The sequence below is a fragment of the Acomys russatus genome, chromosome 1 (assembly GCF_903995435.1).
Source record: "Acomys russatus chromosome 1, mAcoRus1.1, whole genome shotgun sequence".
Lineage (NCBI taxonomy): Eukaryota > Metazoa > Chordata > Mammalia > Rodentia > Muridae > Acomys > Acomys russatus.
This window is the reverse complement of record NC_067137.1, coordinates 82,403,882-82,692,239: the sequence shown is the minus strand read 5'-3', so window position 1 is coordinate 82,692,239 and position 288,358 is coordinate 82,403,882. Positions and strand designations below refer to the sequence as shown.

The 288,358-nt window shown below is 42.4% G+C and overlaps 4 protein-coding genes, 1 non-coding gene and 1 pseudogene across 6 annotated transcripts; 2 read left to right on the top strand and 4 right to left on the bottom strand.

The window, feature by feature from the left end:
• The first annotated feature begins 78,837 nt into the window (after nt 1-78,837).
• Nucleotides 78,838-90,478, top strand: LOC127190396 (dehydrogenase/reductase SDR family member 7). Of its 2 annotated transcripts, none has more exons than XM_051147378.1 (7): nt 78,838-79,112; nt 80,686-80,838; nt 82,731-82,837; nt 83,499-83,738; nt 88,302-88,424; nt 89,109-89,321; nt 90,416-90,478. In XM_051147378.1, the coding sequence occupies exons 1-7, from the start codon at nt 78,926-78,928 to the stop codon at nt 90,458-90,460; spliced, it is 1,068 nt and encodes a 355-aa protein (XP_051003335.1). In that variant the 5' UTR covers nt 78,838-78,925; the 3' UTR covers nt 90,461-90,478. The 2 variants fall into 2 exon arrangements, with proteins under 2 accessions (XP_051003335.1, XP_051003343.1); XM_051147386.1 differs by having other exon boundaries at nt 78,840-79,052.
• A 23,688-nt stretch (nt 90,479-114,166) lies between these two features.
• Nucleotides 114,167-128,297, top strand: LOC127189730 (dehydrogenase/reductase SDR family member 7-like). Its single transcript, XM_051146854.1, has 7 exons — nt 114,167-114,212; nt 118,625-118,777; nt 119,646-119,752; nt 120,405-120,644; nt 124,453-124,575; nt 125,178-125,393; nt 128,280-128,297. Exons 1-7 carry the CDS (start codon nt 114,182-114,184, stop codon nt 128,295-128,297), a joined length of 888 nt encoding a protein of 295 aa, XP_051002811.1. The 5' UTR covers nt 114,167-114,181.
• Nucleotides 128,298-143,283: 14,986 nt separating this feature from the next.
• Nucleotides 143,284-170,556, bottom strand: Pcnx4 (pecanex 4). The gene is made up of 10 exons (XM_051147366.1): nt 169,784-170,556; nt 163,108-163,287; nt 162,301-162,815; nt 161,974-162,074; nt 161,736-161,855; nt 159,199-159,562; nt 157,659-157,762; nt 153,033-154,066; nt 151,971-152,157; nt 143,284-144,309 (listed from the first exon to the last, which is right to left on the bottom strand). Exons 1-10 carry the CDS (start codon nt 170,470-170,472, stop codon nt 144,058-144,060), a joined length of 3,546 nt encoding a protein of 1,181 aa, XP_051003323.1. The 5' UTR covers nt 170,473-170,556; the 3' UTR covers nt 143,284-144,057.
• LOC127197669 (U6 spliceosomal RNA) lies at nt 149,423-149,529 on the bottom strand. The gene has a single exon (XR_007831719.1). It is a non-coding gene; the product is annotated as a U6 spliceosomal RNA (small nuclear RNA).
• A 16,856-nt stretch (nt 170,557-187,412) lies between the features above and the next one.
• On the bottom strand, nt 187,413-188,376 carry LOC127189658 (non-structural maintenance of chromosomes element 1 homolog; annotated as a pseudogene).
• Nucleotides 188,377-202,838: 14,462 nt separating this feature from the next.
• On the bottom strand, nt 202,839-283,569 carry Lrrc9 (leucine rich repeat containing 9). The gene is made up of 33 exons (XM_051147353.1): nt 283,462-283,569; nt 281,230-281,335; nt 276,683-276,762; nt 276,189-276,407; nt 275,250-275,390; nt 274,141-274,204; nt 273,566-273,636; nt 271,263-271,445; nt 269,601-269,756; nt 266,249-266,430; nt 265,319-265,450; nt 261,700-261,876; nt 261,055-261,172; nt 255,440-255,572; nt 253,786-253,908; nt 252,601-252,704; nt 251,146-251,358; nt 246,071-246,190; nt 244,102-244,293; nt 242,790-242,915; nt 240,356-240,490; nt 238,837-239,014; nt 237,100-237,320; nt 233,969-234,091; nt 227,613-227,743; nt 219,372-219,480; nt 218,594-218,733; nt 216,619-216,755; nt 215,450-215,667; nt 212,871-212,939; nt 207,416-207,556; nt 204,541-204,612; nt 202,839-203,105 (listed from the first exon to the last, which is right to left on the bottom strand). Exons 3-33 carry the CDS (start codon nt 276,728-276,730, stop codon nt 202,896-202,898), a joined length of 4,386 nt encoding a protein of 1,461 aa, XP_051003310.1. The 5' UTR covers nt 276,731-276,762; nt 281,230-281,335; nt 283,462-283,569; the 3' UTR covers nt 202,839-202,895.
• Between the last annotated feature and the right edge of the window lie 4,789 nt (nt 283,570-288,358).

Here is a 288,358-nt window from a genome sequence, read left to right as displayed (position 1 = left end):
CTATGTGAAGACATTCATGCTTTAGCAGTATTAGGTCTTCCCTGGTCAGATCTAGTCTTTATAAGTTTTGTCGGTAACCATAATTTTTCATTCCCTGTAGATATATAAGCATAACCATATACCTATATCTCAAAACTATTGCAGGTTTCTATCCATTGTCAACAGATCCTTAAAGTATATTGGTTGTCCTAGTTCCTCAGTTTTTCTATAACCCAATGTCTTTCTGTTGCTGTTGTTCCTTTTTCACTAATATTAAGAAAAGTTAGAGTCAACAAGGAATTATTTAACCTGTCCCTGGGAGACTTTACCCTTCCTTTTCGTTTAATATGCATCTCTTTTAAGGTATGGTTAGATCTTTCTACAACTGCTTGTCCTGTAGGATTGTGTGATATATCAGTAATGTGCTTTATACTATAATATGCAAAAATTCTTCATTTATTGGATACATATGTGCGGGCATTGTCAGTCTTAATTTGTGTAGATGCCCCCATAATTGCCAAATGTGTAATTACACAATCAGCCTTCTCAGAACTTAAGGCAGTTGCCCATTGAAACCCTAAGTATGTATTAATGGTATGATGTACGCATCTTTGTTTTCCAAATTCTCCAAAATGAAACACATCCATCTGCCAGATTTTATTCCTTTTGATACTCCTAGGGTGACTTCCAGCAATCCATGGGCTACAGATTTTTGGCCACAAATTCCTCAGGATTTATTATGCCATCCTTTTAAATGCTATAGATAAAAATTTGTTTTACAGAAAATCATCTTTAACTGAACCGTGCTCAGTGCACAGCCCATACATATACTAATACAAAAATGTATAACACCTTTGAAAGTTAATATTTTGCAGAACAAGAGGACCAGATACCAAAAAAGACAAGACAAATAGCTCAGGTGATCCTATCTCACAGATGGTCTCAGTGATAACGTTTCCTTGAAAATCTTCATGTGGGACAAAAATAAGCAAAATTATTACATGGGTATAAATCTCTGTATATTAAGACAGATTTAAGATAATGTTTGGTTATAAATTGATACGTTATTGTACCTATGTAATTCTTAAAACTGCAATGTTGGGCTGGAGAGATGGCTCAGAGGTGAAGAGCACTGACTGCTTTTCCAGAGGTCCTGAGTTGAATTCCCAGCAACCACATGGTGGCTCACGGCTATCTACAATGCGATCTGATGCCCCCTTCTGGCCTGCAGATGTACATACAGGCAGAGCACTGTATTAAAATAAATAAATAAATAAATCTTTAAAAACTGCAATGTTAAGCTCTAGTCATTTTGAAAGCTACTATTATGAACTGTTTAGGATAAGCAAGAAATGTATACAATCAAGCTCATAGTCATGTTAGATACTAGCTTAGTTAATTACAAACATATGTTTAATAGGTTGACAGACAAAAACAGCTAGAAACAAACAATTAAGATAAGATAGATAGATGGTCTTCAAAAACCTCAGAGATATATGGAATATGGCATTTGAACATTTTATTAACTTAAGGCCTTTGTGACATGAGACAAGTCTGCTCCTGGCAGCATCCTTTCTACTTCAAAGAGTATCAAAGGCTTCATATGTGGCAAGAGAGCCACTGGGCGAGAAAATGTCCTTGTGTCAACTACAGATAGAACACTGTCAAACTGGAAGCAGGAGAGCTGACTGCCGAACTTTGCAAGGACTAGGTAGGCAAGTCCTTTATAATTTCTGCTTCACAGAAAAGTCTGTCACATATTCTGGGCCAGAAAGCTGAAGATGATGCTCCAACACTATAAAAAAAAAAAAAAAAAAATGAGGGACCGGCTAGGCTTCTAAATATCTGTCTTTTCTATACTTTTGGAGGCTGCTTGCCTTCACTTCCTGCATGTTTAGGTAATACTTATTCCTTCTTAGGTCTCTGATGGGATTGAAGACTAGCTAGCTATAATCTCATAGTTATACTTAAATCATTTAGGATTATAGAAGTTGATAGATAGTAAAATACTTTATGCAAATATAAGCCTTACTGAATAATTTTCATAATTGTTATATTACATATAGTTTGTTATTGTAAGAAAAGGAGTCTTTTATTATACTAAAAGGGGGAAATGTAGGCCTAAGGTTATTGTGTAGTTTAAATTCTGTTTTTCTGTCTGGTTTTCTGTTGTGTAAACTCTGCTCCCCAGTTGTCCCTCTGTTCTGTCAGTAAAGCAGCTTATAGCCAATCACTGAGCGAGGCAGCGAATAGGGCTGGACTTCCTGCCAGCCAGGGGAGGAGTTAGCAGATTCATCCCGGGGATTCAGCCATGGGTAGAGGTCCAAGAAAGATCAGGAGGAAGGAGCTGGAGCTGAAGAAAGCTACAAAGTGCATGTATTGCTGGGATGTTTTCTGGGAGTAAGACAAAATAACATAGAGGGTTAAGAATAGATATAAACTTCTCAAGATTGTGTAGTGAAGCTATGTTTAAAGAAATATGAGTCTCAATTATTGTGTAATAACCAGGCTAAGAAATAAGATAAGAGAAACAAAAACTGTTTTATAAAAATAACTTCAATATGTATATGAACATGAATATAAAAGTCCTTACAGAATACTCACAACATAAATCAACACCATCCGTTAGAGATTATAATCACTACCAGGCATTGTGGGTGCACACCTTTAATCCCAGCACTTGAGAGGCAGAGCTCTAAGTTTGAATCTAGCCTGGTTTACATAGAGAGTTCCAGGGTTGCACAGAGAAACCCTGTCTCAAGAAAAAAAAAAAAAGATTATAGTGACAACCATTTATAATCTATTGTAGGGATGTAGCAATTCATCTTAAAATCAGCTAGTTAGTATATCATGTTAATAGGGTCAAAGAGCAAAATCATACTATTATTTTATTTTAAGACAGAATCTCATGCAGCCCTGGATGTTCTGGAACTAGCTATGTAGACCAGACTATCCTGGAACTCACAGAGATCTGACCACCTCTGCCTCTGTGTAACAGCATAGTCTGGTGCTTTGTATTTCATTGTTAGTTATTTTGCCTCCTGAGGTCTGCTTGCTTTCTCTTATGTGCAGACTATCATGTACCCCAAATGTTGCTGTGTGACCTTGCCTCCGAATAATACCTGTTTGACCAATAAAATGCCTATGCCTGGGCAGAGCAGAAGTGAATGAAGTAGGTGTGGCCAATATTTGTGGGTTTGGAGGACAAAAGGGTCACGGGAAGGAGAGAGACAGGTATGAGAGGAGAAGAAGGAAGCAGGACCGCCATGGCGTAACATGGAGAGAACCACATGGCCAGGAAGCGTTTACTCTAGATTAGCATAGAAACAGCCCAGATGGAAAGTATGTGCAAGTATTTGTGGGGATATTGGATGAGAAGTAGCCCAGATAGGAATAATTAAAGAAAATGGCATGGGATATGGGGCTAAGAGATAACAAGGTAGCTTAGGGGGTAATATCTGCCCAGCCCCCAGTTTAAAATTCTATCAGGTGTCTGTGTCTTTTATTCATATGGTAGCAGGATAATATAATAACTGCTGTAATAATTATAGGAATTAATGGGAAACAGTAATAGCCATTTTAATTTTCTACAACACTCCTGGGTGCTCGGATTAAAGTCACAGGCCACCATGCCTGGCCATGTTGCCTTAGTTACAGTTTTTGTTGCTGTGGGACCATGGCAACTCTTATTTATTGTATATGAGTGCTTTATCTGCAGAAGAGGGCATCAGACCACACTATAGATGGTTGTGAGCCACCATGTGGCTGCTAGGAATTGAACTCAGGACCTCTGGAAGAGCAGGCGGTGCTCTTAACCACTGAGCCATCTCTCCAGCCCCCTGACCATGGCAACTCTTATAAACAAAAGCATTTAGTTGAGTCTGCTTATAGTTTTGAAGGTTTTGTCCATTACCATCATGGCGGGAAGCATGCAGGCAGACATGGTGCTGGAGGAGCTGAGAGATCTGTATCTTGCTCCCCAAGCAGCAGAGGGTGGCTTTGAGTCACACTGGATGTAGCTTGAGCATAGGAGACCTCAAAGCCCACCCCCACAGTGACACATTTCCTCCAACAAGGGGACACCCACTCCAACTCGGCTTCTAATAGTGCCACTCCCTATGGACAAAGCATTCAACACATGAGCCAATGGGAGCCATTCCTAGTCAAGCCATCACACGTGTTCCTGATTGTAGGTACAGACACAGAGCATTTGGCAACCCCTCCCCTCCAATTCTTTTATGATACAAGAACAAACAAATTAGGAACCAAGGGGAATTTCTTATACCTAACAAAGGGTATCTCCAAAACCCTCACACTGCCATAATCATTTAAATTTAAACTACTGAATTCTCCTGGGCATGCTGACACATTTAATCCTAGCGCTTAGAAGGCTGAGATGGGAAGATCGTGAGTTCAAGACCAGTAATCCATGAGAACAATCTAATTATTTGTCCATATACCCACAGATAAAGGAAGTCGTTGCCCATCATCAAGGAAACATCTCTTTGCAATAGACAGTGGCTATTACAGAAAACTGCAACCAATCAAACTGTAGAGTTGGGAAGCCCATGTCTACAAAACACTCCTGCACCTAAGGCTCAGGGAACATTGTAGAGAAGGAGGACAGAAAGACTGTAAGAATCAAAGGACCAGGGAGTTTGCTGTAAGACTGGGTCTGCTAACAACATCAGAAGCTGCAGCCATAAAAAATTGTCATCAACATGAGTGCCTGAACATGAGCTTAACAAGGAAGATAACAGGAAACATTCTCCAGTGGACTGGGGGAGGCCTAGGAGGGGTCAATCCTACACAAAGAACTATAGACAACCAAGAAATCCTGAGAGTGGGAGAAATGGTCCTCCCTAGGGAAGAGCACATCAACTGGTTGCCCAATACTAAATAACCAACCCTGAAAACTGTTGGCACTATTTTTGATCTATTTTATTTGTATTCCTACACCTCTACCACTCTTCTAATCCTTATTTCACCCTAATTCCTTCCAGCCTCCCAACCCTAGGTAGGAGAGAAAGAAGATTAGAGGGGAAAGGGGGCACCGATCTCTATAGGCTATTTCCTACTGATTAGGGACATAGAGTTTTCTGAGGAAAGTCCAATTTTTGTTGTCAAAATCTCCAGCAGTCCAGCAAATCAGGAATCCAGCAATAGCAAGTGCATAGAAAATGCAGCAGCAGAATAAACCAGCATCAGCAAGGGCAGCAGCAAGGGCAGCAGTGGGGGCAGCAGCAGCAGGGGGAACAGAAGCCACCATAGGCCCTCTCAGGGCTCTCCCATTTATACTCTCTCAAGGGCTCCCAGAATTAAACTATCTACAGTTGGCACAAGTCCAGCCCTTGCCAGAGCACGAGACACATTATAGTTAGCTGCTGTGGACAATCTGAATCAGCCTTATATCCCACTCCTGAGATGAAAACAAAAACATATTCACACAACATAGCTGGGTTTTTATTTCATTATTTATTTATTTACTTTTGGTTTTCCCAGATAAGGTGTCTCTGTGTAGCCCTGGCTGTCCTGAGCTCACTTTGTAGACTAGGCTTGCCTCAAATTCATAGAGATCCACATGCCTCTTCCTCCCAGAGTACTGGGATCACAGGCATGTGCCATCATACCTATTTATAACTAGTTTTTTTTTTAAGAAATCAAAATTCTCACTACATAAAACATACATACTAGTAACATTATACAAACCGAGTAGGTTATATTTAGGAATATATATGTATATACACATATGCATATAACAAGAATCAATAAAAAAGGAAATAAATTTGAAAGAACAAAGAGGGGCATATTTTGAGGGAGGAAAGGTAAGGGAGAAATGATGTAACTATATTTTATAATCTTAAAAATAAAATAAAAGACAAGCCAAACCAAACAAACATCACAACACAAAACAACAACAACAACAACAACAACACACACACACACACACACACACACACACACACCTTTCCTTTCCTCCTAGGGTTCAGAATAAGATAAAGATATGAGTCATTGCCATTTCTAGACAACAGCAGACTAGAGCTTTTAGTCAGAGAAAATACACACGAAAAAGAAGTAACTAGCCAGGCTGATAATGTGAGGTACCAGGAAGAAGGAAGGTCTTGGGAGGCCACGATGTTGAAGATTACAAGGATTTGAGGTCAGCAACTGGGCAGGCTGCCACTGGCAAGTACGCATGCACAGTGCACAAACAGGCCCACCTGGGCCACACATGAGCAGGAACAAGCACAGACACAGGCAGGCACACAGGCAACATGAATGTAGGCACACAGATAGGTGGAAACAGCAAGAAAGGGCCCAGGCCTCTGAACTCACAGTCATATTTATACCAAATCCACACAAAAGTAGCATTCTACCAGGCGTAGAAACTCAACAGATTACATCACTATTGACTTTGGGATTCCCAGGCATCCAGCGTCAGCCATTTTGTGCCGACTCATAACACTCTGGATGTCTGGTGTCAGCTATGTTTTACTCAGCTCATACTGCATGACCATACCAGCACCACATTGTCTAAATATATAAACTGGCCTAATGACCCTCTGTTTCCAACAGAAAAGGCATTAAAAGGCTCACGAGCTTAGCTGACAGCGCAGGAGGAAAAGGCCCCAAACCCCAAGGCTTGCTAGCTCAAAGCCCCAAAAGCCAAAAGCCAAGGAGCAGAAGAGCTGAAGAGCTAAAGAACTAAAAGCTAAAAGCCCGAGTGCCCTCTACTTTCATGGGCTGTTCTTAAATAACCCTTAACTCAAAGTCCCTTCTTCTCCTCTCCAATCCCTGCCAGCTGGTTTCTTGCTCCACCTCTTGACCTAGGGTTAACTTTTATTAAATCCTGTGTACAGAAAACTCTTAGATTAAAGGTGTGTGCTAGGGCTCAACTGCACCAAACAAAAGACAGGTTTTTACAGTTCACAATCTCAGGGATCACATTGCGATCAAAGAGCCTGCAACAATGTACATTTCTAGTTTTTTATGTAGCTAGGACCCACCAGCTGAAATGGCTAGTCTCTGTCAGTCAAACAAGAGAAGCCACAACAGGAATTTACTGCAAGGTGTTAGGCAGCCCACAGACTTTTCAGGAAAGCTGCAGCCTCGGGCTTTGCAAACGGTTGGGAAGGTAGGAAGGCTGTGCAGCTGGAGTCCCATGCAAAACCTCACTGGGGAGGCTCTGGCCTGGAGGCTCCTGGAAACTGGGCGCTGCTAGTCTGGAAGGAGCCCTGCTCTCTCCCAGCTTCTCAGCATGACAGCTACGGATGCCTTAGGTATCTGAGTGTCTTGGGGGGTACGAATGAGAAACCAAGCCTCACAAGAATGGGAAGTCTGCCCACTTCCTAGCAAGAGAGGCAAAATAGTGCCTTAGCCTCACTTTAATGTGCATTTATTGTCTACTAGGGAGGATAGACATCAGGTACCAACTGGTACTTTGTAATTCTTCTTTTATGAATTGTCTGATTGTGTCTTTTGATGATTTTTCCATTGGAACACATAGGTTTCTATAGACCAATGGTTCTCAACCTTCTTAATGCTACCACCGTCCAGTACAGCTCCTCCTGCTGTGGTGACACCTAAGCATAAGTTATTTCATTGCGACTTCATAACGGTAATTTGTCTACTGTCGTGAATCATAATGTAAGAATCTGATATGTGACTTCTTGACCCACAGGTTGAGAACTTCTGCTGTAGAGTGTCTCCTTCAGCTAGCTCTATCACTCTTTTAAAAAAATCACTGACGTAATGAATCCTTTGACAGTTATTTATGGTTCAACTGTTCCTTAATCTACTTAACTCTAACATAATTTAGGTTTTTTTTTTTTTTTTCAAATAAAAAAATCCTTTTAAAGATTTGTGGGTATGAGTGTTTTTGCCTGCATGTGTAGCAAATGCGTGCTTGCTGCCTGCGGAGGTTAGAAGTGGTCAGATCCCTTGGAACTAGAGTTTAAGATGGTTGTGAGCCTTAAACTAGAGTTTAAGATGGAAACTGAACCTGGATCTTCTGCAAGAGCAACAAGTGCTCCTGAGGGCTGAGACAGCACCTTAGTTTAGGGATCGTATCCTTTTTGTTGTTGTTGTTGTTGTTGGTTTTTTTTTTTTTTTTTTTTTTTTTTTTTGGTTTTTCGAGACAGGGTTTCTCTGTGTAGCCTTGGCGGTCTTAGACTCACTTTGTAGACCAGGCTGGCCTCAAACTCACAGCAATCCACCTGTCTCTGCCTCCCTGTGTGCTGGGGTCAAAGGCGTGCGCCACCAGCCCGGCTCTAATTTAGGAATCCTTAACAATAGCTTATTGTTTATGTGCATTAGTCAACTTTAAAATTCCTTCCCATATGCTTTGAAACATAGGTTTTCTCTGCCATGAAGCTAGATTAACAAGCACCCACACTGTCTAACCTGTGAAAGAAACTTCTATTGGCCTGGCTCAGTTGTTGTCTGGGAGGTTTACTGCCTCCTTCCGCTAGCCAAGGCCTAGTCCTGGAAGCTTCTAGCCTCTGTGCAGTCTAACCTAGGCCTAGCATGTTTTCCGCCTCTGAGACTTACTGCTTAATAGGCTCACCCTTATTTGTTCTTTCTGAGCTCTGGGCTGGCTGTTTCAACTCAGCTGTTCTAGCTCAAACTCTTCTCCCAGCTGACTTATTCAATATGGCTTCTTTCTCTATTTGGAATTGCTCTGCTTGGCCTCAAACTAACTCAGCAGTCTGCTCCAATTTTCTGGCTTCTTTTCATTTTCTGCCTTGTTCTGTCTTCACCTGAGTTCTCTCTCTGCAACCCATCTCTCTGTTACTGTCCTAGTAAAACTGCCTCCTCTCTCTGTAAAACTGCTTCCTAAGTGGCTTCCCTTTCCTCTCTCTTTTTGTGAGAGTTGGGTGTACCCTAGTCTGTCAAATCTCTGATTTGTCACCTTTCCTGCCGCTCAATTAGACATCACTTTCAAATAAAGGTGCTTCCTTCTACAAACTAACTTTACCTTCCTTTGAGATTAAAGGCATGTACCACCATGCTTGGACCTAACCTTTTCTTTACCTGAGACTTGCTCTATACCAGGCTGGCCTTGAACTCAGATCTGTTTGCCTGTTTCCCGGATTAAAGGCGTGTTTGTATTCCAGCCCGATCACACAGACATAGAAGGTCTTTGGATGTGATGCTTGGCATCCGTGCTCTGAATTCACATCTCTCTACGCTAACCTAAGTAAATAGAATTTCCTAAGCTTCAAATGTGTTGGTTACTTGATCATGAAGTTTAGATGGAATATCTATATGCTAACACATCAGAGCAAGCCACCTCAATTCCAGGGGCAACAGTGTCTTGTTTCTCATAAAATCACACAGAGCCCACCCCTAAAACTGAAGGTTAGCCGTGGACTGATATGTAATAACGTATCCTACTCTGACGGCACCTTAGTTGCCCAAAGTCTTGTGAGAGAATGGGAAACAGGGTGGCCTCTCATTTAGAAAAGCAGAGTTTTAAATTTCTATTTACTTGTAGAAGGAGTTTCTTGTGTATTGTCGATTTAAAAGCCTACTGCCTATGGCTGAGGCAGGAAATAGTTGGGACGTACGGCGGGCCTAAGGGGTTCTGGGATAGAGCCGGGCTTACAGGATTCAGGTGGCAAGATGTGAGGAAAATGGATGCATGGTGTCCGTGGTAACCAGTCACATTGCAGAATGTAGATTAATAAATGGGCTATTCTGTTATGAGCTAGTCAGAGAAGAGCCTAGCTATATATGGCTTAGGTGTTTGTAAAATAATATTTAATAAGTCTTATGAGTTGTTATTTCCAGAGAGCTAAGAGGGGATGAGGTAAAACCTCCTGTAACATTTACTATTATCAATTACAAATTTCTTTCTTTTTTTTTTTTTCAGACAGGATTTCTCTGTTACACAGAGCCCTGGCTGTTCTGGAACTCACTCTGCAGACCAGTCTGCCCTCGAACTCAGAGATCTGCCTGCTTCTGCCCCGACGGAGGCAGCAGGAGTAACAGAAACCGTCAAGACAGGTTGGCATTTAAAAGACTGTGTTTAAGGACTCAGTTTAAGTCTATGTGTGGTGGCTGTCAGGGGATCACTCCAAAGCCTGTGTCCAGAGAATTGTGAGATAGAGACCAAAATTTTATACCCATCTGTCAAAGCTGACGCTGTGCTGATGGGAAACGGGGAGAAGACAGCTAGTCCCCTCTGCTTGGCCTCTTGAGACTCATATATACAGTCACTCAGCCAATGGTGGAGGGAACTCATCTCAGAAAGGAACAATAAAAAGGAGCCGAGCATGGTGGCGCACGCCTTTACTCCCAGCCCTCAGGAGGCAGAGGCAGGTGGATTGCTGTGAGTTCAGGGCCACCCTGGTCTATGTAATGAGTACCAGGACAGCCAGAACTACATAATGAGACCCTGTCTCAATAAAACCAAATGAAACCAAGACAAAGTGAAGGCAGAGAAGCTTGGGGGAGTGGGGCGCGGTTCCCAGGAAGCTCTGTTGGGGTGACACCAACAGAATGAGCTGTCTAGAACAAGGATCCAGGCTTAGTGACACAGAGGCAAGGCCCCACGTTATTCAAACTTCCATCAGCACCTGGTAAGCACTTACCACCCGGCCAGGTGGCACCAGATGGGCCTCATTTTTCTTAAGGAGCTTCCAATTTCCTTAGAGCAAAATGCAACTTGAGGTAAATGGTAATCCAGGGAGGTGTGTGTATAAATATGTTCCAGGATGAGACGTGTGAGAATGCTACCATGGAATCCTGCATGCGTCCTTCAAACGTTCATCGCTTTCATTTCGCATTTAAAAAGAAATCACTCTGTAAGCTACACTCCACGGCAAAGCATTCTGTAACAGACCTTTTAGCTCTATTTTGTGTATGGATAGTTGCCTGCCTGCACAGACATGCGCACCACGTGCAGGCCTGGTACGTGAGATCCCCTGGAACTGGGCTTACAGACAGTTTTGAGCTGCTGGTGTGGGTGCTGGGAATTGAACTCAGGGCCTCTAGAGGAGCAGCCTGTGCTATTAACTTCTGAGCCATCTCTCCCGCGCCAGCAAAGCATATTTTTGACCTCTGTACTGAATGTTTTATATACTCAGAAACAATGTAATAGTTTTAAGTTTCTTTTATTTTTGTATTAAACATTTTTTTATTTTTTACATACCCATGTATATTATTACACACACACATATATATACAATAAACTACCTACAGCAAGGAGAACCATGACACAATCAGGAATTATATAAATGTTACATTCTTAGTGTTTTGGCTATTTGTATCTGACAGCCTTGAAGAAGACATCTTTCCTCTCTTGGTGCATCCAAAATTCTGAATGTAAATCATTATATATCATATCTCATCATTAGCAACTTAAAACAGTTTAAAGTTTCTTGTTGCTTTAAATTATGCCCATTTAACTCCAATTATTTGCAGGTACCAAGTAAGAGAGGAGGGGCATGGAAGGTCTCCTCACAGTGACCACCTCTGAGTTTGAGTTCTCTCTCTCTCTCTCTCCCTCCCTCCTTCCCTCTCTCCCTCCCTGTCTCCTATGACTCTCTATGTGTCCTCCTTTTCAGTTTAGAGAGACCTGGGGATGGCAGTTTGAAAAATAAGTTGACATTTGATCATTTGGAGGCTAAGTTCCATTAATCCACACAGTCTACACTCAGTCGGTGACTTTTCTACCATCATCTTTCCTATTTCAAAGTAAAGGGAGAGCTTGAATCAGAGCTTGGGTATGCTTCTGTCCTTTTGATCCACAGAATTTGAGTGTACCAGTGCTAGGCCCGTCTCTACTCAGCCTCAGTCAATAAGCCAGGAGTGAGTAGCCTGTTATTCCTTTTTGTTGTTGTTGTTGTTTGTTTTTTTGAGACAGGGTCTCTCTATGTAGCCTTGGCTGTCCTGGACTCGCTTTGTAGACCAGGCTGGCCTCGAACTCACAGTGATCCGCCTGCCTCTGCCTCCCTAGTGCTGGGATTAAAGGCGTGCGCCACCACCACCTGGCCCTGTTATTTCTTACATACCACTCAGGGGCTCTAAAAATATGAACTCAGGTCTCATCAGAGGTTCTGACTTAGGGAGTGTCTTAGTCAGGGTTTCTATTGCTACAACAAAACAAGATGACCAAAAGGCAGATTGGGGAGGAAAGGGTTTATTTGGCTTCTACTTCTGATCACAGTCTGTCACTGGAGGAAGTAAGGACAGGGCTGGAACCTGGAAGCAGGATGCAGAGGCCATGGAGGCAGGCTGCTTACGGCCTTGCTTCACAGGGCTTGCTCAGCCTGCTTTCTTATAGAACCCAGGACCACCAGCCCAGGGACAGAGCTACATACACTGGGATGGGTCCTTCCCCACTGGTCACTAATTGAGAAAATGCCTTATAGCTGGATCTCATGGAGCTATTTTCTCAACTGATGCTCAGCCCTCTCCGATGCGTCTAACTTGTTAAAGTTGACACACAAATCCAGACAGTCCAGGGAGTCTGGTGCTTGTACTACGACGGCCACCCAGGCTAGAGTTGAAAGGAAAAGCAAATACCCACACACTGCAAAGGGAACTTGAAACAATTGCTGATGGCTAACAGTGCAGTCACCTCTGTGTTAGTTCATTGCTAAAGCAAGCTGTCCAGATGGAGCTGTCTTTGAACGATTACTCCCCACACCGCGAAGTTCATTCCTACAGAATCATGTTACTCTGTACGAATGTCTTATGGGTGGATGCCATTATTATTTGACATTTTACACAGGAGAATAGCGAGAGGCAGGGACTGAAAATGATTTGCCTAAGATGAGGCAAGCAAGAAAATATGAAGGACTTGTGTGAGGCTAATTCCTGATATACTACCCCATGTGGCCTCAATCTTGGGGACATTCCCTGGCTCAAAGGAGATGGCTGGGTTCCTAGGCTATCTGTTAGTTCTTCCACAGACCTTTATTTGACTTGAGACTGGGAAGGGGTTTGGGCAACAGAGGCAAAGACTACAGGGCTGTATGCAGCTGTTCCTTCCTGCTCGTCTTCCTTGGGCCTTGGTTTTGTCTGTCAGTTACTGCCACCATTTAACAAAAGTTTGCCAACAATTTTCACTGCCCAGCACTGTCTGGATTGATGATTTATATGAACTCAGTCATTATAACCGCCCTATGAAGAAGGCATTACGGCTTCATCCTCCCGTGTGCAACAGAGTCTGGATGTAAATGCAAGGATGACACAGCAAAGCCACGAATCAAGGTCATGGTAAGTGAGATCAAAGCTTGTGCTCTGCAGAAGGACCCTTGGGGTCAGTGGTACTCTGGAGGGAAGGACCATCTAAAGAAATTAGCTGCTTCTCTGGAGTCTGCCAGTTCCTACCTTCAACCCCACCATCTTGTGTGGACCAGTGATAAAGTACTTGAGTGCCCTAATTGGGAAGCTGGTGCTCTGTTTCTGCCCTAGAGAGACATCTCAGCAAGCATCTCTAATCATCTAGTGTGAGCTGTACCAGAAACAAGATGCAATACTTTCTAGTTGGGGAGAAGATGGCTCGGTGGATAAAATAGTTGCTGCTTATAGCATGAAGGTCCCTAAAGTCCACATAAAAATCTAGATGCACTGGGTGGCTTGCCTGTAATTCCAGAGCTTTCAGAATGGAGAGAGGGAATCCCCTGGGCAAGATGGCTATCCAGAGAAGCCAGATGGATGAGCTCTGGCTTCAGTAGCAGACTCTGTCTCAGTAAAGGAAAAAGAGCTTGAGGAAGACGTCTGGAGTCAACCTCTGGTTTTTATGCATACACAAGAGCTCACACATAACCCCCAAAGGAATCAACAGCATACACACATGTGCAAGCCCAAGGGGGGGGGGGAAAAAAAAAGAAAGAAACAATGTTATACATGTGTGGAGATGGAATGAACAGGGTGTGTGTGTGTGTGTGTGTGTGTGTGTGTGTGTGTGTGTGTGTGTAGAGGAAAACAGGAGGATAGGCTTTCAGTCCCTTCTGCTGCTGCACATTCAATCCAGAGAAGTATGGCAGTGCCAGGACCTTTGACGTCCTCCTTTTCTTGTGCAAATGAAACCATTGCCAGATTCCTAGATCTTTCAAAACCTGTTGGTATCATCTCACCTTCAACTTCAAGCACTTCTTGGCTGCTGCAACTCTCCTGAGGACACAGGCACATCCAACTCTCCCTCTGGAGACCGTTGATTTCCCAGAAGAGGCCCGGGGTTTGCACTGGCATGGCGACCCTGGTGGGATGCGTATACTTGCATTTCTGAGATGAGTAAAGGGTACGCCCATCTTTCAGAACTCAGAACTGCAGAACAACCAGAACTATCAGAGGCTACTCCAGTCTTCCACTCTAAGCTTGAGACAAGGGCTAGTTTAATGCATACATGGAGAGTGAGGCTTACCTGTGGTACTCAGACTGTTGTGGCACATCTGAAGATGCCCTGCAGTGTCCCGCTGCCATCCTAAGACTGAAAATGATACGAGTGTGATCACTCTGTTATATCCCAAGCCCTGGTCTTGGTGTCCCACAGGAGCCTTCGGGAAATAGGTACACTGGAGAGCGAATGAGTGACAACGTGGGCCTTTTGAGTAGGCAGCATCTATAGGAGTCTGCACTTTGGTACACGGCTTCAGCTTTAGACAACACGGAGTTAAATCTGAATCAGAAGCCCTGTGCTCTTGTCAGGCTCCATCTTCCCCTGACCTTTGTGTCTTACTCCGAGACGGCCTGACTGCTTCTACCTGGAACCTGGCTGGTATCTGCCTTTCAGAGGTGAAGCGAGCCATATTTCAGCAACACTGGGCAAGGCTGTTGGATCAAGACAAATCCTTTCCCAATCAGTTTCCTAATGCGATATTGCACCATCTGCTTCCCAGGCTCGAGCATGAAGAATGTGCATGCTCTGCTCTCCCAGCAACTGTTCCTTCGTGCGAGCGCCTTTTCCTCCCTGCCTTTCTCACCAACACCCAGTGTCCATCATGCCTTCGCGACGATTGGTTGAAAACTAATGTAAAAGATCATGTATCTGATGAGACTGCAGATTCCCCCAAGACTTCAGTAGTCCCTGGCCAAATACGTTGGACACTTGGAATAAAACGAAACTAAATAGGTTTCTTCTGTGTGGGGCTTTTTAGTGTTTGGTGTGTTGATGTGTTGTTACGACATTTGAACAAGAGGCGGGGAGAAGTTGCTTCCAAAGAAGCAATGTTGTCATTTTATACCTCACTGAGAATAGGTTTAATGGAAACCTTGCTAGAGAGGGTGACATAGAACCAGAGAAATTGTGGGCTCTTGCTATGGGGAACTCTGTCTTCAAAAATGCAGGAGCCCCGAGGCCCTTGAGCACCAGAGGCAAGTGGCCTATTTACAGCCCACTTCCTGCAAATGAATCTTGACTTACAGCAACAGGCTGATCTTTAATTCCCTTCATTACCCTCTCTTCAAAAGATCTCTCTCTTTTATACGGGCCATAGAGGGCTTCTGTCTAACAAAATATTGTCATTTGTTTCCTTCAATAAAAAAGTGGCTCTCACAACATGGCAGAAGGTTCATTTGCCTGAAAAACAGACCTGTTCTTTGCTTGGTTTTTCTTTCTTTCTTTCTTTCTTTCTTTCTTTCTTTCTTTCTTTCTTTCTTTCTTTCTTTTTTCTTCTTTTAAAGATTTATTTATTTATCAATATGTATACAGTTCTCTACCTGCAGGCCAGAAGAGGGCATCAGATCACATTATAGGTGGTTGTGAGCCACCATGTGGTTGCTGGGAATTGAACTCAGGACCTCTGGAAGAGCAGCCAGTGCTCTTAACCTCTGAGCCATCTCACCAGTCTCTGGCTTTGTTTTCTTTAGTTGCTTTTTTGAATTCAGCATTCCTCTTCCCAGTGCTGGCTTGGGTTATATGTTTGGTGTTTGCTGGAGGTTGGTCTGGTGCTGTGCATTTTGGTGCTAATTACTGGCTCCCAAGATCTAGTTGCCGCTCTGAACCTTGCCTCCCTGATTAGCTGAATAAAAGGCCTACAAGGCAGAAGGAAGGGGCGGAGAGGAGGTTCGAGGGCTTGGAGGACAGAGAGGATCTTGGGAGAGAGAATCAGATTGGATGAGAGAAAGGAAGAAAGAGAATTCTCAAAGGCTAGGAAAGAGCCACGTGGGCCCAGAGGAGGAACTCTGAAGTCCTACATGAAAGAAATGGCCCAAATGAACAATCTTAGCAAGTACTTTTGGGATTATAGATGGGAGGTAAATCAAAGAGAAATTACTGGAAGCAGATGGCATGGGGTGGAGGCTGGGATACGAATGAGGCTAGCTTAGGAGTAATGTCTTGCCTCAAGTGAGAATAAGCTCTTCTAAAATACATCAGGTGTCTTTGTTGACTGTAAAAGCGGGATAGATACTACCACTGTAGTAATTATAAACCAAATAACAAACATTTATTAGACCATATCCTTAAACAGCAATAGGTTATGTCCAAGTAGAATGTTTATTTGGGTTGATTAAAAATAAATAAATAAATAAAGCCGAGTAAACGAAGGGCCAAGCAGGTCCCAGAGATAATTACAATATAGATGAGACAGCGACAAAGAAACCAAATGGGCTCCCAAACCTGCGTGGTTTCTATTTCCCAAACATTGGCTTCTGGGACTCTGCATCTGAATGACAGGATGAGGTGGCACAGTGGGCAAAGCGTGTGAATGACTAGAACAGGGGGGGCCTGGAATGCTGGCTCTGCGTGGTGATACTTCCAAGACTCCTCTATTGCCAGGTGGAGAGAGCCCGTCTCCTTGCTCTTTTCTCTTCTCACCCAGCAGGGAAACTCAGGTTGTTCCTCCTTAAGACAAACCTTTTTCAGGGTCTAGAGAGATGGTTCAGGGCTAAAAGTACCTCTGCTCTTTCAGAGGGCTTGATTTCCATTGCCCAGTGGCTTAGAACTGCCTGCTTATAACTGCAGATGCAGAAAGCCAGTGTTCTCTTCTGTCTTCATAGGCATCCACACAGATGTGGTACACACACACACACACACACACACACGCGCGCGCGCGCGCGCGCGCGAGAGAGAGAGAGAGAGAGAGAGAGAGAGAGAGAGAGAGAGAGAGAGAGAGAGAGAGAGAGGTCTTGTCTTCATTTGCTTTGACCTAGGATCTAAGTTATTTCTATGCCACTTACTCAAATTCAAGAACTTGATCCTACCTCTAAACAAGTGGGTAATGGCAAAGAAAAAAAAAATGTTAGTTTTTCCAAAGTAAGAGATCTGAATTTTACAAGGGTCTTCTGACTGACACCAAGCAAGCCTTGGCTGATGGCAAGTCAGTGACAGTAGACAGGGTAAATACTTCAGGGTGGATTACCTTTCAATTCCCTTCAAGCACTAGGCAGAGGCAGCTGTCTGCTCTGGCTTGCTAGGATTGGCTAAGTGACAGCTCTTTGCTGTGCAGTAAAGGTAGGTTAAAAGGCAGCAGGGAGCAGGGAGGATCCCAGAATAGAACACAGCACACGGGCATGGCATTTTGTCCAGGGATTGGGGATTACTACGCTAAGCAGCCCAGAGAGTTTTATACAATAAGATGAATGTGTTCTGTACTTTGAGGGTTTAAGTAAACATACAAGATTTATTTCTAGCCATAATGTAAATTGGTGATGTGGAAAGTTATGAAAAAGAGATTGTATGCTAAAAGTGCAGACCGCCTGGTTTCTGTCACTGTCTGTGTGCCCGAACAGCGAGCTTCTATGCAGATAACTCACTCTTATAAAATGTTTGTAAGTTGTTTGACTCTGAGTGTCCCCCCTTTTCCAGAAGAGGTACTATTTATGTGAATGGGAGTTTATGGAAACTTACTCAAGTGAACTAGGGACAAAGTATGAGATACATGCTTACATACTTTTCCATCAAAAATCTTGCGTTTGTGCTCAAAATTATAACTGAGTGTCAGGCCCTAAACTCTCCGTTCCTCAAGTACATACTGGAATTGTGACTTTCTACTCTAAGTGTGTGTGTATAGGTGTTTTGTTTCCATGGCTGGCACCCGTGAAGGTCAGACGAGAGCCTCCGACCCCTGAGAACTGGAGTTACTGACAGTTATAAGCTGCACGTCAGTGCTGGCAACCGAACCTGTGTTCTCTGGAAAAGCAGCTAGTGCCCTTAACCCCTAAGGCATCTCTCCAACCCCTCTATCATTTTTAATCGGTATAAATAGATATGTTTTACTTTGTAAACACACACACCTGAAACAAATGTTTCATAAAACAAAGCTGATACTTGCCACACACAAAGCACTATGTCTTTATTTATTTGCTTATTCATTTATTTTATTTTGTGGCAGGGTCTCACATAGCCCAGGTTGGCCTTAAATTCTCTGTGCAACAAAAGACGACCTTGAACTCCTGACCCTCTTGCTGTGGACTGAATCTACCCCACCAACTAACCTACCCTCAGCCCCTCTTTTTTCCTTTTTTAAAAAAGTGTATACACACACACACACACACACACACATTACACATACACCACACACACACATTTCACCAGTATGTTGAAGCCCACACTTTGAAAAACATTAGAGGATCTCTTGCATGCAAATATAAAAATATTACAGGGCACTGTTTGAACAGAGAAATGGAAAATTGGATATGGCCAGTGATAGACATTGTGTTTAACAATTGAACACAACTGGATTAGGTTGCTAGGGGAAAATAAGAACACATTCAAATTTAGCCTAGAAGGCCTAGCCTGGCAAAGAATATTATATACTGAATATGCCTTGAATGAGCAAAGGCTATTGTATATTGAACACTTCTTGAGTAAGCAAAGAATTGCCCACCCACACCTGAAACAGGATAATACGAGTGGACCATAGTGAACCAAGGGGATTAGTATGGTAGAAGACTATTGATCTGTGGGAGATAAATCATTCGATGTAGGCAATGTTAAGGATTGTTTACTTTTATCTGAATATAGTCAAGCAGGATGTCTAGGATGGCAAGATGAAATGTATCTTTCTAACCATTCCCTGGCCCCTGTGTGGGTAATTGAGTAGGTAAAGGGTGAAGGAAAAAGAGGTGCTATAGAGCGAGGGTGAGGAGTGGGGTGGGGAGTGGGGTGGGAGTGGGGTGGGAGTGGGGATGGGAGTAGGGGTAGCACACTGCTTTCATCTCAAGGTTTAGGAGTCTGGGGGCTAACCAGGCATTGTGGCACGCGCCTTTAATCTGAGCACTAGGGAGGCAGAGGCAGGCAGATTGCTGTGAGTTTGAGGCCAGCCTGGTCTACAAAGTGAGTCTAGGACAGCCAAGGCTACACAGAGAAACCCTGTCTCAGAAAGAAAAAAAAAAAAAAAAAAAAGAAAAGAAAAAAGAAAGGAGTCTGGGTGTGTTTTAGGCTAGCATGGACTACATAGCAGGGCCCTGCTTGCTGTTTTTACTGTGGGTGGGCATGTGTGCTAAGCACACCTGTGGAATTCAGAGGACAACTTTGCAGAGTCTGTTCTGTCCTTCTGCCTTGATGCAAGCTCTGGGGATGAAGCTCAGACCACCAGGCTTGCTTGCCATGTGATTTCCCTGATTAGATGTCTCACCAGCCCTGGACCTTGTCTTAAACAAACAAACAAACAAACAAACAAACAGCAAAACAATAAAGATGGTAGAAAGAAGGCTCAGAAGTTAAGAGCACTGGCCGTGCTGCTAGAAGACCAAGGTTTGATTTACAGCACCCAAATAGTGGCTCCTGACTGTCAGGACCTCCAGTTCCAGGGGGCTGATGTTGTTTTCTGACTTGCATTGGTACCAGGCACACACACAGTACACAGACATACAAGTAGGCAAAGCACTCATACACATAAAATAAAATTAAACAAACAAGCTGGGTGCGGTGGCACATGCCTGTAATCCTAGCTCTGGGGGTTGGGTGAAGAGGCAGGGGCATCTCTGTGAGTTCCAGGTTAGCCTGGTCTACAGAGCGAGTTCCAGGACAGCCAGGGCTGTTGCACAGAGAAACCTTGTATCAAACAACAACAACAACAACAACAACAAAAACAAAAACAAAAAACAAAATCCAAATAACTAAATACAAACAATCAACAAACAAGTCAGGCCGGGTGTTATACGCCTTCAACCCCTGTGTTTGGGAGGCAGGGGCCAGTCTAGCCTACCAAGTGAATTCTGTTAGGTCTCAAACCCAGGACAAATGGCTAACTGAGGTATCCATGAACATATCAAAGCAGAACTGGCTGCCAAGTTCTCCCAGCATCCTTCAGTCTCTACCTATTACAGGGCCCTCCTGGCTGGCATACCCTGCCCTCCACCCTGAACTCTCGAGCCCAGGTCAGGTACTGGGGTCAGCTTCCCTCCCCCTAGCTCCTCTGGCCCTTATATAACTCAGCCATTTTGGGTATGCCAGTCTCTCGGCCCAGGGCACCACTCTGTTCGGCAGCTCCTCTCACCTCTAGCTTTCCCTTCTCTCCTCACAGGACCCAGCTCAGTCTGGCTGCGTTCACTCTGAACTCTCTCAGATGCTCCTGCCTATAACTATGTTCTTGCTTTTATCTACAATAAACTTTCTTCCCCATCATACCTAGGAACCATCATGTCCTTACACTCGAGTTCCTGTCCCCAAAATAAAGCAGCAGAGCAGCTCTTAGTGGCTTAGATTGTTGAGAGTGAAGAAGCAGAAGTTAATCAACAGGAACCAGACGGAAGCATTACCCGAAGGGCTTAGTGATGGTTGATTTGGGATTAAAATTGGGGCTGAAGGGGGCAGATGGGAGGGAAAATGCAGGCAGTGCCAAAGATGACACACCTAGAATCCTTACAACAGCTCAAATGGAGGTGACCTTGATGGAAGAATAAAGGAGACCCCATCTGAGTGGACGAGGATTCAGACTCGGTTTTATAAGTCTTCAATCTGACGTAATTGTGAGACATCGAAAGACAGAATGAAGTTGTCAGTTAAAATTAAAAATCCATCAAGACAGGGCATGGTGGTGCATACTTTTAGGCCCAGCATTTTAGAGGCAGAAGCAATGGAATCTCTGTGAGTTCAAGGCCAGCCTAGTTTACAAATCAAGTTTCATGATAGCCAGGGATCTGCAGATAGACTCTGTCTCACAAAACAAAACAAAACAAAAACACCAAAACACCTGTGCTAGCTACTCTTATGTCAACTTGGTACACAAGCTAGAGTTATCCGGAAAATACCTCCTTAAAATCCAGCTATAAGATATTATTTTAGTTATTGGTAGGGGAGGGCCCAGCCCATTGTGGGTGGGGCCATCCCTGGGCTGATGGTCCTTGGCTCTACAAGAAAGCAGGCTGACCAAGCCTTAGGAAGCAGGCCAGTAAGCAGCACCCTCCATGCCCTCCGCATCAGCTCCTGCCTCTTGGCTCCTGCTCTGTTTGAGCTTCTGCCTTGGCTCCCCGCACTTGACTGCCATTCAGATATGCAAGCCAAGTAAACCACCCCTTTCCCAAGATGCATTTGGCCATGAACTTTTATCACAGCAGTAGATAATCTTAACTAAGAGAATCCACCAAATAAAATCCATAATTCAAAGTATGGTTTCAACTGAGTGCATATTGCTTTTGCAGCATTGTAAATATTCTTAAATTGTATTTATAAATTCTTCTTTTGGAATAACACAGGTTTTTTTTTTTTTTAAAGCATATTCTTTCTTGTCATCCAATTCCCTCCTGATCCTCTCATGATTTCCAACCCACACAACTGTGTATTCTTCACTCTTAAATACGACAGCAGGAATGTGGAGTTCTGATCTGCACTGGCTAGCATACTCCTGAGCTTGACTTGGAGTGTGTGGATAAACCTCTGGCCATTCTGACTGATTAATTAAACAGAATGAGCTAATTGGCAACGAAGCTATAATATAAATGCAGATTTGTTGGAAGCTGCATGGATGAGGAAGGGAAGGGGGAGCATGCTCTCGGGGTCGGGACAGAGGGGGGGTGCCGGAGGGAAGGAGAGAGGGTAGGCAGGTGGGGGGAAAAGGGGGTCCTGGAACCAAAATGTCTGGTTTATTTAGTGAATCTCTGGGAGAGGGGAAGCCCGGCCCCTAGGTGGAGGGCTGGCCATGCTAGTCACGCCCTGCAGCAGGACCTAACGCATTCTGTTAGGATTCTGTTTCAGTGTGCCTACCTGTGATGTCACTGCTTACCTGCCATGGGGGCGTGGCCCTGCCCAGGGCCATATAAAAGGACAGACCCTCCACGTGGCTCTCTCTCTTTCTACTCTTACTCTCTATCTCTACTTTCTCTCTCTCTCTCTCTGGGGTACCCCTTCCTCCTTTTCCTTCTCTCCGCCCCCCCCCCCCCGTGCTCATCTAATAAACTGCATAACATAACATCTGCTACCTAGTACCTTATATTCTATCACCCACCTTAATCTCTAAGTTTTATATATAACACATTCCATTGAAGAGAATGGATTTTCCTTCTCTCGGCAGCTCTTTGGCTAGGGGTGGGGCTTGCTGCCTCTCTACTCCATGCTGAGGTTTTGTCTGGCTGGAGTCTGTGTGGGCCCTGTGCATGCTGTCTCCGTCTCTGTGAATTCACATATGCATTAGCCTTGTTGTGTCTGGAAAATGCTGTGTCCTTAAAATCGTCCACCACTTCTGGCTTTTACAATCTTCCCATCTTCTCTTCTGCATAGATCTTTTTGAGGAGTCCATTTGGAAAGAAAAAAAAAACAACAACAATAAAACTTAAATTGTATCATTGTAAGTCAGGTCTGTTTGTATAGAGATCTTTGATTGCTACTTCAAAGGTTCATCTGAAGCATCAGGGGCTAAGATGCCAAAGCCCCTCGGGTGGGTGACAAGTGGCCATGGTGGTGGCTTTCCGAGAAGGACAGAAAAGATGTGTAGATACAGGAAGATTCATAGGGGCCTTGGGGATCCTTAGGATTTTTCTGGGGTTGAATTAACAGGGCAGATCAGTTCAGAGGCTTTGGCTGCAAGCAACAGAAAGTCCCACCCCAAGCGGATTATGCAAATAAAAGCTTGTTTTTCTCCCTCACTGGAAGGTGCAGAGCTGAGAAGTTTTGTGGCTGCAGCAGCTGAGAAAGGTCAAGGACCTTTCATGCATGTCCTTCCATGCAGACACCCTACATAAGGAGCAGTGCCTCTCCTGAGTTTGTAGACCACTGTGTTAGCAAAAGTTTTGTTTCTTCACAAGACAGCATTGAAAACAAAAGGAAAAGAGAGAATTCTTCTTCAAGGAGCTATCTAGACCTTAGGATTTCTACACCTGCACATCTGAAAAGGATAATAAATACTAGAACTGGTTTAAAAATGTTTTTCTATTAAAAATGGCTTTGGTATTCACAAAAAGTGATTTGAAAATTCAGCACCCCTTCTACATTTTTAAATTGGGCTGGTGGAGCTCTTATGAGTTTGAGGCCAGTTGGGTCCACATAGCAAGTTGTAGGCAAGGCAGGGCTATGGAGTGAGATCCTGTCTCAGAAAGTTTAAATGCAGGAGGGATCTCACAATTCTAGCTTTTTGAGAGGCTGAGAAAAAAAATGTCAAGTTCAAGACCTGATTGAGCTACAGCGTGAGTTCAAGACCAGCCTGAGCAATTTAGTGAGGGCTATAGACACAGTTTAGAGATGGAATGCTTTTCTAGCCCTAGGTACAGTCCCCTGTGCTGTATACACACCCCATACATGCAAGGTGGCAACACACCACTGCAACCCAGCACTCAGGAGGCTGAGGTAAGAGAATCTAGAACAATGGTTCTCAACCTGTGGGTTGTGACCCCTATGGGTCTGCATATCAGATATTTACAGTATGATTCATAATAGTTAAAATTACAGTTATGAAGTAGCAATGGAATACTTTTATGGGTAGGGTCACCGCAAAGTTTGAGTCACAGCATTAGGAAGGCTGAAAACCACTGCTCTCAAGTTTGAAGCTTGTCCTACCCAGTGAGACTCTGCCTCAAAAATCCAAAGCCAAACAACAACCCAGACCTGGAAGAGGATTGTCTGACAGGATATAGATTACCATTAAATAAGAAAATGCTTACATCATTCCTTCACATAAATCTATGAAACGCAAATACTATGGTAATCTAATAACCACCATTATTCATAAAAAATGAACGAACTTTGTTAATATGTAGATGTTTCTTTTTAATTTTTGATTCATATTTCTACCCTGGTCCTAATGCAGAATTTTGTCTTAATGGGGTCTGGAATTTTTTCACATCTTCTTACACTAACAACCCACTTGTGGATTAAATTTCAATGTTAAAAATTGAGTAAGTGGGACTTAAAATGTTAAGATACCTTTTGGGTTGAGTTATTACAATGAGAAGAATAATAGAAATTAAACATATAAATATGTAATGAGAAAACTATTAAGGAGCTGGAAAAATGGCTTAGTAGTTAAGAGTGCTGGCTGATCTATTCCAGAGGACTCAGGTGTGATTCCCAGCACCCACATGGAGCTCTCACTCCAGTTCTAGGTGATCAGATGCCCTCTTCTGGCCTCCTTAGGCACTACACACATAGTGCACAGACACACTTGCAGATCATCTTCATATATGATTAAATAAATATTTAAACAAAATAACTTTGAGCCAAGGTTTCTTTGTGTATTCCTGGCAGTCCTGGAGTTTGCTCTGCAGACCAGGCTAGCCTCAGACTCTCAGAGATTCTCCAGCCTCTGCCTCCTGAGGGCTCAGATTAAAGGTTTGTGCCACCATGCCAACCTTTTTTTTTTTTTAAAGATTTATTTCTTTTATTATGTATACAATGTTCTGTACGCATGCGTGCCTGCCCACCAGAAGATGACACCAGATCTCATTATAGATGGTTGTGAGCCACCGTGTGGTTGCTGGGAATTGAACTCGGGACCTCTGGAAGAGCAGAAAGTACGCTTAACCTCCGAGCCGTCTCTCCAGCCCCACCATGCCCATCTTTAAAATTTTATTTATTTTTTTTATTTAGAATTTTTTCTAAAAGAAAGAATTGTCAGAATTAGAATCCCTTTGTTTTGTAAAGAAAGTAGCTGACAAACATTAGCCAATAATTTGCTCAATAGCTGAGAAAAATTTTAAGAAGACCTCCTGAAATGTCTTTTGTTAAGTGACAATTACTAATTATCTTATTAGTCATTCTTTCACTTAGAAGGATCACATGTATGGAAGTAAAATTGGACCAAGCCTGTTAAATATTCTATTAAATTGAAAATTATACATTTTAGAATTTTCATTTTGGCTATGAACAAAATATCTATAATTGGTTCAAATACTAAATTTTCAGTCCTCAAAGAATATTAGGAAGGTGAGATAATACTGTTGCTTTTTAACTCTCAAATGACTACTTCTTAGTAGTCCTAAATAGCCAGGGTTGTCCCAAAACTCACTACATAGCTAAAGTTGTGGCTTGAGGATTACATGTAATTCTCTTGCTTCCACCTTCCAAACTCTGGGAATTTTAGGCGTGAGTCACCATGCCTACTTAAAACAGAAAGTACAATTATGAATTAGCACCATTGTTACAAGCTCAAGTCTTCATCGAAGAAGATAAAGCCAGCTTTAGCTTCTAGGCTACATTTAGGGAACTGATTGCTCTACTCTGTATATACTCTTCATAGTGACATCACCCCTGCCTTGTGAAAACGTGGAGAATATTAAAACGAGAAAGAATAAAGGGCCTCTGTGAATTCTTACCAGGGGATCATTAATACTTATTGTTGGCAAGACAGCAGTGGAACAGTGCCCTGTGAGGGCAAGGAAAAATGCATATGAATTTATAATACTACCAATCTTTTGATAAATGCTGATGAAAACCTTTTCTCATCTGTTGGAACAAAACAATGAAGACATCAACCTCGAGCCATGCTCCTTTCATTTTATGCTCCATTGTTTATTTGTTGGAATTAAACATAAACCTTTCACCTTGTGTAGGTTAGTGTTGTCAACTGGGCCATGTGAAGAATTATCTGGGAGATGGCCTCTGCTCATGCATTGTCAGGACTGATTTTGATTTCCTCAACTGAGGTGGGAAGCCGCACCCATTTTGGGTGGCACCATTCCCTGCCTGGGATCCTGGACTGTATAACTGTGTAATGGAGAAAAGGGGCAGAGCAGCAGCAAACAGTCTTTGCCATTTGCTTCCTGAATGTAAAGTTTGTGTGACCGGGTACTTCAAGCTCCTGCCAATGTGAACAGAAACTCCTGAAAGGAAGATATGTCTGAAGAGACAGATGAGTTGGTTACAATTTTAGTACTGTGGAGTGATTGGAATGTTGCAGGTCCAAAGGCTAATTACTTTATCTTGGGCTAGTTCTAGCCCTCCAGAACAGCCATGCCTTTCCCACTTCTGTGTCTATGACAAATAGATAGAAACCTTTTAGAGCCTATTGTCCTAACAGTTCCATTGGCATCCACCAATGCCAAAGCTAAGAAGGTCGTAATACAGCACCTTAGGCCTACAGAAAAGCTTCCCCCATCTCCCTGTACCTCCCTCTTTCATGTGCTCACAAAGGTATTTTAAATTTGTCTTAATTTCTGACTTTCTCTGTTCTCTAAGACAATAACTGCTCCATGAAACTGCTTCCATGTCAGAACATAGAATTAGGGGTAACCTACATCTATGTTCTCAGGCTATACTGCTCCCGCAGACCAGCTCCAGGAACAGTGAAGAGGAGGGAAGAGAAAGTTTTGGTGGATCTGTGGTAGGGAGAATTGAGCCGGTGGTGAACAGCTGGCTAAGGGAAACCAGCTGTTGGGGGGAACAACTGGCTATAGGAGCCAGCTGCTGAGGAGAGGTTGACAAAAGGAGGAAAAAAGAAATACTGAGACCCAGGCATATGCGGTACAAACTGAAGGTCTTAAAACCCAGAAGGACTTTATATTTCTGTCTCTCTCACATGCTTACTGTCTGTCTGTCTCTGTCTTGCTTGCTGTCACACCTTGGGTCAACTCCCATATTTGATTTAAAGTGAAGTTCAATTTTTATCCTTACAGATTACATCATAATTTTTCTCATATTTTACAATCAACAGGGCATACAAAACCCAATAAAGCAAGAGAACAGTCTAAGAAGGAAATACAAACAATTCTGTATAACCTACAATAAAGCATACAACAACAATGACAAAAAAAATCAATCAATTTCCAAGCAATGGTCAGCATGACTTGATTATTATTTCTTAAATAATACTCCAGAAAGTTTGATCATAAATTTCCCTGGGCTAAAGACACTGTGTTTACATGATTGTCATAGCAACATAGCTTGAGCTAAATGTTCTCTAATGGAGAAAAAACTTGACTTACAGTACCAAACCAACAGGTGTGCTATACAAGCCTAGGCTAACTGCCAAGGTGTCCTCTATTATAAAATATCTGTAAAGCATGATGTTCCAAGCCCACCTTCTATTGCTCTCAAAGCAGATTCTAAGGAAGTTTTTCTATAGATAACAGTATCTAGCCAGGTATTGCTATGTCAAGGTCCTAACTTTCTTCCAAGCAATTTCTGCTTGAATGCACACACTCAGAGCCAAGAACTCTCTCATTGTCTCAAGCCTTTGGCCAGATGCCTTCCTTCAACATCCTCTGGGGAAAAAGTTTTCCCTGTGTGAATTTCATTAGGGCTCATAGTCAAAGTAAGAAATAGAGAGAAAGATAGTTTTAGAAGAAAAAACAGATTTATAAGTAATTTTTTTTAGATAAAATTACACCTGGGCCATAGATAGTATTTAAGGGCAGTGGTGATCAGCCAGAGATCTTTTAAACGCCATTGAACAAAGCCTCAACAGGCTGTTTTGGATGTCTAGAGATCATGCTGGACAGTGAGAGGTCTCTGGACCTTTGTCAAGCAAAGCCTCTATGGCTTGTCCTCATGTCTGTGACAAGACTATGGTCACTCAAAATGGCTCCATAATAATCTCTTACTCTCTTTAAGGTGAGAGCTATGGTTTTGTATTGACCACTACTTTGATTTATCTGTCATGATGGACCATGCTCTTGAACTTCAAGCCATAGTAAATCCTTTCTCCCTTCAGTTGTTTTTATCAGGGAGTTTTATCACAGCAACAAGAGCAGAAATTAAGATATAGCCATGACTTCTTTTCCTTGAATTTAACAAAATATGTGACTGACACACAATGGTGAACATTGCTAAAGTATGTGTTGGCATTTGGCATTCCCACTAGCAAATTTCCTATCATGAATGAAGAAAATTCAGAAACTAACTTTGCTACAGATTGTCCCCCCCCCCTCTCTCCATCACTCCCCCCTCCCTTTTCAATGTGAACACATGAATTTCACATTTAAGAGACAGGTCAGTCCTAGAACTTTGCCTCACTCCTCACCATCAACTTTTTTTGTGTTAATCCCTTTGGGGGAAGAATAAGAAAATACCACAATTTTGAGCCTAATTTGAAGCAAGCTTTAATTAAATACTGGCCAGGTCAGTTGCAGGGCTCCCAGGAAGTGGCCATGAGCTATGAAGGACAGGTGTGTATAAAGGCAAACCCACAAGGCTGCTACTTCCTGCCTTTGTCCAATTGGGAGCAAGCACACATTCTGCTGTACTTCCTGTCTACAAACCTCCTGCCTATGTGTGATCAAGTACGTCCGGGTACAATCGGGTCAACCAAACTTATTTAGGGAAGTGAAAACGCTTGGCTTGTATCTTATATAAACAATAGCCCCCAACAGTTCAGGAAGCATCTGCCCTTGGGCAAGGAGCTTACAGGTTAGAGGCATTTTTCTTTATGGATTTCTTAGGCACAGTAATTAAAACTTAAAACAGGACTTTGGCCCCCTCCCTTGTGACTGAGTAACAAAATTGCCAGCACTCTTTGGGCCATATCTTACAATATAATGCAAACTCAAAACACCTACATTTAGGCTAAATACCACTTCTACAAAACTGCTTCACTCTTAAGGGAAATACGTTATCGACGTGGATCTCTGCTGTGGGGTTATAGTGCACTGATTAAAGAAAGTGGCAGTGACATTAATATTTAGAAATGAGCCTGGCAGCTGGGTGTGGTGGCTCACACCTATGGTTCCAGCACTCGAGCGGCAGCAGTTCACAGGGTTACATACGGAGTACGAGGTCAGCTCGGATTAGGAAGTGACTATGTCTCAATTTAAAAAAGAAAAGAAAAACAAAACCAAAAATACACAAAAGCTATAGAAAAGCAAGTTTTTTTTTAAAAAAGCGTTTTATTTTTCACAGCTGTGCGTTACTGGATAGTTTACTGCAGTAAGACTTTAGAGGGGTGAAATGTATGTACTTTTTCTTTTTTAAGGTAAAAACAACAACAAAACTGGCTGGGTTTAGTGGAGTAGGCCTTTAATCCCAGAATTCCAGGGAGCAGAGGCAGCTGGATGGAGTTGGAGGTCAGCCTGGTTTACATAGTCAGTTCTAGGCCAGCCAAGGCCACACAGTGAGACCCTAGCTCAAAAAATAAATAAGCAGTAAAAACAACTAAACAAGATTGTGAAAAGGTGAGAACAGATCATTTATGGGAACATTTTCAGATAGACCAGTTAAGTATTTATAAAGCTTTGCACAATGTAATTGAGTATCTGTGCCTATAGTCCCTTGACTGCCCCCGTACTCCTCCTGGCTTTGTTGAACTCGGGTTACAAACCGTTTAGCTCAGACCAAATGAGATTGTACATCAGTTAGATATAGTTAGGATTCCACAAACGAGGTCAGTCCTACAGTGTCTGCAGTAAATGGCTTCTGAGGGTGAGTCAGAGAAATAGCAATTGCAGACAAAGAGATCGCAGGCTTTTGAGAGAACAAAAGTAAGAATGCCAGGCTCACCCACGGAACTCTGTAATTAAGATGCTATCGTGACACCAATCTGAATTGGTTTTGTGATTTCTTTGCCAACACTCAGGTGGGCAGGCCCTTACACAAAGGAGGTGAATGGTGGCCTTCATTCAGGACTGAGGTTGTGTTGTGGGCAGATGCTGTGGAAGTGAAATCCAATTAGGCTCAGCATCTGTGTAGTGGGATGGTTTTACTGATGGACCTGGGCATCTGAGGCGTTATGAGAGGGAAGAACAAGTGGGCATGATGCAAATCAAGGGAGTGAAGTGATCATAGGCCAAAAAGCCCATCAGAGCCACACAGGAGGAGGAGGAAGTTGTGGATGAGAGATGGGCTATTTAAATTCGTTGTTTGTGAAATGGTGTATGTGTGTGTGTGTGTGTGTGTGTAGGGGGATGGGGAGGGGAGGGGGGATGAAAAGCTAGGTGCTCTGAGGCCCTGTGAAAGAATAGAGGGCACTATTAGGGAGCAGGAGGCCAGGGAACTGTGAGCGAGGTTACTAGAAAATCTTTGAGGGTAATGGCTATTGACTCCGGGGAAGCTAGAGGCATAAGCTGGGCTTTTTCATCAGTGAGCAGGAAGTGAAGGAGTGGCCAGCCCACTGTGAAGGAGCGGCCAGCCCACTGTTGTTTCAAATGGGTGGGGTGGGTGTCTTTGGTACAGTGTGGACCTAAGAGAAGATTTTTTTTTTTTTTTTTTTTAAAGGGTGGGGTGAAATGGCCTGGAAGTAGCTTCGGAGAGCAAGAAACAACCCTTTTCCCCCTCGGCCTGGCCACTGACAACTGACCCAAATTGTCTTAGCCAAATTAATTAAAGAAAGCAATTAATTAAAGCAAGCTTTTTGTTCCTATGCACAGACAGCCTGCTCCATAAGGCAGAGCTTGCTAGGTTAGCATTGGACACGAGGAAGATAGGGTTTTATAGCTCAGGGGTAGCAGGTTATCAAATGGGAGATTTGGCCCACAAAAGAGGCAGTGGTGACAGGAGCAGAATAAAACATAACAAGTTGGCCATAAAGACCTCCTGAAACAAAGACATGCTTGCAAGGTGGACATCATGAGGTGGTCATAACAACAGGGAGTTGTAAACAACCTTTTGAAGCAAAGGTGGCCTTGCAAGATGGTTATAAACAGCTTTTTGAAACAAAGACGTGGTTGCTGTTTCCTAGAACAGGCAGTGGCATTTGTAGTTAGAGTTACAGGTGGGACACAGACCAGTCCTTGAGAAACATAATCATAAACAGAGATGAGCCCAGTTTGTCTTTACTGTAAGATGGCTCCCAAGCCTAAGATGGAGACAGGCTGGTTCATCAGCTACATATGCAAAAAGATGCTGAAATAAGTTTTATTTCAAAGCCTATCAACAGCCGCCATCCTTTTAATCCCTGCACTCAGGAACCTCTAGAGGCAGGAGTATCTCTTTGAGTTGGAGGCCAGCCTGGTCAACATGGTAAGGTCCAGGCCACCAGCAGGGCACACGGTAAGAACCTGTCTAAAACACAAACAAGAACAACAGCAGCAGCAGAATAATTTTGCTTGTGGTACCATTACTTACTTCCTAGTTCTTCCTATATATTATAGGAACACATGGTGAGTGCCAGGATTCCCTCTGCTAGGCATGGAGTCAGTAGTTAATTAGACACAGTTTCTCTTCTTAGATTAAGGAGCTTAATTTAAGATAATGTAGGCTACAATTAGATGTTGGTTTATCAATTCATGCATGCATATGTTGACTTAGTCATACACCCATTTGCCCATCCATCTGTCCATTTATTCATCCATTCACAAGTGCTTAGTAAGTACCCAATTTGGGAATAGTACTCTCTTGGGAGCATTCAGCCTCACACATCCACAGAGATACATTTCCGGCCACAATGTGGGTGTGATAAGCAAAGATAATTTCTGAGATTTTAAGGTAAAAAACCCACATTTTACTACCACTCATTCAAGGGGAAATGGTTAATGATGGAAATAGATTAAGAAGCACTGGGATGTAGCCAAAGAGCCTGGACTTTGAAGTCTAATAGAGTTGGATTCAAATTCTGCTTCCGTTGCCTTCCCGTGGCTTGTCATTGGCTATGTTTATCTTCATAGTCCTCAGTTCCTTCCTCTACAGGATGAAGGTATCGCCAAGATTTGGATATAACATATAGCTGTATGTTGTTTAGAAAATAAATTATTAAATTAATTGTGTGTGCATGTGTATATGATACGTGTGTAATGGCTACTGTGTGAACACATATGTGTGAGTGCACGAGCATGTGGTAGGCAGAAGACAACCTATAGTGCCAGTCCTTGCACTTCATCTAAGGTGAGTTTTTTTAAACTGTCTGTTACTCTGGACTCTGGTCCATACATAAGCTTCTAGGGAGTCGCCTGCCTCCACTCCCCATCTAATGGTAAGATCCCTGGGATTAAATATGTGTGCTTCCATGCCCAGCATTTACATGTGTTCTGTAGACTTGAACTTGGCTCCTCATAATTCGTAGCAAATGCTTTACCCACTGTGCTCTCTCCCCAGATTACTTGCTCTTCCTTTCTTCCTTCCTTCCTTCTCCTCCTCCGCCTTCTCCTCCTCCTCTTCTTCTTCTTCTTTTCTTCTTCTTCTTCTTTTTCTTCTTCTTCTCCTCCTCCTCCTTCTTCTTTCTTCTCTCTCTCTCTTGCTTTATGAGACAAGGTCTTTCTTTGTAACTCAGGCCAGCCTGAACACTCATCAATCCTTGTTCTCCAGCCTCTCAAATTCTGAGACTATGAGATGCTGCTATTATTTGATATAAGCCAATTTAATAAATCATTTCAATATTTGTATATTCATGTTATTAGTCTGTTTCTCTAGAGAATCCTGACTAATACAGTAGTCACCACCTTTATAGTAAAAAATTGAAACTACTCAACTCACACACCTATAAAGCACACAAAAAAAAATGTTGTGGGATGAAGTATGGATTTATATAAAATATGGTATGTTCTACAGAAATGCTGATTAAGCCCTGCCCTTTTCTTTTCCTGTTATTGGATCTCAAGATCAGCACCACTGAGTGACGAGTGGGAGAGTTTGTGGAGACATGGTGTTCAGTAGACTTTGTTGACGTTAACAAGCCTGATGACTGGAGGAAAAATGTGAAAAGCCATCTTCTTTACAGTGCTTCGTATGTATATGTGCATGTCATTATCCAGCATCCCAATTGTCTTTTCCAGCGAATTTCAGAGAATTGTGGTGAATGTCAAAGGAATGGATACTCGCCACAGGCCTTCCCTGTGAAGGTCCCTGTGACCACCACAGCCAACAGAGTAACTAGGCTCAGTTCAACATGCCTAAGTAGTCAGTGTGGGTTCCGGCTTTGAGAGAATGCCCTGAGTAGGTTATTTAGGCTTATTTAAGCACAGCACACTCTGTGAACAATTTCCTGGTGATAAATAACTCAACCCCAAGTGCACAGTAAAGTTTAAGACATGACGGACTACAGAACTTTGTAAAGCAGAGGTTACGTCCTCCATAAAGATGGCCTCTGTGGCTTGACACACTCACAATAAGTGGCAAGGATTCAGTGTGTCTAGGCCACACAGATAGAGCAACAGTCACCAGGCCATTAACTACATTTGCTCCCAGCCTTCTTGGCAGAAAACAAGTTATGCATCTCTCTCTTTGAATGGACAACCCTGCATGTTTAACATTCCTGGTGGCCCTGTGCTTACCTGTGAACACAAGGGCCTCCACGTCTCCTACATTTTCCTATCTTTAAAAGGTAGGCCTCATTCTAGAATGTTCTGCTACACTACACACCACAGTGGGGTATTGGTCAGGATGTTTTTGTTTGTTTTTCTTTTCTTTTTTTTCTTTATCTTCAGAGAAACAGAACCAATAGAATGGATATTTATTACAAAGGGGGTTTCTTAGGTTGGTGTATGTGACTCTGGCAGGGTGGTCTAGCAATGACCATCTGCATGCCAGGGAGCGCTGAAAACCCAGTACCTGCCCAGCCTGTGAGGTTGGATAATGCAGCAATCCTAGCAGTGCTGAAGTCTCGGGTGCATCCTACAGAGCTGAGGTTCTTCAGTCCACATTAGAAGGCTGGAGGAGGTGTGTAAAGACATCTGTGAAGGGCAGTTGCAGCAGTGGATCAGCAAAGTCGATGCATACACCAGTGGGGGACCAAGAGTGGCCACACCAACACAGCCTTGCTATTCCCGCAGACTGCTTGACAAATGAGCCACTGATGGAAAGTGCTCTCCATATTCATGGAAGCTCCTCCCTGTTCAGTTAATCCTTCCAGGAAATAGTTTTACAGAGAAGCCTAGAGGCGTGTGTGTGTGTGTGTGTGTGTGTGTGTGTGTGTGTGTGTGTGTGTGTGTGGTGTGTTGGCTATTTTTTTATGTCAGCTTGACACAGCTGGAGTCATCTGAGAAGAGAGCCTCAATTGAGAAAATGCCTGCATAAGACTAGTCTATAGGTAAGCCTGTAGGGCATTTTCTTAATTAGTGATTGATGGGAGGGCCCAGGCCATTGTAGGTGGGGTCATCCCTGGGCTGGTGCTCTCCAGTTCTATAAGAAAGCAGCTTGAGCAAGCAGTAGGTAGCACTCTCCATGGTCTCTGCAACAACTCCCGTCTCAAGGGTCTGCCCTGTTTGAGTTCGGTTTCTGACTTCCTGATGAACAGGAGTGAGGAGGAGTGAACCAGATAAGCCTTTTCTTCCCCAGCTTGTTGTTGGTTATGATGTTTCACCACAGCAAAAATAACCCTAACTAAGACAGCGTGCCTCTTGGTTGGTCTCCCATACAATCAAGTTAGTATCCCAGATGACCATCCCACTGAAGAGCTGTATCTCCGTAGGTCCTCTGTAGAGCAGGCTTCCTCCTCTCAGGGTCTCTTGCTATTATTCTCTTCCACCAGAGATACCTGAGCTACTATCTGCTGTTTGTTTGCTTGTTTTGTTGTGTTTGTGGCTGTTATCTTTCATCATATATGACCTCTTCCCATAGGCTCCTCTTTGTATTCCCATTGGCTGTTGACTGTGGCAGCTCCAGTCATGGTAGGCCTCATGTCTTGGTCAGGAGGAATTAAAACTCACACAATATTGTAGATAAAACTTAGTATGACATACAGAATGTCACCAGGCCTAGTCACCTCTTAGAGGGGACCTAGGAAGAGTGAGTCTGAAATATGGACTTATATCCAGCACTGAGGACTAGCTGAGAAGACGTTTGCGATGGAGAAGCAGCAAAACAAGGGACAGAAGTCTTGCTTCCCCATTGCCTCACCAGAGGCCTTCTGGTGATGCCTTGCTGCCTCCTTCTTTCTTTATCGGTATTCAACACTTTCAGCATTACTGTATAATAATTTCACAGTGCTTTCAGTTTTTTTTTGTTATTAGCATAGCTTTGATATGGTTTGAGTATTGTTTCCATGTGCAAGGATCCATGCGTTGAAATTTAACACCATTGCGAGGCATTAAGAGAGTGGGAACTTAACCTGTGATATCTGAAGATGGGATGTTTGGGAGGTAAATGGGATAGGTCATGTGGATGGGACCCCAATATTGAATGACCATTGGTATATATGCATACACACACATGAACACATATACATACATATATGTATTTATGCATGCAGAAGGAGAGAATCCAACATACACACACATGCACACATGCACACACACATAAGCATCTCCTATTTCTTGCCACATGATGCCCCAAAGAACCTCGAGGATCTTCCCAGTAGTGCCTACATGACGTGCTGTAACCTGACCTTGGACCTCTAGAACAGGAGCCCAGATAAATCCCGTTTCTTTATAAAGTAGCTTGCTTGGCTATTTCATTACAGTGATGTAAAGCTTGGGAAGGTCAAGTCTGTTTCTATAGAATGTGACTATGAAGCTGATTTGAGGAGTTTTTTTTTAGTCATTGGAGTACCTCAAAGACTTCTTACATTGTATGGTCTCCAATTTAAAGCAAAAGAAAAATCAAGATAATATTAACCCAACTGTTTGAGTGTGAGCTCTTGGTTCAACTGTCTGGGCTTAGTGAGTGTATTATGCGTCATTATTAGCTGAGCTGCGCGTTAGCTATGTGACCTTGGACAAGCTGATTTTATGCCTCTATTTCACCTTCTGTAAAGCACAGACATCTTCCTGGGGAGCAGTTACAAGCCTCACGTGACTCAGTAGTGCAATATAGCCACAACCCTCGTTCCTCACTGCTCTGCAATTCGAGGTTCCATTAAAAAATAGCTGGAGTCCTCCCTGCAGGAGGACTGTCTCTAAAATCCTTTTCCACCTCATCTCAGGCCACTAACCCCATGGGGATTACCCGGATGATAAGCCTGCGAGTTTATAACACTTCACAGCATAACGCTTCTCAACCCTTCTATTTGGATCTAGAAACTACAGCCTTGACGTCTCTGGTGAAGGGTCCATGCCTCCTTCCTCGGCTTTCAGCTGGACCTGAGGTGGTAAAGAGACAGCAGGAGATGGTACTGGTCTGAAACAAGAAGACACATTTTCCCCAGAACCTGCTCCATTTCCACTGCCCCAGGGCCTTCGAAAGCTCCATTTGTAGTGGTCTAGCTCTCTTGGAAGAATTAAAGAGATCACCTGGATTCATTCAGTAGTCCTTTGAACCATGCTCTTCATTGGTAACCAAATCTCTAAGGTGGCTCCGTGTCACCTTCCAGGTCCTAATTAACGTCCTCACTTCCCTTCTCCTCCTAATTCAATGACCCTAAGTAATTTTTGTTTATAGAAAAGGTGATTTTGGGGGGCCTGGAGAGATGGCTCAGTGGTTAAGAGTGCCACCTGCTCTTCCAGAGGTCCTGAGTTCAATTCCCAGCAACCACATGGTGGCTCAAAACCATCTATAATGTGACCTGATGCCCTCTTCTGCAGATAAAGCACTCATATACAATAAATAAAATAAATAAACCTTTAAAAAAGAAAAAGAAAAAGTGATTTTTCTATTGTCTCATCCCAACCTTGAACTTATTTGTTAGTGTATCCTCGTCTGGAGATGTAGCTCAAAGTGAGAGTATTTGCCAGCCAAGCGCAGGATGCTCGGTTCAAATGCAAGCACACCATGCACGCAAAGTCTACGATCAATCATCTATTATGTATCTTCTGTCTATCATCTATCTATGTATCTATGTATCTACCTATCATCTATCTATCATCTCTCTATGCTCTACCCACCTATCTGTCATTTATCTATCTGTCTAATTATCTGTCTGTCTATCATCTCTCTATTATCTATCTATCTATCCATCATCTATTGTCTACATCTCTCTAATCTACTGGCCTATCTGTCTCTCTATCTACTTAGCTTTCACGACAACATTTACATAGAAAGGAGAGTAGCCACAAATACATTCCTGTTAATACAGAGTGATGAAATGGGCATATGCAAAAGATCTATCTGATTAAGCAAGACTGAGCCTAAGCCAGAGGTACCAGGATGCCCCTTTCTAAACTTAGCCTTCACCTTCATCCCCTTCCCTGTCAGAGGTAACCACTGTTTTGACATTTGTGGTAACTATTTTCTTACTTTATAACTTTACCCATTTTGTACGTATATACTTAGAGCACAATTTAATCTTTGCTTGTTCTTACTTTATGGATGGACTCATATAACTTGCTACTTTCATTTATTATTACGCTTATGAGCCTCATTCACCGTGCCGTATCTAGAACACTTGGGTCTGTGGTTCATAATACATGATGACTCCATATGCTTATCTGGTATGGTGCTTAGGCTCTGGTCTCAGCCTGGCAGGATTGGAGGTCGCCATTGTGTGACACTATCCCACAGGCCAGGGTCCCCACGTTAATAAAATAGAGAAAGCAAACTGAGCACTAGCCTTTCTGTCTGTCTGTCTGTCTGTCTGTCTTGTCTTGTCTCCCTCTGTCTCTCTCTGTGTCTCTGTCTCTGTCTCTGTCTCTCTCTCTCTCTGCTTCCTGCCTGAGCATGTGGTGTGACTTGGTGCACAGAAGATGCCATGATTTCCTGTCAGGAGAGGCTGCACCCTCACACTGTGCAGCCTCTTTCTTCCTTAATTTGCTTTTAAAAAAAAGTGTGTGTGTGTGTGTGTGTGTGTGTGTGTGTGTGTGTGTGTGTGTCTACATAATAGCACATCTGTGGAGGTCAGAGGACAGGTTTGTAGAGTGCATTTTCTTCTACCTTTTCCCGGATTCTGGGAATTAAACTCAGACAGCCAGTTCTGCAGGGCACCATCACCCCCTGAGCCACCTCACTGGCTCATAAAGTGGTTTCCTCAGGTATTTTGTTACAGCAGCCAGAAAAGTTGTGACTGTGCCTGCTGCAAACCACTGATGGATGTTTAAGTTGTGCTTGGTGTTAGATGGTGCTATTGTAAACATTCTGTCTACACTTACTGGTACATATGCACACATGCAATGCTGTACATTGTTCATACAATTACACACATGCATGCACACCCACACGCACACATGCACACCCACACGCACACATGCACACACATGTAAAAAGTAGTCACTCTAAATGCACCTGTAATTCTCCAGAACCCTCTTCTACAAAAGTATGCTCCAAACTCCTGTCACATAGGAATGCTGGCCTTTTTAAAACTGTGATGGTCTGCCACAAGTGACTGGCTGATCCCCTCATAGTGCGCTCTCAAGGCACTGCTAATGCATTTCCATTGGGTATTTGTTTGGATTAGTTGGTTTTTAAGATAGGATTTCTCTGTGTAGCCTTGGATTTCCTGGAATTTACTCTGTAGACCAGGCTGGCCTCGAACTCACAGAGATCCAGCTGCCTCTGTCTCCCAGGTGCTGGGGTAAAAGGAGGGCACCACCACAGCCACAGTTGGAATTGTAAATCTTTCCTTGGCACAATTTGCTTTCTTTTCTTAGTATAAATCTTACAAGTAGGTTTGGTGAGTTAAAAAAAAATATTTTTTTCCTGGACCATGATATATGATAGTACGGCCTTTCCTAAAAGTATCAAATCGGCACCATAGAGCAGAACTTCTACAAGGGGGTCTCCGGGAAGGGGCAGGAAGAATGTAAGAACCAGAACACCAGGAGCCCCTGGGAATCAGCCTCTCCTAGAGGTGGCTGCATAAACAGGACTGCAACAAAGGCAATACCAATGACCAAGACCTACAGGCAACTAATGTCTAGTGGGAGAGGGAGAATTAACCTCTCCCAGGCATGAGCCCCTTATTGGTTGTCCAATGCAGAGTGCTGCCCTGGAGACACACACACACACACACACACACACACACACACACACACACACACACACACACACAGACTCAGCAGGTCACTTTTATATATTTGTGCATACAGATACATAAGTATATATGCAATAGAACAACAACAACAATAAAACAGGCTATTAACTTGAGAATAGGGGGAGAGGATACAGGAAGGGTTGGAGAGAAAGTACCTGAGAGGGGCTGGAGGGAGGAAAGTGATGTAATTCTGTTTCAATTACAATATATTAAAAGTAAACAGCGACAACAACAACAAAACAGACTTTGGAGCCACACTGTCTGTTTTTAAACCTAAACAACAGCAACAATAACAACAACAACAACAACAGTGTTTTAATTTATATTCCTATCAAAGAATGTAAAACATAGAGCACTGCATGTATTGGTGCCCTGAGTTACACACTAAGAACTTCATTGGTCTGTGCGGAGGTCTGAAGACCATGCAACCATGAGGATGCCCATGTCACCATAAGGCGCTGCTCCAGAGAAGACTATTGCCATCAGGAGACCCCACCATAACCTATGTGCTGAGCCTGGGCCCTGGCTACCCTCTAGGCTCACGTTTCCCTGAGCAACCGTACTCTGTGCAGCCCCTGCATGCTTTGACTTCATCTCAGTTGGTCAAATTCAACCCGTGAACCCTATGTTACATGCCTACATCTCTTTTGATAAGGAGACATGGGAGGTGAGTTTCATAGTTTTTTCCCTTAAGAAGCAGGATTCAATGGGCATGGTGGCCCACATCTTTAATTCCAGCATTCTGAAGGCTGAGACAGGCAGATCTCTGAGTCTGCATAGCAAGTTCCAGGACAGCCAAGGCTACCCTGTCTCAACAATGAAACAATTTAACAACAACCAAAGAAGCAGAACTTACAGGGAATTTCTCCAAACATAAGAAGGTTGTTGGAGGATACAGGTGGCCATAGGCATGGTATATGCATGCCTCACCTTCCATAACTGCCAAAATTAAGTAATAATTAAAAATATTTTGCTAGTAAAATAGTTTTTCATTTTTAATCTGATTATCTAATTCCCCCCGCCCCTGCACATGCTTTTATGTACTAGTTTTTTAGCTTTAAGTACAAACTATCACTTTGTCTTCCGTGACCATTTTTCTATGGGAAGCGCCTCTGACTATATTTACTAATGCATTACTTAGATGTGCACAGGAGCTTTTCTGTCCTATAAGGATTAACCTCAGCTGCCAGCGTCTTCATCTCTCCAGCGCGGTGATCTCTGCCCAACACTGACCCTTGTTTCCTTTCCTTTCTGTGCCATACATCCAAGACGCAGCCCTGCTCTGTTCCTATGCGTTGGCGTCTGCCCAGAGAATTTCAAGTTAACTCCAAAGAGAGTGAAAAAAAAAATCCAAAATGTAACAAACATGTGCTTGGAGCCCGTGAACGTTTTGTGACTCTAATTATTTTAGAAAGAAGAGGGCCAAGTATGGCTTTGTGTGCCTGAGATCACTGCTCATGTCTCCAGTGGCATTTCTTAAGCTAGAAAGACAGACTTGACCTTGACACGCTCCTCTCATCTTCACTGTGGACTGATGAAACACACAAGGGAAATGATATTTGCTCTCTCTACCCAATCTTTCATCTAAGGATTCATTAGTTTACAAACACATTGACCTCAAACTGAACCTATGCCAATTCCCCACTCTATACAGTCATTTATGTATTTAAAAAAAAAAAAAAACTTAATTAGGTAATTTTGTCAAGGTTATAAATACTTGAACAACAAAGTTAGGAACTGACTCCTTCTCAGTCTGGTGTTATGATTTCATATGCTTCATCCACAATGGCGTTGCCCGCCGGCATTCTTAAGAGCTGGGGCGTTGGGCAGCGTCCTGTCCTGTGAATGAGCCAGGTGATATTCTTGTTCTCTTCAACTAATACTATTTTTCAAAGGTGCAGATGACGTCACAGATCACTGTGCAGCCCCCACATCCTTTTGGAGCCATCTACCTCTGCTTTCCGACACACATAGATCTGCCCTTGATGATGCCCACGTCTCAGAAGGACTTTGATGGATGAATGGCCCTTTCACTATTGGTGAATCGTGTGCTCCAGTGGATAATAAAAATAAATACAAGCAACATGATTGCATTCCAGGGGGGGTGGGGTGGGTAGCAGAACAGAGAGCGACCAATCAGAAGTATTCAGAGCACCAAATTATGCCCCAGAGGAGTCATCTCGCATATCCTTGGCTCCGTTTCCATGGTAGTTAGGATTGCTTGGGATACTCAAAGGCAATTTAAATGCATTTAGGCCACAGCTTACAAGGGGATCTTAGGAATATCAGAAGTGAGTAAACATTAACAGCCACTAAAACAAGCAGGATTAAGAACCACACTCCATCTTGCTTGTTTTTCTGTTCTGTATAAAGAAAAAAATATTTTTTAAAATCTGGAGGTTAAGTCTGCTCCTAACTGGGGCCTACAATGACTCATTTTCTCCCCCTTTTCTTTCTTTCTTTTTTTTTTAAAAAAAAACTTTTATTTATTTATTTGTTTATTTATTATCTTATGTGCATTGGTGTTTTGTGATCTGACCATTTGTGTGAGGTTGTCAGATGCCCTGGAACTGGAGTTACAGGCAGTTGTGAGCTGCCATGTGGGTGGCGTATAAATTGAACCCGATTCCTCTGGAAGAGCAGCCAGTGCTCTTAACTGCTGAGCCATCTCCCAAGCCCCATAGTGACTCATTTCTAGACAGTGCCACAACTAGCATCTGCTAGACTGAAGACATCTGGGGCTGCTTAAGTTTTCAATTACTTTTTTTTTTTTTTAGCTCAAAAGTATGAGCTACTTTGTTTACAGTATTGTTCTCTGCAGAACCAGCTTCACCACTGTGCAGACTATGGACGGTCATCATCCCTTTAGAGAATACAGCCAACCACAGGTACAGGGCTGGAGGGTCACTTCCTCAAATTCTGATGACTTTTCAGCCTTTCAGAATCTGTAGAGGACAGTCAAAGGCCACTCAGACAAGAAGGCTTGGCCTAGCATCCTGAATAAACATCACCAGCTGTTGTTTTTATTCTGTTAGAAGAGACAGGGCAGCGGGCGTGTGTGTGCGTGTGTGTGTGTGTGTGTTCACACTTCATTGTATACATATATGGAATTCTCACGATTAAGGAAAATATAAAAATAAATGCCATCCTCATATGAACACACACACACACACACACACACACACACACACACACACACACACACGATTCCAAAATTGATGCAGGAAAAGAAAAGCAGACTGCGAGAAGGAAGAGAAAAGCCCGTTTTCTACCCTTTTCCTTTAAGGTTCTACGTGGTTGCAAAATTGGGCAAAGGTCTCATGTTCCTCATTGACTTTATGATTTTTTTAAATATCACAAATACTTTTTATAGCACTTGCACTGCACTAGACACATGCTATAAATATTAATTGCTAGGTATTACACATATTAATTCAGTTATTCCTCATGGAAACCTTGAAAAGTAGGCACTTCTATTTCTGTTGTGTTGATGAGAAAACAGGTATACAGAGATTGAAGCAGAGGGCCTCCAAAGCCCCGGGCTAGCAAGCGACAGGGTGGCAAGCGACAGGGTGGCAAGCGACAGACCATCCTTTGAACTCTTATATGTTAGAAAGTGTGAGTGAGGCAAGCTGCAGACCAATGGCAGGGTAGGCCCCAGGGAGGAAATGAGGGTGACTCTAGTCAAGACTCCTAGTAGCAGGGATCATGGAGACTAAGCAGGACATACTCTAACTAGCCAAGACACCTAGTGGAAGGGGGGAACACCAACCCATCTGTGGCCACTTTGACCAGGACTTGCCCTCCCTACAAGATGTGCAAGGACCGGGGACAGAGCAGAGATTAAGGAAATGTCCAGCTGGTGCATAGTCCAACTGGAGACCCATCCATGGGAGACAGCTAACTAGGCACTATTGATGATACTCTGCTGTGCTTATGGATGGGAGCCTACCATGGCTGCCCACTGAGTGGCTCTGCCCAGCAGCTGATGGAAGCACATGCAGAGATCCACAGCCAAACATGTGGTGAAGCACACGCAGAGTCTTGGGGAAGAGTGGGGAGAAGGATGGAGGACTCAGAGGGACAGGAGCGCCACAGGAGGACCTACAGAGCCAACTAACCAGAGCCCAGAGGGCTGTGGAGACCGAGACTTCAGTCAGGGACCATGCATGGGTGGGGTCTGGGCCTCCTGTATAGATGTAGCCAATGGGCAGCTCCATCATCATGTGGGTCCTTTAGTGACAAAAGTGGAGGGTGGCTCTGAAATGGACTCTGCTGCCTGCTCTTTTGTTGCTTTCCCCTGGTGGGGCTGCCTCACTGGGCCACAGGGGAAGTGGATGCCCTTCGTCCTAAGGCAACTTGATATGCTGAGGTGGGTAGTTGGGTTCACATTTTCTGGGGAATAGGGGAGGGGGGAGGGGGAAGACAGGGAGGGAGGGTGGGAGTGGGAGGTGGGGGTGGGGAGAGAAGGGAGGGGCTATGACCAGGATGTAAAATGAATAATTTAAAAAATAAATTTAAAAAAAAAAAAAAAAAAAAGGAGAAGAAAATGTGAGGAAAGAGAATGATTGAATAGTAAGAGCGGGAGCTAGAGAGATGGCTCAGAGGTTAAGAGCACTGACTGCTCTTCCAGAGGTCCTGAGTTCAATTCCCAGCAATCACATGTTGGCTCACAACCATCTATAATGTGATCTGATGCCCTCTTCTGGCCTGCAGCTGTATATGCAGGCAGAGCACTGTATACATAATAAATAAATAAATAAGTAAATAATTTAAATTAAAAAAAGTAGTAAGAGCGAATCCGCAGAACTACTCTTTCAGGTGGAGAATATCTAACATCTACAGAAGACCGGGAAGAAAGATGCTTCAAAAACTCTATTGCCTCATGAGCACTGTGTCACATTAAAAGAGCTACCAAAACTCCTGATGTCTTTATTCATTTGTGAATTTTGAAGTTGATCAGATATGAATTTTAATTTTAGAAAAGAAGAAAGGTTGAGTGTGTCCTGGGGGCAGATGCATGGGCACGAGTGCCTGTAAAGGAAATGGCCATATTTTGGTTCTTTGATAGAGAGGAGAGGAGGGAGGGTATTGGAGGAGTCTCACACTATCTTTTGGAATCTGAAATCCTTCTCTGTGCCTTACAATCATGGGAGTTTCCTTGGCCCAGGTTGTGAAGGTAGAATGACCCTTTCTCTGTGAGGGATGTGAGCCTGTCACCAGTTCTAGCTATACAATTGCTTCATTATGTTCACACCGACGTTTTTCTGTTCATGGCCAAAGAAAGAGCTCGTTGTTGATACTGAATCACCACCTGAAAACTACAGTGTCATGATTCACCCAGAATATCTCAGACCATTCTGAGAAACAGTATGTGCTAGTCAAGACTGATAAGCAACGTTCCTATGAGAAGAGCTATTACATTTTTCTGTTTAAGAGACCCCAGAAGCTATGAAGTCATGAAAAACATGCCTGGAAATAGAGCTCCATATTAGAGTACTTGCCTAGCTTGCACAAAGCCCTGGCTTTATTTCCTCTCTAAAATGAGGAAGAATAAGAAGAAGAAGAAGAAGAAAGACAGAAGAAGAAAGAAGAAGAAAGTAAGAAAGATAGAAGAAGAAGACGAAAGAAGACAGAAGAGAAGAGGAGGAGGAGGAGGAGGAGGAGGAGGAGGAGGAGGAGAAGGAGGAGGAGGGGGAGGAGGGAGGAGGAGGAGGAGGAGGAAGAAAGAGAGGAAGGAAGGAAGGAAGGAAGGAAGGAAGGAAGGAAGGAAGGTTTATAACCCTGAAAACCTGTGTTCTATTTTTTAAAATGTTACATGTTAGGCTGGAGCTCCTGCGATTCTTTCAGAATGAATCTTTGCTAGTAAGATCTCAGATTGGAAGGATGCAAACTGTGATGGGTGTTCTTGCCAGTCAACTTGACTACATCTGGGAATTAACTGAAATGCAAATGGCTGGGTACACCTATGAAGGAGTTTTCTTAATTAAATCATTCAAAGTATTAAGAACCGTCTCTTATCTGGATCTTTTGGGGTGGGAAGATCCACCTTTAGTCTGGGCCACACCTCGTGCTGGCAGCCTATATAAAGAACATGGAAGAAGGAAGCTCTCTCTCTGCCTGCTTGCTTTCTCACTTGCTGGCAAGCCCATTCCTTCGCTGCCATTAGAGCCCACTTCTTCAGGATTCCAGTGTCTAATGAAGACCAGCTGAGGTGTCCAGCCTCATGTACTACTGGATTCTTCCATCCACAGGTAGCCATTGCTGGATTAGCAGGGCCATAGTCTGTAAGCCGTCCTACCAAATCCCTTTTCTATATGTATATAGATTCATTCTATCTGTTTTGTTCTTTTCTGAAACCCCGAGTGACCCATGTGTATTAGTCTAAAACATAAGGTATGTTGGGATGGTGGTTGGAGGATGGGATCAGGTGCCACTATTTCTAGTTGTATGTCCTTCCTTAGTTTAATCTTTTAGTACTCCCGCACAAAGCCCAAACCTTTACAGAGCTGTTGGAATAATGTGTCCAGTGCTCATCACACAGACCTTTCACGAATGTTCATCTTATTCTACTGTTGGTCTTCCTTCAGTAGAACTTCTCCTTTGCTGTCCTGGTTCCTAACAAATAGACTTCCGGTGTTTTTAAAGTATTGAGAAGGGAGTTTTTGTTCTTCTTTCTATCTGTTCGATTCTTCACCTAGGGAGCAGGAAAGACTTATCTGATCAATGGAATTCAAGGGAATGATATTTAGTTGTATAAGTTCACATGGAGCTTTGGCACAGCAAGACAAAAGATCCTCACTTAGAGTAGCTTAATGAGAAGATCCCTTCATTCCCTCCTTCCTTCCTCCCTCCCTTCCTTCCTCCCTTCCTTCCTCCCTTCCTCCCTCCCTTCCTCCCTTCCTTCCTTCCCTCCTCCCTTCCTTCCTTCCTTCCTCCCTCCCTCCTTCCCTCCTTCCTTCCTTCCCTCCTTTCTTCCTTCCTTCCTTTCTTCCTTCCTTCCTCCCTTCCTTCCCTCCCTCCCTCCTTCCTTCCTTCCTTCCCTCCTTCCTTGCATTCATTCTGTGTGTGGTGTATGTATATCCTTATGTGTCCATGAAGAGGCCAAAGGTTGATGCCAGGTATCTTCTTCTGTCACTTTCTGCTTTACTTTTTGAGACAGGGTCCTTCAGTGGACTTGGAGCTCACCAGTTGACTAGGCTGGCTGGCTAGTGCATATCTCTAGGTCAGTAGGTCTCCAGCTATGGTTCGAGACCCCTTTGGTGCTTGAATGACCCTTTTATAGAAGCCACCTAAAGACCTTCAAAAACAGATATTTACATTATTATCCATAACAGTAGCAAAATTACAGTTATGAAGTAGCCTCAAAAATAATTTCATTTTGGGAGTCACCATAACTGTATTAAAGGGTCACAGCATTAGGAAGATTGAGAACTGCTGTTCTAGATCCTCCTGTCTCAGATTCCAAGGTTGGGATTACAGGCACAGACCACTGTGCTCAGCTTCTTACATGAGTGTTGGGGATTTGAACTCAGGTCCTCATACTTCTGCTGCAAGCACGTCACTAAGTGAGCCATCTCCTTACCCCCCAGGCGATCTCTTTATGCAACACAGACTAAAACCAGGAGTAGGCATTGTGGGCTTTGAACTTTTCCAAACCTACTTTATTTGGGGTTCTTTAATGCTTACATCTCCCTTCCAACCCACCTACCCTAGACAGGAGAGAAAAGAGACTTAGGAACAGAAGAAAGAGACCTTTTTTATACTCAGTTCCTCGGAGTGATTCCACTGACGTAGTCGGCAGGATTCCAATAGACCAGTTAAAGAGCAAACCAGTAATTCAGCGAAGGTGACTACAACAGCAGCAGCCGGAACTGCTGGAGTGGTTCTCTCTAGGAGCGTCTTGAAGTGCAGTGATCACCAGCCAAGACCAAAAAGTCCTGCCTCTTGTTTTGGGCATATATATATTCCTCTCAGAGTCCATACTATGTTTTTATCAGGTGGCAAAGACCATGCCCCCACAAGAGGCAAACCTCTTCCAGTGGACAAACATCACCTGTTCTCTCAAGTCTGTTTTCAGCGGAAAACTGCACGTCCTCATAGAAGTCTTTCACATCCTACACTTGGGATCAAAACAAAAAAATATTTACATCCACTACAAGGTATGTTTTGGCTAAAGGAGCCTGGGTTGAATTTTAGACCTCACTTGCTGCTCAGCTGGAACATTGTGTAGGAAACAGCCATCGCTAACCTAGACGTGTTCCATTTCAGAACTGTCTACAATAAATATACAGTTTCGTAGCCCCTTTATGTAGGATAAATACACCGGGGGGCAAGGTCTAGCTCTGAGTTTCTGGAACAGGCTAAGTGTGAGACACAGCTATTCCTTAGTGTAATGGTGACTGCTGAAAAAAAATATTTTCTAACTTGCAAAGTTTAGGCATCTCAACATGAGGGAAGAAAGGAGACACCCCATGAGGGCTTTCTCCATACTTCTTGTAATTGTACTGCTCAACTGGCTCAGTGTCCCCTGGGGAAGGGAATAAAATGTCTCAGATAATCTAAGATGGGAGGTTAAGAGCACTGGATGGTCTTTCAGAGGACCTAAGTGGGATTCCCAGCTCCTACATGGCATCTCACAACGGTCGATATTCTAGTTCCAGAGGATCTGATGCCATCTTCTGGCTTCCTTGTACACCAGACTAGAGGTAAAAATTAAAATGCTGTACACTTGACTCTCACCCATAGCCCAGAAAGTCTTTCTTCCTTTCCTTTCCTTTCCTTTCCTTCCTCCCTCCCTCCCTCCCTCCCTTCCTTGCTCCTTCCCTCCCCCCTCTCTCTTTATTCCTTCCTTTCTCTCTCTTTCTCTAAAGAAACAAGCCACCATTCCTCAGTGTGGCTCAATCTTTAATGGAAGTATAAAAGGTCCTTCAAGAATATACAACCTGAATAAGAACTTAATCTGAGAGGGCCTGAGAAATCTAAGCTCCTTCCAGAAGAGAAGGCATCTGCCCTGAGTTCTGGAGGTGGAGTTGGAGCTTTGGAAGCATGTAGGAAGTGTGCTGGGGACTGGTTGGTGTTCCCATTTCTGGCTTGAGCACCTGGTGAATAATCATGGCCGAAGTTAGGGAGAAGACGTGGAAGGAGAGGTTTTAGGCATGCTGCTTGGAAATGATAGCTTCTGCGACTCATTCTCAGTTGTCTAGCGCCCACTTGGCCATAGGAGACCGGAGAGAAAGAGAAGGACAACACTGTTTTGGTATATGATACGTGGTAAGGAAAGCATAAAATCTACCTCATGTCATTTCCCCCACATTATATGAATCTCACACTGTTTTCTATTCATAGAAGGCTATACAATAGCATAGCTAGAATTTGAATTCTGTTGGTGCTAAAGCCCATTTTCTCCCCGGGATTAAGGGGAGATGATAGAGTATGGGTCTGAGAGCATTGAACCCAGAAAAGAAGGCTGAGGGTATTAAGTTTGACTTATAAAACTATCTAGTATGTCTACTGATGCTATCAGTCTATGGAGGTTATGGGGGTCACCAACTACTTTATTGTTGGATTTGAGGCTTGCTACACAGGAAGGAATTCACACCTGCTACTGCTCAACACTTGCTCAAAAGCCCGTAGTTCAAGAGACCTGTAGGCCCTGGGAGAAGATTACTACTGCCATTTTCCTAAATGACATGCTGTTGGGCTATCTTTTAAATCTTTTATGTTTATACTCATGGGTCAGTGCTGCTCTCAGCCTCAGCCAGAGACTCTCCTTCTGTAGTGGGCAGCAGATAGCGCAGAGACTCATAACTCATCACAGTGCTTAGAGTAAGTGATTACAGAGTGCTCAGCTCAAAGTGGGACACTTATATCGGCCCCCTTGAGGCTCAGCAAGCACTGAGGAAGTGGGGGCACAAGTCAGAGTCACAGGATGGACACGAGTGTGTGAAGTGCTGCCTTCTGGACGCGGCTCGGCCATTGCACTCATGACCTCACTGCAGATACAGTTGTCTGCACAAGAACAAGCCAACAAGATCAGCTAATATTCCAGTGGCTTATGAGAGACAGACAGACAGACTGATATATATATATATATATATATATATATATATATATATATATATATGATAAAAAATTTGTTGGTGACAGGAATGGGAGGCGAACTGGAAGAGGTTATCAGTTCCTCCAAATACATTGTATACAAGTATGAAAATGCCAAATAATAAATGAAAGAATTACTGCGTTGATGACACAGTAATTCATGGTATATACTTCAATTCTTTTTTTTCCTTTGTAAGCACTACACAATTGTTTCTTTTTCTTTCTTTTTTTTTTAAACCACTGTTCATTTTTCTTACTGAAAGCCAAACCTTTAAACCATATTTCAGCCAGTTTTAATGCTGTTACCACACCAGGTGTAACAGGTGGCCAACTGACTCCCATCCAACCTTGGCTTAATCTGCCTTGACAGAAGCAGTAACATTTGCACGGCGGGAGAGTCCGTCACTGCAGTCAGTAGAGCTAACAGCTGAAATTCTGTCTCCAGAAGATGAAATGTTTATCCCAGGCACTAGAATGAGCACATAATCAGGCCGACAGCTAGTGACATCACAGGGAGAGGTTTCATGAGCTTAGTTTTGAAGCTGGCAAAGTGGAAAAACAGGTCCCACTTAATGTGGCTTTTCTTTGATTACTGTCAATTTCTCTGTTCCAGGTCTCAATATGTCTTTCTGTCTCTCTCCTTCATTAATACATTTGAACTTACCTTTCAAAGTTGCAATCCTGAAAACTAGAGAGCCAAAGATTCTCTTAAAGGAGAAAAAAAAATTTTTTTTAGCAGCTGGACAGTAGAGGAGAATACTCAGAAAGCTCGATTGGCTAGATTCTATGCATATGACATTGAAATTAAGAAAAATTATCAAAAATTATATTTGTCACCTTGGAGTCACTTACTGAATAGCAAACACAAGCTATCCAGTAGAGGGCAGTGCTGACTTGTTTATTACTGCCCCAATAGGAAATGCAAAATTTAGTAATGAAAGATTTTTCTTGATGTAAATCAACTTGATGCAATCACCTAGACGAGATGACTTCGAAGGCAGCAAGTTGTAGTAATTCACATTTACTGCAATGTTGTTGTTAATTTACCAGTATTGCCTAGTAATGTTTATTATTAGGCCTATAATTATTATTATTACAGCAGTATTTTTTAACCAGCTAGCCGTCAATCAAGAAACAGACACCTGTTATATTTTAAAATAACCTTAGTTAACCTGGGGCAGGGCAGATATTAATCCCCTAAACTACTTCCCATAGTGGGGCAGGTATGGGATCCTTGCCCCAATCCCATGCCACCTGCTCCTAACAACTTCTATCAAGCTACCTCCCATCCATAATCCCATATACTTGCTAATGTTCTTCATCTGGACCAAATCTCCGTCCACGCCAGCCATCTGCTTCTCCTCTACCTAATGCATGGTGGCCTTCTTCTCCTCCGGTCTCTCTTCTCCCAAGATTCTCTCTGTCTCCCCAAGCCCGGGAACCTTAGCCACACCTATCTCATTTGCCCTGCCCAGGTGTGAAGGCTTTTTATTAATTAGCATCAAAATACATCAGACCAAGCCCCAACACTGCAATCAGGTTGTCATAGTTTGCCAGGAACATAAACCAAAGAATTGTTTTAAAGCCTGGATCAGAAACCAGGGCCTTCTTTTTTCATGTTTTCTTCTTCCCCCATTGACACTGTAGCCATCAGAAAATCTTTTGTGTTCTCAGAACCTCATCTGTCTCACTAAAAAATGATGTATTTGGTGCAGATGAAGGTTAACTTCCCTTTTGTTTTATGGAACCCTTATTCTCTGAAAGAGTATGCTTAATAACTTTTGTAAAAAGAGATTTCCTGGAGAAACTTAAGACGGCATACCCAAACCTCACTGATCATTATAATTGCTGAGCTAGCTGCTCCAAATCTCTTGCAGAACTTTCCAGAAAATAAATGGGACCAGGGTGTGAGTCGTATAAGGATGCAGCACACCTACCCTGGCCTTTTTCCCAACTACGAAGTTATCCTAAAAAAGCAGTGTGCATTGGTGCCTCGGTATCTTTTGCTTTCTGGTGTTTTAGACATTGCTAGGGCCTGTGTTCCAGCTTCTTTCTTGAGTTGTGGACAATGACACCAGGAGTACCTTTGCTAGTTAGGCGGATAAACAAACAAACAAACAAACAAAATTGTAAAATGTTAGATAAGTGTAGTATAGGATACCTTAAATACTCATTTAATCCAGAAACACAGCTCTCAAGTTATGATCCTTTATGAATGTTACTGCAGTTGGATGCTAATTAGGCTTCTAATTTTAGGAGGTGTTTCGGTGGTATAATTTGTTCAGGAGTTAAACTCCAAAGTTTGGGTAGGTCTAACAAGAGTCAGGAGAATTAATGTCATTTTAAGGGAGTTAGAAGCCTGAACATGCTGTAGGATCGCTTACGGCCCTTCGCTCATTATATCTGAACACATGTTTCGTATCAATAAGAACTTGTTGACCTAATTGGTTGGACCCAGTAATATTGTTTCCTTTCTCTTAGTGGGAAGAAACTTACTTGTTTTAGGCTGCAGAAGTTTGGATTTAAAATGGATGTGCCCACACCCCACCTTCCCCATGTGCCCCCCACCCCACCTTCCCCATGTGCCCCCACCTGGCCTTCCCCATGTGCCCCCACCCCACCTTCCCCATGTGCTCCCACCCCACCTTCCCCATGTGCCCCCACCTGGCCTTCCCCATGTGCCCCCACCCCACCTTCCCCATGTGCTCCCACCCCACCTTCCCATGTGCCCCCCACCTGGCCTTCCCCATGTGTCCCCACCCCACCTTCCCCATGTGCTCCCACCCCACCTTCCCCATGTGCTCCCACCCCACCTGCCCCATGTGCCCCCATCTGGCCTTCCCCATGTGTCCCCACCCCACCTTCCCCATGTGCTCCCACCCCACCTTCCCCATGTGCCCCCACCTGGCCTTCCCCATGTGCCCCCACCCCACCTTCCCCATGTGCCCCCACTCCACCTTCCCCATGTGCCCCCACCCCACCTTCCCCATGTGCCCCCACCTGGCCTTCCCCATGTGCCCCCACCCCACCTTCCCCATGTGCCCCCACTCCACCTTCCCCACGTGCTCTCCACCCCACCTTCCCCATGTGCCCCCACCTGACCTTCCCCATGTGCCCCCACCCCACCTTCCCCATGTGCCCCCACCCCACCTTCCCCATGTGCCCCCACCCGACCTTCCCCATGTGCCCCCACCCCCCACCATCTCCATGGTCGCAAGTTCCTTTTAGAATATTTAACAAAAGTCATTATTTATTTAAAAACTGGATTAAAAAAATTTCAAATTAGAACAATTCTTTTACATGGTGGTCAAATAATGTTTTAAACGGAGGATATGGCATGCAAGTTGTCATAGCAGGGACATATTAGCATCTTCCTTTGTGGAGTCTCTAAAACCAAGGTTGAGATGGCTTTTATCACTGGCAAATATAACAAATAAAATTTCAAATATCGTAAAACAATTTTCAAACTATCTAAGTATAAAATGATTTAACAAATATAAAAGTGAGAGCTAGTGGAAATACACAGCCAGAGAGTTTTTGAGTTCAGTTACTTGGAGAACTCAGCTGTTGGTGTAGTACAAGATGGTGTCCCAGCATCTTTGATGGTCACATGGATGTGTCTTCAGAAGTCGGCACCATTTAATATGCAGAATGGACATCAAGAGTTTAACTCTTGAAGTTTCTTGGGCCAGGAAATGGTTAGAAATACCTGGTAGGTTCTCTCCCTCCAAGGAGAAAGGAGTCTCGAGTGTGGTATTTCTTCAGAGGATAAATACCTGGCTTTAGTCCTTATTACTGTAGCTTTTGCTTTCCTTGGTGCTCATTATGGGAAGACCAGAACTTATTCAGAACCTTCTATTTAAACTCCCTCAGGAGGCTGCGTCTCCCTTTAATAGGGACGCTCATAATTTTTTAAATTTAATTTTTACCCAGCCTTTGTTTCATAATGAGGTACAAGATGCTTTCCAGAAGGGAGAAACTTTAACTTAAGAAGAACAACTGAGAATGACCCAGGTTAAGTGAGTCAAAAGCTTTAACCAGTTTTGACTTGGAGTCGTTTGTTTAGTTAACCACCAATCGAGAGAACTATAGACTATAGACTCAAAGAAAGATTTGTACAATCAGAGCCGGGTGTGGTGGCTCACGCCTTTAATCCCAGCATAGGAGAGGCAGAGGCAGGCGGATCATTGTGAGTCCGAGGCCAGCCTGGTCTACAAAGTGAGTCTAGTACAGCCAAGGCTACATAGAGAAACCCTGTCTCAAAAAAAGATTTGTATAATCGGCCAGATTCTATAAGTAGATTTAAGTGTTTGTCCACAAGAATGTGTTTTATGATTATTATGCAATTTAGTGGGAATGCCTTGAGTAGGAATAATTATTTTTTAAAAATACTTTATTGCATTTATTTATTTAGCATGTGTGGGAGAGTGCACATGCCACGGCACACATATGGAGGTTAGGGGACAACTTGTAGGAGATGGTCTCCTCTTTGGCCACATGCGTCCCAGGGATCTGCTGGTGTCATCAGACTTTGAGACAAGCCTGATGTCAAAGCAGTGGCTAGCCTGTGTGTGAGGCTTTACCTCAGCCACTAAACCACACAGACTTAGCATTTGCACATAGTCTAATGAGTTTTAAATGTTCATTCAGTGAAAGGACAGACCACAAGATTCTGGTTCTCTCAGCCAGGTTTGCGATAACATCACTCAGGGATCTTTTCTATCTCAGGATGTTAAATTTCAATATTACCAGGTTTGTAACCTTTAATTATAGTCTGTTTAGTCATAGCCATGACGTCATCTTTAAGTTTCAGCTTTTCATGCCCTTTTTATGATTCATCTTAGGTTGTGTGTCATAAAATCCTTTACCTTAGGTCACAGTTTTAAATCTTTTCATTACTTTTATTTACTGTGTGTATGTGTGAGCATATATGCGTTTGTGCACGTGCATGTGTGTGTGTGTGTGTGTATATGTGTATACATGCATGGCACATTCGTGGAGGTCAGAAGTCACCTTAGTTTTTTCCTCCCAGCAGCAGGATTCTGGTGATCAGGTTTGGTGGCAAGAATCTTTACCTGAGTCATCTTGCTGGCCCCACTTTAGGAAAAAATCTTATTAAAAAAAAAATCCTTTCTCATCTGAAAGCATAACCTATTTCTTTAACCTTCTCCAAAAATACATTTTATGTCCATAATTTATCCCTCCCTCTCTTTTTAAATTTACTTTTACTTTTATTTTATTTTTAAGGAAAACAGTTTTTTTCAAATAAAATAATTATGTTCCAAATGAAAATCGCAGAAGGCTAACTATGAAGCATGTGCATATCACATTGACTATCCAACCGTTAGAAATGTAAGTTACAAAACATTCGTAGTTTTATATATGAGAATAAGATAATGATAGATTCAAGGTACCAGATATAATGTTATGCAGAGTTTATTAAATGAGCATGGGGGGAGAAGGAAAGGGGAGGGAATCCCCAGAGGGAGAGAGGAAGAGGAAGAGAGAGAAGGGAAGTAGAGAGGAAGAATGGAAGGAAGTAGAGAGAGGTCCACACGGATGGTTTGTCCTTTTATACGGCCCTGGGCAGGGCCCCGCCCCCATAGCAGGTAAGCAATGGCATCATAAGTAGGCAGACTGAAACAGAATCCTAGCATTCCTACCTTTTCCTATAATTAAAAAAATGAGGAACGTTGGGCTGTTTTTATATAAGGTAAGTTAGAGTATATAAGTGTAGGTAAGGGGGAAAAGAGAGAGGGAGAAGCAATAGCAACAAAATGTCCAGATTATATAGTAAAAGGGAAGGGAAAGTTCTGCCCTGAAAGTTCAAGGTGGAGGGCAGGCTATGTCAGCCATGTCCTACAGCAGATAGGGACCGAGGAGTGCTGGGGGAACCTGCAGCACACCGTTTCAGCCTTTTGTAAATGGATAAGGGGAGAAGTAATCATCTAAACTACTTCCTGCTGACAGTAGGGCAGCGATAGGGGGTTTAAAAAGCTGAAATGTTGGCCAGGTTCCAGGAGAACAGGCTGTTGATTTGCTGTCCAGGGTCTGAGAACATCTGCATCTGGGAAGGGCAATGCAGGTCCAGCTAGGAGGAACAATGCAGGCCCAGCTGGCATGATTTCTGAGGTTGGACGGGAGCACTTGTGGGTAGCTGCTTTGATGATGCCCCAGATGTAGGGAGTCTGGCAGGATACTGGATTATATATGTGGGCAGAAGACAAAGTAAATTCCCTTTAGGTGTACATTTGAAACTCTTGGGAGAACAAAGAGAAAAGGCTTGAGACAATGCTGATAATGTGTGAAAAATTTGAGGGAGCAAAGAAAAGCTTTGGAGATGGGGAACTTCCTTTTATTTTACCCTAGGAAAGGCTTGAACATGAGGGAGCAAAGAAAAGGTCTGCATATGGGAACTTCCTTCCATTTTACCCTATTGTTGACAATAAATTAAAAGGCTTTAGTTTTGGATCTGTCTGTTTGGTTACAGAGGCGTGTACGCTTAGAAGCCCTTCAATGTGGGCCTAGGGATTTGAAATGCTCAGAAGGCATGCTAGAGGAGCCTGGAGGAACAGGTGTCTGCATGTTTTCCATGGGGGTGGGGGACGGGGGTGAGGTCAGTAACACATTAGGGTGTCCCCAAAAATGGATAGTGATCCAAGGGACAGGTACAGACTGGTCAGTGGCTCGTCAGTCCTGACCAGCGACCAAGAACACAGCTCGGCTGTGGAGTGAGCTGACCTGGAAACATAGCTACCCAGTGCACTGGGATTTGGACAACGGTTATGGATGGCGAGGACAGCTGCAGGAAGGAAGGTTTGTCTGAAAGCTCACCTGATAGGAAGGAACCTAGTTGTAGGTCAGCAAAGTGGTTTGGGGTTGGGTACCTCCACTCCCAGTGAACCAAAGAGGTGTCGACCGATCTCTCAGACAGAGGGAAGCATTCCTATGACTAGGAAAGGGGAATTCAGCTGGTTTTGGGTGCAGAAAGGTGGCAATCAGGCAGTTAGGTGAGGGGAGTCCCAAAACCAGTGAAAAGGGGGCAGGAATCCCACCCTGAGAGACAGGCAAAAGGTGAGAAATTTAGGCTTTGGATTGACAGTACTTATCTGGATTCCATTTGACCTGAGAGATGGATTTCCTGTAGCTTACAAGAATCCTTCTAAGTTTAAAAAGGGAGATACACTTTAGATATGTTAGCGTCATCATTGCTTGAAATCTGTGGTGAAATACACATTATTAGACATGAACACATTGTGGGAAAAGGCAGTAGACATATAGCATTGTCGGGGACGGGCTATATGGCCAATGTTCTTCCATCTTGTCGGAGCCTAGGTTCCTATTTCTCCAGCAGTCTGTCACTTACCAGAAACCAGCTGACCCTGTCATGGTTCGGCAGTCAGACACCTGTTATGGTTTATTGTGAAGGACGGTCATTCTAAGACCCCCGAGCTCATAGTAAGAGCTACTCCTTTCTGGCTATAAACTAGCTTTTCCGGTAAGACTACTGGTAAAATCAGATTAAAGGCCAGCTGCCTGCGAGCAGCAGTTCTGGGAACTTTTTCCTGACTAACCAGATCTTTCACAACTTCCCTTTTTCTCTGGAATTTCTCCCTCTTCTGTGATTATAGCAGCTGTAAAGGTAGACACCTGCTGGAGCATCCAGCCTCCATGCCTATAAAAACTGTGAAATTTTTCAATAAACAGGGCTTGATCAGAATCCAGACTTGCCCTCATTTCTTTGTGTCTCCTGTCCCCCCACTTGTCTGCCTCCTCCACAAGTAGCCATTGAAGACCCCGCGGGCTGGGTCAGGTGGTACAGGATTGGGAAAAGAACTTTGTGTTAAAGCATATACTCAGAGGTGAGCTTAGGGAAGGCAGAAGCCTTTCTGGCCTCTGTGGACAGTAACATGTGGAGAACAGAAATCTCCTGCAAAGCAGAAGGCAAAACCTCACTTTAGCATCACTAACCAGAGGTGTTTTTCTCCCTCTGTTCAGAAGACTGGGTAATTTAAACACAATGAGAGACATTTTAAGAGAAAGACAAACAAAAGGAAATTTAAAATCTTGAACTTGGAACTATGATGCAGTGGAATGTTTTTAACCATCGTTAGACTCCATTGATTAGAGTCAACACTCTGAACAGTTAATACAACAACAGCACAGCGACAGGAAGAAACGAAGCACCTTCTTAGACATTCTGACCTTCATAACTTGAATTTTCCAACTTAAAACACTCTCCTAGACCCTCTAGCATTTATAAAACACCTTCTTAGGCCTTCTAACATTTTTAACTTGTATATATCAACCTTAAAAATACCTTCTTTGAAGCTTTAAGATATAGATGAAATTGCTGTAGGTAGTCACTGTCCTTAGCTGAAAGATCGGCAAAAGGAGGTCTGGTAACAAGGTGGATTGTATCTACTAGGAGTAGACTGTGTCTAGACTTGACAGTTAAAAGTTTGGTCTCTTGCATATGAAGAGGGCTGGGAAGGTACCAGAAGTCTCTATGACAGAAGCTAGCCATGTGACTATGTAACCTGAGTATGAGTTCAAAACAGACCTGTAGCAATTCCCTGGGTTTGGAGAGGCTGCTGAACCTGAGCCATCTGTACTCCAGCAGGTCAAGGAGCTTGAAGGCTGGAAATGTCTAAAGCTCTTGTGCTGGTCGAACTGCCACTGGCTTGGCACAGAGGACAAAGCCTGCATGTGAGCATTGATATCCATAAGCCAAATTTGCCACCAGGCTAGGCTGTGGGACCCGTGTCCCATTCTGGCTGTAGCAGCTGTGAGACTGGTGTCTTCTTTTGGCAGCATCTGAAACAGGTCCTTGCTGAACTGGCTCAGGATGGACCCCAGCAGGAAGGGGTATTTCAGGCCTCTATTTTTTTTTCCTCAGGGTTAGTGGCTAAGGCCTGGAGTATAGTTTGCTGTAACTGAGGTTCCTCTCAGGTTTTAAAGATTTTTACCAGTTCTTATATAGGGGCTCAGGAAACATCCTTATATGGGGGAGGTGTGGGGAGTGGGTGGGAGGGGCTTCCTGAGGGAGACACTGCTGGAGAGAAACAAAACTAGGGAAGTCCTTCCTGGATCCTAAAAAGAATGGGTGGCAGCCATCTTCGTTCTCCTGCAGACTTTCTGCAGAAGAGCATTTGCATCATGGCTGTATGCCCTGGCCTGCGGGGTTCGACTAAAACTCGGGATGGAGTTCACCTGTTGAAAATGCAAGACACAAAGAAGGAGAGCAAGTCTGATTGATCAAGCTCTCAAACTTTATTAGTCAGGCAGCAGCTTTTATAAGTCAGAAGGTAGGGAAGCATGTTGCTATAGCAACTGAACTGCAGACCTTTCTCAAAACAGGGAATTCTAGGCAAGGTCCTAATGTCCTGCCACATAGGGCATCTTGCTCTGTCTTCATCTAGCTTTAGTCTAACTGCTGACTCACAACAGGGTCAGCTAGTTTCTGGTGAAAGGTAAGCTTTGGGAAAGACAGAGACTTAAAGGTGCAGACTTGGACAAGATGGCTGAACATTGGCCATATGGCCTATTGTCCCCAGCAGCTGTGTGTGCCAATACAGTCCCCTCTGCTGAGAGGTTGGGCTCCTGCCTCTTTTTCTGCCACTTGTCTCTTTTAGGCTGCCAGAAACATCTAACAGCCCCACCCCCACCCCGCCCTTAAGAACGTTATCAAAATAGACTTGCAGGTTACCTGGTCAGGAAAGTATTCTTCAAAAGGTTGTAACATTAAGAACCAAAATCCACCCCAGGATATGCGATACCTCTCTCTCATAAGTCCTCACCGTGACACTCCTAAGCCTGCCCAACAAAGAAAGTGCGGGCTTTTCCGGTTTTCTCTGCTAGCTTCCTTCTCAGGTACTGGCTGAATTCCAAAGCCTGCTTGCCAACTCTGCACTCTCACTCTCTCTGCTGACAACGCTATTGCCTCCCCTCCCCCACGCAGCTGACAACCGACTTCCATTGCTCTTCTCGCGTGCTTTCCTGACCTCTAACTCTAAAAGCCCGGCTTTCCTTCTTGTCTTCTCTAGCATCCCGCTTCTGGTAGCTTGGCTGCCCTGTCGTTTTTTTTTCTCTCAAACCCCAGGAAAATTGCCTTCCACTTTCCTTCGAAGTCTGTGTTTAAATCCTTTTACCTTCCAGACCCCATGTTTCCTGCTATTAGAAAGACAATGGAAGGTCATTGCAGTAATTGGCAACTCTGACAGAGGAGAAAGGGTCTTGCAGAAGTAGCAAAAGCTGTGTTTATAACACCACACAAAGCGGTAGGGAAGGGGAAGGCTCTTTATGCCCCTATTGTGGGTCTACACACAAGAGAGAGAAGGGAAGATCTCAAATATCAAAGGCAAAATCACGGAAGACCCAAAAGCTGCATACAGCAGGTGATGGAGATTTACCTAGCACACGTCATCTCGCGTCCTGAGTACATAACAGTGGACCAAGGAGGGGGCAGAATAATCCTATCTCTATCTCTGAACACCCAAAGGCCACCATCACCACGAGAGCCATGTGAACACGGAATGTTGACCTGAACTGGGACTTAGCGGAAACGTAAACAAGCCAGACCGGGTGGCAGATTCGCGCCAACAGAAAGGTAATCAGAACACAGCAACTAAGTAAATAAAAACCTGGGTGTGGTTCCATTGGGGATCTCAGAAGCTGAAACCAACTGCAGGGATGGAGATGGTGAGCTGCTCTGGGTGATGGGAAACACCCGCTGGAGGATCCAGTCCTGCGGACGTCTGGGCAGTGTCTTCCCTGAGAGTCGGCATACTGACCGATCTGGAGCTGCAGACAGCAGGTTTCTCATCAGCAGTTTGCTTCATGAGGCATTTCAGGGAGAGGAGCGCTCCAATGCCCATCCCAAAAAGGAAGAGCTATTGTCTGATCTCATACACATACAAACACACACACACACACACACACACACACACATACACACATACTTAAGTATATGCATATACACAAGGATGTATGCATATTTGTGTAATTTTGACTTTTATTCATTGGCATATGGATGCTTCTTTTTAGCTTTTATATTGCTTGACTAGGTGTTAGGACTGTTCCATCTATAACTGCACTTGTCCTATTGTATTCACTCCATTTCTTATTCCTACAACCCGTAATTTTTTTTCATTCATACCCCTATTTTCTCTTTGTTTCATTTTCCAGCCCACTTTTACTTCTTTGAAGTGTTTTTAAATTTATTTTGTTATTTTATGCATGTGGGTTTTGCCAGCACATGTTTGTGTACCATGTGTGTAAAATGCCAGAAGAGAGTGTCATAGCCACTGCAACTGGAGTCACAGCTGGTTCTAAGTCACCATGTAAGTGCTGGGATTTGAACCTGGGTCTATCTTGAAGAATATCCAGTGCTCCTAACTGCTGAGCTGTATCTCTAGCCCTTGCTTTTCACTTCTTCTTAACTATAGCTCTCTATAGCATTAATCATCTTTAAACTCCATTTACTCTAACGCTGCCTGAGCGCTCTCTGTTTACCTTTCCTCCTTTCATTTTTTTTCCCTGCTGCTCTAACACTAGTCCCCAGTTTCGTTTAGCTTATTTTTCCTTCTGTTTCTTCTCTTAGTAACAAATGCCTTAGTAAGCACCATACTATTCCCCAGTCCCTTATTTCTCCAGAGTTATCAGAATTGAGGAGATGGTTATTTTTAATCGACTATTATAGTATTTGTGTCATTGTTGCTTCTGCAGCTCGTATTCTACTTCTGCATAGGTCCTAGAGAGACTGTTCACAGTGTCATTAGCATGTAGCAGAATAGACTAAAATTATACACGGACAATAAAAATGTATGTATGTATGTATGTACGTATGTACGTACGTATGTATGTATGTATGTATGTATGTATGTATGTATGTATGTATGTTTCCTTCTCCACCTGTCAGACAGCCTTACTAGGAAGGACTATGTTGTTTTAAACAAAATCTGGGTTGTCCCTTTACCAATAAAGACTTGGGAGCCAGATAGTGGGGTGAAAACATGCTAGCTCAGAGAGGCAGAGAAAGCACCCAACTGACCTTTTTCCTCAGCTGATGCACGAAAAGGAAGTTCTTTTTTTCTACTTCCTCTCAAAAGCCTCCAAACTGAATGTCTGTACTTCCTGTACAGCTCTCTATTTGTCCTCCTGACTTCCTCTTATGCACTTTATGGTTTTTCCTCTATGTTCACCCCCTGTCAACTGTTTGGTTGCTCATCTCTTGACATTTGGTTGACTTTATTTAATCTTGTCTTGGATTGAAGGTGTGTGGCTAGGGCTGAATCACAACACAACTGGAAACAGGTTTTTGTAGTAAACAATACAATCTCAGGGTTCCCAGTATGATCAAATGTCCTGCAACAGGACTAGTTTTTCTTTTGTTGGACTTTTATATTAGCTGTGAGCAAAATCCTGCAAGACTATCTTCCTCCCTTGTGCTAATGCATAACAATCAACCTTTTCTTTTCAGGTGCTGTTCTGAGTTTCAGGGAGAGACATCCTATCACTGTTTTTCACTTACAAAGTTAGTGTGCTAATGTATGTGAGAGGGCACCAGCAACAACGACAACCACAACAACCCTGCTGACATGAGTGCTTCATTTTTAGAGGCAGGTTTTTATTGTGAATAAGAGAGAGAAAATATCCACAGGCATTTGGAAGAGTCCAGAGCAGAGAAAAAAGGAAGCAGATGAGACATAGTCAGGGCTAGGGAAGAGGAGAGTGGGAGAGGGTAGTGGGGAAAGCAGGAGATAGAGGATAGTGAGAGCATGTCAGAGCCAGAGTATTGGGATAGTTTCCAAAAGCCTGGGGAGGGGGTGGGGGTATGGAGGGTGACGAATGGATGGGACAAATCATGCAGATTATTAGGAGGCTAAGTAGCTGTGGGGAAGGGAAACTCATTTCACAAGTTCCTGAGGAATGCTTGCTGCAACTGCCAGAAATCCTTTCGTAGTTCAGCTTGAGCTGGTTTCTAGACACGTGGAATACCTGACAGACATAGAAGCCTGGCCAGGCCTGAAGGAGAATTTCAAACAAAAGACAGAGAAACTGCCCACCTTACAGATCTCCCAGAGAACACGTCAAAGGACAGAGAACTTTGCCTAAGTGTGAGAATCATCCACCCATCACCCATAAAAAACTCCTGAGATTCCCTATTTTTGAAAATAGGAAATGCTTTTCTATGAGATAGGTAATTTCTACTTATTTTCCCTAGCCTTGGTCTCCCAGCTTATTGGGAAATTGGATTACCTCTTGGGAGAAGGAGGTCTTGTTCTTAAAAATAAAAGAATTTATAAGCAGCCTTGGAAGGAAGTTCAAGTACAATTTTATTAGGGTTTGAAAGATAAACAACAGAGTAGGCAGACTATAAATCGAGTGAGCTGAGCTGACAGGAAGTAGGCCAAGGGAGAGCTAGGGTCTGTTCAGCAATGGAGGTCAGCAACCAGCTGCACTGCAGGAAGGAAGAGGAACTGCAGAGAAAAAGTAATGTCAGGGAAAGCTTGCTTGTGCTTTTATTTTTTTCCTTATTTTTTATTTTGTGTATGGGTTATGGGTATCTTATCTGTACCCTGAGCATGTCTGGTACCCAAGGAGGCCAAAAAAGGCATCAGATGGCCTGGGACTGGAGTTACAGACAGTTGTGAGCTGCCAGGTGGATGCTGGGAAGGGCAGCCTTCTCTTCTCTCTCTCTCTCTCTCTCTCTCTCTCTCTCTCTCAAACTCTCTCTCTCTCACACACACATATAAATATATACACACATACACACATATACGCACACACACACACACACACACACACACACACACACACACACACACACATTATGTATGCTTTGTTAATAGCTCCAGTGGCCTTTTTGTAAACTAAAATTCTTTGAAACTTCAGGGAATCAAAAAGTCATAAGAACTGGATCCACCTGCTACAGATCAAATGAACTCCAGATAAGTACACCTACCTGTTTCTGAAAATGGGAACTTAAAAAAAAAAAGAAAGAAAGAAAGAAAGAAAGAAAAGAAAAGAAAAAGAAAATGGGAACTTTCCCTGGTCTTGGGCTTCTTCACCTTTCCCAACTACTAGGAAATTTTACTTCTGTCCCAAGTCTATATTTTTCTCAGCAGATTTTCACTTGGCTGACAGACTGCATCCAGGGATTACCTGTGGACTGCAAGCTGCTGAACTTTGGACTTCTTGAAAGCTGATGTAGACCACCAGTCCAGCGATGTGATTGCTCCCTGTCTCCCAACTGGATCAACTAATCAGATGTTTGATAAATGTCCCATTACCCGCCCTTTGACTAACATGTCAGTCTTCCTCAGCCCCTGATAACAACGTCCTAATTCAGCTAGAAGAAGTTACATAGGAGACTATGTCATCCATTATCCCACCTAACAGGCTGAAATGTTATGTCAAAAAGGGCTCTCTGAGGAAGGAGCAAATGAAACCTTAGTTCTGTTCCTCTTAGTTATATCAACTCTGCTGCACCCACTATCAGGTACCACTTCAGAGGGGGGAGTGAGGTGACCTTCCCTCAGGGACTCCAGACCCCCCCAAACGCCCCTGTTTCCCAGTTTGCTTGACTTGTCAGGTTTTCACTCTTAACTAGGCCAAGTTCCTAACAATTCCTGGAAAAAACACAACTCATGGAAAGCTAATCAGCTTCTAGGTCAAAATGACCAAGTACTATGTTTTTATTACTTCATGATCTTGGTAAAGAACACAACTGGCACTGCCCAATTAAAGGCCAACTTCTGAGTAAGAGCCAAAACTTCAATGACTCAAAAAGCCCCCAGTAACCAAACAAACAGCCAATCCTGGATCCCCTTGCATACTCTGACTCTCTTCTGACCAATCAATTAAAGTTTGTCACAAATCCCCCTGACTGTCTATAAATTGAGCCTGTGTGCTCATTTTAGGCTTCCCCTCTGGAGGAGAGAGGTGTCCTTAACATGCTGACATAAAAAACACTCTTTGCTTTTGCATAGTGCCTTGGGGTATTTCTTCAGCAGATGACCTGGACCCTAACAGAAATAAAATTGTCAATCAACAAATGGAGACCTCATGAAATTAAACATCTTTATAACAAGTGGTTAACTAAATGAAGTGACAGCAGGAGAAAATTTGTGCCAGCTGCACACCTGACAGAAGGTTAACGTCTAGAATACATACATAACTAGAAACTGAACGTGAAAACAACCCAATCAACAAATGAGCTAATGAAACAAACTGACAGTTCACAAAAGGTGAGTTATATATGACCAAGAAACATGTGAAAAATATATAGTAACCTTAGTCATCAGAGAAATGCAAATAAAAACTACATTGAGATTCCATCTAGCCAGTGACCAACAAATGTTGACATGCATAACCAATAAGGAGCACCCATATACCCTACAGGGGAGAATGCAACCCACTCCAACTTCTGTAAAAATCAGTGTGGAGAAACAACGTCAACATGTGACCCAACTACACCTCCCCTGGGTATTTACCCGAAGGGCTTAAAGCCAACATATGAAGTCACTTGCACAACGATGTTTACTGCAGGTGACTCAGAACACCTAAGTTACAGAACTGGCCTAGACGCCCAACAACTGGAGAACAGGTCCGTGAGGTGTAGAGTATCTCCACAATGGATTTTATTTTCACCCACACAGAAGAATGAAGTTACATGTTCCTAGGTGCAACTGGAGGCAGTCGTGTGGGGTTAAGCCAGTCTCAGCAAGACAAACATCTTGTTTTCCCTCATATGTGGCTCCTACATTTTCTATACTCCCCTAAAATCATATATACAAATATTAAATGAAAATAGAGGTGCTGATAATGGGCTGAGCCTCTGAAGCTGTAAGCCAGACCCAGTGAAATATTTTCCCTTATGAGGGTTGCCGTGGCTGTGATCAATGTCTCTTCACAGCAATAAGACACTAACACACCTGGTTTGGAGGAATTTCAGAGTCCTAGGACACCTTGTTCTAATCCCATAGCAGACTTGGTGTCTTGTTTAATTTTTACTTTTCCCTGCTCAAATTAGCTGCCTAAGCAAGGAGCCAAGAGCAAATGGGTCTCCCTCCTTGGCTCAGGGGCAGCTCTAACTTTCTTTTTCACTGAGAAGAAGGAAAAATCTTAACTCTTGCTGGAGGCTGTTTACTCACCCTAATTTCCCAAAACCTGGACAACATCCATCGGGGACAGTTTGGAAGGGTAGAAAGGGGTTTGTGAGGATCACTTTGGCCAATGGCAAAACAGGTTCTCAGCTATAAATAAGGCTAAGGAATCGTCTAGCTCTTTTTAGAATACAGATTGTGTAACGCAGTTTCCCCAGGAACTTGATGCTCATTGCCAATTCTGTGACCACAAAGTAACTTTCCACCCAGCATCCTATTGGGCTTGTGGCCTGCACACGGGAGGGCAGGGAAAGCTCAAGAGTAGTGCACATGGGCTCTATTTTTGGACATTTTGAAATGAGTATTAGAGACTAGTAGGGGTGTGGTTGTGAAACTCAAGTTGTGGGTAGCTCGGCCAGCTCACCATGGGACACATCAGAGTAGGTCACCGGCAAAGAGGGCATTACTAGGGCAAATGGCAGACAGAAGGGCAAGACTGAAGGGTTGCATCCGTCTCAGGAGGAGCTAGCAACGAATGCAGAAAAGAAGCAGCACCTGAAGAGTCAGAGGAAATGTCATGATTATGGTTGTCCCCTGCGTGAATGGTGAATGCGTCAAGGAGAGATTGTTGGTGAAGGGTCAAGAGTTTCCCATGCTATGGGGGAATGAATACCTGAATGACAGAACTTGCAGAGAAAATAAAGGAGAAGAAGAAGGCAGACAGTTCTTACAGAGAATTTTGCTTTAAGGGGAATAGTGAAAACTGAAGCCATAGCTAGAAGGGAATTTGTGATTTAAAAAAAAGTATCATTTCTTCCTTAAGATAGAAGAGATGATATGCACCTCAATGTGCAAGCATTTCCTCCATGGTAGAGGAAAGAGGAAAAAATGGGAGTAAAATCGTACTCATAACTAAAACAAGTTATAATAATAAAGTTGAAAGCATGATTTCCTTAAAATGAAATTAAAAGGCACTGTATCATGTAGGTGTCTTGGTTGTAAGTGATGGATGAAAAATTCCATCCAAAAAAGTTGAATTTGAACAAAGGTGCAAAAACTACCCGCCTCCAAGGAAAATAATTTATTATGTAGACACAAACATAGATCTTACTTCAAAAAGAATAAGAAATACTTTATTCTGGGACCAAATGTGAGTGGCCATAACCCTGGAACATGGACTCACATTGTCCCAACTAACATGTTCCTATGTGGTAACAATTTCGTGAAGTTTTTATGGCACCACAACAATGTGATAATTCAGGGCATTTTCCATATCTGCTAGTGGGAACATCAGGTAGGCAAGTCATACTGAAGCAGGAAAAAAAATCTCTGCTATAGGTCTCAGATGCAGTCTTAGTTAGGGTTTCTGTTGCTGTGAAGAGACATCATGACCATGGCAACTCTTATAAAAGAAAACATTTCATTGGGGCTGGCTTACAGTTCAGAGGTTTAGTCCATAGTTGTCATGGTGGGAAGCATGGCAGTGTGCAAGGAGACATGGTGCTGGAGGAGGAGCTGAGGGGTCTACATCTTATTTGCGGGCAGCAGGAAAAAAACAAAAACAAAAACAAAAAACAGACACTAGGCTGTAATAGTAGGAATTTTCCTCTCATCCCCAAGCTCCGGGGATAACGACTCATGAAACTCAATTATTATTTTAGAAATACCTAGGCTCCTCTCTGACTAGTTTATAACTTTAAATAACCCATTTATACTAATTTACATTCTGCCACGTGGCTGGTTAGCTGAGCTCAGGTACCATGCATGCGTTCTTCTTACGTCTTGCCTGCTGGAATCTCTCAAGCCTGGCTCTCTCCCAGAATCGCTTCTGCCTGCCGGATGTCCCACCTATTTTCTGCCTCAGCCATAGGCCGCAGGTTATTTATTTATTTATTTTTTTAAATTGACAGGTGTTGCATCCATACAATGCATAAGAGATTCCTTCTAGACTCGGCCTTGCTTGAGCTTCTGAAACCTCAAAGCCCATCCCCACTAACACATTTCCTTTAGCACTATCCCATCTACTCCAACAAGGCCACACCTCCTACAGTGCTGCTCCTATAATGGATCAAGCATTCAAACACGTGAGTCTATGGGGGGCCAAACCTGTTCAAGCCATGACATGGGCTATCTATGACAGTCTTAGCTTTGGGGTTGATGGAAGCTAGTGGTCTGTGTTAATATAGTCCAAAACGATTTATTGCACCTTGCTCTTAAGGTTGAAGTCCTGCATTACTGGGAAACTCCAGAACTTGGTGCTAAAAATGACTGACTCCCTTCCTCAGCTGGGATCTCTCCTCTCTCTCTGATCTAGGGAAACATGGGAGAGTTTACATAGCCCTCTAAAAAGTATCACGTAGTCCTCAGGGAGATGACAGGCCCAACCCTTTCCCAATAAGAAATCTATTCAGTATGCACCTGGGGATTCCTGGAACTACCCTCCCTATGCTAATGAGATGTCTTGGTACCTTAGCTTTCAGCCAATGACCTTTTCCCATACCTCTAACTGTACCTGGAGTTCTTCCTCCCCATCCCCACCCCCATAGGATAATTAAGTGCTGTGTTCCCCCTTCTTATGATAGGATAGGACTGCTGCATGTAAATGAAGTATCCCTGGCACTCCTAGTCCCAGCGAATCAAACACATTCACTACAGAAACCCCTCCCACTGCCCCAGGTTTATACTGCCCATGATTCATGAAATAAACTCTCTCTCACATTCCATTCCTCCGCCACGACGTCTGAGACTCATCATCTATTCTTGGGGAAAGAAGGGCTCCCCTTCTCCCCAAAGAATTCACTGCTGGACGCCCAAGCATGAGCTTCCGCCATTCACTGGCTTGATGGTGCGGATCCCTGCTGCCATCTTTCTCACACCACTCCGCCCACTGTAGTGCCACCTGCAAATGCGAGTGGCTTGCTGCTCTCAAAGCAGCCATTCTGTCTGCCTGAACCAACTCAGACTCCCGCCACTGCCTCTTGGTTTTGAAGCTCCGAGCCTCCATTACTCACTCAAGTCAGGGCTGGGCTCTTGTTGCCATCCGGCTCAGAGCCCTGAACTCCCCGACGTCACCTGGCCTGATGCTGGCAGCCCCGCTAAAAGAGCAGTAACACTTATTGTAGGGAAATCTTTTCTCCCGCACCTCCGACTGAACTGGAGATCTCCCGGCACGGATCTCAGTTCCATGTTCCACCCTTCTTGGCCCAGACACCAGCGTTCCTGGGAGAGTCAGAACCTTTGACCCTGTTCTTCACCCTTTTCTGCCCAGAGAACAGAAGTGGATGTAGCCCTGACCTTCTGGTTTGATGCTTGGCTGACCGTGAACTTCGCAGGATAGTACCTGCCAAGGCTCACGCTCCCTCCTGCTGCAGAACAATGCCGAGGATTTACCCAACAGTCACTAGTATGTTAGGTTGGACAGGACACAGGTGTGGACAATGAATGGCTGTTAGTGAAGGAACCAGCCCCCTTAAGGACCCCCATTAAAGCCAAAGTCTGGGAAAATGTAAAAGTCAGCCTACTCAGTCCTCCCTTAAAGACCCCCATTAAGGCCAAAGCATGTACATTTCTAGGGGGTCCAGCTTGAGCCAAGGACAGACAGATATCAGATCACTGTATGTGTGTGGCAGGGACAGGAAAAACCTTGAAGAGTCCAACTTGATTCAAGGTCTCAGTCTGTGCTCAGAGTCCAGCTGGACTCAAGGACAACCAACTGTGTTTAAAATTTCCACTACCCCTCCCCAACTAAAAAAGTTCCTAAATGCCCCCTGTGACTGCTTCAACCAATCTTTCTCATAGGTCAGCTTGCCCCTCTACCCATTATCCAACCACCAAACGCCAAGACTTGTAACTCCCTGCTTGCAGCTTTTCTGCCCAAATGCCAACCAATTACATACTGTAAAACTCATTTCTTTGTCTAAAACCTATAAAAGGCCTGTGCTTCTGTTTGTCGGGGTCTGCAGCTTGAAAGAGCTGGAAAGACCCCATTGTGATGGCTCAATAAATTCCTATTCCTATGCATTTGCATTGACAATGGACTCCGTCTCTTAGTGAGGACTCCGGGAATAGACTAGAGATCTCTCTAGAGGTCTCAGTCTTACATTGGAGGCCCCAGCGAGATCACCAAGTCCCCTCCAAGACCCGGACTCCAGTCGAGGAATTAGGTAAGGCGGCTGCCACTCTTCTTTGTCTGTCTTCTTTATTTGTCTCTCTGTCCCTCCTAGTTTCACTTTGGAGCTCGAGCATTTGGGTTAGTCACAGTGTCAAGGTGGCTACTTGCCTGTGCCAGGAGATGGTGTATCTCCTGACGGGGAGGCTGGAAGACGTTCCTGACCTCCAGGAGGGGAGTCTCTCTCCCTCCACTCGGGGAGCGCCCTCGGCCCGCCTGATCACCGGGTCGACCACTCATTTGGTTCTGGTTTTGGTATAGTCCGGACTACTATGACTTTTGACGTCGTTTTCTGTCTTTATTTGTATTTATTTGTGTAGATAAGTGGCCTCCATCCACTGGTCTAATTTTCTTCCCCCCTGCCAGTGACAAAGGCGTTTCTGTATCTGTTTATTTGTTTATCTGTTTGCTTGTGGACTGAGACTGATGGTATTTTTGGACATGGGACAAGGCGGTTGCTCCCGCAGACAGCATGAGGTGGGTGTTATTTTATATTTTATATTCTGGTGTAAAAAAGGGCGAAATTTCATCTGTTGGCCATTAGTTCTAACTCATTTAAAGATTCTCAAAAAAGACAGTAAAAAACTGATCAACTAACTTTGTCCTTGGAGTGGACTGGGAGTCTCCTGCTTAGATCAAACTGGCAACAAGCCCAGAGCTGCCTAAACTTCTGATGATGTGCTCCGAACTCCAACAAGCCTAGAAGCCTCAACATGGTGAGTGCAGGGTCACTACACCCAACAGGAAAAAGAAAAGACTGAACCATGGGAGCTAATGTCTTTTCGGGTACTGGGTGGTAAATAGTGACCAGATAAAGCCACTGGTAAGGTCTTTTTCAGTCCTAGTCACTCCTTAGACTCCTTGGAGATGGGCTCTGAACAACTTTCACTATAAAGGCTGTGCATTTTCAAAAAAAAAAAAAAAGTTTCACACCCAAGAAACATTCTGGGCAAGATGCTAAACTCAGATACTCCTAGTTTCTCTATTATCCTTCACAGGTTCTGCCTTTAACATTTAGGTGTAAGACTGACTTCTGAGACCGTGAGTTACTTTCACTTTGTCTTTTTTCCGTACTCCGCGAGCTCCCGCGAGCTCTCCTTTCTGTTCTCCATGAGCTCTTGCGAGCTCCTTTTTGTTGTTCCCTTTTCCGATTGGCCAATCACTTTTGGTTCACCTCTGTAGTGCGCAAATCTGTATTGGGAGGCGAAAGGGGACAGACGTGTCCAGACCTTTCTCCCCATCGCCCTGGAGGATGCTCCGGTGGTTGTCTGGAGGAAGACCGATGATACTGTCATCGGATTCCTCAATCTGAATGGCTGAGAGGCTCTGCCATGTGATCTGATTTCTGTTTTGGCATTGGGCATATAGTTTAGGCCAACCGGGTAAATAGAGGGATTTGTAACCAGGGATGGTGTAATTGGCCTGAACTGTGATGTAATCCCAGGAGGAGGTGGATTTTTAAATTATGCTATAAAATTAAGAAACATTTTTGTCTCTTTTACTACATGTTTGTTTCTTATTAACTTTAAAGGTATTAAAACTACATCTCTAGCATATATCTGTGAACTTTTATCTAAAAATTAGTAATTTGCTTATTGACTATGATGTTTAAAATTTAAGTTCAAACTCTTGTTTAAAATATATGAGTGCATGTGCATTTGTAACACACATATTATATAATTCAATCCTAGTTCAAAACACTGTAAAAAATCTGGTTTTAAGTTCTAAAAATTATGGTTATACTCTATGACTTCATTCTTAAACAAATGTAACAGGACTCATTTGTATTAATTATGTTACAGTCAATATAAAGTAATAATAACAGGTGTCTATGTCTTGATTGGTTGCTAGTGGGTTAAAAATATACAATAGTAATAATAATTATAGACATAATAGCAAACACTCTTAAGCCATACTGGTATTCTAACTACAACTGGTGTGTAAAGTTAAGAGCTACTATCACAAACTGTTTAAAATAATTAAAACTCATGGTTTTGTTAGGTACTAGCTCAGTTAATCACAGGTGTTTTCTAAAACAATCAGCCAATATATAGCTAAAAACAAGCAATTCAGATACACTAAAATTAAACAGATGTAGTCCTCTAGCACTTATCTGCAGACTATAGATTATAATGTTGTTTTATGTTTATAAGATGTAAGTTAAAACAGACAACTAAAGACAAAGATTGAGCACAGATATGCTGGTCCTCAAGCCTATCAGAGATCTGCTGAATATGGCATTAATTATATTTAAAGTAATTAAGACAGAGATTCCCACATCCTAACAGTGGCTTCCTAAGGTCTCCAAGAAGAGTTTTGGCGTGACAGATGACTACCACTGGGCAAAACTGCCCCAATGCTTCACCTGGTGCTAGACCCAACATGGACTGTGGACAACAAGCTGGACATCTGGAGAGTTATTGTCTCACGTTGCTGAAAATGAGGTGAGGCCGGGCTCTCATGTTCTTCTTCCACAGAAACAGCCTCTCGTCTTCTGTGCCTGATGGCCAGACTGCCTTTGCCCATGCTACCAGGAAACAACAGGAGCCTGGGTGAGACAACTGTCTAGGTGGTGGACTCGCTAGTCATCTCTGTCATTTTAATTAATATATAGATCCATCTAGATTACATTTTTCCTTCTCAGATCTCTGATTATATTGATGGCTGAGTTAATGATAGCTTAATAGCTTAATAGCTAGAAGACAATTAGATCTACTGTTAATACACTAGTCAGTTCATTAGCTAGTTAAAACTACTAGGTACCAGATCTCTCTCTTATTTAAAAAGACAGACAGGCTTGCCTTGCTCACAGGCTTCATAGTAAATGATAAACAGTTTTTAGTGTAACTCAACTGCCTGTGTCTCTTGGTATATAACTAGATAAAAAAGATATAGTTTATGTAAGTTCTGAGGATCTAAAAGCTTAAGTTAGGCGAGTCTAAAATATTTGAGGGTTCGGAAAAGTGTTTCAAGTTGATAAATGCAAGTGTTTAAATGTCTGAAAAAATGTTTAATATTTGAGGGTCTAAGAAAGTGTTTAAATGTTGGTAAGTGCAAGTTGCAGATTTACAGTAAGATCAATGGTTATAATAAACTGGTAAAGTACTGGGCTGCTTTATAAATCAGTCCCAAGATCAAAAGTTTAATTTTCTTTTGTTGTATTCTGAATATAAATTTAAGGGTGCTTCTCATCATGTTAAAAATGAGTCTGTCCAATCTGTATATCAAGTCTTCTGGACTAAAAAAAATTGTTCATGCTTGTACTGGGTCTCAAAGGTATGAGTCTGCTGCTACTGTCATTTACAATTATAAAATTAATGTGCTTTTTATAAGCTTCAAGAAAATCAAAAGGTCATAAAAACTGGATCCACCTGCCACAGATCAAATAAACTCCAGATAAGTAAAATACAAACTTTCCCTGGTCTTGAGATTCTTCTGCTTCCCCACTTACTAAAAAATTTTAATCCTGTTCCAAGTTTATGTTTGTCTCAACAGATTTTTACCTGACTAACAGACTCCATCCAGAGATCACCTGTAAATTACAACCTGCTGAGATCTAGACCTACAAGAAGCTGATGTAAACCAGTCCCACAGAGATGACTACTCCTTGTCTCTTTAACTAGATGAGCTGAACAGATGCTCTTGATAAGTGCCCCAGTGGCTCTTGAGTAGCTTTTCAGCCTTTCTAGGTCCTAATAACAGCACCCCTAATGTCAGCAGGAAGAAGCTACAGAAAAAAGTGACTCCGCCCAGTTTCCCACTTTATAGGCTGAAATGCTAAGTCAAGGGCAACTCTCTGACATAAGAGACAAACTTGAGCCTTTAGTTCTGTTTCTCCAAGTCATGCTTGTACCCCTTATATGATAGACTTTATGTTATGTTCATTCAATTGTTCTCCTTGACTGACTACCCTAATGTCTACTGACTTTTGGTCCCTACATTCTATGGTGCAAAATATAAAAGACTCTCAGATCATGTAAACAATCTCTAGACCTGCTTCAAGATTGAAGCAGTAACAAGAAGAAAGGGGAATGAAGGAACCAGCCCCCTTAAGGACCCCCATTAAAGCCAAAGTCTGGGAAAATGTAAAAGTCAGCCTACTTAAAGACCCCCATTAAGGCCAAAGCATGTACATTTCTAGGGGGTCCAGCTTGAACCAAGGACAGACAGATATCAGATCACTGTATGTGTGTGGCAGGGACAGGAAAAACCTTGAAGAGTCCAACTTGACTCAAGGTCTTAGTCTGTGCTCAGAGTCTAGCTGGACTCAAGGACAACCAGCTGTGTTTAAAATTTCTACTACCCCTCCCCAACTAAAAAAGTTCCTAAATGCCCCCTGTGACTGCTTCAACCAATCTTTCTCATAGGTCAGCTTGCCCCTCCACCCATTATCCAACCACCAAATGCCAAGACTTGTAACTCCCTGCTTGCAGCTTTTCTGCCCAAATGCCAACCATTCACATACTTTAAAACTCATTTCTTTGTCTAAAACCTATAAAAGGCCTGTGCCTCTGTTTGTCGGGGTCTGCAGCTTGAAAGAGCTGGACAGACCCCATCGTGATGGCTCAATAAATTCCTATTCCTATGCATTTGCATCGACAATGGACTCCGTCTCTTAGTGGGGACTCCGGAGATCTCTCTATAGGTCTCAGTCTTACATTAGCAAGGCTAATGATACAGCCTGTGATGATTTGCCTTCGTAGCTGCAGCATTTCCACTGTCCATAGTTAGGAATTTCTAACCAGCCAATCAGTCTGGCAGAATCTTTGACCTAGGTATGTTTAAAAAAAAATTCTAAGAAACTCAGGTTACAACAAGAATAATCAGTTGTTAAGAGTAGAAGTGAGTCCAGGACAGCCAAGGATACACAGAGAAACCCTGTCTTGAAAAACAAAAAACAAAACAAAACAAAAGAGTAGAAGATGGGCCATAGCCCCATAGAAACGTCTCAGGAGCCAGAGACTTCTCTGCAGCCGAGTCTCTCCCTTCATTTGGCTACCATCAGCTTCTGTTTTTTTACATGGTGCTCTTGCTCTCTCATAGTCAGGATATGTCTTCCTTCTTTCCTCACAGCCTCTCTTTCTTTTTTTTTCCCTTCACCCTTCTCCTTTTCTTCTTTCTTTCCTTCCTCTCTTTCTTTCTTCCTTCTTGTTGTCTCGAGACAAGATCTCAACTTTGAACCTTGAACTTCTGATCCTCCCTCCCTAGTGCTGAGCTTACAGCACAGACCAGGATGTACCTCTTCTATAGGATTACTCATCTACAAATGGCTTCCGGTCCATCCTCGCAAAGAAAAGAGAGACTTTCCCCAACACTAGCAAGTTCAGACGAGTAACTAGAGGGAGTTGGGCATGTCTCTGAATTTCAACTAGGCTTGTGGGGATTCTTCGAATGGCCAGATCCAGATTCACAAATCTCTTCTTCCTTATATATGTGTGTATCATTTGTTTTGCTCTAACTTATCATTGCTGTTGGTAGTGGTGGTGGTCAGAGTCATGTCACAAAGTATCATGGGACCAGTCTTTCTGCTGCTGTAAGGGCCATGTCCCAGGGGACCAGTCTTTCTGCTGCTGTAAGGGCCATGTCCCAGGGGGGAGTCCGGAACGATAGCCACAGTCTTTCTTCAGCAGTTCCCTGACTTCCAGAAGAAGTGGCACAAGAGAGAAGGAAGTGGTTGCTAGTCCTTCAAGTGGGCGTGGGTAAGAGAGTTACAATCAGGACGGTTCTCTCTTGTCCTTGTCTAACTTTCCTGTTCGGAAAGGAAATGATATTGCATATTGATGTAGCTAGTGTTTGGATTTTGTTCTTTTAGTTACTAAATTTTTACTTTTTCTTTTTTCCTTTTCTTTCTTTTTTGGTTATTTGAGACAGGGTTTCTTTGTGTAGACTTGGCTGTCCTGGACTCGTTTTGTAGACCAGTCTGGCTTTGAACTCTCAGAGATCCACCTGCCTCTGCCTCCCAAGTGCTGGGATTAAAGGCATGCACCACCACGCCCAGCTCTAAAATTTTACATTTAAGTAGTTAAAATTCTATAAGCTTACGCTGGGCATGGTGGCACATACCTCTTATCCTGTACTCAGGAGGCTGAGGCAAGAGGATCAGACATTTGAGGCCAGTCTGGGCTACAGAGTGAGTTCCTTGTTTGTTTCAAAACAACAACAACAACAACAACAACAACAACAACAGATTAAGGACCACTGCTTCAAGAAAGCCAGTCTGTTCTTTCTTGTTTATTTGCACTCAGGTCTCAGGAGAGTCCCTACATTTGCTCACCTGCCCTTCATTTGTATTTAACACTTTGTTTTCAAGTTCTGCAGTGATGGCTATGGAAAAAATGTGTTAAATGTCCTCGGTACACTAGAGACCAAGGCTGCTATTGTTTGTCCTTTCTCATTGGTGAACAGAATACATGGGAATAGTTTTGTGTCACAAGTACAAGTAATAGATAAGTTATTTAATGATGACTGGAATGGACTTGGTAAATATATAACTGGACTCAGTGATAGAGAACTTGCCTAGAGTTTTTGAGGGCGTGGGTTTGAACTCCAGCACACACACACACACACACACATACACACACACACACACACACTGTTGGGGAGCTGTGAGAGGCCGCACTCACATTCGCCATTACAAGATGGCGCTGACATCCTGTGTCCCAAACTGGTAAACAAGTAATCTGCGCATGTGCGAAGGAACTTTCCACTTGTTGTGCTCTGCCTCTCCCGTGGCGTCATATCGCCTGATGAGTAGCAGCCAATCAGGGACTGACACATCCTAAGCGGAGAACAGTTTCCTATATAAGGGATGGGTTTCTGCTGTTTGGGGTCTCCATTTTACTTGTCGTAAGCTTATGCTCTCCCTCTTAAGACGCATTAAAGCTTTACTGCAGAAGGATCCTGTGTGTGCAGCGTCGTTCTTGCTGGCGAGACGGTAACGCGAGTCACAGGGAGCACACAGAGAGGTGGGGCATATAACTGGATTCCAACATGAATTATTCAATTGTGCTTTTATTCAAGTGAATTATGCTTTTATCAAATGTCTGAAGTTGACATTTGTGTTTTTCTTCTCTAATGCAAAAACTACCATGTGGTTTTATTACAGCTCTTTAATTAGTCCAGGTCTTTCATCGAAACAAAAATACATATGTGCGTATCAATGGGGGTGATGGTTAAAGAACTAGTTCACATGGCTTTGGAGTACAACAGGCCTAGTGTCTTTGTCACCCAGGCAGCTGGACTTTCACTGAAGAGGTAACTGGAGTCCAAGGGCAGTCTGAACGCAAGATCCCCTCTACCTCCCCAGCTCTCTGCTGTTTTTCCATAAAGCTTCAACTGATGGAATGAACTTCCTACATTCTGGGCGGTAGGATATGTGCTTTATGGAAAGACCATTGATTTAAATGCTAAACACATCTTTAAAATACCTCCACTGCAGTATCTAGACTGACATTTGAACAAAATTTAAATATCATGGCCTAGCCAAGTCAGAACATATAATTAATTAATTAAAAAACTTAAATTTGTCCATTTGTTTTGTTACAGGGTCTCACCAGTAGCAGTGGCTGTCCTGGAACTCACTATGTAGACCATGGTGGCTTCAAACTCAGAGATATCACCTGCCCCAACCTCCAGAGCTTTATTAATAATTAGAACACTCAGAATTACACATGTTGGTTTGAAGGAAGCATTCATATCAGATCAAATTATAGTATTTAAAGATACACTTTGGGGCTGAGGAGAAGGCTTAGCGACAAAGGCACTTGCAGCTAAGCCTGATGACATAACATTCATCCTTGGGACCCCCAACTTGGAAAAAGAGACTGACCTCCCAAAACTGTCCTCTGAACTCTACATATGTACATAACTCAATGCCCATATACATGCAGGTACACATATGCACACAAGATAAGCACATTTTTGCAAAACATTTACTAGTTTTTTGTATCTGTGAATGTTTTGTCTATACGTATGTCTGTGCGCCATGAGTGCCTGACGCCCTTGGAGACCAGAAAAGGGAACTACATCCCCTGGGACAGGAGTTACAGATAGTTGTGAGCCACCATGTGGGTGCTGGGAATTGAACCCAAGTTCTCTGCAAGAGCAACAAGTGCTCTTAACAGCGGAGCCAACTCTCAGGCTCCAGGAAGTACAAACGGATCTGCTCTGGCACAGTGACACTCAGCATGATGTGGATCCAATCCGTAGGGGAGGACCGGGGAGAGATCATGCTTTCTTGCCAGTTTCCCATGTCCACTGTCCCGGTTTCTGATCTCTCCTCCCCACAGCGGGAGGCTGTGACCCAGAGTCCGGCTTCTCCAGTTTGTGTTAGAACATTAATTAGCGCCAGCTCAGTCCTTTCATTCTACAGAAGGGGAAAGGTTTGCTTGGATAAAGTTCATCATGAGATTCCGCGGGGTGCCTTAAGATGTCTTATTATAAAAAAAAATAATAATAATGTGCTTGTACAGAAAATAACATTCACATGGTTCAGGTGACATGCCAACGAGAGCAATTCTTAACCAATATTATTCTAAATGGCAGTCGTGGCAAGCAATCCCAGTTTAGTTAACTGACAGGCACTTTTAACTAGAACGGCAGCAATTTCTGATTCACACTAGTTCAAATATTTATTGCACAGATAACTCGACAGGTGTAAAATACAGGCCTTTATAAATAGTCTTAGTCACTGCAAGTGACAATTCAAAAAAACCATACCAACAACACAGAATAAAGAATAAATACAATTATTGTGCACATTAAGATACAACCACAGAGACCTTTTCTAGCTCAATTTTTCCCAGGGATTCTTCTCAATACAGATAACAATCTCATTTGCACGGGATAGCAGAGGGAGCCAACCTGAGTGCTTAGCTCCTGGAACTCACCAACAATTGCCTTCAGCCCAGTGAATTTTGTGTTCTGATTTGGCTAGGCCGTGATATCCAAGTTTTGGCCAAATATGAGTGTCATTTGTAATGTTTTTCTAAATATAAACTGACCATCCATGAGGGCAACCTAGCTCAACCACTGGCTTAATTTGGGACGCTTATCTCAGTTCACACACTTAAAAAGAGAGAAAAGCAGATTAGGAAAGGAGGTGAGAGTTTGCCTCAGTTGTCCAGCGAGTAGAAAGGCGTGGGGCGAGGGAGGTAGGAGCGGCCAGTGTTTAAAATGTGAGTGTTTGTTTCTCTCCAAGGCATTACCAAAGCCTGGAAAAGTACGTCGTCCTAAAAGCCGCCGACTAAAGACTCGTTCACGTCCTCCCAAATCTTGTTAGATTGCTCTACCAATAGTAGTGTAGCCAAGTAATTAAGTCGCCCAAACCTTCCATTGCAGCACTCTGCGGATCCAACACGCAACAGGGCCAGCTCTAGGACGTAGACCTGTTTCCGGGACGTCGCGGTGAAGCCCGAGACACAGCGGGAGCCCCGCCTTCAGGGGTTCTCTGGGCGGAGCCCCGGTTTGTAATCGGTGGCGTAGAGGGCCCGCGCCGACTGTCTTCCGCTCGATGCGGAGCAGGTTCGGCAGGGACTGCCATGAGCTGGGAGCTGCTGCTCTGGCTGCTGGCGCTATGCGCGACCATCCTGCCCCTGGTGCTGCTCTTCCTGCGGGCTGATGCCGACCTGACGTTGTTGTGGGCCGAGTGGCAAGGGCGACGCCCAGGTGAGCACCCGCGGTGGCCCGGCCTCCACGTGGCGGTGGAGAGTCCTGATCTCGCTGATGGCGAGCGGGGCAGAGGTCCCTAGCTGAGTCTTGCCCAAGAGCTAAGGGTCTGAGAGGAAGAGGCGGCGGGTGGGGTGGGGTGGGGGCCTAAACTGACAGTTCTCACTCTGTCGCCTGTCTTGATTCGAAAGTGGCACTGATTTGTCGCCTAGACTAGGAGAGAAAACGTCAAACTCCAAGAGAGCGCTGCAGGACACAGGCTTCTTCAGTAGGACCCCCAAAGATCCCGGGACAGACACTATCAGGAAAAGGACATTGTGGAGAGGAAAGTGTGTCCCTTGCTTTGTAAGAGGCCCAGTATCTGTTCATCCGGAACATGTTTATCCTGTGCTTTTTACTCTCCCAAAGCACTGAAAGAAAATTTGATTTGACTCGCCCACTTACCTACTCAGGTTAAAAATGACACAGTGGAAAGCGCGGAGCTGGTGGGGTCTTTTTTTTTTTTTTTTTTTTTTTTTTTTTTTGGGGTTTGGTTTGGTTTTATTGCCAGGAAGAAGATCATTCTGGGCGCACTAAGACATTTCACCTGCTCCGTTTTGGTCTGCGCCTTGCTCCGTGTTTGATATTCACTTAATACATGGTCCCCACGCTTTGATAAATCCGTCCACAGACACAGTGGGTCCTGTCAGGTGCACAGTGCGCTCAGCACTTCACAACAGCCGCTGACCTTTGGAACAGTTCTTAAAACATGGGAGTTATTCTTACTGTCTTTCAGTTAGAAACACCGACAGAGAAATTAACCGCCTGCCAAGGTAGGCTTTGATCCTTAATGGACGAAGTGAGATTCAGCTACCCACAGTGAGAAATGTACAAAGCACCTGAGGAAGTGCGCTTTGAAGGAGCCAGTGACTCAGAAGATAGTATATTCAAAGTCAGCAGGACAGGAGCAAGTGAATGCTGGGTCTTGGAGACTAAAAAATAAAGAGAGGACAGTATTTAATGGCCCTCCCAAACTCTGCCAGGCATGTGTGCTGTTTGATTTCCGAGGTTGCCTTTCCTTGGCTCTAGCAGGTGGGAGTGCTGACAAATGCGCAGCGTGCTTGTCAATTCAGTGCTGCGACACGTGTAGCCTGTCTGTCATTTTTGAGGGCAAGGATCCCAAATACCCCACCAAAAACCAAAACCAAAAAAACCCACCACATACTGTGTGGGCTTATGAATGATGTGGCTTGTATTCATGCTTTGTGTGTGTGTGTGTGTGTGTGTGTGTGTGTGTGTGTGAGAGAGAGAGAGAGAGAGAGAGAGAGAGAGAGAGAGAGAGAGAGAGAGAGAGAGAGAGTGTGTTTCTCTGGCTGTCCTGGAACTCCCAAGCGCTGGGATTACAGATGTGCACCGCCATGCCTGGCTTATGCAGTGCGTGAGACTGTGCTCAGGTGTTGTGTACTGGAGGCAGCAAGCATTCCCACAGCCGAGGCAGTCCCCCACCCAGGACACTTGAGAGCCTATACTCCAAATATTAGACCTTCATATTTAGTGGTATTTTAACAACTTCGTTTGTTTTATTCACAGTTTGCTGTTCATTCATCACATAACTGTCCCCCCTGTAACCCCCGCCCCCGCCCTTCCTCCACAGAACAGGCACTGACTGGCATGGTGGTGTGGGTGACTGGAGCTTCAAGTGGCATTGGCGAGGAGCTGGCTTTGCAGCTCTCTAAACTCGGAGTCTCTCTGGTGCTGTCAGCCCGAAGGGAGCAGGAGCTGGAGCGGGTGAAGAGAAGATGCCTGGGTGAGGAAACTCCCACCAACAGCCGTGCTTCCCAGATGTGAGAATCCAAACTCGAGTGCAGCTGTGGGAGTGAGGGAAGGTGGGAGGACTGTGCTGTACAGTTCACGCTGGCTCCAGGGCGGCGTCAGGTGCACTGCCCGCCTCCTTTTGCATCATCTCTTTGACTTATTTTCTCTCATCGTCCCACTGCTGTTTATATACCAACTTTTGATATTAAGTGGTGAGTAAACTCCAGATCTCAAGCTCTGGTGGATATTTTAAAATGTAGAAATGCTCTGTCTGCATGTACAGCTGCAGGCCAGAAGAGGGCACCAGATCCCTTTATAGATGGTCGTGAGCCACCATGGGGTTGCTGGGACTTGAACTCAGGACCTCTGAGAGAGCAGCCAGTGTTCTTAAGACTGAGCCATTCCTATGCTGGTGGGTTTTAATGACTAAATGACTCATATCCTCACTTCAGGAAAAGAACAAGCTCTTATGCACATAATTTGTGAGTGTAACAAATGAAATGTACTTAGGAGTGATACTTATTCATTTTGCTGTATGTCAGATACTAAAGTTGTGTGTGTGTGTGTGTGTGTGTGTTAGGATGAATAAAAATAAAGGAAAAAAAAAATAAGGTTTAAAAATGAACCCGAGGCAGCACCTTCTATATTCACACAGAGTGACACTGTTAATATTTTCATTCACTTGGGTTTTTATTGTTGTTTTTCAGGGCAGGGTTTCTCTGTGTAGCCCTGGCTGTCCCGGAATTCATTGCATAGACCAGGCTGGTCTCCAACTCAGAAATCCCCCTGCCTCTGTCTGCCTCCTGAGTGCTGAGATTAAAGGTGTGTGCCACCATCACCTGGTGTATAGTATAAGCTTTTTAAAAAAAAATGTATTTTTAATATATGTATGTGTGTGGGCCTGTCCCTGTGAGTGTGGGTGTACTTGGAGCTTAATTACGTGCATGTGTGTGAGCCTGTCCCTGTGAGTGTGGGTGTACTTGGAGGTTAATTATGTGCAGGTGTGTGAGCCTGTCCATGTGAGTGCGGGTGTACTTGGAGGCCATGCTGCATCTCCCTGGAGCTGGATTTACAGATGGTCGTGACATGGGTGCTAGGAATTAAGCTCAGGTCCTTTGAAAAAGCGGGGTATGCTCTTAACCGCTGAGATATCTCTCCAGACCCAGACTGTTGTTTTAAATGTGTGTGTGCAGGAGCAACTGAGCTTTGTGAATCTATCGCAATAAGAAAAGTAACTCTATACCCGTCAAACAAACAAACCGTTGTAGAATTTTACCTCCTTTTTCTGTGGCCGGAGCTATTGTGTCATTTGGGCAAGGGCTGGAGGGGCTGCCCATGTAGGCCTCGGGATCCCAGCCTACCTGGCTCCGTGCTCGGGGTATATTTATTATAGCTGTGGACTACTACATGTGACAGGCTGCGTTTCCCCCGTTTGTATCTAATAGTATAATACTTGTTTTGAGACAAGGTCTTCTCTATAGCCCTTGCTCATCTGAAACTTGCTATGTAGATTAGACTAAACTTGTTTCTGCAGTTCTGCAACTAACTGCCTTCCAGGTGCTGGAATCAGCGCTGTGTCTTCATGTCCTGTTTGTTTGTTCTTTACTAAGTTCCTCCGTACATATCCAAGGTGGAGCTTACCGTCCTACTTCCTCTGAGCCAGCCAGACTTCCTATCCAAAGCTTCCCACAGCATCACTAGTCCTCCCCCCCCCCACTCTTGCCCTCCCCCCCACGTCAGGGAGAGATGATCTGGTAGTGTGTCCTAGAATGAGTTCACTGCCGCCTTTTTGTTTTTTGTGTGGGCAGAGGGTAAATTTAATGAGCAAATTGAGTTCAGAGGAACTGTGCGATGGCTTGCTTACTGTTTATATGTCTTTTTCAGAGAATGGCAATTTAAAAGAAAAAGATATACTAGTTTTGCCCCTTGACCTGACTGACACAAATTCCCATGAGGCAGCTACCCAGGCCGTTCTGCAGGAGTTTGGTAAAGTAAGTTGCATTTTTATATTGATGAGTCCTGGGTGGTATTGTTTGTCTGTTTTTGCAAATAACTGCCAAAGAGATTTCCAGCTGTGGATCCCCTTCAAAGGACTGGGCCAGATGGATTGCATGCAGCAAGGTCAGGGCTGTGGAGTGGCTTTAGCTACTTGGTACTTTTTAATCCCTTCTGAGGCACGGTGGTGTCTCTGTAAGGCATGAGGGAAGTTAAGACCTATGGTGCTTTTCTTTTTTCTGATACTGGTTTCTTCAAATGCAGATTCCGCAGGCGAATTTTGCTTCCTTTCCTTTCTTTCTGGCTCTGTGCCTTTCCCTTCCTTCCCTCCCTCCTTCCTCCCTTTCTTTTTTTAAAACAAGCTGTTCTACAACTCACTCTGTAGACCAGGCTGACCTTGAACTCACGAGATCTGTCTGTCTCTGCCTCCGAAGTGTTGGGATTAAAGATGTGTGCCACCACGCCTGGGTTTGCCTATTTTACTTTTTTTTTTTTTTTTTTTTTTTTTTTTTTTTTGTAGCTGCTACAAGAACCACACCACAGTCCCATTTACTCTTCAACTAATAATAATACAAACAACCGTTTCATCTTCTTAGGCTGTCTTTAAGTACTCATTTTTTCTCCCTTTCTTTCTTTCTTTCTTTTTTTAATTTTTAGATCGACATTTTGGTCAACAATGGTGGAAGAACCCAGCGTTCCTTAGTTCTAGAAACCAACCTGGATGTCTTCAAGGAGCTGATGAATCTGAACTACTTAGGGACCGTGTCCTTGACCAAGTGCGTTCTGCCTCACATGGTGGAGAGGAACCGAGGCAAGATTGTTACTGTCAACAGTGTCGCGGGCATCGCCTCCGTGCCCCTTTCCAGTGGGTATTCTGCCAGCAAACATGCTCTACGGGTAAGGCAGCCCACGCTCAACTGAGAAAACTGACCTCTGCTCATGTGCGAGGCATATGGCTTTCAGTGAATGGGCTCGTCGGAACCGGGCCTTAAGCATGAGACTGAAACCGGAGAACTTGCCCTATCTCCTTAGATAATAAAAACAGCCCTCGAGTCACGTGCTTAGACCTGCTCAGCTCCTCAGTGCAGGCTTTGAGCGCCTGTACCGTAGCGTACGCTGTATCAGACCCTGGGGATGTAAAGATGAGACGTGAGTTCTTCCCTTAGGGTGAGCTACTCAATATTTCACCTTCTATCTGACTCCATCTACTGTGGTCTCATGGCAACGAGGCCTTACCGCTCCATCCCACACGTGTCCGCACGTGTCCCGGGATGTGTTTTTGTTGTCCCATGTCTGTGACTTCTTTTCCTCCTCCTTTCCTTGCTCTTTGTTTTCCCTTGTCTGCTTGTGCATGCGCATTAGGGAACTCATGATTCTCTCTTACGGTTTCCTTGGAAGAAGACGGTCTGATCAGGGCAATGACTAGGAGAAAAGCGTGATTTGTGTTATGTATCTGAGGAGGCTTACATTGCAGAACACAATGGGCTTTTAATTTTACCTTGAGAGTAAATAGGAAGAAGTTATAAACTCCGTAGGACAACAAGGAAACACAAAATGGGTAGCTCGTGTCTTGGAAGGAGTTTTGGTGGCGCATTCCACCCGTGGCGTAATGAGATTCAGAGGCGCAGGTAACCGTGCTTTCTGTTCAAGTTGTAGCTCAAGAGGAACCATCTCTGCCACGCAAAGCAGACAGTAATGAAGGGCTGCAGCTTCGACGCTGCCCTCAGACTTAGTAAGGGCCTGTCAGTCAACCTCTCGTAAGAGCCTTCCCATCTCAGACAGGCAGATGCAGTGCAGTACAGAGCCCATCTGTGGACATGTAGTCATAAGGCGTTCAGGAAGCTGTCCGTTAAAACACGGGTGAGCTGTCTGGCCTGCCCGCCAAGACTCTGGGTCTTAGTACTGGCTTGGATCCTCTGAGAAAACGTGGACAGTTACAGAGGTAGTTAGGTAGATGAATGCGAGACCTAGAGTCTCTTCTGTTGTTTTGAGACTGTCTCCCGTAGCACAGGCTGAGCTCCAGATCTTGCCATATCGCCCAGGAACTGGGCTCACAGGTGCACACCACCATGCCTCAGGCGACCTTTTTAAGGAACACATTTCCTCCTCATATTCCTACAAATTACAGTGAACTTTTTAAAAAACGTGTTGTTTTTTTAATGTGTCTGTACACCACATGCATGCAGTACCCACGAAAACCAGAAGAGGGCAGTGGATCCCCCTAAACCAGAGTTACAGGTAGCAGCTATGAGCTGGCTTGTGTATTCTGGTAACCCAACCTACAGGAGCAGTAAGTGCTCTTAGCTCTCCGACAGTGAACTTTTTAATCACCAAAGTGTGTCCATGATACTCCAGAAGAGGGCTCAGTGTCTCTCCTGGCTGCCTCGTTCCCTCTGTTGTGGAAAGGAGCTCAGCCGGGCATGGTGGTGCACACTTTAATCCCAGCACTCAGGAGGCAGAGGCATTCTGTGAGTTGCAGGCCATCCTAGTGTACAAAGTGAGTCTAAGAGAAATCCTGTCTCGAAAAAACGTTAAAAAAAATTGTACAGGAGTTCTTTTACCAAACGTTTTGCTTTGGACCCTCTCTGAGCTAGGGACTGTGTGAGTGTTTTATGACACTATTTCTGGGGAGACATGAACAACATCTGCTTCTCCTAGATAAGAAACAAATGACAGACCAAAGTATGGGTCGTACCAAAGTTCAGCTTGGCCAACCAATGAGTTTTATTGGCATTTCTTACCCCAATATGGGGTAGGGGTGAGGAATTACTTATCGGAACAGAAAGCGACTCAAAACCAACTGCATCACCAAAGCCCACCTTAGCATGGGTGACAGCTCACAAAAGCTGGGAAACACGGAGCATGCTGTCAGGTGACACCGTGGCTAGTCTCTGCCAACTAGCTCAGCTTTTCCTGGAGCCTCTTGCAGTAGTCCTGACAGACGTGGGGTGGGCGGGGCCTAGTGTGTCCTAGTCAATTTCAGGGACTTTCTGAAGCTATTTTGAGTTGTTTGCTTTGTGAACTTAAGGAGCTTTGCTACAAGAAGGAATGTTTCATTTCCCCTTAAAACATTCTGTTTCGCCTCCTTTCAAATATCGTGCATCTGAAGGGGGTTCCCTCCAAAGCGGAAGGTTTTAATACCAAAGGAAACTGCTACACAGCAGTCAGTCAGTCCTGCACCAGAAATCCCCATCCCCTCTGTGCTAGTGAGAGTCCACATTTGAGAGCTGACAGATATTTAATATTGTTAGGTTTGCGTACACATGAATCACAATTTTATTTTTATTTTTTAGGGTCCTAAGTACTGCATCATTTGTTTGTTTTGTTTTGTTTTTTTCTCCTGACAGTCTCATGTAGCACAGTTTGGCCTCTTAACTTCTTTATGTGCTGAGGATGGCTTTGAACCTCTGTTCCCTCTGCTTCATTCTTTCTCCCGAGAGGTTACAAGCATGAGCCACCATACCCAACATCCAGTCTTTAAAATAATGCAGGAACATTCTCCTAATGAAGAAAAGCAAATGTGGAGGAGCAAGTATTTGTTTGTTTCTTCTGTTGGTTTGGAAGTGGTCTGCCTCTTTGAGTGCAGAAGAGTTAGCTCCATCCTTGGAAGGTCTTGCAGTAGCAGGTGGTCACATCACATTTGTCACTAGTCCCATAGTAGTCATCGGCTAGAGAAAGACCCGTTTTCTCCTGCAGCGAGTGCTTCTGGGTAAAATGTGAATATAAAACTGAGAACCAACCTACGCTTGGTGGTTTGTTGTTGTTGGTTTTTTTGTTTTGTTTTGTTTTGTTTTGTTTTTTGTTTTCCCCTTCTTTGGGCAAACGTCTTGCACATTTGGCCTTTTTGTGGGGTGGAAGAGGAAGCCCCGGCCAGGGATTCCATGGTGAGCAGCAGACTCTTTTTGGAGTGGGTGATGAGAGGTGGTGTAGGGAAGGCGTGTGGGTTTCCTTAAGGAAGAGTTCCCCTTGCTTGTCTGCTCGAATAACACTGCTGACAAAAGCCACAGTTGCCAGCCTGTGAACCATGGCTACTGCTGGAGCCGGAATGTCTATTGGAGATCATTTCCAGGCTTGTAGTTAAAAATGCCCAGTGGATGGCGCTGGTGAGCTGGCCCAGCGATCAAGAGCAAGTACCGCTCTTGGGTAGAACCGTAGAGGGGTTCCCAGCACCCAAGTTGGGCGGCTCACGTTTGCCTGTACTCTAGTTCCGGAGGATCAGACAGTCTCTTCTAAGCAGGCACCTGCATTCATGTGTGCTTAATATAAGCGTTGCACCTCTGAAGGGAAGGCTTCCCCACTGGAGGTGATGCAGCTCTGAAGGGAAGGCTTCCCCACTGGAGGTGATGCAGCTCTCCTCTGAGAGGCTCACTGGCAACTGGGAGGCAAGGAATACCACAGAGTCATACCACACAACAAGCCATGTACAAGAGGTTTATTAGGGAGGGAAACCTGGGAGGGTGGCTGCCTGTGCTCTGGTGAGGAGCTGCAGGAAGCTGAGCAGGAGGCAGGCTTTATATAGGGTTTCTTGTATGTGTGTGTGTGTGTGTGTGTGTGTGTCTTTATATAGGGTTTCTTGTGTGTGTGTCAGTGTGTGTGTGTCTGTGAGTGTGTATATGTAGTGTGTGTATAAGTGTGCATGTGTGTGTAAATGTAGTGTGTGTGTGTGTGTGCGCGCACACGCGGGTGTGTATGTATTGTGCAGAGTTTCCAAGGTGGGGATTGGTGAGATTTCAAGCCAAGTGTAGGGATTGGTGGTTTTTCAGTTTCAAAGATTGGTAGGTTTTCGAGCTCAGGGATTGGTGGGCTTTGTTTTGGTACGTTTTCAAACCTGGAAGTGGTTACCCTACATATAACCATACACAAGCATACACACACACACACACACACACACGATTAACAAAAATAAAACTTAAAAAAGAATAACTTAATTGATGCGAACTTAGTGGCACGGGCCTATAGTCCTAGGCACTTGGAGGTAAGAGATTTAAACATTTAAGACCTGTCTGGGCTACAAGCAAGTTCAATGTCTGGACAACTTAGTTGACCGTTGTCATCAAAGACATTGTAAAAATAGTGCTGACCGGATGGTTCAGTAGGTACACACTTGCCCTCAAGCTTGACAGCCTGCATTCATCCTCCTATGTCCACACTGTGCCCTGGCATGCCATTCCCCCTGCAATAAACTAATAAATAAATGTAATAGAATTGTTTTACTGTTAAAAAACTACCAGAGATATAAGTGTCTGAGCCTTACATAATGTGTACAAGGTCCTAGATTCAATCACCAATACTACAAGATTAAAAAAAAAAAAAACAAGTAAATAAATAAAACCTGATACACTTACATCAATGTACTGCTCGTTCATTACAGAGCATGTGTCCGGATAACATATTCTGTTTTCTTTTTATCTTTTTTTATCCTTTCCTTATCATCTTATGTTCTTGTTTTGTGGTCCTTAGGGTTTTTTCATTGCCCTCCGAAGTGAGCTTATCAAATATCCAGGTGTTACATTTTGCAACATTTACCCAGGGCCTGTGCAGTCCGATATTGTGAAGAACGCCCTAACTGAAGAAATAAATAAGGTAAAAATCCTAGTAGGGGAAAGGCTGAGTCCTTTACTAGCTATGCCTGGTTTGTCACATGCATCAGGCGCCTGTGAATTGTTCACAGAGTGACAGCGTTAAGGAAAGTGTTCAGGCCACTTGGCAGTGCTTCAGAATGTCATCTTAACAACAACTGGCGACCCTGCCACACTGCCACTTACAAATGGCTCACCATTTCAGATCCACCGCTCTTCTTAGGAAAGTCCTTTTGTCTCTTTCCGTTTCCTCCCCACGATTCCATTTGCTAAATATACCTTATCCCTCTGTTGTGTGGTGCTGGAGGCTGAAGCCAGAGCCTCGCCAATTCTAGATAGTCATTTTGTCTCTGAACTGTACATTCTTAACCCCGTAATATAAATCTTGGAAATTCGCTATTTCTAAAAATGTGGTAATAAAGTAAGCACTTATACCGTGTTATGAAAGAATTACGATTAAAAGTAAGGAGCCTTCAGCATGTGCAATTTCCCCTGGTAAATGTGTGACTTCTTTTAGGCTCTTTGAACTATGGTAACTTATTAACCTCCAGTAGCACCTAGGAAGACGCCCCGTTGACAGGTAGCACCCTGAAAGGATATCACTGTTGGGTAGCCTCTGGCTCTTCCTAGGTAATATCTGCATGAAACCGTTTTGAATCCTGAGCATTCACTTCTCCTTGACTCTCAGCCCATGAGAAATATAGACCAGAGCTACAAGATGGCAACTAGCCGCTGCGTCCATCTGATGCTGATCTCCATGGCCAATGATTTGAAGGAAGTTTGGATCTCTGACCAGCCTGTGTTGTTGGGGGCGTACATGTGGCAGTATATGCCAACCTGGGCCCTTTGGGTAACCTCCAAGATGGCGAAGAAGAGAATCCAAAACTTTAAGAACGGATTGGTGAGAACAATTTATGTATTTCTTTACAGTACTGTATGATTCCCATGGGAAAACAGTTTTCAAAGTTATGAAAGGTTTTGTGTGTGTGTGTGTGTTTTTCGCACTCCACACCAGTCCCGTGATAAAAATACCAAGGATATAGGAATGTGTTCTGTGCCCGCACAGCGTATCTGATTGTTTGTTACATGATTTCTCATCTGGAAGGTAAAATCTTTATAAGGCAAAATCAAAACAAAGGTTGTCAGTTTCTCTTCTTCACTCGCTGTTGACATGTTTCTGAAAGCCCCTCACCTTGCTTCGTGATTTTACTTGCTTTATGACTGTTTTTCTAAACAGAGTGTCCCTTATTTCCTGGCGCTGTTTCTGGCTGATGATACTCCATTCTTTCCACAGGACAGTGGCCACACTCCATTTTGGATTATCATTTTTTTTTCTGTCTTTGTGCAAATTCTTGGATGAGCAAATGCTTACCTTTCCCAAACAAAAACCACATTTAGGGGTTAGCAGCTCGCCTTATTTTAGCTTGTAAACAGTATATCAAAAGCTCATCAGTAATTTTAGAATTGCATTCAAAGAGTTCCTCCCTCCCTCCCTTTCTTCCTTCCTTTCTCACTACATATTCCTGGCTACTCTTGATGTTTCCTGCATAAACCAGGCTCCTTCCAGACTTTCAGAGATCCCCCTGCCTCTGCCTCCCAGGTGCTAGGATTAAAGGCATGTGCCACCATAATCAGCCAGATATTTAAATTCTAGATAACCTATTTTGTGCACTTTTGGCTCTCCGTGAGTGTGATCCAGAGAGTAACACGTAACTTGTGCTTGTTGTTCAAAGCACCAGTAAGTAGAAAATTATTGATGCCATCTCTGCCCCGCAGAGAAGATAAAGATACCAAGCTCCAAGGGCAATATTTGCCAGCAGGCCCGGAGTATTGCCTGTGATATTTTGCTTCCGGTTTAAGTGTTTACCCGAGGCTTGCAAAGCTCCCCCCCTATCGGGTGAATGATGATACAGTTCATTAAATGGGGAAGCCTGGTTGTCAAACAGGAGTCGATAAACGGAAGGTCTGGTTCACACTACGGTCACTCTTTTGCAGGATCCAGACTTGCCTTATAGATTCTGGAAGACAAAGAAGGAGTGAGACAACCAATTGAGATGTCGGAGCCACTTGTTGAGAATGTCAGACGGCATAGGTACAGTAAGCCTACACCCGGAAAGCGAGCGGGCTGCGGACTGTTTTCTGGTGTAATGGACAATAAAGACAGCCTTGCCCTGTATCTTGCATATACATATGAACACATGCTATTTTCTTGAATAAAATTTAGGATCGTGGTTAACAGAGGCCTAGCTAAGAAATTGGCAGCTGTAATAGGTAGCATTGTCTTAATCCACTTGTGCTTCTAAGCGGAAATATGACTGGCTGCCCATAGACTATAAATGTGCTTTTCTTCTTCTCCTTTTTTTTTTTTTTTTTTTTAAATAAATGTGCTTTTCATAGTTCTGGAGACTAGGCAGTCCAAGATGAAGGCATCCGTACCACTAGAGTCATGTGAGAGCTGATCTCTGACTCCAAGGTGGTGTATGCTGCTGTGTCCTCCAGAGACGGGTGCTGTGTGTGTCCTGAGCCATCGGTGGAAGACCTAGAAGGGCAGGACAACCACTTCACCAAGCGCATTGCTTTGCTTGTTTGTCTTTTCAGAACCAGGGGTTGAATCTAGGGGCGTTTGTACATGCTGGGCATACACCTACCCACTGAGCTACACCTTTGGCTCCTCGTGTGTATGATACCCGTGTGAGTACAGGCACCACTGGGTGCATGAGGGGGTCAGAGGACAGCCCTGAGAGTCCGCCTTCAATCTTCCACCTCATTTGAGACAGTGCTTCCTGTTTTAGGTGAGTTCAATGGATCTAAGCTCAGGCCCTCATGGCTTCAGGACAAGCTGTCTACTTGGCAGAAGTAGAAAGAAGCAGTCCTACTTCTTTTTCATTTTTCACTTTTGGTCTTGAGACAGAGGGTCACTTAACTGGCCTCGACCACAACCTATAGCCTAGTCAACAATCAAGCTTCCAGCCTTCCTGCCTTAGCCCATCCTGGGGCTGGGGTTGGAAGCCAGGGCCACCAGGCCCTCACCACTAAGCCCTTTTATAAAGGTCCCTAATTCTGCTCACAACTCTATCTGCTCTCACAGGCCATGCCTGTTACTATTACACTGTTGCCCTGGGATTTTTTTTTTCAACATCAGTTTTGGGGAGAGCAAAAGCAATTCATTCCATAGCCATGTGAGTTATTGTGCACAAAGTAGACGGCTGGGCAGTGAGCAGATGTAAGGAAGTATTTGGAGCAATCCCTCATCCAAAATGCGTGATGCTGTCTTAAGATGAGTGGGTAGGTACAAAGGACCAGCTGGAAGCTGCCAGTAGGCTGTATAGCGGTCTGTGATATGCACCATCATCACCATCATCACCATCATCACCATCATCACCACCATCATCATCATCATCATCACCATCATCACCATCATCATCATCATCATCATCATCATCACCATCATCACCATCATCATCATCATCACCACCACCATCATCATCATCATCATCATCATCATTTTGGCCGGGATCAAACAGCACACCCAAAATAGCTGGACAATAGTGGTTAGGCGAATGGCAGGCCACTCCAAAGCTGTCCTCGGGAAAGGGGCAAGGCGACATGTGGATATACTGCTCTCGGCTCAGTAGAGAGAAACATTGGAATACACGCACACACAGAGCGTGTCCCGGAAGCGCAAAACACAGCACTGTTTGCCGGGATATGAGTAGAACACAGGCTCTTTTTGTAAGAAAACATACAGTAGCAGATTCCTCCCGTTCCTGTCGCAGCTACGTTGTAACGGTTGCTTAGAAGAGGCGTGTGCCATACGTGCACAAATAAGAAATAAGAGGGGGCTGTTGTGTGACCAGTGATTTAAGAAAAAACAAAAAACAAAGACAAAACAAACAAACAAAAAAACCCCAGGAGTTACGCCTTATTGCACTCACCACATCTTAGGTTAAAAAATGAGAAGAACAGTAGCATGCAAGAAATAACGCCTGTGTTGTATGTTAGGCAAGTATGTCATGGCAGAGGAGTAATGTTAAGGTGGTTGTATGACTGACTGTCCCAGTGGTCTTGGAAGAGATTAGAGGCAGATAAAGAGTCGGAGGCCAGGGTATCAGGTTTGCTTCCTGTTGCTGTGATAACGCAAAGCAACACAGTGGATAAAAGAGTTCGCCTTATCTTATTCCCAGGTCAGCGTCCATCAGGGAAGAAAGTCAGGGCAGGAAGTGAAGCGAGGCTGTGAGGAAACGCTGCTCACTGCCTTGCCCTCTGGCTCATGCTCAGCTAGTCGTTTATATGGCCCAGGCCCACCGCTCAGGGATGGTGCTGCGCACAGTACCCTGGGCCCTTTCACATGGGTCATTGATCCAGACAGTCTCTTATAGACATTGCCATAGGCTAATTTTATGGAAGCAGTTCTTCAGTTGAGAGGGGCGGTTCCCTCTTCCCAGGTGATGATCCCACGACAGAATGAAAACAAACAAAGACCCAAACAAAGACCCTAACCGGGACAGGGGGTTGATTTTGCCTACAGTGCTTGGCTCGTGTTGTGTTGGTTGTGTTAAGCAGCTGTTGGGCAGGCGTTTTTTGCCTCCAGGGAACAAAGTAGGAGGGGCTCCAGGGGAAACATACCACGATCGGTTCACTGCACTCTTGTTAAGGATGCAGACTAACAGGGCACCCACAAGTCAACCTGTAAGAGTTTGTGCTGCTGTGTGGTGGTGGTATACACCTTTAATTCCAGCACTCGGGAAGCAGAGGCCAAGGCTGGTTTATAGAGTGAATTCCAAGATAGCCAAGGCTATCCAAAGAAACCCTGTCTCACAAGAGAAAAAAAAAAGTTGTTTATATGATAATTTTCCATGACTTTGTAATAATTAAGTATAAAATTAGTATATGCAGACTGAACGAGGGAAAGGCAAGCTCATATCAGAATTCATTTTGTTAAATATAAAGCGACCCAGGTGTTCACACTGCACAGATCATGAGCATTTAAAAGGTAAGTTCATTTGCACGGCTGATCGTCAACACCAGGGTCTAGCCCATGCTAGCAAGTGCAGCAATGTGTTTTCACCCCCCGCTAAGGCCCCAGTAATCACCTTTTATGGCCCTTTGAAATGAAGGGAAGGACTCACTGGGCTGTCCATGAAATCGAGGCATAATTGTTTTTATGCAAAGGGTCAAACGGGCACTGCGTGAGAGTTACAATAGACCCTGCGGCTGTTGGGGTCAGTCTGTGCCTTACTGGCTGTACCTGCTAGTCACATGAGACCGCGGTCACAGCCGGCTCATCGAAGGCACATTCCTAATCACTGCATGAACTTATGTGAACTGTTTACTTTCGTAGATCTGACCTATGGGTGCTCCTGCTGGGCAGGAGAGATGGTTCCAGTCGTCAAGAGCACTGGTTCCACAGCACTCGGTTCAGATCCCAGCACCCATATGGCAGCTGACCACAGTCTGTGACTCCAGTTGGCGGGGATCAAATGCTCTCACTCTGGGGCACATGGTGCACATACATGCAAAACACCCATGAACATAAAATAAAAGCAAATCTCTAAAGGCACACCTGTGAAGCTATAATCACATCAAGAGGACTGAGGTACCCAGAAACCTGTAAAGCTCTGCTGTATCCTTGTGAACAGCTTCTGGCTGGACGTTCAAAGGGGGGACATTGAGGCATATTGTTATTTATGTAAGAGATTTATTAAAAGGCATTATTAACTCCATAAACGGCACAATGTGAGAGGCTCTTTGGAAACAAGTCAAGCCCTTGGGGGCACAGTCCCATCTAAGTCCCTTTTAAGAGGAAGGGGGAGATTGCATATCACATGACTGGTGAGCAGTTATAATACATATTGTAGTCAGAATATCTGTGATTCCTGTCTGGTGTGTATGGGGGGGGGGCTTGAGGGATGTATTAAAGGAGGTGGGTGGTGGATGGGAGTGGGTTTGTTAGCCTGGAGCCCATGTCAGCTATGAGGGCTGGGGAGCAAGAATCTAGGGGCAGGGGTGGGAAATGAATGGATGGAATTGCTTTCCTACATGCTCTGGCAGTTGTCCAGCAGCAGGAACCAATGTGTGCTTTCCAATGTATAGATTTGTTTGCATTTTTATGCAAAGTGAGTAAGCTACGGATTAGGAGCCTGGAGACTTTTATTTCTTTTTCTTTTTGGTGTGACAGATTCTTGCTATGTAACCTAGGCTAGCCTTGAACTTACGACAATCCTCCTGCCTGAGATCCCTGCACACTGGGGTTGCATGATAGCATGCATTGTCGTGTCTAGCTTAAGAAATTACTATTTTCAAAAGGTTTAAAATTATAGGTCTGATCTCGTTAATGACAACAGGATATTCAGATTATCTACTTCATGTCAGTTGAACATTAATCATTTGCAACAATGAAAGAACAACAATAAAAAATACTTTAGTATCCATTTATCAATAGTAAATCAGTGAACACAATTTTCTTCCTTGGGAATTTTTCAACAAAGTTGGAGTTAAACTTATTTCACTTTAAAGAGAAAGTAGTGGTTTAAATAAGAATGTTTCCTATGAGTCTCAAGCGTCTGAATTCTTTTTTGTTTTGTTTTTGTTTTTCTTTTGCGAGACAGGGCTTCTCTGTGTAGCCTTGCCTGTCCTAGGCTCATTTTGTAGACCAGGCTGGCCTTGAACTCACTGTGATCTGCCTGCCTCTGCCTCCTGAGTGCTGGGATTAAAGGCGTGCACCACCATGCCCAGCTCAAGCATCTGAATTCTTGGTTCCTAATGGTGGCTGGGAGGGGAGGACTAGGAAGTGTATGCCACTAGGGGTGAGCTTTGAGGTTTCAAAAGTCTCTAGCCATTCCCAGGGTGCTCTCTGCTCCCAGTTTGTGGTTGGAAATGTATGCTCTCAGGTGCTGCTCTGACACCTGCTGCCCGCCACCTGCAACCCACCACCATGGGCTGTTACCCCTCTAGAACTGTGACTTAGGGTTTTATTGCTGTGAACAGACACCGTGACCACAGAAACTCTTATAAGGAAAATGTTTAATTGGGGCTGTTTTACAGTTCAGAGGTTTAGTCCCTTATCCTCATGGCTGGAAGCATGGCGGCGTGCAGGCAGACTTGGTACTGGAGAGGTAACTGAGAGTTTTATACTGGATCCACAGATAACAGGAAGAAAGTGACACAGGGCCAGGCTTGAGCATTTGAAACCCGAAAGCCTACCTGGAGTGGCACACGGCCCCCAAAGACCACACCCACTCCAACAAGGCCACACCTAATAGTAGTGCCACTCCCTGTCAATCTATAGGGACTATTTTCTTCTTTTCTTTCTTTCATTCATTCTTTCTTTTCCTTTCTCCTCTCTCTCTCTCTCTCTCTCTCTCTCTCTCTCTCTCTCTCTCTCTCCAGAATTTCTCTGTGTAACAGCCCCAGGCTGTCCTGGACTCTCTTTATAGACCAGGCTGGCCTCAAACTCACAGAGATCTGCCTGCCTCTGTCTCCTGAGTGCTGGGATCACAAGCATGGGCCAGCACCCCAGCCTATGGGGGCCATTTTCATTCAAACCACCGTATTACATGTGAAAAACAGGATTTGCATCCACAGGATTCAGGAGTAACTGAAGTGGAACAGCAGAGTCTTCAAGAGAGAGAATTCAAAGGCTTTAGTTCTATGTCTATCGGGCGGGGAGCTGGGAGCTTTCGGCACTTCCCTCTGTACTTGAACTCTTAAATAACTTTCAGGCTATTTATGGGCCTGGTCACGGTGAGAAACTCTGAACTTTCTTAACTCTTAACTGTCAGGTTGATGGCTCTGGCTGTTGTATTTGAACTCTTAAACTTCCAGACTGGTAGCCTTGCTATTTTGGGGCACTGGTCATGGTGGGGAAAACTCTTTTTCTCTATACATTACCTCTTAACTCTCAGGCTGGTAGCCTTGCTATTGAGAAACTCTCGGTTGTAAACTCTCTGTTGTAAACTCTCAGGCTGGTAGCCTTGCTATTGAGAAACTCTCTGTTGTAAACTCTTAGGCTGGTAGCATTGCTGGATGTGGTGAAAAGAGAGGCAGAGACAGAGAGAGGGGGACAGAGACAGAGAGACAGAGAGAGAAACACAGAGAGAGAGAACCATACATTCACACAAACATAGGAAACTCCCACAGATCATTCATAAACATACATAAAGACATAGGCAATCAGACAGACAGACACATATTTGGTGGGTGGTGAACGGAGAAAATTTTCAACCAACCAACAACAGTTTTATTTCTGTCTTGAATTTTTATATTATCTATGAAAAGATTACCTCATTCAAAAATAAATACAATTGTTACATAAAAGGGAGTTCCAGTAGGACTATTGAGTCTAAGGTCTTTCATTAGAACTGTATCTAACCAGATACTTTGGCTTATTATAAGTTTAAAGCAGTGGTTTTATCTATATGCTCATTATGAGTTCAAAGTAGTTTTGTCTTTTTCTTTTCTTTGAAAAATATATGTTACGTGTTCAAAGAAAGAGTTTTTCTACGAAACAGGTGTCTGTCTTGTCTTGTATAGATGTCCATTTATTCTTTGTTTCTATGCTCAAATGGTCCTTCTTAAATGTGGTGTACACCTTGGACTAAATCTTGAGTGAATGTATTTCTATGATTATTAATTTACTTCAATCTTGTTTTCCTTCTTGGTATAATTCACATGGAGGTTCATACAGCTTCTAGCAGTTTTTGCTATATGGCAGGAGGGTTTAAAGTTTTTTCAATCAATGAGAAGCCATTATCAGGAAATATAAAATCATCTGTGAGATGTCGGCGCCTCACCGTCCAGCGGAAATAAGACACCGACAACCACACTTCTTCTCTAGATCTTTACTCAGGATTTTGCTAAGCAGGAATGGCCCCGAAGAAGGGAAGGACAGAGCTTAAGTAACAACCAAGTACCAATCAGCTTTTGCCAGGTGCTAACTCCTCATAGGTCAAAGTCAGAGCAAGGCCGCTCGTCACAAGATCGTCTGTTACCCCTGCACAGCCCTTCGCCATATGAGGACTTGTTTATCCTGGAGAGTACTCGCCAGCGGGAAGGCGGAAGGCGGAAACCGGCGCCATGTCAGGGCACGGCACTTCGCAGCTCTCCACAGCTCCCCCTGTTTTAATTTATAAGAAATGAGCAAAGGGAAAGGAAGTCAGTCCGATCAAGGCTGGATCATTTATTATGGCCCATCCGATCGAGGACCAATATGGGGTTAACACTCAATGCCATCCCGCGTGCAATGGGTTGAATCCCTGCGGAGTGCAATGGCCATTGAGCATTTTGGGCGAAGCGTGCCTTCCGACGTGCAATGGCAACAAGGCTCAGTCGGGTGCAAAGGCCAAGCAAGGGAAGGGTAGAGGGAAGCTCATTATCTTAGGTTTCTTGATCAGGACTTAAAGGCTGCCAGCCAAGCCTGAGGGGACTGTCCGGCCTCTATGGCATAAAAGGCTTGTGCAATAAGGGCACGGTCTCTATTACGGGATATGACCAAGCATCGGAGGAATACAAGGTAGAGAAAGCTGACAATCAAAAGGGCCATAGTGAGGGCTCCGATGCCAGCCCATTCTTTAAGGTGGTGCATGGCCTGTTGAATCCAGGAAGCGAGGCCCTCTGCGGTGGAAATGTCCACTCGAGTGGAGTTCACAGTAACAATAGCAGTACGCAGCTCTGTCATCAACGAATCAAAGGTCCGGGACCAATTTCCTGTAAGATAGCTAGACAATTGTTGAGATAACTTTGCCACTTTGGTGAAATTATGATATTGCACAGAAGTTATGCATAGCCCAGAAAGCTTCCATTCACAGCCCAGTTGAGCTAATTGCCACAGGGTATCATTCTGTTCTTGGATCAGGTCCACTTTCTGATTAAGGATCATGACACCCCCTCTTAGATTACTGTTAATGCTGGACTGAGTATCCAAAGCCGTGGCTACAGCGGCTGACAGATTGTTCAGCGTTTGGGCAGTCTGGATTGAGGTGGTCAAAGAGACAGCTGCGGCCGTGGCTCCGACTGCCGCCAGGGAAGTGGCTGCAATTATGGCAGCGGTAATACCAAAATCACGCCTGGGGCGGTACAAGGAGAGGGAGGAGGGAGTCTCTACAGGGACTGGAATCCATTGCGGCAATCGAGTGACCACGGCTAAAGGGAAGCGAGCCCCTCCCAACATTGACTATAATAGCAGGATTGATTGGAACAAGACAAGAAGGAGGAATTGTAAGAGGAGCCATTATACACAAGCCAAACAAAAGGTGGCCACAGGCATACAGGTGTGGGAGCAAAACTAATATTTCGGCCGTGTGCAACAATTTTGGTGACATTTTCAAAAGTCTCTCCTTCCAACTGAAAGATGTATTACCTGCCATGCCCCCTCCAAGCATCACAAATAGAGAAAGATCAGAGCAACTTCCATTGATGCCACAAAGTAACCAGACATCAAACAGGTCGAGCTTGGTTAGGACTCTAACAGGTAAAATTGTATCCCGCCCACGTAGCGTTGTAAATGGCTGAAATGTGAGGGGAAAAGGTAAAAAAGGACTTTACGGCCCAACCAGCTCTATGGTTTTGGCACCCTGTCCAAGGGAAGAAGGTATCTTTTGTATCAATGCCTCTGCAAAAAGGGGGCCCACTGAGGCTGAGGTGGAATGGTGGCATTATCATCTTCCATACTAGGCCACCATCCCCCTATCCAAGTGGCATTAGTACTATTGAAGTTAAAGGGTTTTCTATCAAAACCAACTGGCTGTCTGATCGTAAATTTTGATACAGCCAGGAGAAAGGGAAATATTAGAAACCTTGAAAAAGCAGAGGGTACCAATTAGAGGAATAAGCAACTTCTCATCAGCAATAGCTGTCTCCAAATCTCGGGGGAGGTAAGGGAGTTCCAGACTCTTATTGGTACTAAAAAATCTGGGAAAAACTTGTGCCCTCTGCCCGTTTTTTGGCCGGGCACCATCAAATCCTGGAGTTAGGGGTTGACCGTTAATGTCCTTGACCGATCTGCACTCATTAGCCCAATGGTTCCCCTTTTTGCACCTAGGACATAGCCCTGGTCCTGTACGGGGCTCCCTTTTCTGACCTTTCTCTGGACATTGGCGTTTCAAATGGCCAGGCTTTCCACACCGAAAGCATGCTCCTGGCATACTACCTTTTCCTCTAGTCATCTGCATCACTGCTGCGGCAAGGCCGGCATTAGTAAGGGGACCTCCCAGCTCTCTACAGGCCTTTAACCAGGTCTGTAATCCTTTAGCTTTCCAAGGGGTAATTGCAGTACGACATTCTTTAGTGCACTGCTCAAAGATAAGCTGCTCTACCAGAGGCATGGCAGTGTCTGGATCGCCAAAAATTCTGCCCGCAGCCTCCATCATTCTTGCGACAAAATCAGAAAATGGTTCTGAGGTGCCTTGTATGATTTTTGTTAAGTTCCCCCGGACCTCGCCACGGTTGGGCAGGGACTTCCAGGCCTTAATGGCCAAAGTGTTAATTTGTGCATAAACCTCTGGAGGATAACCTGTTTGAGCATTAGCAAATCTCCCTTGACCCATAAGCATATCCATATCCCAGGCTGCATTCCCAGCCCTTTGATTTTGTGCAGCTTGCTGTTGAGCTAGATCCTGATAAAAAGATTTAAAATCCAAGTATTGGCCCATGGACATGCAGGCTTTTACCGTGCTGAACCAATCAACAGGGGTCATGGCCTTATTGGCAAGGCGCTCCAGCTGAGCATGTGTGAAGGAGGTCTGAAGGCTATAAGTTTGGACGGATTCAGCCAGACTCTTGAGCTCCTTAAAATCTAGTGGTTCATGGTAACGCTGATTATTGGCGTCCACAAAAATGGGAAAAGTAGCACTAGCCTGTTTCCATACTTCTGGGCACAAAGAATGTGCTGGCTGTAGCGGTGACGTGTGCGCATAAGGCGGAGGCGCGGACAGAGAGACACGCCAAGATGGCGAGTCCTCGCTCTCGGGTGCGGCTACTTCCACTTTCTTGTTCCTTCCCCCTCCTTTGTGTTGCCTCTTGGCTAATGCCTCCATCTTGGCCATGAGGTCCTCAAGCTCCTTCTCCATTTCCTCCATTTTTTCCTCCTCTTCTGAACTACTCTTTGAGGAGGACTCTCCATCTGTCATGAGGCCATGGAGGTCGGGGTAGAGGCGCCCTCCCTCCGGTGTTTTCTTGTCCTTCTCACTGGAAGCCCCTTCGGACCTACTCTCTTGTAGCTGTTCTAATGCTTCGGAGGATTTCTCAACTGCCTGACAGCACTTCTCGTCCTCCAGACAGCTACGGACAAGCCTCCATATGGGGCAGACTCCTCCTTTTAAGCTCCCCTGTTCCCAGGCGAAATCTAATTCTCTGCCCAATTTATCCCAACAGTTCACATTCAGGTGCCCAGAGACCGCAAACCAGGGGGCAATTATATCTACTTCTTTCAGAAAGGTTACAATGACTTCCTCTTTCATTTTTAAGCCTTTGGCTTTCAATAGCTCTTTTAAGGCTGCTTTGATTGGACATGATGACGAATTCCCCATGACTACAGGGTCGTCAGCCGTCCCCCGCTTTACCGCGGACTGTAATCTGTCTCGACCTGAGAACCTAACCTTTTGGGTCCGACAATCCCGGACACTTACCGATAGATCGCCCTGTAGATCCGGAGTTCTGAAATCTGGCGCAACGGGAACTTTAACTTCCCCGTACGGGCCACCACTTGTCGGCACCGCACCGTCCAGTGGAAATAAGACACCGACAACCAGACTTCTTCTCTAGATCTTTACTCAGGATTTTGCTAAGCAGGAATGGCCCCGAAGAAGGGAAGGACAGAGCTTAAGTAACAACCAAGTACCAATCAGCTTTTGCCAGGTGCTAACTCCTCATAGGTCAAAGTCAGAGCAAGGCCACTCGTCACAAGATCGTCCGTTACCCCTGCACAGCCCTTCGCCATATGAGGACTTGTTTATCCTGGAGAGCACTCGCCAGCGGGAAGGCGGAAGGCAGAAACCGGCGCCATGTCAGGGCACGGCACTTCGCAGCTCTCCACAGTGAGAAATTTGCCCAACAGAGAGAGTAGCATCTATGGAGGACTATTATTATGATATAGGCAGTGAGGGTCTCTGCTGTGCCAGATACAGGAGACAATCATGGAAAGGCAATAGAGCAACAAAAAGCAGTCCTTGAGGCAAAATCCTTGGGGCTTTGCCTAAACCAGGGATGCACCCATTTGTCAGCTGTGCAAAAATGAGTGAGCTGCCTCCGGGAAGCTCGCTTGCTTGCTTTTGCCAATCCAGCATGCAATTGCTCCCAGCAACTATACTCCCTGGCCCTCACAGCCATATAGCCATATCATAATGCAGAAATTCATTCAGTCAAACTTCAAAAGTCCCCGTAGTCTATCACAGTCTCAATGCTGTTTAAAAGTCCAAAGTCTCTTCTGAGTCTCAGGCTGTTATGGGGTCAGCTTAGATCAACACAATTCAAATACCAGGTCAATGCAGACAACAACAAAGAATTATTGTAATCAACCATTACTGATCAATCAGGGTGGCTGGAAAGACTCGGGAGCTGAACTGAGATCCCCCCACCCATCCCAGCCAGAATGCAACATAGATTTGGTTTGTTTGGTTTTTTGTTTTGTTTTTGTTTTTTGTTTGTTTGTGTTTGTTTGTTTTTTTGCCGGGCTCCATTTGCTTTTATTTAACCCCAATGTCACAGCTGGAGACTCTGCTTTTTCCTGGTGGGAAGCCAAGTGGGAGGGAGGTTGGCAACATAGCTTTTAATCTTGAAAACCACAAACATCTATGCCAAGTTATTTACATTTTCCCACCAATCAGGGTTTAGGGATAAGGGCTTTCCTTATGTGGTTTATCTGTGTCAATAGATACAGAATGTAGGTTTTACCGCTCAACCAATCAAATCTGTTTGTTCTTTTCTGGTCAGGAACAGCCCTTATGTTTTGGGAAACGAAAGATAAATATAGTAAGCTGGTCAGGTACACTCATGTCTTCAGGAGCAAGTGATGCATGTCGGAAGTTGTTCAGCCATTGGGCAGTCTCCAGCTCTTCTAGGGCCTGGGAACTAGAACTTAGTTTCACCCTATGAATAAAATGGAGTCTGAAAACAAAATGGTGAAGGGACCCAACCCCAGGGACCCCAATGACCCCCAGTTGCTTGACTAGATCAACTTCATGACAGGCTTCAGGTTTTCACTCTGCCTAACTAGGCCAAGTTTCCAACAATTCCTGGAAAAACCACAAGTTATACACACCTCATGGGCAGCTCATGGGCAATTAATCAGCTTATAGAACAAAATGACTAGATAACTATGTTTTTATTACTTCATGGCCTTGGTAAAGAACACAGTGGGCCCCATCCAATCAAATTAAAGGCCAGCTCCTGAGTAAGAGCCAAAATTTCAGTGACTCGTAAGTCCCCAATAACCAAACAGCCAGTCCTGAATCCCCTCATACACGCTGACTCAATTCTGTCATCACAGATCCCTCCGTCTATAAATTGACCCTGCATGCTCATTTCAGGTCGCCCTCTAGAGGAGGAGCATGCTAGAATAAAAACACTCTTTGTTTTTGCATACTGCCTTGGGGTCTTTCTTCAGCGGATCACCAGGAACCCTAACAATGGCAGCACTTAAGACAAGTTTGATTGTTCCCAACAACGCAATCTCTTAACTGTAATCCCCTGTAAAATTTGCATCAATAACCAGATCACCTACTTCCAACAAATACTGGCACCAAATATACGTTACTGTTTCAAAAGGTAAAGATGGGAGCACAGTGATGAAATACTGGACCAAAGCAAGACCAAAAACCAGCTGGGCGAACTCCAAACTCTGCATCTCCAGCTTTGACGTCCAAGTTCTCTTCAGAGCTCCAGCTCCTTTCAGCTTTGTTGACTCCCACACACTTCTTTCTTTGGGCTGGTACCCCTCACTGTTAGCAGCTCTCTTCAGCAGGTCTCCCACAGCTTTGGCATCGCCAACATTTTGGGGTCTCCGAGGCACTTCATGCATCACCTTCACAGCTTCACACAATGGCCTCTCTAGGCCTGCAAGCAGGGACACCTCTGACACACAGCTGGACATGGCAGATTTCCTTAGATGTGGAGGGAAGTCCCATAACTGCTTTCTTCTATCCTTGACTCACAGAACCACACGGCTGAAGCTGCCGAGTTCTGCCGCTTACTGGGGCAGGAACATTGGCCACTTATTCAAATACATTTCTGCTGGCTGTTGGGCGATGGTCTGAGGCGTTTTGATGTTAATTACTGTTTGTTGTCTCTGTGACCCACCTTTGGATTAATAAAAAGCCATCCCACCTGGACAGGAAAAAAGAGATTGGGGCTAGGAGAGAAAGAAATCCTGGGAAAAAAAAGAAGAAAGACCGCCACGAGGAGGAAGGAGAGAGATCTGAAGGGAAGAGAGGAAGGCCGCCATGGGTTAGATGGAGGAGAAGGAGAAGCACATGGCCGGCATGGCCCGGCCCAGATGAAGAACATTAATAAGTATTTGAGATTATAAATGGGAGGTAGCTTGATAGAAGTTATTAAAAACAGATGACATGGGATTAAGACTGGGATCCCATACCTGCCCCACTATGGGAAGTAGTTTAGAGGATTGATATCTGCCCTGCCTCAGGTTAACTAAGGCTATTTAAAAATATAACAAGTGTCTGTGTCTTAATTGATTGCTAACTGGGCCTACAGATAATACAGATAATTTAAAAACAATAACCGGCTTTCTGGTTTTGATGGTGTTGGACCCTCACGCCCAACTCGGGAAGGGGGTCGCCGTGAGAAACCACACGAGGCACAACGCACTGATGCAAAAGCAAAGGTTTATTGCTGACGCGCCAGGGTCCCTCAGCACTCGAGAGGCTAAGGACCCCCAGTGACTGTTACAGGCTAGTTTTAAAAGCTAAAACCACAAAGCAGGTGGGGTTGCTTATCAAGTTAGAGCATATGGACATTAGGACATCTGGCGTTGGGAGACCTCTTGTGGGGACTTGGGTGTGGGTCCCTAGAGCGGTTACTGGAAACCGTATGGGACCTCTGATATTTGGGAGCTCGCATGTAGCTATTCTGGGAACTAGGGTGTAACTCCTGAGGCTAGCAGTAACGAGAACTGGGAGAAGCCTCTGGATAGACAGGGCAAACAAGCGTCTTACATTTTATAATTTTACAGTTTCTCAATGGTTTCCTTCACCGCCTAAGCTTGTCTGTCCTGGAACTTGCTCTGTTGACCAGCCTGACATTGAAATCAGAGATTTACCAGCCTCTGCCTGCCGAATGCTGGGACTAAAAGTTTGCACCACCATGTAGCCCTAAGCTTTTTTTAAAATTCCTTTTTACAAGTTGGAAGCTTAGCTGGGTGGGGCCCGACTGTGAGTCACCTCTCCCTTCATTCTACTTAGCATCAGGCTCTTCTTTGATCTCTTTATCACTTCCTGGTGCCCTCAAATTGTACCTTTTTATATTTTTCCCTGTTCAACTTGCTCCTTCTGGCCAGTAATAACCACAGGACATAGTCCACACTAGGCTGTTTTGAAATCTCCTCTGCAAATGCAGTTAATAAAAAGACAAAACAAAACAAAACTTTTCAATTTAGCCTCAGGAAGATTTTTTAAAAAACAAGGGCAGAAAGCAGTTACATTCTTTACCAAATTATCACAAGAACAGTCTTCAAGGCTACTTCAAGAGTTCTACTTCTGAGCAGGGCATGGTGGCACACATCTTTAACTCCAGCACTCAGGAGGCAGAGACTGGCGGATCGCTGTGAGTTTGAGGCCAGCCAAGGCTACACAGAGAAACCCTGTCTAGAAAAACAAAACAAAAAAATCTGGATCAGCAAGAAGCAGGAAGAGAGAGAGAGAGAGAGAGAGAGAGAGAGAGAGAGAGAGAGAGGTGGGGGGTGGGGGACACAGGACACTAGGCCTGGCATTTGAGACCTCAAAGCCCACCCCCTAGTAACACATCTCCTCCAATAAGGCCATACCTCCTACTCCCCATGAGCCAATGGGGGCCATTGTCATTCAAACCATCACAAACTGTAAACCTAAAATAAGTTGTGGGGCTGGAGAGGTGGCTCAGAAGTCAGGAGCACTGGCTGCTGTGCTTCCAGAATTCCAGAGGTCCTGAGTTCAATTCCCAGCAACCACATGGTGGCTCACAACCATCTGTAATGGACTCTGATTCCCTCTTCTGGTGTGCATGAAAACAGAGTACTCATATACATAAAAATAAAACCTTATGTAAGTTGCTCTGGTCTTCATGTTTTATCCTATCAATAGAAAATTAACTCTGTTAAGGAAGGAGATGCAGAATTAGTATTCATTTTGTGTTGTGCTAAAAAATGCGTCTCACTGGTAGCAGTGGGCTTAGGAGGCATTCAAGAGATACAGGATCTCTGTCGGACGAAGTCATCCATTGGATGGACTGAGAAACAAGGAGCTTCAAATTTCATCATAGCAAGCGCAGGCCCCTTTCGTCTGGAATTAAACTGCACCCAGCTTTTAGGCAGGTTGCAGCCGCAGTTAACAGTGACCAATGGGTGGGCACTGAAGGAGAGAAACCTGTTCCTTAGGATCCCAAGTGTGGTTTCAAACGGTCTCTTGAGAGAACAGGTGATGTTAATTCACTAGAAGAGCAACCACCTCGTGCAGGAGCTTAATTGCTACCAGATGAAAAAGATCCTGTGACCGGACTCTGGGAGGAGATATATAAATGAGCCCAGAACTGGCGGCGGGGCAGATTGGAGACTTGGGATAGATTTGGCTGTTCATTGCTGCCCTTCAAGACGCTCCTAGAGAACACTGCTCACTCGAGGGAAGGCTTCAGAGCTCCGGCTCCTGCTGAGTCTCTGGGGTCTGGTTAGCCCCAGTTCCAGTGGAAGAAATCCTGCGGCTCCCAACCGGAGAATCGTTCCTCGGGACTGATATCCTTAAGGTTTTGTTGTTGTGACAATTAATCCTCATTCCCTACTGTTTTGGTTAATCAGGTTATAATTGACGTAGGCTCGGTCAATAAGTTGTTAATAAAATATTTTGGTTAAGAAAATTGAGTCTACAGGGCACCTCCCCATCATGATGCTGTCAACACTGCTGTGGATTATGGGAAAGAATCAAGACCTTCAGGTTTTGTAACTACTGGAGTAAATAATACAGAAATAAGTCAGGCAGTTGCCCAAACATTCCTGCTGAGAGTTTTAAATGGTAACTTTGTTATTGTTTTTACATTGTATTTATTTTAAAGTGGGCTGGGGAAGGAATGTGACAGTGTGTGTATATGTAGGGGAATCTGTTTTCTTTTCCACCAGGTGGATCCCAAGGATCAAACTCAGATTGTCAGTCAGGCATGGTGGCCCATGCCTTAAATCTCAGCACTCAGGAGGCAGTGGCAGGTGGATCTCTGTGAGTTCAAAGCCAGCCTGGTCTACATAGCGAGTCCAGGACAGCCAGGGCTACACAGAGAAACCCTGTCACCAAAAACAAACAAACAAACAAAACTCAGATTGTCAGGCTTATTGACAAGAACCTTTCTCCTGAAGCTACCTCATCCACCTGAGTCTAACTTTAAAACACCACAGGGACCACAGCTCTAACACAAAGATAAAACATGCAGGCTGCTTTATTTAAATCTACAAGGAGCTGTAGCCATGCCTTTTGTTCTGTTTGTTTTTTTTTTTGTCTATTATTGTTATTATTATTTTCATCACTATTACTATTATTGCACATTGGTATTCAATGGTTACAACCTAACACTATACTCACTTTAATTTATCTTATTATAAGATTATTTCTTAAAATTATTCCTTGTGTCTCACCACATTCTTAATATAAAATCTATTAATTCAAAAGATCACATCTATCTATCATCTATATCTATCTATCTATCTATTAATTCAAAAGACCACATCTCCAAAAGCATACTATGAAAACAAACATGGTTATTGTTAGAATATAGGCAGCCCCACTAGCCTGCCTCCACGGTCCCAGCAACCTCTGACATCATCATGTGGGCCAGGTGTGTGCTGGATAACAAGGACCCTCCTGTCACTGAGCCCTCTCTTAGCGTTGGTCTTGTTGTCTCTCTCTCTCTCTTCCTCTCCCTCTCTCTTTTCTGTCTCTCCTCCCTCCCCCACACTCTCTCAGTTTCTCTCTCCATGTCTCTGTCTCCTTCTTTCTCTGCCCTCATGGCTCTGTCCCCTTCTGTCTGCCCACCTGTCCACGTGTTCAATCATCCTCTAACCCTTCTTCAGGCCCTAATTCCTTTCCCCTTCCCCTCTTCCCAAATAAAGTTCCTTATAGCAGATAAGTTGCAGAGTAGCCTTCATCAACTATTATAACAGCCATGGCTTTCCTGTCACTCCCTCTTTCTGAGACTAATGAGCATAACCATCCTACTTAAATCTTTTATTTTCATCTTGAAAAATCTGTGTCTTTTAGGATATGTAACAATGTCAAGCTATGACACAGGGATTCCAGCTAACGTCTGTGACTGAGAACCCAATGCCTCTCCAACCAACACGTACAACAGCAAAAGCATCTTCCCGTTACTCCTAGGCAGGGACTGTACCCGTCATTGCCATAGAAACAGTGAGAGAAACTTGAGCATTACCCTCTGCTCTCCTGAAAGATGTGTTAGATGGCAACACTTGGTGTCTTAGTTAGGGTTCCTGTTACTGTGGAGAGATACCATGACCACAGCATCTCTTACAAAGCTCAGCGTTTAGCTGGGGCTGGCTTACAGTTCAGAGGTTTAGTCCATTATCATCATGGCGGGAAGCCTGGAGACACTCACTCAGGCAGAAGGAGCTGAGAGTTCTTACATCTTGATCTTCAGGCAGCAGCAGGAGGTTGTGAGCCACAGTGGGTGGAGCTTGAGTGTTGAAGATCTCAAAGCCCACCCCCACAGTGACGCCCTTCCTCTAAGAAGGCCACACGTCCTAATAGTGCCACTGCTGAGTCTATGGGGGCCATTCATGCTATAAACCACCACCCTTGAGGAAGACTCAGAGGATGGAGACTAGGACTCTGGGTAGGAAGGTTCCCAAGATTATCACCCGGAAGACTGCAGCGGTGGGAGGATGATCAAGGGTATCTGGGCCAGAGGCAGAATATGGGGGAGAAAGAGTCAAGCGAAGGGAATGCTCCAAGGCCCTTATAAAACAGTCCAGAGTCCTTGGACACTGTCAGCCCGGGAGCCCTGGCCCTTCCTCACAGGGAAATTTCTGCTTCAATAAATACTTGTTCTCACCTCTCCCGACTCTCTCTATTTGCTTTGTTTGCCTCTAGTAAGTCTTCATCTGGGCACCTGGCCAATACCACAGACACTCCCATCACAGGCACACTGAGACATCCCAACAAAATGTGTAAGAGTTGTGGAAACCAAAATTCATTTTTTTTTTCCCTTGGAGGGCTGGGAGTTTTAAGTGCTTTTTTTCATGGCCTGGTATGTTTCCATTTTCTTGTTTTGGATTGGTCAGTTTGGATTTAAAAAAAAAAAAAAAAAGAGAGGGTCGGGTTGGGGGAGTCAAGGCACCTGATAGGACAGTGAAGGTTGGTGGAGGCTGAAAGGCCCACAGCGTGAGGTAAATAAGCACAGGGTTGACCTTGAGTATCTCTCACTTGGCTGGACCAGCGGCATGGAAGGGAAGTGGGCAGGGCGGTTTTGCTGGTGAAGAAAAAGCTCATCAGGCCTTTGTCTTAGGGAGGAGCTGGAAGTTTTCTGTCTTTATTATTTGTCCATGGCTCTCTTTCCTATTTGCCCGTCAGGGTCTGTGAAGCTTTTAGTCTCTCACTATGCCCCCAAATTAGCTGGTAATCCACCGTACACAGAACCAACCAACCAACCAACCAACAGTAGGTAGCAAGGATTTCATCAGTAGACTCAATAAGATGCATTGTCCTAAACACATAAAAACACAGTTTTTGTGTGTTGGGGGCACAGCAAGTTCTCTCTACGTAGCCCTGCCTGACCTGGAACTTGCGATGGATCAGGCTGGCCTGAAACTCACAGACATCCACCTGCCTCTGCCTCTCAAGTGCTGAGATGAAAGGTATGTGCCCCATTCCTGACTAAGAAATTATTAAGAGTCTTCATGATTTATGGTACCTTAAAAACAGACATTAGCTTTTCCTTTATAACATAATGTGCCTATGGTTTTACAGAGATGTGTAAGGTCCACAATTAAAAAAGAAATCTGAAGAGCCCGTTTATTGCTATATCCAGGAATTAAAACTAAGCTATCTTACACACCTGTCTAATGCAAATATATAAATACCTTCTGACAGTCACTAGCATGTTTTCAGGAAAGAGGTCTACTAAAACTCCATAAGCCAAAACTCCAAGTTATTCCCTGAACACACATGCCCCTTCTGAGACCTTTACAGCTTTGACACCAGTCTAAAGATTCTGGGACCCATTCTAACATAGCTTAAACCCCTGCCCCCAAACAAACAAGAAAAGCCCCCCAAAGTTCTAAAACATAAAATCTGTTGGTTTCTTCTCAAACACACCTGGTGCCCTTTTAACTTTGCATAACTTAAAAGTGAGCAGTGGATCTCTGCTGGAGTCTGATGCTCGGCTACCCCCGGCCACGCACCCCTCCATTGCTGCATCCAGCCAAACTGGAAGTTCAGAGTGAAAACATTATTACCAAAACCTGCCTGCAAAGTCATGCTTCCAACAAGCATTGAAATAAATGGGCTGTAAAATGTAGATTTGGACACATACACAGTTTTTAAAGAGGGAAAAACAGACAGGCAAAGGACAGAGGGGGAGGAATTTACTGGTGTGTAAGGATGCAGCCTCTTGATTACTCAATGAGGACAGCTCTCACTTACGCATTCATAGTTATGAAGATTATTCTCTGCCTCTGTCCGGGCTGATGCCTCCCTTTGAAAAGCCCAAAAAATAGCCTGTCTCTAATTTCAAACCCTGAGTCTCCAGGGCTTTTATTATGAAAGGAGGATCATTATTTTCACTTAGGGTCTCTCCTGATTTCATACCCTGAATCTCCAGTACTTTTATTATGAAGGGAGGATCATTATTTCCACTAAGGGTCTTTTCAAACACGCAACAAGAAGCACCACTTCTAAAGGGCAGAGTTCCACTTGCAATTTATCAGCACTCCTGAGTTTTCTTTACGTTTTGGTATGCTTCCTTGCTTTTCTTTCAGCACTGTCGAAACAATCACACCCAGGACTTGGAGCCTCATATGCTTGTCTTTTAATCTAGTCCATCATTTTGACTCCTCTTAAAATTTCTATTTTATATATATTTCTAATTTATATACCACATTCTTGGTATATAGCTCTATGTAACTATTGGTACATCTTGGGTATATATTTTCTTAATAGTCCAAGCCATCTTTCTTAAGAGCTAAAGTGATGTAAACACCTGTATTACAGGCTTGATGGCCTTTGGCACTCTGACTTCAGCACCAACCCTCTGTGTTGACGCCTTGACACTAGGGACAGTGCCCTGCCAGTCTGGGAGACTCTGCCTTTTGCTTAAATGGTATAGTAACATTGTAACCTCTGTCACCTCCTGATACACAGGCTGTTGCTACTTTTTTTTTTTTAATCTAAGAGAAGGAAAGTTTTTTTTGAATGCTTAGCTTTCATAACAGGTCTTGACTTAAAGTGGGGTTAGTGATTCCAGCATGTAGAGAAATCTATGTTTCACTCTTACTGCCTCCAACTGGGCGCTCAGCCAGCTGAAGGAGAGGCTCCTGCAGTACACTTTTCTGTAACAGGTAGGTTGCTTTTTCCTGGATTACTCTGAGATAATTTGTTATTAATAACTGAATAGTTGGTGCTGCAGTTAACCAGGGACCGTCCTCAGTGGTACCCTGGGCTCCGGGAGGGAGATTACGATCCAGGGGAGCCCTTGCATCTTGATCATACCCAAAGCCAACTCCTTCCTTCCACTATTCTGTCACATTCTGCGGTTTGTGGGTTGGCTTTTATAACCCATTGGGCCCGGTTAGTACCACTTTCTGGAATGGTGACTAATCTCATTGAATTGACCTTGCACAGCCCTTATGTAAGAGGTGCTGTGAGTTCAAGAGTTCATCGTGTAGGGCCGGGTGGTGGTGGCGCACGCCTCTAATCCCAGCACTCAGGAGGCAGAGGCAGGTGGATTGCTGTGAGTTCGAGGCCAGCCTGGTCTACAGAGTGAGTCCAGGACGGTCAAGGCTACACAGAGAAACCCTGTCTAAAAAACAAAAACAAAAACAAAAACCAATAACAACAACAACAACAAAAAACTAACCCACAACCCCCCCCACCAAAAAAAAAAAAAAAAAAAAAAAAAAGATTTCATCATCTCTACAAGACACATTGTCCAGAAGATAGACCAAAAAGAAAAAAGAAAATAGAAAGAGTCTATTTGCAATGCATTTATTTCCCTGAATAACCTATGTTTTGCTTGTTTTATCTAGTTAATAAAACATCTCCGGTGGTGTGGAGGCTGCTGGGAGCAATGAAGCATTGGCCGAACCCTGGGTTCCCTTTCTTCAGAGGCAAGAATGAGGAGAGGGGAGGGCTCTGGGCTTCTAAAATTTGCATGTTTGTCTTCCACCAGAACACAAGCAAAGCCTTGAAAAGCATTCACTTGCAAGAAAACTCTTTTTTTTTCTTTTAACTTCTTTTTTTTCTATTTATTTTTGTGTATATGAGTGCTCTGTCTGCATGTACTCCTGTATTACAGAAGCGGGCATCAGATTCCAATGTAGTGGCTGTGAGCCATCATGTGGTTGCTGGGAATTAAACTCAGGACCTCTGGAAGAGCAGTCAGTGCTCTTCACCACTGAGCCATCTCTCCAGCCCCACAAACGACTCCTAAAGAGATCTCTTCTTACACTGTCCATCATTGAGCCAGTGGGAGTATTCTTTTATTTTTATTTTTAACATAAGCTAAAATTTAATTATTTGAGGCAAGCTTTTTATCTTCATCAGGTAAGAAACAGTTTAAAATATTTTTTCTCATAATATTTCATTATTTTTGTGGCTCTAGCAATGCACCAAAGTGAAAATTATATATGAAGATGTCAAAGTAACTTTACTACTTCAACAAAATGAACAACAACATGACATAAGAAGGAAGGTGAGATTTCAGTGATATATCTTAACAAACTCAGTTTTTACTAAAGACTGACTCAAAGGCTCAAAGTTGGCATCTCATGGACATGATGGAAAACAAGAACAAAAACAAAGGCAAAACCCAAGAGTTGATAGAACTTATAAAAAGCATTTAAGCATATTACAACATAGAAACAGCCCGGTGGGGGGGTTCTTACCTACATGATTTTCCCATCAGAATCTGTAGTTTCACATTGTATAGTGTATAATAATAGTCTTTCCATAAAATATCTACAAACAGCTTATGTAAAGATACACGACACAGCACAAGGGCTCTCTACACAGGGAACGGCAAAACTGGAGTCACGTGGTTTTGATGGAAGATGAAAGCAAGAGCAGAGCCTTGTACACATCACCAAATCAATGCTCACTGTCACAAGTGTCCAGTAATCACATCCCATTTTTTAGACATGCATTAAATGACATTCTGTTATTCTAGGAATATGTTCTCTGTTGTCTCCATTAAATACAGGGAAATGATAGAAATGATGGAAGGTAGGGTTGCATGGTGAGTGAGAATAGTCATGGAGAAATAGATTAGAGTAGGGTGTGGCTAGAGGGCATACACAGGTAAAATCTGGTTCCGTAACAGGTTAGCAAGCTGGACATGCGTATTTTTGTTCAGAAGTGAGAAATTTAGGTTGAAAGTATTACTGAGTATGTGGTCCAGTTGTTAACCACAGCACACATCACAGTAGAGATGGAGGTCATGAAATCTCGATGTTATTTCAATATACGCATGGCTTATACACACACAGTGGGTCTACCAAAGGCTTGGAATGGGCCATGAGTTTAGAAAGTGAGTTGACCATGGAATAGCCAAAACATGGCAAGGTAATAATATGTCCTTCCAGAACATAGTGGCTTGCTCTGAGAGGAGATGACGCATCACCGAAGCTGAAAGCACCGAAGCTGACTGTGCAGACACAAGCACGCTCTCCCAGGTAGAATAGAATGTTGCCGCTCTGTGGCTTACTTTGAAATGCATAGCTGTGGTCAGATGCCAGGTGCATTGGCTCAATCTGGGTGATCCTTGAGCTAATTGGATGGTGTTTACACCATCAGAAAAATACAGTTGCTGTTCATGTTTATGCTCCCTTTCAAACATGAAGTTGCATAAGCTGTGATTTATTCAGAAAATATCAATCAATTAACCACTGTATCCCTGGTATTGAATATATAAAAAGAAAAGAAAACAAAACAAAACAAATCAGAGTACTTATTTTTTCATTCTTAAGTACTTAAGTCATTCATTTCTTTCTTTCTTTTTTTTTTTTTTAATTCCCATTGCAACATTTCATTAGACATCCAGCCACTGTCGGTGCTCGCTTGGAGCCATCATCCCTAGGTGGGAAGACAATGCAGCTCTAAACCAAGACTTAGTTTGTACCTGGCGCACCAGGTACACCCATTCTTCCCCAGCCCCGCCCATCTTCTGGGCGGAGCCAGAATCTAGGGCGGTATATAGCCCTGCAGCTAGCCAGCTCCCAGAGCTGTTGTTTCTTGCCTTCTACCAGCTTCGATGGAAAGGGAGTTTTGGCTGCTGGCGTTGTCTACGCTGCTGCTGTCAGCCTTGTGGCTGCTGAGCTTCCTGCGCACCGATAGTGACCTGAGACTGATGTGGGCTCTGTGGCTGGGCAAGCGTCCAGGTGAGGACATTCTTTGATCTCAAGCTCCAAGTGGGAGTCCTGATTTCCCCTGGGTCGGTCTTCCTGGGCCACCTCCAGTTGTGGAAACCTCCTTGAGCCAACTTGAGCCACTCCCAGGCTTAAGGGTTAGGGAGGAAGAGCATGCTCACAGGTAGACACTGGGTCCTAAGAACCCAGTCGAATTTTCCTGGTCTCTTATGACAGTACCCAAAGTTTCTTGGTGACCTTTGCTTGAAAGTGATAGTGCAGAAGACAGTGTTTTCTATGTTGAGTGGGTGAAGACTGGCTGGGGAAGTGGGGGAAATGACAGGACTGATACTATCTTTTTGCTGTCCTGCTTTCCTGCAAAACTCATCCCTAAAGACCACAATCTTACTCCTCCCACAGGGGAAGAGGATGTACTCAATCCTGATAAGATTTGATGAGCTGGGGTGGGTAGTGGGCTCACCTTTTCTGAGGAATAGGGAAAGGGGGCCCGAGGAAGAGGGAGGGAGGGTGGGACTGGGAGGAATGAAAATCTTATTCCTCATTGTTACTTTTATAGAACTGGCAGGCAATGCACAGAAAAACTTAGACGAGCAGGTAGCTGTCCAAGGTAGGCTTTCTCTTTCAAATGAGAGCATTTGATATCGCTTTCTTGTTTGATAATAGAACCTTCTCTTGATTAATTGCTTCATTTAGGCAGCCAAAGGCTCATAGATGTTTCATATTGGGTGGTTTTGTGTAAACTCAGACTTGGAGAAGGAAGCAGAATTAATCATTTTATTCTGCAATCCTACAAAAGCCATTCAACCTGTCTAAAGGGCAATCGATGACAAACAGCTACAGGGTCAGTAAAAATAAAATATATGACATTAGTTATATATAGTGCCACAAGTCATATTAAAACAAGTCATAAAATGTTAATAGCTTTTAAATTTTTACTTAATTTAAAAAATTAGTCTTTCTTAAACTTAGATTGACAAAAGGTTAAGCTCCACCAAATTTCTTTTTATGTATATGAAAATACAGTTCTGTGTACAGAATATAGGTGAATATACTATGTGTTTGTGGAGTTAAAATTTTTATAGGGCATGGCTTTAGGGGAAAAGGGCTCAAGAGGCTTAGGATGGGATAAGGGTTGAAGAAAATAATATGAGGAACATAGAAATAGACACATTCCTAAAGCTGCATAGACTGGAATATGGGCAAGCTCTATGAAGATTTTAAAAGGAAAAAATGTTCCTTTTGGTAGATTATGTATATTTTGTCTACATAAAAATTAAGAAAGGTAAAAATACAAAATTCCAGTGTACAAAACAATAAATGGTAAAAAGCACTGGTCCCCAGTCTTCGTGAGTGTTTTCTCTCATGGCCAGGGCCATTCCTGACTCTCCTGAAACCTTCCGGGAAGAATCTCTGCGTCCCCATGCCTGGATCTCACATGGCAGGATTTACGGTTTGTTTTCAGTGATGAATACAGTTGGCATTTCTTCAGTGCCAACTATGTGCCCCTTTAAGGCTCCGAGAGTTTTTCAGCCTTAATTCATTTCCCCAACCATCCTGCAGGGGGTGATTTCCTGTCTGCTCTGCAGCTGTGATAAACTGAAGGCACCAAGCATATGCTCCTGGGCTAGGTGAGGGGGCTGGAAGCTCAGCTTTGACAGGCTCCGGGAGGCTCAGCTCACACAACAGAACTTCTTTAAACTCCTTTGTTGAGCCAGTTTGAAACAGCACACTGGATCCCATATTTTAACACCTTTAGACCCAAATTGAAATCTGAATATATGTGATATTTTGTTTGCTATTTTTGTCAAATCCCACATTATTAAAAACATACTTATTTTTATTAATCCACTGAGAATTCCATGCATACAATATATTTTTATTGTATCAATCTTTCCTCCCCAGTGCCTCCTAGATCCTCCCTTCCTACCCCTAACTTGATGTTTGCTTTTTTCTTTGCCTTTTTTTGTTTGCTCACCCTGCCCCACCCCCAAAATTTACAAGGGCCAATTTGTGTTTCCCATATACTCATGCATGTGGGGCCACCCAGTCAAGCCTGGCTGACCTACCATGGGCTTTACCTTTAAAGAAAAGTGACAGTCCCTTTCCCAGAAGCCATCAGCTGTCAACGGCACCTCAGGATAGTGGCACATGAGACTCTTACCCTCTCCTGGGTGTAATGCTGGATTATCTTGTTGTCACGGCGCAGTCAACCCCAGCTGCCGTGAGCCCATGAGTGAAGAGGTGCCGCCACACAGAGAAAACAGTTTCTGTTGCACTGGGGATCGGACCCAGGATGTAGTTAGGCAAGCATTCCACTCATGGAGCTAAATCCCCGGTGCCCCGTGACTCTGACTTTCTTAAAGACAAGAAGTTCACACCGCTGTGGTCCAAGGTTCAGAAGGACACTTTCGATTGTTTTCCCCAGCACCACTGCCCGCCTTTGTGTGGCTGCCATACCATTTAGGCGGTCTTCATAGGGTTAGAGATGCTTGAGGACCGTGACTCACATGTCTACCCTGTACAATGCATTTCATGTGAACTACCACAGCCTCCTACTATGAGAGCACATACACGGGGAAACTTGTTTACAATAAGACATTATCTGACAGATAGCAGATATGAGTGGCAAAAGGAAAAATATTACTTTTAAGTGTGGGATGATCATATCATACCATTGACCAGAATTTCGTAAATCTAGATCCTTACCAACAGATGCACCACAAAAAATTGAAATAATAGAATTGAAAACTGGAAAGGACCCAGTTACTTAATCTGAAGTAAGGAGTAAGAAAATTAAGCCCAGGCAATTTGCTTGTACATAGTAGCTTTAATTTTCTTTATCAAATACACAGAGAAATAGTCTTAGAATGAAACCACTGGAGTTAGAGTGAAGGCTGGAAAATTTACCAAGAAATCTGAAACATACAAAATAGAAAACATATTCATGCTTTTTAAGAAATATTAGATTTGAGCCGGGCGGTGGTGGCGCACACCTTTTTTTTTCTTTTTTTTATTATTAATTTATTCATATTACATCTCAGTTGTTAGCCCATCCCTTGTATCCTCCCATTCCTCCCTCCCTCCCGCTTCCCCCCCATTCCCCTCCCCTATGACTGTGACTGAGGGGGACCTCCTCCCCCTGTATATGCTCATAGGGTATCGAGTCTCTTCTTGGTGATCTATTATCCTTCCTCTGAGTGCCACCAGACATCCCCATCCAAGGGACATAGTCAAATATGGGGCACCAGAGTTTGTGTGAAAGTCAGATCTCCTTCTCCACTTAACGGTGGAGAATGTCCTGTCCATCAGCTAGTCTGGATAGGGGTTTGAAGTTTATGGTCTGTATTGTCCTTGGCTGGTGCCATAGTTTGAGGACCCCAGGGCCCAGACCTGCCCGTAGTTTTCCAGGACCTTCTGGATCCTTCTATTTCCTCATTCTCCCAGGCTTCTCACACCTAAAGTCTCAATAGGATGTCCTCCCCTCTCACCCACTTTCCTGGTAGGTAAAGTTTTTCATGGGGACGTACCCCTTGGACTAGTGTCTCGATATAAGTGAGTATATACCATTTAACTCTTTTTGCTTCTGGGTGAACTCACTCATTATGATAATTTCTAGTTCAATCCATTTGTCTACAAATTTTGGAAATTCCTTGCTTTTAATAGCTGAGTAGTATTCCATAGTGTAAATGTACCACAGTTTCTTTATCCATTCTTCTACTGAGGGACACGTAGGCTGTTTCCATGTTCTGGCTATTATGAATAAGGCAGCTATGAACATGGTTGAGCATATGTCCCTGTTGTGTGGTAGTGCATCTTCTGGGTATATTCCAAGGAGTGGAATAGCTGGGTCTTGAGGAAGCCCTATTCCCATTTTTCTGAGAAAGCACCAGATAGATTTCCAAAGCGGTTGTACTAGTTTGGCGCACGCCTTTAATCCCAGCACTCTGGAGGCAGAGGCAGGTGGATCGCTGTGAGTTCGAGACCTGGTCTACAAAGTGAGTCCAGGACAGCCAGAGCTACACAAAGAAACCCTGTCTCGAAAAACAAAACAAAACAAAACAAAAAACCCCCAAAAAAAACAAAAAAAAAAAAAATTAGATTTGAAAATTTAAGTTCCGCATAGTAGGTTGTCATATTTAATGACATGGTTTAAAGTTTCTTATGCTTTTCTTGTTGTTGTTTTTGAATCAGAGTCTTCCTGCATAGCTCTGACTGTTGTGGAACTCATTATGTAAGCCAGGCTGGCCTTGAACTCACAAAGATCCACCTACTCCTGTTTTCCGAGTGCTGGGACTAAAGGTGTGTGCCACTACACCCTGCTGTCCTATTTAGTCCTCATTCCTATTTGTTTCTCTTTGATGTGTGAGTATCATTATTCCATGTATATTCCTGCCAACCCAACCCACCCCGCCCTTCCTCCACAGAACAGGCACTGACTGGCATGGTGGTGTGGGTGACTGGAGCTTCAAGTGGCATTGGCGAGGAGCTGGCTTTGCAGCTCTCTAAACTCGGAGTCTCTCTGGTGCTGTCAGCCCGAAGGGAGCAGGAGCTGGAGCGGGTGAAGAGAAGATGCCTGGGTGAGGAAACTCCCACCAACAGCCGGGCTTCCCAGATGTGAGAATCCAAACTCAAGTGCAGCTGTGGGAGTGAGGGAAGGTGGGAGGACTGTGCTGTACAGTTCACGCTGGCTCCAGGGCGGCGTCAGGTGCACTGCCCGCCTCCTCTTCTGTTGCCTCTTAGGCAGCCACACTTGTTTGGTTTTTCCTTCTCCTTCTCCTCCCTTTTCTTCCTTCTTCTTCTTCTTCTTCTTCTTCTTCTTCTTCTTCTTCTTCTTCTTCTTCTTCTTCTTCTTCTCCTTCTCCTTCTTCTTCTCCTTCTTCTTCTCCTTCTTCTTCTTCTTCTTCTTCTTCTTCTTCTTCTTCTTCTTCTTCTTCTTCTTCTTCTTCTTCTTCTTCTTCTTTCTTCTTCTTCGAGACCAGGTTTCTCTGCCTTGGCTGTTCTGGATTTGATATGTAGATGAGGCTGGCCTCAAACTCACAGAGATCACCTGCCTCTGTCTCTTGAGTGCTGGGATTATAGGCATCAGCTACTGTGCCCAGCTTATGTATAATCTGGCAGAGGGCCTCAGAACTTGTACCCGACCTAAATGAAACTCGCCGAGCTAGCACTTCGGTAAAGTGCTTCTTGGCTGGTATGAAGTCCTGAGTTCAGTTGACAGACTTCTAAGTGAGCTGTGAGTTTGTTGTTGTTGTTTGGTTTTGGTCTTGATTTGTTTTGCTGAACAAAACAAATCTGGTCTTGATTTATCTCGCCAGAGTTCTTTCTCAAGTTTACCTAGATCCACTCATCGCTCTTGGAAGGGGCTGGACCTGATGAGAACAGGAAAGAGCTTGATTGGATTGTAGCATGACTTTCCCACTAACATGCTGACATGTCTTTATTTAGAGAACGGCAACATAAAAGAAAAAGATGTACTGGTTTTGCCCCTTGACCTGGCTGACAGAAGTTCTCATGCCAAGGCTACCGAAGCCGTTCTCCAGGAGTTTGGGAGAGTAAGTAGCAATTTTTGTTGATGGAATGTGCATTGTATCACTTTCCCCAGCTTGATTGAAATTTTCAAAGAGATTCTTATCTGTGGTGAGTCATTCAAAGACATTCAAGCCTCTGGAAGGCATTGGTGGGTCAGGTCTATCGCTCGGATCGCTGGCTGTAGGACTTTAGGCCGTTAGTATCCTTCTTAGACACCCTCAATTCCTATTATAAGCAAAAGAGCCAAAAATTCACCACAACTTTGATATTTGCAAGCTTTGGTGTATTTTGTGAAATATTACTCAAACCGAATAGGTGGATTTTATTGATTTTTGTCTTCTTTTTTGTTGTTGTTGTTGTTGTTTGTTTGCTTATGTTTTGTTTTGTTTCAAGACAGGGTCTCACTGTACAGCTCTGGCTGTCCGGGAACACATGTAGACCAGACTAGCTTTGAACTCACAGAACTCTGTCTTACTCTGCTTCCTAAGTGCTGGGATTAAAGGCTTGCATCACCATGCTTGGTTTGATTTTTATCTTCCTTTTGTTGACTTTAGAAATGTAACACTGCTGTACTGATTCATCAAATTAACAACATAACCACCCATCACTAGGAATTCCACGAGTCCAGTCATAGACCGTCTCTAAGGAATCTTCTTTCTGATTTTGTTTAACTAGATTGACATTCTGGTCAACAATGGCGGAATATGCCATTGTTCCTTTGCTGTAAAAACCAACATGGATGTCTTCACGAAGGTAATGGAGGTGAACTACCTAGGGACCGTGTCCTTGATCAAGTGTACTCTGCCTCACATGATGGAGAGAAAGCAAGGCAAGATTGTGGTCGTGAATAGCATCACAGGGATTATGCCTGTGCCACTTTGCAGTGGCTACACTGCCAGCAAACATGCTCTTCGGGTAAGCCTGCATCAACCCAACTCTGTTGGCCTGGTCTGCGATGTGCATTAAGGATTTGTCCATTGGTGGGTGAGGTCAATGGAACCAGAGGGTAAATGTGGGGCTATGGAAAGGGAAGAACTTTGACAGTACAGCAACAGCAAATGAGCAAAAGTATTTGAGCTGTTCATCTTCATTACTTATTCAACAGTTTTGGTGTTTGTTTGTTTTTTTTTTTAATTGTATACCTGCATGGTGTTATACACTGAGATGAACCCTGGGGAGAAAAATCGGTTTCGCTCTAGCAAGCATACGTTGTCTTTTGCATTAGCCCTTTGCTACATTTTTTCAAGGCAAACCGAGCCAACCCTTTCTTACCTGGTTGTGTTCTATATCATGTCTGCTGGGTGATTGGTCCTGGGTTCCGTATCCCTTCTAAGGAAACAAGTACTCTATTCATTCTGGTTTTCTGGAAAGAAGAGAAGCAAGGCAAAGCCTAGGAGAAAAGCCTGATCTCTTTTTTCTCATGAGTAATAAATATCAGAACAAATGAATTCTTAGGTTGATTTAAGAGTGAAACAAATCGGGGAGGTTGTGGTGCACGCCTTTAATCTCAGCACTTGGGAGACAGAGCCCATCGGATCTCTAAATTCAAGGCCAGCCTCATCTATAGAGTGAGTTTCAGGACAGCCAGGGATACACAGAGAAACCATGTCTCGAAAAATCAAATAACAAACAATGAGTGAAACAAAGCAATGGTAAGGCTGGTGATTATGAAAAGCATAAAATTTAACTCATCCCTTGAAGGTGAATCTCCCTCCCCCTTTTTTATTGAGTCAGTGTCTCTCGCATTTAGCGCATATTTGGCTCAAACTCTGTGTATCTGAGGGCTTGGACTCCTGATCATCCTGCCTTCAGCTCCCATGTGCTGGTTGTACTGGCATAGACTAACACACATGGCTTGAAAAAGATTTTAATAGAATATCTTATCACTGCAGTTGTATGATGCAGTGGTTCAGGTAGCCATAGAAATGAAAGGTGTGGTCCAATAGGACCCTCCTCTGCCATACAGAGCAGACAAGTGCAAAGTGATGAAGGGATGCAGCTGAGATGCTTTCCTCAAACTTAGTAATGGCCTTTCAATCAACCTTCTGTAGAGACAATCCCATCTCAGACAGACAGACGCAGTCAAGATACAGACCTCACCTGTTGGCCCTCAGGCTTATAAGACATGTAGAATACCGTTTGTAAAAAAAAAAAACAGAAGAGCTTTTTCACCTGCCTTCCCAGGCTGTTTTAGTACTGGATTTAGTGGGCTAGCAAAACGTGCCCAGCTGATGGGCCTGTGAGATGATGTAGCCGATAAGAACACCTGCCCTTCAGTGGAAGATGAGAACCAGCTCCCCAAAGGTGCTCTCTGACCTCCACATGAGGTCTCTCTCTCTCTCTCTCTCTCTCTCTCTCTCTCTCTCTCTCTCTCTCTCTCTCTCTCACACACACACACACACACACACACATACACACATACACACACATATGCAAAATGGTAATTCCAGTTTTAGGGCTGATTGAGGATTTTTAAAAGTAGAGCAGTACTTTTGTAGTTGAACACTGAGGTCAGGAGGCTCTTTGTAAAAAACACATTTACCCTTTTCAATTTCTAGTCAGTTTTAAAGTGAATTTATTACTGAAGCTAATACACTATACTTGATGTGATTTTACACAAAGAGAGAGTTTAGTGTTTCTGCATTGGCTGCTTGGTGTCTTGTTTCTTTTGCCACCAAGCACCAGAGGCAAAAGGAATGGGAGCTCTCCATACCTTCATCAGGCATTTTGTTTTGGTCCAGCCCTGGGTCAGGCACCATTAGACTCCGACTGGACTGCAGAAGCCTTTACCATTCCTGAGCTGTATGGTGGGGGTAGGGGTGAGGGTGGGGAGGATGCCACATTTATTGGCAGCAAACCTTCCAATGTTGCTAAGTCAGATAAGGATGTACCTTTGGTAAAGAGAAATAGAATGGGCTAGAGGTTTATGTCCAATATAGTTAAGAATGACTTCTGCTTGCTTCAGCTAAAACTTCCTTTCCTTTTACCTAGAAAAACAGATGCTTGCAAACCCTTAGGAAAACAAATACACTATAGAAACCACTCAAAAACCTTATCAGGTTCTGTAAACATGCTTAAATACATCTTTGTTTTTTGTTTTGTTTTGTTTTTGTTTTTAGGATTTCAGAGACAGGGTTTCTCTGTGTAGCCTTGGCTGTCCTAGACTCGCTTTGTAGACCAGGCTGGCCTGGAACTCACAGCGGTCCACCTGCCTCTGCCTCCCAAGTGCTAGGAGTAAAAGCAGGCACCACCACACCAGACTGCTTAACTACATCTGAACTGCAACTTAACTATGGGAAAGCTGGCCATAAATTTCCAAGGCCACTTGCAGAAGACCACACAGACCACAACTCGAATCCAACAACACTGTTACAGTTAAAGTAACCAGTGCTGAAAAAGCTATCAGTTCTGTGTGAGTCTGCCCTCTCCCGCCCACCGCCCCCCCTCCCTGCCCACCGTACCCCCGCCCCCCAGCAGATCACTAGCTGGGCTGCTTTCCCAAACACCTTGGGTAAATGATTTGTGCATTTCATTAGCTGGCCTTCTTTTAAAACAACGTGGTCTGGGAATAGTTCCTATTTTAGAAACAGATGAGGAAAAAACATATTTCTGTTTATTCACTCTTGGTTTACAACTCTCCAGTATCTTTAAGTCTGGAAGTTTGAACTATTCTTTTTAAAAGCATGTTTGTTTGTTTGTTTTTTATCAAGTTCTTCCCCCCCCCTCTTTTTAGAGTTTTACACATGCACACAATGCGTTCTCATCCTATGCAGTCCCTGTAATTTCTCCAAGGTCATTCCCACCCTCCCCAACTTCCTCTTTCTTTAATAACTCACTGAGTCCATTCGTGATTCACAGAGAAACTTCTCTAATGAGGTCCAAGAGCTGTACCAATGTATGGATACGTGTGTGTGTGTGTGTGTGTGTGTGTGTTTGTGTTTGTTTGTGTGTGTAAATATATATAATATAATATCATGTGGGTGCTGGGAATCCAACCAGGATCCTCTGAAGAGTGGCCAGAGGTCTTAACTACTGAGCCATCTCTCCAGCCCTAGAGATACAAATTTAGAGGACAATTAGGTACTATGTCCATAGAGCAGAAATAATACTAGGTTCAGAAAAAGAAAAAAAGAAAGAAAGAAAGAAAGAAATAATACTAGGTTCATTCCTGATCCAGCATCATACAGAATATTTACTTCACATAAATTAATTCGCCAGTATAAAATGGTAATACAAATTGTAAAATGAATTGATCTGTGGTAGCCATTATAAAGTTTCATTCCTCTTTTTTTTTTTTTTTTTTTTTTAATTTCTTCTTTTTTAAATCTACTCAGGGAATGAAGAAACACCCCTTCACTGCTACCAGGGACCCTCTGTAAAGCATAGATGAGAGTAGGGAAGTGAAGGCTGGTATGAGGAGGGTATACATGGGTCTTCAGGGATAAGTCCAGCTCTGCTTGGTGCTTGTCTGCCACAGAAGCGCTGAAGACAGAAGCTGCTGTTAGCATCTACTGAGCCCCTAGGACCTGGCAAGGTCTGAGAGTACCTGCTCTGGTTGCTTCTGTGCTTATGGCTGTTTGCATTCCATGGCCTGTGTGCACACCCCATGTCCTTTACTCAAGTATTGTAGAACAGTTCCTCAAATCATGAGACTATGAAAGGAGGCCTGTGTTTAATTTAATTTTATTTTTTTCCTTCTTTTCTATCTTTTATTGCCTATTAGGGTTTTTTACATGCACTCCAAACTGAACTTTTTAACTACCCAGGCATAACAGTGTCTACCATTTACCCAGGACCTGTGCATTCGAGTATTTACCAGAATTGTTTTACTGGAGAAATCACTAAGGTAAACATTTTTAGCTGGGAAATGGTTGGAATGTTTTACTATTTATCCCATATTGCTGATTTGTATCGATCAAGGTTTCTGTCAGAAGTGGTTATGAATTAGCCACATAAGCCCTTGTGCTATGAGTCATGTTAAGTATAATGTGTGGCATCCAGTCTTCATAAGGCTAACGGAATCATGACAGGATCAGCTCTAAGTTGGCCACCCTGTCCACTGTTGTGCCATAACTCTGTAGCTGCTAATAAAATCCCTCCTATCTTCCTCTACCTCTTCACCACAGATGGGTAGTAGGACTTCATTTTTTGTGGGATTTTCATGTGGTTCTTGAGGTGATAGCAATCCTTAGGCACTGTGGTAAAGTGATGAGGAACGCTGGTCTTTCAGTTAGCCAGCACAATGTCAGCTGGTCCGTGTAGGATCCCTGTGAGTCCAGGTGGGATATCATGGACACATATGACACCCACTGTCACCTGTAGAAACTTGTAAGGCTCCATACTGCATGAGTCCCATTGGCAAACAGCTTTTGGCTCCTACTTAACATAACATTTCTGTAAAATAGCCTGATAAGTCTTTAACATACTTTTCATTTTGAACTTTTTTAGACTATGGTGGATAACATAAGTGACTTACCCAAAATGGCAACAAGCCGCTGTGCCCAGCTAATACTAGTCTCCATAGCCAACGATTTGAAGGAAGTCTGGATAGCTTGTCAGCCTGTTTTGTTTGGACTATATATGTGGCAGTATCTGCAGATCTTGGACTGGATAACTTCAAAGATGACATGGAAGATCATTATTAAAAGCCTTAAGATTGATACAGTAAGAGTGACTTACTTGTTTTCTAGTAGCATGTGTTCCTCTTGCATGAAAATACAAAGTCTTCAAACACTTTAGGATAGTTTTTGCTAATTTCCAGATCCAGCTCACAGTATAGATATTAAAAAAATACATCCGAAGTTTTCTACCATCCCATGTAACTGACAGTTTACCATAAATTACCACTGGTCTAAGAGTTCCAGAAGTTTTACATGTCAAGCAAAGGCTGCCATGTTTTCTTCTGCATTTACCGCTTGACAGTAGAAATACCAGAGAACTTCGCCCTCTGTTCCCTCTCATCATCTCCTACCCAGCTTTCCCATATTAGCTCAGGAGTCACTTCCTTGAAGGGAGGTCTTCCCTTCTCAGCCACTTCCCCCAGGGGCAGGTGCCCCTCAGCCCCTGAGTTTTCCACTTTCAAAACAACCCACTACACTAAGATGATGCATACATACTGCATCCTGTATTTCCTCTGTCTCGAACCCGGAGCAGCACTCTGCTCATCCCAGATGTGTGGAGAACAAGGCTGATTACCCATTCTTTCCACATCTCTCCTACAACACCAAGGGGGAAATACTAATTGTTTCTTTAAATATACACATAAGAAAGGCTGTTATGTATTATTTTCATTGTTGAAATTGTTTCTTCTCTATGCTTTGTTACAGCATTAAAAAAAAAAAGATTTGTTTTTACTTATGTATTTGTGTGTATCTGTTACATGTTTATGGGTGCCTGTGAAGGCCAGGAACCCCTGGGAATGGTTGTGAATCTCCTGAGGTGGGTGCTAGGATTCAAACTCAGGTTCTGTTGAAGAAGAGCAAGTGCTCTTAACTGTTAAGCTATGTTGCCAGCACTTGTTACTAAAAAACATAGTTATTACATAGTGGCACATCTCTTTACTCCCAAGGAGTCTTGTAGGCTTAGAATTTAAAAAAAAAAAAACAAACTGCTTTATTTAGGGTTCTTAAACACATTCACCTCCCTTTCAACCCACTGACCAACGGTAGGAGAGAATGGAGGTTAATAGGAGTAGGGAAACACCAAACAGCAGCCCGAATCAGTATCAGTGGCCCAGTCCAGCAGAAACCGCAAACCTTCACCAAACTGGGGTGAGTAAGTGAACTCACCTGGAGCATTTCTCTCTGCAAAGTCAGGTGTCAAAAAATGAAGACCAGGGAAGCAATGCAAACCATCGCAAGGTGTAGCAACACAAACGCACTGTCTCACTGCCTGTGGGCTTCTATTCATTGCCTCTCACGGTGCACACATGGGGGGGGCGGTGTTTGCAGCTGGCAAAAACCACGCTTCTAGCAGGACACAACATTGCGTGCCTTCTCACGGACAGCTTCCAGCAAAACATTGTGTGCCCTCTGTTTTCTGTTAACAAAGGTCATGAGGCTGTCTCCAGCGGTGGAAAAACTGTCCCACATCCCATGCTTGGGGCCCAAAACAAAAAACATTCACGTGACACAACTAAGTCTTCAAAGAAACTAGAAACTTCCACTTCAGAGACTGGGACTAAATGCCTCTTGGGAGGCAGAGACAGGTAGATCTCTGAATCTGAAGCCAGCCTGATCTGTGTAGACCAGCCTGTTATACAATGAGTTTTGAGTTCTCAGATAGCCAGGGCTACACAATAGAGAAAATATGTCTAAAACAACAAACAAACAAACAACGAATCTAGCCAAGCAGCCAAACAACAAAACTCGGATAAAAATCACTATAGAAGAGGACCAAACTTTATAGATTATGTAATCTACCAGTAAGTAAGCAGTCTTCTCTGTTTCTTCGGCAGCTAATTACCTCTATCTTTCTATGTTGTAGTGAGAATGAATTGGGTAAAGGAAAGCCAAGAGTAAACTTTAACAAAATGCTTAAAGACATTTACATGGTATCCTAAAATGTAGGGGTTGACATGTCACTAGGAGGGCCTGTTTCTGTCTATCAGGTTGAAATGTGGACCAGCTTCCCTTGTGTCCAGTCGCTCACAAGCATTCCTTCTGGTAGTTCTGAATCTTGGTCATGTGAGATGCTTTAGGCAGACTTCATGGAAAGCTGCCTGTATTTTATGCATAATGTAAATGCTAAATAATGTGATTTTAATGTTAGTATGATTTGATGGAGAATTTGATTATAGAATGATTTGATTTAAGTGGTTCTTCACCCCTCCCCCCCTCTCTTTTCTCCCTCCCCCCCCCCACTCTCAGCACCCTTTAGTGGCCTCTAATTCTTTGTCTAAGGGTGGGAACTTATGATCCTTTTCTTCCACTTTACCATGGGTACTGGTGTTGCCCTTGCTCAGGTAGAGTTTTTATTTCCCCAAATATATCAGTTCTAAAGTCTTTAAATGATTGTATATATTTAGAAGGACAGTCAGCGTGGATGGGATGGACTAGCCAGAGGAGTACCAATAAGAGAATGCATGAAATGCCATGCACAGACACTAACCATTGGTATTTATGCCACATAGAAATTATATTAATGCTAAGCCCAGGGGTGATATTTGTGTGCCAATCTAGATTTTTGACTGTGATTGTTAAAATGCAGTCAAATACAGCATTTGAGCACAATTTTAAATATTCTTAGTGGGTATTTGTTAATGATGCAGATCACAGAACAGGACTGCATTTCAAACACTGGGCTGAATAGGAGAACTTTGACCTTTTTTTTTTTTTTTTTTTAAGGATTATTTACTTATTTTATGTATATGTGTGCTCTGTTTTCATGTACACCAGGAGAGGGAATCAGATTCCATTACAGATGGTTGTGAGCCACCATGTGGTCACTGGAAATTAAACTCAGGACCTCTGGAAGAGCAACCAGTGCTCTTAACTGCCGAGTTACCTCTTCAGGCCCAGACTTTGACATCTTATTGTTAATGTTTTACAGATGGCAGAATCCCTTTGAAGTCTGGAAGGATGATGAAGGGAGCCCTAGCAGTTTCCCAGCCCAGAAAGGATGCTGGGAAGCATAACTCCAGTGCTCTCCTCATGCACAGAAGACTGACTGAAGACCAAAGTACAATGTAATATTTGTTATCTTTCAAAAGAAGGTTGGCCAGGTAGCTCAGGCTGGCCTCTAACTCAGGGTCCTACTGCCACAGCCTCCTGAATGATAGCATTTGAGGCACGAGATCCTCTTTTGTGCTTCATTGTAATCTTCGATCCTTTTCAACATGTAACAAATAAAAAGTAAGATAGTGCCATGAATATTGAAAAAGGGATAATATATACTACACAATTGAATAAAATAACATTCAATTAAAAGTTTTTGTGTATATTTATTTATGTTTGTAGACCTAAGGTCAATTTCAGTTGTCATTCCAAAAATACGATACACCTTGATTTTTTTTTTGGTTCGTGTTGCTTTAAATTTTTTTTTTTTTCATTCTTCTCTCATACATTACATCCTGACCACAGTTTCCCCTCTCTCCCGCCCTCCCATTGCCCCTGCCACCTTCCCTCCTCCTCAGATCTACTCCTTCTCTGTTTCCTTAAAAAAAAAAAAAAAAAAAGAGCAGGCAGGCAAAAGAGTCAGAGACACCCCTCACTCCCACTGGTATGAGTTGCCCAAGAACACCAGGCTACCCCTGTATGCAGAGGACCTAGGTCAGACCCATGCTGGCTTTTGGATTATCACTTCAGTCTCTGTGAATCCTCCTTAGTTGATTTTGTGCACTGTTTTCTTGTGGTGCCCTCAATACCCCTGGCTCTTACAATCCTTCCTCGCCTTCTGTGGGGGTTTCCCTAGCTGTGCCTAGTGTTTGGCTGTGGGTCTCTGCATCTGTTCCCATCAGTTGCTGCTCTTGTATGACAGTTGGACTAAACCCTGGTCTACAAGTATAGCAGAATATTATTAGGAACCGTTTACTGACTCCCCTCATTCCCCGCCCCAGTCACATTTGGTTCTATCCTGGGGTGTTGGGACTGTTCAGCCTCTGGTTCCTGGCCATCCAGGCAGTGTCAGGTGTGGGCTGCTCCTCACAGCACTGGGCCTCGAGTTGGATTTAGTCATTGGCCACTCCCACAAGTTCTGTGCTACTATTACACCAGCAATCTTACAGGTTGTAGGTCAAGGTTTTGTGACTGGGTTGATGTTCCAATCCCACTGCTGGAAGCCTTGCCTGCTTATAGAATATGCTGGGCTCAGGGTCCACGTCCCCCATTACTAGGCATCTTTGCTAGGGTCACTTTCATAGATTCCAGAGTTTTCATTGCACTAGGTTTCCACACTTCCCCACAAATGCTCCTCACCCCATTCCAGTTGTCTCTCCCAGTACTCTCTCCCTCCACCCCTGAACCCCACCCGATCCCTCCTGATACCATCTCCATTGAATCTATTCTATTTCCTCTTCCCAGGGCGATTCATACATCGCCCTTGTTAAATTAGTCTCTCTGTGGATTGTAACTTGAGTATCCTTTACTTTACAAATAATACCTACTTATAAGTGTGTACAAACCGTGTTTGTCTTCCTGGGTCTGGATGCATCCTTCAGGACGGGTTTCTTTTTTTTTTTTTTTTTTCTGTCCAAAACATACATTTGCCTGCAATTTTCATGATGTCATTATTTTTAACAGCTGAATAATATTCCATTGTGTAAACATTACCACATTTTCTTTATCCATTCTTCAGTTGAGGGACATCTAGGTTGTTTCCAGTTTCTGGCTATTATAAAGCTTTTATAAACATAGTTGAGCAAGCGTCCTTGTCGTAGGATGCATAATTCTTTGATCTTTTTTTAGTTGTCTTATTGTTTCAGTTAGAACTTCAATATTGAATGGATAAAGAGTTTTGTCTTGCTCCTGATTTTACTGGAATCGCTTTGAATTTCTCTCCATTTAATTTGATGTTAGCTATTGGCTTGCTGTAAATTGCATTAATTATGTTAAGGTATGTCCCTTTAATCATACCTAATCTCTCCAATATTTTATCATGAAGAGGTATTGGATTTTTTGTCAAAGGTTTTTCAGCATCTAATGAGATGAATGTGTGTTTTTTTTCTTTCAGTTGTTTATATGGTGGATTATATTGACTCATTTTCATATTTTGATCCATCCCTGCATCTCTGGGGTGAAGCCTACTTGGTAATGGTAAAAGAACATTTTTATGTGTTCTTGGATTCAGCTTGTATTTTGAGTATTTTTGCATCTATGTTTATGAGGGAAATTGTTCTGTAATGTTCTTTCTTTATTCAATCTTTTTGTGGTTTGGTTATCAAGGTGACTGTGGCCTCACAAAATTAATCTGGCTATGTTCCTCTTGGTTTTATTTTGTGGAATAATTTCAGAAGGATTGGTGTTATCTCTTTTTTGGAAGTCTTGTTGAATCCTGCACTAAAATCATCTAACCCTGGAATTTTTTTGGTTAGGAGACTTTTAATGACTGCTTCTATTTCCTTAGGGGTTGTGGGTCTATTTAAATTGTTAATCTAATATTGTTTTAGTTTTGGTAAGTGGTATCTATCAAGAAAATTATCTATTTCTCTTAGACTTTCAAAATTTATAGAGTACAAGTTTGTTTATTTATTTACTTGTCTTTATTTTATGTGCATTAGTGTTTTTCCTGCATGCATGTCTATGTGAGAGTGTCAGATCTTGGAGTTATAGACAATTGTAAGCTGCCATGTGGGTGCTGAGATTTGAACATGGGTCCCCTGGAAGAGCAGTCAGTGCCCTTAACCACTGAGCCATCTCTCCAACCAGAGTACAGGTTTTTAAAGTATGACTCAATGATTCTTTGGATTTCATTGTCTGTTGTTATGTTCTGCTTTCATTTCTGATCTTGTTAATTTGGATAAATTCTCCCTGTCTATTAGTTAGTTTGGATAAGAGAGTTATCTTGCTAATTTCATTTGATTGATTTTTTTTATTGTTCTCCTTGCTTCTATTTTATTGATTTAATCCTTCAGTTTGATTATTTCTGACATATACATCTTGCATTTTTTCCCCTAGAGCTTTTAGGTGTGCTGTTAAGTTGCTAGTATGATATCTCTTCAATTTCTTTTTTAAAATTAATTTATTATTATGTATACAGTGCTCTGCCTGCGTGTACACCTGCAAGCTGGAAGAGTGCATCAGATCACATTACAGATGGTTATGAGCCACCTTGTGGTTGCTGGGAACTGAACTCAGGACTCCTGGAGGAGCAGTCAGTGCCCTTAACCTCTGAGCCATCTCTCCAGCCCCATCTCTTCAATTTCTTTATGTAGGCACTTAGTGTTAGGAACTTCCTCTTAACACCACTTTCCACGTGTACCATACATTTCAGTATCTTGTGTTCTTATTTTCATTGAATTCTCAGAAGCCTTTAATTTCTTTCTATATTTCTCCCTTGACCCTGTGTCATTCAATAGGGAGTTGCTCAGTTTCCATGAGTTTGTAGGCTTTCTGTTGTTACTGACGTACAGCTTTAGTCCATGGTGGTCTGATGCGATAAAGAGGGTTATTTCAGTTTTATTGTGTCTGTTGAGACTTACTTTGTGACCATGGGGTGGCTAATTTTGGAGATGTCCTATGAGGTGCTGTGAAGAAGGCATATTCTCTTGTGTTTGGTGAAATGTCCTACAGATAATCATTAGGCCCATTTGGCTCATAACCCCTGCTAGCTCCAGTATTTCTGTGTTTAGTTTTTGTCTGTCTGATGTGTCCATAGGTGAGAATGGGGTATTGAAATCTCCCACTATTAATGTGGGAGGTTGAGTGTGTGATTTAAGCTTTAGTAATATTTCTTTTACAAATGTGGGTGCCCTTGAAATTGGAGAATAAATGTTAAGAATTGAAAGATTATCTTGATGAACTTTTTTTCTTTGATGAATACAAAGTGTCTTTTCCTATCTCTTTTTATTAATTTTGGTTTGAAATCTATTTTGTTATATATTATAATGGCTACACCAGCTTGTTTCTTAGGCCATTTGCTTGGAAAACCTTTCTAACCCTTTACTCTTTGATGTTGAAGCATGTTTCTTACACACAATAGAGGGATGGATCCTGTTTTCACATCTATTCTGTTAGTCTGTGTCTTTTTATTAGGAAATTGAGTCCATCACCATTGGTAGATATCAATGACCAATGATTGTTAGTTCCTGTTATTTTGTTGTTTTTGCTGGTGGTATTGGTAGTGTGTGTGTGTGTGTGTGTGTGTGTGTGTGTGTGTGTGTGTGTGTGTGTGTGTGCACGCACATGTGTACAGGCACATATGTGCATGTGCTTCCCTCCTTTTATTTTGCTGATGTGAGGTTATTTGTGTCCTGTATTTTCATGGGTGTAGTTAATCTCCTTCTGTTGGAGTTTTCCTTCTAGAATCTTCTATAGGGCTGGATTGTGGATAAATATTGTTTAAATTTGACTTTATCATGGAGTATCCTGTTTTCTCCATGTATAGTGGTTGGAAGTTCTCCTAGGTATAATAGTCTGGGCTGGCGTCTGTGGTCTCTTAGAGTTTATAAGAGATCTATCTGTCCAGGCCCTTCTGGATTTTAGAGTCTCTGTTGAGAAGTTGGTTCTAATTCTGTAGGTCTGCCTTTATATGTTATTTGGTCTTTTCTCCTTACAGCTTTTAATATTTGTTCTTTGTTCTATATGTTTAGTATTTTGATTATTATATGGTGAGGGAACTTTCTTTTTTGGTCCAATCTATTTGCTGTTATGATTCATAACAGCAGAAAAGTTGCAGTTATGAAGTGGCAACAAAATAATTTTATGGTTTGGGAGTTAGTATAACATGAGGAACTATATTAAAGGGTCTAAGCATTAGGAAAGTTAATAAACACTGCTCTAGGGCTTTATCTTAATTAGTGATTTATGGGGGAGGGCCCAGTCCATTGTGAGTAGTGCCATCCTTGGTCCTGGGTTCTTATAAAAGAGCAGATTGAGCAAGCCATGAGGAGCAAGCCAGTAAGCAGGACTCCTCCATGGCCTCTGCACCAGCTCCTGCCTTGAGGCTCCTGCCCTGCTTGAATTCCTGTCCTGGTGAACAATGATATGGAAGTGTAAGCCAAATAAATCTTTTTCTTGCCAACTTTTTTGGTCATGGTGTTTCATTGGAGTGACCTTACCTCTAAATGCTGATACTCTCTCAGAGTAGTAGACCCATGGAAATAATAATTTGAAGAACCAAGTGAGAGTCATAGTGACATTATTTGTTAAATTCTTGTAGTGCTCCATTTGTTGTATTTGACTCTCAATAATAATTAACTCATTTATTCCTTATAATAGCTACTAAGGTAAGTGAAATTTTCTCTTTCTTTTTTGCACTGAAGGAAGACACACCCAAGGCCTTAGTCTATTTTTCCTAAGGTCCCAGATATTACAGGATAATGTATAATTAAACTTAGCTCAGGAGGAATTCACTATTAATTCTTTATTACTATTGCACTTAATTTTGCTTCAGTGCTTAGCACTCTACAGCAGAAAACAAGCATCACCCAAATCAACAGGATGTCAGAAAAAAAAAAATCATGGTCCTTGCTTACAAAAAGTTCAGTTTAGCTGGAGTTAAATTAACATGCATAAACTAAATATAGATTAGCTGTTGAACACACTGGAGGCCATTCTTGTCCTATGCACGCAGAGTGAGACAGGGACAGGCAGAGGGTACACTGTGAGAATCACAAGTTCAGATACATGGATGAACTCTACCACACTAGCTGCCTGCAGAGAAGAAGTTGGGTGTGCTTCACCAGGACTTTAATCCCAGCACTAGGGAAGTAGAATCTCAAAAACATTAAATACTCATCTTGTGAGAGAACATACCATGTGTCAGACAGTCCCTCCTCTTGTGGGGGAGGGAAATAAGCATGTACCATGTCCATAGAACATAAAAAAAAAAAGAAAGAAAGAAAGAAAGAGGAAGCTTGCATAACCAGTGATAAGCATGGTACTTACGGTTGGTGTGATATGCCATATCAGAAATAAAAACAAAAAGACCAGAATTATTCCAGATCATAATAAAACATGCCATGTGATATAGAGAAATTATAAGCAGAGACATTTTCAATGAACTAAACACTTTTGGATCAGTAGGGTTCTTTTTTCTATAACCTGATTACTCACAGCTGCTCATGTCTGAAATGGCCCATACTTTTGCTGTGGAGCTTCGCGCTAAGGCCCCAAAGCTGCTCCCTTGCTGGCCTAAAGTTATTGTGTAATTCAAATGCTGATTTCTGTATTTCCCATAATCTGGTTGTAATCCTTGTTCTGAGAATCTCCTGTCTCAGTGTCATGTAAACACTTCCCCCCAATTGTCCCCTGATATGCCAATAAAGCAGTTTACAGCTAATTGCTGAGCAGGAGAGAGAATAGGACTGGACTCCCTGCCAGCCAGGGAAGGTGGAATTGGAAGAGGAAGTAAGGGATTCAGCCATGGGAGAGGTCCAGGTGACATCATCAGAGTAGAGAAGCTACAAAATGCAAGTATCCCTGGAATGTATGCTGGGGACAAACCAGATTAGTTTAGAGGGTTAACAATAGAGTAATACTTGCTTAGTTCTTGTGCTGTGAAGTTTAATAGTAAATAAAGATAAAAGAGTCTCAATTATTTGTATGGTAGCCAGGTTAAGAGAGAAACTGAGAAAACAGCAAGGTTTTGTAAAAATAACATTAACACTTCCTGATGGCAAAAAATATTGCCTTGTGTGCCCCTTTTAGACCTGCATTTATTGATCCAATGACAGTCCTTCCCAGAATGCCTGCAAACCCCAGGAAGCTTAGGCATTCTTTCAGAGAACTCATTGTGACTTCTTCACCAGAAACTACTGTATTTCTCACAGTTACCGCGCGAGACGTTTCAAGATCTGAGGCTTTTAACAGGTTGGTCAGGATTTCTCTGTAAATGGCCAAATTCACTGCAATTAAAGCATCAGGCATTTTGATATCGAAGACCTTGTGTGTCTACTGGGAAAGATAATGGTAATCGCCTAACCTTAGGCTCCCCCTCTGGTGGTGCAGTTGGCTCCAGATTAACCCTTTCTCTTGAAATGGGCTTTTTCCTCTCCCTCCCAGCTGAATATCCATCTCCCTACTCCACCCAGGGGCTGTGGAGACTTGAAACTGAAAGACCAAGGCTCTGGGTGAAGCCGCGACTGGCCTTCTAGCCCAGTTTTCTTCCGTCTTTCATCCTGCAGGAAGCTCTTGTTCTCCTGCCCACTCACCAGACTTGAGTCCTTTATTCCTCCCTTTTCCGGTGCTGCTCTCTTTCCAAGTGCTTCTACCTCTACCCAGAACCTCTCTAGTTGCATCTTCATTTCTACTTGCAAATTTTTCAATTGCTCAGCCATTCTTCCAACCTTTTTTTATGGTATATAGGAGGAAGGAGGAGGAGGAGGAAGAGGAGGAAATAGCAAATCCCCTCTGGGAGCAAAGCAAGGGGAAAATCCAGCAGGAGTGGCTGCAATTAACTTTTTGCTGACTTCCTGAAACAGAATATCCCTTCCTTTGTACCCTTCTGCCTCCTCTACAGCATTAGAAACTAAGTTTCCCGTTCTACCTGGTTATGTGACAGATGAAGAAAAATTATGAAAGGGATGTAGATTACCCTCAAAAGTACACACAAGTTTGGAACAAAAATTACTCCCCTTTACATCCGTTGGCGGGGGGAGGGGGGCATGTGTGCGTGTGTCAAGTTAACAACTAGATAGCATACTCATGTGAAACTTAAAAATCCAAAGGGTATGTAATGTTTAAAAAGTGCCTTCCTCTTCCCAGTATGCCTCCTTGTAGGCAACCACTGCTCCATCTTCTGTGCCTTCTAGAGAAATCCTCCCCAATTCTAAGCATAAATCTTGCACAGGGAACTTGAAGGGTGTCTGTTTATCTCTATTGTTCTCGGCTACAGCAAAGGCTTGGGTACAAGTCCCAAGTCTGCCACCTCAGTGATAACCAGATGAGTGTGGTGGAGATAAAAAGACAAGGGCATTCACAACAAGCCAAAAATACACACAGTCTTGGCCATCTGAGTGGCATGGGAAATGTTTGAGACATCTAACCCTACAGTGCACTGTCCAGACCCCACCCTGGCACCCTGTGCATAGGCAGAGGGGTGTGAGAGGAATGAGGGAACCTAATGCCAGGTCACGTGAGGACAGGCAGCAGAGACTGGGTATGCTTGGATCTACAGAAGCCAGAGATAACAGGACTTGGGGAGGAGATGCCATGCAGATGGAAGATGGGTTTACTCTCACTAGTGCCAACAGGCAGAGCTACTGTCTGTGGCTTTCAGAATTAAAGGCGTGTGACATCAACAGAAGAAGGAACCCTTGTAAATGCAAAGATCACTACTCTCTCGTCTGCAGAGGAAGGTGAGAGAGGGGAGCCAAGGCCAGAGCTGAGAATCCCTGAGGGCACTGGCTCTATGTCTCCTTCCAACTCTCCAAATCTGCTTTGAGAAGCTCTTTTAAGAAAGCCATTGATTATGCTATATACCCCAGTGGGATTGGTAAACAGAAGTCAGTGCTGCAGAAGGTAGGAAGGCAGGTGCCATCTCTGTAGTTATCCTAAGGCAAACAGGAGCTTGGAGACTTTTGCCACTGGCTTCTGTTTTTCTTCTAAGGACAAGTTCTGTTTCTTCAAGTCTAGGACATAGCACAGTTGTAAAACATGTACTGCTTTTACGGTTAGGAGTGTAGCTCAGTGGCTCAGTAAACATGGAGACCTGTGAATCTTTTGATTGAGAAATTGAGTCTACTATGTATTAATTCCTATGAAGATCTTGATTTTATAATTGTCTGAAGCAATTAGTTGAAGTTTTTTTTTTTCCCCCAAAAAGTCAGTGTTGGCATGGGGAACAGATCTGAACATATGTACACTGAGCAGAGGAGAGAGAACCCTGATTCACCACAGTGAATTTAGAGACGAGGTAGGTTTGGAATAGTTTTTTGTCCTGGACACCCACGTGTTTTATGACTTCAGCTAAGCAGCTCTAATCTGGTTTTTAGCACTTGACATCAGATATCTAATAACAACAAGTTGGACATGGCACGACTTTGTTTACATTTTCTCTGATGCACGGAGCCACCTGTAGCTTTCCTATTATCTTGGCTTTGCAGAGTGGGAACAAAATAACCAGAAGGATTAAGAGCGACACTCCCAGATGACACATGCAGAACAGAGTTATGTATATAGGCCCATCAGAGTAGCAGCTGGTTTTTCGGTGGGAACCTTGAAAGCCGGAAGGGAACAGAAGAATGGATATCAAGTTCAGAGAGCTGACAGCTGCCAACTCAGACTGTCCGTCGGTCCGAGAAAAACTGTTATGAATTGGAGGAGAAGGAAAACCTTGCTGTGATAAGAAGAAAAAAAAAATCAGCCTCAAAGTGGTCGCTGGCCACTAAGACCCCTCTACAGAGGACACAGGAAGGAAGTCTTTAGGGCACAGAGGAAGAGCAGCACATCCAACAGGCTGCAGAAGGAAAGATGCTAGGATGAGTGCGAAGCAAATGGACACTAAGAAAACACCAAACACTATACAGACCAATGTCATCATAGGAATTACGACACCTTCTAATAGTAAGTCATTACCAGTAGTCAATAAGTGACTTTGTTCTCTTTTGTCACTTAAATTTTATTTATTACTACTAGTTTGTGTATGTATGTATGTATGTATGTATGTGTGTGTGTATGTATGTATGTATGTATACACAATGTGTGTGTGGTATCTATGGTGTGTATATGGTCTATGTGCACGTGTGTGTGTGTGCGTGTGTTTGTGTGTGTGTGTGTGTGTGTGTGTGTGTGTGTGTGTGTGTGTGTGTAAGCCAGAGGAGGATGTCCGGTCTCCAGCTCTGTCATTCTCATTTCCTTCAGACAGTTGTTTACCGATTCTGGAGCTGGGTTCCAACTAGTAAACCTCAGTGATGCTCCTGCCTCCACCTACCACAAGTGTTGGAGTTACAGGCACATGTAGCCATGCCTAGCTTTTTATGTAAGTGCTGGGGATTTGAACTTGGATCCTTATTGTTGTGCAACTCTATAGTTCAGTTGTGGGGACCCTTGGAGCTGAGTCATGGGTAGGTGTGACTAAGGTGGACCCAGTTTGGAGACAGAGTCTGTTCTGTGATGCCAGAGGTATTCAAGGATAAGAAGGGCAGTCACATGTGCTCTGACCGCACAGTACAGGGTGCTTGGTGCAGGTAAATGTGTGTGCGAGGCAAGGTCAGAGTGAATTCTCTGAGGCAGGGTGTGGGCTGTAGGGTGTGGAGTGTTAATGCATCTTCTGATTTCACCAACAAGGTGCTCAAGTTGCTGTGGGATTATGGGTCAGAGACAGATGGTTGCAAGTCCTCTGCTCTCAGGAACCAGTGTGTGCACAGTGCCAGGAATGGAGGGAGAGTTTAGGCATTCTGTTACTTCATCAGCTGGGGTGTAGAATGTAGGAGGAAGCAATGGGTCCTCTGACCTAAACAGCTTACATTTGGGACCTGGCTTAAGTGTTCACCTGGGTCTGGGGTCGTGACCTCTAACATCAGCAGAGTGCTTCAGGTGTGCCATGAGTGAACACTAGGGCAGAGGGGTTGCCTGCTGGTTGACTAGACCAGCCAAGGTTAATGCGGGGCCATGGGAGAAGGGGCATGGGGACTTAGAGGGGTGGCTCACATTCTCTGGTTTCATAGCCAGGGTTATGTCTTCTGTTTTTACCAGGTCAGGTGTTCCTAGTGTGGCAGGAGTATGCAGGGGTAGGGGGTGAGGTGGGGGTGGGTGGGGGGGTCAGTGTTAGGGAGGTGGAGCATGTTGTCTGCATGGCTTTCACAACTGATATTTTTCTGTGAGGGTCCCTGCAGGCTCTATGGCTGGCAGCAGAATGATCTGAGGAAAGGGAAAAATGAAATTCGGCTCAGTACAACTTTAGCCAGCCACCACTGGTTCAGATTTCTGGAGCCTGACACCAGGTAGTTTATTTTAGCCAAATTTAAGCACAGCATAATTTTGGAAAAAAGTTTCCTGATGACAATTAACTGAGTCCCAACCATACAGCGAAGCTTAAGACATGCTTAGATTGAAATTCTTTGCCAAGTACATGTAGCTTTCTCATAAAGACGGCTCTGAGCCGGGCAATGGTAGCACATGCCTTAAATCCCAGCACTTGGGAGGCAGAGGCAAGTGGATCATTGTAAGTTCGAGGCCAGCCTGGTCTACAAAGTGAGTCCAGGACAGCCAAGGCTGTACAGAGAAGCCTTGTCTCGAAAAACCAAAACAAACCAACCAAACAACAGCAACAACAAGACGGTTTTGTTGACTTAGAAACAATGCTCATGCTAAGTGTGTCGGGAGAGTGACTGCAATAAGCACAAAGCCTGTGAGAGTCAGGACTGGCCTGGCCCTGAGATAACACAGATGTCACTTAGGCAATTGTGAAGTGGGAGTGACATTCATCATAAGGACGGGTTTTATTAACTTAGAAACAATGCTCAAGATCTAGGGGGAAGTTCTGGGATTAAAAAAAAAAAACCATACAAATCTGGGGGATTCATGGGAATACTGGCACTACACATAACACACACACACACACACACACACACACACACACACACATCCCTCCAGGTTGTAAGTTACATCCTTTCCCAGGAGACACGCAAGACTCCCTTTTCTGTGAAGCAACAAATCTGCTTAACTTTCCTGGCTTCTACACCATGCTTATCCATGTACACAGGGGCCTTTGAGCCTCTACATTTTTCCTTAGAGAATAGCAATTTAAGAGAAGCTCTACCTGACCGAAGTTCCCATGATGTGGTTAACAAAGCCACTTTCCAGGGCCTTAGTAGAGTTAGGAACATTTTTATCAATAGAGCACTGTATTGCTTTGTCTGTTTGAGCAAACTCCAAGTCTCATCTGTCCATTTTCCCTCAAAGGTGCTTAGGAGTACACACAGTAATGTCAGGTCTATGACGGGTCTTTGCCATTGGGTAATTAGTATTTTTTATGCCTTTATAAGTAATTCAACTTGCATGCTCTTCCTGGGCTTTTTCATTTGATGTACTTTGCAGAAACTAACTATTGAAAAGAATATCCAGAAAGAAGAAGAAATAAAAGAAGCATTAGTGTTGGCAATTTCCTATGTTTTTAAATTCTAATGAATACACGCCCTGTAGTTGCAATGTTTTTCTCACCATTTAAAGGAGGAAAGAATAAAAAGCATTTTTCTGTGACTTTAAAAAAAAAAAAAAAGTAACTAATTCAATGTAGAACACAACATTTCTAAACTTTTATTTTCATGACATTTGTATTTCTCAAAAAAGTTACTAAAAATAACATAACTTTGATAAATTCTGATTTTCTGTCTTTGTGTCTCTGTCTGCCTGTCTTTTTCTTTGTGCGAGGATGCTGAAGATCAGACATCAATGCCCATTGCCTTTCTATGTTGCTCTCCTTTGTTTGAGACAGTGTTGGCTCTGTTTCTTAACAATTAGACTTTATTATACAACCCAACTATCCTATACAGGAGGGAAAAAAAGTTAAAAGGAAACAAGAATAAACGTCTGGGAATCAGTTCCATAAGATTGATCCCTAGGTGTCTCTGGCCTGCGCACTGGTCCGGCTTGTTCGCTGGTCCTTTCCCTGATCCACGTGCGCTCCTGCTCTGAACCTGCGGTCTTCTCTCCTCTCGTCTCCTGCGTGTCTGTGTCTTTGTGTCTCTGTCTCTGTCTCTGTCTCTGTCTCTGCCTCTCTGCCTCTCCCTCTCTCTGTGTCTCTTTGTGTGTCTCTCTTCCCCCCCCCCCCACCCGCCCCGCCCTCTGGCGCAATGGCCGGTCTCGCTCCCGGATGGATCTCTCCTCCCATCGATGTTCAATTACAAACACCTGGCTGGAGTCTCTGGTCCACCTCCTGAATTCCGGACCCAGGGCGGTTCCGCCCAGTCTTCAATAATGTCCATCTCAGCGGGGTATGGGTGGTGTTTCCAAGCAGTGGAGTCTGAGGCAACACCCGCCAAGACTGCCGTCACCTGAGATATTGCTCACAATCCTTCCACAAGGCAAGGTCTGTCATTGGGCCTTGGAGCTTGATTTTCTCCTGGTGCAGCTAGCTAACAAGATGCTGGGATTTTCCCATCTCCACTTCACCCCAATATCGGGGTTACACACGTACTACTGTGCCCAGCTTTTAAGAGGGTCTAGGAAATCTGAACGCAGGTCTTCATGCTTGTACGCCACGTGCTTTACCCACTCACTGAGCCATCTTCCCAACTCTATTGTGTGTTTTTATTATTGCCTTAGAGAAATTAGTATTGGTCTACGGAGTCAACAATGATGACCCATTAGTAAGAATTCTGTCAGTAATTCCACAGACCATCTCCACAGGCTCCTTTCTGAGTTTATTTAACCGGATTGAAGTGCTGGTATTAACAAATAATGAGAGACAACTCCCAGCTGCCGTACATTATCACCCAAGGCTACTCGGGCTTCCCAGGTCTGGACTGCTGCCTGGGGCTATGATGGGCAGAGCTGCCTCGCCCCCCATGGCATGAGCACGGGTGATCTGGTGGGCTGACTGACTCAGGTACCACCTGGGCCCAGTCCTGTGAGGATGCATCATTGATGGTGCAGCAGAAGCCAGAGGCCTCCAACCAGAACAATGACTCATTGCCATGGTCATTTGCAAGAAAAGCTGTTTGGGCCAAAGGGTACACTGTGTGACACACTGCAGCTCCCATGGCAAGATGTGGGTTTTTTGTTTTTTGTTTTCTTTTTGACAGGCGGGGTAGGAGGAGTTGCAAGGGTGGAGGGCAAATATGGAGGCATAGGGAGATAAGTGGGATTGGGGTGCATGAAGTGAACTCTTCAAAGAATTAATAAAAAGTTAAAAAAGGAAAAAAAAAAAAGGTTCAAATTACTAAAACAAACAACCCCTCACCCAAAAGAAAACAAACCAAAACATTAGATGGGGAAATAGGACCGTTTTAGGATAACGCAAGGCCAAGGGAAAGCAAGGCTTGGCATTGTGTTAATGATAAAAACCTTCAAACAATTTAAAATTACTGTTTGGGGAAAGTCCAACAATGTAATGCAACTCCTAAAAGTGACCGTTACAAAGAGTGTTTGACCTCTTGAGAGCATTTTTTATGCATGAGAAAAGATATAATGTTGCCCATCTAATAAATCCAATCAGATAAACGACAGCTGGATAGCTAAGCTAGCTTAGGGTGCAACATAAACCTCCATCTTACGACATTGTCACACCTACAGAAATTCAACACGGAAATCTCATAGATTACCTGAAATTAGTCCCCAAGTATCTTTTTAGCATTGATGAAATAACAGCACACTTTAATAAGCTCAGTCATTTCTAAAGATTTGTTTGTTTATTTATTTATTTAATGTGTATGAGTAAGCTGTCTTCATGCACATCAGAAGAGGACACCAGATCTCATTAAAGATGGTTGTGAGCCACCATGTGGTTTCTGGGAACTGAACTCAGGACCTTTGGATGAGCAGCCAGTGCTCTTAACTTCTGAGCCATCTCTCCAGCCCAAGCTCAGTCATTTCTAAAGATAATGCATCTTAATCTTAGGTTTCTGGGAGCTCCTGCAGATTTACGATGGAACTCACGTAAGGCATAAGGCAAGGCCCCATCTGAAGCAGTTCAGTCAGACCCATTACCTTTCTCCCCTTGTAAGAAACCGTGAATCATTTCCAGGCAGCAAGAGAATGAAAATGAAATTCTGGTCACTTTATAGAAACTTCCCTCTGTTTATAGTTTTCAGCTCACAGACCTGCGACGACGCTGGGGGTCCCCCCTGGGTGAAATCAGTCACAGGAAGTTGTAAGGAGTCAGAATTGCGGGGCGGCCTCTGGTTGGGAGAGCACCCATGGTGAATGGGATTTGTTTTACATGTAACAAAGGTCTTTGGAAAAGTGGGTAGGATTCCCCTGGAGACTGGGAAAGTATTTGCCATCTAGGCATGCCAGCCAAGTTTGGTCATCCCTCATGTAAAAAGCCATGCATGGCGGCATGTCCTTCTAAGCCCACTGCTGGGGCTCACTGGCTGGCCAGCCTAGCCAATTCAGCAAGCCCCAAGTCCCTGAGAGAGACACCGCCTGAGGCTGACCCCTGGCCCCCGTAAGCATAGGTGGGCAACTACACATGTGCACACCCCTCTCCCAACACAAAGAACAAGACTTAACTGGTGATATTTTATTTCCAGTTCTCATGGTTTCCAAACTGAAGTATATGAAAAATGAATACACTGAAAGGAACTATTCACACCATGTTAAATGTTACAACAGTACATCTGAAAACGCTAAAAATTAATTACATTTCAAATAAATATATGTACTTGCTATATTAACCATTAAAAGATCCATTATTACTTAAAAACACTATTGATATGAATGTCTTAGTATGTAAGTACACACCTGTTGACTTTTTAAAAGACAAACCACCTTTCAGACATTTTACAAAGCAGTAAAAAACATGTTATCTTATATAAATGGCTCTAGCTACCAAAGCCAATCAGAACTCATACAGCACAAATATTGGCCAACTACTTTTACCCATGTTAGACACATAGGAGCTACTGTTTGAGTCATTCAGATGGTCGAGAATCAGCTTACAGACCTCAGGCTTTCTCCCAGACATCCCTGGGGCAAGAAGAAAGTCTAGTGAAACCACGTAACTTAAGACTCTTAACTTTTAAGCCAGTGCCTCCTGTGACGCGCTTGCACTTGGATGTAAACATGGACTAACACAAATGTACGGGGAGAGGTTTTGAAGAGAAAATTGGATATCCTAAGGGAGGGTCAGCGGCTTGTACAGTGAGGTTCCTCAAAAGAAGCGGGTGAGCTTGGATACTGTAACGTTCCTCATCATCGTTGGTGGCGTACAGCAGTTCCCATGAGAGGTTGGCCCACTGACCTCGGACAGCCTCAGCATTCAGCTTCCCGATGTGCAGGGGCAGCTCCTGCAGCGTCAGGACCCTGGCGGTGTAAACACCCTGGAAGTGTAAAAGGGAAAATGAAAGGTCACCAAAACCACAGCAGACAGACAAAAATAGAGATCAGTGTTTTCAAATGTCCCCGGGTTGCTTAGTGTTAGGATCAAGAATCACCTCTCTTCTCTTAGCTCTTTAAATAAATCTGGGAAGAAAACTTCACTTTATTACTATGATGACAGAATTTCAGTTACTCAGTCTTTTCTGACTCTGACCTGTCATTTCATGCAGCCTTGGCAATACACAGTCTTAGTGGGTAGATCAGCCATTTTCTCATTGCTGTGACAAAAACAGCTTGGTAAAGGAAGGGCTTGTTCCTGCTCCATCAAGGCTGTCTTGGCAGCAGGAACATGAGGCAGCTGAGCATATGGAGTCCGGAGAGAGGAATGCTGCTCAGCACCCCTTCTCCCTTTCAGTTAGTCTGTGACCCCAACCCATGCCACAGTGCCTCCTTCCCCAGAGGATGGGCCTTCCCATTTCAACCCAACCTAAAATTTCCTTATGGTCATGCCCAGAAGTTTGTTTCCATGGTGATTCTAAGTTCTACCAGGCTGACAATCAGGATTCTCCACAGTGGCCCATCATCCAGCTAGGCTGCTTTCCAGAAGGTTTTAATGAGATGTAGCTAGATTTCCACACAACTCGTTCATTTCAACTGCTAATTTATAATCCAATGGCCCTTGGACATGCGCTGAACGTGCAGTGACCACCGCAGTAATCTGAGAACAGTTCTCATGGCCTCACTGAGGAACACTGAGCTCTCAACTGTCACTTTCCTAGCTCCTCCTTCCACGCCCCTAAGCAACCACAGTGACTTTGCATATTGAACCACGCTTTGCTCCTTTCCATGGGTACAGCTGTGGTATAAAATGCCCATCTCTTGTTGCACAACTGGGCCAACCAATTCTGCTTTTTAGCAATTACAAATATTACATATGAATATTTGTGTGCAAATTTGTGCGTCAGCTACACTTTTGCACCTTTGCAGAGTAAATAGTCCCATGACCAACTACTTGAGATTTGACCAGAGTGTTTTCCAAAATGACTGTATATTCTCAACATTGGTATATGAGGCTTCTAACCTCTTCACATCCCTGCCAAAATGTGTTGACTTCTAATTTAGCCATCATGGTACAGTAAAATGTCATGGCTTTTGTTTGTCTCTTGGGTAGTGTGGGAGATCAAGCTCGAAGCCTTGCACATGTTAGGCAAGCAGTTTTACCACTAAGCTACGTACCTCAGCCCTAATCATGGTGTGACTTGTTTCTCGACATCAATGATGCAGAGCACTGTGTGTGTGTGTGTGTGTGTGTGTGTGTGTGTGTATGCGCGCGTGCGTGCATGCGTGTCTATTGGTCACTGTGTACCTTTACGTCAGTGATGAAGGACACTTTGTATGTATGTGTCTACTGGTCACTGTGTGCCTTTGGAGAAGTGTGTACAGAGCTGTTGCCCATCTTCAACCAAGTCACCTGTTTTGATTAGAGTCTAAAGTTCTTTATCTTTTGAGATGTGTGTAGTTATCTTTCCCATCCTAGGCTGGGCTTTCTCTTTGACAGCATGCTTTGACACATAGTTTATTTTTTTCAATACTGTTTTGTTTTGAGGCACAGCCCAGGCTAGACTCAAACTGTGTTCTGTGTAGCAAAGGATAACCCTGAAGTCTTGATTCTCCTGAGGATCAGATTGTGTGCTGGCCCTTCTCTCTCCTCTTCACACACACCCAACCCCCTCCCCCGAAACCAACACAACTTTGTTCTATTATTTTATATGTGTTACCTGCATGTGCTCAGGAAGGCCGAAAGAGGGAACTGGACCCCTGGAACTAGAGATACACATGGTTGTGAGCCACCCTATGGGTGCTGGGAGTTGAACCCCAGTTCTCTGTAAAAACAATAGTGCTCTAAACCATTAAGCCATCTCTCCACCCCCTTGTTTTGAGTTTGAGACAGGATTTTATGTGGCCGGGATGGCCACAGACGTAAACTTACTATGGCGACCTCTGTCAAGCAGGAATGACTCTGAACTCTAGGCTCTTCTGCTGACATTACAGACGCGTGACATTGTGAAGAACTTTAGTTTTGGTCGGTTGGCTTTTTGTTTTGTTTTGAGGGCTTGCTTTGTAGCCCAGGTTGGTCTCCAGCTTGTGGCAATCTTCTTCCCTCAGGATCCTGGGTTCTGGGTATAGTAAGCCACCAGACCAGCAAATATAGAACCTATTATCTTTTTTGTTTTTGTTTTTCCTTTGCTAATCTGGGGATTCAACCTAGGGTTTTGTGTATATGAGGCAAACAGTCTACCAATGAGCCACTTTCTCAGTCCTGGTTAACCTAGTAATTTGCTTTCTTCCTTTCTGACATAGCCTCACATCGTCAAAATGAATGAGAATTTCCATCATAGCCATGGATAACCCTGACCTTCTGCTCCTCTTGCCTTTACCTCTTGAGTGACAGAGTCCTATGCTGTCCTCGCAGGTTTTACGTGGTAATTGAGTTGAGGTCTTCTTGCATCTTATGTAAGCACTCAAGCAACTGAGCTACACCCCTAGCTCCGATGTTTTACTTAATTTTATTATTTTCATTTTATAAATGTGTATGGATGTTTTGCTTGAAAAGATATCTATATACCATATGCCTACAGTGCATGAGAAGGCCAGAAGAGGGTGATGGATCTCCCTGGACTGGAATTTGAGATGATTGAGAGGTGCCATGTTGGTGCCAAGAATTCAATCCTGGTCCTCTGGAAAAGCAGGCAGTGCTTTTAACTGCTGAGCTATTGCTCCAGCCCTTAAACATTTTCTTTTTAATGATGTGGTTTCATTTGTTTCTCATACTTTTTTTTTTTTTATCATGTCTAAGAATTTATTCTCAAGTTTGAGGTCATGAAGATTACTCCCATGTTTTCTCCTAAAATTTTCCTGGTCTTAGCATTTAGTTTTTTGCTGCAATCAATGGAGGTCGGTTACTTAATATGGTGTCAGCTGAGATCTTCAGTGGGTTGAACAGCATCTTATAATAAAGGAATGTCAGTCCTAGCCACAGGACCTGTGAACACGGCCTTTGCTAGGATGGGTATGTAATGGTGTAACTCAGGATTCTGAGATCAGGTCATCCTGGCTTAGGTGGATCCTAAGCTAATGTCTTGTGTCCTTATAAAAGAAAAAAGCAGGAGAGCACCCCACTATACAGAAGTCCATGTGAAGATGGAGACTGGTGCTATAGCACCACAGCTGAGGACCTGAGGAGCCAGGAGAAGCAGGGGAGACTAGGGAAGAGCTCTTCTCAGGAGCCCTCAGAGAGGTGTGACCTCCTGATACCCAGACTGCAGATTCCCAACTCCAGAACTGGGAGTTAACACATTTGTTCTGTAAAGTCACCCAGTTTGTGGGGATGAGTAGCAGCTATGGGGAAATGACATCCATAATCCAATGCTTCTCTCTCTCTCTTTTTTCTTTTTCCGAGAGAGGGTTTCTCTATGTTATCTTGGCTGTCCTGGACTCGCTTTGTAGCCCAGGCTGGCCTTGAACTCACAGAGATCCGCCTGTCTCTGCCTCCCAAGTACTGGGATTAAAGGTATGCACCACCATGCTCAACTTCCAATGCCTGTCCCCCCACCCCCTCTCCTGAGACAGGGTTTCTCTGTGTAGCCTTGGCTGTCCTGGACTCACTTTGTTGACCAGGCTGGCCTTGAACTCACAGTGATCCATCTGTCTCTGCCTCCTGAAGCCTCTCTTAATCGTGGACATTCACCTGTCTCAGTACCACTTGTTGAGTGTTTTCTCTTAGATGGTCTTGGCACCCTTGTTCTTATTTCCATTTCACTCTCTCTCTCTTTTTTTTCCAGGAATTATATAAGTTTTATTTATTTATTTTTTGTTTTCTTTTTCTTTTTTTTTTAAATTTTTTAAAAAATTTATTCTTGTTACATCTCAATGTTTATCCCATCCCTTGTATCCTCCCACTCTTCCCTCCCTCCCATTTTCCCATTATTCCCCTCCCCTATGACTGTTCCTGAGGGGGATTACCTCCCCCTGTATATGCTCATAGGGTATCAAGTCTCTTCTTGGTAACCTGCTGTCCTTCCTCTGAGTGCCACCAGGTCTCCCCCTCCAGGGGACATGGTCAAATGTGAGGCACTAGAGTACGTGAGAAAGTCATATCCCACTCTCCACTCAACTGTGGAGAATGTTCTGACCATTGGCTAGATCTGGGTAGGGGTTTAAAGTTTACCGCCTATATTGTCCTTGGCTGGTGCCTTAGTTTGAGCGGGACCCCTGGGCCCAAATCTGCCTATCATAATGTTCTACTTGTAGGTTTCTAGGACCCTCTGGATCCTTCTACTTTGCTATTCTCCCATGCTTCTCTCATTTAGAGTCCCAATAGGATGTCCTCCCCTCTGTCCCAGTTTCCTGGTAAGTGAAGGCTTTCGTGGGACATGCCCCTTGAGCTAGTATGCAGATATAAGTGAGTATATACCATTTGATTCTTTTTGCTTCTGGGTTAACTCACTCATTACGATCATTTCTAGCTCAATCCATTTATCCACAAATTTCGGGAATTCCTTGTTTTTAATAGCTGAGTAGTATTCCATAGTGTATATGTACCACAGTTTCTTTATCCATTCTTCTACTGAGGGACACTTAGGCTGTTTCCATGTTCTGGCTATTATGAATGAGGCTGCAATGAACATGGTTGAGCAAATTTTCTTGTTGTGTGCTGGAACATCTTCTGGGTATATTCCAAGGAGTGGAATAGCTGGGTCTTGAGGAAGCCCTATTCCCATTTTTCTGAGATAGCACCAGATAGATTTCCAAAGTGGCTGTACTAGTTTGCATTCCCACCAGCAATGAAGGAGTGTTCCTCTTTCTCCACATCCTCGCCAGCATGTGGTGTCACTTGAGTTTTTGATCTTAGCCATTCTGATGGGTGTAAGATGGAATCTCAGAGTTGTTTTGATTTGCATTTCCCTGATGACTAAGGAGGTTGAGCATTTCTTTAAGTGTTTCTCAGCCATTTGATATTCCTCTGTTGAGAATTCTCTGTTTAGTTCCAAGCCCCATTTCTCAATTGGGTTATTTGGTTTGGTGGTGTTTAATTTCTTGAGTTCTTTATATATTAAAAATATGGAACGCTTCACAAATTTGCGTGTCATCCTTGCGCAGGGGCCATGCTAATCTTCTCTGTATCGTTCCAATTTTAGTATACGTGCTGCCGAAACGAGCACCCATCTCACTCTCTTAAGCGCTATCGTAATGCAGAACCATACAGTCGCAGGCACTGGTGCTTTATGCTATATTTTGAAATTCACAAGTTTGAGGTCACCAATTTTCTTTTAAAAAGACTTTTCTGGCTATTCTGAGATCCTTGACATTCTGTGAGTCATTCTGCCAATGTTTATAACAGGCAGATGGTCTTGAATGGGACAGTGTTACATCTCTAGATTAATTTGAAAAGCAGTACTACTTAAAATGTACACACTGTGTGTGTGTGTGTGGGGGGGGGTGTTTTGCCTGTGTATAGGTCTGTGTATCACTTGCATGCCTAGTGCCCATGGAGACCAAAAGAGGGCACCAGATCCCCAGAATATGGAGTTTCAGGTGATTGTGAGCTGCGCGTGTGGGAGTGTGTGTGTGTGTGTGTGTGTGTGTGTGTGTGTGTGTGTGTGTGTACCGAATTCAGGTCCTCCAGAAGAACAGCCAGTGCTCTTAACTGCTGAGCCATCTCTCCCATCCTAAGTCCCACCATTTTAACAATATAGTTTGATTCACAAGTATGGGTACTTGATAAATGTGAGTAGTTTTACTTTTTTTAGATTTTTAGTTCCTTCTCGCAATAGTGTTTTACAGTTTTCAGGGTACATGTTTTATATTTATTAAATTTCTGCTAAGTATTTTATCTTTTGAGGCAGGGTCTTACTGTGTAGTCTAGATAGCCTTGAATCCATGACCCTTTGCCTCAGTGTTCTGCATGTAAGGGATGCTATGCCTGGCTTTTATTTTGTTTTTTTATTTTTAAAATGTTGTTCATTATATGTGTGTGGACACGTACACAGTGTCCATACAGAGAACAACTTTTAGAAGTTGGTTCTCTTTTACCATGTGGGTCCTGAAGATGGAACTCAGGTCATCAGATTTGGTGGCCAGTGCCCTTATCTGCTAAGCCATTTCAATGGTTTTTATTCTTTTTGATATATTATTTTATTTTGGGTTGGTTATTGCTAGTACATAAAAATACATAAGATTTTTATGTTGACCAACTTCTAACATTCTAAAATAATCCACTAGTTTTAATATAGAGCCTTTACATTCTAAACACAAGATCATGCCACCTGCAAATAATGTTCCTTCTTCAGTCCTGAACCGCGTGCCTTTTCCCCCCATTTCCTCTGTACTCTGTTGTCACTGCTCAGCTGTTACAACAGACATTGACGCTGAGATCCATGGCGCGGCTTTTAGTCCCTGCATCCTGAGTGACTGAGACGGGATGATCACAGAACTTAGGTTTTCCTAAATCCCACAGCTAGCCTGGGCAAAACAGGGAGACCCTTGCTGAAAGATGGAGAAAGAAGAGAGGGGGAGAGGGAGGGGAAGGAGACAGGATGGGATTGGAAGAGGAAGATTGTTTTCTCACTGTTCTAGAAGCTGAGACTGCAGTCAGGGTTCACAGGGCTAGGCTGTGGTGAGGGCTCTTCCTGGCTCAGATAAGGCTGCCTTCTTCTACTGTCTTTGTGGTGTAAACACAGAAAGGTCTAGCGCTTCCTCAGCCATCAGGCCACTAATCCTGTCACACAGTTCAACACTTATGAGCTCACCAAATCCTAATTACTTCCCATACACTGAGGCGAGGGGTTCAATATGAACTCGGGACAGAACCAATCAGTTCATTATACAGACAGAACTTCCAGCACAATATTATGATGGCAACTATATATTTTTATGTCAAGTTCAATTGCTGGGAAAAACGTTTTTACTATGAAAGGGTGTTGGATTTTATTAAATGGGTTTTCTTCTTCTTTTTTAATCTACTGAGATAATTAGGGGCTTTGTTTTTTACTCTATTGTTACTGTGTATTACATTAAATGGCTTTTTACATGCTAAACTCATTTTATATACTATTTTTAATACAAAAGTTTTTAAACGTTGCTGGATCAGTTTGCTAACATTTTGTTGGCAACTATGGAGTTAGCTCGCTGCCCAGGACAGCTTGCCCTGCTGATTTCTTCTGTGTAGTTCCTAGAAAGTACATCACTTTCTGTTACAAGGTCAAGGCCACACTAATTGCACACCTTGAGGTATTCACAACGTGGCTAATGAATCAGTTTTTTGGGGGAGTGCTTCAGAGCTCAACTTTAACCTTACATTTATTTATATTTTTCTCTGATTTGCTTCTCTCATAGGGCAGAGTCTCTGTAAGCAGATGACATGCGCTGATTATCTTATGGAGGCTGACAGTGATTACAAAGCCTTTTCAATTGTCCCCTATTCAGCTGGCAGAAGGGAATGAGCCAGTTACTCTAGGGTACACTATCTGGTCATACAGGGAGGGTTATAAGTGCCTTGCAGCTGCCACTAACACCAAAACAGTAGCCAGAACATCACACCACAGATTAGTTCAAGTACTTTACACTTTCCAATCTTTAAGGTTCCCATATAAAAATGCCTTACCATACTAGACTCATAGCCCAGGGAAAACAAGCATGGCTTTTCTTCTAGAATTGCTTCCTTCCATTGCTCTTCAGACACTAAGCCAATGTACCAGGCCCTCTCATATTCCCTGAGGCAGTTGTTCAGTTCTTTAAAGTCTTCTATAGGACCCAAACTTGCTTTATCAACCATTAGTTTCAGCGTATACCTAAAAAGTGGAAACCCAAACAATTTTAGAACATTTAAAATAAACTTTAGAGCCGGGAGGTGGTGGCACATGCCTTTAGTCCCAACACTGGGGAGGCAGAGGCAGGTGGACCACTGTGAGTTCGAGGCCAACCTGATCTGCAAAGAGAGTCCAGGACAGCCAAGGCTACACAGAGAAACACTGTCTTGAAAAACCAAACCAAACCAAACCAAAATAAATAAATAAATAAATAAACTTTAGAGATGAAAGTTATTTGTTCACTATTTTTAAGACTCACAAGTGAAAGCATCCACATCTCAAGCCAAGTAGAGTGGACAGTGGCACAGAAGTGTGATGGCCGGCACGCAAGAGGTGGTGGCCAGGTCATCCTGGACATCCAGAATGAGCTCAAGGCCAGTCTTGGGTCATGTCTCAACAGCCTGCCTCCCCTAACGTGAACTCATCTATCTTAGATACAAAAACAATTGAGGGAGATGAGCCTGAAGACATAGCTTGGAGCTGTACCCACCCAGCCTGCACACCAAGCCCTGGGCTTGATCCCTGGGACCTTATAAACGAGGTGGTAGCGGCTCATGCCTGTAACGCCAACACTCTGGAGGTGGAGGCAGGATCCTGGGTCCTAATCTCAAAACTCAGAGAAACAACAAAACAACGGAACTCTAAACAAACAAACTGATGAGGGAAAAATGAAAGAAGCTGAGCTGAAGAAATCCAGTAACTATTATTAAAAAAGTGCTCTACACAAACAAAATCAAAGATGAAACAAACTACAGACCAAGCTTTTTTTTAAAAAAAATTATGAGAGCAACAACAAAAACAAATCATAATCTAGTGATTAAAAAACACCCAACTTGTGTATAATCAAAATGGGTCACCTGAATGCTTTCCGAAATAGTAGGAACAGCTCCGGTGTTTCTGAGAGCCAGTCTAAGGTGCCAGACCAGGGTAAGCCCCCGTGGTAGACTCTTACTAGCTGACCAGGAGTAGGCACTGCGCTGTCTAAGCCAAATAAGCCAACATAACAAGTCAACACTGTGCGGACATACAAGTCTTTTAAAGCTTTATCCTTTGCGATGTCTTCTAGTACACTTGACTTTTCCTCTGTGTGGAAACATTCCAGTTGACTTAAGACAAACTGATACCAGTCTCCTGGAAACAAGGCGCTCATCTGCCTCACTCTGGAACAGGGCGCCCAGTGAGGCCTCCACTCTTCAGGCAAGCTCAGCAAGTGAGACTGGGGGCAACTGAACTCCACAAGAGGGATGTATGCCACGTCTTCTCGCTGCCCCTTGTCAACGGCAGGAAGTCCCAACAAAACTGTCCTGTAAAGATCATGTTTAGGGCCCGTGCCCATGCCTGTAGAATGGTCATCCACACTCGGGTAGTCTACGGATCCTGGAATAGGCAAATTTGTACCCGGTAGATCTTTGAACTCAAGTTTTTCTTTTTTGCTTTTGTTAGCTGGTTCATCATCAAAAATGCTACCATCAGACCAGTCATGGAAAGCGTCTGATTTTAAACTATCTGAATCTTGGGATTCGGGGCAGGGTGAAGTGTTCAAAGCAGTCAGGGCCTCTGGTGAGGTTTCTCTGTTATTTTCAGTTTTGTGAATATTCTCCCGAGCGCCGGACCTTTTCGAGCAGTACTGAAGAAGCACCCATACAAGCACTTTAACGAGGTCATCTTTAAACTCCCTCAAGTTGTCATGAGAATCAATTATGCCAGACAGGACACTCCTGGCATCGGAATACAATTTCACAGGCAAAACAGTGCACGGTGTCAAGACGTTCCCCAGGTGCTCATTAAGGAAACACACTCGTGGGTGTTCTTGCTGAAAAGCACTTTCAAACACTTCGTCCACTCTCTGGGCTTCAGCAGTGTGGCAGGATGTTTCCTGCAACTCTAAGCCCTGAGGAGGAAAGAGAAGCACTTGGGTTCATGACCGGCCCTTACCCAGGGAATGGAAAGCAGTCTCGGGAGTGCAATTGTCTCCTCACACAGTTACGGCGAAAGATAAAGCAAAGCCTAAGTCAAGAGCAGCTACCACTTAAGCCTTGGGTCATCTAACACATCTGATGTTGGGTATAAAGATTAAGGGAAAGGCTACTAGTATTATAAAAGAAATTATAGAAAATTCTACTAGAAGTTGGCTAAGAATTTTACTGTGTATAGTCATTCTTTCCTATGACTATCTGCTGTCAAGGCTTAGCTACACGTTAAAACCTTTTAAGGCAGTCATCCTTAGTGGGAGAGGAAATAAAGTCAGAACTGTAAAACATGTAGCAATAGTTCTGTAGTCTTTTCATCCTACTTTATATGAGACTAAGATATTTATTCTAATGTATGGAAGTATACTATTTTTAAAATCATATTATTTTGATTTTTTTTTAATGATAGCATTTATCTGATTACTGTCTGCCTTGACTAACTGCAGCGTAAGTTTCATGAAGCATCTGTTTTTGGTTATGATATATCCCAGTATCTAAGCCCGGACCTACAATCAGATATGCACAAGTAAGTGTTGCATAAATGAATACGCTCTGGTATCAATTTTAGACACACGCTGATTACTTCCTGAACAGGGCGGATTGGTGCAACCCTCACTATTAAGAGTTCAGGTATACCACAAAACCACTAGGTACCCCTGTAACCCATTTTTAAGTGAGTGTTCACCATGTGCCACCTACAAACAACCTCAGCAGATCTCCTGTCTTCTCTGAGGTTTCTTTTATTTCAGGAAAAAAAAATCTAGAAGATAAGTGAGTATGGAGCACTCAAGCCTAAGTGGCCACCTATGCCACACCCCCTTCTCTATGCCACACCCCCTTCTCTATGCCACACCCCCTTCTCCCACAGCTTAGAGTATCAACAGGAGGGGGCAGGAAGAGGTTAGGAGCCGTGGCTGGGAAGGACTGCAGCAAACCAGAGCTGCTGCTCTCAGGGGTCCACAGAGGTTGTGGCTGCTGGCACAAGGTCAAGCCAGTCAGCACTCCATGTGGAGAGAGGAGGGGAGGAGCTTCTGGCAATGGATGGTTGCCAGGGGAGGGAGAAGCAGCTTTCTTCAGAGTGTGGTCACACAGGCTGTCAGTGCTCCAGTGGAGGGTCCTGTCCACACACACAGTCAGCACACTGCAGCACCAGTCGCACTCTGAGTTATAACAAAAAACCATGACGTTGGCTGAGGATCTTGACAGGAGAGGGTCTGGAAGGAGCTAGAGGGTGAAGTGGGAGTGGATATGACCTAGATACATTGCTGGCATGTACAGAATTATCAATGAATTAAAAAATAATTCTAGCAAATAGGTTTATGAAGATTAAGTTTTGTATACACCAAAGTAATACAAATGTTAGTGAATGGTAAATCCCAAGCCAGCTTGGTCAAAAAACAAAACAAAAGGTGCTTATATATAGTGTAAAAGTCATCAAAGACCATTAAGAAGATTTATGTTATTTGGCAATAGTAAACTGTATAATTTAAGAATGAAATAAAACAATAAATTAAAAATACCCATATATCTGCATTCCTTCTTAGACTTATAGAGGCTACACACTAGAGCTAACCTTAGGCGAGCTATCGTGATGTGAAGCTTACTTTAAAGCAGGCCAAGGGACCAACCTTCAGTTTGATTCAGCGGGTCCAAAGTGGATCTCAGGCATTTCCATTTCCAGTTAATACAACTAGACTAGGCACTGAATTTTGAGAGCCACTGTTGTAAAGACAGCACTTTGGTCCCTAGTACTTCCATCCAGTCTCTCTTAGGACAAAGAATGTACCCATCCACTACAGACAAGGTATTTACTAAAGGTCTGCTCTGTGCTCCACACTGTTCCAGGGCCATAGGTTACATTTGTGATTGAAAACACAAGAATTGTGTTCCCTGTGACATCACATTAGGGAAGGACACAGACAATTAGTACAAAGCAATCATTTATTTAGTTTTTTAGAAGGTGTACGTGCTGGCAAGGCAAGGGCTGGGATTGCTGGGGTGAGAGTGGCTGTAGCCTTAAACACAATGGCTACAAGCCTTGAAGACAACACTGGAGCACAGATTTAGCTACAGGATGGATTACCTGAAGGGAGAGGGAACAGCCAGCAGGCTAGAACAGAGGGTAAAGTACCACATAAGGTCCAAGAAGTAACAGAAAGCCACCTTTTTAGGGCCTTGGTTTTGAATGAAAGAGACCTACTAGAGCAGTGGCTCTCAACCTTCCTAATCTGCAACCCTTTAACACACTTCCTCGTGTTGTGGTGACCCCTGACCATAACATGATTTTTGTGGCTACGTTATAACTGCACTTTTGCTACTGTTATGAACTACAATGTAAATATCTGATATTCAGAATATCTGAATAATCCTCGTGAAAGGGTTGTTTGATGCCCCAAAGAAGTTGCAACCCACAGGTTGAGAATCAGTGCACTATAGGGTCTCCTACATATACTTTTCCTTACATAGAGAAGTGACCTGACCTGACCTGACCTCATTTTCAAGATCATTTTAGTTGATAATAGACTAAGAGGCTACTAAAATTCTCTGGGGTGGGTAAGAGATGAAGATGAGCGGGGTAGTGAGAAGTGATGGACACAGACACAGTCTGACAGCAGTAGGCAGCTGCTGTGAGAGGGAATGTGCGGAAGCACAGAAGTTGTCACTACTTTTGACCCAAGCAACCAGAATGACAGAGTTGTCTCCGAGGACTGCTAGGGTCTGGGACTCTGATGTGAAGAGGTCACAGTATAGACAACTCATGAGATAAGTGCATCTTGTCAACTGCTCCTGACAGGCTCAGAGGGACGAATCTGAGAATAAACACTGGAATTAGCAGGTGACAGTCGCTGAAGACCTTGGCAAGTGAAGGTTTGGTGGTAGAATAAAAATCCAAGTAAGGTGAAGACAGAATGGAGAGAAATTAGAATAAACAATTCTATTAAGGCATTCTGGCCTTGAAGGAAAGAAGAATGGTGTCATATATATGGTAGTGGGGTTGGAAGATGGATTTTAGGAAACTGAAAATGTTTCTCTGATAAGTCGGAATTTAAGAGATTACTGACACACTTTTTGGCAAGCTCAATTAGACATGGATGACAGCAAGAAGACTAGGAGACGGGGCTGGAGAGGTGCATGGCGGCAGCTAAGAGCACTGGATGCTCTTCCAGGAGACCCGGGGTGATTCCCAGCACCCACATCTTAATTGCAGTTATGGGGGATCAGATGCTCTCTCTGGCCTCCATAAATATAGGCAGGTGTGTGGTCACACATGCAGGCAAAACATCCATATGTGTAATAAAACAACAACAATAAATTTTAAGACTGAAAAGAATGCCGGTGTATTTTGTTACCACGCTCTAGTATGCAATTAGCATCAGTCAGCTCTCAACACGTGCTTACTGAGATACAGCTTAAAAGTCATCAGCTGTTTTCACCCACTAAGATTCACCTCTTTCAAGCTAAGTAATTGTGTGCTGTGTACATATCAGGTAAAGCTTTACAAATGTTACTGACCTTAACATTAATGTAGCAGTAAGTATAGCCACGTTCTAGAATCATTATCCATATCAAACGATCCTCAAAACGGCCCAGGTAATGAGAGCCAGGGAGAAGAAGACCTAAGAGGAATTAGAAAAGGGAAGAAAAAAAAAAAAAAAAAAAACTTTTTGAGCTTGTTTTATTTTGTACTGCGAATATTTAAAAATAAGTATCTGGAACCCAAATTCAACTACCTTGTCCATCATTACGTCAAGATTAGAAACGAGGACCCACTGCATATTAGGGTGTAGTAAGTCAAGCTCTTTAGGAGCACTTGGAAGAGACAGCATATAGGTGACAATACAGAAAAATTGAGGACATGTTTGTCAGAAAAATGACCAGGTAGAAACTATTGAATAAAATGCTAAACACACATCAAGCATATTAGGAAAGGTATGAAATGTGTGAAAGCCAGTTTCACAATGATCTAAAAAGTAAGTACATAACAGTTTTATGTTTTTGAGATTTTGCATAATTTACCTTACTTTGTGATGTGTGAATATTTTTAAAACTTAGGTCCCTTTTCAACATATTTCCTCTGAGACTTATTCACATGGGACTTGGCCACCAGCTAAAGCTCATTCACAGCTGTTGGAATTCACTGTATGCATGCAGCCGAATTTAAATATTCCTTTCCTGACTGATAAACATTTCAGGTATTTCCACTTCCTCTCTATTAGAACCAACCCTTGCTTTTTGTTTTGTTTTGGTTTTTGTAAGTCTCCTTATTGAACATGTGGCAGGGCTGGCCACCAAGGGACCCCGAGTGGGCAGCTGGTGTGTCCTCACTGGCCCTCAGTGTTGGCTTCCCTTTAGGTCTCCGTACTGGGCTGTGCTAGGCAGGGTGACGCACACAGACAGCTGCTTTCCACTTTACCTGCACTGTATCGACTTGACAGAAATTCTAAAGTTCATGGAAATTACGAGCAGAAAGGTGCGTCCGTGCGTCAGTGGTGAGAGCCCACGAGCAGAAAGGTGCGCCCGTGCGTCAGTGGTGAGAGCCCACCATCTGAATGTATTTAGGAATTTGTTCTCCTTTAAACTTCCACATCACCCTAGTGACAATTTCCCTAAGTATTTTATTTTATAATTTTTATCCCAAAATAAGCAACAGAGTTACAGTTCTATTTCATATTTAATCTCTGCCTATACATCAAAGTACTGAAATCTGTTTTATGGTTGAATCAAAAGGATTTTTTATTTTTTTAAAATTTTTTTTCTTAATTTATTTTAAATTTTTATCGAGATAGGGTTTCTCTGTGTAGCCTTGGCTGTCCTGGACTCGCTTTGTAGACCAGGCTGGCCTGGAAGTCACAGCAATGTGCCTCCTTCTTCCTCCTTGAGTGCCGGGATTAAAGGCATATAGCCACCATGCCTAGCTCTCCTCTCTCCCTCCCTCTCTCCCTCCCTTCCTCCATCCATCCTTCCCTCCCTCCCTCCTTCCCTTCCTTCCTTCCTTCTTCTCCCTTGTACCTCAAATTATCAGTAAGCATTTTTGAGCACAGCCCACACTCACCTAAACTTCCAGCTGCCATTGCAGTCTGCAGTGCCACAGTCAACCTGGGGACCATCTGGTGGTAGAACACTGTGTCTGTGCACACACAAGCTGCAGTGCCCACCGCTCCTGGCCAGCTCTGAACCGGACGAGGAAACCCCACCAAGAAAACAGGAAGGGTGAAGAGGGGCAGCAAAGGAGACGACAGGAGTGTTGAGAACACAATAATAAACAGCACGAAGGGAGCAAATACAGTATTGAGTACACATAAAGTCGTTGTTGTTTTTCTATGCTGTTTTTTTTCTGTCCATGATGCCAAAAGCACAGTCACAGCAAACTGCAATTTAGTGACGAACTGAATCAAACGGTCTCGCATGATACCAATCTGTGGATACATAAACACGATTATTTAACAAAAATTTTATGGATTTAAAAAAAAGCAATAATTCCATTACTGCCTCAGTATTTTGATGCAACGGCTCTAGCTATGCAATTTGTTGTTACCATATTTTCCGGCATATAAGATAACTGGGCGTAAAAGACGACCCCCAACTTTTCCAGTTAAAATATAGGGTTTGGAATATACTCGCTATATAAGACTGCCACCCTCCTCCAATGCACACCCTGTGCAGCAGACTTGGGCACGTGTCTATTTGCAGGCAGGGCACAGACAGCCAGTGCCTGCCTACACTGCCCCTTTAAAGTGTGCTCCACACTCAACCAACAGATGAGCAGCCCTCCAGGTTGAACAGCGGGTTCTGGTGGAGAGCCAATCCATGCTCACTTTATCTTCCTTGAGGTACAGGAAGATGCGTGCAGCTTGCTCCTCCCTGCTTCATTACCCTCCCCAACACAGAGTTGGGGAACCGGCCAAGGCACCCCTCCCCCCACTATATGCACCAGACATATGAAGCGAGTTGCAGGTAAGTACCCAGTGTATACGTTGACCCCCCGACTTTGGCATGGACTTTTCAGGAGGAGGGTTTAAAAAAATCGTTTTATATGCTGGAAAATACGGTATATATATTTTTTACAACCTCAAAATTAATAAATGAGAAACAACATGTATAAGTCTGGTCACTTTTACTTTCTTTCTTCCTCTCTTTCTTTTTTTGAGGAAGGACCTCTTGTTTTGTTTTGTAGTTGGAGATGACCTCGAACTCCTAACCCTCTTGGCCTCCACCTCCTGAGAGGTTAGGGATACAGATCTACGCTTGTACAGGCAGGTTCTGTGCATGGCTAGGATCTGTCATGTAAACCCATCACTTCACCAAATAGGCTATCTTCTCAACCCAAGGTTGGTCTTTGCAAAAAAAAAAAAAAAAAAAAGCTATACTACACCTCTTAAAAGTTATGGGTAAGCAATTCATCATAAGCTATTCAATTAGAAGGGTAGGATAAAATACAGGAAACACATTTATTGAAGCTAATTAAAGAAGAAAAAAATTAGACATAACAAAAGATTACCTTAGACTATGTTGATTTAACTAAAATTAACTCAGTATTTTTACACCTATACGAAGTGTAGGTTTGTTAGAGATATTTCATTTCTAAAATATAGCGCAATGATTAAAATTTATGACTCAATATTATGTATTCAGCTAAGTAGTATTTTGTGTTATTGGTTTTTTAAAAAATTAATTAATTTGCTCTGGCAATTTCATACACGTATACAATGCATGCTGATTATACTTCCACAACTCTCTCTTCTCTTCTCATATGCTGTCAGCACCCTGTCTTCCCTACAAATCTTGCCCTCACATTTATGATTTTTGGTTTTGTGACCTACTGAGTTTAATCAGGGGCATCTGTATGAAACCAAATTTGGAACTGTCCACTATAGCCTGGTAGGTGGGTTTACCAGTGGGTACACAGCTGAAAATAATGACTCACCCAACCTATTCATATAGAATAGCTGAGATTCAATATTACAAAATACTATGGAGTAATAACACTTAAATATTATTATTATTATTTTTTTTTTTCGAGACAGAGTTTCTCTGTGTAGCCTTGGCTATCCTGGACTCACTCTGTAGACCAGGCTGGCCTCGAACTCATAGCAATCCACCTGCCTCTGCCTCCCCAGTGCTGGGATTAAAGGTGTGCGCCACCACGCCTGGCTTTAAATATTAATTAATATTTACTGGACATTATAAAACATTAGAAATGATCAGTATCAATCTTTTACCAACTCTTCCAGAGAAGGTAAGTATATGGAATACTTTTGAATCCTGATATATAAACCAGACACCACGACAAGGAGAGCTAACCATAAATTCACACACACCAAGGAGAGTTAACCATAAATTCACACATACACACATGGCTAACACACAGAAGAAGAGCTACAGATACAGAATAGATACAGATAATAAGGAGGGCGGGATGAAGACTAGCCATTAATGTTTCAACATTTGGGACGTTGAAAATGTTCTAATGCTATCACAGTGATGGCTGTACTACTCTGAATATATACCACGGAATAAAACACCTTCTAACAGACGAGTTTTATTGTGTGTAAAAATCTGTCTCAACAGAGCTGTTAAAAATACACTTACCAATAACAGCCTGATTCCCGTGTCAAGGCTCCTGTTCCACCAGCAGTCTGCGTCAGACACCATGTGCACTGCTGATACAATCACAGTCTCTAATAAGGCATTTTCTGTGTTCTGCCACACCTACAGTACACAAATTATCCACTTTCAGGGAGAACTCAATAATCTAAGCAAACTGTTAAATAAAAACCACAATTACACTCAGCCACAGGAGATGCTTTGCAGTGCATGCTGGGATTACCGTTCTGAAAGCCCTGGTGAATCCAATGCAGACAGACACAGAGTGCAGGCCATATAACGAGCTATCCAGGGCAAGGAAGGCCACCATAGCCAAAGGCGACACTGAAGCAAAAACAGAGAAAGGCTGTGTGAATGTGATTACTGCAGAAACCGCTCCCACCGCAGTTTATCTTGGCAAACTGCCTTCATGGGCACATTTAAGCAATTAACCGAAAAAGTTATGAACAATAACAACAAAAATCAAACATAAACATTCTATATACCACATAAATGTGAGGAGGCTTTCCTAAGCACAACTTGTAAGAGTTAACAGACTGTACCTTCCTACCTAGAGTTAGCAAAATCCATCTGACAATGCCAATCTTCAGGAGCCTGTTTTGCTTGTCAGCGAATACAGACACAGCTCGTACATCCTTCGGATAGAAAGGGTTTCGGAAAATTCCAAAGATGTAGATGCTCTGAGTTTCTCTCAGTATGCACAGTATTGGCAGCAAGGCCATCAGAACATAGCCCACGATGGCCTGAGAGCTGCTTCTGGAAATCCGTGAGAAGCTGGCGTAGTGATGCAGCAGCCCGGCTTCCAGGAGAGCCACACCCAACACGGTGATGCACAGCAGGCACTCCTTCCACCTGAACCCGTGTCCCAGGATGCCTGGGAAAGCCTTACGCCTATTTCCTGCTCTGTGCCTGGCCACACCAGGCCTGAAGACCAGACTCAGGTGACTTAGGTTAAGACTCAGTAAGAACCCTAGTCCAGTCATGAGAAGAACCAGGCCGACGGTGCTGGGCATGAAGTAGGACAGGATTGGTGTTCCCGCAGAAAGGAGGAACATCACCAATAACCTACAGGAGAAAAGAGGGCAAAGGTTTACTTGCAAGGAAAGCTGCTACATCACAGCCAGCAGGATGGCTCAGTGGTAAGGGTGTTCCATCTGTAGAGCCCACAGGATGGAAGGAGACGACTGACTCCTCTCAGGGCTGTTCTAGCACATGAGACGCACTTACTTACCTTCCACCTCACAATGAAGGAAAAAAAAAATGCAAGAAAGTAAAAACAGAAGTTATATCAAAATCTTTTAAAATTTAAGAAAAAGTTACATTAAACTTCACCACTCAAAACAAAACAACAACTTACCGTAGGTGAGTTGACATGGATGAGCCTCCAAGACCAAACACTAAAACCTGCTCCACTGCCCAAAAGAAAAGCGCATCGGGTGGGGGCAGAGTCCCAAGTGCCCACAGGAAGGGTAATAACACAAACAAGATGTGCAGAATCTGATTCGTCCGCTCTAGAGCTGGAATATTTACAACAAACCTGTAAGAAAAAGGAAATGCTTAAATCATACAAAGTCATAAACCCACAAATAGCACATATCCTGAGAAAGAAAGCTTATGCGAAAGGCCCTACTCCCAAATGATCTGCGTGCATGCCCTAAACTAGTAATTACCTCAGTGTGCAAAGCTTTACAGAGTATGTGGATTCAAACATGCACAGAAGCTGGGCGGTGACGGCCACACCTGTAATTCCAGCACTCAGGGAGGCAGAGACAGGCCAATCTCTGTGAGTTCGAGGCTGGCCTGATCTACAGAGTGAGTTCTAGGACAGCCAAGGCTACAACATGTCTCGAGCCCCGCCCCTCCCCACAAAACAACCCAAAACAACCCCAAATATATAATGAAAGAAACTATTACAGGCCATCTGTAACTTTGAATACAGAGATTTTAAAATCTGAATAAACAAGGCCAGAACATATTGTCCCCTTAAATCTATATTGGCTGAAATCCTACCAATGGGTTTTAAGACTTTTTTAATCTTGTAATTTTATAATTTAAAAATGTATAATTTAAGGTTGCAAGTAACTTCGGAGAACCAAAGCTGTAGCAATGTGTCGCTTCCTTCTTCTCTCTCTTTCCTATACCGCCTTCTCTTAGGTCTCAGATCTGAAGGCACTAGAGATAACAGCGATGGCAGCTGAGGCCACGGCTGGGTCTCCCTGGGTCGCTGGGAACGTAATTAGCATTCACAACACTCTTCTGTTTTAATAATCAATGCTATGTATGGGTTTGAGTCATATTTGTACAGTCCTGTCTCCTCAGAGCCGGGGTGACCCCTTTTTAAAAAGTGGGGAAATCGTACTTGGTAAAACACTTGGAGTTAAACATAAGGAAACTGATTTAAATTGTTTAATAAAAATTTAAACCATAGGAAAACATTCTCAACCTACTGTTAATTTTTCAGATACACTTAATCAAGCAGTGTGTCAAGGGGCCAGAGTGCTAATGCAGTACTAGAGACTTCAAAGGGAAAAAGCCAAGGCTCACACTTCCAGCAGGACTGTTCTTGAATACTTAGAACCACAGACAACTGCAGGATTTGAGCTTTAAGAGTTTTTACAGTCCAAATGCAAACACACACTCTGCCTGTGGTGTAACCCTGATCTACACGTACTCACTCACGGGCATGCCTGGCCTGCGCCAGCCAACACAGCACTTCACACTGCATGTCTTTCGAATTGTTTCAAGCAGAGGACAGATGAGCGAGCATAAGGTTAATATATGGTGCCAAGTTGGAGGACACTCCGTTCTGAGAATGAATGTCCAGTTAACAGGAAGAATCAGGCAACACGTAAGAACCCACAGGTAGAAAAGGACAACCGGTTAGCGGTTTCCAGACAATCTTCCTCCCCAACTACTCGCAAGGGCAGATTGACCTCAGAATGACCATGCCCAGGAAATGGTTTACAAATAGAGCTGTACCTTGAAAGCTTTCTTCTTAGTGGGCAGCGCACAGCAACAGTACTTATAGGACATTATTAACAAAAATAAGGATACTATATAAGTAAATATAAACTTTAAATTAACAAAATACTGATTATTTTTTTCCATATATAACTTGACCCCCAAAAGATGATTATTGTAGCTAACTACTTTATATGAAAATTCTTAATGTTTCTGATAATATAACAGAAATGTCCTAGGATTAAAAAAAAAATTTTAACAAGTGTTAGGAAAAACCATGTTTAAAATTAGCAACTAAAAAAAAAAAATGTCAAATTCTACACATCTGAAAATACATCCCATACAGTGACTAAGAGGCCATAGATGTTTGTCATTTGCTCAGATAATTCCCAAGACTCTAAGCTAAACACTGCAGAGTTATCACTTGCTTTTCATAATATAAAATTCACGGAAAGCTATTTACCAGTAGCACAATACAACTGTACCATGGCTATATCTCTCCAGCCTTCTTTGGAGATAGAGCTTTGAATCGCTTTGGTGTTTGGACAGAAACACACATGCCTTTTACTCAGCAGCTAGCTGTGTCCTCCTCATATCTACTACACAAACACTCTGTCTTTGCTATCTTTAAGCAGTTTTCTAAAAATAAAATAAAATGGTTAGCTGGACTTCATTAAAATTGTCATTTTATTCTTTAAAAACATATGTGAGGCTTTCTTTGCCTCATGCTTTAGTCATAGTTAAGAAAAAAATGTTTTTAATTATAAAACTTTTAAACATTAAAATAGTACATTAAATATTTTATGCACTCTTATTTATAGGAAAATAATGCTGTCTTTAAGAAAATAAACGGTGAAAGAACTGAGGACTTTTTAAAAAGCAGAGATATGGTACAGCAGGTAATTTCTGACTTCAGAAATTTAATACTGAGATAGTAACTTACAAATTTTTATCTGACTCGGGAGGTGTTAATCCCATAGATGAGGGGAGAAAGACCATCAAATCCAAGTCATGGCCAAATTAATTAAAGCAAGCTTTATTTGTGTACACTGGCTGTTGCTCCGGAAGGCAGGGTTCAAGAGAGCAGCATTAGATATGGGCAAGGTTGTTATAGCTCGGGGGTAGGGGGTTCGAAATGGGGGATCTGGCAAGCATATGAGCAGGGGCACAAAGGCAGAACAAAAGCATCACAAATTGGTCATAACAACTTGAAACAAAGGCCTGGTTGCCATTTCCCAGAACAAGGAGTTCAGAACCATTCTACAGTCAAGGTTACAGGTGTGGCATAGTCCAATCCTTGAGGAACCAGATTTAATCATAAATAGGTAGGAACCTAGTGTGTCTTTACCGTAAGATGGCTTTCAAGCCCAAGATGGAGGCAGGCTAGTTTATCACAGGCAGAGGCAGGAGGCTGGTTTATCAGAGGTGGAGACAGGAAGATCTCGGTTAGTTCAAGGCTAGCCTAGCCCACATAGTGAGTTCCAGGAAAGCCAGGACTCCTCGGACAGACTTTGTCTCAAGACAAAACACTCCCCACCCCCAAACCAAATAAAAAACAAACACAAAGAAATAAACAACAAGGAAAAACAAATGCAGTAACAACAAAAAAATGTATTCTGAAAATTCTGAGTCTTATAAACTTGGATTTAAAAAAAAAAAAAGGGGGGTATATAAACACATTCAATTTTATAGATAACTTTAAAAAACCAAGCTTTTAATTATAACTTGCTAGTAAATGATGCACACCAATTGAACCATTTCTCTTCCTCTTAAATATTTTATTAGGTGAAGAATTGCATAGGTCTCACACTGTCCTCTGACCTGCACATGTAGCACAGTTAGAAGAGGTGAAGAGTTAAGGACCTCTGAGGTCAAGTTCAGCACACAAACTGATAACTTAACTCGGTCCCTCATCACATGGTACAATAGACTGGGTGGTTTAAAATTATAGAAACTTATATTCTCAAAGTTGAGAAAGCTGAGGATGCTAGGAGTCCAAGATTACCGCAAGGATGAGAAAGAGAGCTCTTCCTAGCATTGCAGATGAAGCCAGTCGGCTGTGTCCCTTCTTCTCCATCACAGCAGGCTGCATGCTCTGGACCTGGTCACTCTCAAAGGCCTTACTTCTAATTACATTATATTAAAGGTTGGGCAACACACAGCTTAGTCCATATTTCAATTCTTGACCAGTTACACACAATGTTGGTTCTTCTTGAATAAAAAATGAGGGCATGACAGCTCCATGTTATGGTTGAGGAGGTTTATTGTCGATATGAAAGGGTAAACAGTGTTAATCCCACCAGTCGAGATAAGACCATAGCCATAGTTTAAAGCTAAATTTGAAGCAAGCTGTAATTAAATACTGCCCAGGTTGACGGAGTCTCTGGCCAGGTCCATCTCTGGGTTCCCAGAAAATGGCCATGAGTCACACCTTGCAGAGGCTTTAAAAGGCAACCCCACAAGGCCACTGTATGTCCCATCAGGACCAATCATGTATCCGGACATATTTCCTGCCTCTGAACCTCCTGCCCACATGTGATCAAGCACATCTGGTGTAGTTGGATCAACAAACTTGTTTGGGGGAATGAAAACATGTCACTTGTTATCTTCCATAAGTAATAGCCTCCAACATCTCAGGAAGTATCTGTCCCTGGGCAAGGGGCTCACAGGTAAGAGGCATTTTTATTCATGGATATCTTAGGCACAGTAATTAAAACTTAAAAAGTAACTTTGGCTCCTACAACAACCAGAGGCATCTGGAAGGGCCCAGACTGAACTGGCCCATGAGTTGTTGGGGGAAGGGGAGAGAAAGGAGAAAGAAAGAAGAGAGGAGGCCAAGAAAGGAAACAGGAGCCAAGAGGCCAAGAGGGCACGTAGCCAAAATGGCTGAGTTCCATAGGAAAGAGAAGCTGGGGTAAGGGAAGGGAAGCTCAGGGGCTGAAGAGGCCAGGATGACCCTGCAAAAGGTACTTGTGATACCGAAGTCTGGTGGGCAGTGTCTACTTTGATGTTAGTTACATAGGCACCTCGGCTAGCCATTTGTCCTGAGTTTCTCTAAGACCTAATAATTATCAAGTACAAAATGAATTTTTGTCCTAATGGTTCCCAAAGTCTTAACTTTTTCCAGCATTAGTTCTAAAACTTCATCTAGGTATCACCCAAATGCCCACCCTAAATGTGCCTAATCCTATCTATGTACCATCTAAATTAGCTATGGGTGAAGCTCAAGGTACAATCCTGGGGCGACCTGAAAACTAGGTTAAGTGCTTTCCAAACTGAACGGTGATACAGGCTAGGACAAACACTCGATAACAAATGGTGGAAGGGAAAGAGAAATAGGTGACTGACTGGTTCCAAGGAAGTACAAAATACAGCAAGACAAACTGCATCAATCTTTCGGTTTGGGAGGAACTCTTTCTGCTTCTGTCCTTTGCTTTCTCAGACCCTGGAGTGGCTGTGACCAGCACAGCTCCACACTGATCCTCCTGGCTCTGAAGAGAGATCCTGCTCCCACAGCTCTAGACAGAGGCCATCTGAAGTGGTCCTGATGATTTCAGAATCACACTGGGCATCATTCTCCACTTTATTATTCCAACACACCCCTCCTTTTTATCACCCGCACCCCCTTAATTCAAACCAGCCTGTTCTGGTTTAAGAAGTAGCGCTGTAGCCTCAGCCGTGTGTTCTCATCAGAATTCATTAAAATACAGACTAGAATTTTCCAAATTTCAAATTCTACCTCTTTTTTCCTGATTAATATTTTACCTCACTTCTTTGGTATTTTAATGTAAGTAGTCAAAATGAATACTGTTCCTTCACACGCTTGTTTCAAAATTTCTAAGATATCCTATTTTATCATTTACAAGTTTTACCTTCCAAGAAACCTGAGCAGTTAGGCAAGTTCTTTTGTTAGTTTATTTAAAAAGGGCTACTTTACTTCTGGTCTCCCTCTAAGATCCGCTTAGTTTTGTTGCCTCAATTTCTAGCCTGCACACTCCAAATCTTTGAGTGTCTACCAATTGCTCAGTTATGTTGCCTCCATTTTCTGTTTAGGTATTTGTCAGGCTGAGGTGACGTAATATCACACACTGGGCCACCTAAATGATAGAATGTGTTTTCTCATGGTTTTAGAGTTGGCAGTCCAAAATCCAGGTGCCAGGATGACCATCTGGTGATGACACCCATCCTACCTCACTAATAGCTACTGCTGCCTTGCACGCAATGGAGACCAGGCCCTTTCCTGTCTCTTTTAAAGGCAACAGTCCTATCCGACCAAAGCCCAGCTTCATGATATCATCATCTCTCACAGGCTCCCTGTGAAATGACATCACACAGCTTAGGGCTTTAATAAATGAACTCTGCCACACAAACATTTGCTCCATTACACGCCTGTACATTTCTACCTGGCCACTATCCTGGTAGAGAGAGCTTCAATCCACACAAAAGAAACAGAAGCCAGATTTAGAAAAGACAAACAAAAAGGGTATGAAGTGGTTTTGTAAATTACGTTTGCTTTAAAATATTTTGCATTTTCCTTTTACAACTAATTTAAAAACCATCATTCTGTCTATATTTTAGTATTATTATAAAATTATAAATCTTTTATCCATTAAATTTGCTGTTTATATAATAGTAAGTGTATACATTTTAAGTGATCCACACTGCTAGAAAGTTCCACTTCTTTTCCCAGGTTTTACCCAGGTTATCTCTTATATTTTTGGTTGTGAGCCTAGCCTTTAATAGCTGAACCATCTCTCCAGCCCCCCAGGTTATCTCATAGACTTCTTTTTAAAAAGTAAATTTGATTTAAAATGACATACAAGACTTATAAATTATGTATCTTAGACTGTTCCTGCTATGTTTTGGCTTTTCAATAAGATTTGCTACTTCCTTATGAATATTTTATAGAGACCATTGCTAACAGACTAATCACCAAAACAACCTAATTACCCCAATAGTTCAGTCTGAAGTTTTAATTCACTCATTCATCACTTGCTAACACTAAGGAAAGCTCTCTTGGCAGGTACACTTAAGAACAAAGCAAGTCATTAGGTATTCTGTTAAGTTTTTACCTGTGTGCAAGGTCCACAGAAACAAAGAAAAAAATATAAAGTGGTCTCATGAGAGGAGTGATTTCATAAGTATCCTGGGTCTGAAAGGTCGCTGTCTCTGTGGCAGTGTTTACAATTAGTGAGTATTCTCCTATGCAAAGTGTTATCCACCCAAAGACAAAGAGCGCAGCAGTGGCCCCGGGGCTGCCATATAGCGCGGTAACTCTGTTTGGGAGCAGATACCATGTTCCAAGACCACACACCAACCCAGCAAGAACAGAATGAAAAATTGTATTAGCTACGTATTTTTTGCCAGGAATCAGAAATTTGATGGTCTCAGCACCAGCACAGCTCGTAAATTCGTGCTCGTCTTCCTCTGCTAAGATGTCCCTGGCTATGATCCTTCTGACCAGCACCGACTGGCTCTTGGCGTACACACTTATGAGCTGGATGACGCACGCGGTGAACACCATTAGCCCCCCGGAAAGGGCTGCTGCTGTGAAGTCTCTCAGAATGTCCAGTTGGTACAGAAGAGTTCCTGTTCCACCTAAGGCCCATGGCATCAGGAAAAGCACAAGCTGGTTAACATATATGTAAGGAGGGGCACAGTAGCCTAACTTGAGTCGAGGGCCTCCAAGAACGGTTTGTGGGAAGCGCTTCAGCAGGAAGTCCTGTTTGTAATCGTTCAGCAGAGGGACATCTAAACTCATCCTTCCCACTCAGGGTTGGTCTGGGAGTCACATCTTCTTTATGATCAGCAATATCTATGAAAGAGAGAAAACAAATTACTGTTTGAAAATACGACGCAGAAGACTTGGAGGAAATACAGCCCACATTTCTATTTATTTCCGTAGTTTCTTTACAAGCAGGATTTCTATCCTTGGTTCTTTTTAATACTTCACAACATAATTGGTACTAAGTTTGTTCTCTCTCCAAAATAATCACACTAACTTATTTTTTTAAAAAAAAATCTTATTCTTTATTATTTATTGAGCATATAATTCACAATATTAGATTTTTAACACCTAGTTTAACTTCCGAGGCCACAGGAATACAGAAGGTTAATTCTTCTCACTCAGATCTGCTGGCAGGTCTATTATTTTCCACTGAGTTTTGCTATTGGTCTTTTCCTTCTACACAGGGTCAGCAAACTGTCTCTAAATGGCCAGATAGTAAATATTTTCAGTTTGGTGAGTTCTATTATTACAATCCTATTTTTTTGCTGTACCATAAGAGCAACAATACAATATATAAATGAATATGAATTGTATTTTATAAAATGTACAGTATATATCCAAACAGGCTATGTACAGACTGCCATTCACCACTCTCTAAATAAGGATATTTCTCTATAATTCTTTGGGGAGCAAAGTAGAAAATAAAACTAGATGTTATGCTTATCACTTAATAATCAGAATAAATTTAGGATTTTCAAATAATTTGTCAAATCTTATTATATAAAATTAGTAGCATTTCAATAAAAGCCAATATGGAAAGTAGGAGTTCAAATATAGTAGGGAGCCAGATCTCTAATCCCTGCATTCAGGAGGCAGGGGCAGGAGCGAAGGCAGGCAGAGCTCTGAGTTCAAGGCCAATTTTATTAGCCAGGGCTAGTGGTGAGAACTTGGCTCTGCATCCTCATCATCCACCTGTAAGATGCAGTAGGAAAAAAAAAAAAAAAAAAAAAAAAAAACCTGGAAGTGAAAGAATTCAGAGTAGATGCTTATTTTTAATAGCTACTTGAGAATTCCTTTTTCAGTCTCTCTATTCCACAGTATGCCAGAAATAACCAGTGCACCTTTGTGTCTTTTAGCATAGGTTGCTTCCACTCAAAGGTCATAACAATTTTAAGTATCAAGTACAGTGCATTTTCTGAGACAGCTTGTTCTGAAGATAAAAACTAAACAACAAAACCAATTGTCTGACATAAGATCAGCTAGAAGAATATTACTGCAGTGGACCATTCGTTAGGCTAGAAAACTTAACACCTTAAAATAGCCCTTTAAATAAGTCCTTTGGCTAATCCAATCTATCTAACCAGCATCAGGCAACACCTGTTTGCTATGCTGTTAGGATGGCCTATAAACTGTAAACATCTGTGTTCTTACACTTTTAGTCAGCGGCCCTTAGTCCTGTATACAACCATGTGTAGCTTTTACTTAAGCAGCAGCCACGAGTGTTCACAAGCTACCAGAGCAGCAGATAGGGAATCCTGGTGATTTGAATGAAAATGGCCCAAAGGCCTATAGGGAGTGACACTATTAGGAGGTGTGGCCTTAATGGAGTAGGTGTGGCCTTGTTGGCAGAAGTGTGTCACTGGGTGTTGACTTTCAGGTCTCAGATGCTCTCAAGCCAGGCCCAGTGCCACTCTTTCTTCCTGCTGCCTGCTGATCCTGGCGTAGAAGTCTCAGTTCCTCTCCAGCACCATGTCTGCCTGTGTGCCGTCCTGCGTCCTCCCATGTTGACAACGGGTGTAAGCCAGCCCCAGTGAAATGTTTTCCTTTATAAGAGTTGCCGTGGGTATGGCATCTACTCACAGCAGTGGGATTGACTGAGACAGGAATCTTAACACCCTAAGCTTTTGTTCACGTGTTCATTCATTCGGTTTTTTTGTTTTGTTTTGTTTTTGTTTTTTTGCCTTCCCCTCTGTAAAAAGCATATCTGCCTCAATGATTTACCCTTAGTGTTCTGAAATAGTCTCCTAGTGTCACAGGGTCAGAAGGTCACGCTCTTGCAGATGGGGGTAAACATGCCAGTATGAGTTATCTATGGCAGATGCCATTAGAGAGCTTCATTGGATCGTCAGGATTGTAAAGTTTTCTCCATGGAGTTGAGAGAAGTCAGAAAACAAGATAGAGACAGACAGAAAAGTGATACCATGCGAAGCTGTTACGTAACTAAGCACATTAATTTTCCTTTTAGTACTTCTGAACCTATTGCAATACTCTATTGTTGATAGTCTCAAAAGATGCTTTTGAAATACCAGACAGTAAAATTCACACACTGTTCATTGTGTCAGTAGTTTCGGTCAACCTTCATGACTCAGTCTAAGCCCCTAAAACTCCGGCAACACATTGGCTGAAGTGTCTCCCTTCTCTCTGTACCTACAACAGCTTGTCTGTACCACTCATAACGTGCACCAGCTCGCGCAAGCTCAGAGCAAGCTCTTCACGTGCTGCCTTTACACATGGGTTTCTCGTCTCTCCTAGTAATACATTATGTGTGGTGAGGGGCCAAGTCCAGAGATTCATTTGATTCCTCAAACTCAGCAGAACACATTAGCATGCAGAAGCATGTATTATGTTAATGGCATAGCTTAAGTGAGATGTGTCAAGCACAAAAACATGGTGCCTTCATGTTTTAAGGGAGGGTGAAGAATTTAGCCCTTCTGAGTTTCTTATATGTTGTTCCATTCAAAATATTACATCAATAGGTTGCTTGTTCCTCATTTTAGGCCATGGAAGGTGTCTCCAATTATCTTTACTATGGAATAAGTACTGATTGCTACTGATGGTATGCTTAGCAGAGGGATGACCCTGCTTAGGAAGGTTATCCAAAAATAACAAGAGAACAGGACTGGGTGTGAGGGCATTACACAGCTAGTATTCTCTTGGGGGCAAGGAAACCACAATAGTAAGATGCTGGAAAGTAATCCAATTTTAATTCTTTCCTTGTACTATATTATAGTTCAATCTCCTCATCAGGAAAGGAGAAACTTTACACTGACAAAGCAGAAACAGAGCAGGATGAACAAATGAAGTAGGAATAATCACGAACTAAGTGAGAACAGCAAGAACTACAAAAGGAGAGAATGCAGATGTTGACTTGCTCAAAAAGCCTCAGGGAAAAGGAAATTTACTGAGATGATGACTTTAGTTGTGCTAGCTAGTGGGTATTTAAATAAAAGGTGGAAGGACACAGAGGGCTGCTTGTCTTGTCAGTGTTTCTTGAAAAGGAGCCTACAGCCAAAGAAGCCAGGGAGAAACTTCACAATAGACTGTCATCTTAGAGAGTCGCAGTGGTTATCAGCAAGCTTTGAGAAATCATTGAAATTAAAGACTATAGCAATAAACCTCTTTAAAATGCATCACTCAAGTTGTCTAAACTTGTTTTGACCACAGAGCCCACTTTTCTTATGTTATCTAGTAACAGAAAATGCACTTAACATTTTATAGAAACTACTTTGAGACCTAGTGGCCTATATTGATCAGAACCTTTATGAATTAGGACAGGAAGAAGAGGAATAAGCACACCAGTCAAGGGAGAGTGGCATGCAAGCAATCACAAAGGAAAACTATGAGATCTGACAGCTAGAATGTCAGAGCAAAAACTGATTTTCATCATAAGTATTTTAAATATTGTAAAGACGTTTTAAAAACTGACGTCTGCTTCCTAACAATTCACTAATGGTCAATAGGGCAAAAAGTATATAATCAGCTGGTACCAACTAACTTCTAATTTTCATTCTAGATCATAGAAGTTTAAAAATATTTAAGAATTTAAATTTATTTTTTGAGGTACCACCAATTACATTTATGTGGAGAAATATTCTAAAAGTTAACATGGATTATTTGTAGAGATATAATCATAACAACTAAACGCTTTCCCTGAGTAACAGTTTGGCACATGCTTCTGAAGGCCTGTTAGTGTCTGGAAGGACAGACAACATGTATATGGTTGCTACCTCTAGCATGTTCAAAGGAAAATAGCTAAGCCTAAGGAAACAACAGCTGTCAGGAAGATGGCACCACAACGCTCCTTTAGGCCATATGCTCCCTTCATATGCTACTCTGAAAGTGAGCCAACAAAACAGACTCTGAGATGCTGCAGTATTTGGAATCTGAGTCACGGAATTCCCACGGGGGTAAGAAACAGTTCCAACTGGCAGTCTGCTGCCAGGGAATTCTTAGTTACCAAGACTACAACTCATCAATCATATGACACTGACTGAAATCCCTTGAAACAAAGAAAAATACAACAAAAAGTAACAAGTGGTAGTTGAATGCATGCACGTGCACATGCATGCACAAGCCCCCAACCCATTTCTCACAAGCCAGAAGAAACAAATTCCGAAGTAGCACCTTTGGCACTTGTCTGGAATTTACTTAGGCTTGTTTAAAATATGCATCAGATTATTATTCCATGAATATAACAGACAGCCTCCTCCAATAATTTCATAAAATGTGAAAGAAAATACACCAAAGTTTTACTTTGTAAGCATCACTGCATTTACTATTTTTCCTAAACAAATACTTTGTGATGAGTACAGAAGTAAAACAGCCCATACCGCTGCAATCAAAACCATGACACAGCTCAATGCTCCATTTCTTAGGTAAAAGTCACATGTCACCACTGGAGCCACCCCAGCAGTACGCAGATGGGACGACTGTGTTTGGGAGACAGGTGTAAACTGCTGAGTGCACCAGCTGGAACTCAGAGCTACAAAGACAGCTGCCACTCTAATTCTGCAAATGCTGGGGATCTTAACTGAATGCCACATCATGAATAAATACTAAATTCCCAAAGAGCCTTCTAAAAGACGTGTGGTGTGCGCGAACACACACACACGGCGCACCTTGTGACTCCCTCTCTGTCCACCACGGAAAGCAAATCGGTCCAAGCACATGCAAAGAGTCACCACATTTCTCTGAACCTATAAGATGGCATGTATTAAGACTTTGGGAAGGTCTTTTGAAGAGGGGTTTTTTGTTTTGTTTTGTTTTGCTCCCCCACCCAAATAAATCTCTATGTGCAGTCTAGAAAAATAAATAAATAGTAACTATCTCTAAGCTAAGTGACATAGGTCTCTAAGCCCAGCTACACAGGGGGTTAATGCATGAGGATCTCAGGTTCAAGGCCAGCCTGGGTAACTTACTGGAAGCTTGTTTCAAATTTCTGAAAAGTAAAAACGAGGTCTGGGAAAAGGGCTCGGTGACAGCATACGTATAAGCATGTATGAGGCCTTATGTTTAGCCCTTAGGAGCCCAGCCCCTCCCCCAAGGGAAAAAGAACCACCTGAAATGATGAGACAGGAGGCTAGTTCAAATTGGCAATGCCTCACAAGTAGTGCGATGAGTTGTTCCTTCTGTTTCACTTTTCCCAACGTACAACACTAGACTATTTAGTAACAGCTGTCTTAGTTAGGGTTACTATTGCGGTGATGAAACATCATGACCCAAGCAACTTGGGGAGGAAAGAGTTTATATGTCTTATATTTCCATATCACTGTTTATCATTAAAGGAAGTCAGGCCAGGCACTCACACAGGACAGGAACCTGGAGGCAGGAGCTGATGCCGAGGCCACGGAGAGGTGCTGCCTACGGGTTTGCGCCCCATGGCTTGCTCAGCTTGCTTTCTCATGGAAGCCATGGCCACCAGGCCGGGACAGGCCAACCCATTAATCATAAGTTGGTCTGCAGCTAATCTTATAGAGGAATTTGGATTTTCCTCCTCTCTGATGATCCCAGTCTGTGTCTAGCAGACATAGATTTAAGACAGCACAGCATTCTACTGCTCATGGATATTAAAATGGAAAGAAACGGCTGAAGATTCAAATTATCCTCCCATATCTCTACCACCCTAATAGTTGAACTGGGTTGACAACCTTTTCTCTCAAATTAAGGTATCATTGGAGTAAAGTCTGATATTCATGTAAATAGCCAGAAATAATTTTATTCAAAGGTGAAAATTCATGATATTATGTGACAACTAAGGTAAAATGTTAACAAGTGGCAAGCTGAGTTTTTGAAGAATACCAGTTTATCGTCAAATGAAACCAAACTTTGTCTTGAGGATTTTTCCCCCTTTTTGGTTTTTTGAGACAGGGTTTCTCTGGGTAGCCTTGGCTGTCATGAAACTCACTCTGTAGACCAGGCTGGACTCAAACCCAAAGATCCGCCTGCCTCTGCCTCCTGAGTGCTGGGATTAAAAGTGTGCGCCACCACTGCCCAGTATGTAGGGATGATTCTTGAATGGTAGACTTGAAAGGAATATACAAAGTATAAAAATGTAAAACTTGATATCTAGCAATGAGGGCATTGGTACCTAACACTAGCAAAAGAGTGTTGTAGAGTCTTCACCATCAGGGAAGTGAAACATGTTACAGAACAGTAAAAGGCTATACTTAGAGATTTGTATTTAGAATATATAATGAATCCTCCTGATTCAATGATGAAAATACAACCCGGTTTTTAAAAGATGAACTAAGAATAAGAATTAACAATTTCCAGGTGATGGAAACCAGCTGGACCGGGAACCAAAGCTCGACATAAGAAATAAAAAGCAAATCTTCCATGAAATATTTTGAAATTCCTTGATTGGCTAAAATAAAAATGAAAGACTAAAAAAAGCATTGGTAATGTTAATGTAAAACCTTCAAACACATCTGGTAGGAATGTACAGTGGTACAAAGGGGTTCAATGCCTTAGAAAAATCTAGCAGTTTCTCAAAAGGCTAACCTAGGGAATTAGCATACGACACAGCTATTCCATGACCAGGTATTATACTGGAGACATGAAAACATGCCTACACAAAAATGTATATAAAATTTCCACAGCTTATTATTACTGGCAAAAAAGGAAACAACTCAATGTCTATCAACAGCTAAATAAAACTGGACACACCTACACAATAGACTAACAACAAAAATGAATACAAGCTCCAACATGGGTATACTTGGAAAACATTACTCCCATGTGAAATAAGCTGGATGCATGCACACAAATCACACATTTTAAACTTGTTAATATAGAACGTCTAAAATAATTTTGTAGAGACAAAAATAGATTAGTGGCTGCCTACAATTAATGTGGGTAGGAATATCAGGAAAAACAGCTGAAAATATAAGGTTTCTTTCGGAGGTAATCATATTATTCCAAAATCGACTGTATGATGGTTGCACAATTCTGTTGATACACTCAAAACCAATGAGTTGTCTACTTCCAGAAAATGAGTTGTACGTATCTCAAGAAAGCTTTTACAAGTAAGATGAAAAGGTTCCCTGCTCAAGATTTTCCACTGTAGTTAACAGCCAACAGCCATTTCTTTAGGCAAGGAAGGTAAAACTTGTGGAATACACGACCTGGATGCTGTGAGAAATTATGGGTGAATTGGTGTGGATGGGGGCGGATATAAAATAATCAGAATGCTTTCTCTAAACTCAGGAACTTAATGAAAAACAAAACAAAACAAAAAACCTTAGTGAAAAAATTGGTAAGGGCAAAATGGGAGGCACAGAGGATGTAATTCAGAGACCTAATAAATAACGGGAATGGGATTCATTTAAATAAATTCTGGTCTTAGACACGCAACGGATTATAGAGACGGAGAAACCTGGGAAACGAGCTCCACATATCCAGGAGGCCAAGAACGAACAAATTTGGGGCGGAAGGGCTTGAGATGTAGATCAACTAAGAAACAGTGAACTCTACCAAAGTGGCACAGACTGTGAATTTGATTAGCGCAACATGTCCATCCCTCATCTGGGCCAAAGAGCCATTCTACATTTCACAAAGGCCTCAAAAGAAATAGAACGCAACTCCACGGGCTGCAAAAGTATTCTCAGTCAAGTTAAAACCGCACTGGAGCATTACCTCTATCAATTCAGTTCCCTCTGTATATTAAAAAAAAAAAAAAAGCAACAGTTGCATTTAAAAACTTTCTAACAGGGAACGGGACGATGTTTCTTGTGGTAATAAAAGCTGAGGGAACCGGGCAGTACCCAAGCGCGTAAACTAAGGCAGCAAAGAAGGCCCAGATGTGTCGGGGACGGACATACCTGGAGTCACCGGAGGGGAGAGGTGATGCGAGGGCGTCCCGGGACCACATCTCCCTCGGCGAAGTCGCCCGACAGTGGATGCAACTGTACCAGCAGCTGATCTGAGGCCTCCAGGATACCTCTGGTTTCCATGGCTAACATCAACTGCACGCCCTCTTCTCAGGGGCCAGTGCGCACGCGCGCTCGGAGGCGGGGCCGTGCGTCTCGCCCCGCCCCCTGCCGCTGTGGCTCCGCTGGAGGCGCGTTCACGTGCGCCGCGCGGCAGAGCGGGGTGGGCGGTGTCTCCTCCGGGTGGGGCGGGGCGGGGCGGGGCTAGAGCTACGGGTGGCGCCAGGACCCTCCTATGGCTATGGTCTTTGCCTCTTCCGTCCAGAACGTGGTTGCCTTGGTGACAAGACGTTCCTCTTCTAGGAGCCTCAAAGCTGGATAGATAAATGCTTGGCCGCCATTTTGGGAACCTAGAATCTCTGAGACCCCGCGGTGGCTCACTTGGGCTGTAACAGGAGTCCAATCCCTTAGGATCCTGATACCTCCATTAATGACCACAAAACTAAGGCCATTCAACAGCCTCTGGTGTGTGAATGCTTTTAAATGGTAACATGTGCCCCTTTTTCCTTAGATTTGAAACCAACTACCTTGTTTTCTTGCACCACTACATACTATCTTTTCCTGTTTACAAAATGAAAGTTCATGGCCACCCAGACTCTAGCAAGTCTTGGTACCATCTTTCCAACCTCAGGTGCTTATTTTTTGTGTCATATCTTAGTGCTTCTCAAAATATTTTAAACTTAATGTGTACATTTGTTACAGTGAACTGAACTCAAATGTTTTTTTTTTTTTTTCTCTTAATACAATATCTTGGGGACATTATAAACTACATTCGTGTAATAGTGAACTTGTCAGTGGCAGCGGTTCAGGGGCCAGGGACACGGATTGCACATTGCCACTTGAGTAATAGGAGTTCTTTCTAACGACCTCTATTCAGGTGAAGTGGGGATTCTTGAATTTGCCACAGAAAAAAATAATAGGGTGAGCCTTTATGAAGCAGAGTTGGAGTTTACTAGTGATTTTAATGTAAGCTACAGGGGTTAATATAAAGTATAGATGCACTCAATGACAGTGTAAAGGGATTTTCCTCTTTACATAGTCACATACATGATTGTGGTGACAGCTGAGGTTACATAGAAAGCTATGCTAAGTAAGTTGAGTGAAATCAGGAAGCTCCTGATGTTCATTGGGTCTGATTACAGCTAATAACATAAAAAGACTGTTTTGAAAAAATATGTTTATAGCCTTGTTTGGAGAGTCCCAGAAGTTTTCAGGTTTGGGGAAGGAGTGGGGTCATAAATACTCAGGCCTTGAGCATGGCTTGTAGATATTTTAGCTCTCTTATTCAAAACGCTTCTCCATAAAATATTGTCTCTCCGTAGGCAAACTTCACAGGAAAATTTAACTATACTGGGATTCTTAACTTGCTGAGTTATGTCACCTCAAGAGAAAACACGGCTACAACTCTTTCAGCTTCTCCACACATGTGAAGGTTTATACTGTGGGTTACTAAGTGTACACCAGCATTATAGGTAAAAACAATGTGCGCATCTTAATTACAAAACACTTCCGTATGGGGATGGGGAGGTGGATCAGCAGAATTCTGGACTCTCAGCTGGTAGAACTTCAACCAGACTCTGGAGTGAAAGGCTTCTTTCCCTTACTCTGCCCCTTTAGTTTCGCCTCTCTAAGATGTCTCAAACTTAAGTGATAAGTGTGTTTTGACAGTGCTTCAGATCCATTGATTTTATTTTTTCTCTCACTTCTCCAGCCTCTTCCTTTCTTGAGACAAAACAGTGTTGAATTTTGGCTAGTTAATAACTTTAGAATGATCTCCACATGAACAGAAGAGTTGCATGCCTCTCACTTTAAATTGAAAGCTAGAATGACTAAGGCAGGCATGCCAAAAAGCCAAGGCAGGCTGAAAGCTAGGCCTCAAAGACCGACCAACCAAATCATAAATGAAAAGTTCTTAAAGGAAATTAAAATGCTAAGAGAAGATAGAGATAAAAAGAAACAACCGATTAATGCTGATGTGGAGGAAATCTCGGCGGTCTGGATTGAAAACCAAGCCAGTCACACTCTCTTCAGTTCTCTGGGGCAGAGGGAGGGAATGAAGGCACAGAAGCAGCGTTGGAAGCTGAAATAGGATGGGTCATGATGTTGAAAGGAAGAAGCTGTTTCCATAGCATTGCAAGGCAAGGAAAAGCTGCAAATACCAAGAAAGCAGCTCCAGGGAGTCCCCTGCAAGATCTAAGATCCTGAAGGTGGTCATACTAAGCCTGGACACGGGATCGAGGCACTTTAATTCCCTGGCAAAACTGCAGTGATGAGTAGCTGCATCTTAGGGATGAGCAAAGAAAGTGCTTTTATAGGATGAGATCTACTCCTGGAAAAGATGCTAACCGTAGTATTCATGGGTCAACAGAGGATTTAGGATACCTAAGTGTGCTTGATAAAGTTGTAACAAGGTTTGAAAGAATCAACTCCAACTTTGGGAGAGGCTCTGCTAGGGCTAAAAGGTTATCAAATAGCACCACATGAACTCGTTTGTGAAAGGACAGTACAGGAAACACTGTCCTAAGAAATTGCCCCAGCCACTTTAAAGCTTTAGGAGCCCCCATTCTGAACCAATCGGCAGCCATTAGCGTTGAGGAGAGAACTCTGAAGGGTCAGATGGTTACTAGCAATTTATTACCAATGAAGTGTTGTCATTTTATTTTAATTATGTATTTCTGCCTATTTCTGAGTACAAATTTGTGCATTTGAGTGTAGGTGCCTGCAGAGGCAAGAGGAGGGTGTCGCGTTCCCTTGCACAGGAGTGACAGGTATTTGTCAGCTTCCACTATGGCTACTAATTGTGAAGAACCAGTCATGAGGAACTAAACCCAGATCTTCTAGAAGCACAGCAAGCGCTCCCCCCCCCCCCCCCGACCTCGGTTTTTCGAGACAGGGTTTCTCTGTGTAACCTTGGCTGTCCTGGACTCACTTTGTAGACCAGGCTGGCCTTGAACTCACAGCCATCTACCTGCCTCTGCCTCCCGAGTGCTGGGATTAAAGGCGTGCGCCACCACGCCTGGCACAGCAAGCACTCTTAACTGCTGAGCCACCTCTCTGGTCCCCTGAAAGAAGTATTTTGTAATTAAGGTTTGCGTGCTGTTTTTAGATGCCATGCTGTGATACACTTAATAAGCTACTGTATAGTCGGGTAAAACTTTAATATGTATTGAGAAATGAGAAAGCTGTGACTCCCGTTTGACATTTGACTTACTGAGGTGGTCCTGAACTAAACATGAAGTACGTACAAGGTATGTTGTATCTGTGGAATCATCTCTTTGTTTCTTTTCTTCCACGAGTAGATTTGTGGCTGCATTCGTAGGTTTGGAGAACCAAACTGGCACTCGCCAGGACGTGTGACTGAGGTCCTTGCTTATGTTCCAACCATCTCCTAAAAGCAGTGGACACTTTTTCAGTGTAGCATTCATCTCAGGCCCGGGAGCCTTTAACTCAGGGCCCATCCATTACTCTTGTTAAAACCTTGCATATACCCTGAACTCTCATTACCCTCGCTCTTCGTTCTTGTTTTAAGTCTGGACACATTCCAGGTTGCCATGGGGGAGTCCTCAAGGTAGCTCCTCAGAGGGCTAAGGACAGTTCAACAAAGCTGATTCAAGCAAGGGAGCTCTGACGCCAAGCTGTTGGTGTGAGAGCACCTGTGTTTCCTTGTGTGGACGATATTCTGCCACTTTTATATCTCCAACGCCCTTAAATAGCTCACGAACTGACTTATTTGGATCTTAACCTAAAATTATAAATAGAAATTATTTTTCCTCTAGCTTGGATACAGTAAATGAGGGCTCAGCGGAGCCTTTGGGCTTTCAGAACATAATGGGATTATAATTTTTTTTTTGTTAATAGCAAAAAAGATTATCACGACTTTCTTTAAAAAGAGAAAACACTTTTAGATGTAAGTTGTAGTTTACTGAAAGCATATGGAAAAAAGCTCTGAGGTAGCAGTGATATGCAAATTCAAGGTACAATCTGTATTTCTTTGTCTTCATAGTTTGAGAGATTATGAGGAAATGTGCTCCTGGTCCACCCACAGGCTCCCCTGTTTGTGGGGGAAGACAAGCTCCATCACTGCCGTCACTGCCAAGAAGTCCGAGGACAAAGTGATCAAGAGGAGGCATTCCATAGTTTGGTAGCCTTGACCGAAACACCAGCATCACCATCCATTGCTCATGTGATTTGTAGGTGGCTTAATTTCTTTGGTCCCAGGCTCCATGTCTTATAAAATGGAGCTAATAAGGTAATTTAACCCACAGGGGTTAAGTAGATTGAATTAAATTAAGTAATCCTAAATCATCTAGCATAGTAACTGGAAACATTTAAATGCTTATCAAAGGTGAATTCCTGGTGTGTGTGTGTGTGTGAGTGTGTCGCTCTGTGTGTGTGTGTGTGTGTTTAAGAGGCTTTAAAATGCTCTTCATTCTTAGGAGCACTCACTGTGACACAGCATAACTAACCTGATTTTATTGAAGTACCTGCTATATAGTACAAAGCTGTGAGCTACTATTTGTGTATCCAATAGCCAACCAACAGTCACTAAAACCATGTTTCTTATTACCAGTGACAACACTGGTTGTTTGGCTAAAAGGTCAAATAAAATAAAATTATTTTCAAGGGACTTACCAAAATGTTAACTTGGGAGGTGAGCAAGGACATTGATCGTTACAGGAAAGCAATAATAGGATACAAAATATTTTGAGAAAATGAAAGATGGCTGTAGTCCAGCTATAAAAGGTAAGTAGAATTAGTGGGATGAAGAAGTGACAAAAGATATACTCCAGGTAAGACTTCATTCTTATAATATTTAGGCAAGATAGAGGCATGCGCTTTTATGTACTTCATTTAATGATAACCCCCATGAGTTTTATGTTGCTAATCTAATTTAAATACTGGAGTCTGAGTTTTGGAAAAGTCAAACAAATGAAGTCTGGGATTGAGGCGCCACACCTGTATGTCTTCACAGTTCATCTTTGATGATGAAAATATGGGACAGATGTGCCAGCCAAAGAAAATGTAGAGATAGCTCTAATCTTGATTCAGGTTTTGTGTGATGGTAGAGTGGCAATGCCTAGGTTTAGTTCTTAGCCGAGTGGCATAGGATGTGGAAAAGTAATGCAGATATGCAGTGCCAGGAATAGTGGGATAAAGGTTAAAAAGACTGAGAGGGCATGAAGGGCATTAGGAAACTGAGTTTCTCAGGCAGGGAGGTACAACTAGTTGGAATGGAATGTGACTGGACTGGGCGGGAATAGGGAGAATCAAGAGGAGAAAATGGAGATGGGTCCAGACTTCAAGTTCAGTGTCCACACGAAGTCTGAAGTAACATAAAAGACACACGTGAACAAATATGTACAGAATCAAGTAAGTTAGAAAGAAGAGGCGCCATCTTGAGAAGGAAGATAACGAAATCAATTTGAGATGTGTCCGAAGGGCTTGTGGGATATTCAGGTACATAAAAGCAGCTAGAAATACAGATAATAACTGAAATCGTGAGGCTGGAAAAGATTCATAAGGTTTAGGTGAAAAGACAACCAGGGCAAGACATGCATCAGAAAAAGGAAGAGATGATGGGATGGTTTCCTGGTTTGCTGACGTTTACCTGATTTCTTTATGTGACAGATCATGACATGCTGAAATTATTTACTTTTTGAGACAGGTTCTTGCATATTACACTGCCTGATCCCAACTCACTGTGTGGCTAGCGATGACCTTGAACTGACCCTCTTATTACAGGCATGCACTACCACACTCGGTTAATGGGGTCCTGAGGATCAAGTCCAGGGTTCTGTGCGTACTAGGTGAGCATGCTACCCACTGAGCTACATCCCTGATAGACATAAAGGATCATGGGATAGGTGGAAATTTAGGTTGTCGCGTTATGTTGACAGGCATGTGTGCTGTGTGACTCAGATATGATGACGTTAAATGACTGGGAGTTAACATCTTTCAAACGAAAGCGTCTCATGTCCCACAGACACACACGCGACTGAAATAAACCATGATTAGCACATTCACAGCTTCGACCTAGTTGGTTTTACGCTTTCTTGTAAGATATATTTTATAGTTCTAAACTTTTTACAGTAATTCTTGATGGGGAGTGTTCCTGGGTTTAAAAACATAGTTTTCTGATTTCGTTATGAAGTTTAAATTTTTCTCCAGGACTGGTGGCACATGCCTTTAATGCCAGAAATCGAGAGGTTGAGGCAGGCAGATCTCTGGAATTTGAAATCCATCTGGTCTATACAGAGAATTTTAGACTAGCCAGGGCTCATAGTGAGGGAAAAAAAAAAAAAAAAAAAAAAAAGAATTAAAACATTTCTTGGATAGCTCTTAAATTTCACTGTCATTTGCCATGAATAACTTCACATATTAAAGTTTTAATTTTTAGAGGTTTCTTTTTGTTGTTTTTATGACAGGCTATGGTTCTACTGGTCTTGAATGCTCAGTAGTCTGCTTGTGTCAGCCTCTCAGGTGCTGGGGTTACAAGTGTGAGGCACACACATCTCAATTTTTAAGGGTATTTATTATTTTAGTGCTATCATTACTGGAAATTGAAATTTAAGAGATATAGTTGTTCAGAAAGAGAAGACAGAACTATTTGTAGACTGAAAGCTATTATTTATTTACTTGTTTATTTAAGAGTGTCTCACTATGCAGCTCTGGTTGGCCTAGAATTCACTGTGTAGACTGGCTGGCCTCATACTCACAGAGACACATTTGCCTCTGCTTTCTACATGCTGGCTTTAAGGTTGTGTGCTACCGTGCCTGGCCAGTGTTGTTTCACTTTTAAACTGGGATGCATTTAATTAAAAACTGTGAAGGTGATTTCACTGAAACTTCAAATTTTAACAGTACATTATTTTTGTAAATATCTACATATTTGTAATTTATGTTTATAAAAATTAAGTTACATCTGAATTACAGAGAGACTCTCTTATTTTGTCATGTACAATTGTGAGTTGATTATGCAGATTTCTGTCTTTATCCCAGCATCAGAGACTGAGACTAAAATGTCAGTCAGCTACTTCTGTTGACAGGGATACAAAGAACATGCCTTGTTATTAATAATAATTTCTAAAGTTAGAACTACAGTAACTGGAAGTAGCTACCCTTTCCTTGGTATCTGCCTTCTGAATTCTGATTATTAATGTGCTAGCCACTAGAATTCTATAAACATTATCTTAACTTTTCCTTAAGATCTATCTTTATTTGCCTAGAAAAGCCCACATTAGTTTAAATTACTTCTTTTACTTTATATGCTGATGTTGTCTTCAGGATAATACAGACATTAAAAGTTAGAGGTTATTCATATAGTTATTTAGAGGAAGTAAAGCCACACTTAGTAAATACATTTTATACATAAAATACAAGTTCTACCATTTCTGTCAGTTTTGAAATTTAGCTTGTCTGCAACAAAATTTAAAATACCTTTCCTAGGAGAAATTTTATCTCTGGAATTCTGCATATCAGCTGTCTCACCTCAGTGTATAGCAAAGATATGCTTAAAACATCTGTCAGCCATGTCCCTTGGATGGGGATGCCTGGTGGCACTCAGAGGAAGGATAATAGATCACCAAGAAGAGACTCGATACCCTATGAGCATATACAGGGGGAGGAGGTCCTCCTCAGTCACAGACATAGGGGAGGGGAATAGGGGGGGGGGAAGCGGGAGGGAGGGAGGAATGGGAGGATACAAGGGATGGATTAACAACTGAGATGTAATATGAATAAATTAATTAAAAAAACCATCTGTCAGCAAAACCCACAAACATTTCTTCAGAAGAGAATGGGTTAAAGTGGATCTTTTCTAAAAGGACGCCTCTGGGGTGTCCCATACAGAGACATCCAACTTGTATTAAGTTAAAAAAAGAAAAAGAGCAATTTGTGTAGTATGTTTAGATCTAGGTAAAGCTGGAGATAAGCCTGTGTGCGCCTGCTGTGTGTTTATTTCTGAAGGGTAAATAAGAAACTGTGGTGGAATTTAGCCTCAAGAGGTAAGCGGGCCTTGCTGAGAAGGGAGACATGGACTTTATTCCTTCTTATATTACTAACAATTTTAACTAAAACTTTGCAACCATTAAATCGTAAAATTGCAAACAAGGATTAGCAAAAATACACTAAAAATGCCCCCAGGCTATTAACTGATTTATCTTCTGTGCCATTGGCTTTAAGCAGAGCTGTGTTTCCAGTGTGACTTTATACCCACAGTGTGACTATAAGATTGGAAAAATCTTAGCTTTGCTGAGCAAGGAAATAATGGAAGCATCGATTTTTTCACAGGAAGAAGGATTCTATATTTTTGGTGCTACATTTTAATGTTGAAAATTAATATAAATTATTAGTATACCAGTAAGTTGGGGCCTAGATGATCAAGCTTGCTTAGACCCTGGATCAGTGTAGTGTTATACCCACAGGTCCTCCTCTGTACTCCTTACAATTGTTTTACTGAAAAATGAGAACAAGTCTCAAGTTTATTAGTTTTCATATGTTGTATATAATATCCTGATATCTAGCATATATATATATATATAAAATGGATATTGTTGTATGTATGTTGTCTGTAACATAAAAAAATAAGATACATGGGAGTCTTGTTTTGTTAAACCAAAAATGACTAAATGTTACTGAAGTTTTCATATGCAGCTTGTCTTTAGCATTATAATTTAAAATATAACAATTTAAAATACAAAATATAACACTTGTAATTAATTTGTGCTAAGTTTTTGTTTTATTGGAGTTTCTTTTTAGTGTCTTAATTTGAATAAAAATCAAAGCATAGAAAATAATATTGGAATAATTATTTTAACTAACTTTACTTATTTATTTATTTATCATCAGGAAACATTTACTAAAAGCATGTTAAGAGCAAATATCAACAAGGGCGGCGGTTCATGTGTCATGTGCACGGCAGGCCGGGCCATGGTCTGAGTGGCCTTGAGGGTCAGCCCACCAACAGCAGGAGCCATATAGGGCGCAGCTAAATGCAGCTGGGTCCACAAGAACTTTCTGCTCAGCTTGGAGATGCCAGCCTCCCTCTCATTCTCAGGGTGGAAGACTTCTGGTATGTCATGGGACCAGTAGTCATTACAGTGGGGACAGCGTGGTTTTGCAGCTTTGACCCTGCATGTGGAGGCTGTGGCAGCTGTTGCACATCTTCATGGCATCCGTGTAGGACTCTCGGAAGAACTGCTCTATCTCTAGGATGGCCCTGGCCATGCAGGGTGAACTCGCCGTCCTTCTCAATCAGCCACTTGCTCTGCGCAAACTTCTGCAGCGCCTCGCCTGCTCCACTTCCTCTCTCCTCGTTTTTTTGCCTCTGAGTCAGTCAACCAGGCTCAAAATGTTTGTAGAAGCAAAGCCAGTTTCCGAGTTAATGATCCGTTCCAAGGCCTTTCTGAACAGACCCAGCTCATTCTTTGCAAAATCCATGGCCCCTTTGGAAACCGAAGATGTATACAAGATCCACCAGTGCACCAATGACTCTCCCGTCTGTGACTCCTTTATTTATCCCCATATACGAGGACTCCACAACACTGTTGCCGTCCTCCAGCTTGTCTCAGTCATGGATCTGGTCACAGCGGTTCTGCAGGTGCCTAACCTCCCACTCCTCCAGCACACTGAGACTCGGGGGATGGGGAGTGGGTAGGGAGGGGTGGGGCGGGTAGCTGGAGGAGGTGCCCATGGACATCCACAACGGCACCTGCTTGCCTCCTACTGCCATGCTTGTGTGAGGGAGAGCACATCCGCCAGCCACTTTAAAACTTATTAATCTGAGAACATTTCCCCCAAACTCAGGCTTTAATCGGCCTCATTTATGTGTAGTTAAAAAATTAATTTACTAATTAAAATTTGATTTTTTTAAAACTCAAGCAAACCTTTATTAATCTCAAGCTACTAGATACTTGCTTTTACATAGACGTTTGCTCCCTACTATTTAGAAGAAATCGCATATACAGTTAAAAAAGAACATGTACAAAAATGCATTTACTTATATAGATGACTGTGTATTAAGAAATAATGGATTATTTACATTTTTTTTTTTAGCTTTTACATAAGACCAGCCCACGGGCTTATGTCTTTATAAACTTTTTCTTATGGGATCATACTAATGGGAAAGAAGAACATTTTAGAAACAAAGTTTATTTCACGGTAGATATGCCTTGCTCAACACATGTAATAAAAACATTTCCATACTGTAAATATCAAATAAAAAATGATAATCTCCTAATTCTGTATAGAGGCATACACTCTGCTTTTACAGTTTACTCCCAAGTCAGCTTGTTACCATGCCACTGGTATGCCCAGCCCTGCTCTGGAAAAGGGCAGTGAGTGTGTGTGTGTGGGGACACGGGTTACATTTCGTCCTATGAAAACTCTGTTTTTTAAAGCCCCTTTTCAATAAACAAAAAGATGTAAGAAGTCTTAAAAATACTCAAATGTTGGGCTGGAGAGATGGCTCAGAGGTTAAGAGCACTGATGGTCTTCCAAAGGTCCTGAGTTCAATTCCCAGCAACCACATGATGGCTCACAATCAACTGTAATGAGATCTGGTGCCCTCTTCTGGCCTGCAGGCATAACATTATATAAGTAAATTTAAAAACAAACAACTTAAATGTCGTGAAAGCTCATCCAGGGAGAGTTTTAAATTCCTTTTTCTATGGATGCGCAGAGGGAAAAGCCTTTGTTTCCTGTGTCAGGGAAGACTAAGAACAAGAAGAGTCTGCAGTGGATTTCCTCTCTTTTTCAGGAAATGGCTTCTTCCACTCATGCGCCGCTTCCTGACTGCACCTTGAACAGGCCATCTCTCTGCATAATCTCCATTTACTGGACCAGCATTTCCTGCCTTTCTTATCAAGCATGAACTAAGTAACTGACCGGGGGTGCTTTTAAATAAATGAGCACGAGTTCTTTATTCAATATTAAAATAATGAAAATGTTAGAAAAACACTGTTAACTGTGGAAGAAATATCCGATTTTCACAGAGCTCTGGAAAACACATTTGGTTAGCGCTGATGTCTGAATTCGAACTTACTGTCTGTGGCAGACCTGATAATTTGACACTGGCCCAGTCTCCCACCTCCCCCTGTTCTACAGAGCAGCAGCCAGGGACCGGCAGAGAGAGGGCTACAGCGCTGGTTTCCACGCAACTCTGTTTCTGCTCTGATTTTCGAATTAATCATATTCATGGGATAGGAGTAAAGGCAAATTTATAAATTTTTTAATACAAGTATTTTTTTTTTAAATTCCACAGACTTTCTAAATAACATGAGTGACTTACTGATTTCTGTACAGACAAAAACCAAAACACTATTCCCTTATAACTCTGCCAGCTTGCTCTGAGACAGTGATTTTTGTCAATATTAACACTGGGTAATTGTTAATTAGATTTCATTAATCAGTTGGAATTCACTACGAACCAACAGTTTATTCACTGAGAACCTTTTCTTTAAGGTCAATTAAATAAAAACGTTAAAGCTGGCATTGTGAAGGTTTGTCTCTTCTAATAGTGGAGTTATTTTATTTTTAGCCTTTTTTTGATTAAAACTAGAAGCCAAAGATGGCAGGGCCCTTAGAAGTGATTCTGAAGAGGAAGTGCTGGGGCTACGCAGGCTGCAATCACAAACAATTAGGAAAAAATGTACCAAACACTGCATTTCTTTCTCCAGGCTGCATGGCAAATTGCATTTAATATTTCAGGCTTGTTGCATTTTAAAATAAGGTCTCAAACTAAGCAATTTTCAAGACAACTTCAATCAAGAGATATTGCTTAAATTTTTGTTATTGCGACAGAAATGAAAAGAGCGATTGCCTGTGTGATTAGCCTTTAAGATTGCTTTGGGAAGAGTTTGACAGTTCAAGTAACATGCCTATTATCATTCACGGTCTGGGTAGGATTGAATACTGCATTGACTCTCACAACAGTTTTATGTGGGTCCCTCTTTATCTGCTAATTTTATTCCACGATTTTAACATAAAAAAGGAATCCTTGTAATGTGTTAATGCATCAATAATTTACTTTTAAATCATGATTAAAAAAAACTATTCCCAGTCAATAAAAAATAAAACACACAGTGGAATAAATTGAACTCACTCGATGGCTACTATGTGCAAAGGTTTGTGCTAAACAGTTTGGCAGACAGATATATTTAGCTTAAAGAGGTTCTGGTTCAATGACTAAAATTTACAAAAAAGAAAAAGAGATGAACAAGATGAGTTAAGAAAAACTTTTAGCATTTTTGTATTTTTATGGGTTCTGTGTGTGTGTGTTTCTTATACCTTTTTTATTCCTTCTTCTTGTTTTCTGGGTGTGTGTGTGTGGGGAGAGAGAGAGAGAGAGAGAGAGAGAGAGAGAGAGAGAGAGAGAGAGAGAGAGAGAGAGAGAGAGACACAGGCAGAGATGGGGAGCAGCTGGCAGCAGCTGGGAGCAGCTGGGGAAGGGGAAGCTGTGATATTGTATGAGAAGTATTTTCAACAACTTAGCACCAATTGCCCCTCAACCGTGGTGAGTATTGCCTGCACTACCTCATTTGCTTATCAGTGCTGTATGTAAATAGTTATTAAAATTTCTGGATGCCACACAACCTGGAAAGTTCATGGCACATCCACTTCTTTTGTGTTTTTAGGTGATGATAGTTGGTTAGGGGAGTCGTGGCTCACAGAAGGATCTTTGGCCATGGGCTCCTCTGTTTAGAATGGTGGGATTATATGAATCTAAAATACAACTTTGGAAACAAATATAATATTAGCAACTGTCAGAAATGCATATCTTTTAACTGATTAATATTTTTCCATGTTAATTATTAAAATGAAATATTTATCTATAAATGTGTTTATTACATATTTATAGGGCCAGAAGAAATTTCAGCAACTTAAATGATGCATGCTTTTGTGATTAAGAAAATTACAGTGTTTTTCTTGATTGAACATAACACACACACATTAAAATTATAATTATGACCAGGTGTGATGGTGCACTCCTTTAACCCAGCATTTAGGAGGCAGAAACAGGTTGATGTCTGTGAGTCTGAGGCCAGTCTAATCTACAAACCTAGTTCTAGACCATCCAGGGCTACACTAAGACCTTCTCTCTCTCTCTCTCTCTCTCTCTCTCTCTCTCTCTCTCTCTCTCTCTCTCTCACACACACACACACACACACACGATGATTATATTGTCTTTGTAATGTCACAGAAAAACTTAAGTATATAGCATAAAAAGCTGTATGAAATATTTTAATTCTGGAAAAACATGAAAATGAAAAAAACTTGGAAAAATTTAACTGACAACTATATTAACATCATGATGATGTCTTGATGTCATTTTGAACAACCATTTTATGTCTGGTTTCTAAGCATTACCATATTCTTTTGATATATACAGTAAAGAGTAAACTATTTTCATTTATAATGGCCTTTTTGTGTATTGCTGTGGGAATAAAAAGTGGTATGGCTGCTGTGAAAAGCATGGTGGCTCTTCAAAAAAAAAAAAAAAAACAATTAATTACAACTACCGTGTGATCTAGCAATCCTCCTCTGAGTGTGTACCCCACAGAACTGAAAGCAAGGATCCAAGTTGGTATTTGTATGTATATGTTTAGCAAGAGTCACTTAAAATAACCCAAAGGTAGATGGATTGCTAAACCAAGTGTGATACATACATACAATGGATTCTTAGTCAGTTTTAAGAAGGAAGAACATTGTGATACCTACTGCAATACGGATAAACCTTAAAAGCATGTCTGGGGAAACAGTCCACTCACTAGTTTATTATTCTGATATAATCACACGTATAGGAGTTACCTATAGTAGTCAGATCTGTAAAGACCAAGTAAGACAGCGGATAATGGCAGATACCTTGGAGAGAGGAAAGCGGAGTTATTTAATGAGAACGTTTTGAGCTTTTGGGTGAAATGATTTTAAAGATGAGTGAAGATGATGGCTGTAAAGGACTGTACGCTTAATGGAATGTAAAATGGTAAGCTGTGTGTGCATTTCACCACAACCTACAAAAACAAATGGGCTAATATGGGAGCAGAGGTGTGGCTCTGTTAGCTGAGTGCTTAGCTTGCACTCAGGAGGACCTGGGTTCTGTAACCAGACAGTAGCACACGTTGACTTGTAATACTAGCACTCAGGAGGGACAGGTGGCAGGAACAGAAGCTCAAGGTCATTGTCTACCTAAGGAGTTAGAGGTCAGCCTAGGCTACTTGAAACCTTATCTCAAAACACACACACACACACACACACACACACACACACACACACACACACCATATATATTATATATAATCTGTATCAAAAATTGTTCTATGTATTTCATTGCAATGGTTTAGAAAGGGATCAGGAAGCAGGGTGCCTTTTTCCCTCCTGTGTTAGAAATAAAAAGGGGGTCTAGCATACAAAATAAGAGTCCAGTGCAATTAAAAATTGAACTCATAGAGCAGCTTGATAAAGAATCTTAAATGTCATCAAATTATATCCTGTATTAAACTGAAATTTGTGATTCAAAAATCTATACTACTTGTGTATTTGTGTGTGTGTGTGTGTGTGTGTGTGTGTGTGTGCGCGCGCGCGCGCCTTTCTTTTCCTTAGTCCCTAGGTAGTAGCAGAAGAAGATGTAATTGTGAGACTAAAATGGACTGTGAGTATTCAGTCACAACTTTAGAAGTAAAAGATGTTTACAGGAAAAGTAAGAAACTGGGGGTCCAGAGAAGTAAAGATTATTTGACTACACAATAATAGTCTACATCAGTCCCTTGATTTACAGTGTTATTTATACACTATACCATGTCACTCTTAAAAATCATATGAAACATTCAGTTCTTTCTTCCGTACCATGATATTATTTTATCAAACATAAAGTTTTTGTACAGTTGCTTGTATTTAAGGCTCTGTTTGGGGGATGGCATTTTTATATTTTCATAAGTTTCTTTTTCTCATCCCTTTGATACTAAGAGAGGTTGTATTTTCTTTACTTTTAAGAATAATAGATTTTATAAATTTGTTTTACATCTCTCCTGCCACACTCTTATCTTAAACAATATTCTCCAAATTACTGTAAGTGAAACTCAAAATAAAAGTGGCACTGTCCTTTTTACCCCAGACTAGGAACATTTTTGGTTGCAAATGACAGCAATGTTATTGCCCCAAAGGAGCTTCCTGGCTACCTAACTGGGGAGTCAAGGAGTATATCTTAAGACATCATTTGGAGACTCAGACATTACTGTCAATGATATCACTTTGTTTTCATTGCCTTATTCTTTAGACAAGCTCTTCTTGTGGCAGGCAATTGACTGCCAGACACTTGTGTCACACCCTCCTGTGTACTAGTTGTCAAGAAGGACATAAACAGAAGAGATCATGGCCTAAGTTTATATCTTAGTGGCAGGCTGTGTGTGCCCACTCCTGTGACTAGTAATCCCAAGGCTAACTCATAGAACAGAGGTAGACATTCAAACAAAGCAAAACAAAACAAAAAACAAAACAAAGAAATAAAAAATCCAAAACCCAAAACCCAAAACCCAAAAACAAATCTGAAGGAAGAGGCTCAGAAATTAGGCACAACAAAAGAAATATTTCTCTGTCCGCTGAACTGGAGTTTTCTTACTTTATAATGAAATGAAATGGCTTCTTTAGTCAGATCAATAGATCACTACTGCTCCTATCCAAGCCAACATAATATTTTGTGTCATTTAATGGACGGCACAAGTTGTTTTCCTAACATGTGAATTCCTTCTTTTATGGAACTTGCCAGGAGAAGTTAGTGGGAAGGCAGACCATATTCTCTGTTAGGGAAGCTGAAAACATCAAATGCTCTTCTTTAAGTGCTGTTAGGGTTCTGGTAGGTGGCCTATGTTTGCCCATCTTCCTGAGGCTTTCACATGTAGACAGGCTAGGAAGCGTGGAGCTAGAAACAGCTCCAGGTTGTTCTGATGGCATCCAGTACTGCTGGGGCCTGGAGCACCCATGCAGTGTGCACTGTGTCTGGGACAGTGTGAAAGGTACTGGCTACCTGTCATTCAGTTCCTTGAGGTCTCATTCTAAAAGCCAGCTTCCCAGCCTTTTTGCTAAGTCAGCTATCTAATATGACACATATAAAGTAATCTTTTCTTTCAGCCCAAACCACTGATTGGTATATGGCTAATTCTTAGTAATTATTTTGAAGAATAATTAATGTCTCCAAGTTGTTAGTGGTGGATAAATTAATGTATGATTCATCTTTTTCATGTACTTAACTGCTTCAAATTCTAGAATTTATTATTCTGTTGCTCCCTTTATGATGATGTTAAATTTTTTTTAAAACAAACATATTAATACATTTAAGAAACATTTTTCAAAAATATACAACTCTCCTGTCAACTAATTAAAGCCATTTAATATTAATACTTCTATGTCCCATAGGTAATATGTGACATCTAGTTTGAGTCTCTGTTTCAGATCTGTAAAACTATACACTTATACCTTTGCTATTAATATAAATTAGCATCTTTTTAAGTGGAAGAGGTTCAGCATAATTATGATGATTATTATAAAGTTGTGAGAATTTACTAGACTATGTGAGCTATATTATGTTTTCACACATGCAAATAAATGCACATGAGTATGTTCATAAAATACCAGGTGTAAACTATGTTCTTTCAACATTCTAATGGTGGCAGTTTAAATACTATTTTGTTGTTACTAATGGCTCAGTACCTAAAGTGCCCTTCCAAGGTAAATTAACCAGGAAATGCACCGGGTTTGACTTCACTGTTGTATGTTAATGTTCATCCTTTTTAGATTTAGCTCTCCGTTTGCTGTTCCTCGGCATTCTCTATAGAATCCCAGCTTGTTCTGCCTTTCACCTGGCTTTTAACAGTTTAACATAGATGGTTGGATCAAGACCATTGCTCCAATTGTATGAAGCTTAAAAAGCTCCCTAGTGCCCCAGTCTCCCATTGTGCCTGGCTTCCCTGAGTGCTCTGTGCATGGCATTTCACTTGTGCTTTCTGTTTTCTAAGCCCATTTGTGCCCATTCTTTCTGAAGACACTTGCTCATCTGAGATCTCAAATTGACTTCTCCCAATTTTGTGTCCTTAAATAAAGATGCACCATTAACGCTGATTGAGCCCTTGCAAAGTCCCCCATAAAGCAGGAAAGGCTGTGAGAGACTGTGCCACAGTGTTTGCAAGTACCTGTCTCAGCCGAACTGAGAGAAAGAAATGAGAAATAATTGGAAACTTAAAAATTATGTATATATATACACATACATACAGATTAATCTTTTTTGGTTGCTCATAGAGACAGTTCTGAAACATTTTGGAGGGAAGAGAAAGGAAGCACTGTGTTACAATTAAAGACAGAGCAAAGAGTAAAGCCAAATCAATAAAAGTAGCAGAGAATTTCTGGAAAAAGACAAACTCATTTTATAGCAAGGAAGACGTGAAGCACACAGGCCAAGGCATACTAGCTACAGCGTTTAAATGAAACCAACCCGATTATTTTTTTAAGTGAAGTACAGCTGTTGTTATTGATGATTTACACAAGAGTAAGGTTTCTGCTTTTTCTTTCTAGAAACAACTCCTAGTGTAGTGTACTTTACACAATTGGGAAACTAATTAGAATCATAAAACCAAAAATTGGAAGAAAATACAGAATTATGGGCATTTTAATACTTGTGAAAAACACCTCACACTTGTTTGCAGTCTTGTGTTTGGTAAAAATAGAATTTATTTAAAAATGTACTGAAATGTGTTATCCTGGTGCACTTTGCAGTCAGGACACATGGAAATGAATCCTGTCCTGGTTAGAGATGGGACCAGAAGAGAACGTGTGTTCTAATGTGCATCTCCCTCTTTGGCGTAGTTCCCGCCATGTTGCCAGGCTGTGATCGCTGGAGCCATATGTGGAAAAGGACAATGTTACTAAGTGGGTTTATGGTGATCAAAAGAGCATATACTTAAGGTGAAGCCCAAGGAAGCATAAAAGGTAACTAATTTAATTTCAGGTAATTAATAGTTTCAAAGATATTTCTACCTTTCTTTGATTAGATTATCAATTCTTACAGTTTTTTTCTATTAAATCACTAATTATTTATAAGCAAATATCAGTACAAAAGCAAAATTTTAAGATAAAGTGCATAAGTTGAATCTGAGAGGTGTCTTTTGAGTTGTTTTCAAAGTATGTTAAAATTTAAAAATTAATGCTATAGGTAATATTTTTATTAAAAATGTGTAGCGGCAGACTGTTTTTTAGTACAACAGCAACGTGTTCCTGTCCAATCTGGCTCTAAGAAGCAGCTGAGAATTTAAACAGCAATTTAGTATTACTTTCTTTAGAAATAGTCTACTAATGAAGCAAAGTTTGGGAAGACAGTGAAGTGCTTCAAGGTGGTCTGAAATCTCTAGGGTTTTGGCAGAGACAACTTATTCTGATGAAAAATCAGTTTTGAATCCATAAACAAAGGGACTTGGTTAGATTCACTTAATAGCCAGAGGAATTCAACCATAGGTGCTGCCTCTCCTCAGAGAACTAAGGATAATTTATTTCCTATTATATCAGTAATATCTAATTGATGCCAAAATGAGATCTAGCATTTTAAAATTTTGAATGCTTCTCATAATATATAATAACTTAAGAGCAAGTAACAGCATGCATGTTGCATATGATTAGTGCCTGGAAACATACATGTAGTGCATACATCTGTACATACAGGGCATCATGTACATTTTAGACAAATATTCACAACCATAATTAACTCAATAGAAGAATTTAGGGCTGCAAAAATAGGAGAAGGTGACAAGATCCTTACTGAGTGATTATAATTACAGTTAGTTGTCACATGAAGATATCAGGAGATTGGCTTCCCAGCTCTACTTTCAGTTCGGCATAGGAGACTCCTGATCTGTAATTAAACTGTGTTGATTTCTCACATTCAGGTTGCTGTGGAATCGAAAATAAAGTCATGATGCATTTGATTGAGTGCACGCAAAATAAGTCTACTACCAAGAACAAAGAAATACTCTTTGTATTATAGAAATTATAATGTTTAAGCTACACTAAATATATTGGAAGAAAATGAAATCATTTATAGTTTTATGTAGAATAGCTATATAGTACGCTAACACATACTGCTGGCTAGACAGCACATGATTGTTAATTGCTAATTCATCTGTATTTGAAAAAGCAATGAATTGGAGTGGAAAATATCTACGGTCAGATATGTCACATGCCATCCTTTTAGTAAGCCACCCTTTCTGTGAGATGGTGCATGGCATGCGTACCTGGAACATGTGTGCCAGGAACCGAGGGCAGCTAACATCACTCCTAAAAGAACACCACTTGCAGGGCGTCCTATTTTGTTTGGTTGGTTAAATAGGAATGGATGGAGACAAAAGTACTATGACCTACTTGATAGTCCCAGGGGCCTTGTACATCATGTCAGTGACATCTGCTGTCATGGCAGAAAAAAAAAATTACAATCTGTTGTGCCAAATTGTGTTCAGAATCAGCTCCATATTGTTTTCATATAAAAGCATTTCTGTGATTTATATGAGAAGCTAGCCACTGCATCTTGTACGGCACCTGGCAGTGCCTAAGCTCATGTTTATTATTACCCTGTGTGTCACTATCAAATTATGCATTCAGATTATTTTATGTTCAAGAAGAAATTCAGAGGTAATTAAAATATTTATAAAATATCCCACACTTTTAGAAAATGACATAAAATTAAATACAACATTTATGAAAAATCTGTAGGGGAAAAAAATCCCATAATGTTCAGTTTGTGTGGTATTTAAGTTATTCTTTCTGCTTTCTATCTTCTGTTCTTGAACACTTTTCCCCAGAGAAAACATATCACACTTATTTATCCTAGTATTTTAAGAAGATACTTTATTATCAAAATTTGATATTCATTTTAAAATCATAAAAGAAAACAAAAAGCACAGAGTCCTAGTTTCATACCAGGCACACACTGTCAGCCCCTGCAGCAGTGTCGGAACCGCAGTGCAACCCAGACACCTTCTGGACAGCTTAAGAACTGCACAGTTGGTCTCTGAACAAAGGCCCCCTGAATGGAATAGCTATTGAAAAACCACACTTTAAGAAATGCAAAATCAATCTGTAATTAGGTTTGAAATTTAAAATACTACATGATTAAATTACAAAAGCCAGCATTAAAGACTAAAAAGCACAAAGTTATTGCATGCACATTGAAATGATAGTTTCCAAAATACCTCTGGAACTATTTTCAGGTAGATTATGAAATATGAACAGTCAGATTAAAAACCCGTTATGTTTATGCAAGGAGCATTATAACAGTATGAAAATTATATGCAATGTGGAACAAATTTGAGTATAAGGTACTTTCTGAATTGTGTAGCCTATTTATATCAAATATAACTGGCAACTTAGTGATCATTTCTTTTTTCTGAGACAGGGTCTCTTTGTAGTTCAGGTGAGCCTCAAACTAGTCCTGCCTCTATCCCCTGACAGCTGTGCGCCACTGTGCCTGATTTATGCAGGGATAACTATTGAACTCAGGGCTTTGTGCACGTTAGGCTAGGCAAGCACTCTCCCAAATGAGTCACATCCCAGTCACCAATTTAAAGACTAGGAAGCAGCTGGGCATGGTGGCATACTCCTTTAATTCCAGCACTCAGGAGGCAGAGGCAGGTTGATCTCTGTGAGTTCAAGGCCAACCTGGTCTACAAAGCAAGTCCAGGACAGCTCAGGCTATCATACAAAGAAACTCTTGCCTTGAAAAACCAAAAATCAAAAACCAAAACAAAACAAAATAAAAAAATAAAAAGGAACCAACAGTGTCCATAGTTGGGTACATATAGGAATAAGCACGGATTTCCACTTTTTGCATTGATCTCTAAGCAAGTTTGACAGTTGTCCTGGGCTTCTTTTCTCCCACTGCAAAGAAGAGCCCTAAAAAGTAACCAGTGGCAAAACTCAACTAGCAAAAATCACCCAGGTTTAGCAATGGTTGTGTTTGGCCTGCTGGTTCCTATTCTTACAACAACAACAACAACAGTAATAACAGAGGAATCTTCCTTCCTGTACAAGCAACCGTGCCTGTCCCAGTAGGCATGATTTTACAAGCAGTCTCAGGCTGAAGAAGACATGCTCAAACTGAGCACCATGAATTGAAACACTGATGAAATGGAGTTTCATGTAATTCTAAAGGACTGACTAGTTATTCAACAACCCAAAAGTCTCCACAGTCAGGCCGCGGTGAGATCTCTTACTGCTTCTGGTGCCAGGAGCAAACATTTGGGTTTCTAGCATTTGTTTCATGCCATCACTCTTATCTTCTCGGATTCTCGTACACTATAATGAGCAGCCCACGACTGCTAAAGACACTGGGTCAAGCAACTAAAACAGCCCTAAAGTTTAAGACCAATGGTATTAAGTCAGATTCAACCAGTGCCTGTGCCACATCAGTAATGTGAGCTTTTCTCCCTGACTACAGTCTGCTGGCCTCTGCGTGACGGTTCAAGCACGTGTTTGCTGGTTCCTGCTCGTTTATTTTTAGGTAGTTACATCTGAGAAAGTTACTCTCAGGCCTTCTGTAAGAAAGAAGGTAGTTAGTTGTGAATCACAGAATGGCCACTTAACAACAGAATGGCTCGGAGGGCTGGAGGCTGCCGTGCAACGCACGGCTTCTGCATTCACTTCCCAAAAGACAACTAGGCTCATGACTAGTTAGACATCATGTCAGCTTGAAGACTCATTAAAACAACTGACGACAGCGCGGCAAGCTGGAGCTGCAGCTACAAAGAAGTTGGAGGGCGGGCAGGGAGGGTTTCACCTGTGGAGCAGACTCCAGCGGAGCTCTAAGGGGGACTGAGCTGGGTTTGGGGGTGGGCCAACATTGGACCGAAGCAAGCTAACAGGGTTTGTCAAAGAAAGCTCGGATTATTTACAAAATTCTCTGCCTTTACAATGTCAGGATGCTGAACATATTTGGTGTTCAAAACATAAGTGAACTGCACTATGCCCTCCATGAGCGCAGTGAGTCGGAGGAAACACAGAACTGGTTGCTCCGTAGTTATTTCGACGTTTTCTCACTAGGGAATGCTTCCGATTTTTGGAACACTGTTCAACTTTCATTGTCTTATTAAATCTCTTTATTTATTATACAAATCTATGAGATTTGGCAAAGGTTTCATGTATGTGGGAAAGAAAGCTCTATGGTAAGAGCTTTTTCCAGTGAGCAAAGAACGCTTTAACAGTGTATGGCTAAAGTCACTATTTTTAAACACAGTTAGCAAATTGGGAGGGTTTTTAAGTAGAGAGGAGTGCTAACAGTACGCAGATAGCTGTATTTTCCTTCATGGTGAGGGAGCTGTACAGTTGGGTAGCCATGTTCCAATGTGATAAAAGAGGAGGCGAGGCATTCCCCACCCTTCCCCCGCCAGCTGCCGAAACGCTAGTTCTGTACAGATGCTCCAGGGTTATTTTTCAGAATGCCTCTATTCTTGGGATTTTTTCTTTTCTTTTCTCAAATTAGGAATTCAGATAGTTTTAAATTATAAAATAATAAGGAGTAAAGTTAGGCTGCCTCTGAGCTCAATACATGCTATATGGGTTTTACAATATGAATTCCAAATTTCAAATAAAATATAAAATTAGGTCGGGAATGGAGACACAGCAAGGCTGGAGGGAGGAGAGGTTGGGGGCCAGTGAGGACTACATAGTAAGAGCCTGCTTCAAAAACAAACTAGGCGTGGTGGCGCATGTCTTCAATCGCAGCACATGGGAGGCAGAAGTAGGCAGATCTCTGTGAGTTTGAGGCCAGCCTGGTCTACAGAGTGATTTCCAGGACAGCCAGAACCATGTAACAAGACACTGTTTCAAACATCCCCACCAAAGAAAAATTAAAAGATTACAAAATTGCCATATATTACTAATACTTAAATTTCTGTAAACTAATCAGATTGATTCTTTATAGCTGTTAAAAAAAAAAAAGGTAGATATCTAGACCTGTGTGAAAGTGACCATACTTTTCAAATTAAATATTTGAGCAGGTATAATCAGAAAAATAGCAGAGTAAGGATTTTTTTTTCTCCAGAGAATCCTAAAGAAATGCTGACAAATCTTGAAGGAGGGTATATGTGAAAAGAAAGTTACAAAGATGAAACCAGGACTGGCTTCCTGAGAATCAGAGAGGCGGAGGAAAAGAAGGACTAAACAAACACCCCTAAAGACATTTCACTCTCAAAGAGACTAAAAACAAGTTGACAGGTCCAATTGTGTGTACAGTTGAATCTTTTGGGAAAAAAATACTCATGATTAAAATCTTACTGTCATAACAATGTAGACGTATGAAAACTAAGACAAATAGCATAGCAATAAATTATGCTGAGTCTATTTATTACATCTGGTGTGTGTGTGTGTGTGTGTGTGTGTGTGTGTGTGTGTGGTGGAGATAGGGGTGTGGATGGTGCATCCCACAATGAGTGTGTGGTGTTCAGAGGACAATGCTAAGGCGTGGTTTTCCCCCTCCGTCCTGCGGGTCCTAATGATCAGACCCTGGTCCTCAGGCTTGGCAGCAAGTGCCTTTACCTGTTGAGCCATCTCACCAGCCATGGTTTCATTTAACAGGCTGTCCTATAAATATCGCAGGCATGCATGGTAATCTCCTACTCTTAGTAGGCTCCAGATACTTTTATAATTATTTTGGTGATTTTTAACAAAACGGGGAGTTAAAAGGAATGGAAGAGATTCCTTCTCAAGCAAGAACCCCATCTCCAGCTGTTTCAAAACAGAGCGAGTGAGGAACTGCAGTTTGGGAGGAGGCTTCTTCTAAATGCTAATTAAGATGAATATACTAAATGAAATATTATCCATGTCCTATTCTTTCAGTGTCTTCCATCCATTAAAGTCCTGGCTCTCAGACGCTTCATGAGCTCACTGATAACCCCAAGGAAAACATGGTGTATGTTTTAAATTGTCTGCTTTTCACTTTTAGCCGAATTCATCATTGAACTGGTTTTGGTAGTTTTCACTACGACATGCAGAAAATGTAAAAATTTTGAAAGAAGTCAGGAAATTCTTGTCCTCACCGAGAGCGGACCAGTCACAACCCATGAGCAGTTAATTAGAATACATAATATACTAGTTTTTGAAATTGGCACAGATAACCTGACAAAACATACTAAGAAGACAAATTAGACCATGCACTTTTAAGTCACGTTAGAAGTCAAATGAGATGGCTGTTTCAAATGAGGGTTTTTGTTGTTGTTGTTGTTTTTATTGTTGCTGCTGCTGTTGTTTGTTTGTTTTTACATTTTCTCTGAAACTCTTTGTAAAAATACCTTCAACTTCAGGAGTTAAGGTGAAGTCAGGTCCCAAGAAATGGCTAAATCCAGCAGGCAGAATAACATTTGTTATTTTAATGGGAGAGGCTTTAACGTGGCACAATGACCCACCATCCGGAGGAGAGTTGGTAACAGGAACGAACTACACAATAAAATAAAACAAGTAAGAACATCTTACCTCTGGAATCGGGACAGATAGGTTTAATACTTACCATAAACCCCAAGCCACAATAAACTTTAAAAGGCACTTTCACATGCTCACCTAAGCTCGGGATTGGTGGCAGACAGAACCAAGCCCTGCAGTCTTAGGGTCTGGCTTCTTTACACTACACTGCACTGTTAGAAGCCAGAGCATGGTGTCTCATCCTACTTGCAAAAGCTTGTAGTAGGGAAGATGTTTCCTTTGTAATGACTCTTTTTCTTTCTTTAAATATTTATTTTCACTTTGTATGCATGAGTGCCTTGCCTGTCTCCATGAATGCATGTGTACCACTTGCATGGCCTGTGCCAGCAGAGGTCAAGGGAGTGTTGGACCCTTTGGAATTACAGGCATGTGGGCCACCACATGTGTGCTGGAAACGGAATTGCTTTCTGCAGAAGTGTATGCCTGCTCCACGTTCATCAAGACTGTGAGCTTATTACAGATACGAATTCTGAACATATAGTCCCACTTACTTCTAGGCTCAGGCCTTTGGTATTTGTGTAAACTAACCAACTTGCTTCAGTGAGCATTACCAGGAACGCAGGCTTTAGTGGGCACTGAGTTCTGTAACTAATACTGTGTAGTCCCAAGTTGCCCAACAGTTAATTTTTGGGAAGTTTCTTTCTGTTATTAATATGGCTCACTGTCACCTTTTCCTCTTAAAGCCAAACCCATAACACATTTGGGTGTAAGTGTCAGGAGTTCACTCTGCCCTTCTGCTGTTAAAAGAAACAACAGCAGCAATCAAAATAAAGAAATCCAAACTGAGAAACTTGAAATTGTTTCTATCCTTGTTTCTTCTGAGTAGCTAAAAGAAATAATGGCTCAGTTTTGTTCTAACCGTGAAAGAGTTATTATTGAACCTTAAAATACACTTTTTTTGTAAGACAAACATTTCAAATACTTCATTTATTTTACTGTGTAGAGATGGATCAAAATAATTTTAAGTATGTTTGCTTATGTAACAACAGTAGTTAAATTCCTTTATATAGCACTAGTCAAAGGGCAAGTATTATAGTTAAGTTGAAGAAATCATTATATCGATATGGTAGAGTAACGGAAAAAGAGCAATTCATGAGAAAAGATACACAAGCAAACACTACGGAAATGTAAGTCTGAAGGTCGAGTCTGCATGTATATTTGATAAACCAAACCAATTTAAAAGTTATATATGAAAAATGGTGTTTTAAAGTTATTGAAAGTGATTATTTACTTTAAAATCTAGCAATATTACTTTAAAATAGAACTTACACATTTTCATTAAGCAAAGGTTCTTTGAAATGCCTCTATGGAACCCCACACATGCAGGTGGGTAGGAGCATCTTCCCGCAAGGATGCAGAGTAGCCTCACCTGAAACTCTATTGAAGGCCTTACCTTACACGGCAAAGGAGCTTGCAGGTGGGGCTGAGACAAGGACTTGGAAGTGGGGATGTTGCTCTGGACAGTCTAAAAAGAGGGAAACAGAAGGGTCAGCATGGGGAGCAGGAGCTATGGTGAAGGAAGCAGAGCTTGGGGTGATGGCACTGCTGGCTGAGGGTCTGGAGCCAAGGAACCCGGAAGGGGAAAGCATGCAGACTGTGTTTCTTTCCAGCACTCCCAGAAGGAATGCAGCTTAGCCATGCTTCCAGCTAAGACCCATTTCAGACTCCTGACTTCCAGAGCCATAAGCCAGTCAATGTGTGCTCTGTTAGGTCAGTAAATGTGGGATAATTTGGTGCAAGAGCAACAGAAAACTACTTCATGGGGCATACGATTTTTCAAGAAATGGCTTGGAGATCAAGAAAGGGAAAGAAGGCTTATTCACAGAACTACACTTCATCTGACTTGTCCTCTTTTGGAAGAGTGAAGCCCACAACAAGAACTTGAGTACAGGGTCTCAGTACTCTACATGAGTGCTTAGAACCCAAAGCTAGAATTTAATTTCTTTACACCTATAGATCAATCTGGTTTGTTTAAACTATTTTTAAAATCAACATTGAACAACCATGAACATCAAGGTCTTTATAGACACTCTAACTTATTCTAGAAGTGCTTTTATACAAACATGTTAAGATTAATTCTTAAAAGTTGGAGTTAGTTAAAAAGTCAAGAAATCATTAAAATTTGTAAGGAGGAAGAAAAACCCACAGAATCAACTAACCTGGGCCCATAGGAGCTCACACAGAGACTGAACTGCCAACCAGAGAGCATGCGTGGGACTGAGTGAGGCCCTTGGCAACAGTCGTGCAGCTTTGTCTTCATGTGAGACTCCTGACAGTGGAAGCAGGGGTTGTCTCAGACTCTGCTACCTGCCTTTGGGACTCTTTCCTCCTACTGGGTTGCCTTAACAGGAGAGGATGTGCCTAGTTTACCTGCAACTAGATATGCCAGGGCTGGCCTGGCCTCTCCTGAAGAGAAACAGAGGAGTTGTTGTTGTTGGAGGTGGTGGTGGTGGTGGTGGTGGTGGTGGGGTACTGGGAGGAGAGAAGGGAGGGGAAACTGTGGTGGGAATGTAAATTACCTACCTACCTAACTAAATAGTAAATAGAGATAAAATTGATTCTGAGTGGTAGGACACTTGCCTAGTGTGACCTGTGTTTGCCCCTCAACATGACAAAAATGAAAAAAAATACATAACACATATTTATCTTTTAACAAAATTTCAAATTGTATGCATTTGATAAAGAAGGGACCCTCCCCACACCTTTTCTGGGGCAAGAGGTCAGATACTCTCTGCCAAGGATGACACTGAGCTTCTGATCTTCCTGCTCTCTGAGTGCTGTGCACACCACCATGCCTGCTGAAGGCCATTTTCTAAAACTGATATTTTATCTGACTGTCCTTTAAGATTTTACCTATAATTTCTTCTGCTGGTATCTTTAAAACAGCATTCATTCAAAGATATGAAGAAATTTTAGAGACAATAAGTTGTCTAGATTTAAAAATTAGTTTTCCAACATGGTTTCTCTAAGTTTGTATCTTTTTTCCTGTGTTTTATCGCTTTTTTTTTTTTTTAATCCCACATCGAGTTTGACATTGTGTGTGCATGTGATCACTCTTTCCCCAGACTCTCTAAAGTATTGAGTTTGGTTTTTCATGTTAATATAGAAATCGTAATTTAAATTTTAAACTTGTTTCATCTGTTGACTTACTATAAAAACCACATGGCAGGCTTTTGAGAAATGAGGCCATCTTTGTGTGAGTGTTGCAATTCTGTTGCTGAAGTGAGAAGTAAAGCAAGAAGGGTGGACTAGGATCAGAGGCACCGTTTGTTTTATGAGGGGCCTGAGGAGAACCTGCTGGTCGGCACATATTGACCCAGGAGCTGAGTGAAGGCCTAGTAGGAAGGCATGTCTGGAGAACTTCATCTGTTTCTCCTTCAAGATCCTGTTTTTTGTTTGTTTTGTTTTGTTTTGTTGTTTCAAGACAGGGTTTCTCTGTGTGGCCAAAGCTGTTCTGGAACTTGCTCTGTAGACCAGGCTGGCCTCAAACTCAGAGATCTGCCTCTCTCTGCCTCCTAGGACCCTGTTCTTATGTAACCTTGAATCCTTGACTCTAATGTCCTTGGATTTTTGTTTCTAGTTTTGTTAAAGGTTCAATTATACACCCGTTCCCCACCTGAGCCAGGTCTTTGTAACTTCTCCTGGATTACCGTAAAAGTTTCAACTGGCTTCCCTTTCTGCTTCTTCAAACTTTGCAAAGGCTCGACTCTACATCTCTGTTAAAACCATTGTATTTCTGTGTTCGATTTAGTCTTTTAGAGAATGGTCATGAACAAACAAAAGCGGTTAATGATAAAAATCCTAGAAGTCTGTTTCAGTTGTTCCTTCGCTCTATAATTTTGTTCATATCATGGTCAGGTCTGTTTTAGGCCTCACGGGTGAAGAAGCCAGTAATCCCACACAACCATGAGAACAGCTGCACACATCTCTGCGAGGTGGACGATGCTGACCAGAAAGTTGAGATGAAAACTCCCTGCCTTCCTCTCTGCCCAAATCGGAGCCATTTTATGGTCAGTTTCTATAAAAATGGCACGTCTAAGTTCCTTACCTTCTAGCATTATCTGAAGTACTGAACAAACACGTATTAAATAATTTTCCTTATATCAATGTATTATTAGGAAAAAGAGCTTCCTTTGATAGTAGTCACCAAGTAAATACTACCATTTACAAAACCACATGTACTTAAACATTTAAGTTGAAATGTTTATGATCTGATGCTCTTTTACAATGGTCTACGGTAAAAATTAAAGTGTAAGCAATATACTTACTGAATTTTTTTTTGCTTGTAGTTCAGAGAAATGAAACTCAGCCTTTGCCCTATCATCAGCATTTATAGGAGTTCCATCCAACATCTGTAAATTAGGCAGGCGGAATATGAGCACATGGCGATGCATCATTTTTCTACAAATCTAAAGAAAAATAAAAATAATAGTTTATTCCCCAAATAACTTTAATTAAAAAAAAAAAAAACCTTTAAAAGAAGGCAGTGGTGGAAAGGACACAAAGATGATGCAGAACAGCTACTTTACAATACCGGCTGCTACAGGCAGGAACTTTTTCTTGGAAGATTTCTCAATCTTCTGTAATGCCAAATACAAATAGAAAGTGTTCTTAAACTAAGGCTACCATTCACAGGTTTAGTCTTTCTCCTCTGCCTTTTCTATCCTTTTCCTTTTCTCTCCCCTTCTCTCATCCCCCTCCCTTTGTCTTTCCCCATCTCCATGTATCCCAGTCTGGTTTGAACAAATAATCCTCTTGCCTCAGCCTCTTCAGTGATGGGATTATGGAGTGTGCCCTAGAGCATTGGCCACTAGCTAGGGAAAATCTCAACTCGTGGGCAGAATGATACGAAAGTTCATTTATGTGTAATTAGTTCATGTGAGAGTTTCGTTTCATTTAATTCAATATTGTCTGGTCTGTATGACCCATAGTGTTAATCTGCTCTAAAAATATTTTGCATATGTGCATAAAAAGGTAGGTAGAAAGACTTAGATAGAGTGGCCCAAGGGTGTTGACTTTTAAAAGATCCTGCTTGCAAGAAAGGCACTTCCCTGATGTTTGGTACTTGGACTTGGGAATGCACTTATCATTCCTTGGTTGATAAAGGTAGTTGATTATGTCTTGGTAGTTACTAAAAATAAAAGAGGATTTATAATCAACCTCTTTTCTACCTGGAATTTGGAATTTAAATTATTGATTGGGAAAAGGTGGCTATGTAATCAACTTCCAATTTTTGAATGCTAAGCCTCTAAAGGGCTCCCTTGTAGAGGAATTTTAATCCAGCAACATGGCTGCTCTGGCAAGGGATCACATTCAAAGACCTAGGTCTGTGTGATCCAGCTGTAAGAAGACATAACCTTAGTGCACACCTTTAACCCTCTGGCTGGAATACATACCCTTAATTCCTATAGCTGGAACTTAGTACACATCTTTAATGCTAAACAATGACGTATATTGAGGGACTGACAAGGTCAGAGAAAGATTCAACAGAATGAGTCAGAGATAGTATTCATCCAACAGATAGGAAAGAGAAATTACTTAAGAGTAGTTCAGAAAGAGTAAAGGGGGGGGGGTAATACCCAACTCTTATGAGAAGAGACAGGAAAGAGAAGTTACTTAAAAGCAGTTCAGAGAGAGTAAGAGGGGGGTACACCCAATTCTTATGGGAAGAGACAGGAAAAAGAAGTTAAGAGCAGTTCAGAGAGAGTAGAGGGGAGTTTGTAGAGATGGTATAGTAGAGTTGTGGAGCACAGTTTGGCTTGGTGCAGTTCAGTTAAGTGCAGTTAAGTTCAGTTGAGTTTGTGCAGTTCCATTCAGTCCCATTTAGTTCATGCAGTCAATGCAGTTCAGTTCATGGAGTTCAGAGGGAGTTTTCCTGAGCAGAGTAATTCAGTGAAAAGCCAAGAAAAGCCTGTTTGAGTCAGTCAACTTGGGGAGGAGTTTCAAGCCAGCTGAGTTGAACCAACCAGCCAGAGTTCAGAAATAACCAGAAAGGGTGAACTTATTCAGGAAGAAGCCTTGGAGACTGAATATATTCTAGGCCTAGGTCAGCAGATGGGGGCTGGAAGCTGAAGTCTTCAAAGTCTGGACTTGCAGAATATTAGATTGTATGGAGACTAGAAGCTTCCAGGCTTAGGGATAGCTAGAACAGAGATAGAAATGCTCTGGGTTCAACCCAAGCTGTGCATTCATAAACCTTGGAAGAGCTCACATCTCACCCCTCAACATCTGAGGAAAGACATTTACCCTCCCTTGAATAAAAACAACACCTAAGAAATGCCATTTCTGTGGGTAAACGAAGAGTGTGCTTTGTATCTCCACCACGGGAGAGAAAGCATGAGAAAATGTACATACAGATTCCTTTGGATTCTACCTTTCTCTTCTTCCTGTCCTGTGACTGTGCTTCCTTACTGTGCTGTTGCAATTGATCTTAGCCACAAGGAAAACATTATGCTGACTGAGTCTCTCTCTCACATCTTTGAATCTCAAGGACTCCTAATGTAGAGAGTATACAACACTATCTCTAAAGGCAAAGAGCAATGAACTCTAGGAGGCAGATGAACAAGCTGGGCCTGGTGGCTCATGCCTATAATCCCAGAACGCTGGATGTCATAGAAGGAAGGTTGCCATGAGTTAGAGGCCAGCCTGGCTTATATAGTGAGTTACAGAGGAAGCTGAAATTAAAAATTAAAAAAACAATGGAAATGACCAAACTTCTTGAAATGAATATGGTAGGGGGATGGTCAGCGATAGAGACAGACCTTTAACAACTATAACATCCCAACAAATCACTGACCACATTCTAGGTTACACAACAATTTTCTAAAACAGCAAAGAATACAGAGCCTACTTCCTCTGACTGAAGTGCTCCAACACTAGTGGAAAATGATGAAGACACAACAAGAAATATACCACACGTTTAAAACAAATAAAAACATGCACAGTCCTCAGTAATTTACAAATGAAAATAATGTCCTTTGAAGAGTAGAAGAATTTAAGATATGAAGATTAGTAAAAGCAACAAATATAAAAACTTTCAGGACATTGCTAGAGCAGTACCCTATAACCTAGAATTTATTGATTCAGAAATATGTTGAAAATTAATGTTAATTTAAGATGATTAAGATGAAGAAATATGAAAATTGAGATTTTTTTGAAAAATTTCAAGAAACTAAAAGGAAATGAAATCAAAAGCAAACAATGGCCTTGATAAAGAAAATCAAGGTGCTCTAAAGCACTATAAACAATACTTGAACAAGATTTATTAAGAATCAAACACAAAGCAAAATTGATGATCTTAGGCATAGAGGAGTGACAATATAGAAATGGTGGAGATTTGAAAGACCATTCTGAGCTTACTATGATAGCAATACATTAAGAGTTTAGATAAAAGATCAGTATCTAGAAAAACTGACTTCTAAAAATGAGTTTCTGAGGAAGTAGAAATTATGATGGGATTTATACTCATGAAGGAATTTGAGTAAGCAAGTTAAAGTGTAGCTTATAAATTAATTAAGCCCACAGGGTTTTAGTGATAGGGTTTAATTAGTTTTCAAGGACCGTATGAGTCTTCAAACTAATCTATAGAGTAGGAATAGAAGTGCTCCAGAATTAATCTTATAAAGCAAAAGACTTGTGCCAGATTTAAAGGCATTGAATAAAGAGATAGAATTAAAGTTCTTATCTGCATAGATGCAGTTATATTACATTGACTATTATCAGAGAGAATCCAATAAAATATAAAACATGGACAAATAACATTCACATCAGGAACTTAGAGATAGTGTCACTCTACTAAGTCTATCAATGTGATTTGCTACACCAGTAAATTAAAAACAAAACTTTATAACCCATCAGTCAAAACCCATGTCCATTTGTTATGAAACAGTCAGTTGGACCTGCAAAGGCATTTCCTCAAACCGTTGAAAGTTACTATCCCACAATTCATAGCAAACATCATCTCTAATAGAGACAATTTGGAAGCATTCTAGATTATTATTAAGTGCTTCTATTCAGTACTGCACTAGAGCTCTTAATCAACACACTGAGAGAAGTATAGAAAATAAATATCTGAAGATTAAAAATACTAGATATTATTTACAAATAGCATGATAGTATACAAAGGAAAATCCAAAAGTTTCTACAAATCATTAGAACTAAAAAAAATGGCTTCACAAGCTGCCCAGAAAAAGAACAATATACAAAAGCTATAATTTCTCTATTCCTACAATAATCAGAAGAACATAAAAAATGAATTATTTAAAATGACAATAAATCTTATCAAAGGTGATTTAAATCTTTGTGGGAAAATTATAAATCTTTTCTGTGTGAAAGTAAATATCTTTTCTGTAATATTTTAGATTAATTTCTAAAACATACATTAGAACCAAAAAGTATACATATTAATGGGTACTTTGTGATATAGTACCCTTACATTTGGATAAATGTACACTTCATGTAATCAGGTGAAGTCACCTCATTTATCTCTGTTTATGGAAAAAAAAATTGCTTCTTGAGACACACAGTAGCCACTCTGGGCTTACCATCTTATTCAATAGCACACCACAGCTTCTTGTCCCTGGAAATAAGGTCATTACTGAGAGAGTGTTCGACTCCTCCAAGAGATCTCTCCTCCCACACAAGTTTCCATCAGGAGTGTCCTGGCTCTTTGTAATCAGATTGCACATTTCTGTAATCTGCCAGTGTGCCTACTTGGCATTTTCAAGGTAGGCATTACAGCCTGACCTGGTTGAGCACTGTCGCCTGGCGTAGTAATCCCTGCAACAGTTCCCAAGAAGTCCTGACCAATTTCCCCACCACAGTTTCTCAGCATCATAAATAAACACAACCATGAGAGCAAGGTGTGAGGCTTTCCAACTAGATGCTACACCAACAGGCATGTACCCGGCCTCCTTAGTATTAGCATGAAATGAGCTGCTCTGGCTCGGATGAAAGAGCCTGTGTCCTTCCATCATATGACGCTCCCCCGCCCCCAACTCACTGGTCTTGCTGCCGTTGGCATGCTTCTGTGAGATCCTGGACCTGTCTGCCTCATGGCCCCTTCAGTCTTACACCTTCTGCTGTCAGATCTTTTATGCTGGACTTTCTGGACACTCAGTACACTGGACAGGCGGCGGCCATCTTGCCATGGTCATGGTTTTCAGTTTGCTTAGACATTAAATGGGCATGGGTGCTATTTATTGGATGCCTTCAAAGACTCCCATAAGAAGAGTGACAAATGTCTCCCAAATTAACTTAAAACAGGTGCAGTTCTAATCAAAACACCAACAAGAGTCTTCTTCAACTTAGTTTCCTTCTTAAAATTCACAGGAAAGTGTAAGGTGCCAAGAACAGAAGAGACAGTGAAGAAAACGGAGGATCTAACGAGAAAGAAGTGATGAAGAGGAGAATAAGGAGAAACACTTTAACAAGGATGAAGACAATATAAAACACTACAAATGAACACTGCCTAGGATGATCGGCACAGCAATAGGCAGGTTAGCCAAAGGGTGCAGCACAGAATGCGAAACACGCGTGCTTACATTTGGCAGTGATGATTTGCAGCACAATCATGTGGAGGTGAAGCTAAGCCAAAAACTGTGCTGGGTTGACTAGCTATGTATATAGACAGAGGAAAATCGAATCACTTTCTCGTATCATATAAAACAAATTGCATACGACTATTGGGAAATGAACTAGTTATAAGGGTAAACAAACACTCACCGGATTGCCATAGACAGTAAGCTCTCTGAGAGAAGGGATGACATCAAGCTTTTCCAGTTCTGCAATATCCTATGTAAAAGGCAATGGATTGTCAGTGGGCTTGCTTACCTCTCCCCACATAAACTACTCCGAAGTCATTGTAGGCAAGCTTTAGATTTCAAGTAGCTCACACCTGGAACCTCTACTGTAACCCTGAGGGAAGACTGCAGACCCCTAACACATGCCTCCCAAAGGTAGCACTGTGACGTGGAAAGTGGGCAGAACTTGCAAGGTAACAGCAACTTTTTCTAGGTAGAGTTCTGAGCCACCCTGGGACTTAGATGATGACAGCCTTGATAAGACAAGACTGTGCCATGTTGGCTATACTCCCATACACTACTGTGAAAGATAGAGAGATAAAATTTTCTGGTTAAATGTTTTGCCCTTCACCCTGCACAGGACTATTGATCATTATCCACTTAACATCAGTGTAAGGTTGCCATATTGTAGTTTTAGCAAAACTTAAAAAACGATTGATTTGTATTTAATATGTACATGTTTTGCTCCACTGTATGTTCAGATGTTACATAGAGAATCTGGATGTCAGACAGAAGAAGCACCTAGTCACGGGGAGAAAATAGAGATCTTTGTTTGTGTGGTAGTGATTCTTAGAAGCAAGGCAATAGGCCACATTTTTCTCAGTCTACATAAATGGACATATTGGGGGAAGCAGAAAGCTGGGCACTGGGGCCTGCAGATCAGTGGCCCTTATCCGCACCTACCTGTGTCTGAAGCACTAGTGCTTAGGTAGTGTTTAATAGAGTTTTCTCTTGTCTCATCATGCCTAGCTAGCCCGTGATTGTATTCTTACTGTCCACTTGTTGAATTGATCCAGATATCAGATTGCCCAAGGTGGCATGGACAAAAGTCTCTCCCCCACAGGAAATTTGAATGGACAGCCAAGGTTTTGAAAGAACATGGATTTTAGAGGAATTCAACTACGTTTCCAACTCACCCTGACTCCCCAAAGTTCATTCTCCCTCTCCAGGTAACCGTAAATGATCACTCTAGGATACAACTGCATCAACCACCAGCGTAAGTTCAATAACAACCCGTCCAAGCCCAATGCAGAACACCATTTCAAGGATAAAGATAAAAGGCTAAAATCATTCAACGACCAATAAAGCTCAGTCATCTTTTTCAATGATGCATGCACAGTCTGTGATTTGTCACACAGGCTACTGTGTGGCTGTATCCAACTGTGATAGTAAACCCCACTGAGCATGATTCTGTTGAAGTTGCTGGGCAGGGAGCTATCATACCAAGCGGATGCATTTCCTCTTGCCCTTATGAAGAATAGGTGAGCAAGGGCATGCAGGGGAAAAGCTGGTTGCCGGGTGTAACCTCCTCCTTTAAGTATGCTGCTACGTGAGTGTCCTGGCAAACAGAAAAATGGCGTTTTCCAGGAAGGCCCAAACCTATGGCATTCTCCTAGCAGATCTCTCTGGATAAAAACTGTTTACAATCCACCGGAATCTATGGAATTGCAAGCCATAGCCTCTAATAAGACACGGCACAAGCTTAAGGATAGGATGGAAATGTTTCAGGAAACACTCCCCTATTCCGAGACCACTACAAAATCTTTCTTGGAGTCCATGTCTTTTATTCTGAGCTAGATAGACTATGTGGTGTGGGAAGAAAGTAACCAAGAAACCAAGAAAATGCCCAAGGCCTCAAGTATTGGCTCTCGGAATGCTAAGCAAGACTTGATACCAGACAAGGTCATTGATGAATGTATGGAGGTTTTATTTGTTTTTTACTGAGTTTGTTTAAGCTCAGGCTTTGGGCACGCTGAGCACTTCTCTACCACAAAGCAGTTCCCTGCAGCTCTAGGTCTCATTTGTTAAGGTCATTTACTGTTGCCAGAAATATTTCCCATAGAATACCATTTTCCCCAACTGAATACAGTTCTGGAAAGATCACCAGTTTGGCTAGGCTTTCCTCAGATCGGTACGTGAATCTTGATAGATCATGTGTATGCTATTTTTCTCAATCTGTATGCCTTACTTGGTAAGATAGAGGAGATGGTTCCCTCTAACATTGGAAAGGGATTTCATATTATGACAGAAAAGACTTTACAACTTACAGAAAAAAAAAAAAAGCCTCAATAAACACTTGCCAGGGGTCATGTGCCAGGTGCCACATGATATACTAATATAAATATGGACAAGATGGACACAGCTCTTGCTTTTGCAGGGGGAGTGTACAGTTCTGTCTCTTTAAAACTGCCTTACAATATGGATGGCAGAAGCAACTTTGGTAAAAGTAGGTTTCTTTTACCTACTTTTGATACAAACACAAGCTGTCAGGTTGTATCCACTCTCGTACCTGTATATATCAGGAGACAGTCTAAGAAAGCCCAGGTGACGTTGTGCTTTAAAAGACTACACATGGCACATGCCTCGTGAGGCACCCAATAGAGAGGTGAGAGACAGCGGTCACTCTGCTCTAATTGGTGTGTTTTGGGAGCTCTGTGTTCAGATCCCAGAGGATTTCAAGCATGCAGACCTCAAAATGATAACAGCCCCAAATAACTTTACCTGGATCTTGTTATATCCTAGGAAGAGCTTCTCCAGCTTAACCAGAGACTGTAGTTTGCCCAGCTCCCGCAGCCTGTTTTCCTCTAGGTGGAGGGTCAGCAGGGAACTCGGCTTGGCAAAAGCACTGTCATTAAACGCTCGGATGCGGTTGTGGTCGACCACCAGCTCCTGAAGGACGACCAGGTTGTCCAGCCCTTCCACCTGACTGATCTCATTTCCTAAACGGGAATGACATGCTGCATAAGCCCCAACTCTCAGAAGAAAAGTTTATTTGTGTACCTTCATTAAAATAGTCAACAATTGATTTCTTTTAAAGCTAAAAATAGTACATATACTTTTATGCCTCTAAACTGTAACACAAACTGATCTTTCCCTAACCTCCAACTTTATCTGGCCTTAGCAATCCGTCCCCTCCTTTAGATATATCTAATTAGTTACTTGGTCCTGATAGTTCCTCCTTTGCAATGGCCTTTTAACCCTACCACTTCTGTTGTTGGCGCCGTGGGCCACATCCCTATTAGTGTATGTTAATATATATGATTTTATTCACTCTGGATAAAAAATGCATATGCTTTAGAGTCATACAGACTGGATTACCACAAAACACTAGTGAAAACTTGGTACATTACTTAGCCACAGTGAACCTCAATTATTTTCTTATTCTCTGCTGGTGTCCAACAGCAGAGAAATGACTAAGAAAATATCATAGATATACATACACTGGATTTTTCAGTCATAAAGAAGAACAAGATTTATATATATATAATATATATATATATATTGCAAGAGAATGTATGCAACTGGGGACACATTAAGCAAATTAAGGTAGTCTCAGAAAAACCAACTCCATATTTGGAAGTGAAACTAAGAGAACAGAGGGGACTGACTACTGGGACAGAAGGAGAAGACAAGGGAGGTAGAAAATACACTCAGCATAAAATATATACTTGTATGCAAAATGTCCCTATGTAATATGGCTAGGTACAATGAGCACATACAGTTTAAAAAATATTTGATAATATGCAGCTAAACTAAGTAAAAACATTTGTGATTATTAAGTTTTTGTTGTCAGTGATCATTAGGGTAAAATTTGATGCTTATACTTGCTTGTCAACGCAAGATGATAATTGAGTTAGCCTTCAGGGCTTATAAAGAACATGTCTACTCACCTTGTAGAAAGAGGAACTTTAAGTTTATTAGTCTGTTAAGTTGTAGTTGAACTAAGTTACAAATTCCATTGTACCCCAAATGAAGAACTTCTAAACTTTGCATTATTGGAGGCAAGTTTTCGTTGCTTACTGAATCTCTGAAACACACAGGTAAGTTTGAGGTCATACATTGGATTTAAAAGCAACTTTGTCACAAAAGGTGATCTGAAGTGTATACATCGTAAAGTGAAAGTAAGATGAATGTGCATAGGAGCTTTCGTTATGATAATTGAAGAATGCTTTTAATAATAATAACTTTTATCTCTTAAAAATAATTGTATGGAAAAGAATAAAGTACAGGAAGTCACAATGAAAAGTAAGAAGTATATTCCATTAGAATGGAATGAGTACAGTTATCTTTATTCAAATAAGACATATGCCTGTATGTACTACACTCTGATTTACTAAAAAACTACTTGAGCTAACAAATTAATTCATCACAGTCACAAGATAAAATAATCAAATGGCCTGATATTCCAGTGCCAGTAATTAAAAATGTAAAAATAAAATTAAGAAAACAATTCTTTCTTTCTTTTTTTTACTACAGCATAAGAAAATAATTTCAGAACACTTTTGAATAAGAAACGCAAAATTTATATCTAGACAGCTAAACACAATTGAATGAAGTCAACTGAAGTATCAGTAACTGACATGTTTGTGGATTAGAAGTTTGAATATTAAGATGTCAATTCCTTCAAATTGATGAGTAGATTCAATACAATTTCTATCGAAGGCTCATTATGAAAAAATTAACTGTCTTAAAATTTATAAAGAACTCAAAGAACTCTGAACATCTGAAACAATATTAAAAAAGAAAATAAAGTAAGTGGCTTACATTAGTATATTCTGTATATAGAAATAATACATAGCAATGTAGTGAAAGTAGCTGCTAGTCTTTGCAATGACAAGAGATAGGTATCAAAAAGTAAGCTAAGCTAAAGAAGCCAGACACAAAAAGAAAATAGGAGGAGGGCTTGGAGGTAGAAGAAGGGGAAGAGTGGGAGGGAAAGCATGATATGATATAGGGGGTTGAAGATAAGTATTGTATGCACAGATGCTATGTTATATTATTTTGTAAATTAATAAATGCTAATAAAAATGAAAAAAAAAAACACTTACTATGTAATTCTAATCTTACACAATTCTAGAAAGAGGCAAAATTATAGGGAAACAAAGCAGACCAGTGGCTATTGCCAAAGGCTGGGATGTGGGTTAAGGGGACTGCAAAGAAAACTGAGGCTGGTTTGAGGCGGCAGTTGTTTCCCACTGAGATTCTAGCCATGGTTACAGGACTGAACACAGTTATCAGGAATCATTAAATGTTACACTGAAGTTAGTAATTTGTTACATGCAAATTGTCCCTCAATAAAGATGGTAAGATAGAAATGTTCTTCACTGAGAAAACTGAAAGTGAAAATATTTAGGTGATTCTCTCTCTCTCTCTCTCTCTCTCTCTCTCTCTCTCTCTCTCTCTCTGTCTCTCTCTCGTCTCTCTGTCTATCTATCCCATCCATCCATCCATCCATCCATCCATCCATCCTTTCATAAATGTATAGGAAAGCAGGAGATGTGTCTTCATCTTCACAGATTATATCTTTTCCATTAATATAAGAAGCAGGGAACAATGACAAAGACATAGCTCATCTTTTTGTATTTGTGAAGTTTATTTTTGACCTATAGTTTGTTTAATAAAACAATCCTTAAGAGATGGCTCAGTGGTTAAGAGAACTGACTGCTTTCCCAGAGGTTCTGAGTTCAATTCCGAGCAACCACATGGTGGCTTACAACCATCTATACTGTAAGCCTAATGTGCACTGTATACTAAATAAATAAATCTTGAATCATGAATTTAAAAAATTAAATAAATACATGTACTAGAATGTGTTACTTCTTTGGTTGTTTTTAATGTGAAAAATAAAAGAACTTTAAAAAGTACCTGTTTAGTTTTGAGGCTCCTTGCTGCCCATAGCCGCTTGAGGGCACTTTCTGGTAGAGCAGCTGTCTGCTGCTTAAGTGGGTTTGAGGTTTCAGTCTCGGCATGATTGACTCAATGTGATTATAGTTGAGGGATAAGACCTGCAGAGAGGGCATTTTGTTAGTCAAGCGCCCTATGAACTATTCAAGTGGCATGACTAATGCTTGGTTAGAGAACACCATTAGTGGTGTCGTATCGTGAAAAAGAAAATAATTTATCTCAGAGTATTTAGGTTTAGCTTGGAATATGTTTCTAATGTTCTTGCATGTTGGAGAATCACTAATATAAAACATCCAAGATACTAGTCAGCTTCTCAGCTTTCTCAGTCTGCCCTGCTGACTTGTCTAGGCCCAGTACAGATAAAATAATTACTTAGAAGGTTGTTGGTTTCTGTGTTTACGTGCCTTTAATTGCTGACTGAGTTGGGACAATGAGACTGTTTTGAGGGCCACCTCATTCTCCACTTTGTTTCATATGTGTTCGCTAAGACTTGGCCTCTTATCCCATCTCCACGGAGGAGTAACATGTGCGTGCAAGTCAAGGACATAAGACAGACTGATAAAAATAAAAAACAGCAGAGGGCAAGACTAAGAATCTCTCTAATTAGTGAAAAACAAAATAAAATACAATTGAGGGAATAATTTCGACACCTTAATAAGGAAATACATTTTAGTGTAAAGTGAAGATTAAAACTTGTGCTGAAGTCTTTGAGGGCAAATACAGCTTTGCGGCCACGTGCCTTCACGTTGGGCAGGTAGATGAGGCCGCTGAATGAAGTGAGGTTGTTGTTCTGGAGATTGACGTTGGTCACGTTCCTGAAGTGGTCAATAGGAATCAGATCCACAGTCCTGAATTAGGAAGCAAACACAGCCATTGTATCAATGGGACAGGTGAGTTCCTCCATATGTGACTCCCAAAGCCATTAAGGAGACTCACAGAACAAATTCTATGTAATATCTATACTATGCATATGTTTTTGTTGCATGGGGATGAAGAAAATGGCATAGAATTTTATTGCTTTAAAAAAAAAAAAAAGCCAACCAGAGAGTTCCAAGATGGCAGCGCCTATCATACACTGTACCTGATCTAATGCATGGAGACCAGGGAGCGGATTGGGAGCCACAGACTGCAAGAACTGGAGAACACTAGGTGAGTGGGGTCCTGCACAGTGCAGACCACAGGTGGGCTTGGCCTCAGGCCAAACAACAGCCCACGGAGGACCTGAACCCACTCTCAAGGCTTTGGAACGAAACCCACCTGTGGACTGCAACCGAACTCTATAGCCCAGGCTCAATGGGTGCGGCAGTGGAACACCAGAGCTCCTGGCCTGGGGAAATCTCAGGGAAACAAGGAAATCTTTCCTCGGACACTCCTACCCGCCCCACTCTAGTCCACAAGGAGCCCCAGAGGCCACAGCGAAGCCCACTGTGCCCAGCAACAGCCCACGTGGTCTGGGAGGGTCCGGCCAGAGCCATGCAGACAGCCTCAGTGGACTAAGCCTGCAAAATTGGGCTGATAGAACCCAGCCAGGACAGTTCTCATGGCCCAGCTGGACTGCCCTGAGGGTCTAGAAGGGGGTCTGAATTGTGGTCACAGCGCAGTGGGACTGAACCGCCAAAAGTGTGCAATCTAGACTGGTCCTCTACGTAGACTGGTCTGGGTAGGAACCTGCCTGGGGGCAACAGCAGTCTGGGCCTGGACAATTGGGCAGATAAAGCCACAGTCCCTATGGCCCAGCAGGGACTCCCATGCTCGTGGGAGAAGCTAGACTGCTCTGAGGGGTCTGGAAGGGGGTCTGAATTGCAGCCACAACTCAGTGGGACTGAAACACCAAATATACAACATAGACTGGTCTGCTATCTCGATTGGTCTGGGCAGGAACCTGACTGCAAGCCACAGCGGTCTGGCCCTGGACAACTGGGCAGTTAAAACCTGGCCTGGTCAGTTCCCAAGGCCCAGCAGGGTCTCCCACATGCTTGGGAGAGGCTGGAGTGTCCCGAGGGATCAGGACAAAAAAAATTAAACAGTGGGCCCCAACACAGCCGGTCTGAATGCCCTTGGTAGCGTGAATGGGATCAGGCAGAAGCCTACCTCTGCTGACCAGCCAGAAGCTTAAGGTGTTGAACAAAATCTCCTGGAGCAGAAACCAGGTCACCTGCTGGTTTGAGGGAAGAACTCCCTGATCCCCACAGGCAAGGGCACGTGATCTATAGCCACTCACCAACTATTCACTCTCAATGACCAGTGGAGGACACCAGAAGCTACCACCCAACATCAAGGATAGCAAGATGACTAAAGGACAGTGTAAGAAGACAAACAACAAAAACCAAAACAATTTGGCATCTTCAGATATCAGATATCCCAAAGAAAGTGACCGTGAGAACTCAAATACAATTGAAATACAAGAAAATTACCTCAAATCCTTAGTAATGAAGATGATAATGGAGGAAATAAAATCCATAATCAAATGCAGGAAGACACAGCCAAACAGGTGGAAGAAATAAAAGAGGCCTATAGAGAGGCACTGGAAGAAAAAATCAGGAAAATACAAACAACCATAATGAGGGAAATCAGTAAAACAGTTCAAGATGTGAAGATGAAAATGCAAACAGTGATAAAAGCACAGATAGAAGAAAAACAGGAATGAGAGACCTTAGAGAAGAAAGTAAGCAACACAGAAGTGAGCTTCTCTAACAGAATCTAAGAAATGGATGAACGAATCTCAGGACTAGAAGATACAATTGTAGAACTCAAAGCAACCATAAAAGACAATGCTAAATCTGAAAAATTCCTGACACAAAATATCCAAGAAATCAAGGACACCATGAAAAGACAAAAATTGAGAATAATAGGCATTGAGGAAAGAGAATACACACCTGACTCTAAGGCTCAGAAAATATCTTCAACAAAATCATAGAAGAAAATTTCCCTAATTTAAAGAGGGTGAGACATATAAACATACAAGACGCCTACAGAACATCAAATAGAATAGACCAGAAAAGAAAATCTTCCTGTCACATAATAATAAAAACACAAAATATACAGAACAAAGAAAATATATTAAAAGCAGCAAGAGAAAAAGGCGGAGTAACATACAATGGCAAACCTATCAGAATTACACCCAACTTCTCAGCAGAGACCATAAAAGCCAGAAGGGCCTGGACAGAGGTCCTGCAAATCCCAAGAGACCACAGATGCCAGACCAGACTACTATACCCAGCCAAACTTTTAATAACCATTGACGGAGAAAACAAAATATTCCATGACAAAAACAAATTCAAACAGTTACTTTCCACAAATCCAGCTTTACAGAAGTTACTAGAAGGAAAACTCCACCCCAAAGGGACAAGCCACAACCAAAACTACACAGGAAATAGATAACTACAACATCACAAAAACACAACCACACAAACTCTCTACCATGCCCAACATCAAAACTTAAGGGACTTAACAGTCACTTGTCATTAATATCTCTCAACATCAATGGCTGCAACTTTCCAATAAAAAGACACAGACTAACTGAATGGATGCATAAACAAGATCCAACATTTTTTTGCATTCAAGAAAGACATCGCATTCACAAGGACAGACATTATCTCAAGTCAAATGGCTGGAAAAAATATTCCAAGCAAATAGTCACAGGAACAAGCTAGTGTAGCCATTTTAATATCTAATAAAATAGACTTTCAACCTAAATTAATCAAAAGGGATGAGGAAGGACACTTCATAATCATCAAAAGTAAAATCAACCAAGATGACATCACAATTCTGAACATTTATGCTCCAAATACAAGGGCACCCACATTTGTAAAAGAACTAGTAATAAAGCTTAAACCACACATCGATCCCAACACATTAATACTGGGAAACTTCAACACCTCACTTTCACTAAAGGATAGGTCATCGAAACAGAAACTAAGCCGAGAAATAACATCACTAACCAACGCCATTAATCAAATGGATCTAAAAAATATTTATAGAAATTTTCACCCAAATACAAAGGATTATACCTTCTTCTCAGCACCCCATGGGACCTTCTCCAAAATTGATCACATATTAGGTCACAGAGCAAGCCTCAACAGATACAAGAGGATTGAAATAATATCTTGTATCCTATCAGATCACCATGGTCTAAGGCTGGACTTCAACAACAATAGAAATAACAAAAAGCCTACACACACATGGAAACTAAACAATTCTCTACTTAATGACACCTGAGTCAAGGAAGAAAGAAAGAAATTAAGGATTTCCTGAAATTCAATGAAAATGAAGAAACAACATGCCCAAATTTGTGGGACACACTGAAGGCAGTGCTAAGAGGAAAATTCATAGCACCAAGTGCCTTTAAAAAAAAATTGGAACCATCACAATAAGCAACGTAACAACACATCTGAAAGCCCTAGGAAAAAAAGAAGCAAAGACATCCAAGAGGAGTAGATGTCTGGAAATAATCAAACTCAGAGCTAAAATCAATAAATTAGAAACAAAGAAAACAATTCAAAGAATCAACAAAACCAGGAGCTGGTTCTTTGAGAAAATCAACAAGATAGACAAACCATTAGCCAAACTAACTAAAAGACAGAGAGACACTATCCCAGTCAACAAAATCAGAAATGAAAAGGGAGACATAACAACAGACACTGAATAAATACAAAGAATCATAAGATTCTACTTTAAAGGCATATATGGCACAAAATTTGAAAATCTAAGGGAAAATGGACAATTTTCTTGATCGATTCTACTTGCCAAAATTGAATCAAGATCAGATAAACAAATCAAATAGTCCTATTTCTCCTATAGAAATAGAAGCAATCATTGACAGTCTCCCAACCAAAAAAAAGCCCAGGGCCAGATGGTTTCAGTGCAGAATTCTACCAGACCTTCAAAGAAGAGCTAATATTGATACTCTTCAGGATATTCCAAAAGATAGAAGTCGGTGGAACATTACCAAATTCATTCTATGAGACCACAGTCACGTTGATACCTAAACCCCACAAAGACCCAACAAAAAAGAATTTCAGACCAATTTCTCTTATGAACATTGACGCAAAAATACTCAATAAAATACTCGCAAAACAAATTCAAGAACATATCAGAGATATCATTCACCATGACCAGGTAGGCTTCATTCCAAGCATACAGGGATGGCTTAATTATGGAAATCCATCAATGTAATCCACCATATAAACAAACTGAAAGAAAAAAACCACATGATCATCTCCTTAGATGCAGAAAAAGCATTTGACAAAATCCAACACCCATTCATGTTTAAAGTTTTGGAGAGATTGGGAATACAAGGCACATACCTAAACACAATAAAGGCTATATACAGCAAGCCAATAGCCAACATCAAATTAAATGGAGAGATACTCAAGGAAATTCCTTTAAAATCGAGGACTAGACAAGGCTGCCCACTTTCTCCATATCTCTTCAATATAGTTCTTGAAGTTCTAGCCAGAGCAATAAGACAACAAAAGGAGATGGAGGGGGATACAAATGGGAAAGATGGAAGTCAAATTATCCCTATTTGCAGATGATATGATAGTGTACATAAGTGACCCCCAAAATTCCACCAGAGAACTCCTACAGCTGATAAACACCTTTAGCAAAATGGCTGGATACAAAATTAACTCAAAAAGTCAGTAGCCTTCTTATATACAAATGACAATCATGCAGAGGAAGAAATTAGGAAAACTATACCCTTCAAGACAGCCACAAGCAATACAAAATATCTAGGAGTAACTCTAACCAAACAAGTGAAGGACTTATTTGAAAAAAAACTTTAAATCTCTGAAAAAAGAGATTGAAGATGACATCAGAAGATGGAAGGATCTCCCTTGTTTATGGATTGGGAGAATTAACATAATAAAAATGGCCATCTTACCAAAAGCAATTTACAGATTCAATGCAATCCCTATCAAAATACCTACACAATTTTAAAAAAGATAGTGAAAGATCAATTCTCAACTTCATATGGAAAAATAAAAACACAGAATAGCTAGAACAATCTCATACAATAAAAGGTCTTCAGGAGGAATCTCTATACCTGATCTTCAGTTGTACTATAGAGCAATAGTAATTAAAACTGCATGGTACTGGAACAGCATTAGGCTGGTTGATCAATAGAATCGAATCAAAGACCCAGAACTGAATCCACACACATATAGTCATTTGATTTTTGACAAAGAAGCTAAATCTATTCAATGGAAAAATGGTGCTGGCCTAACTGGATGTCTACATGTAGAAAAATGCAAGTAGATCTATATTTATCACCATGCACAAAACTCAAGTCCAAGTGGATTAAAGACCTCAACATAACACAGACACACTAAATCTGTTAGAAGAAAAAGTGAGGAAGAGCCTGGAACACATTGGCACAGGAGATAACTTCCTGAACAGAACACCAACAGCCCAGGCCTTAAGGTCAGCAATTAACAAATGGGACCTCATGAGGCTGAGAAGCTTCTGTAAGGCAGGAGACACTGTCAACAGAACAAAGCAACAGCCTACAGACCGGGAAAAGATCTTCACTAACCCGACATCTGACAAAGGTCTAATATCCAAAATATATAAAGAACTCAAGAAATTAAACATCACAAAACCAAATAACCCAATTGAGAAATGGAGCTCAGAATTAAACAGAGAATTCTCAACAGAGGAATATGGAATGGCTGAAAAACACTTAAAGAAATGCTCAACATCTTTAGTCATCAGAGAAAATCAAAACGACTCTGAGATTCCATCTTACACCCATCAGAATGGCTAAGATCAAAAATTCAAGTGACACCACATGCTGGTGAGGATGTGGAGAAAGAGGAACACTCCTACATTGCAGGTAGGAATGCAAACTTGTACAACTACTTTGGAAATCTATATGGTACTTTCTCAGAATATTGGGAATAGGGCTTCCTCAAGACCCAGCTATTCCACTCCTTGGAATATACCCAGAAATGCTCCACCACACAACAAGGACATATGCTCAACCATGTTCATAGCAGCCTTATTCATAATAGCCAGAACCTGGAAACAGCCTAAATGTCCCTCAGTCAAAGAATGGATAAAGAAACTGTGGTACATTTACACTATGGAATACTACTCAGCTATTAAAAACAAGGAATTCCCGAAATTTGAGGACAAATGGATGGAACTAGAAATGATCATACTGAATGAGTTAACCCAGAAGCAGAAAGGCTCACATGCTATACACTCACTTATAAGTGGGCACTAGCTCAAAAGGCATGTCCCATGAAAGTCTTCACTTACCAGGAGATTGGCATAGATGTAAGGACATCCCACTGGCACTCTAGGTAAGAGAAATATAGGAGATGGGGAAATAGAAGGACCCAGAGGGTCCTAGAAACCTACAAGAAGAACATCATGATGGGAGAATCAGGGCTCATAGGGGTCTTCTCAAACGAAGCACAAACTAACCAAGGACAATACAATAGTAAACATCGAACCCCTACTCTGATCTAGCCAATGGTCAGGACAATCTCCACAGTTATGTGGAGAGCGGGGACTGACTGTGACGTGAACTCTGGTGCCCAATATTTGACCACCTCCTCTGGGTGGGAAGACCTGAGGGCACTCAAAGAAAGAATAAGTAGGCTACCAAGATGAGACTTGATAGCCTATGACCATATAGAGGGGAGGGAAATAGGGTGAAAGCAGGAGGGATGGAGGAATGGGAGGATAAAATTAATCAAGGAGAAAAAAATAAACTAAAGAAACGAAAAGACAAAGGTTAAAAAAGACAAGTGTTAGCAAGGATGTAAAACAACACTTTCATACCAGTAAAAGTTCATTTGTATGTGGCTGGAGAGATGGTTCAGTGCTTACGGTCACTGGCTACGCTTGCAAAGGAGCCCAGCTCCATTCCCAGTAGTCATATGGTGGGTTCACTACTAAATGTAGCTCCAGTTCTAGGGGGGAATCCAACATCCTATTCCAGCTTCTGTGGGCCCTGCATACATGGAGTATATAGACTCACATGGATACAAAGCACCCATAGAAATACAAACATATTTTCTCTGGACTTCATAGTTACCTTTGTGAAATTCATCCATTTTGGATATACTTTTAGCTTCTTGTTGATATATTATTTCAGTGTATATAATATATTCATCTACACTATCATTTTATTTAATTTTAATAAACATGTTTAAATGACAAAAAAAAAAAAAAAAACCCAACCGTATATATTACCATTAAGCAATTACTGTAGAAGACACTTACACAATAAACATCTCCAATTTACTTACAAATTGACATGCAAGTTCATGAACTTGAAGCAGACTTGATACAGGAAGTCATAAGATAATCAGTCCCTAAACTTCCATGGACACATGTAAAGGAGGCCATTTCCAAAGTGACAAGAAGTGAGAGAGTTAGACAGGAAGGACAGCACAGTATGAGCTCTGAAACCAGACGTCTTTGAGCTCCGTGGAAAGCCTCCCTAGCATTGCTTTCAACACTCAATTGAGAACAGCAACTGTGGCCTGTGGGATCACTGGAGAGGCTCTGGAAATTGCCATGCTAGACAAGTCTAGAGCCTGGACATAATAATTCCATATTCACATCCTATCTTGCGTCTAAGAATTCAATGAGAATTAATGTGGTACAATTAAAGGTGTCAACAATTTATTTTCTTTTTTTTTTCTTTTTACTAACTTTGATGTTCATGATTTTCTTAAGATGTAATTACATTTTTGATATTCCTTTAAAAAAAAAACCAACAAAACATCAAGTGTAAGTAATAACCCTAATATGACTAGTTGTAAAAGGAATGGGAGAAAGAAAGCCAGGTGAAAGACAAAAGCCTTTGGTAACTTTTAAATCATAGTTTCTGATAATAAAAATTGCCGCATCATTTCAACTGGTGTCTGAGGTAGACTAGGATAATTATTGGGTGTGTTTGGAAAAGAGGGTCAGAACTATACATGAAACTATATGGCAAGTGAGCCCAGTAAAGCGATTGTACCTGATGGATGATGAAGTCCAGTTTAGATCTTGCATTTGGAGAAAGTTTGAGTGTCCTTGTCGCTCGGCAACCATGTCAGAGGTAAGTCTACCACCAAACAAATCCTTTGCACTCTCAATTTCTGGCAGTTCCTATGAGGACATTTGGAGAGTGATGTCCTCTGTTACAGATGACCACACCTCTGGTTACAGATGCCAATGAAACAGACACTTCTCTGTATTCTTTGCAGTAGAAACAGCTACTCCCAGCCCCTTGCACATTGGGTAGGCAAAACAAACACAAGACAAACCAGGGCTCTAGGGATTTTGGAGCCTGAGGAATAACACTCCTGATTTTATTTTTTGTCCCATATATGACGGACTAGGTGCTGGAAAGCCTGAAAACAAAAAGCCTGCCACAATCCCTCTGTCTCTAGTCAGTGGACAAGCAAAGAGGAAGACAGTAACTGTTAAACTCATAGATAGTAATAGGTCTATCTAAGCCCCAGAAAGTAAACTTTGGCCCCACCACCAAGATCAGCACGGGCTATTCAGTACTGTCAGCCTACAAGCAAGACAATTCTTAGCCTTTCCCTGTTGAAGGAGAAACTAAACTTACATTCCCTCCCAGCATAGTGGTCCAGAAAAATACCAACCCCAAACCAAAGCAACCCTCACCACAAAGTGTTTATTACTGAAGACCACATGGTGGGGGTGGGTGGGCCTGGCTAGTGACTTCTGTCTATCACAACAAGGGACCTATGGATGATTAGCGACACATTCCTGTCTCTCACTGCCAGGATGAATCAGGGGAGGCCCATGGGGAACATTACAAGGAGCATCTCCCAGCCACACAGAATCAGTGGTGTGTTGGAAAGCATGGACTCCTACCCTGGCCTTGGCATTAGGGAACTACACAATCTTCGGGCTGGATCTCTAACTCCCACCTGACAACAACAAACCGGTGCCCAGCAGCTTCTCACTGGTGCACGGCCAGAAGATGGTTAGGAGAACGATGCATGGTGGGCAATGCCTTGGGGAACGGCGGCGAGACAGGCTCCAGTTAACAAGGCAGTGGCGAGAGGCCCCGGTTAACAAGGCAGAGGCGAGAGAGGCCCCGGTTAACAAAGCAGAGAGTCTTTTACTTCCGGTGCATTATGTTCCCTGGATTGTTCTTGCACACGATTTCATGCCTCCTGTGACAAACATTTGCCTTCGATTTATAAGACACATTGAGCTTTGTTGGAGGTCGGGACATAGTTATAGAACCCAGTCTGGTGAAAGGATGTGCTGCAGGGCTGTCCTCAGTGCACCTCAACTCTGGACATGGCCTTCTGCCTTGCTTTTGTCCTTTCCCAGATATAATCTAGAGTATGTGCCAGGCAATGGTGTTTAAATTGGACTGTCCTGAGAAAGTTCTGGGAAAAGCTGTTCTGTTAATATTTAGTATGTGCTTACTGACCTTTGTTTACATGTTTTTTTCTGATCATGTTTGTTTGTTTGTTTATTTTTCTTCTGATCATGTTTTTCTGAACTCAAATAACCTTCCTTGGAGCATTGTTTTTTTTTTTGTTTGTTTTTTGTTTTTGTTACATTTGTACTGAACTAAGGTTGTCCTCAGCGTTGGACTGTAGTCTGCTCTATTCTTTCAGTCCTCACATCCTGGGCACAGCAGACACAGATCTACATAGGCTGAAGAAAGTCAGCAGTGCACGCTCAGGGGAGCGTTACTTGGGATGTGGGACGGCTGCAGAGACAGGTAACCTCTGCTCTGCAACAGACCCAACATTGTCCAGAGAAAAGTAGAAAAATTTCTCATCAGGTTAAGAACTGAGAAAATCCTCAGCATAAAAAGACAGTCAACAGAGTCTCTGTAATGGCATAGAGAGGAGTAATTACTGACAGTCACGTTTCACAAAAATGTTCCAGCAATTATGAACATAATTGAATCTGGTGAAAATACAAACTACCAGCAAGGAAATAAACCACCAGAAAAGAGATGTGGAAAAGAATGAAACCAATTTTAATTCTGAAAAAATATTATAACCAGGCAGCTATTTCAAGTGCAGTAATTTATTAGTGTGTGTTAGATAAAACTGATAAGTCATTTGATCAACATTTACTTACTTTCCCTTCTTATATTTCTAATTCACAAAGGCTTCATATTTGAAATGAGACTACATACTCTTTATGCAAAATGATTTTTAAATTTCCTACATTTTCAAAAATACGTAGGAAGATGAAACAAAATGAAATTGTAACTACCTAGACAACCCTTTAGTTCTTCATAGACTATACCTTCCCTTAGTCAAAAATATATACATTAAGACCTGTCTAACTTGAAGCAAGTCACATTATGTCTCTGAGATCCCCGTGAACATTAATGCCTTGACCTGCGCCGTTCCTGGTCTGCTTACATCTCAAACACCACCAAGCATGTCTCACCCTTTACTTCTCTCTGCTCTCACTTTTTAGTGCTTTTCCTTCTTTCTTCACTTTAGGTTTCCTAAGCAAAATATTAAAGCCTTATACCAAAACTTCCTTGTAGTCTTCTCTACTCTCCTCTTTAGACAACCTTATGTTTGTGTTCAGTTTAGCTAAATCAGCTCTCTTCAAGTTATTTCTAAATCTGAAAAACTGAATGAAATTTCCATATCCAAATTTAGTCCCATGATTTCCACTGCCTGCTTGATATTTCCATTCAGATAATCTAATGTCTCATTAAATGTAATCTGTCTAAAAGTGGTCATGTCATCCTCCAGAGCTGCCTTTTTCCACTCATATTACATTATGGGGCCTTTTGTCTTGGAGACTATCACGGCTCTGCTGAGGCTCATTAAGGGAAAACTATTTCCTCCTGGCCAAAAGCATGGAGTCAGCCTCTGGCCTGAGTGGAGACACTGTTGTTTCCTCCCTTAAGAGTTAATTCACCTGAACTCGTCAATTACCTTTCCAAAAGATGACCCCCTCCGGAAGGTTCATTCACTTAAAGCTGTGTGAAGTTGTTGGGAGGAATAATTATCCCCTTAATGAGGTAATGCACTTCTCCTTTAGGAAATACATTGTCAGTGTAGTCACTCAGGCTGATCTTTTTAAGGTCTATCCACCAGAAAAGTCTAACTTTCTGTCTCTCTCTTTTTTTTTTTTTTTTCCCTATCACTTTGTTTTGGACACTAACCAAAGGCTAAGTATATTTTCTCTAGCATTTTGAGTCTCATTGATTATTCTCTGGTGCTGCCTCCATTTGTCATTTACCTACTTTCTGCCATGTGGCTAGATTTTGACCTCCATTGCTAACATGTTGCCCCAACTCAAAAGGCATGGCTTTCTCTTTTCTTCCTTTCTGTATACTTCCTCCCAATGGCTGTCAAGATTTATAACTTGCTTCTCCTGTTGTTTTCTCTTAAACATTAATGAAGTTAACCTAGAGCTTACTAGTGAGTCTCTTTTAAAATTCTTTTGTGAAAGTTAAGAACCCAACAAGGTAAACCCAACTTCCCTTGTGACACTTCTATTGTAGTTGCAAACTTTGTAGACATCTTTGCATGTATGCTGCCTATGGCTGATAAATTCTGTCAATTTCTCCCAGTATTTCTCCCATCCAATTACTAGGCAGGCCAGACACTGCTTAGCTTCCAAGATCAGATGCATTTAGGGTGGTATGGCCCAAGACTCCCCAGTATTTCTCATAAGTTTTAACTTTCTGCTTTCATTGTTTGTTTTGAGACAGGGCCTCGCTAGGTAGCCCTGGCTGACTTGGAAGTCACCACATAGATCAAGCTGGCTTCTAACTCACAGATATCTGCTGGCCTCTGCCTTCTGAGTGCTAGGATTAAAGGTGTGCACCACCACACCTGGCCAGCTGTTTAATTTTTAAAGTCACTTCCTTCTGGTTCAGTTCTTCAGTATTTGCCCCTGAAATATTTTAGTACCATATTTTCCAGCAGATAAGATGACTGGGCATATAAGATGACCCCCAAACTTCTCCAGTTAAAATATAGCGTTGAAATATACTTGCCGTATAAGACTATGCCCCTTCCAACGCACACCCTGTGCAGTAGACTCGGGCACGTGTCTATTTGCAGGCAGGGCATAGACAGCCAGACGCTTTCTTAAATGCCGGAAGACAGCCAGTGCCAGCCTATACTACCTCTTTAAAGTGTGCTCCATGCTCAACCAGAAGAGCTCAGCCCTCTGAGTTGAATGGGTGGGTTCTGGTAGAGATCTAATCCATGCTTACATTCTCCTCCTCAAGGTTTAGGAAGATGTGTGCAGCTTGCTCCTCCCTGTTTCATACTCCCACCCACCTCCAGCCCTGCACAGAGAGCAGGAATTTGGCCGTAGCATACCCCACTGTATGCACCAGGCATGTGAAGCAAGGGGAAGCAAGTTGTAGGTAAGGACCTGGCATATAAGATGATTTCTGACTTTGGCATGGATTTTTTTTTTTGTGTGTGTGTGTGGGGGGGGTGTTAAAAAGTTGTCTTATACACTGGCAAACATGGTAATTCCTTTTTTACTGTTATTTTTTTCTACTGGCATAAATATTGCTTTAGATGAAAAACATTAATACATGGTTCTGAATATGTAATGACTCTTCTGAAAAATACTCAGAGCATTCTCATTTCCTTTAATTTGAAATCTAATTCCTTAACTTAGTCTTCATGTCCCATTATTAATTTATAGATTTGTAACATAGCCCATTCTACTAAGGATTTATAGCCGCTTGCAGGAAACATATAAGAAATAAATAAAGGTCAAAACTAAGAGCAACATAAGTCGCGTGAAGGTGGTACATGCCTTTAATCCCAGCACTCAGGAGGCAGAGGCAGGCAGATCTCTGTGAGTCAGCCTCATCTACAGGGGGGGTTTCTGGATAGCTAGGGCTGTTACACAGAGAAACACTGTCTCAGAACAAAAACAAAAACAAAACAAACAAACAAACGAAAAAACAAACCCAAAGGAAAACAAACAAACAAAATCCAACAAGAACAACATAAATTAGAATAGATAAAAACTAGGGTCAGAGACAGACGATAATATCCTATAGAGTTCCTATTATTGAATCATAAAATTGGTGCTGAGCTTTTGGGATGTTAATATGAAGAGGGAAATAATACCCATTGTCACCGAATAGAACAAGACCCCACACATTTATCTCCAGAAGTACTGTCTCACGCCACCTTCCGAATGACAGTTTGTAAATAAGAGGAATAAGAGTTCCAATACATTTAGAGCAGATGCGATACTAGTTACATAAGACTCCACGTAAAGACCTGCCCTTAGGGAAAACTACTGACTGAATGAGCCCAACATCCTAGAGAATTTGCATTTATTGGAATGAGGATGTTTTATTCAGTGAGACCCTGAAAGATGTGGGGCTAGAATTAGCAATTTCTTCAGAGTGTCTCAGAGGACTAAACCATCAAGAGTTTTCTAGAATGCCCATTTTTGTTTGATGAGTGTAACCTAACAGTACATGAGGAAAACGCATCCTTCACACATTTGTCCAGCATGTTACATGGAGCATGGGCACCCTGCGGGAGCTTACTAGTTATAAAACCTGGGTCTTCAGATGAGGATTTGGTGTTCATCGCCAAGTCCTGTGTTTTCCTTTAACTGTTCTTAAGAAATCTTGCCATACTACATTTCTTGGCTCAAATATAGCTTCCATGATTGCCAACAGTTCTTAAGCCTAAGAGAGTGACAGTGCTATGGTGTGACCTTTTCCATTCTCCTTATGGACCTGTGCCTTGTCTGTCACAGTGTTTATTTGAGAGTCAACCCAGGACTTCACTCATTAGGAAATTATCACTAAGCTGTGCTCCAGCCCATGGTCTTCACTTAAAAGATTTTTTTGAGTGTGTGTTTGTGTCATGGTATGTGCACATGGAGGTCAGAGGGCACTCTCTGGCACTGGCCCACCCTTCCCTTATATCTTTCTCACCACTGAGTACAGCAGGCTACCTGAGGATTTTCCAGTCTCTGACTACATCTTCATAGGAACATTGGGGTTACAGTTACAGAATCCTTGCTTGGCTTTACACGCGATCCAGAGATTCCAGCTCAGTGCCTCATGCTTTGCCACGGGCGCCTTACCTACTGAGCCCACTCTTCACTTTGGAGGCACCAAAGTCACTATAAAAAAGTAAATGCCATCTTTCCTCTGTGTCTCATGCTAGACTAGTAAGAATTGGCCCAGTGAGAGAGTCCTAAAATCCAGATCCCAAAAGGGCTTTAGAGAAGTAGATTTTAATGAGCATGGGGAGAGAGGGTCTCAGCATAATACTAGAGATAAAGCAATATTCAAAACGCTTATATGAGTATACAAATATATGCACTGTGGATCAAATGTTATGATTCATGTAAACAACTTACAATTGAGACTCCATCCAAGGCCTTCAGTTCTGAAAGATGAAATATTACAAACAACCGGTAGTTTTCTTGGTTCCATATAATAATGTTTCCATACATGTCTAGAATGACCAAGTTGCATAAACCCTAGACAAAAATAATATATTTAATTTATGTATATATGCAAATCATACTCCCAGCAAGTTATTTTTCTAGAGGTTAGACAACCTTAAGTTTTAATATTTGAATTATCTAAAATTTCTTAGAATTTGAGTGCTTTTAATTATACTTTAAGTACAAGGGCTTCCCTTCAGAACAGTAAGATATAATTGCTGTGCTCTATGCTAGATGATCATTACCCATTTTAGAATAGTGGTATTAAATGCATTCTCAGTGACAAAGGTGTAGAGAAAAAGGTAGGAAAACCAGTTTTATGGGAAATTTTGCCTTTACAGTAAAGGAACGGCCCTGAATAGGTATGGGTAGGAGGTATTCAGATGAGAGCGGGAACTTCTCAGCACCGCAGCTGGCTTATTTCCTGTCGACACTGCTGATACCCAGGTTGCCTCTGACCAAAATGATTCAGAGAAATGGATAAGGCACAAGAGATGATTGTGGAGAGCTCATACTGAGGTCAGAGCTGTTAAAAGAATATGCCAAGTTTGGCAATCTTCAGAACTCTTGAAGAAGGAAACCTCTCTCTCTTTTTTTCCATAGAAAGAAGATGGCTTAGGTATGAAACACCATGGCCCAAAGCAAGCTGGGGAGCGTTTATTGGCTTACATATCCCAAGTCACAGGCCATCGAGAGAAGCCAAAGCAGGAACTCTAACAGGAGGCAGGAGCTGATGCACAGGCCATGGAGGGCTGCTGCTTACCTCCTTGATTATCATGGCCTGTTCAGCTTGCTTTCTTACAGCACCCAAGACCACAAGCCCATGGGTGGGGCCACCCACAATAGGCTGGGCCCTCCTACAATGATCAGTAATTAAGAAAATGTCCTACAGGCTTGCCTACAGCCTAATTATATGGAGTCAATTTCTCAATGGAAGTGCCCTCTTCTCAGATGACTATAGCTTGTGTCAAATGGACATAAAACTAGCCAGCATAGAATGTTTGCATTCTTACATTTGAGCATGAAAAATAAGATACCTCACTTGACTTCAGACTTCCTCAGAGCCAGAATGAAATCAAACAAACAATAGAACAAAGGCCAGCACAGTTCTCAGATCAAAACAGACACGTGGGCGAGTGACTAGAACAAAAGATCCAGAAACAGGCCCATGCAGATGCAGCCTCCTGGTTCCTGACAGAGACATGAAAAGATCCTCTGGGCAGAACGGCTTCCTTAATATGTAGTGCTGAGAAGACTGGAGATCCATGTGTAGAAGGACAACCCTGGTCCCATTTCTCACCCCATAAGAGCATTGACTCAAGGGCAGGAGAGAGGGCTCAGCTGTTAGGGGCACATGTTTCCACAGAGGACCTAGGCGCAATTCCCAGGGCACACGTGGTGGCTCACAACCATCTGTGATTTCAGTTCCAGGGACTCCATTGTCTCTTTTTCTGGCCTCCACTGGCACCAGGGGTGCACACAGTGCGCATATATACATTCAGGCAAAACACACATAAAATTAAATAAATCTAGAACCCAAAACAAAGTAACATCAACTTAAAATTGGGTCAAAATCTTAGTGAATACCTAAAACTTAGAAAATGCCAGAGGCAAAAAGATGAAGGGACTGTTTTTAAATGTCAGCAGAAACAGTGATTGTCTAGTAGGATTCTAGAAGCCCAGGGAACAACAGGCAGGACTGACAACCAAGACTGCATGAGCTAAACAGGCTTCTTCACAGCAAAAGGAACACTGACCAGCGTGAAGAGACAGCCTACAGAATGGGGAAAACTCTGGTTTAAGAGAAAAAAATAGATAAAAATCTCAAAACTATTAAAAAACAAAGGGCAACAGTTAGACCTGGTGGCACATGCCTTTAATCTCAACACACAGGGAGGCAGAGGCTGGTGGATCTCTGTGATTTTGAGGCCAGCCTAGTCTACAAAGCAAGTCCAGGACAGCTAGGGCTACACAGAGAAACCTTGTATCCAGAAAACCAAAAACCAGAACAAAGAAAACCCCAAACAAACAAGAGACAAAGGGCAAATAATCCAACTATGGAATGAGCACATAAGTTGAACATGAACACAGTGAAAAAGCCCAAATGGATGTCAAAAAATACACCCAGTGGACATCAAAAATACACACACAGAAAATGCAAATCAAAACTACATTGAGATTCCATTTTATGTTATCAAAAATGTTGTCCACAAGAAAACAAAGAAAAGAAAGAACAGCCACAGTAAGCACTGGTGGCGATATGAGGGAAAAGAAACACCTCTATTTGATCGACAGTGATGTAAATTGTTCCAGCCACTTTGGAAATTAGCATAGGGGGTCCTTATAAAGTTAAAATTAATATATACACTGGCCCTGAGTGTACAGCCCCCCCCCCCAGTTGAAGCCAGCTGATTACGTGGCTATCTGAACACCCACACTTCTTGCAGCACTAGTTACTTAGTAACCAGTTACAGTAGCTAAATGCAGAACCAGCCTCCATGCCTATCACTAGGTGAGCAATAGAGGGAAGGTGGTATGTATATATCCTGTAGTATCCAACCATAAGGAGGGACAAATGTGTGCCACTTGCAGGGACTAAAGATCATTATGTTCAAGGAGAATAAGATAGTCTCAGAGAAACAAGCACTGTGTGCTTTTACTCGTGTATGGAGTTAGTGGAAAGAGAGGACATGAGGGCAGAAAGGGAGTATCAGGGGGTGAGAAGAGGAAAGGGAAGAGGAGCAGGAGGGAGGGGAGGCAGTAAAATGGATGACATGATCAGAGCAAACGGCATGTGCCATGAAAACACCCAGTGAAACAAATTACTTCGCATGGCTCATTTATGTTGGTTAAAAAGTTACCCCATAAATGTATCAGACTCTGTCATTTGTGTATTTACATAAAATGAACACCAATGCATTTCAGGAAGCCTTGTTATTAGATTTTTCTTCCTTATAGTTTTCAACAAACTCTGTGCAGTGAGCATGGCTTCCGTCGCACAGATAAACAGCAAATGTGTTTGGAAGGGGGAAGGCGGTCACCTTTAAGTTGTAGATCTCTTGGTTGACAGCTATGTAGTTATTGCTTATGTATAGCTCGATCAGAGTGAACGTCTTCTGTAAGGCGCTCAGTGAGGTGATCCTGTTGTTCTCGAGAGAGAGGGAGTGGAGATGAAGCATGTTATCAAAGGTATGCTTCTCCAGGCCTGTGAGAAGGTTGTTGTTCATGCTGAGGCGGCTTAACTTAGTCAGCCTGGCGATGCCTAGAGAAATCAGCAAAGTCAAGAACAGACTCAGACAGATGGCAGGTTACTTTCAAACAGAACAAGCTAGCCACTGTACTGATTCTGTTTTTGTAAAGTTAAACATCTTTAAGGAATCTGTGACAATGACCACCGTTCCATCATTTCTTCCTTTGTGTTCCAGAAGGGCAGAGCCGTGTGTAGAAAGTTCCACTTGGACATCAAATTTTGATATTAAAACTCTAAATAGATTTATTTCTCCTTAAAAAAAAAAAAAAAAAGACGTAACAGCCACCAGCTCTCATTTTAAGGCACTACAAGTCAGAAACCAGAGTATAACACTCTGGAAATTATGGAATCAGCCCCATTGATGACAACCATTTGGCCCAGTTCTCACATTACATGCTTACAGTTGTTTTTAGAAGGAAGTTCAGAAGCTTGCCTTTCCCAGAAGCATCTAACCCTGTTGTTCACCCTGCACTGCAGGCAGTGGGGAAGCGTGTGGGTGGGAGAGAGCAGTTGAAAAGAGGGACTCCCCCTCTTTTAAAGACAAGGCCTCAATATGTAGCTCAGGCTGGCCTCAGCTTCACAGCTCACACCTCTCCTGTCTCAGGCACCTGAGGGCCACAGTGAGCCATAAGAACTTCGGAGTCACAGTTGCCTTCAAATGCATTCTATGGTAAGTGTACATAACTGCTGCTCCACTTCCCCATCCATAAAAGGGGCATGTGAAAACCTGTGCCTAAGGGGCCATCAAATATTGAATAGAATGTTTTTTTTCTGGAAGGGAGACCATGAGACAGTTTTTAGCAGGTCACAGAAGGTTTCTTTCAATTCTTTTCCAGTAAAGGCATTGAGTGAGGGTCAGATAGAAGCCAAGTCAGAGTATACAATACTAACTCAGAATATGTCAGAGCGTGCTGCCTAAAGTGATCTGAAGAATCTAGGACACCTGGTGGGAGGAAGGAAATATTACTTTACCCTTTAGCATAGGATCCACGTTTTGATATTAAAGTTTAAACAGTCACATATACTCATCTCACCACGACTAAGACCTCATTAAGGCAGATTAACTGGTTTGCAAGTGAAGTCATAGAAGACGTATACAGAATTTTCCATTTTTAAATTTCCAGTAAGTGTAATTTTCATGTTTGTTAAATTCTTCACATTTCTAAATATAATCCTAATTCCATATCTTGGAAAACAAAGTGGCCTATCTGATCTTTTCCAGAGCAAGTCCCATCCATACATTTCTTCAGGGCTAAAAATGTTAATGATCATCTCATCTCTACATTTCTACACACTAGGTCTGGTAACAGATGGTAATCCCCTGTGGTAGAAAGGAAAGATGACTTGGGGTTGACAGTCATCTGCTGGGGCTCATTGTGCTTAGAAGTTCCATGTCAGTCCTATCTATAGGGATTCAGAAGACTCTGGTGCAAGGCCTTCTCGAAGCTTCTCTGGCCATCTTCCCCTTTGGAAAGTCTGTCCTTAGCATCACAGAGCTGCTTGAGACCTGGTGGCTATGGCGTCTTACCTTCTATCTTTGAGATGCAGTTGCTGTCTAATGTAAGCTCCTCCAGGTTGACGCATGATTCCAAGCCTTCCATGTTGGAGAGGTTATTATTGCTGAACGATGCCCATTTCAAATTCTCCAATTTTTCTAGATTTGTGATTTCAAAGAGATGTTGTCCATCTAAATTTAAGGCAGTTATCTATACAATAATTTATGTTACATGTTACTTCTGAATCTTGCCAACAAATTCCAAATCATTAGATCTAAAGAGCTAACAAGACAACCCAAATGCGATAAGTAAACGCTAGCATTCCTTGAGGAGCCAACGATACTGAAAAGTGTTAGTTTACGATAAAGTTAAAGCTTGACAGGAATCTAATAGGGGTGTTTACTGTGCTATGGACACGGTGGTGTGGAAGTTGGGTTCTCCCTGCAGTTACTGGGACAGCTGCTGGCGAAGAGCTGCAAGTCCCGTTGGGGACAGCCTCAGCTGCAGGGCCACTTCAGCTCATGGCATTCTCCTTTCTAGCTCGGCTCACTGTTAGTGCTGAGTACCAAAATCTGGCCATCTCAGCCCCACGTGGGACTCATTTAAGGCATCGTTCTGATTCCAGAACTTGGGACTACCACTGAGTCTACACAGCATCAACCTATACTATGTAATAAAAATGCTGCCAATTTCTCCCATTTTCAAGGGTTCTATCTGCTTCCTTGGTATATTTCATGTCTGCTCTAGCAATGACTTTGATTATGGTCAGGTGTCCTTATGCAGCAAGAAGCTATTGGGGCTGAGACTTGTCCCTGCCTGAGGCTTGGATAATTCCCTGGTTTTCTTGCCAAAATTTCCATTCCCTTACCTCCAGAGTGTTGGCCTGATCTCTGGCTCTGAGCATCAAGTTAGCTAAAACTTAGCGTCAAAACCTACCCTGCAAGTTTATAGCCAACCTTTATTCTAAATCTCCAATTCCATAGTAGCCACAGTTGGAGACGAGTCTCTGTAACACCTACCTACAACTTGGCCTAACCATTTTGTGCTTTCTGAAAAGATACAGTACATGTTGTTACCTTGGAAATGATAAATTGCCCTATATGTTTTCTCAACTTTATTTGAAGCATAATTGACCACTTAAAATTATAAAACATCTAAGGTATGCATTTAATTAGATAGCCATTAACTTGGCACTCAATTTTAGATCTCAAGTAGATGTGGGATCTCAATAGTCAAACTCATGGAGGCACAGGGAAGACTGATACCTTCTGGGGATGGAGGTGTGAGGGCAGAGAAACAGCCAAAGGGTACAAGGTTTCAAGTTTTAAAAAAATGAGTTCTGAGGGGCTAAAGTGTAACATTATGACTACAGTTAAAAACAGTACTGTGTACTTGACGTTTGCTAACAAAGCACACCTTAAGACTTCCTTTGCTAGTTTCTCTCTTAAATTTTCTGTTTCTTGTCCATCTGTGTCCTCCTCTTGGTTTGCACCAATGGTGGATGCAGAGGTCAGTTTAAGCCGAAACAAGGTTTAGTAGAAGGAGTCTTACCTTCAAGTACCAGTTCCCAGTCAGATGAAAATGTGGTCCTAACTTTGAAATCTGTGTCAGGATTTTGGCAGAAGGCCATATACTAAGCATCCGAGGTCTTTCCTCTTTAGAACTAGAATGCTGTAAGAGGGTTAACTAGTAAAATAGAAAAAAATAGGATGAATAAAAGAAATAACATACTGATGATCATTTATACATAGCTAAGAAGTTTTTGTTTCTCGGGGAAAATAAAAACCCAATAAATGATTTTAAAATATTTTCCTTCCCTTAAAATATCCTCCAAATCCAAATACATTTTAATTCTCAGTTTTTCTTGTTTTCCACACGCACTTCAAGAATACTCTAAACATCCCTTTAATGCCCCCATGAGACACTTAGGATCTAGACAGTACCACTGTCCTGCAGGCTCCCGTGGTCCCATCTCAGGGCTCTTCCCACCCTCCATCAGAGGGGATGCCTGTTGCCGCATTTTGTCTACCATTCACTTCCCTTCTCTCTAGTCTTGTTTGTGTCCACATACATCATCAACCCTTACACTGCTTGAACCAAACTATGTATTCCGCCAACTTCCTCCTTCTCAACATTAGGAAACTCATCTACGCTCCACCGGTTAGCTGTTCATTTGCACTCAGTGGTGTGTAAGTTCCCTCCCTGTGACTCCTTCTCTCTCTGCTTCCTCCTCTCTTTTCCAGACAAGGTCTCATGTAGCACAGACTGTCCTTAGCCTTATTCTGTGGCTTAGGATGACCTTGAATTTCTGAGTCACCTGCCTCCACCTACCAAGTGCTGGAGATAGAGATGGGCGTACCGTGGTTGGTTTATGCTAGGCTGAGAACTGAACCCAAGGCTTTTTGCGACCCAGACAAGTACTTGGGTACTAGCTGAGCTACAGCCCTAGTCTTGTTGTAAACTGTTCTCTAAATGACTCCGCTGACCTTGAACACTAACGAGGAGTCCGAGGCTATGGATACCCCTGTGGCTCTTGTATACACACAAGGGTTTCTTCTGATGTTACAGAAGTGGGAGGGGGTAAGAAGGGGGGAGTGAAGAGAGAGAGGGGAGTAAATCATTTCCCAAATTGATCGCAACAACTATAATTACTATGTCATATTCTGACTGAAACTGAAACTTTTTGCCAATCTGTAAGACTAAGAATAATTGGCAGATTATTGTGTTTGAACCTTCACTTTTTTGAATGTTAATGTGGTAGAGCATCACTTTCTAAATTAGCTGGCTGTTCTGATATCCTAGACAAGAAGATGCCTTTTCAAGCCCCTTCTTTGGTTTTCCCTTCAGTTGGTTGTCTTTTTCTGTACATTCTCTGGACACTGAGAGAGACTGTATTCTGGTGTTTGTGTTGCAGTTTTCTTCCCTGGCATATTACTTATCTTTTTTTCCTTTTCTTACAATATCCTTTAAGGAAAGGCTGTGCCAATTTTATTGCAGACAAGGCCCTTCTTTCATAGTTCTGCCTATTGTTTCCTTCCTAATGAATAATCTCTTAATCCGTGGTCACAAGGACAAATCACAGAGATGTTTTCTTCTAAAACATTCTTGGTTTTGACTTTTGCAGTCAAGTTTAAAAAAAACCTATTTTTGTGTGCATTGGTATTTTGTCTTCATAAATGTCTGTGTGTGGGTGCCAGATCCCCTAGAACTGGAGTTATAGACATTTGTGAGGTGCCATGTGGGTGCTGGGAATTGAACCTAAATCCACTGGAAGGGCAGCTTGCAATCTTTACTAGGGAGCGATCTCTCTAGCCCCTTGCTGGACTTTTTAATGCTTTTGCCCCTACACTTTGTACCAAGCAGCTGCTTTGTCTGCATAGGAGGTTCTGTTTGTCCATCAAACTCTGCCACAGGCTCGAGTCACTACTGGGTCTTTGCTCTGAGCTGTTGTCTGTCTTCTAATTTGATGCCAATATCACATCTTAAAAATGTTTGTAGTCCTTGGTTTCTGTTGGAGTAAATCTCCAACAAAAGTTTTCTTCCCTTCATTTTGATTAGATCCAAATCCAATTGTTATATTGCTAAAGAGGTTAACATTCAAGTGTCCCAGGATCTGGGGTAAAGGGGTCTTAGGGTGGGGAGACTGGGAGGTAGGGATGGAAGGGAGGCTGCTATCAGATGTATTGTATGAGAGAAGATAAAGAAAAAAAGGAGGTTGAGACAGCAGTCTCTGAGTATTGGGGATCAAACCAAACATCTAACCCAAGCTAAATAAGTGTTTGTCACTAATCTGCCTCCCTAAAACCCAAAGTATAGGATTTTCTCTGTATCATGTAGGTGTTTTCTGTCCCCACAGGCTAACAGGTTAGCTTTGTTTTCAGCCAGTTATATACAATACCAATTCTAAGTAGATACTGTGCTACTTTCTCTCTCAAAGCCCCGAGTGTAATGCACACACAGAGGATGGTACCCTACTGACTCCAACCTGAGTCATCTTTGTTCCACTAATGAACTTCAGAGCCGCTCTGGCTTCTTCTTCTGAGATGAGGATTCCGTCTAGGTGTGTTAGAGTCTTTAGTCTGCCGATAACACTCAGCCTCAATGTGGCTGGCTTGGGAAAAAATATCAAAAAGTTAATTTTCATGGAACATCATATGTAGTATGGCATGGGAGAGTAGCTCTCCCTTTCTTTCCATCTGCCTGAAAACTGTACATCTCTCTTCTTGCTATGTGCTTCTGAAACTAAAGACTTAATTTAATTCTTTACATAAGAGTTGGAATTAAACTATGTAAGGATACATCTGCTTCCTTTTCAGCGTGTGAGTCTACTGCTCTAGTAGGGAGATCCCAGGAACTATTGGAAAGTGTCTGGTGAAAAAATTATGGGTAATACGGTGGTGACTCTTGCTTATCATGTGGGCAGTAAGCCAGGGAGCTCCTTGGGGGATTCAGCACGGAGCTCCTGTCTTTGAGTCTAACTTGACTACAGGGTGATAATGACCATTCGAGAAGTCTACTTTGGCCACAAAACAACAAAACAAAACATTATTGGTTTACTTAGCTTAAAAGAAGAAATTCAATGGTATAAGTTTGGTAATATGGTCCACTTAATGGAACCATTTTAGTAGAACTGTTAAAACAATAAACACAACCTTACAAGTGTTATGTAGTTATTCTTGAGATGTGGTCTCGCTACAGAACCTAGGCTGGCCTTGAACTTGCAACCCTCATGCTTCTACCTCTCAAGCGCAGTGCCTGGATCTGTGAACATTTTAGAAACAATGAAAAAGATTCTTAAAAGTATAAATTGGGCCTCATTTAAAATACATGGAGATAGCCTTAAAGCTACAACATGAATAATAATAAAAATGGTGCTCAAATTTCCTTCTATAACAGGACATGACTTTTATGATTCAGGTTTACGAAGGTATATGATGTCTACATTTTAAAGAGAATAAATAATGGAATTTGCAAGGAAAACTTATTTGTTTACTATCTAGAGTTTAGGGCACATTATACAATGCCGTTCCCTTCTTAATGGTACGCTTCCCTCACCATGTCGTATTATTCTTGACTCTTGTGTGTCATTACAAAAGCCTTCTGGCCCAGAGACACATGAATTTTCTGGAGGTTTGCAAATGGCAGTAATGCTTTCAAGCCTTTCCTTACAGTAACATGCGATTCATTAGATCACCAGCTGTAAAGGAAGCGTGAGAGAAGCAGAGGTGGCTTGCCTGATTCTGGCTGCCACTGTGGTAGAGGGAGCGCCTGCCTTGCTAGTGGCGTCAGCTGCATACCTTTTGCCAGGGATTGTGCTGAATGTCGAGAGTGAGGAGGCTGGTGGTGTGTTTACACAGCACGTTGATCTCGTCGCCAGTCTTCTTCAGCTGGTTCCAGCTCAAGTCTAAATGCCTCAGTTTCAGCAGGCCTCGGAATCCCTCCAGCGTTATCACGTGGTTGTGGCTAGCGTCCAAATACTCAAGGTTGTACTGCGGTACATAGAAGTAGGAGCGATGCTGACTCGGGGTTTGGGGTTACCAAGGTCTTTTCTCTGCTTCTTTAAAGACATCACGTGTTTTCTTATAATGCTCACAGAAAAATGACACGAGGGTCACGCTGCCATAGCGGTAACAACACGCTGGGTCATGCCAGCTATTCTCAGCTCGGCCTTTACTCATGGAGCATGAAAAGGTGCCAGGGCAGATTATAAACTTGGGAGAAGACAGGGGCTGTAGATGAGTTATTCAATTAGATTATGGCTTTGACTGTGGTGGATCACTGTCACGATCAAACACACACAAAGTGAATCCTTCTTCGAGACTACAGCCTGGTTCCCCCACCTCGCTGAATACAGAGCTGCAGGATCTTTTTTATAAGAGGACAGGCAAGCAAAGACTTGCAAGACAACTTGTTGCCAACAAAAAAAAAAAAAAAAAAAAAAGAAACCCAAGCAAGCAAGCAAGCAAGCAAGCAAGCAAGGAAGGAAGGAAGGAAGCAAGGAAGCAAGCAAGGAAGGAAGGAGGCAAGCATCTACGTTTCTGACTATAATGCTCAAACAGTTTCACTTACAGAGTACATCGTTAGAAACAAATTTAATTTTATTCAATAATTTTCTTTATTTTAGAGGTGCATGGTTTTCTAAAGCTGGGCCTCATGGCATAGGCCCATGATCCTGCTCCTTGAGAGTCAAGGCAAGAAGGGTAAGAAGTTCAAGGCCTGTCTGCTCTACAGAGCACACTCAACGCTAATACAGGAAGTTTGTTGAGAACCTGTCTCAAATAAAAATGAAAAAGGAAGGTGAGTGGTGGCGTGTTTACTTAGCATGTGCAAGGTCCTAGGTTTGATCCCCAATACCATATTAAAATGCACACTGTTTTAAATAATTTTCAATAGTAAAATAAACATACTATTGAACGTTTGTAAAAAAAAAAAATAAATAAAAGGAAAAATCTGGAGAGAATTTGTAAGCCTACGGCTAAAAAGAACTGAAAATTTTTTTATTATTTGCACATTTATACTTTCCTATAATTTTGTTTGTGTTTAGGATTTTCACCATCATTATGTATTGTCCAAACTAAATTTTCATAATTGTATATCATAATATTTAGTGTGTTTCTATTTCTAATTGTCTTAAGCATCACACCAGGATGTTTCACATTTCTAACTGTTAGCAACAATGCAACAGACAGCAGCAAAGATGGCATTAACTTCTGTGCTGTGATTTCTAGAACCAAAACTTCCCGAGGTGAAAAATGAGGAATGCAGAGATGCAATGTCTACACGGCGATAGCATGCTTTCTGTTTTTCTAGACTATTTGTATGCTGCCTCTAAAATCATGACAAAATAACTGGTTACCAATAATAGCATGCACCTTTTTTTAAAGTGGCAAGGCCAAATGATTACGGGAGGAGTATATACTTGCAAGACAGCACTGCCTGGGAAAGACGTGGTGAGAGTGTCTAGGAGGATGGTAGAGGAAGCTGCACAGCAGCAAACTCCCCCCTTTCTGTGAGGGATCTTAAGGAGTGCTCTAACTTGGACATATGCATTGTTTATTTTAATGTATCTTAATTTTATTTCATAGTAAATAATAAAAAACAACAAGGCCTTCTAATTAGCACAGTGCCCCTCACACCTGAAACCTGTTCATATCACATTGAATGTTTCTCTCCTTTGAGCAACATTCCCTTTCCCCTTAGGTCCAGGCTCTCATGCTGCCTCTGTGCATTTGGTTCAACATTACGTTTCAGAAGAGCAGCTCTTACCAAGTGGTACACATCATCTAAGCAAGTGAACTCATTAAAGCTAATGTTCAGTGTTCGAAGTCCGGTTAACTTGGAAAGATCTCTCAGTTTACTCAAGCTGTTTCCATGTAGATTCAGATTCTGGAAGCAAAATAAAATGTAAAAAGAAAAATAAAATACATTACTTTCTGTGACACAGTCTAGGTGTTAATATGTAACACATTTAGAACAACTATCAATGCTTCTTGACCTTTTAGCTAAGATCAAGTGTAGAATATTAGATCATCTGCAATTATGCAAAAGTGAGAGGATGGTTGTTTTGAATAACACTCAGAGAATGCGAATACAGTAAGTAAATGTGCTGTGTGATGTTGAAAGTTAAAATTAGTTTGTAGCAACACAACCGGGTCTGGCGTGTGATCAGATTACTTCCTACTTGGTCTAAGTTTGCTAGTAATTAGCAAGGAATTGTTTTTAGTGAGTAAATATATGGGTTGAGGTATTTATTAGGAGAGATCTGCCTCTTGGGTTATCCGGTGAACAATGGCGCTCACAGGATTCCAGACATTAGGCAGAAAACCTACTGGGATGAGGTGGCAAGTGCACACCTTGACTGAGCCACTGGACCAAGGGAGAGCATCTGAGGGTCTTGAAAGAGGGGCACAGAATGGAAGGAGAAGGAGATGAGAGGCTTGTAAGAGCACGCCTACATCAGAAGTGGGTCCACACATTCCCTCTTCCCTTCATCCTTGCCAACACAAAAGGAAGGTTAGTACAGTTTTGTACTTAGAGCTGCTCATGCTGCCTACAGGAGTCTGTCCTCAGAACTCACTGGTTTGGAGTGCTATCAAGTCAAGAGGTCTTCAGGGATGGACTACAAAGTAAATAACGGCACAAGAAAGTGTACAGTACAACTACAATAGTCACACATAGCATTGTGGGATGATTTCGGGTGTGTGTTATCAGCCATGGTCAGACAAATCATCTCATTAGTGTGGATACAACTGAGTTCCTCACAGGAAGAAATAACTTAATTCCTAACAGTATTTAATGTCGGCTAAACTTGCGAGGAAAGGCTAAGTTCGTGCACACTGTTCTGAAATGGATGCATCATACTTAATTTACCTAAAATGGAATTCTTCTTCATCATTATGATCATCATCATGATGTTCTTAAGTCTGTCTGGCTTAAGAAAGTAACTATTTATCGATCACCCCTTTTCCGTCTTTTCCATATACATTTGATTATAGAAATACTTCTCATGCCAGCTGAGCATTCTTTGCCCACACCAGTGTCTCATCCAGACTGACCCCTCTTTGGACCACTGCAACAGTTCCCTCTGCATCTCATCCCACCAGCTGACTGCCGTTAAGTTCACCCACAAATAACAAAGTCAGGATCTGTAGAAGAGTCTGTTCCTTGAAAACTAAAAATGTCTGAATTTGGCTTTCAAAAAATCATCCTAATGTGGCTCCAACCTCCTACATTTCCCGCCTCAGCTTCATGCATCTTCTTTGAATTCCAAATTACTCATTGCTCTTCCACCATCACAATGCTGCATTCGAGTCGGACTGAAGTTCTCACTACTCCCACAAGACACTAGGATCTTTTGAAACTATGTTCCTATAAGAGCTTCTGCATCAGCTCCGGCCTCCAGTTCCTTCAGGTTGCACTGTAAAGCTGTAAACGGAGGTTAACCATTCCTCCCCAGGTTGCTTTTGGCTAGGGTGTTTGTCAAAACAATAGAAATCTAATGAGAACAAGTAGCTAATTGTTAATTCACCGATTTATACATAGCTAAATCAGAGCAAATTATAGGTGAAAAAAAAAAAAAGTAAATATAAAAGCCAGGTTTACAACCAACAACTCTTTAGCACTTGACTGCCTATTAGAGAATATACAGCTCAGTGTCATAAGTTATAAGGGTATATTTTAGTTTATTTTGGCAATTTTTTTCTTTTTTTATTAAATACATTTTATCTTTTACATATAAATTTATATTATTACACACATATACAATAAACTACCCACAGCAAGAAGAACCTTGAGCCAATCAGGAATTATATTAATGTTACATTCATAATGTTTTGGCTATTTGTATTTGGAAGCCTTGGTTTGTCTAAAGTTTTGAATGTAAATCAATATCTATCATATCTCATCATTATCAATTTAAAACATCTATCTAGACCTAAAAACATCTTAATCCCTAAACAACTAAGTTTAATTGCAAAACTAAACTATCTGGTCTTTAGCCCCATCAGAAAATTTTATTTAGTTTTTTGTTGTCATAATAAAATTGGGAGATTAAAGGGAAAATAAGAAATGCACCCAGAATTTCTTTTATCATGTTGGCACATACCCAAAAAGGACAGAAAAAAACAAGTGTCTGGACATTCTTACTATGATAATGAGGACTTTATTATAAGACCTAGAAATTACTGGTTTTGTGCAGTATAGTCAGATTGATTTATTTATTTATTTATTTATTTATACCTATATTTATTACAAGTGTCAATTAGAGCAGTCAAATAAATGCAAATATATCCCCAGCAGGCCAAGTGCTATCAAGTCTTATTTGCTCCTATTTTCTATTTTTATTTACAGCATCCACTTTCTGTGGGTGTTTTCCTGAATTTTATTTAATCCCTTTAAGTTTAGGGAAATGCTGTGGGGCCTCAGTCTAGGCAAGTGCATTTATCTTTTTAAAGACATTTCATTGCTAAATGTTATCATAAAAATTCATCATTTTTATGTGGAAATCTGAGCATTGTAGTTAAAGAGGTATTTTTCTCAACATGTTTGCTGAGAAGGCCACTTCTGTGATGACCATTCTGCACTTTGACAAGCAGTAGATGATGAAGGCCCTAACATAACGATGACAAGTTTCGATGCCCTTAACCTTGTCTACACTTAAATATGCAGTGGATGGTGGCAACCCAGTTCCACAGACACAATTTTGTAACACTTCGAAAGACATATTATCTGAAATCAGTAATTTCAGAAATAGACTTAGAGCTGTCAAGTTCCCGTATTTTCAACTTTGCAGTCTGCTGCTTTAGGAGTTTCTTCTTAACAATGGGTCTAGAGATGTGGCACTGTAGTCATGTAATCAGGTTCAAAGATCAAAATCATCTCTGTATCCTTGTCCATGTTTCAGCACTCATGGTACCTACAGTGAGAAAGTGCTATGTGGGGAAACATTGGCTTCTTAGGGTGTATCCACTTACTGCTTCTGCGGGTTCAAGCAAGCAACCCAGCACACACACACACACACACACACACACACACACACACACACACACACACATACACACACACACAAGCATTTTGAACTAGTAACTAAACAGTATTTATTGAGTGCCATACACTGTGTTGGGTATTGGTGGAGTTGGTGGCAGTCCATAGAATTCTTATGGTAATTTAAGAAAAAGCCATATCCACCTTTTGTGTCTAGCTTTTTTTTTTTTTCAACATAACACTGGTTCGATAAGAAATTATGTCAATGGGTATTAGAAAATAGTTGTAAGCAACTACTCTACGGTTTAAAAGGTGTTCTTTTGACCTCAGGCTCAATGCATCCTACTCAACCTCACATTGTTCTCCTGGTTCTGGAAAGCCAGAGGACTAGGGATAGTCAAAGGTCTCTCTCTTGCACAAATGACCAATCAGGAAAGACAGAGAGCATATAACCAGGGAGCACAGCTGGGCTCAGAGGAAAGAAGTCTTTCAGTGCTTGAGTTGAGCTCTAAGAGAGGCGGGACTTAAGTACAAGGGAGATCAGGGGATGGCTAGCAAATGAGGAGGCCTTGTGTAAGCTGAGAGCATGGCACATTTAAGCACACATGAGGCAGAGCAGACCTGAGGGGAGGGTACTCTGGAAAGACTGTGGGCAAGTAGGCAATGGATCATCAAGCCATGCAATAGCTTGTAGGCCAAGTCTTCTTTGGGACTGTTGTGGAGTCATGTTGACACATTGAGAATCTTGAATAGGAGTAGTGTCAGAGGTGGGACTGGGCCAACATGGCCAGACATGCCTTTTGACAGAATTACACTAGGTTGAGTGGGTCAGGCATAGGGGCAGGGCTTTCTTTGCTGCACCTCTGGTTTGTCTATCCAACCACTGTTCCCTCTGGTTCTATTATTCCTAGGTGGGTCTGGGAGCTCAAACACAAGTCATCAGGCTTGGTGGCAAGCGCCTTATGGCTGAGCCACCTTTCCCGTCCTGAATTTTATTTAGTTTCATATCTATTAGCAGACTACAATGTGAGTGGTACTTTCTGCAGTTTCACAACTGCTATGGCAGAGTAGAGAGGTCCTCGGTAGAAGGCTGTGACAGTAGAGTAGGTCAGAGGAGACGGAGCTTGGAGATGGTGGCAGCACATATGAAACTGACAAGTCTCAAAGTCAGAAGCTCAGGGGTAGGTCATTGCCTCAAGTAGAGCTGACTCAGTGACCAGGACGTCGCTTTCATCACAGGCTCACAAGCTGCTGATATGTTTGTAAAGATAAAGCTGTCATGTACCTGTTGGTTAATACTAGCGACTAATTTTGAAGCATTTTGTTTTCATTTAAAGAGAGATTATTGATCATTCAGAACAAAATCACTCGCTTACTGGAAAGCCGCTTCAAGTGGCTATTCAACACCCAACACATGGCTAGACTGAATTGAGATGTGATATTGGTAAAAAAAAAAATGCACTATAAAATTATGACTGATTACTAATATGTGTTTTTATTTTTATTTTTTTATTATTTATTTTTATTTTTTTAATATGTGTTTTTAATTTTCATAATGATTGCATGTTGAGATATTCTATATATTTGGCTTAAATAAAATGTATCATTAAAATTAGTTTGTCTTAATTTTTTTGACGGAGTCATTGGAAACCTTAATGTTGCAGACATGGTTCTCACTTGGTCACTACTGGAGAATACTGGTCTGGTCTACATACAAAGAGGGGGCTGGGTACTTTCCAATCAAATTATACGATACCTGGCAATGTCAGGTAGTAGCTTAGTAACTTGGACTCCACACACTAGATTCACATTTCCAAGTTCAAGTTTCCCTTTTCCAGTTCTATTCCCATAGTACTCACCACAATGTGGCTGTAGACGTTAGTCTTCGCAAGGGAGAAGATCGTCTTATCGTCCAGACTAATGAGTTTTGTGCGGGGCTTAATCTTGGGCTCCATCTTTATAACTTCATCATCAAATTTCAAATCCTGTGAGAACACTAATCCTTCAGAATATTTTTTGCCTTCTTCTAGAATAATATTGTTTAATGTGGAAAATAAAGAGTGAACTTGGACCTAGAAAATATTTCAAGTGTTGAAAATTCAGTTGCTTATTTGTTATTTTAAAAACAAAATAGGCAGCAAAGAATAGACTTGTTGTAGCTATAAAAATCATCTAGGATAATAAAAAAATCACTCTAGTAAATATATAAGCATATATTCACATAGTGGGCTAGGCATAAAATGTGTCTATTCTTACCCATAAAGAGTTTTCAAAACTGACAAAGGATAAACTTAAAATATTTTATGACATAGAACACAAACAAGGGTCTAGGAATTATCAGACATAAAGCAGAAGGGAAGATGTGGCCTGTAAGAGTGGAAATGTGGGGCTGGAGAGATGGCTCAGAGGTTAAGAGCACTGATTGCTGTTCCAAAGGTCCTGAGTTCAATTCCCAGCAACCACATGGTGGATCACAACCATCTATAATGTGATCCGGTGCCCTCGTCTGGCCTGTGGGCATATGTGCAGGCAGAACACTGTATACGTAATAAATAAATCTTTAAAAAAAAAAAAAAAAGAGTGGAAATGTGTAAAATGGCCAAACCTTTGTGAAGGAAATGGGGCAATATCAAAATGTAAAATGCCTGTAACTGTGGACTTTATACTTTTCTTTATAGCTCTCTTTTACATCGGAACTCCTACAGCCATATAAAGACACCTCTACAATAATGTTCACTCAAATTGTATTTTAAATAGTTAAAAAACCACATACAACATATACTTGTTATCAACACAGGAGAACTTCAACCAGTTTTTCTGAATAGTATACACCCAGAGGAAGAAGAAATCATACATCTCTGTGCAACGAAACAAAATATGTTTACAATGTATTGGGAAAAGCAAGACCTAGAGCTTGGTTCTACTAAGACTGTGTGTGTTGTCATATGTGTCAAAAGAAAAGTGTTGAAAACAAACCCACAAACCTCTTAGGTGGATGCCATGGTAAAAGTAAGGGATGGGTGGATAAGGTGGAGGGAGCCACCCAGGTTTATTCTATAGGCATCCATAGGCTTTGAATCTTCCCCAGGGAGGCTATGACTACATAACAACCCTGTGGTGTGCTCACACAATCAACATCTGACATGCTTTGAAAATTTGGTCCTTCATGGAACAACCATTGCACATGCACACACATGCACACACAGCACCGGTAAGCATATATGATATAAGCTGGCTGTAAATGACAGGATTTCAAATCCTTCCACTCCAAGTTAAGAAATTCGTGCCTTTTGGAGATTGTAAGCAATACATACCACTGTGGTATACTCAAATTCAACGATGTACTCCGGTAAAACAAGGTCGTGGTCAAAGACAAACCACTTGTACTGCCGGTAGCTGCAATCGCAATTTCTTTCTCCTATGATGGAATCTAGAGCAAACAAACAAACAAACAAATCAAGCAAGACAAATGCTGAGGCCATGGGAAAGCTTCTCACTCCAACACAGATGCAGAAGTAACAGCAAATCCTTCTAACAATTCCCCACAATTAAACGACCGAGGGTGTTACAAGCATCCTCCTGTGCCCTCATGTGGATGGCAGGATGACTTCGGCCCTTTCCCTACAGAGCAGGGCTGATGCTTATGCTCCACGCTTCCCTCTTATATCTTCATTTTACCACTGAATAAATCACCATGGAGCCTTGATGAACGTAGTGTTCTCAAGGCTTTATTAAAAGTTCCTTTTAAGAATCACTCGAAAACTAACACTTGGACACATTTGTATGTGCGCAGTTGCACACACTCACACATGAACCTCTCTTCCCCATGGCTTCTCAACCATGGATTTTAAAAAAACCCTGCAGAGTAGAAGCTTTTTGTTTTTAGGATAAATGTCTTTGTCCTTTTCTTAAAGAATGGTGAATGTGTACAATGTGTACAGATTTTTTTTTCTTGATTAGATTTGTTTCTTGTCACTATTCCTGGAACAACAAGTACAGTTATGACTTGCAGCATCTCATTTATACTGTATTAGGTAATAAAGCAACACTGAGATGGTGTCATGTACCCAGGAGGACTGTGTAGATGACATGCAGACACCATGCCACTTCATAAAAGGACTTGAGAACCCATGAAATTTGATACCTATAGGTGTGTGTGTGTGTGTGTGTGTGTGTGTGTGTGTGTGTGTGTGTGTGTACTGTAAAACTAATTCCTTACACTGAGAGTTAAGTGTGTAGGTAAATATATGCACACACACACACACACATATGGCTCCCATAATAATAGTTGAAATTGGTGAAATAAATTAGATACACATATCACTGATATGAGTAACAGAAAAATCATTAGTATTCAGAAGTGGGTTTCCATAGAAAAGTTTGTAGGTCTTGTTAGGTATGTTAGACCATTAGCTATAAGTGATAAACTGTTGTGCTAAGGAGGAATGTTTTGTATTGAGAGCTATGAGGCAATGCGCTTTTCCTTTTGACAAACATACTTAGGAAATGCCTCTGAGGAACAAACACTGAGTTAACCATGGGGTAGTTGGCTTGGCTGATGGGCTCCTGTTCACGAGCCTGAACACTCTGGCCAAGAAAGACCTTTGCGATGAGGATGATACCTAAATGGGACAAAACAGACATAATTTTAACAAATACAACCTTGACAAATTTCCAATGCAATGTTTCTTAACCTCACTGTTCTGTAAAAGCAGAGGCATGGCTATCTTGCTACCGCATAGCGTGCAGCACAGGGCTTGATTCAAAATAAGAGCTTGAACATATCTGTTAAATAAACAAACTGGTACTCGAAGGAACATCATGGTTGCAGTGACCAAACTTTAAGTGCTGAGCATGGTGGCTCACACGTCTAATCCCAGTGCTTGGGAGGCTGAAGCAGGATCTTTACAAGTTTTAGGCCAACCTTTACTACATACTGAGCTGTAGCTACAGTCAGGCCACTGGGCCATAAGATAGAAAAAAAAAGTAAGTAAGTAAACAAATAAAATAATAAATGAGAAATGAACACAATATTTTAGCAATGCCCCTGGTGTGTGTGTGTGTGTTGTGTTGTGTGCGTGCGTGTGCATGCATGCGTGTGTGCAGGTGTATGTGTGTGTGTGTTCTCTCCTTCTATCACGGAGGTCCCAGAGATTGAGCTGAGGTACCTGCTGAGACATCTTGCTGTCTCCTCCCCCTGAGACCTAACAGGCACTAAATAAAAAACCCACTGAAGAGAAGGATGTTTCTCTCCTCACAGACTCTTAAGATCCTTGCCATCTGTGGAATACTAAGGATTCCTTTGAGTCAATAAAGTTGAAAAACATTTCTATGGGAGCTGGAGAGATGGCTCAGTGGTTAAGGCCACTGACTGCTCATCCAGAGGTCCTGAGTTCAATCCCCAGCAACCACGTGGTGGCTCATAACCATCTATCATGAGATCTGGTGCCCTCTTCTGGCCTGCTGGTGTACATGCAACCAGAGCACTGTATACATAATAAATAAATCTTAAAAAAAAAAAACAAAACATTTTCAATATCTTATTTGTGTGTGTGTGTGTGTGTGTGTGTGTGTGTGTGTGTGTGTTGGTGTACATGAGTGCCATGCCTGTGGCGTCCTGAAGAGGACTGGAGTTAAAGGTGGTTATGAACCACCCCAGGTTGGAAGCTGGAACTGAACCTGGGTCCTCTGGAAGAGCAGCAGTGCTTTTATCCATTAAGCCACGCCTCCAGGCCTGATTCTTTATTTTTACTCTGCACAGGATATAAAATTTATGTTGAACCTTCCTGACTGCTCAATCTGATTATTTCACATACAAGCCAATTCTTTTCTCTTTCTTGCGAAGCCGGTGTGTAAAGAAATACACGTGCATATGCCTGGGTTTGTCCTTAGGATGCAATGCAACGCGAGCAAAAGTGGACTCTGAAAAGGCACAAAGGCTCTCTTCTTCCTAAGGCTGACACGCACTCAACACGGAGAGTTAGCTGACAGCGCAGCTGAACTGAATAAATTAACACACAGCTGAATGTAGTATACCATAAAACAATTTGGGCAGAATCTCTTGGATTGATAAGACCAAGAATGAAAATGACCCAGAAGAGACTGAGGAACTGAGGGACTCGCAGCTTCAGCAGCACTGTGTGTCTGTGTTACCGTGTCTGAAGAGGTCACAGTCGGCCAGGCTTTTCATGTCACCCTTGTGCCTCTGCTGGAGGAACTCAATCCGGGGGCACTCGCACATGCTGAGGCTGTTGACAAGGGTAACGGCTTCTCTTCCGAGAGGGAGCTGCAAAGGAGAAGACTTGAGGACTGTTTTTCTTTTTTCTTTCATTCTTTAAAAGAAAAAATTTTTTAAAGAATTAACAGCATTACTACTTCAGTGCAGACAGCTTATTATTTTATGTCCGCCAAAGCAATCTGCAAAGAGATAACCTCAACAGGCAGCCTCGGTATGCAAAGTCAAATTTAAATGAAATATTGAAAATTCGCATGCAAGCAGGTCTATAAAAAAAAAAAAAAAAGTAATGAGGCACAAAATTTGTTCCCGGAAAACCAGCCAAAGTCAAGACCAATAACAGCACCGTGTGGTGCAAGGTTTAACAGCTTTCAAGAAGGACTTGTAGAAAGATCTTGTTAACTCTAAAAAGAAGGCCCTGTGGAGGTTGGGTATTACACCGGCAAAGGATCCTGTTCATCTCAGGTGTGTGCTATCAAGTCTACAATATTTTCCAGAAACAGAGCACTTCCAGTTGCACGGGGACATCTAAGATGTCATTGTGACTAACTTCACCTTTCCCAGGTTGTATCAGTAATACACAGAGAACTAACAGAATCACAGTTCCGAGCAAGGAAACCAGAGCTATGAGAGACTGTATGAGCATTCAAGGATGGGAGCAGAAATCAGCAAAGTCACACTCTGAACTCAGATCTAGTTGTCCTTGTCACAACCTCGTGGTTTGAAATTTATCATTACTTTCCGATTAACAGCCAAATTATTTAGAATTATGTCTTTCCTGAAAATGTTTTTTCCTAATTGAAACCCAAAGCTACCCAAAGAAGTTCTTTAAAACAAAAGAAAACAATAATGATGACGATGACAACAACAAAAACCCTGTGGTTCCTGTGATTACACACTGCACACTTCAGCAAATGATCATCTCACCCTGCAGTAAACATCCCTACTTGCTTAGTTACAGACTCTGTGAAAGGCACCGTGAAGCTACCTTGGCTTTTAGGGGACAGACAGAAGTCAGGCACTATGAACAATACCTAAAAATACCATCTCAAGCCATGTTAAACAAGACATTCTCCTTAACTGAAACGAGTAGGAAGCAGTAATGGGATGGTGGCTCTGGCTTTAAGACAGGAAGGAATCAAAATAAAAATTTAAAGGAAAATTATTTTAAGAGGAGAAAATATACTAAGGTACAGAGATGGGGGATATAGCCGCCATCCACTCGTTTGCCAGATTTTTCTTGAGAACCTAGTCTATAACTCGAGGCCTTGCCCTTACGCACTGTAGAGAAAGGTTTACAAATGATTGCATTTCAACATAATGAGAGTTCCATAATAACAATTTGTCAGTGATTGCTTCTTGATGAGACCAGTGCTTAACAATCTGGGGAGGGGGGGGAGTTAGCCGGTGTTTTCTACTCTTGCACAGGGGCCGTTCAAGGATTAAGATACCCCCTTTAAAATCAACGGGGGGCTTCATCCTATCCAGCCTGCTACATGTGTACCAAGAGCCAGTCAATTTTATTCTTAAACCCATCAAGTGGTTGGATGTACCTTTTTGGAAGCTGTGCACAATACAGAAAGCAATGGACTGAAAAGGAAGAAATTTGTTTCTTAAAAAACTACATGGAAAACTGAGTGAAATTTGGAGGAGGTTAGTTGTTTAAAAGTTCTGCCAAATGTATGTCCAGGCGAAGGAAACCCTGAATTAGAGGAAGCCAGGAAGGCCCCTACAAGCTAGGTGGATGTTTGGGCTGAAGATAATTTCAAAAGTAGAATAAGATGCATTTATGGCTAAGGCAAAACCACTAAGAGGACAGATTTTACTGTCAAAGACTTAACCCCTACACAGAAGACTAACAAATGTATGTAAGTCTACTTTTGAAGTTAAAGGGTCTGTTGGGTAAACACCTTGTGTGCCCCTCCCCTACCTGCTTGGGATTGACCCCAGGGCCTCTCGATGCTAGGTGCTCTACCATGGAAGTGTAATCCCAGGATTCCTTTTCTCTTAAAATAAGGTCTTGATTCTCTAGACTGGTCTTGAACTCCCTCTGAAACCTAGGCAGCTCTTGAAACTATAATCCTCTTGTCTCAGCTTTGCAAGCAGCTGTGATGACAGGCTTGCTAATTCTTCTTTGTCTATTTTTCATTTTGATGGACTTCAAAAGAAAAAGATAACTTGCTAACTAGGGAAGTGTGCTTCTACTGTTTGAGAATCAAGGAAAGCCAGAGAGAAGAGTGCTCTTAGTTGAGTCTTGAAAGATAAGTTGTTTGTCCCAGGAAAGAAAGGAGGATTCATTGATTCATTATTTTACCAGGGGTGGGGGTGGGGAGATATGGGACGAGTACTGAGTTGTGCTCAGCAGACAATCACATACAGGACACGCTTCATTTGGCCACTTGCTATACCTGGTAACAGGCAGTTAGACAGAAGCCAGTTTCCTCTTCTCTGCTCCAGCCCTCTGGTGAACAAAACACAGCCAACCTAAGCCGGCCATCTTGTGTGTAAACTACTGCCTGTTCCTGAGGCAGGACCCAAGTACTTATCTTTATTCGCTGGGTGCCACAGTGGCAGAGGCACCTAGCTCAACTGGCCTTCTCTGTGCCACAGAGCCACAGCTCAGCCGTTCCTCAGATCTTCCCAGTGAGTAACTGATGGCGTTTGGAAAGAGACTGTAAACTTTCACTTCATAGAATTCCCATGTGCAAGGAACAAGATGAAAATGATGCCAGGAGGAAAGGATATCTAATGATTTTATCACCTATCCTTCTAATAGAATTAGAAGCATAAGTCCAAGGAGATTGCCCAGTAGTTAAGAGCACTTGAGACTCTTCCAGAAAACCTGGCTTCGATTCCCAGAACCACATGGCAGCTGAAAACTGCCTGTCACTTCAACCTCTGCGGGCACCTGAATGCACTTGGTGTACGTGTATATACGCTTAACTTAGAAGGACAGAAATCATGTCGTGTGAGTGTCTTAGTTAGGGTTACTATTGCTGCCGTGAAACAACCATGACCAAAAGCAGGTTGGGGAGGAAGGGGTTTGTTCAGCTTACACTTGCACATTGTAGTCCATCGCTGAAGGACATCAGGACAAGAACTCAAGAAAGTCAGGAACCTGGAGGCAGGAGGTGATGCTGAGGCCATGGAGGGATGCTGCTTACTGGCTTGCTCAGCTTGCTTTCTAATAGGACCCAGGACCTCCAGCCTAGGGATGGCAGCACCCACAACAGGATGGAACCCTCCTCATCAATCACTAATTAAGGAAATGCCTTACTGGTTTGTCTATAGCCTGGCGTTATGGAGGCATTTTATTTTTCTTTTCTTCTTCTTCTTCTTCTTCTTCTTCTTCTTCTTCTTCTTCTTCTTCTTCTTCTTCTTCTTATTATTATTATTATTATTATTATTATTATTATTATTATTATTATTATTATTATTTTGTTTTTTTGAGACAAGGTTTCTCTGTATGTCCCTGGCTGTCCTGAAACTCACTCTTAATTGGGGCTCCCTCCTCTCAGATGACTTTAGCTTGTTTCAAGTTGACATAAAACTAGCCAAAACGGATGCCAAAAGATTGTTTGAAAAGGGAGCCAGGAACAGATGGTGTCTTATGGTCCAGATAATAATGGTAAAATACAAGAGACTTTCTATGTACTAAGCAGTAACCCAAGGACTTTTCATGTAAACTTTAGCGACAGAGTCCATTGGATTGGGGATATCCAAAATACTGTCACTTCAACGTTCAGTCAGTCTAAGGGATGATAGCCATTTTTCTATAGTAGGAAAGCTGGCACACTGGTTTGGACTAGCCTCGCTAACATGTGGGGACACTATCACCCATGACATTATTTTTTTTGAGGCAGGGTCTGTTTTACTTGCCAATTTTGTTAGACTAGAGGCCAGCAAGCTCCTGGGCCTCTTCTGTCTCCCAGGAGCTGGGGGCTGGGGTCACAGCCACATGTCATCACTCCCAGAGTGGAGCTGGGGGCTGGGGTCACAGCCACATGTCATCACTCCCAGAGTGGAGCTGGGCGGTGAGGATGGAATTCAGAACCTCATAGCTGCACAGAAAGGACTATACCACCATCTCAGTCCCAGAATCCATTTTTGGTTATTCTTTTTATTGTGGTAAAAAATACACATTGTAAAACTGACTGCTTTAACTGTCTCTTCAGCACAGAATTTAGTGGCATTGGATATTTACATTACTGTGGTACCATCTTTCCTACCCATGGCCAAAACTTCTTTGCCCCAAGAGTAAAGGAGTGATCTGTACATAATAAACAGTGGTTTTTTTTTTTTTTTGCTTTGTTTTTTGTTTTGTTTTGTTTTTTGTTTTTTTTTTTTTTTGTTCCTCATCTCCCCCAGACCTTGGTAATTCCCGTTCTTCATTCTATCTCTGGCTTTGTAAAATCTAAGTACTTACACAATATTTTTCCCTTGCTTTATTTCACTTAATATGGTGATTTCAAGGTTCTTCCATTTTTATACGGAATTTCATTTGTCTTTGTATTTTTCTTTTTCATCTACTGCAAGTTAGTGGTATTTTTTATCTAACCTTTCACCTATTGATTGATGTGCATGTGGGTTGTTTCTACTCTTTGGATGTTTAATAGTGACTTGTATATAAACATCTGGGCGCATTTCAACACCTTATTTAACTAAGTCCTATTAACAACCTTGCAAAATGCATACCACTGTCATTTGCATTTTACAGGACAGAAATAAACAAGCACGGGGGAGGGGGGGGGGCGGTAGCGGAGTGCGGCTCAGTGGCTCAGCTGGTAGGGAGCGTGCCTAGCGCACCCGAAGCCCTGGATTTAATCCCCGGCACTGTGTACACTGGGTGTGCTGGTGCATGCATTTCACTCCAGCACTTGGTAAGTGGAGGTGGAAAGGTCAGGGGTTCAAAGTCACGAGGCTACTCAGAGGAACAAAAGAAGTAGGCAGAGATGGAAGGGGCGGTACATCTGGAGAGGAATGACGTCAGGGCTCTCATTTCTGTAGTCCCGACATGAACGAATCAGGAGGCGGCGCTCTGTACAGTGGGCTACAGCAGCCTCATCAGGAGGGTGCAGGGAAGTGGCCTAGACGTGTCGGAACTCGGGGCCCAGAGACAAAGCAGTACCAGCGGCGGCAAGGTGAGGACAGAGAAGTAGAAAGGAACGGACCGATGGCAGAAACGGAAAAGACAGCTGGGCGGCAAAAGAAGAGCACAACTCAAGTGAGTGAACGGGACGTTTCCAACACGTAGAGTCTGCAGTAGTACTGAAGGCTCATCATAGGTCTAGAACCAATTAAAGAAGAAGGTTTTAAAGCTGCCAATAAAAAAGACTCCAAGAAGAATAAAGCCGAGCCAGGCAGACAGCCATGGTGGACTTCCTGTGTAGAACTTTTTGTCTGTGTACTACGTCACCAAGCTTCCAGCCGAACAAGGGCAGCCGTTCGCTATAAACCCGGATGGGGAGACACACAGGACCAGCGGCAGATCATGTGCTCTAGCACGATTATTCTAAGTGATAGGATGTGCTACCTTGTTTGTTTCACTGTCTCTGAATCCGCTTTCAAGTATCTGTAGCAGGTGCTTTTTCTTTACTGTGACTTCAGGATCAAAAACATAGAAAAGGCACTCCAGCATCTTTTGACAGCTCCTTAGGAATAATGGAGGCAGAAAGAGGGTGAGAGTTGATTTCACAAAAGCTTAATCATTAGTAAGTTAACTGGACACCCATGGTGAGAGTTTGCTGTTTGCAATGGGTATTCTGGTGTCATTAAAACCATCAATCCCGCTACCCCAATCTCAAAAAGAGGCTCAGTGTGGACACATCATCAAGTCATCTCAGCCATGGAAGATGCAGGACCAGAATAAATTTACTAGCAGGGTGCATTTTCCATATGGTTAACTTTGGGGCGGGGGCAGAGGGATTTTGAGACAGGGTTTCCCTGCGGAGCCCTGGCTGTCCTGGACTATCTTTGTAGACCAGGCTGGCCTTGAACTCACAGTGATCCACCTGCCTTTGCCTCCCCAGTGTTGAGACTAAAGGCTTGTGCCACCAACGCCTGGAGTAAATGGTTAACTTTCAATGCAGGAATCTGCATATTCTTTCTCCTCCCTTACAACAAAAGCAAAGGCAGGCTTTTGCAGGTGCTCATCACTCATAGAGGAACCAATGCTTACTCCGAGTCGTGTATATCCTCATGATCCAAACATTTTTGGAATTTCTCTTCAAATTTCAGTCTCAGAATGCGGTTGTTGACTTTAATGACTCGCTTGACTTTTACTCCTGTGATGCCATACGCACTGAACTCCCAGGTACAGAAACGTGAGAGAATCAGTTCATAGCAGGAATTAAACCTATGCGGGGATACAGGACACACACAGGAAACAGAACAGACTGCCCTCAAAACGCTGAAGGATACAAGGCACATATAATAAAAATCATAGCTCCCATTTGGGTCTTTTATTTTATTTTATTTTATTTTTTGCTAAACATACTTCATCAGATCACAGTAACTGCATTTTGCTAAAATCTGAAATGCAGCAAAATGTTTCTCTTATTATTTACTATCTAGTTTTTCTACCTAAAGGTTACTTTGACTGTATAGTCCTTCCTAAGGCTGTTTGTTTGGCCTCAGTATGACTGCATATTCCCGGCTACTTTCCTTTTGGCTACGCCTTATTAGTTTTTTTCCCCCTCTGGTTCCTGGACATGATACTTAAAATTTTTTCCATTTATTTTGCATTTTTTATGGCACTAAAGATTGAACCCAGGACCTTCTGCATTCAGGGAAGCCCTATGCCACCGAGTGACACCCCAGCCTCCAATAGACTTTGGAAAGCTCGCATTTCCCCAGGAGCCAGAGCACGGCCCCGCTTGCGTCCACACGCCTTAGGTGAGCTCATCTGGAATATATGTATGCATGCATGTATATATGTGTTCATGCACAAATATTTGTTTCTACCCAAACTTAGCTGTAGTACCCAAACTTGAATACCCATCTGGTTTCTAAAATACTCTCTTGACTATGTAAATGGACTTGTAGCATCTAGCCCCAAGCTGTGGGTAAAACTGCAGGGTTGACTACGTCCACTCTCTTCCACGGTATCTGAGCCTCCAGCATGCCGGCACCATGTCATCACACCAGTCCTGTCCTCCTTGGAACCATCCTTATCTCTGGGCCTATCCCAGGAACTTCCAATGTAAGTTAGGACACACAATGAAAGGGGCAGCGTCTCTAACTCTCTCCTAAGACCTAAATGCCAAAGGGAGTAGATAGATAGTACTATGTCAAGCCATACATTCTACACGGATAAAGACTTGGAAGAGAAGCCTTGGGTGAGAGGTACAGCAGGAGACTTCTCGAAGCCTCAGGGAGATGTGATCTGAGAACCAGAGGAGGAAGATGACTCCCTGGGAAAAGCAAGGATCGGCTCAGGCCTGGTCAGCTCTCTGCTGCCCTCATCTGGCCGTTCATGATAAATTACAATTTTGTCTTAAAATTGCACAGAAAGGTTAAGACCATTTGATTAGGAAGCAAGTGATCCTGAGGGAAACATGTAGCCCTTAACCATTCGGATGTATGTGAGAGCTACAGCCCCAGAGGGGAGCTTCCTGATGGGTGGTATGTGAGCCCAGCTGCTGAACTCCTAGATTACAGTGTCTGACTTGCTCACCACCAAGGGTTTGGTCAGTTCAGGCAGGGGCTGGCCAGCCATGAGCTTGCCAAGTCTAGCTAGTCCTGTCGAAGCATTGGTAGAGTTCTTGTCTCCCAAGGCTAGCTGATTCAGAAGAGCAGATCTGGCAGCGCAGACAGATATGAACAGTGCTACGGTCCAGCACAATACCTGCTCAGAGTTTGAAGGTCCTGCTAACACCTACATGAATGTCTGGGATGAGAAGCCCAGCGCCCCTTCCTATAACAGGGTCGCGTCCTGGGTCTGTGTTACTCCTCTAAATAATACACCAGGAATTGTACAGACTCTCAGTAGTTTGCTTCCTGAACTCCAAAAGGCGCTGGTGCTCTGGGCATTGTATCGACCATTCCTGTTATTTGGTGGAAATGTTAGCAGAGGGCCAGGGTTCTCGAGAACCACAGCAGGGATGGAGACACAGACCTCCACACCAGCCCTTGGGAAAGGCATGAACCAGAAACACACATAGAGAGCCTCTTGGAGTACAATCCTCTTACAGAGAGCTTGCGCGTGTGCGCATGTGCGTGTGTGTGTGTGTGTATCTGTGTGTCTGTGTGTATATGTATGTGTGTTGTCTGTGTATGTATGTGTAGTACAACCTCTCACAGAGAGCTTGTGTGTGTATCTGTGTATGTGTGTATATATGTGTGTGTGTATGTGTGTGTATGTGTGTGTGTGTGTTTCTGTATGTGTGTATGCATGTGTCTGTCTGTACGTGTGTGTGTCTGTGTGTGTCTGTGTGTGTGTTTGTGTGTGTGTGTATATGTGTGTGTTTGTGTGTATGTGTGTGTGTGTGTATATGTGTGTGTGTGTATATGTGTGTGTTTGTGTGTGTGTGTGTGTGTGTGTGTGTGTGTGTGTAGAAAAGATTAAGTGAGGCCGAGGGACCAGAAGGCATTCCTCTTGGGGCTAAGGAAGAAGGACCGTGAGGTAGAAAGATCATCAGCCCAGGGTGTGACAGTAGTTGACAGATATTTAATCCTCTGTTGCAGGAGAAAGTTCTGAAAGAATCGTGAAAGCCTATAAGCAAGGACATTCCTTTGTTTTGTCTTTAACAAATGCCAGCTGGCAAGGATGAGCTGAGAGCCCACTCAGGAGCCTTACTGATTGGTCAGTGTCTGCATTATTGGGCAGGCTCCATGCTGGCCTCTGTGGGTCCAGGCAGGACACTATGAAGACCTGTGCAGGTGCTGTGGGTTAAATAGCACAGGTGACAGTGTGCATATGCGATTGGATACGGAAAGTGAAGAGAGGAGTGAAGTCAGGAATGGCTTCAATGCTTATGGAGCCTGGATTAGCAAGAAAATGCTGGAACCAAAACCATAACACTGAAAACACTAAGTTTTTCATATTAATTTGTCTAATCCTATCTGACTATTTTCTTGATCTCCATATGAGGCTAAAGGGCTAGTGATATTTCAAGATCTCTCATGCCGTTTGGATGAGAATCCTCGCTAATCTATTGTCTCAGAGTGGATTCCCTTTACATTTGTTGTTTGTCTCACCAACTGAACATCCAGATAGAAATGTAGAAATGTCCAAAAGACAGGAATGCAAAGCACGAGTCTGAGAGAGGGGAGAGAGAGAGAGAGAGAGAGACAGAGAGACAGAGAGACAGAGAGACAGAGAGAGACAGAAAGACAGAGACAGAGACACAGAGACAGAGAGTCTGTGTGTGTGTGTGTGTGAGAGAGAGAGAGAGAGAGAGAGAGAGAGAGAGAGAGAGAGAGAGAGAGAGATTCAGCTATGAATACTTTGTAGAAGTCCAGAAAGAGACAATCAAGAGAAAGCATGAAAAGAAAATGACAAACTGTCTAAGCACAAAGCCCACAAAGGAACAGAGAATGCCACCAAGTATTTCAGGACCGAGGAAACCAGGAGAGTCTCACAACTCCATAGCCCTCCCTCACACAACGTGGTCTGAGTGTGTAAGCATTCACACTCATACACCCCATGGACTAAGCTATTCTATGGGGCCATTTTTTTAACAGATGAATCTTTTGAGAAAGACTATTTTGAAAACGGAGCACTTTATAAGTCAATCACCTCGCTAGGAAGCCTAGGTACTGTTACTTTAAAAGCTAAGCGTAAAGTTCAGGCTTACCAGTCATCAGCTCGAGTGCCTTCTTCAAAATGGATATTCCCCACAGTCTCCAACTCAGTCAGCAAAAATGGGGTCAGTAAGCCATGGCTCTTCTTCTTCCGTCTTACTTCGGTATGATAAAGTGCTTCAATTCTACCAGACACAAAGCACACATGCCAATGTCCAGGTGATATGAGCGTCACAATCTTAATGCACAGCAGTTTGTCCATCTATCGTAGCGTGTAACATGTTTTTTGATATCAGTTATTTTTGCTCTTAGTGGATGAGTGAGGCTAGCTCTAGCAGCTAGACCAGGAATAAGATATTCTGTTTCTGGCAGTGAAAACCCCCACTGATTTTGTTACCTTCACTCAGAGTATGAAAAGCTAAGAAAACTTCCTTGGATCTGAAAGCATGGCTGCCAAAATCCTAGACAAGTCATTTCGTCCCCCTAGCATTCTCAGTGCCATGCTAGTTACTAATAGTACTTACGTCTAAATGGCTAGCTTGAGGGTCACCTGGCATGGAGTAACCCCCTACCTCCAAATGTTACAATCCTATTGTTAATATCAGCAATTAACTTATTTACCCAAAGTCTCAGCAAATGAAAGAGCAGTGTGAACTAAGCAAGGACTGTGGGTGTTCCTTGCTGAGATCTTGTCTACTTGTTGAGTTTCTGAACTAAGTAGCTCTCAATGGCTTTTAGTTTGCAGACAGGAGCAGAGAGGAGACACAATGCTGAGCAGCCAAGGCTCACTGTGCTTAACTGAAAATGGCTTCAGCCAGAGGCCAGCTTTGCGTGGGTGGAGGCCCTGGGAACCAGAAGTGTCAACCCAGTCCATGGTTGGTTGTCTGCTGCTTATTGAGGGAATTGAGCTCAACTCTTGGCCCTCAGCATGGTTATTCTTTCATGTTTTCAACCTGAATGACCAGACAGTTTACCCAACATACTCATGTAGTTTCTTGTTCCAGAAAGTGAGCCTCTCATCCAGGGCAGTCAGTTTGGTGAGTATTTTTTGCTGCATAAGCGATTCTTGCACGGTAGCCTCGCTATTCCCGGGTCTCTCAGCCTCTGACGCGTACTCACTCTGCCCTTTACCAGATCCCCTGAGTTCAGCCAGTTCCCGTTCTAACTGTTGAAACAATGCACCGGAGAGCACGTTAGAGATAAAGCACAGTTAAGGCAAAGCCTCAACTCAGACATTTGCTTTGTGGTGAGGTTTATTAGTCAGTTTAGATCATCAGAGTAGAACTCTAGGTAGCTCAAGCTTTATAATTGTCAAAAGGCAACTTCACCTTTGGTGCCAGTTCAGCTAGTATTTATTGAACAAATGACGAGTTAAAAAGAGGACGCTTGGCAGCCTCTTAACTAAAAACAAGAAGTTTAAAGAAACAGGCCATGAAATGTTGAGTTTGCTTATTAAAACCAAAGTGAAATTACTATCTATGCTGGTTTTGAGTGAATAAACCCTTAAGCTTCAAATAATGTAAAATTTTAATATACCAGCATTTCAGCGTTTCAGTGTTTTTTCAACTATGTCTGAAGAGAGATAAACCATAGAAAACACACAAAAGGGAGGAACCATTTTCCTTTGGTTTCAGCACCTGACTAGCCCAGAAGCACACACTGCACCAGATTTTAATATTTTGGAGGGTTTGTTGTGCATACTAGGCTTTTTGGTATTAATTGGAATATTTAAAAATATTTCTTTAAATATTTTTATCTAGGTCACTTAGCCTTTGGGTCACTCCCTTAAAGTTTGAGCCCAGGGTAAATCTCTTGTAAGATTTAAAGATAAACTATAATGCACAAAATTTATAAAGAGAAACTTACTAGTTAGCTATATTTCTTCACGTACATAGCTATAACTGGCTGTTATAGACAAACTACACACTTAAAGTGAAGTTTATAAAGCATATGTTCCTTTTCTTGCTTGCATATTTTAATCAATATGGTTGAGTACCCTTAATCTGAAATTTGAAGTGTAGGCAAATTTGAAATGTTGGACATGTTTTTAGGTATTTAGATAAAGGATGCTCAGATGGTAGAGGCCATATGAAGACTCCAAAATGTGAAAAACTCCAAACTCTGAAATCCATTTGGTTGTGAAGCATTGTAGGTAGGGGGTTCTTAACCTATATATACAAAAATGGCACATTATAAAATGACTTCTGACATTTTGATCTTCCTGTGGTTTTTATTAAGTAATTTGACTTTTGTTAATTAATTTATCTATTCACTCCACATCCTGGTCAAAGCCCCTTCCTTCCTGTCCTCCCAGCTCCCCCTCCCTCCCCTCCCTCCCCCTCCCCTATTACTTAGAAAATGGAAGGCCCCCTCCACCCATTCACCCCAGATCATCAAGTTGTATCAGGACATTTTCTTCCCCTGTAGCCTGGCAGGGGGAGGTGATCAAAAATCAGTTAACAGAGTCCATGATAGAGACAGCTCCCACTCCCCTTACTAGTGGCCCACATGAAGCCTGAGCTTCATCATTGGCTACATCTATGTAGAGGACCTAGGTCCAGTCAATGCATGGTCCTTGACTGGTTTTTCAGATTCCACGGGTCCCTCTGGGCCCTGGTTAGTTGGCTCTGTTGGTCTTCTTGTGGAGCTCTTGGTTCTTTTTATCCTTCCCCACACTTTTCCACTAGACTCCCTAGGTATCACCCACTGTGTGGCTGTGAGTCTCAGCATCTATTTCAAACCCCTGCTGGAAGGAGCCTCTCAGATGACAACTCTGATAGGCTCCTGTCTGGAAGCACAGCAGAGTATCATTAATAGTGTCAGGGGTTGGCTCTCTTCCATGGGGTGGATCTTGTAGGCAGAGTGAGTTTTGGATCAAAGCTTTTGTGGGTGGCTTGATAGTCTCCCCCATCCACTTGGAGTCTTGTCTAGATAATGGGTGTCCTCTTCAGTCCCCATGGCCCCTGCTACTAGGAGTCTCAGCTATTAAGACTGTACTTTAAGAATATCATCCTGATTATAAAATAAATACATATTAATTTGTAGAAAGGACCATCAAATATATTTCAAACCTCTATTTCATAAAAATAATTTCCTTTTTCACCTTTTAAATATGTGGATATGTGGGTATATGTAATGAGTGATGGTGCCTATGAAGGCCAAAGAAAAATATACTGGATCTCCTGAAGTCAGAGTTACAGGCAGCTGTGAGTCACCCGGTACAGGTGCTGGGAACCAACTTGAGTCCTCCACAAGAGCAGTGGAGCCGTATCTCCAGCCCTCACTTTGTTTTTTTTAAAGATGACATAATAGCCTACTGAAAAAAATGATCAACTTGTACCCTCGTTACATATTTATGTAGCATGTAATGTTTTTTGACTATTAGTGCCGATAAGTATCCACAGAATAAAGTACACAAGTAGACTTAAGCAGCAGAAGGCTAGGAGCTTTCTGAAGCTGTGTGACCAGAGCTCACTGTCGTAAGCACTGCAGAGTATACTATGCTCATCGGTACCACTAATGCTGTGGTATGCTACGCTTCGACAGTTTCATAGGTAAAAGTGGTTGCACACTCTACTAACATTGGAAAATTCGTAAAGGAGTGCCACATTCAGGTGTCTATTAGTCACTGTCACGTGTTCACTGGTAGAATGCTGATTTATATACTTCCTTCAATTTTCCTATTTGCACATCTACTTGTAACGTTATCTTACGTATGGACACATTCGTACTAAGGATAATACCTTTTTGTGTGTACATAATGTTTCTTGAGGATAATTGAACTTTTTTTCAGACTTTCATGCCTTAATGTGTATGTGAAGGGCATATGCTTGTGTGTGTGTGTGTGCGTGTGTGTGTGTGTGTGCCAGTATGTGGAGGTCAGAGGTCAAACATGGGTGCTGTTCCTCAGGTATTTATGCACATTGTTTTCTGAGACAGGGTCTCTCACTAGCCGAGAGCCTACCAAGTAGCCTAGCCAAGGGCTCACTGGGCTCCACTTCCCCAGCTCTAAGATGACAGTACATGTTACCATGCCTAGCTTTTTATATGTATTCTTGGCCCTGAACTCCGGTCTACATGCCGTGTGGCAAGCACTTTGCCTACTGAACCACCTGCCTAGCCCGTGTTCTTACCTTTTTTGAATAATGCATGCATGAGCGTGCACCCCCACACACACCATGTGGGGTGGAGGTGGATGGGGGTTGGGGGGTGGGGGAGTGGGGGGTGGGGGGTGGGGGAGGTGGGGGGGTGGGGGGGAGTTAAGAATTTGCTATGTTGTCCAATACTTTCTCATATAGACACTGACTTTTTTTTTTTTACACGATTAAATCTTACAGTTTTTTTGGCATGGTTGAATAATTTTATCCGTTCTTCTGGTAGCTTCTGTAACTTGCATTTTCTGTCATTCAGTTTTTCAAGTTCTTCGTTCAGATGTCTCTGGACCGTTTTTATTCGCATGTTATAATACATTATTTTCTTCATCACTGTGGTCTGAAGGTAAGAGAGTAAATAACAAAGAATTAGATAAAGCAAACCATAGGTAGCTGTGCTGGCTAGTTTTATGTCAGCTTGTCACAAGCTAGAGTCATTTAGAACTTCAATTGAGAAAACGCCGGGCAAGGTTAGCCCGTGGGACATTTTCCTGATAGGCGACTGACATGGGAAGACACAGCTCAGTAAGCAGCACCCCTCCACGGCCTCTGCACCGCTGTAACCTGCTTAAACTCTATAGCCCCTCTAGTAAGACCTACGGCAGTTCCTAGCATAACTGTGATTCCACTGCGCACACCAGCTATTGCTCTTAGCATATCCGATGCCACATTCTTGATTATAAAGCGAAATGAAGTTCAAGTATTCAGGCCCTGCTTTCCAATCAATATGTCTCTATGGTTTCATTTCTCAGACTTTGTATACTTTGTTACCTGGATACTCTGCAAAGTCCCCCAACTGCAGAGCCAATGAAATTAAAAGTCAGTTAGAAAAGCTTTGTCTAGCTAGTCAAAATGACGTACTGTTGCTTCCTATACCTGGAGACCTGGTTGTTACCAGGTGGCGATTTTGTTAGCTCATTATTACCTGGTTATGGTTTTGTTGGTTGTTACCTGGTTATGGTTTTGTTACCTGGTTGTTACTTGGTGACAGTTTTTCTTATAAAAAGCCTGACTTAGAAGCAGACTGATGTCATAATCTGGCTCCCGAGCCCAGATTATGGCCCTGACCGGTCAGTTTATGTTGAGTTTGTGTTCAGTTTTGTTCAGGTTTTGTTTAGTGCTCAAATAAACTTCCACCGGTCTGAGGCTGGTGTTGGAGTGGTCAGTGTGTAGCTATTCTTGAGTCCTAATGGCATCAGCTCCAGCCTCCAGGTTCCTGCCCTGAGTTCCAGCCCTGACTTCTCTGGATGATGGATCACAGGGAGTAAGCTGAAATAAACTCTTTCCTCCCCAAGAGCTTCTGGTCACAGCAACAGAGGCCTAACTAAGGCACAGCTGTCAGTGGCACTGTGTGAGCACAGGTGCTTTAGAGGTTTGGACGTTGGCTGGCTCTGTTAGAGCTGCTGCTGCTGCTGCTGCTGCTGCTGACCATGGACGTGATGATGCTCACAGATCTTGTATAGAATTTATTCATAAGACATAAACTCTCAAAAAGCCTCTTTGTTTTTTAATATGTGACTATGTGGCATATGCATGTCTATTTCCAGGATTTCTAATAAAGAAACTGCAGACAAAATTTAGCTTATAAAACAGTATGCTTAGCTAAAAAAAAAAAAACGTAGAACTGCAGCAAATATTAAACCCCATTGTTCCTGCTTTATTAATTCATGGAAAACAAACAAATTATCTGTATACTTTTAGGTGAAACACCCTGATTACTGAGCAGGAGAGGACGGGCGAAGAGAACTGATGGCATAGCACCACCAACCACATGGGGACCCAGCCAGGAAAAAGCCGTTAACAGGGCAAACCTGAGTCACAGTTACCTGATTGTGAACACACTTACGTCTGCTAGCTCCTTGACTTGCTTCGCTGATACGTCAAATGTGTCAAGACGCTGAAGAGAAGGCAAGTGGTACAATACGTGGGTGGAGTAATTACACAGCTGACACACTGGGTTAGTCTTATACTGAGGATCATTCAGGGATAAATCCTTTAAGCGAGGCAGCCTGGTCAAGTTAGTAAGGTCCTAAAACACCAGTGACAACGTCCAATCAGCTATGGATGCTCACCTTGAACACATGATATCCGCCACAATCTAACATGACACATTCTAACTACACACCTAAGTACACATGTTAAAGTGATCTAGATGACTTAATATGTCTCTGGTGAAAGTACATGTTACATTCCAGAAGAAAAGACCAACCTTTGCTAAATGGAAGCCTACCCAGCTATGCATTTGCTGTGTGTCCCAGCTGCTCTAATCAATAAACATTATTCTAGTTTACTGTTCTCCAGGGGGATATCTGTGATCACATTATAAAAGCCCCTTGCTGAACAGCAGTGACAGCTCTGTTGTCTGTCAAACACACTCTACACTGAAGATTTGATTAGCCGTTTAGTCTCAACCCCCTGTGCTCTCAGGTGCCCCCTGTATTTGAGCTAAATGACAATGTTGATGTTACTCAAATAGACCGGGGATTTCTTATCTCCAAGCCCTTATGGATATTTATCTCTCTCTCTTAGAATGCCCACTGCCACTGCCCAGAAGGGCCTCCTCTGATGCCTGTTGAAGTGTTCCTAGCCTTTCCTGTCGACCAATTCCTTTGCAATTGAACTAATCTGGTAGCATTTTACTCAACTTTCTTTTTAAAATGCTTATTCTGTTTTGCAATACCCTTCTGTTTTCTCTTAGCTAAAGAGTATCTATTTACATTGACGGGTTTAAAATTATTCCAGATTCCTCTTTCTCTGATATAAAATGTGCTTGAATACGCGCCTTCTCTCACACTGTCAAAATTAGATTGTGAACAAGATGAGAAAGCAAGGGAAATTTTGACAAGAGAGATTTATTATAGCATATTTAAAGGGCTCCAGCAAGTTTTGCTGGATGGAGGATAGAGAAAAAAAAGGGGGGGCATTGGCAAGGTGACTCAGCAAGCAAGGGCACCTACTGCCACACCTGACAGCTTGATTTTCATCTTCAAGACTCATGTGGAGCAATGAGGGAACTGACTCCTCCTACAAGTTGTCCTCTATCTCCATATGTGTGCCATGGCATGCACGCACGTGTGCACGTGCACGCGCGCGCGCCCACACACACACACACACACACACACACACACACGCAGGCGCATGCACGCATACACACATAAACACACAAACAAAACAAACAAATAAATAAGTGGAGAATGTGATACACACACACAGTCAATTGATCAATCAATAAATGTAGAATTGCAAGAAGTTGGGTTTTAATATTTCCCCTGAGTAATGGGGATTGGTAATGATAGCTGCCAGCCAGGGTGACAGTGATCCAGGTAGTAAGGCTCTGGGCACATTCCAAATGGGCACCAACAAGATTTGCTCACGGATTTGAGGGTGGGACATGAAGAAATAATAGGAGTTAAAAGAAAAGGATGTAAAGATTTCTGCTTAATTAACTAGAAGAGTGGAAACACCATGTAGAGAGCCCGAGATGCCTGCAGGGAAAGAAGGTTTGGGGCGTGGACATCAGTTTGAGGTCGGTAAAGAGAGGTCTGCAGTTCGGAGGAGTGGTCTGGGCAAGCGGAGGGACCAATTTATCAGTCCGTAGAGTAGGTGTATTTACAGTTAAAAGACATGATGGGATTATTTAGAGAACGAATACGGACAGAAATGAGAGAGACGTCAGGACTGAGAAGGGGCAGTCCACTTTTTCAGATCCTATTAGATGCTCCAATGAAATAGATGTAGCCAGAAAGACTAGGAGGGAGGTAAGAGAATGGAACATCCTGCCAGCCAACTAAGTAGTTATTTTTTGGATCTAAAGGAATCAAATCCTTATGGCTTCCCAGGGGGCAGTGGTTTTCAACCTTCCTAATGCTGTGACCCTTTAATACAGTTCCTCATGTTGTGGTGACCCCCCCCCAACCATAAAATTATTTCATTGCTACTTCACAACAGCAATTTTGCTACTCTTATGAACCATAATGTAAAAACTTGATAGGCAATCTCCAAAGGGCTCATGACCCACAGGTTGGCAACCACTGCCCAAGAGCATCAGGAAGCACAAAGTAATGAGCTCTATGCCATTACCCCTTGAAGGAGGATTGTTTGCTGTATTTTCTCATCTATACAGTTGGTAACTCATTTAGTTGAACATACCTTGAAAGAAGTAATTTGATTTCCAGAAAGGTTTAGTTTTTCCAGTTGTTCATTGGGATCAAGACATTGACCTTTCATTTAAAAGCAAGATTAAAGAGACATTAGGAATGAGGCGATAGCTCGGCGGCAGAGTGCTTGCCTGGCATGTCCAAGGCCCTGGGTTCAATCTTCAGCATCACAAAAGTAATTAAGTTTCCTGTTCTACCTTTATTACATATCCTGGCACCCCTGTGAGTTACAGGCGGCCATCATTTCATGCGTATTGATAGGATCAGGGATACTAATTATCAACATAATCTGTTTACAGATTTGAACCACACGTTTGAAAATAAGGTGGGAAGTTGGAGGAGCTGGGTGGGTGCAGATGTGATCAGAACACACTGTGAGACACTCTCAAACAGCCAATCATTCTTTGAAAGGTCTTCACGGCTCACAGAAAGAACCACAACCTGACGTAAAAAGGCAAGCAACAGTAAAGGGCCTTTCAATGATGTAAAGTCTAAGAAAAATAAATCTAAGCACACACTTTCGAAATGTGTTAGCTCAGCTCAGCTTCCCAAGGAAACACTACGTACCAATGCTGCTTATTAGATTTCCAGCAAGGTTGAGGTCTTTTAGATTCTTCAAAGTATGCAAGCCCTGAAAGTGTAAACAACATGTAGTTTTAAAAATTATCAAATTTGGCACGCTGTAATCCCAGCACTTGGGGAGGGGGGGAGGGAGGCAGAGGCAGGTGGATCTTGGTGAGTTCGAGGCCAGCCTGGTCTACAGAGCAAGTTCAGAACAGCCAAAACAACACAGAGAAACCCTGTCTCAAATAAATATAGAAACTTTGATCAATCTTGTTATTTCCTTAGAAGCTTTGAGAGTAGACATTGTGTGCTTCTCGGGCCCAGAGGAAAATGAGAACAGTGAAGCCACCCCCACTCTAACGGAACCTGGAGAGAATTATGAGAAGGAGAGGTGGGGAGAGGCACAGTGAGTGAGTGGAGAAACACTCCAGCTCTTTCTAAACCTCCCTATTGAAAACCTTCTAACACCAAACACTTCTCCAGCCTCTTGTGAAGAACAGAGACCATGGCTCCTTATAAGATGTTACCTACACATTAGTTCTTCTTTTTACTTTATTAAAAATTATGTGTATGAATTTTTTTACTTTTTCATTTATGTATTTAGTTCCTTATTTTTATTATAATTTATTCACATTATATCTGGATTGTAGTCCCTTCGCTCTTATCTTCCTGTTCCCGCCCTCCCCCCCCCCCCCTACTCCGATCTAGTCCCCTTCCCTAGACCTCTGACAGGTGGGGTCCTCCTCCCTCATTGTCTGACCACAGCCTGTCAGGTCTCATCCGGACAGTCTGCACCCCCCTCCTTTGTGTACAAACGTTTTTTCCGGCATGTACACCTGTGCGCCGCAGAGAACAGAAGAGGGTGTTGGATCCCCTGGGACTAGAGTTACAGATAGCAGTGAGCTGCCATGTGGGTGCTGGGAATGGAGCCCAAGTTCCCTGGGGAAATGGCTAGTGTGCTTAATTTATTGCCTCGCATTAGTTCTTTTCAACAATAATAACTTTGCTATTCATAAATATTTTGGCCTTAACGTTGTATGATCTTAGATACTGTGGTTCTAGTGCCATAGCAATGAACTGGCCTTATATGCAAATTATAAAAATGATCTCACCTCAATATTTCTTATCATATTGTGATTCAGCCAAAGAACTTCCAATTTTATTAATTTTTCTAACTTCTCTATTTTGGAAATTTTATTGTAGCATAAATACAATTTTTCCAATTTTCTACATTCTTGAAGGCCTTCAATTTTCTGTTGAAAAGGAGATTGAAGAGCGTTACTTGTTTTGTCATTGACTTTTCAAGTAAAATAGGTTTCTAAGTCTTTTTTTAAAATACCATTTTATTATAATATCAGTACCAAGAATAATTAACTAAAATTTTAAAATAAACATAATTTCTCCACCTAAATACAGTCATATTTAATTTTCTATGTTAATCAACTACATCTATTTTATATTAATACAATCATACACATATGGTTTTATAAGGTGGTGGTAGTTTTTCCTTAAGACAATCTAACACATTTTCATAATTTTTCAAAGTATATTTAATAATTACAAAATATTTTATTAATGTCATAAAAGCTTTCTTTAAAATTATCCTGTGTGCAGAAAATGCACATGTGATAACTTTATGTGTTGTGAAAATGCTGCAGCAAAATACTTTTACACATGTAACCATTCTCCGCTGTGGAATTCCTTCTCCAGTATACAATCCTCAGGGTAGGGATTTCTGAGTTAAAAGGTGTGCATATTTCTATTGCTTGTGATATATTTTGTAGTGCTGCTTTCTAAAACACATTTCTAGCCACGCAGTGCCTGAGTGAATCCATTTTATTAGTAAGCAATACTGGCTATGACCTGGTTTTCTATGCTTGCCAAAACATACATTGATGTGGGTTCCTTATTCTGTTTTCACTTTGGGTGCACCTTTATCTTTGCCCGTTTGTCAGTTTCAATCCGTATATGCTGCAAAACTTTTAACGAATTATTTTTCCAGAGTCAAGAATTCAGGATTGACCGCACCGCGTAAGGCTGTCTAAACTTACCTCGATGTAGCCCTCTGCAATCCACAGCTCTGTAAGCTGTAAACACGTCTCCAACCCTGAAATTTCCTTTATGTCTTGAGCAACAATTGTAAGACTTGATAAATTATGAAACAGTGATAATCCAACTATACGGGGGTACCCTAAGAAAAACATCTCCAGTTTTGAAGCGTCTGATCCTTCTTGTCCAACCATCTCATAAGACAAACCGTTACACAAGCACTGTTTTAAAACAAAGAACTTGAGTTGGTATCTGTTCTAATTGATAAACTGTCTTTGACATCACAAACTATAAGCGGTCCATTGGGCTAACACCACTCCCATACTCCCCACAAAAGAGAAAGCTGGGTCACACACGTGACTTCTGTGCTTCCAAAAGTCATACAGTAGAAAAAACATCCTTCCCGCCAGTGCCCCTGGCTCCTGGAAAGAGAGCCAAAATGCCCTACTTATTAGTCTTCTAAGTGCTAGTGGAAAAAAATTGGGTCTGGACTCACCAGTTCTTTAATGATTTCACTTCGATTTAAGTTTTCACTTTCAATCATCTTCCATTAAAAACAATGGTCATCCAATATGTCTGTTAAAGGAAACAAAATATGGACATTAGTCCTAGAGTCATGTCAGTCCCCAGTGGAGAGTCACCTCAGAGCTACCAACTGTGGCATTAGCGGCTGTCTGCCTAGACCTTCTTCCATCTCTAAAATTCCCATTTAGAAAACTTTTTTTTAGTGTTCTGGACTTAGTTCTGCCTCCCCACACCTGCTCCTGTTTTGTTGTCAGCCTATTCCTTTGGTCCAAATGAGACAAACATAGTTTTTCTTTTAAGCACTAAAGCTTCAGACTCCTTTCGGGAGTCCTCTTTCAGGCTTCCAGTCAAGACATTTAGTTATTGTTGGATCTTCCTGTTTTTTTCTCAAACATAAGCTGTAGCTTTTCTTTCTTTCTTTTCTTTTTTTTTCTCCCTTGAGACAGGGCTTCTCTGTGTTAGCCTTGGCTGTCCTGGACTCACTTTGTAGACCAGGCTGGCCTCAAATTCACAGTGATCCTCCTGCTTCTGCCTCCCAGGTGCTTGGATTAAAGGCATGTGCCACAGTGCCTGGCGAGCTTTCCTATCAGGCTGTGATACCCAAGCTGAACCCAGTTATCTAAGCTACAAAAAAAAAAAAAAAAAAAAAAAAGCTCATGGAATGTGGATAAACATATAATTTTTGATCTATATGCTAGTCACACTGGGAAAATAAAACTAAATACCTAAGATCTGTGTGATTTCTCTCAATATAAGAACGAATATTAAAGAAGAATTATTGGGGCTTATCTCACATGGCAATAAATATTCGTTAAGATGAATTCCCCGATTTCCCTTTTGTCACAGATGATATGAACCAATTAATATCCAAATGGCTTTAATACAATTAAATATTCATAATTTTAAATATTTTCAATATGTAACGCATACACTAAAAAGTCTTGTTTTTAATACAGTGATATGACAAGATGTGGGAAACACTGTATAATTCATTTGCTCCAATGCCCTCCAGAGGAGTATGCCTACAAATAAATGTGTGCCTGGTTACGCAGAGAAAAAAGTAGAAATGTGCATTTTTAAGTCATTAGTGTGAGTCTCTGTGAGTGTAGACAAAGCCGATGTGAATGGATTAGGAATAAAAAGGAAGATGAGAATAGAAGCAAAATTCAAAGAAAGCAATGGATTTTTTTTTCAAAATATGTTTACTATAATCGAGTAGGAGTGCCCTTTTGTGAGGTAGCTGCACATCTGGACTGTTTTCACGGAGGGCCAGTGACACAAGTCCTTCTCTGAGCGACTTGTCATGCATGACAAGGGTAAACATTTCGGTTGGGTGTACACACAGGAGCGAAATAACAGACAACTGTTTTTATATAAAATGTTGATGACTCTCACAGGCACAGTGTGAATCAAAAAAAATGTACACACATGTTAATCATATGCTCTCTGTATCAATTCAGATGCAAGCTGGGAACAAATTATGGTATCAGAACTCTGCATAACAATGGTTCCGTCACAGGTCCGTAAGCAGTGGGAGCAACAGAGGGTTTGGGGACACAGATAAAGGTATTAAAACTCTGTGTTATATCTGTACATATACTTACCTGAATAAAATTATACTTAAATTTTATTAAGGACCCTCATTCGGTTATGTTTATATCCATGTGCAGAAAGATAAGACACACAAATTAACATGTTAACAAAGTGGCGATTTGAATCCTGTGTTTTCCTAACCTTGCTGTCTGATTACAGGAAGGCCTATGGCAAGATGAGAGTGAAGGAATATATACCTGCTCCAGGGAAAGGTCTCGCTCTCGGTTAAGAGCACTGACTGCTCTTCCAGAGGACTGGGGTTCAATTCCCAGCACCAACATGGCAGCTCACAACTGTCTGTAACTCCAAGATCTGACACACATACAAGCAGACCAAAACAAAAAAACAAAAAAAAAAACAAAAACAAAAAAAAAGCCAAAACAAAACCACTACCACCACCACCACCAACAACAACAACAAAACAAAAAACAACGCACATTAAAGACCGATGAAGGATTTTTGAGATGAACCAGACATCGGATTCGGAGAAAAGCCATTTGTACAAACCATGCCAAAATTCAAGGCAAAGAAGTTTTACTAAGCTTTTTTTTTTTTTTTTTTTTTTTTTTTTAATTAAAGCTGTTTTCAAACTCAGAGCAGCAACTGTTGGGGAAAGGAAGATGTAGGGCTTTCAACGTGGCAGTGTTTGCCGCCGGAGTACAGCTGTGTATACTCAGGCTTTGTGAACGGGGACACTGTCCCACCACGATGAAGCTAAGACTTGGACAAGAGCTCTCCAAAGTACAGAAGTCAGCAACGTAAAGTCATTAAGGGGTAAGGTCTTAGCTAAGGGGTCATGAGGATTCCTTCTCTCAAGAACAGGACCTTGTGCCGAGGAACAGACTAACGGAGGGAGGGAATTTGTTCCTCTTTTCCTCTTCCACCTACTGCCACGTGACGATGTCACCAGCTGCCTGATGCCGGTGCCTTGATCTTGGGACTTAGCGTACAGAGCTGTAGAAAACCAGTGCCTATTGTTTCTAACTACTTGGCTCTGAGTATTTTGTTGTAGCAACATGAAATGAACTGAGGTTATTGAGCCAAGAAGGGGAGGAGAAGCCCCAGCTAATGCCACAGAGCAGGATGCAACCAGAAAATTTCCTTATTGCTGTGATGTCTTGCCTCAGTTCAGCCGTTTACTCAGCCACTAACCTATGTATCAAGCATCTAATAGGTACCAGAGAGAAGCAGAGGAGGGGAAAGAAAAGGCAGGTTCTGTTATGGGGGAATCTGAGCAGAGAACTGAGTACATAAGAAGGAATCTGGATCACATCCAGGCAGAGGGAGTGCCAGTCAGACCAATAGGGCGAGGGCATATTTGGCATATCTGCAGAACAAGGCAAGATGGATGTGATGGACCAACAGTGAAGAAAACACAGACTGAGAAGGAGCAAGGAGGGTCCAGCACCCTGGCTGCCTCATAGGCCCTTTATGGGTTTTCAGATGGCAAGAAACAGGCTTTTGAGTAGGAGAGTGGCATCAGCTTTGTCACTATTGAAAAGAGCCCTCTGGTTACTCCACTGAACTTAAACACTGTAGAGGTGAGGGTAGAAACTAGCAGGGCAGGGCAGGACAATTATAATAGTGTAAGCAAAAGACCATGGTAGATCATGCTGGGGTGATCCGAGTGGTTAGGTGGTGGATAGGTCTGGACAAAAGAGCTGCTCCTTCCTTCTCCGCTACCCACTGCCAACTGCATATTCACATCCAGAATACAACAGTGCTGCAGGAGTGACTGGGTAAAGAAAGAAAACATTTGAAGACGTTTAGATGCTTCATCAATGGGCCTTATGCAGATGCTGGCAGTAGTCTCTCTTTCCTAGGTTTATTTGCAAGGAAGACCAAATAAAGAAAGCATTTGTAGCCCCTCAACCCATCAGAAGAATGCCCTTACGTTTTGGTTTAACGTCTGTGGTAAGTAAAGGCAAGGCTAGCTGCTCACTACCATGCAAAGGTCAGAGCCAATCTTAGGCCCTCCAAAGACACCAAATAACTATCTAGGTGATCCTAAGCCGTGCCCAAGATATCTGGAAAGAACCACACTGTTTCCTCCTAAGTGATTACAGACCTTTGGGACTGATTTTGGACTTTCTGATCTGTCCCCTTCCCTTTCTAGCTCTTCTCCTGTCCCCGTGTTACCTTGCTTTCATGAGATGTCCCTTATCATCCCTGACATTTGGACACTTGGTTCCCAGTGGGTGGCTGTTTGGTGGCCTTGCTGAAAGAAGTGTGTCAGTGGGGCCAGGCTTTAAAGTTTCCATTGCCAGTTTATTCTCTGCTTGTGGTTTGAGATGTCCCTGCCACCCTGCTCTTCTTCCAGAGGACCCACGCTCCATTCCCAGCACCCACATCAGCAGGCTAAGAACTACCTTTTCTCCATAGACCCCGTTCCTCCAGCCTCCAGCCTCTTGCACACACACACATATAATTAACATTAAAAACTAAATCTTAAAAAGGGATTTTTAAAAGTCCAGCTGGGGTTCTGCTTGAGAGGGCAGTACAAGAATTACTATAAGGCGGGCGGTCACTTTTACAGAGCCAAGTCTCCACGTCTCCTCATTTAGTCCAGAAGATACAAACACACTACTCTGTCCTCTATCAATGCCCCATTTAGGAAAAGTAATTTTATTCTAACTCAGTAGTTAACTGACAAAACAAAATTCAACAAAAATCCCCAAATTTGCACAACTATGTCTGAGCTATGAGAAGCCACTGGCCAGTTACAGAGGGCACGTTTCTGTTTCTCGTCAGCGTGCGCCTCTATGAGAGGAGGATTAAGGATGAAACCCTGGGATTTCCTTCTTGCCCTTGTTTCTCCACTCGCCCGCCCCGTACATGTGTGAATGTATCACATACAATAAACAAATAGTCTTCATTTTGTCTAAAGTGGACCTATGTTTCTGTGCACAGATGTGCCTTTCCCACCTCTGTTGGAGCACTGCCATCAGTCCTTCATCTTCCTTTCCATGGGGGTCTCCTTTCTTCTGTGCACGAGCACCAGGTCTTCCTATTTAGAAGAGTCCTTTCTGTCCTGCGTTTAAAAAAAAAAATGAATAGCTGTATCTGACAGTTTCACTAAGAGCTTTCTAGGCAATCAGCAGCCACAATTCACTACCTCCATTCAGTCCTCAAATCATTGTAATGACAAAGAAAACACTTCAAGCCATCACAGCCTCTGCTTATGGTTATAAACAAGATTAAGGGTGACCTTCAGATTGCCAAAGGCAGTGGGCATGCTCCAGCTCTCAACTTGACCTTAACGTGACACTGAGCCATGTGGATGACTCCTGCGTTTCCTCCTTGGATTCTCTTTAGCCCCTCCCTTTCTTCATTAGTTTCTCTCTATTCCCTCCTTCCCTCCATCCTACAGCTCTCTCACCCACCCTCCCTCCCTCCCCCGCTCCCTCTTTTGTGTGTGCACACACAAATATAAATGCTGGTGTGTGCATGTAAGTGTGGACAGTTTCAGGGCCAGCCCTCAGGTGCCATCCACCTAGATATTTTTGATGGGAACTTACCTGGTCAGCTAGGCTAGCTGACCGCAGAGCCCCAGGGATTGGCTTGCCTTCCCAGCACTGGAGTTACATGCCATGCTTTTTTTTTTTTTTTTTTTTTTTTTGGTTTTTCGAGACAGGGTTCCTCTGTGTAGCCTTAGCCATCCTGGACTCACTTTGTAGACCAGGCTGGCCTCGAACTCACAGCGATCCGCCTGCCTCTGCCTCCCGAGTGCTGGGATTAAAGGCGTGCGCCACCACGCCCGGCTCACATGCCATGCTTTATTTCCAAGGGGTCTGTGAGGCAACTCAGGTCCTTTTGCTTACAAGGCAAGCACTTTGCTGTCTAAGCCGTCTCCCTCGCCCTCTCCTTGTTATCTGGCACTAATAGCGCCCTTCTTTGTAAAAATTACTCATGCTTATTGCCCTCTTTTCCATGCAATAAATCCCAAAGCTCCCATGGAAAGTCATGTGCATGTGTCACAGGCATCTCAGATTCCGTATGCCCCAAACTGAGCTCCTATTTCCCAACTAATGAGTTTCCCCTTAATGAACGCTTTCTTGTGACAAAGGACGCCACTATCCCCTCTTCATCGAAGGTGGAAACTGGAGACTTCACCCCCATGTCTTTCCCGGTTTCACTACTCATCACGTCTATCAGGTTTTACATGCGTCCCCCCTGCTCTCTGTCATTGCCTCTCCGTCACTGGACGATGCCCTTCCTGTCGTCTCACTTCCACTTAGCCCGTTCCCTATACATCACTTGGGCAGCCAGCGTCCCGGAAGGGACATTCTTTTCAGAAGTCGCTTACAGCCACCATGTTCAGACTCATAACACTCTCTCAAATTCCTGGTCAACCAAAAGAGCCACACAGCCTCCCAGGACTGGCCACAACTCGAGCCCTGTGATGGCTAGCATGGCTGTACGTCAGCATAAGCTTCTCTCTATCCTTACTGCCCCTTCCTTTTGTACTCCATACATCCTTAAAGATTACACAGACTCTTCTCTGAAGAGTTGAATCCTCTTTGGTCTTACTATGAACGTCTTCTTTCATGTGACTGTGTTAGGCTAGCACATCTCCTGTGCTAGGATATGTGTCAGTCACGTCGTACTGTGACACGCGCAGGTCTTTCCTCCTAACATGTTCATCGAGGGCGGGAACAGTGTCTGATACGTGGTGGGTGTTCAACGTAATTTATCAAATGGTTCGAATGAACGGTCGTACCATAGATCCTATCCAATATAATTTTAAACATTGCTCTGCACTACAATTCAGAACTCGTCACTAACTGGCCGGCAAAGAACTGTTTCCGTCTGCCAGGGGAAGAGGAAACCTCCTTTCTAGGAAACTACGCTTTCCTGCAAAACAAAGCCCTGTATGGTCCAACTGTTTTCTCGCTTGAGTATAAAGGAGGCTCAGGATCCAACAATTCTCACTGATGGCTCGTGTAAACGCCCTGCTAGCGCTAGATGTGTATTACTATTATTTCTTTATTATTATAATTATTATCACAATATTATTATAACCCCCATTGCACCATCACGTAGGTCTCTTGACCTGTGTACTGCTGGTAGATTTCCTCCATGTGTGAGTAAAGCGGACTCCCTGGTCCTTCCTACAGGGGAGGGATGCCTGGAGGCCACTAGCGGACCCATACTCACCTTATTCCAGAGAGAGAATGGATTCCGTGGCTGTCCCAGACAGGCCAGAGTGCACTCCGACCTCCCAATCCCTGTGTGCAGCTGACACCACACTCTTTCCAGCCCCGGGCCTGCTGTGTACTGAACGCCCACTGCGGTTGCCTAGGAAACCTCACTCTCCACCTTCCTTGACCTCTAGGAGGCGAAGGGGATAAAGAGGGCGGGGAAATCAGCCGCTCGTCCTGGTCTACAACACGTGGTGGCAACCTCCAGCCAATCAACATAAGCAGGGAAGACCCCCTCCTTCCCCGAAAATGTCCCCTCTTACCTGAGCCGGCCCTCCTGGGGAGCGGAGCGGCGGGAGGTTCCTCGCTAGTTCTGTTGATTGTACCTTTTCACTTTTTTTTTCTTCCGAGGGCTGAGTGACAGTTTGTGGGCTAGGCCCTGGCATTTTATGGTGAAAGTTTTGACACTTGGAGCCTTAAAGTCAGCAGTACTAACTGCCTGATCCCCAGGATGGCCTGGAGCAGTGACGTCCCAAGAGGGTTCCCAGACCACCAGCCCCTTCCTGCCCCCGGTGATCTCGGCCCCTGCTGGTGGGCAGCTGCAGTCTCCAAGAGGCCTGTGAGCAAGTGCAGGACCGCGCGGGAGAGAGGACTGTCTGGATGCCACCCTCTCCAAGAAATCGATCCCCGTGGGTCTTTTTAGGAGCTCTCAGGAAGGCTTTTGAATGTCTTTTGTGTTTGCCAAAATGCCCAAGAGGCAAAAATGATTTACAAAATAGAGTAGAAATTAAGGGTACAAGGATAGACTGGTTGAGAAAGCCATGAACTTAGAAAACACACCAAATCAACCACACTCATCGGTCTGCATCCACTAGAGTTAGCGACTAACCAGAGCCGTGTCTGCGCCCTTTAAAGGTGGCAGTCCAAACTGAAGCATGCAATAAAACACACTTCAAACCTTAAGCGCTTAGTATGCAAAGATGCAATGGAAACAATTTCGTTGATGCCTTTTATATTGGTTGCATATTGTTGAAATATTTGGGGTGCATTGAGTTAAATAAAAATGTTTTGTTTGTTTACATTGAAAATGTGGTTTTCAGGACAATTGGTCGTTTTGCTGTGGGTGGGTGGGGCGCGCATACATTAGATTATTTTAGATAGAGCATGTAGTTGTTTGTTGTGCATTGCTGTGAGCAAAGGTAAGTTCGACTCATTCAATGCTTTTTCTATCTGTAATATTGTCTGTAAATAAACTCACAGAAGTAAATTAATTTTCCCTATGTATTTTTACTTCACTGAACATTGTTCCTTCCTGGCAGCAGCAGATTAAAAGTAAGCCAATTAAACTATGTGTGGCTTAACGGTGGAACTAATAACAGGTTTTTATAAAATCTGATTTATGTTTTATTTTTACTATTTTCCTCCCTGAAGATCTAGTAGAACAAGATAATCTGTGCTTGGAGAAGCCTTGGTTTTACAATATAAAGATGAGTTTGAAGTGGATAGTTTCAATTTCTAGGTTTTTCTTTCTTTTCTTTTCTTTCTTTTTTTTTGAGACAGAGTTTCTCTGTGTAGCCTTGGCTGTCCTGGAGCTTACTCTGTAGACCAGGCTCGAACTCACAGAGATCCGTCTGCCTCTGCCTCTCCGCATGTTGGGATTAAAGGTGTGTACCACTGTGCCCGGTTCAGTTTCTAAACTTTAAGGAAATTCCTTCATAGATCAGTTAGGCAAAATTATCGACTGATGCATCAAATTTTTTGTTTGGGGCATGGGCTGGTCAGGTGGTTCTGTTGGTTTTTTTTTTTGTTTTGTTTTGTTTGTTTGTTTTTTGTCAACTTGACAGAAGCTAAAGTCGTCTGGAGGGAATCTTAATTGAGAAAATGCCTCATCAGATTGGCCTGAAGGCAAGTCTGTAAGGCACCTTCTTATTAGTGATTGATGTGGGAGGGCCCAGGCCACTGTGCACAGTTCCACCTGTGGACGGGCGCTCCTGGATTGTATCAGAAAGCAGACAGAGAAAGCCATGGAGAGGGAGCCTGCAAGCGAACTTCTTCACTGGTCTGCTTGAGCTCCTGCCTCCGGCTTCCTTCCATGATCTTCGCGCCTGACTTCTCTTCAGTGATGGAGATGCTTCTCATAGCAACAGGAAACAAATTAGAACGCAAAGAATGTAGAGTCTGGGGACGGAAGTACAGAGATGATCAGAATACATTATTTTGTTTTGCAATCCGTTATGCTTCCCTTTTATAAGAGAAAGTGCCAACATACACTTTCGGTTTTATATAAAGACATGTGGCGTGTGACTGCACATATGAGGAGTCCAATCTTCAGTCATTCTTCAGGAGCCATTCACCTTGTTTTCTGAGACAGGGTCTCTCGCTGGAACCCGTGCTTCTGGAATTATGTAGGCTGGCCGGCCAGTGTGCTTCAGAGACCCGCCGGTCTCTGCCTCCCCAGCTGGGACCACAGGCAGGCACTGCTTAGCTGAGTTTGTATTTGGGCTTTGGCCCTTGGAGTGCCATCCTCATACTTGCACGACAGGCGCGTTTCCTGCTGAGCCACCTCCCCACACGGGGCCCACAATGTGAAGAGTGCTCCTTTTCTCTAGGGAAAAACTCAAGGACTTTGCCAGCAGGAGTTGTGTCAGCAAGCTCTACAGGTTCAGAGTAAAAAGCCTTTGGTGATTTGCCAAATTAAAGCTTTTATCCAAAGCAATTTTTAAAAGATTGCTTGTTTGTTTCAATACTCCAGATGCCATTCAAAGCAAAAAGATGCTTACAGCTCAAAGCCGGGGGACCAGTTTTTCATAAATCTCCTCTCACTTTGAGATTGACTCATGATAATTTTTTTATGTGTCTGTAAGTGGAAGTGGACACACAGCCTCATCCCTAACTAACCCAGAGGCCATCTCCAAGAGATGACCGCTTGCGAGTAAAAATTTAGTTTTCTTCAAGGGAGTCTCACGGAGGAAATAAACTACTATAAAGGGCGGGCTGCGCGGCTAGCAGTAGATGCCAGCAGAAAACAAACTCAGCGGTCTCTGTGGAGGTTCCTTGATTCATAATGCTGTGTCAGGGCTCTTCCTCCCTCCCCCATTTTACTTTTTATTTTATTCTGTTTATTTGTTTTTGCCATACAGGTCCTTTGCAAGAGCATGCGTGCAAGTGTGCGCACACACGTGTGTGTGTGTGTGTGTATACATATATAGTGTCTAGTGTTTTTATGGGACTCCTGAGTGTGCAAACAAGTTGGTCTCTGCATGTATATCTGTTTTTTTTTTTTTTTTTTTTTTTTTTGAGCCTTTTCTTGGACTTTTTTTCTTCTGTTTGTTTTGTCCTATTCTGGTGTGTTAGTTTTTTTGTTTTATCTTATTATATTGGATCATATTATTATTCCTTAGAAGCCTGTTTGTTTTCAGTTAGAGACATAAAGAGGATGACTCTGGATGGGAGGGGAGGAGGGAAGGAGCTGGGAGGAGTAGAGGGAGGGGAAACCATAATCAGTATTTGTGATTATGTGAGAGAAAAAACTATTTTCAATAAAAGGAGGAATCAAAAGAAAAGAAAAGCTTCAATGGTGTAATCATTAATTAAAATCATTTGGATTGGCTATTAAATTTATTTATCCAAGAAACCCTTCATTAAGAAAAGAGACTGACAGTGATAGCTTCATTATTCCATCAAATGTAAGTCCGAAGAGTGGAAAGTCTGGGGATTTTATGCTCCTTTGAATCTTGTAGACACTTGATCTTTTTACAAATGACTGCTTCCCAGCTAAGAATTTTATCAGCTTGTCTGTAAAAGTTCACTGCCTCGTGCTTGAATTTTGCATGCCTCAAGAACCCATAAATGAAACACAATTAAAGATTTACTCAGGCAGTAGATGGAATAATTATGTGGTACTTATAAAGTCATCATTAGAGGTCTTTTTATTAATGTCTATCAATGAATATTAAAATTCCATGAAATGAATACATTAAGATACAATTAAAAGTTAGAAGTTGCTCTGGGCAAACTTTTAATTAGGTCAACATTCTGCTGTTTCTGAGGTTTTTCTACCTAGAAGAGTTAGCCTTTGGCTATGATGTGTTGATACATAATTAATGGACATAAAAAGGAAGTTCCTGTGTCCCAGATGACTTCACCTCCTTATTTCACCATTCTCGTTATGCTTGTGGTTCGCTTGAGGCAGCAGTCCAAGGAGAGGGGGTTTACGCCAGAGAGCGTTGCTGCTCTGGGAGGGGGAGCCCTGTCTCCACTTCTTCTGTTCTTAGAACTTAGGCCAGACACCTAATCGTATTCTTAGACCTGAGCGCATGACCAACTGTGCACACAAAGCCCTTCTCCATTTTCATTTCTTGCCCAGCTTTTGTCTGTATTCTACCCCCACCCCAGTCATTGGCAAACTCAAGGTTTCTTACTAACATTGACACAAGTTAACTGCACAGAGCAATGGGTTTCTTTGTGATGTTTCACACACACCTTACATATTTTATTCATATTCATCCCCTGGGACCTTTAGCCCTTTGTTGACCTTCATGTTCTTTCTTTTTCTTGGTCCTTTCTGCAGATTCCATATATGAGAAAAAACATGCTTGCTTTTGGGAGTTTGGTTTATTTCACTTAACATAATGACATGAAGTTCTATCCACATCCTTATCAATGCATAGTTTTTACCCTTATGGATGAATAATATTTCTCTCTCTTTCTCTCTCTCTCTCTCTCTCTCTCTCTCTCTCTCTCTCTGTGTGTGTGTGTGATGTGTGTGTGTGATGTGTGTGTGTGATGTGTGCACTTTTTCTTTTCTTTCTCTCTTTTTTTTAAGACAGGGTTTCTTTGTGTAGCTCTGGATGTCCTGGATTCACTTTGTAGACCAGGCTGGGCTCAAATTCACAGAGATTCACCTCTCTCTG

Coding starts and splice junctions, on each gene's coding strand:
- LOC127190396 (XM_051147378.1), top strand. CDS start 78,926: ATGAGCTGGGAGCTGCTGCTCTGGCTGCTGGCGCTATGCGCGACCATC. Junction 79,113..80,685: donor GAGTCCTGATCTCGCTGATG/GCGAGCGGGGCA, acceptor CTTCCTCCACAG/AACAGGCACTGACTGGCATG. Junction 88,425..89,108: donor TAACTGAAGAAATAAATAAG/GTAAAAATCCTA, acceptor CTTGACTCTCAG/CCCATGAGAAATATAGACCA.
- LOC127189730 (XM_051146854.1), top strand. CDS start 114,182: ATGTGGGCTCTGTGGCTGGGCAAGCGTCCAG. Junction 119,753..120,404: donor TTCTCCAGGAGTTTGGGAGA/GTAAGTAGCAAT, acceptor TTGTTTAACTAG/ATTGACATTCTGGTCAACAA. Junction 124,576..125,177: donor TTACTGGAGAAATCACTAAG/GTAAACATTTTT, acceptor GAACTTTTTTAG/ACTATGGTGGATAACATAAG.
- Lrrc9 (XM_051147353.1), bottom strand. CDS start 276,730: ATGATTGAAAGTGAAAACTTAAATCGAAGTGAAATCATTAAAGAACTG. Junction 252,705..253,785: donor TCCTCAGAGGCATTTCCTAA/GTATGTTTGTCA, acceptor ATTCCATCATAG/GAGAAAGAAATTGCGATTGC. Junction 244,294..246,070: donor TAGATGATGTGTACCACTTG/GTAAGAGCTGCT, acceptor TATGTACCGCAG/TACAACCTTGAGTATTTGGA.
- Pcnx4 (XM_051147366.1), bottom strand. CDS start 170,472: ATGAGTTTAGATGTCCCTCTGCTGAACGATTACAAACAGGACTTCCTG. Junction 157,763..159,198: donor AATGGCAGCTGGAAGTTTAG/GTGAGTGTGGGC, acceptor AATTCCTCTTAG/GTCTTCTTCTCCCTGGCTCT. Junction 152,158..153,032: donor CTATTTCGGAAAGCATTCAG/GTGACCCATTTT, acceptor TCCACTTTTTAG/GTATACGCTGAAACTAATGG.